General features: G+C 34.8%; 1 protein-coding gene across 1 annotated transcript; it reads right to left on the minus strand.

Moving 5' to 3' along the window:
- Positions 1 to 35,951: 35,951 nt before the first annotated feature.
- Positions 35,952 to 208,945, minus strand: LOC129230222 (ribosome biogenesis protein SPATA5-like). Its single transcript, XM_054864624.1, has 11 exons — positions 208,876 to 208,945; positions 198,878 to 199,213; positions 188,465 to 188,905; positions 173,872 to 174,002; positions 161,227 to 161,436; positions 158,728 to 158,861; positions 148,222 to 148,348; positions 142,201 to 142,365; positions 110,203 to 110,355; positions 36,744 to 36,913; positions 35,952 to 36,099 (listed from the first exon to the last, which is right to left on the minus strand). The coding sequence occupies exons 1-11, from the start codon at positions 208,913 to 208,915 to the stop codon at positions 35,952 to 35,954; spliced, it is 2,055 nt and encodes a 684-aa protein (XP_054720599.1). The 5' UTR covers positions 208,916 to 208,945.
- Positions 208,946 to 230,894: the final 21,949 nt, after the last annotated feature.

A 230,894-nucleotide genomic window follows, 5' to 3' on the forward strand; every position in this document is an offset into this window, starting at 1 on the left:
TGTTTCAGAAAATTGGAGAGAAAGATGGGTAAATTACCTCGCAACCCATACTCATGAAGGGTTTTGAGGATCCCATACCTCCAGGTACGGTCGTATGCTTTTTCAATATCGAAAAATACGCTCACAAGATGTTTTCGTTTAAGAAATGCTTCTCTTACTGATGTTTCGAGAAGCATTAGATTGTCTATTGTGCATCTGCCACGCCTAAACCCACTTTGATATGAGGATATGAGATGGTGTGACTCCAGAATGTGCATCAATCTGGCGTTTACCATCCGTTCCATGACTTTACATAGGACACTAGTGAGAGCTATAGGTCTATAGCTCTCAGGTTTATCAGATTGTTTGTTTGGTTTAAGGATAGGGATAACTATTGCTTGACTCCAGGATTTTGGGAATCTATGTTCAGAATAAATTCTGTTAAAAAGCTGCAGAATATTTTCTAATGAAGACCTGCTTAGATTTTTTAACATGCTATTGTGAATTTGATCTGGACCAGGTGATGAGTTTCTTGATTTTTGTAAGGCAGTATTTAGTTCATGAAGGGTGAATTTTGTGTTGTATTGATTAAAAATGTTTGAATTAAAATCTAGAACTTTTTGTTCTTTGCGTGATTTGATGGTTAAAAATTTTGAGCAATAGTTATTTGCGCTGGAGACTTCTGCCAGATAAGTCCCCATGCAGTCAGCCACCTCTTTGTAATCGGATAAAATACGACCATTATTCTCCAGAATGGGTGCACAAGATGTATTGTAGTTGCCAGCGATCTTTTTTATTTTACACCATACAGTCTTGGATGGGGTGGACGTCGTGATTGTGCTGACGTAGGCCTGCCACGACTCCCGCTGGCTCTTTCGTCGAATCCTTCGAGCTTCAGCACGAGCTCGTTTAAGTGCCACGAGATTTTGTGTGGTTGGATAACGACGAAACGTGCTCCATGCCTTTTTTTGTTTCTTATGAGCCTCCTGACAATCAAGGTTCCACCAAGGCTTAGGAAACTTGATCCTGCCTTTAGTGGTTTTTGGTATAGCAGCGTTGGCTGCGTTTAAGATAATGTCGGTTACTCGCTTTACCGCTACATCGATATCAATATTAGTCACGTCTTCTGATTTAATTTCTGCCAACTGGGTAAATGCTGTCCAATCAGCTCGATCAATGCGAAGTCGAGCTTGCTGGTGCTGCTGGTAGCTGCAGCGTCCAGTATAAGTTATTTTGATTGGAAAGTGGCCACTGGTGTAGAGACCACCCTGCACCTGGAAATCCCAAAGTGGCAGAAAGGAAGGTGAGGATATAGCAAGATCGATGGCATGGTAGGTTTGCGTAGGAAGGTGGAAATAGGTATTTTCACTGTCGTTAAGAACACATAGATCATTGTCTACTATCAAGTTTTCAATAATTAAACCTCTGCTGTTGGAGGCTGGGCTTCCCCAGAGAGGATTATGGCCATTAAAATCCCCCAAGAGGACAAATGGGGGAGGAAGTTGATCTACAAGTGTTTGCAATTCCACGCCTCTCAAATCGTAAGAAGGTGGAATATATACAGAACAGATTGTAAACAGCGAGTGAAGGTGAACGCGCGCAGCTACTGCTTGCAGGGATGTGTTGATATTGAGCTGGCTGGATGCATAATCATTAGCGATGCCACTCCTCCACAACGACGGTCACCTGACAAGCAGTCCTTGCGGTATATGTCAAAACCTTTCAACCTCGGTCTATCAGCAGGGGACAGAAATGTTTCTTGCAGACAAAATATGGCCGGTTGGTGGTATTCGACAAGATCTTTGATGTCTGTCACATTATGCGAGTAACTCTGACAATTCCAAGAGAGAATGCTCAGGGCCATGGAGAAAAAAGGAAGGAGAAACGGCCGGAAGGAGAGGGAGCAGCTCATGAAGGAGGATGGTCCGTCCACCCTTCATCGTCGGATGGCGGAAGATCTTCAAAGTCAACATCCTCGTCCTCCTCCTGGGGAAGAGGTTGTTGGAGTGTTTCTATTTGTGATTTGGTCAATTTTACTTTCTTGCTAGAAAGCAAAAAGTCCTCCTTTCTAAAGTTATAAAATTTTGGGGGCCTCTGTTTAGAGGCTACCCCAATTTTTGTGCGCGTTTGTAAAAGTTTCTTTTTTTCAATTAGTTTTTTCGAGTTCTGACTGGATGGTTTGTTTTGATTAACAATAACAGATACATTATCTGTATTTTTTATTTGTTGTTGATTTTGATTAGTTTTCTGAAAAGAAGATTTGGGGCTATTATTTTGTTTATTTGATTTGGTAGTGTTTACAGTTATAGCATTAGGTGAGTTCGGTATTTTATTGCTGGTTACTTTGTTTACTGGAGGTTCAGTTTGTGTGCTTATGGAGTTGAATACTTTTTTTACAGCAGCAGAATATGAAAGTCCAGTTGTAGGTGTACGAGATTGGACAATTTTTCTCGCGTCTGGATATGATATTTTTTGAATGGTTTTGATGACCTGTATTTCCTTTTCGGTTAGCCATTTAGGCCACTTTCTAGAGTATGAGGGGTGGTCTCCTTTGCAGTTGACGCATTTAAATTCCTTTGAGCATTCATTGCTGTCGTGGCCGGACTCAGCACATCTGGCACAGGTTCTTGTACCACGGCATGACAGCTTGGAATGTCCAAAACGCTGGCAATTAAAACATCGTAGTGGATTTGGGATGTAAGGTCTCACTGGACAAGAGAGATAACCAGCTTTGACACGTGAAGGGAGGATAGGCGTACTAAAAGTCAGAATGATGTGCTTAGTATTCTGCATTTCACCGTTGCGTTTGATAGTTATCCTCTTCACTCCACAGAGGTGTTGATCTTGCATTTCCTCTAGAATTTCCTTCTCTGATGTAAATAGAAGGTCTGGCTCCGAAATGATTCCCCGAGAAAAGTTTAATGTTGAGTGTGTTGAAACTGTACAAAGGTATGGGCCTAGTTGTTTGATTGCAAGAATAGGTTGAACTTGTTTAGGATGTTTTATTTCGACTAATAATTCACCTGTACGTAATTTTTTAACCGATTGGAACTCACCGATGAGATTTATTAAGGCTTTGTTAATTAAGAATGGGGAGACAGCAGTGAATGTTAGGTTTTCATTTCTTTTGATTATAAAAAATTTTGCAGAGCTAAACGAGTCTTTCTGACGCTCCCCACAAGGGGGAGAAGTGTTCTTTGAGTTTTCATCCATAAACGAACCAGAGAACTAGGGGGAAAAGATGGGGTCTAGCCCCTGTGTAGCCCCCCACACAGAGGTAAGGCTGCGTACGACAGGGTTCGCCTGCTATCCCTGAAGTCTCCCGTTTGAGGCACCGACTACCCCCGGTACCACGCAGCCATCGGCACGGTTGACACGCCTTGGCTTAGGGGTTTTCGTCCGCATTTGGTAAGTGTGATGAGGGAAGGAAGGGAGAAAAATCCCCTCCCGCCGATATTCTGTTTGAGCAACTGGGGGTTCACGACTCCTCCCAAGAGCTCGCCCCGAACTCACCACACCGCAAGCCCCCCCACCACGACAAGGTAAACGGACACGGGGGGGTCTTGGCGTGGGAGCATGACTCCTCTACAAATATGTTCTTTTACTAAAGCCATACCTAAAGTCTCTCTAAAAATTCTAAGCCGTCAGTAGGATTTTTCTCTTATACAGGCATCAGGATTTGCTGCACAGAATAGTATAAACGCAGGGTTCGGAGAGAAGGGTGCAAGGGAATTCCCTACAATCGAGCACACTTGTGGAGCTTTGAATTCTATAAAGGGCAGTCTTGAAACAATGTCACTGTTATTTATCTATTTCATTACATAAAAAGGAAAAAATGGCATTCAAAGTAAAAAATAACAAGAAGTTCTGTCTAGAACTAAACGAGCCTACTTTCCCATATACGCATACTACTTTCTAGTACCTGATCAATATTCTCAAAAATAGCTAAAATCGCAAATTATTTCAAAAATATTTTTTAAATATTTTAAGCTGATTTCTAGGAATAAAATATTCCTCACTCATCTTAAAAAAAAAGCAGCACCTTTTAAACAAAGCAGCTAATACACTTTTTTCCATTAAAAAATTCTTTAACAGCTTTCAAAACGAAAAAATAATAATTAAAATTAATAAGCTTATTAAAATAAATACATCATATCAAAAAAAGAAAAAAAAAATCGGTTCTTTTTCACCTGTTGCCAAAAATAATTTTTTAAATGAATTAATGCAATTACCAAAATAAATAAAAACAATAAAATGTCAACTTAGAGAAATAATTTTCATTGTAAAAAAAAAAAAAAATCGTCTGCGTATATCTTTATGTAGAAACATGAATGACTTCGAGTTTATTCGCCGAAAACTGAATGCCTAAATTAAAACTTTAGTGTGAAAATAAAAACGAGTCATATCAACAATAATTATTTCACAGTTAAAACCATAGCTGCGGAGTCGGAATCAATCTCATTTTGGGATAAAGGAGTCGGAGTCGAATGTCCAAAAATCGGAGTCGGTCATCTGTCCTCCGTGTATTAATTTTTGCCAAAGCTACGAAGTCAGAGTCGAAGTCGGGGAGTCGGAGTCCGATTAATTATCGGGCACAGGAGTCGAGTCGGAGTCAGGTGTCCCTAAATTCTCGGAGTCTGGAGTTTGGCGTCAAGAGCTGTTTCCAACAAAATTTGTTTGAAATAAATCCGCCTTCAAGTACGGAATCTACATTGACTTTCAGTTTCCCCGTAGGCGCTAATGTTAAGGGATTTGAACTGTTCAAAATTGAACGGAAAATTGTTCAAATAAAAAAGATATTTTATATACAAGTTTTTCATCAAAAATTTTTTCCTATTAAGTTTGTTTGAAGCAAATTCGCCTCACAGTTCGGAATTGCCTTGAATTTCCCCGTAGGCACTATTGTGAAGTTTTTTAAAACTGTTCAAAATTGAACAAAAATAGTTCAAATCAAAAAGTGAAATATGGAAATGAGGGGTCCTCGCCGAGATCTTTCGAACAAAAAAAAGTTTGTTCGAATCTGACTATTCATTCAAAAGTTATTAGGGAGGGACAGACTGACAGACCGACAGACATTTTCCCCCATCTCAATACCCTACTTTCCAATTTTTAATTTTTCGATATTTATTTTATTATTTTACTTATTCTTGATTTTTGTTTTTTGCGATATTTTAATGATGCATTAAGCCTTCTTTCATGCTTTTTTCTTCTTTTTCTAACTTTTGCTGGGAAAGTAGGCTAAAAAAAAAAGGCGGGGGTGGGGAATCATATATATATTATTTTATATCAATAAATATATTATTTATTTATCGTTATGTAATTTTGCCATAATATAAGCAAATATAACGTACGTTGTTTCTCTGATGTGTGTTTTAAATCATATGGGTCCAAAAGGACCCGATCACAGTATACGTAAACTTTTTTCTGACAAGCAGGGTTATGTTTCAGTTAAAACAAAAAAATAACTTGAACTGTAGAATATGAAAAGAAACAAATTCATGAAGTTACAATGTTATACCAATGTTATTCGAAATTTTATTGCATATGAAATCTCTTTTGGGTCGAAATGGACCCGAACACTGCAGCAGGGTTAAGAACAAAAATTATTTACGACTGGATAATTTCTATTATTATAAAGAACTATAACCAATTAATAAATTAGTTTAATTTCCATCATGATTAAAAACACCTTTTTTTTTTCCTTTTCTCCCCGTAAAAGTCAGAAAGTTTAATGCATCTTTAAAATATCGCGAAACACAAAAATAAATATCGAAAATCGAAAAATAGGGTACTAAGATGAGGTAAAATGTCTGTCGGTCTTTCTGCCCCCCCCCTCCCAATCCCTTATACATGAATAGTTCGATTCGAACCAAAATTCGTATGTTCGAAAGATCTCGGCGAGGACACCTGGTTCCCATACTTCACTTTTTGATTTGAACATTTTTTCCGTTCAATTTTAAACAGCTCAAACTCCTTAGCATTAGCACTTACAGGGAAAATCAAGGCAAAGAATTGGCTTCAAAAACTTTGTGGGAAAAAGTTTTTTACACCCAACTGCCAACACAGACTCCTAGAATTTTAGCGCAGTTGACTCCGAATGCGATTCTTGTACCCGAAAATTAGTCGAAATTCCTACTCCGTAGCTTTGGTAAAAATTTAGACACGGAGGGAAAATGACTAACTCTGACTCTTGGAAATATAAAGTCTTCGACTCCGACTCCCTTATCCGAAAATTCGTCCGACTCATTTTAAGAGTTGCGGAAAATGACCGATTCCAACTCCGGGTCTTTGAACTAAAAGTCTTCAAGTCCCGAATCTGACTTTTTTTTTTTTACCTCAAACTGAGATTGACTCCGACTCCACAGTCATGGTTTCTACTTTACTTTTTTGTTTATCTATTTGAAAAGTACATTTATTCATTAAACATTTTTTTTGACATAATGTATTCATTTTAATGAGCTTGTTATTTTTCTTTTTTTGAATGCGTTTAAAGATTTTTCAAATGGAAAAAAATATAGTAGCTGCTTTGTTTCAAAGGTGCTACTACTCTATTCGTTCATTTATTTTTTACGCATCTATTTCTTCGGATTTGAGGCATATTAAATTTCTAGACGGAACTTCTTGTTTGAGTTGTAACATGGGAGCACAAGCTACAAATCCAGTATTCTTTCTTTCTACTGATAATATTATTCAATATAAGTTCAGCTTCGGGTAATAGTAAATGTCTTATGGGTCTAAGGTCTAAATTTATTACTGAATTTGGACGAAATCAATATTGCTAATAAATGCTGTTTTTACACACTCATCTTTTGCAACTATTGTATTAACATCACACTCAACGATGTATTTTAAAAGCTTTTGCTGTTGTTTAGTTAATATTATTAGATTTTGATGCTGAAAGCTCTTTTTCTGTGGAAAAATATATGATCATTGCTTTCTACTACACAAACGGGCTCATCTTGCAAATTAAGAATTTCTTTCTTCGACAGCTTCTTTTCTATTGATGTGGCTTTCCGTATTGTATTCTTTTTGGGACCTCTTTTCTTAAAAGAAAAGACCGCCCTTTGTGGCTTAATTTTTCCAACTGGGCATTTCTCTATGGAAGCTTTGTAGTGGGGCTAATTCTATTGGCAATCAAAAAACCGTTTGTTTCTCAACATTGCGCATGTTCTATTTATAGGCAACTTTTCATTTTCTAAGTTCACCTCATCTAAATTTTTAGCAATGTTCTGTAATAATGATTTACACTCTTTCAAATTATTTTTTTGTTCTGTTTTAATTTGTGAATGGATCATTAGCACATCTGTATCATCTTCTTGAAACTTTTCTGGTCCTTCACTAACAATACCATGTTTTGAGCAACCTGGTAAATCTTTCGTGGAAGCATATTGTGAAAAACTATCTGTGTCGGACGAAGTGTTTGCCAAAGTAACATCCTCGTTCTTTTCACTAAAAAGCTTAATCTTTCGAAGTACAACATGACAGTATTTGCACTCAATATTTCTAGTAAAAAAATCTTCACAAGTGCAGGTTACTTCATGGGTACAGAGAAGTGAAATTAAAAATTCATTTCATGAGATATTATGCTACTTTGAAAGTATAATACATCGCAATATTCAGTATATAGTCAGCATCGCAATATTCATATTTGTCAATTTTGCTCAAACACATCTATATATTGATTTCACTTAAAACACACTACCCCCCCCCGTGTCCGTTTACCTTCTCGTGGTAGGGGGGGGGGGGCTTGCGGTGTGGTGAGTTCGGGGCGAGCTCTTGGGAGGAGTAGAGACCCCCCAGTTGCTCAAACAGAATATCGGCGGGAGGAGATCTTCTTCCCTTCCTTCCCTCATCACTTACCAAATTCGGACGAAAACCCCTAAGCTAAGGTGTGTCAACCGTGCCGATGGCTGCGTGGTACCGGGGGTAGTCGGTGCCTCAAACGGGAGTCTTCAGGGATAGCAGGCGAACCCTGTCGTACGCAGCCTTACCTCTGTGTAGGGGGGCTACACAGGGGCTAGACCCCCTTTTCTCCCCTAGTTCCCAGGTTTATTTATGGAAGATAACGTAAATAACCATTCTCCCCCTTGTGGGGAGCGTCAGAATGTTTTGTCTAGCACTGCTAAGTTTTTTATAATAAAGCGCAATGACCCAAATTTAAATTTAAATAAAGTTTATCCATTCTTAATAAACAAAGCCCTAACGCATTTAATTGGTGAATATCAATTTGTCAAAAAATTACGCAACGGCGAACTTTTAGTAGAAATAAAAGACAGCAAACAAATAAAACAAACAATGGCTATAAAACAAATAGGCTCACATCTTGTCAGTGTAACAGAACACTAAACTCTCAATTTTTCGAAGGGAATAATTTCGGAACCTGACCTTCTCTTTACACCCGAGGAGGAAATCTTGGAGGGAATGAAGGAACAAAACGTGTGTGCAGTAAAAAGGATCACCATAAAACGCAATGGCGAAATGATTAACACCAAACATGTCATTCTGACATTTAACACACCTGTCCCCCGCCACGTGTTAAAGCTGGCTATCTCTCTTGCCTAGTTCGCCCCTACATTCCAAATCCGCTCCTATGTTTCAAATGCCAGCGGTTTGGACATTCGAAGTTTGCGTGCCGTGGTACTGACACCTGTGCCAGGTGTGCAGAACCCGGTCACGACAGTAATACATGTAACAAGACCTACAAATGCGTAAACTGCAAAGGGGACCATCCTTCATACTCCAGATCATGCTCAAAATGGCTCACAGAAAAAGAAATAGATAATTAAAACAACACAAAAAATATCTTTTCCAGATGCAAGAAAACTAGTTGAATCCCGCACACCAACAACAGGTCTTTCGTATGCTTCAGCCGTTAAAAAGGTACTGAAGTCTGTAAGCACACAAACAGATACCCAAACCGATGCTTTTACTAATGCCAAAACTGTAAACACAACCAAATGAAATAAACAGAATAATAGCCCCAAATCTTTTCAGAAAAGTAATCAACAACAAATACAAACTAGTATGTTGTGGCCATCACGAAACTTTCTTCTATATTTTTCTTTTTTTTTTTTTTTTTTCTGATCCCTCCCCATGCTTGACGAGGAAGCAATATTCCCAACAAAAACAAAATGACACATGCAAAAACTTGACGACTATCCCAATGTCTGAATTATTGCAAAAGCAAAGCAAAGAGCGAAAATTGAAAGTTATTTTAAAAGCCTTGCTTGAATGAATTACAAATATTTTATTTGTTAACAAACATAAGATGGCAACAGTTAAAAATTTTAAATCATTGAGATAATATTTCCTATCATTTCCATACAATTAAAATCACGAGAAATACGCAGACGACAATCTATTACGATTTATCTTTCTTATTGTTGCATTAATAAAAATATTTTTATTCGCAAAAAAAAAAATCAACACCTCTTGGAGCGATCGGCGTCAAAATAGAACCAAAGCCTGTTTACATATGGATTCACATATATTCCAAATTTCAACCAGAACGTAGCATTACTTCTTGAGATAGGGCACTCAAAATGGAAAAAAAGAACGGGTGATTGCGCTACCTCCTTTTTAGCTGTTGACACAAAAATAAAATCAGTTCTTATACCCACTAAGGGCTACTTGCCGATAAATTTTTCTTTCATTCCGTTCATTATTTCTTGAGATACAGCAGTCACAATTGACGACAAAAAACGTTCTATAGCTCAACCCCCGTTTGAGTTATTGACACCAAAATTGAATCAGCACCTGTTCCTGTTAATACCAACATATGGACCAAATTTTGTTTGATTCCGCCAGTAACTTCCTGAGGAATAGCAAGCACGCGTAACTCGAAAAACGTCCCATTGCTCCACCCCCCTTGGAGGAATTCGCGCCAAAAACTAATGGGCACAAGTTCACATAGGGGCACATATGTGTACTAAATTTCGTTCGATTTCATGCGGTAGTTTTTGTTGTAGAGCGGCCACAAAAAACTGGTCACACACAGACGTGACACACACACACACACACACACACACACACACACATACATACACACACACAGACAGACAGACATTTTCCAAAAATGGTCGAAATGGACTCAGCACACCTCAAAACGTTCGAATCCGTCAAAATTCGAAATTCGAAAATTTGCACGAATCCAATACTTTCTTCTATATATTAGATATAGAAGAAAGTAAAAACAAATACTGTATCTGTTACTGCTAATGAAAACAAACCAATCACTCAAAATTCGAAAAAACTTATTGAAAAAAAGAAAATTATCCAAGCGCGCCCAAAAATTGGGGTAGCCTCTAAACAGAGGCCCCCAAAACTTTATAACTTTAAAAAAGAGGACTTTTTACTTTCTAGCTAGAAAATAAAATGGAACAAATCACAAATAGAAAAATTGCAACAACCTCCTTCCCAGGAGGAGGACGAGGATGTTGATTTTGAAGATCTACCGCCATCCGACGATGAAGGGTGGACGGACCATCCTCCTTCATGAGCTGCTCCCTCTTCTTCCGGCCGTTTCTCCTTTCTTTTTTCATTATTACATTAACATTACAGAAAAACATTAAAAAAATCTGGCAGACCACCAAAGACCCGAACACCAAGCACCATTTAAACTCCTACAAAACAACATTATTACCCTTATTTCAGACTACAGAAGCAAAACATTCTCCGATTATCTAGATAGCCTCGAAGGGGACACCAAAGGATTTTACTCCCTAATTAGGAGATTTTCAAAAAAATCCCATCCAGTCCCTGCCCAAACATTTTTCTTAAACATCTTCCACATAACGCTATTACCGACTTTTGCAAAATCACAAATAAAATTCTCTCCTTGGGACATTTCCCCTCCCTCTGGAAAAATGCCCTCATCATCCCCATCCCCAAACCTAATGCAATTCACTCCTCTCCAGAGAACTACCGCCCCATAAGCTTACTCAGCTCCCTTTCTAAAGTCTTTGAAAAAATACTTCTCTCACTCATCAGAAACCACCTCATCACCCATAACATCCTGCCGAACTTCCAATTCGGTTTCAAAGAAAAACATGCTACCACCCACCAACTCCTTAGAATGGTAAACTTTATTACACATAACATGAATTTGAAAAAAATTACAGTAGGTATTTTCTTCGACAGGCAAAGCCTTCGACAGGGTGTGGCATGATGGCCTGATCTATAAATTAATAAACCTCAACTTCCCCACCTATATCATTAAAATCATCTACCAATTCCTTCACAATCACACCTTCCAACTAAGACTCAAAAATCACATTTCCACCAAACACAATATTTTGGTCGGCGTGCCTCAGGGGTCCTCCATCTCGCCTACGCTTTACAACATTTACACCCACGACTTTCCCACCCGCAACAAACATCTCACGTGCCTGTTCGCAGATGATACAAGTATTCAAGTAAGCGAATACAACAGAAGATATGCGTACAAATACTTGCAGGAATATGTTAAACAAATCACAGAATACCTCAACAAATGGCGTATTGTCCTAAATCCTACAAAAACCCAAGCTATTTGCTTCTCAATGGGTGCAAACACCACCTATCCCCCTGAAATCATTATCCACAACCAACCCATTAAATACTCAAGACATGTCAAATATTTGGTAGTTTTCCTAGACTGTAAACTAACCTTCAAAACCCACATTTAGGAAATAATCAAAAAAGCCAAAATCAAAATCGGTCACGTATTCTCCTTACTCAATAGCAAAAGCCTGTCACTCCGTAACAAACTTACTATATAAAACAGTTATCAGACCGGCGCTGCTTTACAGCGTCCCCGTTTGGGAGCATGCAGCTAAAACAAATATGATGGCCATCCAAATCCTGCAAAACATAATACTCGGAAAGAGTTTCAAATCCCCATACTATGTCTCCAACAAAACCCTTCACAATGATGCTAACTTACAAATGTTTACTTCATACATCGTTGATATCTCTACAAATTTCTTTACCAATATCGAATTAAATGACAATCCCCTAATTACCGATCAACTTAACTTTACTTTCAACAGAGGTGGAACTGGTTTCCCCTCTGACACCATGTTTATAACTTACTCCCTTCAATCTCGTAAGAGAAACAATCATACTAGGACCGGCGGTCCGCCCTAGTTGCGGCTGTGGCCGCACGAGGGTGCTGTAGTTTATTTTGTTTTTGGTCTCCACCCGCTGGCGGCGGATTGGTCTGCTGCTCAGTGTTCGCTTTCATTCCTCCCAACGGATTGGCCGTTGGGTTGATCGTTCATTCATACCCACTCCTGAAGGAGGCCGGGACTCAGGCCGAACTGGTATATTCCCGACGGCCGTTGTTGCTCCATTCTCTCTTCATATATATATATATATAATTTAAAAAAAATACAAATAAAAATTATAAAATCATACAAAAGACAAAAAATACGAAACACATCTTGTATATAATGTAAATAGTCTCCTTCACACTTACTCTCTCTCATACCTGTACATATGTATATAATTAGTGTGGCCTTAAAAATCCCTTTTTTTATAATTTTCCGTCCCCCCCCTCATACTGCCCCTTTCACGCTAACTCGAATACTGATCATTTCTCACTACCGTACCGCGTAAAAGAACTTTGTTCTGGCGCAGTGCTCTCTCCCGATCTGTATCTGAGACTCGGAACCGCTATTGTAGTTAAAATGAATAAACGACGCGAACTTGGAGCGGAGGAAAGAGGAATGATTATTGGAGCCCATAGGTTTGGGCATTCAGTCAGAGAGATTAGCGGGGAATTCCAGATACCTCGCGCTATCGTGGGTGATGTGATATCAAAATGGAAGAGAGATGGAGTGAGGATATTCCAACCCAGACCAAGTAAACCGACTAAATTGACGGATCGAGACCGTCGAAGCCTGAAGCGTGTGGTGATGGCAAATCGCATGGATTCGCTAGAAATGGTGGCAGATCAGTTTCGATCAAGTACGTAGAATGAAGCAAGTGATTGTGGCAATACTCCGGAAATGGCTCTTTTCTCTTTCAGCAGGACGATGCACCATGCCATACCGCACGTGTTATTACTATCTGGTTCGAAGACATGGATGTGGAAAAACTTGATTAGCCTGCCCAGAGTCCAGACCGTAATCTCATCGAACATCTTTGGGATGTGTTGGAACGGCGGCTGAGAGCCATGCCAACCCGGCCCCGAAACCAGACTGAGTTCTACGTCATTTTGAAGGAGGAATAGAGCCTGATTCCTGTTGCAACATATCGTCACTTGGTGGAAAGTCTTCCTCAAAGAGTTGCAGCTGTCATTGCAGCAAATGGTGACGCTACACGCTATTGATGTTGTGTGAGCCCGCTTTACGTGACTTGTAGAGGTGTGCGGTGACGAATGGCAAGGTAGTGTATGAGGCAAAGAGAGTTAGTTTTATAAAGTTTTGAGGAAATAGAATTTTAAGTTCAGATTCTAGGCAGGCTTTCATTGATTTTTTTTCTTCTAAATCGTTGTGTATAGCAGTTCCTACCAGGACTATTAGTACTATCTCTTGCCCTAAAACAGAGAAGAGGTTCTCCTACCTTTTGTACTGGTTATCTCTTTTTTTTTTTTTTAAATTTTGTCACTTACATCCCTCTGCTTCTCACTGCCTCATATGAACTCCTTTAATTTTTAATATTGAATTGAGAAAAATTGAATACCAGCTCAAATTGTACTTCAGCAAAATCATTTCCTTCAAGCTTATATAACGTTATCTTCTAAAGAAATATTAAGAAAAATTACTTAAAATCCCAACGTTTAGGTTTTGTATTTTCAAACTGATTTTAACTGTTTTAATATATAATACTTTTTAATTTTTCTGAAATTCGTATTCATTTGAGTTAGTTTTCGGACATTTATTTAACCAGTGAAACTCTAAAATACTGTTACGAGTCCGGTGCAACTTCAAACTTTCTTCGAAATGATGATTCCAGTCTTGATAAAAATACAATGAATTTATTTACAAACAGTAACTATACTGCAGGTAACAGTTGCAAACATACAGTAATTAATCGAATATCGTTAAACACTGTACATTACACAGGACACCACGCATTTAAAACCAAAAAACGTGAAAAGAACAAATTCGAAAATCACAGCGCAAGCGCTAAAACATTCACAGACAGCTGTGAAAACGAGAATAAACAGTTAGAGAGCAAACTGACTCTCTCTCATGTACAAGACACACGGCGTTTTATACCGCTTTCGAAAGTTCGACAAAATTCTATTTCTTTCTGGATGTTTTATTTTTATTCCATTCGCAAATCTTAACAGGGGACAATATACTTCATTCGAACGTAAGGGGGTTATATGTTCATTACAAGAAACTATTTACAGGTTAAGTTACTAGGATAATTTTAGATGAAAAATAATGGAACAAACGCCAACATTTGCCAAATTAATCATAAAAACAATTACTATTTACAAAATTTGTAACATTGGCCCCTTCCCAAGGACTTCACGTCCGGGCAGTACAATGCCCAGAAAGGAGCCCAAACTTGGGTCCCAAGTTAACAAATTCGCGATTTAATAATAACCAATCGGTTGGTTGGTTGATTGATTTGATTTTAATGGCGCAAGAGCCCTTGACGGCTATACTGCGCAAAACGATTCTTTGTTTTGCACTATTTATTTTTCATTCAAGTATACATTTAGGAAATAAGATAAATACACGTTGAGGTAAAGTCAATTTCAAGCGGTTTAAAATATAAAGTCGTTAAAAACATTTAGAAAAAACGGGTAAAATCATATCTTGACAAGAAAAAAACTTTGAAAAATACGAGAAGGATAAAATCACATTATGACGATACAATCACTAAAATAAAAGTGAGAAACCAGTCTCCTGGAGGAAAGAGTATGAATTGCAATAGGGTGGATCCGCAAACAACTCCTTCAAGGAAGGGTTAAAATTATTAGAATATTTAAAATGTCTTTGATTAAATTTGGACAGGTACTTGAAATATTGTTACGAGTCCAGCCACTTCAAGAAATTCTTTAACAGGGTTCGTACGCTCCTTCAAAACTCCTCCAATACTCCTTCATTTAGGAAATTTTTTTGAAGGGCCCTTCAAACTCCTTTGTTTTGGTTTTAACTCCTTCAAAACTCCTTCTTTTTTAGTTCAAGACCCCATAATCTTCCTCTATGACAGTAACTTGAAATACTTTGACAACTGACGTCGTGACAAGGGCGATTTTAATGTAGTAATTTCATGCATTTATTTTTTTTTTCAGAAAGTTTAACAAAAGATTTACAAATTGATCATAGTTAAATCATAAAGTTTGAAGGTGAAAATTTTATTAGAAGACTGAGACATTTCATAAGTGAAGTAAAACATATTGGTGGTTGGCTTTTTTTTTTTCAAGTGTTATGATTATTGTTTTTTTCCTCCTCCACTCTCAGCAACAAAAGTCAGGTTGTCTCAATACTATTTAAATATTTAAAAATATAAGTAGATGTACTATATTAAGTGATTGTGTTTTAAAAAAATTGTTTAGTAGATCGAGTTATGATATTGTAAAAAGGGTCATCCACAAGTGATGTCATGCCTTGAGGAGGAGACTGACTCATGAAATTGTGACAAGGGGAAGAGAGAGGGTGACAAAAAGTGACATCACACAGTTATTGTAACAATATGTTTATAAAAAATATGGCATGTGACAAGATTACGAGGAAGAGTAAGGTTTAGCGTGACACTTTGTGACGAAGGAGGAAGGGGATTAAAATATGTTGAAAAAAAAGTGTGACATCATATAAGGACAGCCCGTTAGTACTCCTCCAAATCTCATTTAACTCCTTCAAAACTCCTTCATTTTATTTCTGAAATTCAGTACGAACCCTCTTTAAATAACAACACAGTTCTTGAGAAAACACAGGAGATTTATTTACAACTATGTATAAGAAATATCGTTAGCAACTGCTAAATTAACCATAGCAATTAGGCAAATATCAATTAACACCGTAAACTCGACGGTCACACACGTATTTACATCAAAATACGCAAAAACACAGCTCAAAGGCTAATACACACTTTCCAGAGCAAGGACTAAAACGAGATTAACTCCGATGACACGCCAAAAGAAAGCTCTCAAACATTCCACGTGAATCCCGAGAAGTTTCATTTCATTTTCTGTTTTTATTCATTCACAAATCTAATCCATCTGGAGGTACCATATACTTCCTTCGAATGTTAGGGGGTTATACGTACATTACAAGAAACTATTTACAGGTTACGTTAATAAGACAATTTTAGGTGAAAAATAATGCAACAAACTCCAAATTCAGCCAGATTACAACAAATTAATCATAAAAATAATTACTATTGACAAAATTTGTAACATTGCCCCTTCCTAAGGACTGCACGTCCCCGGCAGTACGATCCCCAGAAAGGATGCCAAACTTATATCACAAGTTTACAAATCACACATTAAAAAAATAATCACACACAGAAAACACAATAATAACAAGAAATATTACTAAACATTAAAAGCAAAAATTATCTACAACTTTTATGTTATCAACCATGGTTCTTTACGTAATTACTCATGAACTATCGCCATAGTATGGGGCTATCCGATCATAATGTACAACCCTAGGTTTTGCGTTAGGTGATTTTTGGATCCTCGCTACGACGTCATTCAGTCGGTTAAGGACTTTGTACCGTCCATCCCAATGCGACTGCAATTTGTATGAAAGACCTTTCCGTCGGATGGGATTCCATAACCAAACCTTGTCACCTTCGTTGAATTAATGTCCAGTGGACCTTGTGTCGTATCGGATCTTCATCTTCTCCGCCACGATGTTGATTCGCTCAAGTGCGAAGTTATGAACGTCTTCCAACCGGGCCTGCAGATCTGGGATGTACTCTTCAGGCGATGAAGGCGCATCTGGAGGGCGACCCAAGACGAGATCACAAGGTAGCCGAAACTCTCGTCGGAAGAGCATCTGAGATGGGGCATATCCGGTAGTCTCGTGGACAGCACTGCGGTAGGCCAGCAGGAACGAAGGTAGCTTCTTTTCGCAATCCTGTTGATTTCTGGAGACCAGGGGCATTACAATGATAGTAACGTTTAGTTCTGGTGACGACTATTTCTCCCTCACGGAAAGCGCGAACACCCGAGAGAACAGTCGATTGCCTCTTTTTTCGCTATCACCAAAGCCTTGAGTGAGAAATTTTCATCCGTTCTCCAGTGAATCGATATCGAGAACAAGCGACCAATCATATGATAGCTCCTACTTCAGTGTTCTCACAGAAACAAACAGCGGCAATAGACGCACGTGTTGTTTAGATAAATAGAATATATGCGCCGAAAAACATACGGGTCAAAAAATCACGAATAAGTATGATTGTTTCGGAAATGGAACAGAATTCCAATTTAAATGGTGGAAAAATAAAAAATAACTATTCCAATGTCGACAGGCAGAGGGATTGGGAAAAGTTGGCAGAGAAATTAAACGCAGCAGGAGGTACGAAAAAAAAAATGTAAAATCGCGGCAAAAGGTAAGTCATTTCATGTCACTGAAGCTTTTTATGTCTTTTTTAACATTCTAGCTGTGCTGCAATTGGGAAGGAGCTGTCATCAGAAATATATATATTTTTTAATCTTGTAAACATAATTCAACCACCTTTTCTTTTGGTGAGTGGTCCCAGCTACAGCATTGTACTTAAATATTTTCTGCTGTCTAATTTTATTTCATCAAACCATGTATTTCTAAATGCTATGCTGATATGTTATTAAGAGCCATTGTCTATGAGGATCAGGCAGGTTGTGATTGTTGACATTTTTAATTTTTCTCTTTTTCACATATGTTGCTCCTTATCATGAATGTAATGTTTGTGCAAAATATGAGCTTTGTCTGCCTTACCGTTTTTGGGAAATTAAATTTTTTAATTTAGGGGGCGTGGCACATTTTTGCGTGTTTTTCAAATTTGCAGATTTTAAAGTTCTTGTTGCTTTAAGCGCCCCTATAATGACATGGATTTTTAAATTCTATACTATTATATGGTCTTCTTAGATACTATTACAGCTGTCAAATCGGTGTCACTACGAGGGCGACGGCCACGAACTCCGTTTAAAAATGACCGAAAATGAATTTTTTTTTACTACATTCAATGCCAATTTTCTCAAAGCGCCTTCATGATGACACCAACGTTTTTACATAAATTCCTAGCTACACTTGCATACATCAAAAATATGTAATAAAATTGGTGTCACTGTAAGGGCGCCAGAAGATATTGGAACTTTTATGTGATAAATTTCACAAAAATGCAAATGTTTAAAACCTAACTACTACTCTCGCCCTCATAGCAGAGATCTGAAACTAATTAAGTTTGATAACCAACATGTTCGTCTAACATATGAACTAAAAAAATCGGTGTCACTCCTATTACTTTCGGAAATATAATCATTCGAAATTAGTATGTTATGGAGCTATTTAAATAAAGACTCTTCTAATTCGAATGGGTTTTTGCACGGTTTGTTTTAAACTTTAATATAAAATTAAAGTAGTGACGCCTAAAATAATATGTTTCTAATGCTTTTTATAAAAAAAGCTTTATAAAAAGCATTAGAAACACGGTAAATCGATATAGGTACAGATGGACGTATTGTGTAATGTGCATTATGGCTAAAAATAGTCATACTAATATTCATATTTTTTCAACTATTTTTTATCTGTTATCTATAATAAAAATGCAACTTTTTATAACATAATAATGTCTTAAATAGTGATGAACATAATGTATTATATAGTAAGCATTCAGAATCTGAAACATAATTTAAGGATGACGTAGACTATAACAAAGAAAACATCAAATCAACCCAGTTTCAGAAAGACGGTCATTTCTTATTGATATCTGGTAATTTTGTAGCACTAAAGCTTGGGAAAACATGGTATCCCGGAGAAATAGTAGAAGTTGACCATTTGCAAGTAAAGGTCAAATGCATGGCAAGAAGGATTGGAATAAATAAATTTATTTGACGGGAAAAAAGGCGAGTATTCGTATGGTAATTGAAACATATTATGCACAATAGATCCACCTGTACCTATATCAAAACGAGCATTTTCTATTCAAGATAAAGACGCTCTTACTGCCCAAAGCTGTTTATGTTAAACATTGCTTCTTTGTAATAAATTAAAAATAAATACGGTCAAAACACTAAATGGGTGTAATAAGATTAAACTAACAAAATACATAAATAAACAAATAAAATAAATTATTAATAATAATAATAAATGAAAAAATGCAACACAACATACTAACTTCGAATGATTATATTTCCAAAAGTAGTAGGAGTGACACAAATTTTATTAGTTCAAATGTTAGACAAACATGTTTGGTTATCTAGGTTAATTAGTTTCAGATCTCTGCTATGAGGGGGCTGGTTGTATTCAAATTAGCAAATGGTCAACTTCTACTATTTCTCTGGGATACCATGTTTTCCCATGCTTTAGTGCTACAAAATTAAAAGATATCAGTAAGAGATGACCGTCTTTCTGAAACTGGGTGATTTGATTTTTTTTTGTTTTCTTAATTTGAGGATGACGTAGACTAAAACAATGTTTTAGATTCTGAATTCTCGCTATATAATACATTATGTTCATCACTATTTAAGACGTTATGATATAAATAGTTACATTTTTAATATAAATAACAGATAAAAAATTAGTATGGTTGAAAAAATATGAATATTAGTGCGACTATTTTAGCCATAATGCACATTACACAATACGCCCATCTGTACCTATATCGATTTACTGTGTTTCTAATGCTTTTTATAAAGTTTTTTTATAAAAAGCATTAGAAACATTATTTTAGGTGTCACTACTGTAATTTTATATTAAAGCTTAAAAAAAAACCGTGCAAAAAACCATTCGAATTAGAAAAGTCTTTTTTTAAATAACTCAATAACATACTAATTACGAATGATTATATTTCCGAAAGTAATAGGAGTGACACCGATTTTTTTATTTCATATGTTAGACGAACATGTTGGTTATCAAACTTAATTAGTTTCAGATCTCTGCTATGAGGGCGAGAGTAGTTGTTAGGTTTTAAACATTTGCATTTTTGTGAAACTTATCACATAAAAGTTCCAATATCTTCTGGTGCCCTTATAGTGACACCAATTTTATTACATATTTTTCATGTATGCAAGTGTAGCTAGGAATTTATGTAAAAACGTTGGTGTCATCATGAAGGGGCTTTGATAAAATTGGCATTGAATATAGTAAAAAAATTCATTTTCTGCCATTTTTAAACGGAGTTTGTGGCCGTCGCCCTCGTAGTGACACCGATTTGACAGCTGTAATAGTATCTAAGAAGACCATATAATAGTATAGAATTTAAAAATCCATGTCATTATAGGGGCGCTTAAAGCAACAAGAACTGAAAAATTTGCAAATTTGAAAAACACGCAAAAATGTGCCACGCCCCCCTAAATTTAAAAATTTAATTTCCCAAAAACGGTAAGGCAGACAAAGCTCATATTTTGCACAAACATGATAAGGAATAACGTATGTGAAAATAAGAAAAATTAAAAATGTCAACAATCACAAATGCCGTAAACTGCCTGATTCTTACAGACAATGGCTCTTAATCAGGTAATGTAGCTTCCATTCTATAACGTTGTTGAAGAGTTCGTTGCTAAAAAGGATGTAATGTGTTCAGTGAATTTTTATACATTAGTTTCAGTTCTTCAAAGCTTAGAATTTGGAAACGACTTTTTCCAAAAAAAATCTCTCATTTTCTTCAGCACTGCCCAGAACAATAGAGTGGCAACTAGAGGCAAAAGGTTAGAAATGAAGGAGTTTATAAGTTTGTTACTTTATCACATTTGTGACTCCTCTTCGTGTGCTTATTGAAGAAAAACAATTATTTGTTGAAAATTAAAACTTAAGATCTTCAGCTGGGGGCAGCCTGTTTTTGAGGGGGAAGGGAAGGAGGATTTTGAATTTGCAGAATGATTAAATATGAAGTAGCTGCATCTAATGAGATCATGCTTAAAGCATCATTGTAACAATTTTTAAAAATTCTATCTTATCAATCCTATTTTTTTATTTTCCGAATTGTGAGACAAAATTCGGAAGTAAAGAATTATTTTCAATGGCCTCTGTTTTAAAATATTTTTATTCAGTTTAAGGTTGACTCCCTCCCCACCCCTGTCCTATTTTTTAAAATGCAGTGGAGTCTCGATAACTTTTAAGTCTTATAACTAGAAGCTTTTTTGGGACCCTTCAGGGACGTAACTAGAGGGGGGCAGACGGGGCTCATGCCCCGTGCGCCAGATTTTGGGGGCGCTAAACTGACTAAATAAATGGTTAAATTTAATTTTTAAAACAAGGACAAGCTATTACAAGCCACTCCCCCCCCCCCCCCCCCCAAAAAAAAGACACGCTCTGCACGCGCTGGCAGAAAGTTTGCATTGTTTAATGTGGATAAAGAGTGGGAAGTATAGATAGAGAGAGTAATAGGAGGGCACAGTAAATAGCATGAATTGTGTTTTCTCAGAGTGACCAATACTTGTTATATCTTATCTAAGAATTTTCCCCTTGGAGGAGGAATATGGGAGCTAAACTGAGGGAAGTACACACCAATACGAAACAGCGGAAATGCTCAAATGTCCTTTTTCTACAATTAAACGTCTTAAAGCTGTCAACATGATGTCTTCCTCTCAGCTTTTTTACAATGACGAGAACTTGTCTACCCCACCCCAAGGGCCTAAGGGAGAATCGTTACACTGTTCCCTTGGCCGTAGCCCATGGCTTAGGAATTGGAGCCACTATCTTTATCCAACAGAACCATTTAACTTTTTTTCTGCTTTTTACTCCGTACTCAGGGTCAGGATATTTTTTGCTCATCTTGTATAGTTTTAAATCAATTTTAAGATATGTCGAAAAAACTATCTGAAGCTGAATTCAGAAAGACTTTCAAACTTTGGCAAAGAAATTTGAAGTTTGGCTAATTTACTGACTAGTAACTTGAAAATCCATAGCACGGGTCTTGCCACACAATTTAAAATAATGTTAAAAGTCGTCTCATCAACTGAAAAGCCTCGCCTCTTGCCGCCAGTAATCGAAACAAGTATATGGATGTCTAGCAGCATTCGAAATTGTTCTACTTGGTAATATTACAGATAATTCATATTGCTTGAATAATGCTATTTCATTTATCTGTTTCAGGGGTATATGGAAATCACTTATTCAGTGGAGAGTGACCCTTCAGCTGCTAATTCCGTATTTATCCTGCCTGCCGAGCCAGCTGGAGGCAACTTCCCCGAGGCCCAGTCAAGGCGTCATGGATTAATTACCAAGCACCCCTGCCGCATCAACAAGCCAGGCTGGTAACATCAGGCTTCACTCGTTTGACCAAAAGAACGCAATCGGCCAAAGAAAAAGAAAACAACGGGTTAGGCCCGTTGTGATCCGGCTGGAAAATGGAAAAAGCCTTGTGGATGCACAAAGTTCCTTGGCGGCAGTCACCAAAGAGGTCACTGAAGCGCTAAGGGAGAGAAATCAAATTGACAGTCCATCGTCTGGCACTGGAACAAGTGCAGTTAACATTGTTGGAACGACAAGTTCAAACGTTTAAAGCTCTTTTAGAAATTTAAAAAAAAAAAATGAATGAGTTGTAATATTTTGTAAATAAATTTATTTCTCAAAAAAGGCCTTATTTTGATCCTCTTTTATAAGTTAGATAATTTATCTTGGTTAACATTTTTACTTCAAAATGTTAAAAAGGAGTTCAACAGTTATTTTTATCTTCCATGCCAAACTACGAATCGGTGACTCTTTCACGAAACTGGCAAGCTGTATATCTTTAAACAGTGAAATAATTTAATTGTTTTGATCAATTTAATTTGCCAACCCAGCTATTACTGTATTTATCTGGGTTGGCAAATATCATTATACAGTCGTGTCTTGACAGGGTTGTAGTTATGGCCGAACAAAACTAATTTAATCCATGCCACTAGCTAAAACCGGCCAAAACTGTTAGTAGAAAGTTTTTTTAATTAAATATAGTTTTGTTTTTACCATGGCCAAAATTGGATAAAAGTGATTTTATCCTGGCCAGTTTTATCCATGGTTAAATCCACCACTGGCAGAAACTTGTACAACCCTGTGTCTTGACAAATCGAATATACCTTTATTTTTAAGTTTTCTTTGGGTCCCAAACTATTAAGACAACTTTTCTTGACAGAATTATTTAATGAAACTTCGAAGGTTAGTTTTTCATGACAAAAATAAAATTTTACATCATGTGTCACAAAATATTTCAGTTTTTAATTAAACGTGTGTGTACTGTATTTTTTTTTCAGTCATTTTTACAACTAGAAATGATGATTAATAATTGCTCTGTCTATAAAGGTCAAGCAAATATTTTTCGCTGAATTCATTACAATACTAAATGGTTCTGGAAACTATTTAAAAGCTATTTCTTAAGATGAATTTCGAAAACAAGTAATTAAATTTAAAAAGAGAGGGAGCTAAGAAAGCTTTTAAGCATACAGCAAGAGAAAAAATCTGATTTTGGGTTCAACAGTCAAACATTCCAATTGTGTTAGAAAAGATGTTTTTCCATTCATCAAAATGTCAGTCGAACCTAGTGATTTTGAACATACATAACTAATTACTGCCAAGAAAAAACTATTTCCAACGGATTGAAAATGCCCCCTGGGAGTTGGTTTTACAAGGTTCAACTAGATTATTTAAAATGTGTTGATTTTATAAAACATGCTGAAAATGTTAATTTTACAATATATGTATTATTCTAACATGCCTCGTGTGACAGTACTCCTTTTCTACCCTATGTTTAGTATTCTGTGTACAGAATTTGAATCAAAAAAATTTAGAAAAAAGAACAGTAGTATAATTTTACTGAAGTTGAAAATATACATAAAGAAAGGTAGTAGGAAAATTGTAGTATAAAAAACCATTATCACTATCTATACTAATATTATAAAGAGATATAGTGAATTAATAGGTAGTATTTCAAATATTTACTGTAAAAATTATGTTTATGAAAATAATGCAGCTCAATATACATAGAAAGCAAAATATGTTAAGTCATTATAAATTCATGTGTGCAAGAAATTCACCAAAAACAAAGAAAACTGTAGAAATTCATAATTTTTTTAAACTTTTATTCATCATCATCTTCGACGGTATCAAACAATTCGTCCTCTTCATCGAGAACTGCATCTTCCCAGTATATATTATCTTCTACACACATATTGTGTAAAATTACACACGAATGTGCGCTGCAACTTCTGGCAGGTAGTGTAACACATGATCCTTTAAGAGGCACCTGAATCTGTTTTTCAGGATGCCATTGCATCGTTCTATCGCACACCTGCCTTTTGCATGAGCTGCATTATATTTATCTTCATCCGATCCTGGAATGGAACCTTCTATAGGAACGTGTAAGTGTCGTTCTTGCTGGTAACCGCCATTGAAATGAAATAAACATAAATATTATACTAAAATATTTTTTATTGATATTACCAAGTATTTTAAAGAAATAATTTTAATGCAATTTAAGAAATATCTATAAGGTACTTTTTTGCTCTAGCACAAAATATTTAATAAAGTTTCTTTTTTGAAAAATCTTGACGTGATTGGCTCAAACCAAATTCACATTCAGTATACCTGCATTAGCTAAGGACACTTTCCAAATTCAAAACACAAAAAAGCATGTCCGCTTGTGTAATTTCTTCCCCTATAATAATAAAATAATTTATAAAATATATTTAGAAAGATCCTTGTCCTTATTAAAGAATATAATCCATAACATTTCTGAAATTTATTGATGGTTAATGACTAAATTTAGAAGCCCGCTCTGAACGATATCAACTGCACATAGCACCTTCACTGCATGTTATTAAAATATTTTCTGTAAGTTATAGGAAAATACTTTGAATGATATGTTTTTATAAATTTATGTTCTATATGTCTGCATTGCATTTTCCCCCCTTTTGTAGCATCAATTAGCCAACCGCGTACCACCAATGGTAACCATACCACAGGCTGGGGGACGTCGTGAGTCACAGATGTAAAGATTAACAATTCCAATCTTTTCATTAAATCAAATCACACCACGAACAAGGAAGGACTAAACCCCTTTTTAAAATTAACGAAAAAAAATTTATTTACAGAAAAAAAATAAAAATCGTTACATTGGGGTTACAAATTCAGGCAAACACAGTTGCCTCAGTGGTGGTCACGAAAAAAAAATCACGGTTTCCAACGAAACCGGAGAAATGCCTAAGGGCACCTGTTTCTCTCAAGTCCTAGAGCAATCTGCCGTTTCAAAAGTGTGGATCGAGGTCTTTTTCGAAGAAACGGGGCTTGTCCACTAAGCCCCCTTAAAATATCCCATTTGTGGAAACTTGGTGACGAACACTGCTACGTTGTTTTTGTAGAAGAAACCAGGGCCCGGATTCGTTGGTCGACCGGCGCCTCATTAACATGGAGCACACCTCCCCGTCTGCGGTTTTTCGGCAACGACAAAGTCGGACACCGTCCAGGGCTGTCAGGCAAACTCGTCACACCTGGTTTTAAAACTGTCCGAAGTGGTGCCAGACAGTCTAGTCCTTTATTTAGAAGCGGTATTCCAACAAAGGCACAAAGGCGTAGAAGAAGAATAGCTGTCCGTCAGTTCCACAGAGTACGGTCGGGCATCCCCGTCGCACAATGGACGCGCGGCATCAAAAAGGGCACAGGACTGAAGATGCCACAGCTCCTCCCCCCTTGAGAGAAAAATTTGCATGTGCAACCACATCAAATTTAGGAAGACGCGGGTGTCCATTGGTCAGAGAACTCGACTCCAGAAAAGGCAGCTACAAATTCGAAAAGCAAACCCAATTAAAGAGTACAGACATCCGACGCGTGAACCAACCTTAGGTTTTCAAGTCTGCCAACTCTTTCAAATTAAGTTCGTCAAAGACAAAATTTTACAAGCATAACCTGCGTCACTTAATCCAGTTTGGAAGTGCATCATATTCCTTAATGATTTTTCTGACGTCCAAAACTTTAAAATTTCAGTAGCTTACAGAAAAATTAAGTGATCCAAAAGTTTTCACATATGTTACCCACAAAACAAAAAATTTAACCCAAAAAATTTCAATTTTATTCGACGACCAAAAAATAAAAAAAACGATAAAAATGCCAATTTCCAAAAAAAAAAAAAATGCGATATATGGCAATTAAAAACCCACATAGTCTGTTAAATACCGCGATTATTTACAAATAGCCTCGGGGATTGTTATGGGTCCCGTCTACTAAGGCCGTCCGCGTTTCCGTTTAATTTTCCCGGCTTATGCTCGATTTCAAAATTGTACTGCTGCAAACACAATGCCCAACGAGTAAGCCTAGCATTAGTTCCCATCCTTTCCCTCAGAAAAGTGAGGGGGTTATGATCGGTTTGGATTTTAAATTTTTGGCCATTTAAATAGTGATCAAGTTTTTTCAATCCAAAAATTACAGCGGCTAACTCTTTTTCAACAACGCTATAGTTTTTTTCGGCTCTAGAAAACTTTTTACTGAGGTAAACAACAGGGTGTTCTTCCCCGTCAGAGATCTGAGCTAAAACTATCCCCATCCCATTGTCACTTGCGTCAGTTTGAAGGACGAATTCTTTAGAGAAATCAGGTGCAAACAGAACGGGGCTTTTCAACAAACTTCCCTTTAGAATTTGGAACGCCTCCTCACATTCCTCTGTCCAAACTACCTTTTCTTTCCTAATCCGCCCTTTCAACGCACTCGTTAGGGGGGCTGCTATCTTGGAGTAGTTAGGGATATACCTGCTGTAATATCCTACCAGTCCGAGGAACGATCGCACCTGTGTTTTGTTAGTGGGGGTGGGAAAATCTTGCACGGCTTTCACCTTCGCTTCGCTAGGAGATCTTTTCCCCGAACCCACGTCGTGACCCAAAAATTTTATCCAATCTTTCGCGAACCGACACTTAGATGGCTTAACCGTTAGCTCAGCCCTGCCTAACCTTTCCAACACCGTGCTTATATCCGTCATATGCTGCTCCCACGTCGGTGAATAGATGGCTATGTCATCAATGTACACTGCTGTGCAATACTCTAGACCGTCCAACACTTGAGATAAAAGCTTGACAAAATAAAATGGTCCATTCAAAAGCCCGAACATCATTTTTTTCGGCCGGTATGTACCAAAAGGAGTGACAAAAGCAGCGTACCTACTTGCCCTTTCTGTCAGCGGAATTTGAAAATACCCCTTGGTCAAATCCATTAGCGTGATGTATGGAGCAGCACTCACGCGCTCAACCACCTCCTCAATATTTGGTAATGGGAAAAATTCTGTGCGAGTAATCTTGTTCAATTTTCGATAGTCAACACAAGGTCGAGGATCTTTCCCAGGTACCTCCACCAAAATTAGGGGACTGGTATAATCTGACTGCCCGATTTCCACAATTCCCAGATCTAGAAGTCTTTTTATTTCCTCGCGCAATATTTCCGTTTGCCGCGGAGACATTCTATAAGCTCGCGATCTCACGGGGTCGGCGCTGGTCAGCTCAATGTCCATAGTGACCAATTTAGTACTCCCAGGTTCCGATGAAAACACCCTTCTATGTTTCTGAAGCACTCTTCCTAGTTGGTCTATTTGTTCTTCGGTTGCTCGCTTCTCTAAATAGCTCGCCCGAAGCATCTCTTGGAGATCAAAATGGGTAGGGTCTGGCAAGGGATAAGGGATTTCCGCCTCTTGTTCCACATCTTCTACTTCCTCCTCCATTATTAAATTTACTCGCTCGGGGCGCTTATGATATGGTTTTAGTAAATTCACATGATAAATGGTGCCTTTGTCCCTTCTCTCAGGGACGTCGACAACATAGTTAGTTTCCGATATTTTGCTCGTAACTACTCCTGGACCTATCCAGTTTACTGCCATTTTATTCGCTTTATTTGTCGCCAGTACTAATACCTGATCGCCCACCTTAAATTGCCTATTCACAGCATTCTTGTCATACCAAGCCTTTCTTCGTACCTGCATTTCACTCATCTTTTCTACCGCCAAATCCTGACATCTTTTCAAACGGTTGGTCAAATTTAGAATGTACTCTACTACATTTGGGTCAGATTCTTCTGGCACCATCCAATTCTCATAGAGCAAAGTTTGCGGAGTCCTCAAATTTTTCCCATGAACGAGCTCGGCTGGGCTAAATCCTGTACTCTCATGATTTACTGAACGGAGGGCAAATAAAGCCAACGGTAAATTTTTTTCCCAGTCTTCTCCCGATTCCACGCATAATGCTTTTAATATACGTTTGATGGAAGAATGCATCCTTTCAACCGGATTTGATGACGGGTGACAAATAGAACTGTGTCTAACCTTTATTCCAAACCTGTCAAAGAATTCTGTCGTTAATAGACTGGTGAAGGAGCGCCCTAGATCGCTTTGCACTTTCCGAGGGAACCCAGTCCTGGAGAACGTTTTTAACAAGGCATCAATTACATTCGGGGACTTAATATCGGCCACAGGTATAGCGTCAGGATATTTTGAGGCCATACAGATGGACGTTATTAGATATTTGTTCCCATTTTTTGATAAGGGCAAAACTCCCACAGCATCTATATTTATGACTGCAAACGGTTCTGAAATGATAGGCACGATTTTTAAAGGCGCTTTCTTTCGATCACCTTTCTTTCCTACGCGTTGACAAGCATCACACGCCCTCACATACGACTCAATTTCAGCATAACAATTCGGCCAAAAAAAATGACGCAACACTTTATCCTTCATCTTTGTAGCACCCAAATGGCCTGACGCGCCATCATGACAAAATTTCATAATCTTTTCTGTCAATCTCGAGGGTATACAGAGCTGCACCCTTTCTTCTCCCAGCTTAGATCTACTCAGTCGGACCAGTTTTCCTTTCATGCATTTAAAATCCTTTCCCTCCCCTTTCGAAACCCCTTCCCACAAGGGTTTTAGAACAGAACACAATTTCTGCTCTTTCTCGAATGATTTGGAATCTATTTCAGCTAACGCTAATCCCTCAAAAGGCTCTATGGGGGGTAGTGAGCAAGTGTCCAACTCTTCCCCTCCGGGAGGGGGAAAAACGTTTGCGTTCAAAGTTTCCTGTGGTGTGGAATTCACTTCCGTTCCTCCCTGTTTTCGACGTAAACTTCCCCTCGTTTCGACTGCATTTAAGGCCTCTGGTTTTGATTTTGACCGAGAAAATAATTCCGCTGTCCTATTTCCCAAAAGATAGAATCTCGCGTCGCTATCCGTGTTTTTTATCGCTGCTTTAGAATACACACAACCTTCGTCGGTCTCTATGTATATTTTTGCCAAAGGCAAGCATTTACACTCTTCATCTAAAGGTTGCTTCACGTAAACATATTCTCCCGTAAAATCTTCTGTTTTGATCCAACTGCGGGGGCAGACATCGATGGAGGCCCCGCTGTCCCGAAGGATTTTCCGAACCTCCCCATTTATTTTCCCAGTACTTATATAAGGGGCAAAACACTCGCTTAGTTCTTTCGTGTCTCCAATATGATTGATTTGTTCCCCTTGCGCTCTCTTAAATTCAGGGCAATTTGGTTTTATATGTCCCTTTTGTGAACAAAAATAACAAATAATTTCCTTTCTTTTTTCGAAATTACTGTTTTTTTTCCCATTTGGGGGGCTCTTTCTTATTAGCACTTTCCGATTTAGTATTGCTAGTTTTTTCCGGATCATTTCCTCCTTTCACCCATTTTTCTTTTTTGTGCGTTTTGGGGTCGTTTTGTTTTCCCTCCGATTTTTTGAAAGTACGCCGAAGGCTCTCGTAGTGATCTAACCTTTCAGCGAGGTCTGACGCCTTACGGAATTCTTCCCAGGAGTCCAGAAAGTGTTCCCTCACCTCAGCAGGGGTTCTCTTTTTTAACTGCTCCGTGAGCAATAACTCCTTTAACTCCTCGAATGTATTTACCTCCGCGGTTTCTAGCCAATTGTCTAGATAGCTTCTTAATTCGAAGGTGAGATCTGCCCAGGAGGAACCAAACTTCCGATTATGTTCTTCAAACCTAATCCGCAATTCCACAGAATTTAGTTTGAACCTCTTCATTAACAGGCGCTTCATGTGAGGAAAATCGTCGCTTTTCTCAAGGGGTTCCTTCACAATTAGCTCTGCTACTTCCGGGGGCAACAAAGGAATAAGCTGGGAAACCCACCTCTCTTCCTCTATCTCCTCTTTCTTAGCCTGTCTCTCAAAAATTTCAAAAAATAACGAGACATCTAATTGCTTCGGGTCAAATTTTGGAACCAGATGCTTTAAATTTGATCTCCTAGAAGTATCTGTACTCGCTGACCCATTTGAACTCAAGCTAACCGTTTCTGCTGCGGTAGTTAGTTTCAGTTTATCTAGTTCAAATTGTCTTTCTTTGTCTCTTTCCCGACATTCTCTCTCTAGTTTTTCTCTTTCCCGCTCTCTCTCCCTTTCTATCTCTTCTTTTAAAAGTCTCCAAGTCGATTTTGCAAATTCTTCATCATAATCAGTAGCCCCTACAATCGCTTTAACTATGTACCGACGTGTATCTGAGTCAGACGTTTCCACGCCAAACTCCGAGGCTATCTTTCTCAGATTATCTTTTTCGATTTCAAAAAGAAAAGAACCCATTTTGCACAAATAGATTTTTAGAGCGTTCCCTTTTTTTTTTTTTTTTTTTTCACAAGCAAAACTCTATTTATTTCATGCAAAATCCACCTAATCACAAAAACAGCATGCACATAAATATCTTTTACAGATCAATTTCAATAGATTTACTTAACCTGAAATCAATATCGTCAAAATAAATCATTAATTTATATGACTTTCCTTTCCAAACTGAAATAGCAAAGATCTGCAAAACAATTCTTTTGCAGTCTAACTCAGAATTTAATTCTCACAAGAAACCTTTAGTCCAATTCTATTTTCGAAAACATTGAAAATTTTTACCAACAATTTTACTCCGCTTAAATTCTCTCAAAACAAACCCACTAAAGCTGCCTCATCGGTAACCAAGAAACAAAGACCGGACTCACCCTTTTCTGCGTCCGTCTTTAACATCAGAGTAATCCAAATCCAATTTGGGGGAATGGCACACACAAAATCTTATAGGTTTCGATCAGCTCTAGGACTACTTTATGTAAAAAGTACTTAAAGTTTTAAAAAGAATTATCTTTCAAAATTGCATAAAAATAGAAAGACCAAAGGTAACATGGGTCTGTTTCAATTTTTCTGAAACATAATCGCACCCGCTGCCACCAAATAAGCTGTGACGTCGTGAGTCACAGATGTAAAGATTAACAATTCCAATCTTTTCATTAAATCAAATCACACCACGAACAAGGAAGGACTAAACCCCTTTTTAAAATTAACGAAAAAAAATTTATTTACAGAAAAAAAATAAAAATCGTTACATTGATGGGGTTACAAATTCAGGCAAACACAGTTGCCTCAGTGGTGGTCACGAAAAAAAAAATCACGGTTTCCAACGAAACCGGAGAAATGCCTAAGGGCACCTGTTTCTCTCAAGTCCTAGAGCAATCTGCCGTTTCAAAAGTGTGGATCGAGGTCTTTTTCGAAGAAACGGGGCTTGTCCACTAAGCCCCCTTAAAATATCCCATTTGTGGAAACTTGGTGACGAACACTGCTACGTTGTTTTTGTAGAAGAAACCAGGGCCCGGATTCGTTGGTCGACCGGCGCCTCATTAACATGGAGCACACCTCCCCGTCTGCGGTTTTTCGGCAACGACAAAGTCGGACACCGTCCAGGGCTGTCAGGCAAACTCGTCACACCTGGTTTTAAAACTGTCCGAAGTGGTGCCAGACAGTCTAGTCCTTTATTTAGAAGCGGTATTCCAACAAAGGCACAAAGGCGTAGAAGAAGAATAGCTGTCCGTCAGTTCCACAGAGTACGGTCGGGCATCCCCGTCGCACAATGGACGCGCGGCATCAAAAAGGGCACAGGACTGAAGATGCCACAGTGCTATGTGCAGTTGATATCGTTCAGAGCGGGCTTCTAAATTTAGTCATTAACCATCAATAAATTTCAGAAATGTTATGGATTATATTCTTTAATAAGGACAAGGATCTCTCTAAATATATTTTATAAATTATTTTATTATTATAGGGGAAGAAATTACACAAGCGGACATGCTTTTTTGTGTTTTGAATTTGGAAAGTGTCCTTAGCTAATGCAGGTATACTGAATGTGAATTTGGTTTGAGCCAATCACGTCAAGATTTTTCAAAAAAGAAACTTTATTAAATATTTTGTGCTAGAGCAAAAAAGTACCTTATAGATATTTCTTAAATTGCATTAAAATTATTTCTTTAAAATACTTGGTAATATCAATAAAAAATATTTTAGTATAATATTTATGTTTATTTCATTTCAATGGCAACACTTTCTCATTTTCGCATCTGTCCAACGCCTCCACATTTTTGTTCAACTATGTAAGAATAACACAATTTTGCAGTGTAATTTTTTTTAAATATAGTTTCAATAAATTCTCTCAGTATTTTTGGCAGTTTCTATGAAAAATTTTAAACACGTTTCCAGAAAACATGACCTGCTGGAAAAAAACTATGCACAGATTCGTAATAGATAACAATAGATAATACAGAAAAAGTATCACACTACTTACCTAAAAGCCACCCATCACCATGGATTTTGTTTCCTTCATCAAATGCCGTCTTCAAATTTGAAGAACGCCGAAATCATGGGTACAACCAGGGGCACGAGCCATAACATTTAAAATTTTTGTATCAATGTCACAAATCTAAAAATTTTAAATGAAAAAAATTTTTTTTTTCATGCATAATTTTTTTTAATAAGCAAATAGTATTAACAACTACCTAAACTAAACATGCATCTCAGGCAGAATGTTGTTACAATATTGCAGATCACCTAATACCTGCTTTAAAAAAATCTTAATTTGTCTGAGTTTTTCCTAGAATTCACTCATTCCCTGATTATTTCATACTTCTATTCTGTTCAATCTCAGTTTTAAAGAAAATGAAAGGGAAATTCATCATAAGAGAGAAAACTTCTAAACAACTCTTAAAACCATCCAAGAGTGTAACACTTGAATTCCCCTCAAATTGGAGGGGTGGGGTACATTCCGGTGTCACAGTTAAACGTTACAGAAATTTGGTAAGCTTAACACTATGAGTTTTATTTCAAGGAAAGAATTGCTTTGCTGCCAACAATTTTCACTAATCTACCAATTATTATAGCTTTCTGTTGCCATACTAATAATCTGATGTTGTAAATGAACCTAAAATAACCAAAGCTGTTACTTACTACTTGTACATTTAGGAAATGCCAATCTTTACGGTACACATAATTCGGCTCCTGGTGAAAGCCATCATTAGGGGGGCCAATTATTGCAACATGTGTGCAGTCAATTGCACCAAGTACGCCTCCTATTCCACAGTAATTGAAGAACTCTTCCTTTATAAATTGAAAAATAACGATCAGGACACAAAGGTAATCTAACAACTATATACATACACTGGTTGAAGTAAAATTTTAGAAATATTTGCATCCAAAGTTAAATGAAACTTTAGAATGACAAATGCATTTTACCTCTCACACTACTAGTAGTCTACCAAAATGAGAGTTTTTTTTTTTTTCACTTTGTTCCTCTACTTAGGGGAGTAACACTTACTTGCATATATTTAAAAAATGAAATACACTAAAATAGTTTCCCAACATATATTTTTTTATTCTCTTTACATAGTTACTGTATGATCTAAATTATAGAATGATGTTTCATTAGATATTTCAGTCTTACTGGATGTTAATGCGAATTCCTTTAATGATTGGTTTCCATTTTAATATACAGTAGTACCTCCTGTAAGGGACACCTCCAAATAAATGACACCTCTATTTAAGGGACACTTTTGCTGGTCCCAGTCCCTTTGAATAGAGACTCCAATGTATTTACCTCTCATTAAGGGACACTCTATTTAAGGGACACTCAAAGAAACGAAAAAACAAAAATTAATGCATAAATGGATAAAAAATATTGAATTTTCTAGAATTCAAGTTCCACTTTTTCTGAACAAACTAACTGGGGAATAATGGTATAGGTTTCAAAATATAAACAAAGAAAAAGTACTATTATCACACTAAAATGTTAGCTGAAAACTACTCCCAAATGCTTTCCCCATTCATGTGGGTTCAGCACTGACAACTTGAGCACCGCCCTTGACATTTTCTATTCGTAACAGGAAAGTGCATACTATTGCTCTAGAAGGGGCAAGGGGTGAAATTATCTGCAAGGTGTTTCTTACAAAGTGTGGATCTGGATTACTTCTGGTTGATTTTGCTTTTGTTCTCACCCTCACTCATACTCATCTTTTAAATTCTTATCTCAAGTTTTGAGAATGCCTTTGAAAAAGCTCCACAGGTGTCTCAGAATGTACACTGGTGTATTCAACTCTAAGCAGATTTCACTAGCAAGTCAGGGGGGAGGGGTGTTGTTCAGAAGAGTTTGATAAGGTTTCTTATGAGAAGGAAAAGGCTGTATGCATAGAATGTTGCTTACTAACAATCAAGAATGAAGAAGGCAGGGATTATCTTGACTGATTGGCCCAGTCACTATTCTAAAAGGCTAAATTTAGATTCGGTAGGAAAAAGGAGATTTTTTGCTTTTAATGTCCTGTCACCAGTCAGGTAGGTCATATAGAGCTCTGTTGCTGAGAGGAATTTGTTTAGTTTTCAAGCTTTAATTCTAGCCATGGCTTCTAAAAGAATAACTTTGAAAGAAAAGATTGAAGTAATAAATGTGGCAGAAAATGAAAAACTAAGCTTAAGGGATTTAGGTGAGAAATTTAAAATAAGTAAAAACCAAGTAAGTAATGTGCTAAAGGAAAAAGAAGAAATAAAAAGATTGTGGATTACAAATTCAAATGAAAATTCTAAAACTGTTAAGTTTAGGAAAACTGAAGGAGAAGATATTGATCAAATAGTTTTTAAATGGTTTTCGGCTATTAGAGGAAAGAACATTCCAGTTAGTGGAGTACTGTTGCAAGAAAAGGAGAAAGAAGTTGCCGAAAGTTTAGGATTGCAGAACTTTAAGGCCTCTAATGGATGGCTGGAGAAGTTTAAACTACCTCATAATGTTACTTTTAAAACTGTTTGTGGGGAAGAAAAATCAGTAGATTTGCAGTGTGTTACAGAATGGCTGGAAATATTGACAGAAATTTGTGAAGATTATGAAGCTAAGGACATATACAATGCTGATGAAACTGGACTGTTTTTCAGAGTTTTGCCAAATAAAACCTTATGTTTTAAAGGAGAAAAGTGTTCTGGCGGAAAAAGTTCTAAGGAACGGTTAACTGTGTTACTCTGCTGTAACTCGGAAGGAGAATTTGAAGTACCACTTGTAATTGGTAAGGCAAAAAAACCTAGATGTTTCAAAAACATTAACCCAAAAACCTTATCAGTTCAGTGGTATTTCAACAGAAAGGCATGGATGACTCAAAATATAATGATAGAATGGCTAACTGCTCTTGATGACAAAATGTGCAAAACAAATAGGAAGATTTTGTTATTTCTTGACAATTGTAGAGCACATCCACAAAATTTAAAATTGAAGGCTGTGAAATTGGTATTTTTTCCACCAAATGCTACATCTGTGTTGCAGCCTTTAGACCAAGGCATTATTCAAAACTTTAAAGTTGGATATAGGAAATTGTTTTTAAGGCATGTTATTTCGCAAGCTTCCAGTGAAAACAGTGCTCAGCTCGCAAAGTCCGTGAATGTATTGAATGCAATCCAGTGGATCACTAAAGCGGTTTCCTCAATATCCAAAAGTTGCGTTCAGAACTGTTTTAAAAAAGCAGGCTTTAAAATCCAAGGTGTAATAGTCAATGAAAGTAACAACGAAGAAAATGAACTCTCCGAACTTGCTCGAGTCACTGGCTGTGATATTCCGATTAACGATTATATAGCGATAGATGAAAATTTATGCACTGATGACACCAATGAGGATATCACTGCTTACATCTCTGAGAAAATTGAAGATGCAGGAGGAAGTCTTCCAGAGGATCTTGAAAGTAGTGAGGAAGAAGAAGAGCCAGAAGAAGATTGCAAAATCAAAAATTATAGTGATGCTTTAAGACATATCACACAGTTGCAAAAGTTTATGTTGATAAATGGTGACAGTGAAGGACTCGGACTCATTAGCGACTTTAGTATACATGTACAGAAAAATGCGTCTAAATTACGTGCTGCAAAACAAACCCTTGTAACAGATTACTTTAAATAAATATCTGTAAGTACTTTTCATCACTAAATTTTTGCTAAAATTAATTTTTTCTAAATAAATAACTTAAAATTCAAAATATTTTCAAACTTTATTTAATACTAGCGTTACCCGGACGACTTAGCCTGTACTAGAAAATTAAAAGGGCATTTAAAAAATTATTATTGAATTCTTATTAATTATTATTGTATAACGTTAATGCTCTATTTAATGTTTGGAAATCTTGATTTTTGTACCTCCGAATAAGGGACACCTCTATTTAAGGGACAAAATTTCTGGTCCCCTTCGTGTCCCTTAGTGGGAGGTTCTACTGTAATTTATGACTCAACAGCTCCATAAAATCATAAAATATAGTAATATAAAAGTAGTAGTAAATACTAAAATAATCCGTAAATCACTAAAATGCCTTTGACAGATTTGAATTATTAAGACTCAAGTTATTAAGCTTCAAGTTATTGAGAGTAATCTATACATTGAAAGGTGTATACATACCTCTGATCACTTGGGTATTGCACTAATTTCCGAAGGAGATGCTGCGACATTGCTTGGGAGACTTGCCGAATACAATTGCTGGCACTCAGCGGCGTGACCTTTATGTAATTATCATTCCCAACCTTTTTCTGGTATCTCCCGCCAGCGAAGAAATTTAAAGCACATAGAACCTGTAAAGGAACGGTTTAATTTTAGTTTATCATGTAATCATTTTCATTGGCAAACTTAAATGTTCAACATAACACTTATCAGCTATAAATTAACTTTTTCTTTAGACTATAATTTATACAGAGCTCCATGTCACATAGAAAGTCCCAGTGGTATAGATAAGAAAAATATGCCAAAAGAGGATATAGTGACCGAAGGCAGGAATGGTTAGTGGGGGGAATGGGATGGAAATGGGGGTAAGGCAGTGTGGACATCACACTGCACCCCCTTCACAGGGGTGCCATGCACCCCCCCCCCTTCCCAAGCTCAATTGGTGCAAATTCCCTTCCAAAATTTTCCTCAGCCATCTTTCCCCCTTTTCTTTGCTATATTTATGTTTTAAAAACCTAATTTATTTATTTTAAATTATTAATATAATCCCCTCTCCCCCACAACAAAAAAAAAAATTTTGATGGTGCAACTTCATCCATATTTCTTCTGTGAGAGCTTTGACGACACACAAATGCAATAAAAAGAAAAAGGACTTATTATTATCATAAAATAGATCAAATGAGCTTGGAGTATTGCTTGAAAAACGAGGGTTAAATCCTTTCTTTTTTTGAAATCAATTGAGGGAGGAGTCAGTTTGCAATTGACCTCGGATGTTGGATATTATGCGGCACATTTTAATTATATGTGTTTATCACAAGCTCACGTCAAGCCAATAGTTCATGCAGAACATTTTCAATAAATGAAGTATATTGCAGAACACTGCAAAAACATTTTGTTCGGCAAGGGCAACTTCAAACAAAAGTCGTAAACTAGTACATACTTGTCAAACAATTACTTAGAAATAGAGAAGTGTTTAATCAAGTAACAGTTACATTTAAATTCATATTATAATGCAACTGCAATAAAGTAACACAAAAGAAAGTTCAGTTACATATCGTCAGCAACATGCTAAACTAACGAATGTGAAAAATCGCGTTTTTCATCGCGATGGAATTTCATATTCGATACTTAACCTTCAATTCAGTGACTTAATTAGTTTTGCGCTTGAAGGTATCTATAGCATTTATAAAATTGAAAATAACCAAAAGCGTCAGGTGGAAAAAAGTTATAGTCAGTGTTTTGGCTCTCCTCAAAAGTGCCAATTTTTACATTCGTTAGTTTAACATGGTGCCTATACAATATAAGAGTTTTCAAAGGGAAATTCAAACAAGGCATTAATGTTAATAAAGCATACACTTACTTTAAGCTCTGCTGTGACCGCATCCTTCCTTGTTGATCGTGTTTCAATATAGGGCTTTAACTCAATAAGATGAAGAGTCAAAGCTTTGGTTAGTCTGAAATACTTAACGAATTCCCCATCATCGAGAGCAGTGAAACAATTCGTACGAAATTGTGAACGGTTCCGTGGGATTTTCTGTCTTGCATCCTCTTCTTGAATTATCGCTAACATCAACGCTTCGGCCATCTTTATTGTGGTAAACAATCCTCAATTCTCACATTTTCACTGTCGAAAACACGAACTCACCGACTGCCACTCGGGTGACATGAGAATCTTCCCTCTCGGCAGCTAAAGTTCGGCACGGATCCGTTTTTGTCAGCTTCATTGTGGCAAAAATGAACACCTCACGGAAAGTGACGTCACGCATCGAGAAAAACTGATTTTCTCGTTAGCGACTTCGTTCTAGAGACAATCATTGTAAGGCCCCTGAACCGAGTAGTGGAAAACACAAATGTGAGTTTACGCACGATTGCTAGAGAAGGTGCACTTTCACAACGTAAAGTGATGAAAATATTGAAATAAAACAAGTATCACCCTTATCACTTTACACTAGTACAAGAATTGCGGAATTCAGATTTAGAAAAGCGGGTAACATTTTGCAGATGACTACAATCCCGAGACATTAAAGAACACCATTGTCAAAGAAAGATACTGCGAACAGATAAGTCGTTGTTGACTGGTTGGTTGGTTGGTTTGTTTGTTTATTTTTTATGGCGCAAGAGCCCTTCGGGGCTATACTGCGCCAAACGTTTTTTTGGGATAAAATATATAGATAAGTATAGGAGTGAGCGTGTTTTCAGGTGAGAGCTATAAACATAGGTAGTTTAAAATAAGTAATAAAAAACAAGTAGACATTAAAAACATTTAAATAACGTATGAAATAATATGTTGGATAAAACACCTTGAATAACAAGAAAAAGACAAATCACATTTTAACGGCACAAACACTAAATCAAAAGGGAGAATCCAATCTCCTGGAGGAAGGAGTACAAATTGCAATGGGGTGGGTCCCCCAGCAACTCCTTCAAAGAGGGGTTAAAATTATTAAAATATTTAAAACGTGTTTGGTTAAAATTAGGGCAGTTACTTAAAATATGTAACACTGTCTGATTCACATTACATGTATAATGCACGTTGGAGCTGGTTCGCGACATAAGAGGTATTTGTGAGTGAACCTTGTGTGACCAATGCGAAGTCGAGCTAGTAATACTTGTTGTCTCCTGATAAGTTGTAAAGATGTGAAACCTTTAGCCGAGGGCTGGATGGAATGTAATTTATTTTGTGTTTCAAGATTCCAGGACCGCTGCCAATGCGTGTTAAGACATTCAGAAATTACGTTTTTAATGTCGTCAAAAGGAACAGTGTCATCAACCAGGATACATTATTGACTGGAGGGGACATCTTAAATTTGCATAACTGGCGTCAATATGCTGAACGTACTTTTTTTTAACCCGAAGCTCATAGTTCCAAACTCGATTCAGCTTATACGTTTGGTTTGACGTAATCGGAGATCATTTGATTGGTCCATATGTATTTCGAAGTAGCCTAACAGGAAACACATATTTAGAGTTCATTGGACATCATTTGCCTGGCTTACTAGATGCTATTCCTGTTTCAGAGTTGGTTGGTTGGTTGATTTGATTTTTATGGCGCAAAGGCCCTTGAGGGCTAACTGCGCCAAACGATATTTTATTATATGCTATTTATCTTTCATTAAAGAATAAAGTAAATAAAAGCATATTTTGAAGAAGAAAGCATAAAACTTCAAGTGCTAGCATTAAAAAAGTGCAGCCGATAAAAACATTTAAACAATTTGAAGATAAAGACAAAGTGGACGAAACAATATCTTGAAAAGCAAAGGAAGGACGAAATCACATAATAACCAGACAAACACTAAATTAACTAGTATGTTGTGGCCATCACGAAACTTTCTTCTATATTTTTCTTTTTTTTTTCTGATCCCTCCCCATGCTTGACGAGGAAGCAATATTCCCAACAAAAACGAAATTACACATGCAAAAACTTGACGACCATTCCAATGTCTGAATTATTGCAAAAGCAAAGCAAACAGCGAAAATTGAAAGTTATTTTAAAAGCCTTGCTTGAATTAATTACAAATATTTTATTTGTTAACAAACATAAGATGGCAACAGTTAAAAATTTTAAATCATCGAGATAATATTTCCGATCATTTCCATACAATTAAAATCACGAGAAATACGCAGACGACAATCTATTACGATTTATTTTTCTTATTGTTGCATTAATAAAACTATTTTTATTCGCTAAAAAATAATGATAATAAAAATAAATCAGCACCTCTTGGCGCGATTGGCGCCAAAATTGAACCAAAGCCTGTTTACATATGGATTCACATATATTCCAAATTTCAACCAGAACGTAGCATTACTTCTTGAGATAGGGCACTCACAATGGAAAAAAAGAACGGGCGATTGCGCTACCCCCTTTTTAGCTGTTGACACCAAAATAAAATCAGCTCTTATACATACTAAGGGCTACTTGCCGATAAATTTTTCTTTCATTCCGTTCATTATTTCTTGAGATACAGCAGTCACAATTGACGACAAAAAATGTTCTATAGCTCAAACCCAGTTTGAGTTATTGACACCAAAATTGAATCAGCACCTGTTTCTGTTACTGGCAACATGTGGACCAAATTTTGTTTGATTAAGCCAGTTACTTCCTGAGGAATAGCAATCACGCGTAACTCAAAAAACGTCCCATTGCTCCACCCCCCTTGGAGGAATTCGCGCCAAAAACCAATGGGCACAAGTTCACATAGGGGCACATATGTGTACCAAGTTTCGTTCGATTTCATGCGGTAGTTTTTGCTGTAGAGTGGCCACAAAAAACTGGTCACACACAGACGTGACACACATACACACACACACACACAGAGACAGACATTTTCCAAAAATAGTCGAAATGGACTCTGCACACCTCAAAACGTTCGAATCCGTCAAAATTCGAAATTCGAAAATTTGCACGAATCCAATACTTTCTTCTATATATTATATATAGAAGAAAGTAAAAAGGGGAATCCAATCTCCTGGAGGAAGGAGTACAAATTGCGATGGGGTGGGTCCCCCAGCAAGTCTTTCAAAGATGGATTAAAATCATTAAAATAACTTAAGGCGTATTTGATTAAAATTTGGGCAGTTGCATAAAATATGCAACACTGTCTGGTTGACATTACATTTTAAACAAGTTGGAGCTGGTTCACGGCATAATAGGTATTTATGGGTAAACCTAGTATGACCGATGCGAAGACGACTTAATAGAACTTGTTCTCTCCTGCAAAGTTGTATTGATTTGAAACCTCTGGCAGACGGTTGGATCGAATGTAATTTATTTAGTGTTTCAAGATTCCATGTCTGCAGCCAATGTGTGTTAAGACATTCAGAAATTGCGTTTTTAATGTCATCAAAAGGAACACTATCATCGACCATGGTGTTTGCGCTTTTGGCAGCTGCATCGGCTGCCTCATTGCCAGTAATGCCCACATGACCAGGGATCCAACAAAAGAGAACACGAAAATGATTTTGCATTAGAATTTCGTACAAATTATATGACTGAATGACTATGGGGTGGCTATTATTGTTGCAGTGAGTGATGGCTTCCAATGAATTCTTCGCGTCAGTATATATCACCCACTTTTTGTGGTTGGATTGAGCTATTGATTGAAGAGATGCAAATATAGCTTTAATTTCAGAGGTAAATACTGAACAAGATGGGTTTAGTTTTTCTGCAGTGACCTGACCATTAATTATTGTGGAAAAGCCGACGTGATCGTTTGCTTTTGATCCGTCAGTAAAAATGTCTTTATAACCAGAATATTTGCTTTTAATCTCATGAAAGATTTGTTGATAAACTGAATCGGTAGTAGTTTCTTTGGGGAATTTTGAGAAATCATTAATTAGAGAATGTTTTACTTCGCTCCATGGTTCGATTAGTTTTATTGTGTTGACTGTTTTGAAATTTGTTAACTGCAGGTCTAAGTACCCGACGCATTCGGTTCCCAAATGTTGGGGTCATCGAAGGATGGTGTAGAAATAAGAAAACATTAGATGGATTAAAAATATGGAGATGTAGTGGGTGATTTGTGCTAGGTTTTGTTTTGAAGTAAAAATTTAAAGAAAGTTTGAGGCGTCTATTGTTTAGAGATTGTTCGTGTGCTAGAATATGAAGGCTATTTATAGGTGAGGTTCGGAAGGCTCCTGTGCAAATGTGCAGTGCCTGGTTATGTATTGGATCCAGGGCTTTTAGATAGCTCTTCGCTGCAGAGCCGTAAATTTGACATCCATAATCAAGTTTTGAGCGTAAAAGAGCCCTGTAAATACTTAACAGAGACTCTGTATCAGCACCCCAAGATGTGTTTGCTAAGGCTTTCAGGATATTTAGTTTCAATAGACATTTTTTTCTCAGCTCTTGTATGTGTGGTACAAATTTGAGTTTTTTATCAAGTATGAGACCCAGGAATTTTCCCTGATCCTTTACAGCTATTGGTTCATTATTAAGGTTAAGATTTGGATCAGGATGGAGACCTCTTTTACGACAAAAATGAATGCAGAAGATTTTTTGAGCAGAGAAAGAGAAGCCATTTTCTTCCGCCCATTCTGATACTTTATTAATGGCTATTTGAAGTTGTCTTTCAATGATACTCAAGCTAGATGAAGAAAAAGAAATTTGAAAATCATCAACGAACATAGTACCTTTTACACCAGGAGGCAGTTGATCAATTAAGCTATTGATTGCGATTATGAATAGAGTTACGCTTAAAAGCACACTTCCCTGGGGGACTCCTTCTTGGATGAAGGTATCCGACAAAACAGACTTGACACGTACGCGAAAAGTTCGATCTCTTAGAAAATTAGAAAGAAAGATTGGTAGGTTCCCTCGCAACCCATACTCGTGCACGGTTTTGAGGATCCCATCCCTCCAGGTACGGTCATATGCCTTTTCAATGTCAAAAAATACGCTCACAAGATGTTTTCGTTTAAGAAATGTTTCCCTTATTGATGTTTCAAGAAGCAGCAGGTTGTCGACTGTGCATCTGCCGCGCCTGAATCCACTTTGATGGCAAGATAGTAGATGGTGTGACTCCAGAATGTACATGAGTCTCGCGTTGACCATCCGTTCTGTTGAATCTGTGTTCAGAATGAATTCTATTGAAAAGCTGCAGAATATTTTCTAAAGAGGACCTGCTTAGATTTTTTCACCTGGCCCTGACGAAATTCACAATAGCATGTTATGTGTTTTTTGATTTTTGTAAAGCAATATCAAGTTCTTGAAAGGTAAATTTTGTGTTGTATTGATGAATAATGTTTGAATTAAAATGAAGAACTCTTTGTTCCTTGCGTGATTTGATAGTTAAAAACTTAGAACAGTAGTTATTTGCGCTGGAGACTTCAGCCAAATGAGTCGCCAAGCAGTCAGCCACCTCTTTGTGATCAGATAAAAGTTGACCATTTTTCTGCAGAATGGGAGCACAAGAAGTGTTGTAGTTGCCAACGATTTTTTTTTTTATTTTACCGCATACCGTCTTAGTCTTAGATGGGGTGGACGTCGTGATTGTGCTGACATAGGTCTGCCACGAGTCCCGCTGGCTTTTTCGTCGAATCCTTCGAGCTTCAGCACGAGCTCGTTTGAGTGCTACAAGATTTTGTGTGGTTGGATACCGACGAAATGTGTCCCATGCTTTTTTTTGGGCCTAATGAGCCTCCTGACAATCAAAGTTCCACCAAGGTTTAGGAAATTTGATCCTACCTTTAGTGGTTCTTGGAATAGCAAACGTTCGCTGCGGGCAAGATAATGTCGGTTACTCGGCTTACCGCTACATCTATATATATATATATATATATATATATATATATATATATATATATATATATATATATATTATTCACGTCTTCAAATGTTATTTCTGCCAACTGTGAAAATGCTGCCCAATCAGCTCGATCAAAGCGAAGTCGGGCTTGCTGATGCTGCTGATGGCCGCAGCGTTCAGTAGAGGTTATCCTGATCGGAAAGTGGCCACTGGTGTAGAGACCAGCCTCCACATGAAAATCCCAACGTGGCAGAAAAGAAGGTGAGCATATTACGAGATCGATGGCATGGTAAGATTGGGTAGGAAGATGAAAATAAGTGTTTTCACCGTTATTAAGAATGCAAAGATCATTGTCTTCACTAAAATTTTCTATTCTTAAACCTCTACTGTTGGCGTCTGGTTTGGTTTACTTATTTTTAATGGCGCAAGAGCCCTTGAGGGCTATACTGCGCCAAACGATTTTTTAGTTTAGAAATTTATACATAAATAAAAAATCAGGGTATGATAAAAGTAAAAATGTTTTGGAGAGGAAGGTATAAACAACAGTAGTTTAAAACAAGTAGTAAAAAACCTGTAAACATTAAAAAATTTATGAAAGGGTGTGAAACAATAGGTTGTCAAAGAACCTTCAGTAACAAGAAAAACGGATAAAATTACATTTTGACGACACAACCACTAAATTAAAAAGGAAAAGCCAATCTCCCGGAGGAAGGAGTATATATTGGGATGGGGTGGGTCCCCCAGCAAGTCTTTCAGATATGGATTAAAATTATTAAAATATTTAAAACGTATTTGGTTAAAATTTGGGCAGTTGCATAAGATATGCAACACTGTCTGGTTGACTTTACATCTAATACAAATCGGAGCTGGTTCATGGCATAAGAGGTATTTATGGGTGAACCTAGTATGGCCGATGCGAAGACGAGTTAACGAAACTTGTTCTCTCCTGGTAAGTTGTAATGATTTGAAACCTTTAGTCGATGGCTGGATCGAATGTAATTTGTTTTGTGTTTCGAGATTCCAAGTCCGTTGCCAATGCGTGTTAAGACATTCAGATATTGCGTTTTTAATGTCAACTAAAGGGACGCTGTCATCAACTAGGATATTTGCGTCTTTGGCAGCTGAATCAGCGACTTCATTGCCGGCAATGCCTACGTGACCAGGGATCCAGCAAAAGAGTACATGAAAATTATTTTGTGTAAGACTTTTGTATAAATGGTAAGACTGAATGACTATGGGATGGCTGTTATTGTTGCAGTGGGTGATTGCTTCCACTGAACTCTTTGAGTCAGTGTATATCACCCACTTTTTGTGAGCGGATTGGGTTATTGATTGTAGAGATATCAAATGGCTTTTATTTCTGCTGTAAAAACAGAGCAAGATGGGTGTGATTGTTCAGCGGTAACTTGACCATTTATTATTGCAGCAAAGCCGACGTGATCGTTTGCTTTTGATCCGTCAGTGAAAATGTCATGATAATCAGAATATTTGCATTTTGTATCATAAAATATTTGTTGGTAGGCTGTATTGGAGGTAGTCTCTTTAGAGAATTTAGCGAGTTCATTGATGGTAGATGGAACTACTTCACACCATGGTTCAATCAGTTTTATTGTATTGAGAGTATTAAAATCTGACAGTTGCAAATCTGAAAGCACCCGGCGCATTCGGATCCCGAATGTTGGGGTTGCAGAAGGACGATGAAGAAGTAAGATAACATTAGATGGATTAAAAATATGGAGGTGTAAAGGGTGACCAGTATAAGGTTTTATTTTGAAGTAGAAGTTCAATGAAAGTTTGAGGCGTCTATTGTTTAAAGATTGTTCATGAGCAAGAATATGAAGACTGTTAATAGGTGAGGTTCGGAAAGCTCCTGTGCAGATGCGCAGTGCCTGATTGTGGATTGGATCTAGAATTTTCAGATAGCTTTTTGCCGTGGAGCCATAAATTTGGCATCCATAATCAAGTTTTGAGCGTATTAGAGCCCTGTAGATTCTTAAGAGAGACTCTGTATCAGCACCCCAGGAAGTTTTCGATAAGACTTTAAGGATATTTAATTTTAGTAAACATTTCTTTTTTAACTCTTGTATATGCGGTACAAATTTGAGTTTGTTATCAAGTATAAGACCGAGGAATTTTCCTTGATCTTTTACAGCTATTTTTTGATTGTTAAGGAGAAGTGTTGGATCAGGATGAAGACCTCTTTTACGGCAGAAGTGGATACAGAAAGTTTTTTGAACAGAGAAAGTAAAGCCATTTTCCTCCGCCCATTGTGTTACTTTATTAATAGCCATTTGAAGTTGTCTTTCAATGATACTCATGCTCGATGAAGAGAAAGATATTTGGAAGTCATCAACGAACATGGTACCTTTGACAGCGGGAGGCAGTTGTTCGATTAAGCTGTTGATTGCAATTACAAAAAGAGTTACGCTTAGTACGCTTCCCTGGGGAACTCCTTCTTCTTGAATAAATGCATCTGAAAGAACAGACTTGACACGTACGCGGAAAATTCGGTCTCTTAGAAAATTAGAGACAAAGATGGGTAGATTACGTCGTAACCCATACTCGTGAAGGGTTTTGAGGATCCCATATCTCCAGGTACGGTCATATGCTTTTTCAATGTCAAAAAATACGCTCACGAGATGTTTTCGTTTGAGAAATGCTTCTCTTATTGATGTTTCGAGAAGCAATAGGTTGTCTATTGTGCATCTACCACGCCTGAATCCACTTTGATATGGAGATAGCAGATGATGCGACTCCAAAATGTATATCAGCCTGGAGTTGACCATCCGTTCCATTATTTTACATAGGCAGCTAGTGAGAGCTATAGGTCTATAGCTCTCAGGTTTTTCAGATGGTTTATTGGGCTTAAGGATAGGAATTACTGTTGCTTGACACCAGGATTTTGGGAATCTGTGTTCCGAATAAATTCTATTGAAAAGATGCAGAATTTGTTCTAAAGAGGACCTGCTTAGATGTTTTAACATACTATTGTGAATTTCATCTGGACCTGGTGATGTGTTTTTTGATTTTTGTAAGGCAGCATTTAGTTCTTGAAGGGTGAATTTTGTGTTGTATTGATTAAAAATGTTTGAATTAAAATCTAGAACTTTTTGTTCTTTGCGTGATTTGATGGTTAAAAATTTTGAGCAATAGTTATTTGCACTGGAGACTTCTGCCAAATTAGTCCCCATGCAGTCAGCCACCTCTTTGTGATCAGATAAAATACGACCGTTATTCTCCAGAATGGGTGCACAAGATGTATTGCAGTTGCCAACGATTTTTTTTATTTTACCCCATACGGTCTTTGATGGGGTGGACGTCGTGATTGTGCTGACATAGGTCTGCCACGAGTCCCGCTGGCTCTTCCGTCGAATCCTTCGAGCTTCAGCACGAGCTCGTTTAAGTGCCACGAGATTTTGTGTGGTTGGATAACGACGAAACGTATTCCATGCCTTTTTTTGCTTCTTATGAGCCTCCTGACAATAGAGGTTCCACCAAGGCTTAGGAAACTTGATCCTGCCTTTAGTGGTTTTTGGTATGGCAGCGTTAGCTGCGTTTAGCATAATGTCGGTTACTCGCTTTACCGCTACATCGATATCAATATCAGTTACGTCTTCTGATTTAATTTCTGCCAACTGGGTAAATGCTGCCCAATCAGCTCGATCAATGCGAAGTCGAGCTTGCTGATGCTGCTGATGGCCGCAGCGTCCAGTAGAGGTTATCCTGATCGGAAAGTGGCCACTGGAGTAGAGACCACCCTCCACCTGAAAATCCCAAAGTGGCAGAAAAGAAGGTGAGCATATTACGAGATCGATGGCATGGTAAGATTGGGTAGAAAGATGAAAATAAGTGTTTTCACCGTTATTAAGGATGCAAAGATCATTGTCTTCAATAAAATTTTCTATTGTTAAACCTCTACTGTTGGAGTCTGGACTCCCCCAGAGAGGATTATGGCCATTGAAATCTCCTAAGATGACAAATGGGGGAGGAAGTTGATCAACCAATGTCTGCAACTCCACGCTTCTCAAGTCATAGGAAGGTGGGATATATATAGAACAAACTGTTAATAGCGAGTGAAGGCGAACGCGCGCAGCTACTGCTTGCAAGGATTTGTTGACATCGAGCTGGCTAGATGCATAATCATTAGAGATTAGCAATGCCACTCCTCCACAACGACGGTCGCCTGACAAGCAGTCCTTGCGGTGTATGTCAAAACCTTTCAACCTCGGTTTATCAACAGGGGACAGAAATGTTTCTTGCGGACAGAATATGGCCGGTTGGTGATATTCGACAAGATCTTTGATGTCTGTGACATTATGAGAGTAACTCTGACAATTCCAAAAGAGAATGCTCAGGGCCATGAAGAGAGAAGGAAGGAGAAACGACCAGAAGAGAAAGAAACTCAAGAAGGAGGATGGTCCGTCCACCCTTCATTGTCGGATGGCGGAAGGTCTTCAAAATCGACATCCTCGTCCTCCTCTTAGGGAGGGGGTTGTTTAAGTTTTTCAATTTGGGACTTGAGTGATTTTACTTTCTTGCTAGAAAGTAAAAAGTCCTCTTTTTTAAAATTATGAAATTTTGGGGGCCTCTGTTTAGAGGCTACCCCAATTTTTTTCGCGCGTTTGGATAATTTTCTTTTTTTCAATTGTTTTCTTCTGTTTTTGGTCAGTTGCTTTGTTCGAAACTAATGTAGCTGAGTAATTAGTACTGGGATTTTGTGCAGTTTGTAATTTAATTTCGTCAGAATGTTTTTGTTGTGGTTTAGAATTATTGAGCTGTTTGCTTGTTGATTTAGATGAGTTCATTAATTTATTGCTGGTTATTGTGTTTACTGGAGGCTCTGTTTGTGTGCTTATGGAATGGAATTTTTTTTTTACAGCAGCAGAATATGAAAGTCCAGCTGTAGGTGTACGAGATTGGACAATTTTTCTTGCGTCTGGATATGATATTTTTTGAATGGTTTTGATGACCTGTATTTCCTTTTCGGATAGCCATTTTGGACATTTTCTAGAGTACGAGGGATGGTCTCCTTTACAGTTGACGCATTTGAATTCCTTTGAACATTCATTGCTGTCGTGGCCGGGCTCAGCACATCTGGCACAGGTTCCTGTACCACAGGATGACAGCTTGGAATGTCCAAAACACTGGCATTTAAAGCACCGTAGCGGATTTGGGATGTAAGGTCTCACTGGGCAAGAGAGATAACCAGCTTTGACACGTGAAGGGAGGATAGGCGTGCTAAAGGTCAGACTGATATGTTTCGTATTCTGCATTTCGCCGTAGCGTTTGATAGTGATCCTCTTCACTCCACTTACGTGTTGATCTTTCATTTCCTCTAGGATTTCCGTCTCTGATGTAAATAAAAGGTCTGGCTCCGAAATGATACCACTAGAAAAGTTTAATGTTGAATGTGCTGAGACTGTACAAAGATATGAACCTAGTTGTTTTATAGCTAGAATAGGTTGAACTTGTTTAGGGTGCTTTATTTCTACTAATAATTCGCCTGTACGTAGTTTTTTAACTGATTGGAATTCACCGATAAGATTTATTAAGGCTTTGTTAATAAGAAAAGGGGAGACAGCAGTAAATAAAAGGTTTTCATTTCTTTCGATAATAAAAAATTTTGTAGAACTGAACGAGTCTTTCTGACGCACCCTACAAGGGGGAGAAGTGTTCTTTCAGTTTTCATCCATAAACGAACCAGAGAACTAAAGGGAAAAGATAGGGTCTAGCCCCTGTGTAGCCCCGCACACAGAGGCAAGGCTGCGTACGACAGGGTTCGCCTGCTATCCCTGAAGTCTCCCGTTTGAGGCACCGACTACCCCCGTTACCACGCAGCCATCGACACGGTTAAGCCTTGGCTTAGGGGTTTTTGTATGAATTTGGTAAGTCTGATGAGGGAAGAAAGGGAAAAAGATCCCCCCTACCGCCGATATTCTGTTTGAGCAACTGGGGGGGGGGGGGGTCACTACTCCTCTGAAGAGCTCGCCTCGAACTCACCACACCGCAAGCCCCCCCTTCACCACGACAAGGTAAACGGACACGGGGGGGGGGGTCTCGGAGGAAAAGGCAAACTAACAGATAACTTATTGACAAATTACAGAATTATAACGGTATTGCTATTCGAAAAAATGCAATCAGCGGTTATTGTTGCATTTTTTTCATTGCTGCTCCAGCAGTGACAAACCAATGCATCGGTAGTGTCCCGAAGGACCAGAAAGTTGGTGCAAGTTTCAGCGTGCCGAGCATTACGGGAAGAATCTCACAGAAAAGTCACCTGTACTCCCTGAGAAAATTATAAATATAATCAAACCGATTTACATAGAACTTTGTGACAAGAAGTTACTAAAAAAGTGCTTACATGAACTGACACAAAATAATAACGAGTCCTTTAACAATGCTTTATGGAACATCACAATACCGAAAGAGAACTTTGTCTAATTACGAACACTATAATTAGGTTCATACATTGCAGTAATACTGTATAATTCAGGATACACAGGGCTTGATCCTGTTTTTAATTATTTGAAAATAAAAGCTGAACATATACTAAACCTTTGTAAGGAAATTGATACAGAGAGGATTACGAAGTCGAGGTGACAAATTCTACCAGCGACTAAGTTATCGAGAAAAATACTTAAAGCTAAAAGAGAGTCGAAGTTAACAGCTAATGAAGCCATAGAAGCCTTGACTTGGCTTCTCAGTATGGTATATTTTGAGGTTCAATTCAAACAAATACTGTTGTTCTAGATCAAAATATATAATTGTGTTTTCCGTAAATCCGAGATTTTCAATTTTTTTAACTATAAGAGAAAAATATATCAAGAGATCATAAGAGAAAAATATGAAAATATAAAGCTTCTGAAAATATTCTCTAGATATTGAAATAAAGTTTTTTCTGTATATTCAGCTCACTTAGGGGTATGCTATAAAGCAAAAAAAAAAATATTTACAACTGTCACAGCTTCTTTTATTTGAAAAAGTCATATCGAGCGCACAAAAACTCCTATATTTCAGTAATTTTAAAAGGTATTGCAAATTTTTGTTTCACAACACAGGTAAATATTGCACTAACATGTTGCTTGACTAAAAAATAAAATATATTTATAATTAAGGTAAAAATGTTTATAGAAATTGGCGCACAGAGGATTACGAAATCAAGATGACAAATAGTACCAATAACGAAAGTGTATAGATAATATTTAAAGCTAACAGAAAACTAAAATTATGTGGTAATGAAAACCAAGAATACTTGATTTATATATGTGGTGCATTTTAAAGGTGTATAATGTTAAAATTTTGTTATTCCAGATTAAAATCTTTAATTGTGATTTCTGAAGAACTGCGAATTTCAGTTTTTTTGTTTACAAACAACCTGATTTCCAAAAATATTCCAAAGATATTGAAATTAAGTATTGTCAACTCATTTTGGGGTATGTTTGGTAGCAAAAAATAGTTTGTATATATGTATTTAACTACTTTCACAGCTTTTTTTTATTTCATATTGTGCATAAAAGTTGTCCTATTTCAGAAATTTAAAAAAGTATTATAAATATTTTGCTTCAGAACATAGGTAAATGTTGTACTAACATATTGTTGAAATTAAAAATATTCATTAGAATTCATTATGGAAGGTTTAGCATAAGTATTAATTTTCGCTATAATTTTATTAAAAAATGCCCGATTTTCAAACATTAGTGAGAAATCCAATAAAATTGGAATTGATTTCATTGTCTTAATTCTTATTCTAACTGGAAATATTTGTGTTGGGTAAAATTTTATACTTTTCAAAAAAAGTGCTCCGAAGATAGGAACATACCTTGAAAACTTTGGCGCCATTTCAAATCTGAGTGTGTCCAACGTTTCAAAGCTTCTAGCTCGCTGTTAAATGCTACTATCTTGATGGAAAGGATGTCATTTTGTAGGATTTAATCTGCTCTTTCCAAATATGTACCTTTTTTTTTTTTTTTTTTTTTTTTTGTAGGTCCTACAGGAATCTCAGAAATCGGTCGTTTTCTCAGAAAGTTTGTTTTTTTTCTTACTCATTTTCTTTATATCCACCAAATTTCGGTTACGATTAAGGATTGGACACGATAATGGGTGGTTCCATACTCCGCTTGGACTCATCTATCACCCCCTTTCGTATGGCAGATTCGATCAAACTCACCCTGTATAGGAGACTGTTCCCACGCATCGTCACAAAAGATACAATAATAGAATATATGAAGAAAGAAAGAGAAGGTTCAGTAGACGAAAGAGATCGTCGGACAACGGAGAAATAAACACTGAAATTATCCCGCCGTGGTGAAATAAATTTTCTCCCGCTGTGTACTGCTGATTTAGAGCAGACGTCTTCTAGTAAAAACATACTGCTTGAAGAAGCGTTCAAGCCAAATGATACAAGAAACTTTACAATATTGAAGAGCGTATGTTGATTACTTTCAGTGACAGAAGAAGACTAGTAACAGCAAACTTTCTCCTAAGTTAAAAGTTGAATACCCAATTCTGTGTGTTTACAGAATTCGGTATACAAGTTGACTTCAAAGTGATTTGCGAGTTTCAATTAGAGCCATGCTTTCTATAGCACTTGGAAAAATGTTGCGGAAAAGTGAGGGAAGAGGGTATTGTCATGATAATTAAAAAAAGAGAAGAACCTGATAAAAAAATAGCGACCTGAATTCGTTGGAAACAATTGCCCATTTTATTGGCACACAAAGATGAAACTTCTCTGTATAGAATCCACCCAGTTGAAAGTAATATAGACTGTCTTCAAACGTCTAGACCGCCAATCCCACACGCAGCTGTGTTTGGGCATATGATTCTTATTAAAATACGTTTAGGAGCATGGAACAATTTTCTAAACATGTATAATGTTCGGAAATAATTCATAATTCAGTATTCATTTAATTTACTACCATGATTTTTTTTTTCTGGTGCAAAATTGGTTCAAGTATATGGCGGTTTCCAGAATCATGAAGACTTTCCCATACTACAACAGGAACTTTTACTTTAAATGGCTGGCAACATTTCATTTTCTAACTGTATGAATTTCAAAAAACAAATTGCATAAAAGTATGTTGGGATATTATAATGTGATTTTTAGATTTTAAATTAGATTCAAATATTTGACGTTAAAAATTAAAATATGAAATGTGTCGCAAATTAGAACACATTCCCTTACTGTTGTAATATTAAATATGCCCCAGAATTAAGTCGAACACTTATTTTTTCAATTACAGCAGTTAAGCGTGACAGAGTCGACAAAACTACCCGCAAAATTGGTATGTTTTTGTAAAAATCTGCCTTAAAACTACATGTTATTCATATTTATTACTAATTACTTGAATTGATTAAACCACGGATGTCAAAATAATTTTTCTTGTACCTTTTATATGAAAAATTTCCTTTCCATCTATTTCGTTTTTTTTTTTTTTGGAAAGTAAAAAATATTTTTCTTTGTACACAGACTTCAAACGCTTCTCCTGTAAAATTCCTTTCTTCGCATTGTGGCACTCTTCTTCCAAAGCGACATGTCTAACTGTTCAGGAAATTTGCTCTAATTTTACGCAGAAATACTATACCAAATTGAGTTTTTACTGGCCAATACTTCTAACCGTTATATATGATGAAACATAGAAATAATCTATTTCTGATCATTTAATCAAAAATCATGATTCATATTGTGGCACTTAGTAAATAACTGGAGCTAGAGGACAACAAAGACACTCATTTTATTTTTTATTTGAATTTAAAAAGGAAAAAATAAAAAAACTGGTTTTTAATTAAACACTTACTTTAGTATACTTAATCAATAACATCACTTGCTTATTAGCAATGGCAATGAAATTCAATTGACTTCAGTATTTATCATTTATAAATCTTTTCTGTTACATTATTTAAGCATTACAAACTGAGACTTGAGGAAGAGAACCAACGAATTCCTTGGCGGTACTGCTGAATTTAAGCTTTACTTTCGGGTCACAATAATTTCTTCGGAGGGTTTTTAAAAACAACATGGCGCGTTTTCCAGAAAGTGGCTAAATGGGGCTAAAATCCCCACAGCTCCAAAAGTGCGAGAATTTGCCTTACTTGACCCGAAATTGCCAGTTTTCGCTATTTCATAAATTCGTTTTTAGAGTGTGATTTGGGAAATTCTTCTTATTAAAAAAAATTTCGTTTGTTCTTATTTACTCAAATTTTAATTCGGGTAGGATTATATAGGTACTTTATTTTGTAATTAAATTTTAAGCTCATTTCAATTAAAACAAATTTTTAATTTTTGCAATTTACTCCAGGATGTTAAAATTAAAAATACAGTCAAATCTCGATAACTCGAAGTTTTTATTGGGCTCTTAACTCTTGAGACTGTTGTGGAAACTTCTTATAATTCGAACTACCAATAACTCGATCGTTTTAGCCAGTCCCTTAGTACTTCGAGTTAGAGAATTGACTGTAGATTGAAGAGCAATAACGGAGATTGAACTCAATGAAGCGCTTAGATTAATAGAAGAATGCTCATTAATTCTCATCGCAGCCTATGGATTCAATGAAAGAACTATCTGGGCTTAACTGAAGAAACGGTGAGGTGAGATACTTGGAAGATTTAGAGCTAACTTTACTGCAGATCAAAAAAAAAAAAAAAATGGTGGAGTCCGTGAAAGTGAGTAATTGAATCGATAACTTTTGATTTTGGACTATGAAAATGTTCCTCGATGAAAGAACTGAACTCATAGAGGCGGATCATATGCTAATGACTGTTGTTGAAAAAGAACTCTTGCGGAAATGATTTGTACAAGCGGATATTTCATTAGTGGTTACTTCTGCAGCACGTATATTTATATTGAAATAAGAAGATGATTGATACCGAAAAAACTGATATGATGGAGACTGAAATGAAAACTAAATTAGGATAGTGTATTCTAGGATTTAAAAAATAATCCTTAACCTTGCAGAATTTTCACCTTCCAAAGCTCTGCGACTTAAAAACACTGAGAATTTCCGACCCTATTGAAAGAAAAAATACGTGGCAGATAGAAGAACACACCTTACTGCATTTTAAAGAAACAATTTCTATAAATGCAGACGGACGTTACGATGTGACTTTGTCGTGTCTTTCAGGACATACGTCTTTCGCGGATAACTACAATATTGTGGAATCGAGATTAAGAAGTGTTGTAAAAGGAATCAAAAGAGAAAGGGTTTTTAACTCATATTGCCAAGTTTTTCGTCAGTGGAGAAGATGGGCATATTATTGAGACTGTTCCTACTTCTGATGTTAATATATTTTGCCATTACAAACTCTACAGACCAGGTCTTAAGCCAGACAGTAACAAAACTAAGGTAAGACCCGTATTCGATACTTCGGTCAAAAGACCAGGTTCCGCTTCTTTGAATGATTGCTTTAGTGTAGGTAATAGAGGGTACAGAAAATTCCAACGCTCTTGACTAACTTCCGATATGGTGTTATTGGAATTACGTTTGATATCAAACAAGCGTTCTTTTAGATCAGCATTCGTCGAGAGAAAAGGCATGTCCTCAGATTTTTATGGTGGGAGGATGAGAGTTGCAATAAGATAAATATATACAGACACTGCCGCGTAGTTTTTTGGGTTTACTACACTCAATGGGGAAATTTACTTATATTTTGTTGCAAAATAAACCTCATTTTATTCGGCATGCCGGAAAATTCAAATTTCCTGGCATGCTGGTCAACCTCGCTTTTTTTGGGCATGCCGGATGATGCGGGGTAATACGGTAACGCCTGATTTTCGGTGTGAATGCTTTTTTTTTTTTTTTTTTTCAGAGTATAGGAAAACTGCTTATTTTCAAAGAGCTATAGCAAGCTTGATATTTGTGCTACAAAAATGTTGTAAATATGAAAGTTCTAGGAAATTCAAAGTTCTCTTAAAACTTTACATTTGATACTTTTTGTTAAGTTTAGCCATTTCGGATATATTTTGGAAAAAACAAAAAACAAAGTTCATAAACTTTTGTGGGTTTACGGCCCCCAAAAGTTCTCCCGGGGTCTTTCGTGTTGGAAAATTTGGTTTTTCCATGCCGGCACCAATATGTACTAATTGAAATTTAAAACAATCGCAACTTTTCCGCGCTACAATGACATGGAAATTTAAAAAAAAAAATGATTTTTTTCGCATCATTCTGTTGAGCATTGCATTAATGTTTTCGGTCGTACTTTTTGATAACACCTATAACGAATGTTAATTCTGATTAAATTTTGTAATTAATCTTTGTTTCTCTGACGTCAAGAATGTTTAGCGAATGTTTATCAGTAGTTTCTAGCATTTGCAAATCGCTCAAAATAATCTAAACGGCCGTCGTCCATTTTGTTTGCTCACAAAGGAATGATGGGAAGGAAATCTAGTTTTAAACCGTCGAAGTCCCGGTTACAAGCCGAGCTCTGGAAGTGGGCATTCCGTGACCGAGTTTAACGCCAAACCGGGATGGAGAATAGAGTAGTTTTTTAACTTCGAGGTTTAAGGATCGGTCCGAGTTTTAACCGGAGTGGAGAATACCGGTGTAAAGATTTCATGTGTGTTATAACTGTAAGGGAGATCACCCTTTATACTCCAGGAAATGCTCAAAATGGCTTTCTGAAAAAGAAATTCAGACAATGAAAACCATGCAAAAAATATCCTAACCAGATTCAAGAAAAATTGTCGATTCTCGCACACCCACAACAGGACTCTCATATGCTGAAGCAGTGAAAAAAGTCTTGAAAACTTCAAGCACACGAATTGACACCATAACTTCAACCAATCAACACATTCAACCAATGGTTGTATTCGTATAGAGCTACCTACCGGAGGGAGAAGGGCTCTTATAGTTTCTTCCAGGATGAACCGGAGAATTGAAGGGGAAAGTGGTGTCTAGCCCCTGTGTAGCCCCCCCCCCCCCCCAGAGAGAGAGAGGTAGGGCTGCGTGCGACAGGGTTAGCCTGCTATTCCTGAAGTCTCCCGTTTGCCGGCAAAGACTATCCCCGTTACATCTTGTCCAATGGTTAATCTACCAGCTGCATACGAACGAGCTGCCTTTGCGACACCTGTTTCTTGATGGTAAAATTACCGTTCCACATGAATTTTCAGGACCAATAGCTAAATTGCTGGAAAGGTGCGAAAATTTACCACTTGCCCAATTTGAAGCAATTTCGTGTATCCTGCCAGAAATAGAATATGATTATCTCAGTACCGATTAGAAATATGTGTATGAAATGCGCAGCAAATGGAATAATAAGACATTTCAAATGACAGTTTTAAATTTGAAAATTCTGATGGAAAATATGGTGAAGATTAACGCTCCAGTTTAGTTCCAAATATAAAAAAAAAAAAAAAAAAGAAAACCCCATTTGTTTTATGGTATTGCTATTATTACTATATTTTTTCTCCATAAACAAATAATATCTTACAGCTTTGATGGGAAATTCATTACGGCCTTGTTTTCGGAGCAAGGGACTGTTCATTAATTCGTCCCCAACGTCCATTCGTTATGTCCATTCTGCACAAGGGACTGAATATTAGAGTGATAGACTCGTTAATTGTTCTGTCCATGCCCCTGTCCGACTGCCGGCATGTTTTAATTTGCGGGAATTAAAGAGAGAAGAGCCTTTTCATCACCTCTTCAATGTTCCGGAAAATCAGAACCATTCAGGGAAACTCCCAGAAGACAGCTTTTTATCCCAAACACTATGGGGCCTGAAAAGCACGCACAGATTTCTTAAAATGGCATGAGCTGCATAAAAATGAATATTTTGATTTTCAAGATGAAATGTTACTTTACTGCAGGTAATACTGTAATTATCAGTTACTTTAGTGAAATGATGAATAGTAACAATAATGTAAGAGTATTCATTTTTTTCTTTGTAATACGAATTACTTCCTAATTAATACTATGGGGAGGGGGGAGGACCTCCCCCGATCTGTTTTTTCCTTTTTAGATCGGATTTTGAGGAAATGAAGCATACGATTTCAGGAAGGTTTTCAGAAATTATCTTAAGTGGATGCATTTAGGAAATCAAAAATAATAAATAAATAAAAATAAATCAAACTTCCAAAAAAAAAAAGTTTTTACTTTATTTTTCAAAAAATAATTTTGTGTATTTTCAGGTACATCACGATCGCATCAGCTTGCATGGCTGTGTTTCGTGTAAGCCACATACAGACAGACACAAAGGCAATGGTACCTACTCGTGGGTATTTTCCCCACATAGCTCATAGTACACAGCATCCGTTGGATGAACTATGAAGCCGAAATCAAAGGTATCGCACTGCAACACGGCGAAAACTCTGCTGGGGAGAGAAAAATTGCTGGAGTGTATGTTGATGTTTTCAATTCATTACGGAAAAAAACTTCCACCAGTTGAAAATTCATTTATCTTATATTAATTTTTAGGGATGTTTCTTTCACGGATGTGAACAGTGTCGACGGCGACACCAATCCTTTGAAAGGCGATCCCATGGCAACACTATGACAAAAGACATAACCTCCAAGTTTCGTTCCTTGAAGATAAGTGGAGGCACGACTTTCTCTGAAAAAGAAACACCAACGAGGGGCTGAAGAAATTTCTGCTTGGACATCTATAAGATTGATTGAATCCTAGGAATGCTTTCGTCGGCGGAAGAAATAACGCTTTTAAGCTGCTTCATGAGGGGGACGCAAAATACGTGGATTTCACGTCCTTGTATCCTTGAGGGGTTTTTCCCCCACCAAGCAAATAAGTTGAAATTTTTTTTTTTTCAGTATCAATATATATAAATTTACAGGTGAATAAATACTGCATATATCTTGTTGGCCATCCTACAATAATAACGGAGCCAGTAGAGAAAGTTAGTGACTATTCTGATCTCATATTCTACAAAGAGGTTCCACCAAGGAAGCTGTATTTACCAGTTTTGCCATACAGAAAATTGATGTTTCCGCTGTGTAAAACATGTGCACAGGAAGCTCGGCAAGAGCCATGTATGCACACGGATAAGGAGTTGGGTGACCGAGGAGGTGAAGCTGCCTCGAATTAAATTATAATAAAGTAAGTTGAAAGTTTTTGCGGTGATTATTTGTATCCCTATGATAAAGTGTTAGTTATCTAAGCGGCAAAGGGATCGCAAATTGAAAAAGGCTGTAGATGAGCATATGACTGAAATGATGAAAGAAACTGGGCAAAATTGTACTGTAAATATAAGTGACAGTTTTCATGAAGCAGATGAAGATATTAAGTTTATTTAATGATAGTTCTCAGGAAAGTTACGATTTTCTTTCTACAAATGATAATGAAAAGAAAACTCAAGTTGAGATGAATAAATCAGAAAATGAGTCATATTTTTGCCATTAGTTCAAAATGTATTTTAATAGTCAATGTTGCACATGCATTTATAAATGACATGCTCTTAATTCTAGGACCATTAGTTACCTAAAGTTGCCAGAACTTTATTCAATACTCCAAACGACATCGCAACTAAAAATTTTAATAACTGGGAATATGTACATTTTGTAAAAGCAAGTGACCCTTTTAAATTTAGAAATCATTAAACTTTCGTATAATATTGACTGATGGATTGCCTTTGTTTAAAAGTTCATCACAGCAAGTCAAGCCAATTTTATGTTTAATTTCCAATTTGCATTATTCAAAGCCATTTGTTGTTTAGATTTTTTCTGAGTGCAGTAAAAGTGTAAATGCTTCAGAATATTTCCCCGATTTCCTTCAGGATGTAAGGGAATTGCTGCAAAAACCGGTAGTTAAGGGGAAATAATGTGTTTCTCTTGCTAGGTCTTATATAAAATGTATCGAAGGTCATAATGGGTATTATGGTTGTGAAAGATGTTTACAGAGGGGGAAATGGTTATTGGTGCGAATGATGTTTTTGGAGTTCTACTTACCAAAACGCAAAGATGAAGATTTTTTTAATGGTATTAAAGTACATTCTTGTAATACGCACGGTATTAAATCCTTCCCCATTGCTTGATACTGGTGTAGGTTTAGTGTAAATGTTTCTCTTAGTTACACCTCCTAGACAAACCAAATGCATGTAAGAAAATTACTTACACTTTGGTATATTAAAGGATCTCTTGACATTCGTCGTAGTTCAATTAAAGCAAGTTCAAACAATAATTTAATTCAAGGTGAAAAGTTTTCTGCTATTGGATTTCAAAGAAAACTTCGCTCTTTAGTTACAAAACGATCGCCAGAAGGCAACTGAATTCAGATGGTTTTTACTGTACATTTGACTTATTAATTTAAAAAGATAGTTAAGAGCCAGATAATTATAACCATTGTTTACATTTAGCCATTAGAACATTACTTAATTGCTGAATATTTAGACTATGGTGAAGTCTTAATACGTTATTTTATTAAAACATTTTAATGCTCTTTATGGGGAAAAATTCATTGTTTATAACGTGCATTCACTCATCCGTTTAGCTGATAATGCTCGTAAGAATGGTAGCTTAAATAAAATTAGTGCCTTTCCAGTTTAAAACTATGTAGAAGTTAAAAGACTGTTTCGTACTCCGAACAAATCACTGCAGCAAATCTGTTAAAGACTTATTGAGCAACATGATCTTTTTACACCTGAGGGAATTAGCTTCCCATTAGCTTTATCTTGTGATGGGCAACTCAAAATTGCCATGGGACACAGTATAAAGAACTTACGAGGACGTAACTTTAAAGTTAAAATAAATTCTGCTGATAATTGCATCATTCAAAAAAATGATTTTGGTCTCGATATTTTATTAGTCAGATTCAAAAACTTTTCATAATTAAACATAAGCTTTTACGTGAAAAGTTTTTTTTAGCAAATTTTGTGTTTAATCTACTTTTAAAATATTTAACGTTTTTATTTATCACCTCTTACATTATTGGTCCATGAATGAATTTTTATGCGAAGGCATTCCTTTTCCTTATAAAAAATCCAATGTATTTTTGCCGCTTCTTCACAGTTATTCAAATTTTTATTATAGGTTATATGGTCAGCTGTCTCAAATCTGCGCAGCTTGAGGCCCAATAATAAGGATTTTTGGTCACTTTTTTTTAATACTCATTAAACAGATCACCATTATTTATCAAATAAATAATTTAAAAAAAAATAAAGAATTGCCTATTAAACTATTTGGTAATTTCATTCATCCCCTTAATTTAATTTCAATATTCAGGCAGTTGCTTGAGAATGGAATTTTGCTACTATCACTTGTTTCAGTTTGTTGTGCTATATAAGTATAGAATTCCAGAGATGACAAGGATCGATAAAAGTAATAAAACTAGTCTTAGGAGCTACAGCGAAACGAAGATAAACTTTTAATTCAACTGATTTATATAAATTAAATCTAAAATAAAAACTAAACTAACAGCTGTTCGTATCTAAGTATAAAAGTCCTGCTCTACATTTAATTGTCACTGGTTGATTTGAGAAAGTTGGCTGTAATAATAATTACTTTAATTTGAACACAAATGCTTGCTGTTCTACTTTTTTTGTGCAAATTAAATTTCTATTTACCTTTGTCTTTTAAAATTTATGTATATTCGTACATTTTGTATATAATGTTTACTTAGATTTCTTATTGCAGAATTTCTTCCCTAACGCTCAGCTACTATTGTTCCTGCAAGAGTGAAAATGAGGACATCGGTGAACGGCAGAAAACGTGAAAAATAGCAACTGCTGCTTATTCACACATGTCAGAAATTGTATTAAATTCTACTCTAGGTTTGCAAGGAAATTACAAATCCTGAAGTACCCCCCTAATTCCTCCTGTAAATATTGACCAGCCAGTAAAAAATGAGTCTGAAAAAGAAATATTTAGTAGTTCAGTTCAAGTGATGGGTAATTGTCAGTTTGAAGTTTTTGACCAAGATTTAAAGGCACGAACAAATTTAATTTTGTCTCTCAGATCAATTTGGCAATTGGGTAAAAAAGTTCAATATTCCTAATAATGCCACTAATGAACCCTTACACATTTTAAAGCCTCATTTGCTCAATGTACCCCTTGTTCATCAAGCATTCAAAGCCGTTGAGGTGGATCATTTATTTATTTTGAAATATAAAAAAAATATTTTTAAGAGATCTTTATCTGTTAGTGTAAGGTAACTAAAATTATTGAAAATCGAAGAAGTACAGTTAAATCCAAATACTTTCACGACATAACATCTGTTGATGGCAAAAGTGGTACAAAAGACTGGCTTATTTTAGAATAAGCTATTGATAAAGCTCCATTTGCTATTAGGATTTTTCATGGAAAGTCTAAACCACAAAATTCCCCCCCCCCGTGTCCGTTTACCTTGTCGTGGTGGGGGGGGGGGGGGCTTGCGGTGTGGTGAGTTCGGGGCGAGCTCTTGGGAGGAGTCGTGAACCCCCAGTTGCTCAAACAGAATATCGGCGGGAGGGGATTTTTCTCCCTTCCTTCCCTCATCACACTTACCAAATGCGGACGAAAACCCCTAAGCCAAGGCGTGTCAACCGTGCCGATGGCTGCGTGGTACCGGGGGTAGTCGGTGCCTCAAACGGGAGACTTCAGGGATAGCAGGCGAACCCTGTCGTACGCAGCCTTACCTCTGTGTGGGGGGCTACACAGGGGCTAGACCCCATATTTTCCCCCTAGTTCTCTGGTTCGTTTATGGATGAAAACTCAAAGAACACTTCTCCCCCTTGTGGGGAGCGTCAGAAAGACTCGTTCAGCTCTGCAAAATTTTTTATAATCAAAAGAAATGAAAACCTAACATTCACTGCTGTCTCCCCATTCTTAATTAATAAAGCTTTAATAAATCTCATCGGTGAGTTCCAATCGGTTAAAAAATTACGTACAGGTGAATTATTAGTCGAAATAAAGCATCCTAAACAAGTTCAACCTATTCTTGCAATCAAACAACTAGGCCCATACCTTTGTACAGTTTCAGCACACTCAACATTAAACTTTTCTCGGGGAATCATTTCGGAGCCAGACCTTCTATTTACATCAGAGAAGGAAATTCTAGAGGAAATGCAAGGTCAACACGTAAGTGGAGTGAAGAGGATAACTATCAAACGCAACGGCGAAATGCAGAATACGAAGCACATCATTCAGACTTTTAGTACGCCTATCCTCTCTTCAAGTGTCAAAGCTGGTTATCTCTCTTGTCCAGTGAGACCTTACATCCCAAATCCACTACGATGTTTTAATTGCCAGCGTTTTGGACATTCCAAGCTGTCATGCCGTGGTACAAGAACCTGTGCCAGATGTGCTGAGTCCGGCCACGACAGCAATGAATGCTCAAAGGAATTTAAATGCGTCAACTGCAAAGGAGACCACCCCTCATACTCTAGAAAGTGCCCTAAATGGCTAACCGAAAAGGAAATACAGGTCATCAAAACCATTCAAAAAATATCATATCCAGACGCGAGAAAAATTGTCCAATCTCGTACACCTACAACTGGACTTTCATATTCTGCTGCTGTAAAAAAAGTATTCAACTCCATAAGCACACAAACTGAACCTCCAGTAAACAAAGTAACCAGCAATAAAATACCGAACTCACCTAATGATATAACTGTAAACACAACCAAATCAAATAAACAAAATAATAGCCCCAAATCTTGTTTTCAGAAAACTAATCAAAGTCAACAACAAATAAAAAAACAGATAATGTATCTGTTATTGTTAATCAAAACAAACCATCCAGTCAGAACTCGAAAAAACTAATTGAAAAAAAGAAACTTTTACAAACGCGCACAAAAATCGGGGTAGCTTCTAAACAGAGGCCCCCAAAATTTTATAACTTTAGAAAGGAGGACTTTTTGCTTTCTAGCAAGAAAGTAAAGTTGACCAAATCACAAATACAAACACTCCAACAACCTCCTCCCCAGGAGGAGGACGAGGATGTTGACTTTGAAGATCTTCCGCCATCCGACGATGAAGGGTGGACGGACCATCCTCCCTCATGAGCTGCTCCCTCTCTTTGCGGCCGTTTCTCCTTCCTTTTTTCTCCATGGCCCTGAGCATTCTCTCTTGGAATTGTCAGAGTTACTCGCATAATGTCACAGACATCAAAGATCTTGTCAAATACCACCAACCGGCCATATTTTGTCTGCAAGAAACATTTCTGTCCCCTGCTGATAGACCGAGGTTGAAAGGTTTTGACATATACCGCAAGGACTGCTTGTCAGGTGACCGTCGTTGTGGAAGAGTGGCATTGCTAATCGCTAATGATCATGCATCCAGCCAGCTCAATATCAACACATCCCTGCAAGCAGTAGCTGCGCGCGTTCACCTTCACTCGCTGTTTACAATCTGTTCTGTATATATTCCACCTTCTTACGATTTGAGAGGCGTGGAATTGCAAACACTTGTAGATCAACTTCCTCCCCCATTTGTCCTCTTGGGGGATTTTAATGGCCATAATCCTCTCTGGGGAAGCCCAGCCTCCAACAGCAGAGGTTTAATTATTGAAAACTTGATTGAAGACAATGATCTATGTGTTCTTAACGACGGTGAAAATACCTATTTCCACCTTCCTACGCAAACCTACCATGCCATCGATCTTGCAATATCCTCACCTTCCTTTCTGCCACTTTGGGATTTCCAGGTGCAGGGTGGTCTCTACACCAGTGGCCACTTTCCAATCAAAATAACTTATACTGGACGCTGCAGCTACCAGCAAGCTCGACTTCGCATTGATCGAGCTGATTGGACAGCATTTACCCAGTTGGCAGAAATTAAATCAGAAGACGTGACTGATATTGATATCGATGTAGCGGTCAAGCGAGTAACCGACATCATCTTAAACGCAGCTAACGCTGCTATACCAAAAACCACTAAAGGCAGGATCAAGTTTTCTAAGCCTTGGTGGAACCTTGATTGTCAGGAGGCTCATAAGAAACAAAAAAAGGCATGGAGCACGTTTCGTCGTTATCCAACCACACAAAATCTCGTGGCACTTAAACGAGCTCGTGCTGAAGCTCGAAGGATTCGACGGAAGAGCCAGCGGGACTCGTGGCAGACCTATGTCAGCACAATCACGACGTCCACCCCATCCAAGACTGTATGGTGTAAAATAAAAAAGATCGCTGGCAACTACAATACATCTTGTGCACCCATTCTGGAGAATAATGGTCGTATTTTATCCGATTACAAAGAGGTGGCTGAGTGCATGGGGACTTATCTGGCAGAAGTCTCCAGTGCAAATAACTATTGCTCAAAATTTTTAACCATCAAATCACGCAAAGAACAAAAAGTTCTAGATTTTAATTCAAACATTTTTAATCAATACAACACAAAATTCACTCTTCATGAACTAAATACTGCCTTACAAAAATCAAGAAACTCATCACCTGGTCCAGATCAAATTCACAATAGCATGTTAAAAAATCTAAGCAGGTCTTCATTAGAAAATATTCTGCAGCTTTTTAACAGAATTTATTCTGAACATAGATTCCCAAAATCCTGGAGTCAAGCAATAGTTATCCCTATCCTTAAACAAAACAAACAATCTGATAAACCTGAGAGCTATAGACCTATAGCTCTCACTAGTTGCCCATGTAAACTCATGGAACGGATGGTAAACGCCAGACTGATGCACATTCTGGAGTCACACCATCTCATATCCTCATATCAAAGTGGGTTTAGGCGTGGCAGATGCACAATAGACAATCTAATGCTTCTCGAAACATCAGTAAGAGAAGCATTTCTTAAACGAAAACATCTTGTGAGCGCATTTTTCGATATTGAAAAAGCATACGACCGTACCTGGAGGTATGGGATCCTCAAAACACTTCATGAGTATGGGTTGCGAGGTTATTTACCCATCTTTCTCTCCAATTTTCTGAAACATCGTTCTTTTCGTGTACGCGTCAAGTCTGTTCTGTCGGATACCTTCATTCAAGAAGAAGGAGTACCCCAGGGGAGTGTACTAAGCGTAACTCTATTCATTATAGCAATCAATAGCTTAATTGACGAATTGCCCCCCGCCGTAAAAGGTACCATGTTCGTGGATGATTTTCAAATTTCTTTCTCATCAACGAGCATGAGTATCATTGAAAGACAACTTCAAATTGCAATCAATAAAGTAACCCAATGGGCAGAAGAAAATGGGTTCACTTTCTCTGCTCAAAAAACATTCTGTATCCACTTCTGCCGTAAAAGAGGGCTTCAAACTGATCCGAATCTTCTCCTCAATAATCAACCAATAGCTGTAAAAGATCAAGGAAAATTCCTTGGTCTCACCCTTGATAATAAACTAAAATTTATACCTCATATACAAGAGTTAAAAAAGAAATGTTCATTAAAATTAAATATCCTTAAAGTCTTAGAGAATACTTCTTGGGGTGCTGATACAGAGTCTCTGTTAAGAATATACAGGGCTCTGATACGCTCAAAACTTGATTATGGATGTCAAATTTATGGCTCCGCTGCAAAAACCTATCTAAAAAGTCTGGATCCGATACATAATCAGGCACTGCGCATCTGCACAGGAGCGTTTCGAACTTCACCTATCAACAGTCTTCATATCCTTGCACACGAACAATCTCTAAACAATAGACGCCTCAAACTTTCTTTAAATTTTTACTTCAAAACAAAACCCTGCACCAATCAGCCACTACATGTCCACATTTTTAATCCATCTAATGTTGCTTTATTTCTACACCGACCTTCGATGACCCCAACATTTGGGATCCGAATGCGTCGGGTACTCGCAGACCTGCAGCTATCGGATTTCAAAACCGTTAACACAATAAAACTAATTGAACCATGGTGCGAAGTCATGCCTTCTATAATCAATGATTTCTCAAAATTCCCAAAACAAACTACCGCTAATACAGTTTATCAACAAGTCTTTCATGAGATCAAAAGCAAGTATTCTGGTTATAAACACATTTTCACTGACGGATCAAAAGCAAACGATCACGTCGGCTTTTCCACAATAATTAATGATCAAGTTACGGCAGAAAAATTAAACACATCTTGCTCTGTATTTACTGCAGAAATAAAAGCTATATTTTCAGCTCTAGAATCAATAGCCCAATCTGTTCATAGAAAGTGGGTGATATTCACTGACTCAAAGAGTTCAGTGGAAGCCATCACTCATTGCAATAATAACAGCCATCCTATAGTCATCCAGTCATATCTTTTATACAAAAACCTTATGCAAAATAATTTCCGTGTTCTTTTTTGTTGGATCCCTGGTTATGTAGGCATTGCAGGCAATGAGGCAGCCGACTCAGCTGCCAGCATCCTGGTCGATAATAGTGTCCCTTTCGATGATATCAAAAACGCCATCGTTGTAAGCCTCAACACGTATTATAAATTACATTCAATCCAGCCCTCCACTAGAGGTTTCGGATCATTAAATATCACTAGGAGAGAACAAGTTTTATTAGCTCGACTTCGCATTGGACATACCAGATTCACCCACAAATATCTCTTATGTCATGAACCAGAAGGAGTTGCTGGGGGAGCCGCCCCATCGCAATTTGTACTCCTTCCTTCAGGAGATTGGATTCTCCTTTTTAATTTAGTGTTTGTCTCGAGATTATGTGATTTCGTCCTTCCTTTGTTTTTCAAGATATTGTTTTGCCCATTTTGTCTTTATCTTCAAATTGTTTAAATGTTTTTATCGGCTGCACTTTTTAACACTAGCACTTGAAGTTTTATGCTTTCTTCTTCAAAATATGCTTTTATTTACTTTATTCTTTAATGAAAAATAAATAGCATATAATAAAATATCGTTTGGCGCAGTATAACCCTGAAGGGCTCTTGCGCCATAAAAATCAAACCAACCAACCAACAACCACAAAATTCCAGTGACGTCTTTAATTGCTTTGTAAAGAGCGTGCTATGTTAGAAGAGGAATTGATGTGTTGTGTTCCGTGTAATTCTCTTTATTGCTGTTGCTGCAAGAACATTTCTAATATATATAGTATACTTTTCAATGTATGACTGTGGTAAAATGTAATCAAGTGGGAGTTTATTTTGGAAGGACAACGTGGAAGTAGAAATCAAGATCGACTCTTAGAACTGATGCCCTTTTAAGGGAGATGTTGTATCCTGATAATCAGCAGTGATAAGCAGTCCTTAAGATCCCATACAAGTGATATTTCTAGGCATTGTGAAAAGACTGATTTGTGTATGGGTAGAGAAAGGTCCAAAGATGGGTTAGCTTAGATTTCTGCTAGTGATACGAATTTCCAACAGATTGCAAATAGTTAATCAGCATACACCGACATAACTTTCAAGAAAACCCAGATCACTTAAATATTTTAAATTTTGGTTCTATTCAATTTATTGACGCGAAAGCCTTAGTATGCTATGTTGCGCCTATTAAGGCTATCAAATTTTAGATCAACAAAATAGATCTGGCGAAAAAGATCTGAAATCGGATCTTTTTTGTTATTTTGTTCTAGTACTAATTTGCCTATCATTTGTTCGAACATTTTCTAGTTTTGCATGCTGCTGTATGTATATTGTGTACTACTGAATTGAGTAAACAAAAAATCCTAAACTTTGCAGTAAACTTAAAAGCGTAATGTAACTTATTGTCAATGTCTATGCTGAAGAACTAATGTTGTACAATTTTTAATTTGTTTCATGTAGTGGGTTATGTTGCTAACTTTGGCCCTTCTGATGATTACTCTGCTTTTAATTTTGAAAGCTTCATGAGTCGGATAAAAAGGATGGTACGGGGATCAAATAATCCTCTTCAGCAGAGCTTCCTAAAACCTTGGGGAAGAAACATCTTGGAACCTACAGATTCTAGTGTAAAAAAAAATTATTGTTTATTAGGTATAAGAACAAAAAATTGGGATTCAAAAACCAGATAAATATTTTCCCATAAAAGATGGTAAAGGTATTTTGAAGTAATGAGAACAACTTGCAGTACAATTTTTTCCTTTAAAACCGTGAATATTTTGAATCTTCTACGTAAAGCTCGAAAATAAATATATTTGCTGTACAGAGATTTGCAAGGTCTGCTATTTTTGTCTACTTCATCCTTTAAGCCAAAGTATTTTAATGCCACATTTTGAAAATGATGAATGGTCTGCATGTACAAAACTTTTCTTAAATACAACCCTTTTAAAGTAGGTAAATTATTTTTGTTCCTAGAATGTTCCTAGTATTTTACCTTCTTTATGGTCATTAGGTTTTTCCAAACATATATAAGTGTATGTTGAAATGCGTAATTTTTTTCACAGAAACTTTTGCCTTCAAAATATTTAATTTTATGAAATGGAGTAACTTTTGACATGCTGGCTCAGAACCACATTGAATTGTTTTTTAGTGCAATATCATCCTGTGAAGGACAACAACATAACGCAGAAACAGTTTAAATTTGCAGGTGTGCGATTGCTTGCACATCATAAAATAAAGGCATCAGAGATTAAGAATTTGCCTCTTTTAGGACAATTCCAGAAACGCGGGTAAAAGATGGGTTATTCCCCACTTTCTTAACTTCTATTAGATCAGTGTCTTGCTCATTTATTAGAGGAAGACAAAATAAAAAAAATCGTAGCAATTTATCTTCCGAAGAAGATTACAAGTCTAATTAACAAGTCTCTTTGGTCAGGGACACTTAAAAATAATTGCTGATGTGAACTGCTACGAAAATTGTTATGCAATATGACTTTTTCATTGAGTGAAAATTTGAGAAACATGGTATTGAACTTTCGGAAAGGGAAAATAAAACTTGTAGTGAAAATTGGAAAAACTTTTAGTGGAGAAGGTACAACTTTGTTAAGGCAACAGGAACTAAAGTAAAGCCGGAAAAGACGCTGGCATAGAAATGAGCAAGTAAGAATAAATACTAACAGAACAAAAAACGCCTCCAACCCTCAGAAAATAGGAATGAATTCTTCTGGTGTAATAGCTATTGCAGATGTATTTAAACCTTCACACTACATTCATGAACTAGAATAAGACAAACTAAAGCTTACTGAAAGTGAACAAGAGCATAATTAGAGAAATAGAATACCCGCATGTAAAAAATATTAAGAATGTATTTGTAGTGGGTCCAAAAAATCATGAAAAGGAATTTCGACTTAAACCAAAATTAAGAACTTGAAGAAACTGGTGCCACTGCTCTGGTGCACGCTTGTTTGCTGATCATGGATGCAAGTTTGCTGATGTGCTCAAGACTAAAAATATTTTGGTTGGTTGGTTGGTTGGTTTGTTTATTTTTTATGGCGCAAGAGCCCTTCAAGGCTATACTGCGCCAAACGTTTTTTTTGGGATAAAATATATAGATAAGTATAGGAGTAAGCGTGTTTTCAGGTGAAAGCTATAGACATAGGTAGTTTAAAATAAGTAATAAAAAACAAGTAGACATTAAAAACATTTAAATAACGTATGAGATAATATGTTGGTTTGGTTTGGTTTGGTTTGGTTTGTTAATTTTTTATGGCGCAAGAGCCCTTCAGGGCTATACTGCGCCAAACGTTTTTTTGGGATAAAATATATAGATAAGTATAGGAGTAAGCGTGTTTTCAGGTGAAAGCTATAGACATAGGTAGTTTAAAATAAGTAATAAAAAACAAGTAGACATTAAAAACATTTAAATAACGTATGAAATAATATGTTGGATAAAACACCTTGAATAACAAGAAAAAGACAAATCACATTTTAACGGCACAAACACTAAATTAAAAGGGAGAATCCAATCTCCTGGAGGAAGGAGTACAAATTGCAGTGGGGTGGGTCCCCCAGCAACTCCTTCAAAGAGGGGTTAAAATTATTAAAAAATTTAAAACGTGTTTGGTTAAAATTAGGGCAGTTACTTAAAATATGTAACACTGTCTGATTCACATTACATGTAATGCACGTTGGAGCTGGTTCGCGACATAAGAGGTATTTGTGAGTGAACCTTGTGTGACCAATGCGAAGTCGAGCTAGTAATACTTGTTGTCTCCTGGTAAGTTGTAAAGATGTGAAACCTTTAGCCGAGGGCTGGATGGAATGTAATTTATTTTGTGTTTCAAGATTCCAGGACCGCTGCCAATGCGTGTTAAGGCATTCAGAAATTACGTTTTTAATGTCGTCAAAAGGGACAGTGTCATCAACCAGGATACTTGCGGCTCTGGCAGCTGAATCGGCTGCTTCATTGCCTGCAATTCCCACATGACCAGGCACCCAACAGAAGAGAACATGAAATTGTTTTTTTATAAGATTTTTGTATAAATGATATGACTGAAGGACAATAGGGTGGCTGTTATTGTTGCAGTGAGTGATGGCTTCCACTGAACTCTTTGAGTCAGTGTATATCACCCATTTTTTGTAATTGGATTGGGTTATGGATTGGAGAGATGTAGATATGGCTTTTATTTCTGAAGTAAATACAGAGCAAGATGGGTTTAATTTTTCTGCCGTAACGTGACCATCCACTATTGTAGAAAAGCCGACGTGTTCGTTTCCTTTTGATCCGTCAGTGAAAATGACATGGTAATCAGAATATTTACATTTTGTATCAGAAAATATTTGCTGGTAAGCAGCATTAGAGGTAGTCTCTTTAGGGAATTTAGCCAGGTCATTGATGGTTGATATATTTACTTCGCACCATGGTTCAATTAGTTCTATTTTATTAAGAGTATTTAAATCTGACAGCTGCAAATCTAAGAGCACCTGGCGCATTCGGATCCCAAACGTTGGGGTTGCAGAAGGACGATGAAGAAATAAGACAACATTAGATGGATTAAAAATATGAAGGTGTAAAGGGTGATCAGTGTAAGGTTTTGTTTTGAAGTAGAAGTTCAAGGAAAGTTTGAGGCGTCTATTGTTTAAAGAATGTTCATGAGCAAGAATATGGAGACTGTTGATAGGTGAGGTTCGGAATGCTCCTGTGCAGATGCGCAGTGCCTGATTATGTATTGGATCCAGACTTTTCAGGTAGGTTTTTGCCGCTGACCCATAAATTTGGCATCCATAATCAAGTTTTGAGCGTATAAGAGCCCTGTATATTTTTAACAGAGACTCTGTATCAGCACCCCAAGAAGTGTTCGCTAAGACTTTAAGGATATTTAATTTCAGTAAACATTTCTTTTTTAGCTCTTGTATATGCGGTATAAATTTAAGTTTATTATCAAGTGTGAGACCAAGGAATTTTCCTTGGTCTTTTACAGCTATTGGTTGATTGTTAAGGAGAAGACTTGGATCAGGGTGAAGCCCTCTTTTACGGCAGAAGTGGATGCAGAAGGTTTTTTGAGCAGAGAAAGTGAAGCCATTTTCCTCTGCCCATTGTGATACTTTATTTATAGCGATTTGAAGTTGTCTTTCAATGATACTCATGCTCGATGAAGAGAAAGAAATTTGAAAGTCATCAACGAACATGGTACCCTTGACAGCGGGAGGCAGTTGTTCGATTAAACTGTTGATTGCTATTACAAAAAGAGTTACGCTTAGTACACTTCCCTGGGGAACTCCTTCTTCTTGAATGAAGGTATCTGACAAAACAGACTTGACACGTACGCGAAAAGTTCGATCTCTAAGAAAATTAGAGAGAAAGATGGGTAGATTACCTCGTAACCCATACTCGTGCAGGGTTTTGAGGATGCCATATCTCCAGGTACGGTCATATGCTTTTTCAATGTCAAAAAATACGCTCACAAGATGTTTTCGTTTGAGAAATGCTTCTCTTATTGATGTTTCGAGAAGCAGTAGGTTGTCTATGGTACATCTGCCGCGCCTGAATCCACTTTGATATGAAGATAGCAGATGGCAAGACTCCAAAATGTACATGAGCCTGGCGTTTACCATCCGCTCCATTATTTTGCAAAGGCAGCTTGTGAGAGCTATAGGTCTGTAACTCTCGGGTTTATCAGATTGTTTGTTTGGTTTAAGAATAGGAATTACTATTGCTTGGCTCCAGAGTTTGGGGAATTTGTGCTCAGAATAAATTCTATTAAATAGTCTCAGAATATTTTCTAATGAAGACCTGCTTAGGTTTTTTAACATACTATTGTGTATTTCGTCAGGGCCGGTGCTATTCGATTCAGTCCGACGCTCCCCACAAGGGGGAGAAGTGTTCTTTGTGTTTATATCCATAAAAAAACCAGAGAACTAGGGGGAAAAGTGGGGTCTAGCCCCTGTGTAGCCCCCCTACACAGAGGTAAGGCTGCGTACGACAGGGTTCGCCTGCTATCCCTGAAGCCTCCCGTTTGAGGCACCGACTACCCCCGGTACCACGCAGCCATAGGCACGGTTGACACACCTTGGCTTAGGGGTTTTCGTCCGCATTTGGTAAGTGTGATGAGGGAAGGAAGGGAAAAAATCCCCTCCCGCCGATATTCTGTTTGAGCAACTGGGGGTTCACTACTCCTCCCAAGAGCTCGCCCCGAACTCACCACACCGCAAGCCCCCCCCACCACGACAAGGTAAACGGACACGGGGGGGTAAAAATATTTTGAAAAATTGAGATTAGTAATGCTAACGAGATCGATCTCAAAGAAGCTTTTTCTTTGAATTTGGCATTTTTTAATTTCCATGCTTTCAACTTTTTTCTCTTTTATGTGTTTTTCTTTTATAAATTTACAACCATTATGCATAAATGTTGGCAGTGAGTTCGCAGCAACAGAGCTGCCTTAAAAAGAGACAAAATGAGCATTTCTAAAAGCTATGCCTTCAGCAGCAGGTAGCAAACAAAACAAGCCCATAGCGAAAAATCGAGAGAACGTCTATGTAAATTTGAGGCTTTAGAACGGTATTTTAAATAAAGCATATTTTTCAAATACCTAACTATCTTTTTTTCTAAATTAAATTCAAAGTTTAGGAACACAGTACAGAAAATATGTTGAAGAAATTTCGGGAAAATATTGTCTGTGTTGATTACACCCACGGAACTGATTATTATGGGGAAGTTTGCCCTGTCACATCTTCTCTATTGCAGAGGCAAAATGCAACTTCTTTTTCCAACTACCAGGAAACAAGAATGCTTCTTATTACAATGCGTGACAGAATGTTTGCAGGAGCTAGCACAAGCTATTTCGCTCATGGCAGATCGACTGAGCAATAACACTCAATTTTTTAATGAGAGATAAGAAAGCAACAAAGGAAACATTATGTGAAAGTGTGAAGGATCTATTTGCTAAATATAACGTTAATAATTTAAGAAGATACATGAGCACCGAGTTGAAGAAATTGCAGCTTGCAATAGCTGCCCTGGAACATTTTGAAACCAACACAAACTTAAGTTTGGAATCATTCCATCGTCATTTTAAATCTTGTTTTCCGAACACTAAGACCAACAATAGGATGGAAGTTGTGCCTTACAAAAAGTTCACATGATATAGAGCTTTTGGCAAAACTCGTATGTCATAAACTGACGTAGAAAATCAAACTCATTACACAAATCAACAGAAAAATCAGACAAAGGGGTAATTACTTAGTTTTCTGTACAGCTACCTTTACCATAAAGAGCAAAGACTGCCTCTGCAAAGTGAAATGTAGAGAATGGGCTTATTGCATCCATGAAGTTCCCTGCATTAGTGAAGATTTTTCCATTACAAACATGTGCAAACACTTCTTTGCTGTTCGGAAGATCACACATTTTAGTGAAAGTAACGAAGATGTTACTTTAGCAAGCGCTTCCTGCGAGACAGACAGTTTTGCACAAGATGCTTTCACGAAAGACTTACCAGGTTGCTCAAAATATGGTACTGTTAGTGAAGGACCAGAAAAATTGCAAGAAGATACAGATGTGATAATGATCCATTCACAAATTAAAACAGAACAAAAAAATAATTTGAAAGAGTGTAAATCATTATTACAGAACATTGCTAAAAATTTAGATGAGGTGAACTTAGAAAATGAAAAGTTGCCTATAAATAGAACATGCGCAATGTTGAGAAACAAACGGTTTTTTGATTGCCAATAGAATTAGCCCCACTACAAAGCTTCCATAGAGAAATGCCCAGTTGGAAAAATTAAGCCACAAAGGGCGGTCTTTTCTTTTAAGAAAAGAGGTCCCAAAAAGAATACAATACGGAAAGCCACATCAATAGAAAAGAAGCTGTCGAAGAAAGAAATTCTTAATTTGCAAGATGAGCCTGTTTGTGTAGTAGAAAGCAATGATCATACATTTTTCCACAGAAAAAGAGCTTTCAGCATCAAAATCTAATAATATTAACTAAACAACAGCAAAAGCTTTTAAAATACATCGTTGAGTGTGATGTTAATACAATATTTGCAAAAGATGAGTGTGTAAAAACAGCATTTATTAGCAATATTGATTTCGTCCAAATTCAGTAATAAATTTAGACTTTAGACCCATAAGACATTTACTATTACCCGAAGCTGAACTTTTATTGAATAATATTATCAGTAGAAAGAAAGAATACTGGATTTGTAGCTTGTGCTCCCATGTTACAACTCAAACAAGAAGTTCCGTCTAGAAATTTAATATGCCTCTTTCATCTGAAGAAATAGATGCGTGAAAAATAAATGAACGAATAGAGTAGTAGCACCTTTTAAACAAAGCAGCTAATATATTTTTTTCCATTTGAAAAATCTTTAATCGCATTCAAAAAAAAATAATCTCATTAAAATAAATACATTATGCCAAAAAACAATTTTAAATGAATAAATGTACTTTTCAAATACATAAAAAACAGAAAAGTAAAGTAGAAACCATGGCAGTGGAGTCGGAGTCAATCTCATTTTAAGCTTAAAAAAGTCCGATTCGAGAGTCGAAGGATTGTAGTTCAAAGAACCGGAGTTGGAATCTCATTTTCCGCAACTCTTCCAATGAGTCAGACAAATTTTTGGATAAAGGAGTCGAAGACTTTACATTTCCAAGAGTCACAGTTAGTCATTTTCACTCCGTGTCTAAATTTTTACTAAAGGTACGGAGTCAGAAGTCCGATTAATTTTCGGGTACAAGAGTCGCATTCGGAGTCAACTGCCGTTAAATTCTAGGAGTCGGTGTCGGCAGTTGGTTGTAAAAACTTCTCCCTACAAAGTTTTTGAAGCTTATTCTTCGCCTCAATGTTCGGGATTTATATTTGCATTGGTTTTCCCTGTAAGCGCTAATGTGAGGGAATTTGAGCTGTTTAAAATTGAACGGAAAAATGTTCAAATCATAAAGTGAAGTAATAGGAACAAGGTGTCCTCGCCGAGATCTTTTGAACCAACAAAATTTGGTTCGAATCGGACTATTCATATATATGGTCCCTCGGGTGCAGATAGACCGACAAACATTTTACCCCATCTTAGTACCCTACTTTCCAATTTTCGATATTTATTTTTGTTTTTCGCGATATTTTAAAGATGCATTAAGCCTTCTTTCTCTGACTTTTACGAGGAGAGTATGCCAAAAAGGGGAAAAAAGTGCTATTAATCATGATGGAATTTAAACTAATTGATTAATTGGTTATAGTTCCTTATAATAATAAAAATTATCCAGTCATTATTTTTGTTCATAGTAAATTATTTTGAATTACGTACACATTTCATACTTTCTAACTTTACCATGCCGTTTTTCAAGATGATGTTATACATTTAAATATTTGCAAACATACACACACGCAGTACATAAATTTTTTTCGGGACCAGAATCAAATGTAATAAACCAACCAACTAGGCTCAAGCAATGGCAGAAATAATTGAAAGTCGGTCTTTTCGGGATTATAGCAGTTCGAAATTTATTAAAACTGACAATACAACACTGAATTTACAGCATGCAATATCATTATTTTCTTGAGCTGGATTGGTAAGTAATAATTAACATCCCATTTTATATTACTACTAATTGTATCAAAATCCATCAGTTTAAAATTTCAAGTAATACAATAGACTGTCTATTGTATTTTGTTTTATTTTCTGTATAATTCTTGATTTAAACTTAATGGTTTTACTCGAAGTTTTTAAAATCCACAATGATGATACATTAATTTTATCCTCTTCTTTCAAAAGTTTGAACTGAATTTTGGAATGCTTATAATGTTTTTGCAGAAGAATGCAAAACTGTTTTCTCCACTTAATTTTATTTATTGCTTGATCGTGAACCTAACTTCTGCCAATTACTTTATCTTGGGTGATAAAAAATGAAAGAAATCAAAGGACAATGTGAAGGAAATTAAAAGAAAATGTGAAGCATAGAGTCAAATGAAGGCAATTGAACTTGACATGCTAATTATAATTTTAGGAAAAATTGTTCATCACCTTTGAAGCATCATCTAACTTTCTACCAATAAACATTTCAGCATGAAGTATATAAATGAAAACGAAAAGCAGAAAGTACAGTATAACTTTTTGAATGTGATAAGAAAACACGCATTGGTACCAAATGTATAAAGACTATTTCATTAAAAGTTTCATTCCAGTTTCTTACATGCATAAGTTTCAGATTTTGATTTTTTAAATAAAGGCGTTTTTCATTTGTCTGATTCTAGTCAATTTATTTAATTTACATTCGTACTAGTAAATATTATTTCTTACTTAAGGAGAAAACAGAAACAAAATGTTAGTGATTAGGTATAACAAAGCATTAGAACAAAAGGTAGTGTTGTTTTGAATGAAAATATATATTTTTTTTTTGCTATCATACATCCTTCATACAGTATAAGTTTTTGTATCAGGTATTGAAAAGGGCTAGTTTTCATTCTTTGCTTGTGTATTCTGCCGTGTTCAGATAAATGGCAGTATCTGCAGAAATGAGTTTCCGAGATACTTGAAGAAACGCGTTTTGTATTCAATACTAACAATAGGGAAATGTTAGAATTAGATGTCTTTTTTTCTCCTTTTCTTAAGCGGAAACCAATAAAGCGACCTTATACAATAAAGATAACGGACAATAGATTGCAAAAAAATGAAAAATTTGCAATTGCTGCCCTTTACCTGCACACGGCAGTATTAGCCCATGTAGTTAGGTTTGTAATCAAGTACAGAAGTCATCATGTCTTTACAAGTGAAGAAGAAAACAAGTGCTCTTCGTACCTTAAAAAATCATTTCAAATAGGTACAACATGACTTGTCCTATGTTTAAGTCAGAATACTTGTATTCAACTAGGCAGAAGCTTTAAATAAAACGAGACCTCAATCTTAAACTAATAGAATAGCTGGTATCAGCTGAAAGTTGACAAAAGATTTAAGAATCACTGTCCAAACCTTTCTTTTCCCAAGACCACAAGCCCCCCTCCCCCCCCCTCGTGTCCGTTTACCTTGTCGTGGTGCAGGTGCTTGCGGGGTGATGAGTTCGGGGCAAGCTCTTGGGACGGGTAGTGAACACCCAGTTGCTCAAACAGAATATCGGCGGGAAGGGATTTTGCTCCCTTCCGTCCCTCATCACACTTACCAAATTCGGACAAAACCCCTTCAGTCAAGGTGTGTCTGCCGTGCGGATGGCTGCATGGTACCGGGAGTAGTTGGTGCCCCAAACTGTTGCCGTCAGGGATAGCAGCCGAACCCTGGTGTAGCCCTAGCAGCCTTACCCCTGTGCAGGGGGGGGCTAGACCCCAGTTTTTCCCCCTCAGTTCTCCAGGCCATGCTTGAATTAAATGAAACTAAAGACCTTTCTCCCCCAAGTGGGGAGCATTAAAATGAATCGCTTACCTCTAAAAAAAATTATCTTATCAAAACGAACGAAAATCTTACATTTACTGCTGTTTCTCCATTTTTAATTAATAAAGCCTTAGTAAACCTCATCAGTAAAAAAAACACGCACAGAAGAATTATTAGCAGAAATAAAGAACCCAAAAGAAGTTCAACTTATTTTAGCTATCAAACAATTAGAATCGTATCTTTGTACAGTCTCACCACACTCAAGATTGAACTTTTCTCGGGGAATCATCTCGGAGCCTCACTGTCAAACGAAATGGCGAAATGCAGATTACTAAACATGTTACTCTAACCTTCAATACACCTATCCTCCCTTCACGTGTCAAGGTTGGTTATCTCTCATGTCCTGTAAGACCTTATATTCCAAACCTGCTACGGTGCTTTAAGTGCCAGCGCTTGGGGCATTCCAGGCTGTCGTGCCATGGTACAGAAACTTGTGCCAGGTGCGTCGAGCGCGGCTATGACAGCAATGAATGCAAAAAGGGAATATAAATGTATCAATTGCAAAGGAGACCACCCCTCCTACTGTAGAAAGTGTCCTAAATGGCATCCCAAAAAGAAATACAAGTAATCAAAACCACGCAGAATACATCATACCCCGACGTAAGAAAAATTGTAGTCTCTTACGCCTTCAGCTGGACTATCATATGCTGCAGCAGTACGAAAAGTATTCAATTCCATAAATACACAAACAGATCCTCAAATAAACAATAACCAGCACTAAGCTACTTAACTCGCCTAAACCAACATAAGAACAGCTCAATATTTCTAAAATATCACAAAAAAGTTGTAACGAAATTAAAATTCAAACTGCTCAAAACCCCAGTACAAGCTACTGAGCTAAATTAATTTCAAACAAAACAAATGATCAAAAGCAAACAATTGAAAAAAAGAAGATAATCCAAACATGCGCAAAAATTGAGGTAGTTTCTACACAGAGGCCCCCAAAATTTCATAATTTTAAAAGTGAGGACTTTTTACTTTCTAGCTAGAAAGTAAAATTGAATAAGTCCCAACAACTTCCTTCCCAGGAGGAAGATGAGGTTGTTGACTTTGAAGACCTTCCGTCATCCAACGATGAAGGGTGGACGGACCATACTCCTTCATGAGTTGCTTCCTCTTCTCCCAGCCGTTTCTCCTTTTCTCTTCATGGCCCTGAGCATTCTTTTTTGGAATTGCCAGAGTTACTCGCATAATGTCACGGACATCAAAGATCTTGTCGAATATCACCAACCGGCTATATTCTGTCTGCAAGAAACATTTCTGTCCCCTGTTGATAGACCGAGGTTGAAAGGTTTTGACATATACCGCAAGGACTGCTTGTCAGGCGACCGTCGTTGTGGAGGAGTGGCATTGCTAATCAACAATGATTATGCATCTAGCCAGCTCAATACCAATACATCCCTGCAAGCAGTAGCTGCGCGCGTTCACCTTCACTCGCTGTTCACAGTTTGCTCTATATATATTCCACCTTCTTACGACTTGAGAAGCGTGGAGTTGCAGACATTGGTTGATCAACTTCCTCCCCCATTTGTCACCTTGGGGGATTTTAATGGCCATAATCCTCTCTGGGGGAGCTCAGACTCTAACAGCAGAGGTCTAATTATTGAAAACTTTATTGAAGATAACGATCTATGTGTTCTTAACGATGGTGAAAATACCTATTTCCACCTTCCTACGCAAACCTACCATGCTATCGATCTTGCAATATGGTCACCTTCTTTTCTGCCACGTTGGGATTTCCAGGTGGAGGGTGGTCTCTACACCAGTGGCCACTTTCCAATCAAAATAGCTTGTACTGGACGCTGCAGTTATCAGTCGCATGAACAAGGCCGACTTCGCATTGATCGAACTGAGCTGATTGGGCAGCAGTTACCTAGTTGGCAGAAATAACATCGGAAGAAGTGACCGATATTGATATCGCGGTAAAGCGAGTAACCGACATTATCTTAAACGCAGCGAACGCTGCTATACCAAGAACCTCTAAAGGCAGGATGAAATTTCCTAAGGTTTGGTGGAACTTTGATTGTCAGGAGGCTCATAAGAAGCAAAAAAAGGCATGGAACACATTTCGTCGTTATCCAACCACACAAAATCTTGTTGCACTTAAAAGAGCTTGTGCTGAAGATCGAAGGATTCAACGAAAAAGCCAGCTGGACTGGTGGCAGGCCTATGTCAGCACAATCCCGACGTCCACCCCAAATAAGACATTGCAAGAAACCAGTGGCAGCTGAGAAATCCGTTGGCCAACTGTGTACCACTTTCATTTCTGCCTTTTTTAAAATATTAATATTTAGAGGTCTGAACCATAGCGGGACGTAAGTTAGAAATTCTTTACATTATAATAACTGCTTAACGATAATGCTTTATCCTCAGGCTTCTGCAAAGTTTTGTATTAATACATAAAAAATGAGAACATGACCTTGTTGGTTCACATGGCCTTATTTGACGCACCCACCATACACTAATGAATGGTGATGACCAACATGCAATTTCACATGCTCCCACAATTTGCTTTTTTTTAAAACTTCAATAAAAACGTAACCTTTTTTATCTACAGGTGTACTATCTGAACAGAACTAAAGTAATGTGTCCTGCATAACAGAACACAGTACTGAAAATATGTTGAAGAAATTAAGGGAAAATATTGTCTGTGTTGATTACACCCCTGAAACTAATTATTACATTCTTACTACTCATTATATGGTAGATTATTATGGGGAAGGCTGCTCTGTCGCATTTTGTCTTTGCAACAGAGAAGACACTTTTTTTTCCAACAACCACGAAACAAGAATGCTTCATGATATTACAATGTGTGGCAGAATGTTATTTGCAGGAGCTAGCACAAGCTACTTCGCTCATGGCAGACCGACTGAGCAATAACGCTCAAACTTAATTTTTTAATAATAGATAAAGAAGCAACGTAGGAAACAATGCAAACATTATGTGAAAGTGTGAAGGACTTATTTGCTAAATATAACGTTAATAATTTGAGAAGATATATAAGCACTAAGTTGAAGAAATTGCTGCTTGCAACAGCAAACATTTTGAAACCAACACAAACTTGAATTTGGAATCATTCCATTGTCATTTTAAATCTTATTTTCTGAATGCTAAGACCAACAATAGTATGAAATTTGTGCCTTACAAAAAGTTCACATGATAGAGCTTTTGGCAAAACTCTTATGTCATAAACTGACATAAAAAATCAAACTCATATCACAAATCAATAGAAAAATCAGACAAAGGGGTAATTATTTAGTTTTCTGTACAGCTACCTTTACCATAAAGAGCAAAAACTGCCTTTGCAAAGTGAAATGTAGAGAATGGGCTTATTGCACCCATGAAGTTCCCTGCATTAGTGAAGATTTTTCCATTACAAACATGTGCAAACACTTTCTTTGCTCTTCCGAAGATCACACAACGAAGATGTTACTTTAGCAAGCGCTTCCTGCGAGACAGACAGTTTTGCACAAGATGCTTCCACGAAAGACTTACCAGGTTGCTCAAAATATGGTACTGTTAGTGAAGGAGCAGAACAGTTGCAAGAAGATACAGATGTGATAATGATCCATTCACAACTTAAAATAGAACAAAAAAAAATTGAATGAGTGTAAATCATTACTACATAATATTGCTAAAAATTTAGATCAAGTGAACTCAGAAAATGAAAAGGCGCTCAAAAATAGAACATCCGCAATGTTGAGAAACAAATGATCTTTTGATTGCCAACAGAAATAGCCCCTCTACAAAGTTTCCATCAGAGATGCACAAATGGGAAAAATGAAGCCACAAAGGGTCATTTTTTTCTAGAAAGAAAAGAGGCCCCAAGAAGAATACAATACAGAAAGCCATACCAATAGAAAAGGAGCTTGTAAATAAAAATATATACAAATATTTTTGAATAAATACTTTTTAACGAGCGAAAATAGTTATTACAGAATATTGCGAAATATAGATAGTAGTGTGAACTCAGAATATGAAAAGGCTCTCCTAAATGGGACATAAACATAAACCATTTGTAAATGGCTAATAGAATAATCTTACCCTCTTAGAGTGTTAAGTTTGTTATTGTCAATGACAGCATCATTGTTGAAAATGTGTCCTGTAATTTATAAAAATTTGAAACTCAACGTATAAGGTATAACGATCCTGAAGAAGACTCATGGAGTAACTTACTTTAATTTAACAATGTAAGTTACATAAGTAAAATTTGCAGGCTGCATAGTTGCAAGGGTAATTTGAAATTTAACTAAATATATGCTCTTTTGCCTCTATAACTCTAATCTTACTCTCGTTCGAAACAGATAAAAATCAATATTAGTCCTGATGATAAATTACCTTTTGTAAAAGCATTACATGTTTCATTCTATTTTTGATAATGTTACGGCTGCTTTATTCATTTGTTTTTTATTTTAGATTATCTAAGATCTTCAGCACATGAACTAAGGAAATTTCTTTCTTTTTTCTCCCTACTTATCTCATTGTTCATCAAGAGTTCTGAAATTAAAATCACTTTTAACTTACAATTCATCCTCATTTAATAAGAAAAAAAGGAGACAACCAAGAAAGAAATTTATAAATGAAGAAAACAATATCCAAAGCTTGCGTTGTTTTTAAATTTGAAATAAAATATAGGCATAGGGAAATGAGAAGTTTATTTTAAAAAAATGCATCTCCACCCAGTCCACATCGTAGCCGTTGAAGAAGTTCATCTCACTTTTCATCGCAAACTCATCAGAAAGATCACCTTTTCGAAAACCTGAAACTTGCACCCCTCTCTCCCTCGTAGTCGCGCATCACCCAAACATTATATAAACAAGATGTAGAACATCTGTAACTTCAAAGGCAGATTGTGTCAATTTTTAGTAAGTCTGCTCTCTTTTCAGATTGAAAATTTCTTTGTGATTTTTTTTTCTTCTTCTGGGGGAGGGGTTTTTCGAGTTTGCTGAAGCTCCAATAGTCCCTCACCCTTTCCCCTCTCCAATCACACCGCAGTTTCCAAGTCACCATCCATTTTAAGTTACGACTCACCCTCATCCAATTAAAGAAAAAAGATACTACTAAAGAAGAAAATTTAAATGTGAAATAAAACACTTGATAGTAAGGGAAATAGTTCCAAAATAAATATAAAAGAGTGGGAGGGGGGATTCTAAATAGGTACAGGTTACCAACACTAACTGAGCAGCATTTGTTAGAATTCTTGTTCGAACTACATGTACTTGGGCCTTATTTGTGCAAATTCATTTCCTCTTATTTAGTCATAAATTTGTAAAATTCCAATTACGCTCCCAACTTGGGACAATTTTCTAAGTTTGAGTATTAAACAGAAAAAGTGTCTACAAGGAATCTTGATTCATTTCTTTGCTAGTCAATAGTATCTTTGCAAATGATTGCAGCATTTTGTACTACAATGTTTGCTGTACTGACATATATACATAAAAAAAAACAAGAACAGAATAACAGATAAAGTCCTTTTTTCTATTTCATTTCTTGCAACAGCTAATTTTAAGCATAACTTCGAAAGATAGTTTTAAATTTCAATCATAGATATCCCTAACCTCATTACATATTTTAATAAAAATTATAAATTCAGAATAGGTCATTCTAAAATATCAAAATTTACATTTTACTTTTTATTTCTGCGCTTTGTTACAGAAACGGATAATAAAACTTAATTTATATCTACAACTTCCCAACTTCGTTTGTTCTTGCTCTTAGATGATTATTTTTAATTAGTTAATATTCTCCTATTTTCTGCACTTTAATGAAGAAATCAGCTCTACTATCGTAAGTTTTCTTATCCCAGAATATAGCACTAAAACGGTCATACATCTCTTAACCCTTAACTACTGTGAGCGGTCTCGCAGACCGCTAGACATTTTCTCCCACTCGCCTAACCCCTTAAAATAGCTTAATAGTCCTAGCCCTCTTTACTACCCTCCTGAAATGACCCCTCAAGGTTACATTCCAACTGTCATTCTGACTGTTGTGTTTCTTGGTTAGATTTGGGACTTTTCTTTGAAAGCGGTCTGCGAGACCGCTCACAGCAGATGCATACGTCTTTTTGAACGATTTTTTTACCCACATTTTTTTCATTATTTATGAAGTTATGGAGAAAATAAATTGCACCGGATAAAGGAAACGTCCAGAATATCTCACTAAAGCTGAAATTGAAGAATGTTAAAAATTGGTCTGATATTGCAAGTTCGGACTTGGAAGAAAATTCTGACAATTTTATAGAAAGTGATAATGATTCGAGTGCAAAAGTATCAGGGTTGGTAAAAAAAAACGTTTTTTTTTTGGTTTAAACCGTTTTTTTTTGGTATAAATACTATTTGCGAGAAAAACAATTTTTGGAAGGTAATTAAGGTTCCATGTAATTAACAGTTATTCAATAGTCACAATATACCTAATTTCTTGATTAATTAAAGAGATAAGAACAAAATCTTGTAACTAAATTAAATAATTAAAATAGCTTTCTGCGGGGAAATATTGATTGAAATGTTTGACTTGATTAACATTTTTGTATGAATGTATATATAGACCCTTTATGATACGAAATACTTCAAGAAGTGGTTGTGATGCGGGTTAAGATAGAATATAATGAAGATCCAAGAAAAAAACTTTATAAAACCAACATAACATGAATAATTATCGAATAAAGGTAAAAGTTATATTTTTAAGCATGATCTTTTCAAAAGAAAAATTTTAATATTTTTTCTTTCTGATCTTACATAATGCTGATTTTTATATACACAATGTCGCAAATATTGAAGTAAAGCAAAATGTACAACAGTACATGATTGAACAGTCAAAAAATCGATTGCTGTTGTACTGACAAAGTTTTAACTAAAGTGCTGCTCTATATTCGACTCTGTTTTAGTGATAGTCGATATCTTTTCCAAGTCTTCCCAAAATAAGAACGAAGAACCAAATCAAAAATACAAAAATTGGTGTAACATGGCTTAAATTACAGCTTATTTACTGGCATACATGTTGCATCCAGCACTGAAGTTTAAAAAATATTAAATGCAAACTCTTTAGAACAAATAAATGTGTAGCACATTCTATTTCAAGAATTTTTTTTTGCCAAAAACGTTATATCTTCTGCAACAGTGACTGAGTGGTGGAAAAGCCAGGGAAAAGAATTTGAAAAATGCAATGCAACCGTCTTTAAAAGTCTTCAACATTACTAAAACCAGCTTCAGAAAAGTGCAGTGCATATATTTTCGTCATTTAGATATCATTCATAACTCAAAAATTGATTAGGCTCTGGAAAAGCTTCAAAACTTGCTTTTTGTTCAAAGTACTAAATAATATAAAAATAAAATTAATTTATAACGTAAAAGTTGCTATGTATTTATGCATATGTTATTGTGGTGTGAAGTTGATTTTATGTAATTTTAAAAAGATTTATACACATATTTCTGAAATGAGTTGAATACATTACATATACAGGATGTCCGAAAAGTCCTCGACACATAACAACGGTATTTTAGGTTAAATGTGTCAAGGACTTTTCGGACACCCTGTATATTTATTTATAAATGTAATTTTACAGTTTTTGTTTGTAACAGATTAAAAATATCTTACTTCAAAGTCAAAAGAACCGTTGTTTTCTCCAACAGTCTTTAGAAAAAATTCATTTAGTTAAAAGTCTTTAACAAAAAGACTAGCTTTGAAGCCTTTTCCAATCCTAATTTGTTTCTTATTCAATATGTGTGGGGAAATCAATGTAAACCTGTAAAATGGATTTTTTTTGGCTTCTTTTAAAAAAAAAAACATTTTTTTTTTTTAAAACTGCATGGTTTTTTTTAAAAACCAATTGGTTTGAACCATGGTTTAAACCAAACAACCCTAAAAAGTATCATTTACACCTAATTCCGAAGATGAAGTAAATAAGTCAAGTGATTCAGATTTTTTTATGGAAAAAATTCATTTCTGTGGTCTTCCAACGAGTTAAATAAAGCAATTAGAACACCAAAACACATTATAGTCCAGCTACCGGGTTTGAAAGATCCAGCGAAAACAATATCGAAAGCAGATTTTATTGACTCGTGGAACCTACTGTTAGATAAAAATATTTTAGCAGGTGCATTAAAATGGACCAATGTGAAAATTAGTGAATGCAGAATACAATATAAAGACCCAACGAGGCATGAGCTAAATGACACAGATGAAGTTGAACTGAAAGCTCTTCTCGGACTACTACTGTTTTCAAGTCGAACCATGAGAATGTCGATTGCTTGTTTGATACTGATGGAACTGGGAGGGAGATATTTCGTTGTGTTACTTCAAAAGTAAGATTTTTATTTCTGCTCAGTTGTTTGCAATTCAATAACCAAGAGACAAGAAAAGAACTTATGGTAACTGACAAAACCGCATCAATTTCTGAAATTTTTCGAATTTTAATTCAAAATTGTCAGAGCAATTATTCCCTTGGTGCATATACACGCGTGGATGAAATGCTCGTGAAATTTGGCCGATGCTAATCACACCACCGGTGCCTGTAGCCTCATGCGCGATTCTGGCCTATGTTGTTTCGTAGCCTACGAGGATGCAATGCTGCGCTGTACGAGCCTGTAAAAACAGGATGAGCAGATAGATAATACGATCTAGTCCATCGCAAGCGAGAAAGTGAGCTGTCATAAACTGGCAAAGCTTTTTCTTTCCTAGCAGCCATGATATGACGACAAGACAAGCCCACTGAAGATCGTATGCCACAGGTGCATGAAGTTTCTGTAGTTTTGATCAAGTCCGATTGTGTTTTCAAGGAATACACCTCATTTTCTACAGAAGAGAGCGTCACCTTCTTGGATTTTTGATACTCATTACACACATGAGTTGCAGCAAACTGAGTGAGAGTTTTTCTTATCTCTGTTTCAACGTCATCTGAAATGATAGTAACAGGAATCTTTTCTACTGCTCAATGGTCACGCTCAACATTTGTGGACACAACCGATATAATTAAGCCCTTGAAAAATTTGCCCAAGGCACTGTATCTAGTCACAACACTTTTTATTTTTTGGTTTAGGGTTTCCAATCTGTTAGTGGTTCTGTTTTTCATAATGAAGTTTTTATTCTGTTCGTAGAGCACCCACTCTTCTTTGACGCAGTGCCAGTTGTTGTTGTAATATGTAGTTATATCAGATATATTTAATGACATCAATTTGCTGTAGTTGATATCATAATCTTCTTCAGATTTAGCATAAGCTAAATTAGTAAAGATCTCCAAGACCTCTTTTTTTAAAGTGCTGTTTAGCTTGTCCAACTTCAAGGGTATTTCCCGTCTGAAAGTTCTCAATGCATGGAAGAGGCATGTTTGTATGTGGGCTGATGGGAATTTTTCTTCAAAAACCAAGCGATCAGCAAAATCTTTGTCTCTAAGCAAGACTTCAATTTTTTCCCATGCAGAATTGTGTACTTTGAAATGATCCAACATTGTAGCAACACAGACTTTGCTTTCTGATTGGATGATAAAAAATGCAATAACTTCACTTTCGTCAATTCCATCCATGGCCAATAAGAGGAACAGAGGTAATTTGTAATTGTTTAGCTTATATGTATCATCAAAAATAACCAGTTCAGGAAATTTTTCGAAAATTATTTGCATTCTCGCATCTTGAAAATACACACCTATCAATTCTTTAGATTCCTCTTCGTATGCTACATTTACAATGGCGTCCGGAATACTCTTCATTGAGTTGAGAAATTTTTCTAAGTCGAACTTTCCATTTTGTTGCTGATCTTGCTGCAATTTTGTGGAAATATTGTTCAGTGTTTTTAATAGCACTGGTTTTCCACCTCTCTGTTGCATCAAATGGGCCTGGATTTTTTTCTTATTGCCTCCTGATTTTATTCCAAGTTTAGCTTCCTTCATCTCTTCTTCATTCCGTCTGAGTGTTTCAGGAAGATGTCGATATCTCTCCTCACTCAATTCATGATTGCAAAGTTCCAACTGGGATTCTTTGACTACCAAGAAACCATTATTTGTGCTTAGCTTTAGTTTAAAATTGCACTCTAGTTTTCCAGTTTTAACATTAGGCCTCACGCCTGCGGCCGTCGATGGTTTGTATTTGTGCCCTTTTTTGCATTCGAAAGTCACGTATTTGTATACTAAAGTTCTCACGTGCTTGTGTCCGTCGTCGAATTTTTCGGAACGTGTCTTAGCAAAATGGGATTTTTCATAAGCGTCTTTTGCCTTTTAGAACTCGGCAAGATTTGAAATTTGTAACCCAGCTGAAAAGGTAAATAAACTGCAGAAGCCGTGATCACATAAAACGAGTAATATCAATACTGTTGAAAAATATTAAAAAATCAATGCTGTAAACAGCGTACGATGAAGAGGCCATGCGCGCAAGTGTTATTAAAACACACCGATTGCTCAGTTGTTGAACCGCTGCGTCTAGATCACGAGCGGTAAGCAGCGTAACTATAGTGCCTAGAAGGGGTAGTGTTGCGATCGGCCATTGAGCTAATGTTAAAAATATCGCACTTAAAAAGAGGCAACCGCGAGAGGGCGCGCGAGCTCTCGCCGGCGTTGTTTATTTATCTTGAATTCCCATTGTTGATCCTGAACAAAGTGTTTAAAATCGTTATTGTTGCGGAAAGCACTGTTGTTTCAGAACTAAAATTTGCTTCTTCATGGCTACAAATAATAAAAAGAAGAAAAGCGATAAGACATGCTTTGTTCCTGGTTGTACGAGTGGATACAAAAGTAATAAAAACAAAGTTACGCTTTTTTGTACTCCAAAGGATGATACTTTTTTTCGTAAGTGGCAAAAGAATATTCCTCGCTCGGACAAAGATCTGGATCAGTTTTCTGTGGTTTGTGAACTGCATTTTGATGACCGTTTTATAAAACGACATTATCAATATATCATTGATGGTAAAGAAGTAACTTTACCGCGTACAAGACCTTGCCTGACAGCGGATGCCTTCCCAACTGTTTTCCCGAATTTGCCTCAGTATTTGTCAAAGCAATTACCACATCAACGTACTCCTAAGGTGAGAAGTGATGAACCACCTCCTACCAAAAAAAGGAAAACTCAATCTGATGACTGTTCATCAGCTTTACTTATTGACGAAAGCCCAAGCAATGATGAAAACGTTTTAAAGACTATAGAGGGTGTCTCTCTTCCATCGAAGTCCTGGTCTAAAATTGTGTCTGGAGAAGGAGCAATTATATTTGCCTGTTATGAAAACTTACAATTTACTGCTGATATAAGGTCTTTTATGCATTCAATCGCTGACCCAACAAAAATTGTACTTGTGAATCTTGAAGAGGGTAAATTACTTTGCACTGTCTATGCATACTACAAGTTAGTTAAAACATGGGAAGCAACATTTAACGTATGTATAGAAACTGAAATTCAAAACATTTTAGTTGAAACTGATAATTTAAAACTTTGTTCTGGTGCTGGATTGGTTTCAGAATTTGAAACTGGTAAAATGTTTAATAATTTGATTGTTAACAACAAAATCATTAGAAGTAAAAGTTGCCCTGCGTTTCTGTCTCCATCAACAAGAAACATTGCATGTATTCATTGCAAAACTTCACGGAAAAGGTTGTTGAGTTTGAAATCTAAGATGAAATCAAGAACAGTAAGAAACAAAAAAGTGCAAAGAACAAAATATTTAGGAAGAAGAAAGAAATATTTGACTAACAAAGTCAACATATTAAAAAAAGAAGTAAAACGCAGTTATGAAACTGTAAAAGAGAATTTTAACATGGAGTTTCAGAAGAAAATTAAAATGCTACCAAAAAAGCAGCAGTTAGCATTGACTGAGTGTTTCAAAGCGTCTGCTCGGAACAGTACTAATGGCATGCAGTTCGAAAAAGAATGGCTTTTGGAATGCATTTTGATGAGGATGAGAAGCCCTCGGCTGTATGAACATCTCCGTGTAAACAAAATATTAACCTTGCCAAGTAAATCTTGTTTGCATTCATATTTAAAAAAATTCAGTCAGGGTTATGGTTTTAACTCAAATGTGCTATCTGTTTTAAAAGAAAAGGTGTTGACAATGAGCACTTTTGAAAAACATGGGACATTAATATTTGACGAGTTGAAACTGTCGGAGAATCTTCAACTAAAGTCGGATGGAACGATAACAGGATACGTTGACTATGGCTTGCAAACTCCTGAATACTTAAAAAATGAGATTTGTGACCATGGCCTCTTATTAATATTCCAACCTTTCACTGGTGATTGGGTACAAATAGTAGGCGTCTTTGCCACACATAAAAATATGAAGGCCGACATATTGACAAAAACTTTAATTGAAGCAGTCATACATATTGAAAATGCTGGACTTTATGTAGATAGTATCACGGGAGATGGTGCTCCATGGAATCGTGCCATGTGGACAGCTTGTGGAATTGGAGAAACCAGTTCTGGGGAAATTAATTACAAAGTTCCTCACCCTTGTGACAGTGACCGGTTCTTAAATTTTTTGTCTGACTTTCCGCATTTGATAAAATGCTTACGCAATTCTCTATTAAAATCTGGTTTCCTAGGCCCTGTTGGGGAAATACGTCCAGAGTTTTTGGAAGCTGCTTGGAAGAAAGACTGTCAAGCATTAGTAACTTTAAAAGTTATGCCAAAAATTACAAATGTGCATTTCCATCCAAACAGTTTTGAAAAAATGAGAGTCGGATATGCATTTCATCTGTTCAGCTTAGATATGATTAAAGGGTTACACTTTTATAAAAATGATGTTAGCCAGTATGGCAATCCTGATCCGACAATTGATTTCGTTAAAAAAAATACATGCGCTCATCGTAGCAATGACTTCAAGGAGTCCGAAAGATGGACTGCGTAAAAATAGTAGCCAGGAAAAAGAAATGAGGCACTTTTTAGAATATTTGTCGCTGTGGAAGAATAAATGCGGCAAAAGTGGTAAAGGTTTCCTGAGTAAAAGCACAGCTATTGGCTTTCAAGTAACTCTGCATAGTACTCTGTCTTTATTGGAATATTTAACTGACGTTGTTCAGTATAAATATTTAATGACATCCAGACTCAGTCAGGATAAAATTGAGAACCTATTCGGCATTGTTCGAGCTTCAAAAGGATGCAATGATCATCCTACATCTGCTGAATTTTTAACAATTATTGATTGCCTTAGTTTCTATAATCTTGCCAGATCACCAGTTAGGGGAAGTAATGTTGAAACTTCAGTAATTAATGCCTTGATATCCCCGCAAAGTCCTTCAACTGTTAAGCAAAATTCTATTGAGCTAGCAATTGATCATTTAATTGAAGCAGGCAGATTATCAGATGTTGGTGATGTGTTACGAAGTTGCTCGGAACAAAACAGAGATCTTTCTGATAAAGAATTGGTGTTTTATATTGCAGGTTACGTTGTGCGCAAATTTTTGAAAAGAGTTCATTGTGAAGAGTGCATTTCATTAATTAAGTCCGATGGAAATGACGATGATGACTTCAGTGCATTGACAAAAGCCTTTGACAGAGGTGGCTTAACATATCCAACAAAGCCTGTGTTTCAATTGGTTAAGCAGCTTGAGAATTGCTTCACTAACTGCCTGAATAGAGGTAATTTGTGCAGAGAAAGCATTTTTGATGTAATATATGAATTAAGCAATTATGATTTAAAACCTGTTGGTTGCAACCAGCATGAAAAGCTTCTCACAAGAAATATTATCAGGTTTTACGTTGTGACTAGGATGCATTTTTATATTAAATCTGTCAATAATACTCGGATAAATATTAAACGAGACAAAGTGATGCACTTAAAAATGAGACGATGTAAGTAAACACCTTTATATTTTCAAATGTAATTAATGCAAAGACGGGTGTTAATGAGTTCTTTGAATCAACTTGGTTTAATGCAGTAAATTGGCTTACTTAAAAATTGCTAATTGGGGTTATTGTATTTGTATGACATGGTTGAATTATTATTTTAAGCAGTTTCATTATGCTTAATTTAAGTAACTTGATTGAACTTCTTAAATTTATTGATATAATTGTGTGTTCTCTTTTTTCTTTGTTATTTAGCATTCCTGTAAATATGTTTATGATGTACAAGATGTATGCTTAAGCATTCGTTGAGTAAATTCAACGTTATTTTTTAAAAAAAAAAGTTACTTTACTCAGTTGACATAATTAATGTTTTGCTAGTGTAATCAGGACCGTGCTTAAGGGGTGGCAAACTGTGCGGCCGCAAAGAGCCACTAAAGTATTTTAATGTTGAGGAATCGCAAAAATATTACAAAGCAATAAAATATTTCTGTGTGAAATAGTGCCGCTGAAAAGCTAAAAGAAATAGAAAATTTGTCTTTTTATAATTATTTATTTATTTTCAGATTTTTACTTTCAAGATTGATTTCAAACTTTTAATTTTTAGTAAGAAAATTGTAAATTATCATGCAAATAAATTCCTTTAGTGTTATGGATTTTTGTTAACCATTTTGATTATTTTCATCGCAGTGTCATTGTTTTTACTCTAGCTTATGGTCTCCGCATCAACTGACCTAATTTTTCAATCGTCTCCGCTCGTCCATCCCCGATTTGGATGAAATTTTATCGAGGCGTAGAGATGCCTTTGCATCTAACCTATGCCCCACCACTCGTGGCTGAAATAACGCAATTTGGATATGAGTCTTTATTTCATCAATTAAACCTCTTTCGGATTCCAAAAATTTTCTTTGCAACCATATTTTGGTCATATTTTTTTACATTAACTTTGTAATTACTTTTTAAAATCTCGAACTAACTTATACAGCTGGGTGATACACTACAGTGGGTTGTAGTGTATGATAATAAAATATGTTATGTTTTATGAGAGAATAAATAGATAACAGAAATGATTGTTTATCGACTATTGAAACAAATTTTGCTCAGGGCTGCTAAAATTCTAAGCACGCCCCTGAGTCTAAGTAATATTAATGTCAAGTGTCGTAGTTCATTTCATTTTAAAGCTTTGTTATGCATATTTCATTGGGTTGAGCAGGGTGAATTTATGCCTTCCTTTTAATTGTTTTATTGTTCCTTTTGAAAATGTTTCATGTTGTCTTAATAAAGCATTTAAGATAAGAATATTTGTTTCATTTATCAAATTTGTTTTTTTTTTCACAGTGGTTAAAATATTTTCAGTTTCAATTATAGATGATCCTTTCATTTATTTCAAATCAAATGTTATGACTACAATGAACTTCAAAAAGAAAATCAATTACTTAATTTTCATTACATCAAATTAGTGTATTAATGCATTTGCTGCAGAAAGTGTAGTTTCATTTTCTGTGTATATTGTTTTAAATTTCCAGGTAACTATGTTCTTTAATAAGCTATCCAAAATTAACTTATGCTTTATGCTTGATGTTAAAAGAAAAAAGGAGCAAAACTGAATAACTGCTATATAAATCAAAATATAGGTACCTTATTATTAATTTTCTAAATTTTTTGCCTGAAAACATTTTGAAGCATTAATTCTCAAAAAACTAATTTGTAGATATAGATATGTATTACTATAACTACATTATTAATATTGTTCTGTTTTTTCATCTTGAATTCACTAATGGAATTAAAGGAACTGCATGCTTAAAAAATTGTGAACACTTTCGAGCTTTCCGAAGTTATATTTTTAGCATTTATTATTATTATTTTTTTTTGGAGTGAGTTTCATAAAACAAATTGCAAAAAAAAAAAAAAAAAAGAGAAAACATCTTTGCCAAATTTTAACAAAAATAAATTGGAAATATCATAACTATTTGTTTCGTTGATACACCGAAAATGATGAAAGACGCACACAACGAAAACAGAAATTATGTATCAAAAGTTTTTCATTAACAGCATTTTTTTTTTAATTTTATCTCAGTTTATCAATATATTAGGTGAAATATATTTTCCGAATAAACATTTTGTATTGTTTTTTCCCTGATTGATAAGATTTGTTGTAAATCTACAAAATAAATAACGATGCTACGATGCGAGGAATAGCGTAGTTCTGACGCCGGCGGGGACATCAGCGCCACCTAGTTGTTTCCTCCGTTTTGGTGCTACGGTTTCCGCTTCGATCACAACACTACCCCTTCTAGGCACTATAGCGTAACTGCACGTACGCTAGTAAAATTGGCATCATTCATGCACATGCGCTAACGAAGGTGGTGCGATAAGCTTGAAGAAGCTATTCACACCGTCGGTGCAATTAGCCACTGCGTGAAATTTAGGGGTCGATGCAAGTTTAAGATGTACATGCCAAAAAAGCCTGCTAAATATGGACTAAAAATTATGTGCCTTTGTGATGCAAGGAACAGTTATCTTTACAATGCACATATATATGATGGAAAAGATTCTAATGGGCACGGACTAACTGAAAATGAAAAACATTTGCACAAGCCAACACAAGCAGTTCTTCAGCTAATAGAACCGATTAAAAAATCAAATAGAAATATCACTGTAGATAATTGGTTTTCTTCCATTGAATTAGTGGAAGCGAAAGGCCCGACATATATCGGAACCTTAAGAAAAAATAAAGCGGAAATATCCAAGGAATTTCAAGCAAACAAATCAAGAGAAATAGGAAGTTCTGTGAATGGATTCACAAAAGAAATGACTTTTTTCTTTTGTTCCTAAAGAAAGAAAATCGGTCACTCTAATTTCCTCAATGCAACACTGTGGAAACTGAAAATTCTTCAGGAAAACCAGAAATTATATCCATGTACAACTTAACAAAAGGAAGAATTGACGAATTCAACAAAAATCGTTCAATTTACTCAATTGGTCGTTCGTCGTACCCAACGTTGGCCAATGGATTAATTTTAAAGAATATTGGACATGTGTGCAGTCAATGTATTTGGTCAATTCCATAGTGACAGACATGACATTTACACAACTTTCTAATCCAATATTATAATATTATAATATAAAATATACAGAAATATGCAGATGGATGTGAACAACATATTTACCAGAGAAAAAGTGAGAAAATATTGTTAATAATAATTGGGGATAAAAAAGCAGTCCTGACAGACATGGCAACAAATGGACATCAATTTAGAGGATGTTTGTTAAACACAGAAAAGCTCTGAAGTTATTTGTATGACAAATAAGAAACAGTTGTTCATAGTTAATATAAGAGCTAGTTTATTAATAAAGCATATAAATAACATGAATTCTAAAATAAATTATAGTAAAAAGAAGTATTTTGTCATGTGAGACATGACACTGCTTTGTGAGACATGACACTTGATTAATTACACTGATTAAAACATGTAATTATATTTGTGACAGCAGTTTTCATTAGTTAATTATTATAAATAAATTGATATTTATTTCTTTAAAGCTTATAAAAACCGCGAGAGTTCACCAAAGTAGGAGTGAAAGCACTAGCGATTATCTCCTCTCTTTTGTACCACACAGCACTATTATCAGATTCAAACTTAAACTGCCCAGATCTAGTTTTTTCTTTTGCAATCTCTATTATCAGTCCATGAAACTTCTGTTTGTCATACATAACTGTTACCCACTGACCACACTGCAAATTGGCATCTGGATTTGTAAGAGCTGTGATGGTAGAATTTTTCACATTTAGTTACACTTTCCTCTTTTAAAATCAAATTCTGTGCCCCTTTAACATTCAGATGTGAGGCTGTAGATGACTTTGCCATGAGAACATAATAGAAAACAATGGACACTTCATGTAGCTTGCATTCCATTTATTTCATTATTTTCGAAAGTCCATGTTTTGTCCAGATTATCCTTCATTCCCAATATACTTTTTTCTGAAGTAAATAATATATATAATCCTTGGAAAATATGTCTTTGCGTCTTTAGCAAATTCTGCTGAGGTTCTGGGATCTAAATTTCTCCCTCAGGTAGCATCACATACTCTGCGTTTGATTGTGCCACCTAATCCATCAATGCATCCTTTCCCATGTGAGATAGCTGAGAAATGCCAGGCTGTTGGAAGTTAATTTGTAGTCATGGAGTACATTGTATATTTTTGTTTGAAGTGCTGAGCAGTTTCATCAGATTGAAACTCTAATTTCATTATTTTAAACTCTGGATGGTTTTTCATAAATTTCTCAATGACTACATTATTGAAAACAATAACTGCATACTTATCATGTTGTAAATAATCTGATATGACTACGTAAGACTCAGCACTAACTTCTGTAGCATTCTCATTTTGACAGTAAAGCACCATCGTCGTATATAATGTAGATGAAGTGTTCTGCCAGTGTGCAGACTGAATTTCATCCTGATATGCATGGCAAAAATTTTCACTAAAATCCACTTGGATTAAAAGTGTACCATAAGGTAGATTTTCCTTCAAGTTTTGAAGGCTTTAGCTTTTATACGTTTCACATAAACATGCCACAAGGAATATTTCAGCTGTTTTTCTAACAGGTTCAAGACACATAAAAGATCTGAGCATTTGCTTCTTACAAGGATTTCAGCATCAGACTTTATCCAGTTTGTAAGAGACTTCTATTCCAAGTTGATCTTCATCAAAGTTTTCTACAAAACTTATACATAATTGTAAATCTTTACATTCATTGCAAACTATAAGTTTTATTAATTCTGTTGATGTGTTTGGTAGCAATACTGATGAAGCTAAGAGTAACTGAATATTTTCGTGGTAGATACATAAACACATATTATTAGGTGTATCTGATCTTAAGTAAACATGTTTTGGTCTTTAACTCGCAAACTTTGAAAATCCAATCTTAAGTAAGGGATATTCTTCTTTAAAAAGCTGATATGCTTCACTGATTGTAATTTGTAAGTACATTTTCTGCATTTTCATTTTTCCACTGTTATTCCTAATAATGCAGAACTCTAAGACCTGGAGCTTGACTAGATATACCATCACTAGTAGAAACTTTCAACTTTCTTTTGTCGTTTCCTCTATTGCATGACTAGTGTGACAGACATGACAAATTTTAAATCCTTTTCTTCTTCCTTAGATATCTAAGTTTTTCTCCAAATTTTCTCTTAAGTCATCATTTTAGTGTAAATAAAGAGAAATAAGAACCTTGTGCACATTCAACCAATACATTTTGTAAAAAACTAAAAACTCAAGTTTTTTGTGACTGACTATGACATGCATTCTATGATTACATTTAGGGGTTATAGGAAATATAATAACTTTTTTTAAATAAATTTTCTTATCATAATTAAAGATAAAGAGTTACTCTACAACATATAAATCAAAGAAGGAAAAAATGTTGGAATTTCATTGCTTAAGAGAGCAGCAAAATTAGTTTCAAAATTACTTAACTACACTTTTCCTTTCTTACTGGATAAAAGAGGGGGGTGTAAAAACATTAAAAATACATATAACAAAGTATTGTCATATTTTCATTCCATTTCAACCTTTTTCTTTGAAATGGTAACAATAAAAAATATTTAAATTAAAATTTTAAAATTGGGCTTAAGGTTGACCTTTGCATGGAATTATCCATTTATATTATGGGCGATTCCATGAAAAATGGTAACAGATAAAGGAAAAAAATATTTTTTTTCTTCACAATATATTTTACATTACTTAGCAGTTAAGGTCTCCAATTAACTGAATTTCAATGTTTTTTCAAGAAATTTCTCTTTTTTGAGTGGCAACAATGAGCTAAAGTTGACTTCTGAGAGAGTCACCATGTGCATCTGATGTTGATTTCTTCAAGCCTACCTTTGAGCTATCAAATTTTATTTCAACTAATTAACCTGGCAAAATTAATATCAGTAAGTATCTCTCATTTCTTTCCACATTCTTTAAAAACCTTGGTAATATTAAAGATGCATCAAAAAAATAATTTAAAATACATAGTATGGATGTCCCATACGTGACAGAAAAATAACTAACTTTTGAATTACAACTCAGGAAAATGTTATTTTGCTTAACTATTTCATTTTTAAACACAGTTTGGTTATGCTTCTTAGAATAAAAAATTTAATTTGTATAACTTTTACTTGTATAAGAAATTTCACAGATTACTTTTTTGTCCCATACGTGACACTCAGAACGGGGATCTTCATAGAACACTAAATAACAATTAACTTTTTGTTTCTCTAAACCAAATTTGTAAATATATGCTAAAAAATGTTATTGCATACACAAGTTATATTCAAACTTAATTAATTGCAGAATTATTGAAAGTTTTAGCTCAGAATGCAACTAGAACACGATAAGATATTGATGACTCAAGTTATAAAAATTGGATTTTCTACTGACTATTATATGTTTAAAAATTTATAGAGCCTCATAATAAATAAATTTAAATCAATAAATCAAAACAATTTCAACAGAATTTATGCATGTTTTGAACAACACTTTTGGACAATATATTCTGTATTTCTATTAGATTGGGCCATACAATTAAGTTCAATCATTATATTTCAGGTCAATTACAATGGATTAGTCACATTCAAAGAAAAAAACTACAAGTGCAAAAAGAATGAAAAAAATGAGGGAGCGTAGGAAAGACGAAAATCAAAATTTTCGGACAGAAGAAAACAAAAGACTTTGTGATTTAAGACTTCAGAAGAAGAAGGAAATGACTGAAGAAAAAAGGCAAAAGCTGCGAAGATTTGAACGTGACAAAACGAATTCAGCGAGCTAAGGAAAAAGTAGTTCCTATTGCTCCAGATGCTATTTCTCCCCCTTACAAGTCTCCACAAACCTTCAGCAAAGCAGTAATTAAAACTATGAGAGCACTTCCTAAATCCCCACGAAAAAAAGCTGTTGTTGTCGAAGGATTAGCAAAAAGAGTTGGAGTGAATTTGGGTGGTAAAAAAATACAAGGGACAGAATCAAAACAAAACAATTCAAATTATTCTGAGGTAATTGAATTTTTTTTAGACCTGATATAGTATACACCTGTCCTGGAATGAAAGACAGCATTTGTGTACAGTGGCGGATCCAGCCGATTGTTTTGGGAAGGGCCATCCGAAATTTTTGAACAATCTCCAAACTCCCCAGAAATTTAATTAAAATGAAGTTTTGAAAACTCAATTTGGGTGGATTTAGGAATCTCCCTCGAAAACGTTTAAAAATTTAGATTTCCGAGTAATTTTTGAAAATTAGGAAACTAAAAACGCAGTTTGTCTATTTTTGATGATGTACGGAGAAAGGTCAGATTTCGGGCGTTGGCCCCAAAATACTTTTTGAAAATAAAGCTTAGAAACCAAAATATTCTGTCATTATACATTGAGAAGTTAAAACAGGAGGAGTGCTCCTCTCTAGCTCTTCAGCTGTCCAGCCTAAAAATGTATCTTTAAGTAATGTTTGCTTACATTAAAGAAAGTGTGAAGATGCTTAGAATCCTTCCTTCCTTCCTGGAAATATTTTGTTTTTAAGGCTCGAAAAATTCGATTTTTAACTATATTTATGCATATTTTAAAAAGGGATGAAAGATTCGTGAGCTCCTCCAAAAACCTCCTTTTAAAGCTATCATCACGATATAAACTAGGGGGTCATATCAAAGCCCGTTTGTAATTGAAGTCCCAAAAAATGTCATTTAAGTTGCTTTTAGGCGAGTTAAGTGTAGATATAGCTAGATAAGCAAGTAAGTGTAGATATGCTAGTTTCCGTTGACATTTTTTCCAAATAAAAGACTTAAAATGCAATTTTTTGCTACATATCAAGGCATTTGTGAAAGGGCATGGGAAAAGGGGGTTCTCTCCCTAGTTTCGAAATTAAAGCCTCTCTTTTGTCTTGTGAACAATAGGTATACTCTGAGAACAGCAGCATTTAGAGATTGCCCAAGTGTCTGTAGTTGGAATCAAGAAATGATGTAAAAGATGGAGAAAAATTTTGGAAATAAAAGTTTTGTTTTGAGGATAGGAATATAATTTATCTCCCAATTAAGGCCTATACTTCTTTTTCAGTAAAACGCATGTGTTAAATTTTGTTATCTTTTCATAATATTTTTTTTTCTTAAAAATATTCCTACAATCACAAGGCTTTGGGAGGGGCCATGGCCCCCTTGGCCCCCCTCTAGATCCGCCCGTTTGTGTATGGGAAGGAGGAGAAAAGAAAGTTTTGCAAAAGCAATATTTAACTATGTTTTTAAAGGAAGCTTATTTTGTATTTAAAGAAGAAAATCCAAAATTTGATATATGCTTTTCAAAGTTTTGCAGCTTAAGACCAAAAAATGTCCTTCTTATGAAAAATACACCTTCGGAACAGTGCAAGTGCAAAATTCATGAAAATTTTAAGCTTAGACTGAAATCCTTAAATTACGATTATTCAAATTCATTTTGGGAAAACTGCTTATGTGATGCAAGTTTGAATTCCAAATGCTGGAAGAACGAATGCCCCTTATGCCAAAATGGCCAATTGGTGCTAAGACCTTTGGATCCTGCTACAAATGTGGTTTGGAGAGCTTGGGAAAAAAAAATCGACAACAAAATTCAATTAATAACTACGGAAACCTGTGCCGGCGCATTGCATGAGAAAATGCTAGAAGATCTTCCAAACATGATGAAGCATGTTAATATCAAGAGAATCCAACAAGGATAAGAAGGATCCTACAGCGAGAGTACTGCAAGTAGACTTTGCAATGTCTTTTTCATGTGCGTACCAAAATGAAATTCAGAGTGCACTGTGGAGCAGAGCTACTGTTCTTCTATTTACAGCAGCATTTTACAGAAATGAATGCAAAACATATATAGTGTGCTCGGATTCAAATACCAAAGACAAGGACACAATTTTTCACGTATTCAATTATTATATAATGAAGTATTTGCAAAAGATTATTCCACTAATATTCCGCAGAAAGAAATAATATGGAGTGATGGACCTTCTTCGGAATTCAAAAACAAGTTTATGGTAAAGTTCCTATCTTTGTTAGACCAAAAATATGACAAATGTTTCCTTTGGAAATATTTTGCCACCTCACACGGAAAAGGTGTAGTGGATGGCATCGGAGGAAATGTGAAACGTTTAGTAAGGCAAAAAATGATGGCACAAAATGGACTAATAGTTCAGTCAGCTAAAGATTTTGCAGAATTAGCAAATACTTTAGTCAAAAGTACTAAAGTATTCTTTTTGTCTGAAGAACAGATAAAAAATGAAATAGAAACAGCAAAGCCATGGGCTGTAGTAACAAATGTTCCTGGGATCAAACAATATCATGTCATACAGTGGAAAGAAGGAAAAATTGTGTGCAAGTTTACTGCTAGTGACACAGATAGAATAATCTGTGATGAAAAGGATAGTTAAAAATTTCCATCTATGTTGTGGGGACTGGGTGGTGGTTATGTTTGATAATAAAGCATACCCAGGAGAAATAATTCACATAGAAAGTCCTCACAAGATTCGAATATCTGTCATGCATGAAGCGAAGGGGACATCGGGGATGTATAAATGGCCCGCTCCTCCCGACTGCATAATATATGAAACACAGGAAATTGTTAAGAAAATTTCTCCACCAGTGATTGTCAATAACCGAGGACAATTTAAATTCAATGAAACAAATAAGATGTATTTTTTAAAATGTTCATGCCATTATAGTATTTGATTAATTCATGAATAAATTCTCTGAAATGTATACTTTACAAGTTTAATTTTATCATTTTGCTCCAAAAATATTTTTTATTGTTAAAACTACATAATATTTCATAGCTCTAACTATTGCAGGCTTGTATTGGGCTATAAATTAAGTTATAAGTTGTTTTTTTATATACTGTCACGTATGGGACATCGTTCGATTGTTATAAATGTCCCATACGTGACAATCACGTGCAATGTTAAAAAAATTACCACCAACATAAAACTATGTGTAACATAAAAGAAACTACTGCAAATCATTTACAGATATATACATTTTTTGAAAAAAATACACCCATTTAATAATTTATTTCAATTAGCTGAATTTTTGCTTTCAGTTTAAAAATCTAACATTTAATATTTCAGCTCTGTCCCATACGTGACACTTGATTGAATGAGCATAAATAAAATGCTTTCATCCTTTTTGAAAATCTATCAGTTCTAAAAACTAAAGATTCATGCATAGTTCATAGAAATATCATTAGTTTTCAATTTTTTTTGCATACTATACCTTTAAAAGTACAATCTATAAGCAAAATGTGCGTGCAAATGTCCCATAGGTGACGATTGAATCGCCCTTATTTCGATCCTATAAAAATGCAACAAAAATGAAGAGAAAATTTAATGCTCGCATTGGCAAATCAGCTACTGCAAATCCATTTGAAGCGCAGAAAGAGTTCTTTCCATCTACCTAGAGATATGAAGCCTACAATGCTAAGAATCTTTGGGGAAGAATATAACAATGAAAGCAACCGCTATAGCAATAAAGAGGATAAATTAGAAACCAGAAAAACATGCAGAAGATGCCCTCCAAGTAAAAAACGAAAAAACGCGTATAAATGCATTGATTGCAACGACCCAATCAGCCTTCAATGCTCGAAACTATGTGCAACGATTGCAGCTCACAATTTTAGAAGGTATGCCCTTTTTGTATTTATGACATAAAATTTGTTAAAGAAGTCAATGCGAAAACACTTTATGTGCTTTTACAAAGGCCATACCCATTTAAATAATGTTGCTACTGTAACACAGTAATTTTTATCACGTTTTTTTTTTTTTTTGAACTTACCTATGTATTAAAAAATATTTAAAAATGTATTTAAATGAATTAAATGACACAATGAAAACTAAATGCATTTAATTTGAAAATCTACCCTATTTCGAATGATCGGTCTCACGTGCCGCTTGCAGCAGTTGCGCGACAACTTTCGTCAAGTAGTTAAAAGGTTATAAGATTTTGACACCTTTAACGATTACGAAGTACTATGCGTAAAGTGAAGACTTTAAATACCATGATAAGGATCAAGTTCAGCGTAACAGTTATCGGTGAACTTTAGATATAAAAATACAAAACTAAGAGGAAAATTCTGACAAAGCTGATTCCCAGTTGCCCACGCTTGCACTGTTGATGTCTTCTGTGTGGTTCGGATTTCGGAACAGAACAAGGTATTGCCAAAAAATAAAAAGAAATATAGTGTTGCCATAGTCCCAAATAGGTTTTTTTTTGGGGCTCAAGAGCCTTGTTCGGATGCGCTGTACCAGTAAATTAACGAAAAAACTATTTCGTGAAAAAACTAGACAAGTGGGCCGTGGTAGCCTGATCGGTAGTGCGTCGGATTCGGGGCCGGAGGGTCCTGAGTTCGAACCTCGATGGTCGAAGACCCACCGTCGTCATTAAAGGGGACTGAGCGACGTTAAATATGCTCGTGGTCTCAATGTCCTCCAAGTGAAACGATACCTCTGGGGGTGCTAGCACCAGGTAGCTATTAGCTCCTGAACTAGTTCTAAATTATCATTAACTGTTCCGGTGATGGTGCTGCCATCTATCAGTATATAAAATAATGGAGGCAAGGCACTTAGTATGAACCGTTAAAGTGAAAAATAAACGATATCAAAGTTATTTCATAAATTAGTTGATCATAAATAGGTAACACCTTTCGAAAAATACAGTTTAATTCAGTAACGGATATGTAATTCATAAATAACTAGGGGACTCCACCCCACTGCTTTCTCACACTCCATCGTACTCATTAGTGCTTTGTCGTTCCAAAAAATTCTAGACCGACAAAAAATCTGTACCTAAGCCAGAAGGACGTAAGCCACATTATGATAATTTTACAGGGCGACTTTCTCTATTTAACGACGACTTTTCACGGTCCCAGATGGTCCACTACAGTGTTAAAAGCATTCTATTTAAGGACGTATTCTACTTAAGGACGATTTTTTGTGGTCCATTTAAAGTCGTTAAACAGAGAGCCAACTGTATGTATTTATGAACAAATGAGCTAGATTTCGAAACGCAGAGAGCGCTGATACCTTTGGTTATTATTTAAATAAGGAAAAGGGTAAAATACATATAATGTCATGCATTAAAAATAGTCTGTAAAGGATATAATTGCAAATCATACGTTTAAAACTAAAATCGTTTAATATTAATCTATGTGTTGTGATGATTTCTAGAATATTTCTCAATGTTTTACCTGTTGATTTAAAAGTATTATAAGTACTACTTGCTTATTTTAAGTTTTATAAAAATTCATTAAATGTTTATTAAAAGTGTTTTACCACAAAAAATGCCATAGCGACTGTTTGTGCGAATTTATATTTTTATCTCAGAAAATTTAATTTCCGTTAGACAGAAGAACCAACTGGTCAACACAGCGGCTCATCGAGATAGGGAAGTTGGGGTAGGATGCAGTGCAAACCCCTCATTTTGAATTCGTCCAGTAGGGGGGCTCACTGCAAATTTTGTCGAAAAGCAACAAAAGCCATGCTCAATTACATCTAAAAATGTTAATTTTTCAAAATCCCATGGGTGTATGGGGGGGGGGAGGGCAATTGACTCCGTGCCCCCCTTCCCATACATGACAGGTCTCTTCTGTGGGGGTGGCTTTTATTGTTTTCAACTGCCACAAGGCCCAGATCTATAAATTCTGAGCCCCCCTGTAACAAAATCTGTAGGGCCCTTCAACAGACGCCAGCAGTGTATACTCTGCTCGACATTGAAAATGCAGCACCAAGAAGGAGTGGTCAGAAAGTGATGAAATTTAGAAAAAAAGAGACAGCAAGGAATAATGAATGATCTAAATTTCAAAATGATAGGCAGAATACAAAGCGAGAACGGCATCGGCTCAGTAGGATGTAGGACCACCGCGGACAGCGTTACACGAAGAAACACGTCTAAGCATAGAGTCAATAAGGGTGCGAATGGTGTCCAGAGGGATGGCTCTCCATTTCCTTTCAACCATTTGCCACAGTTCGTCTTTCGAACGAGGAAGGGACAGAGTCTGCAAACGGTGTCCAATCAAATCCCACACATGTTCAATTGGTGACATATCAGGAGAGTATGGTGGCCAGGGAAGCATCTGTGTGCCTTGGAGAGCATGTTGGCAGATACGAGCACTGTGTGGTCGGGCGTTATCCTTCTGAAAAATTGCATTAGATAGCCCTTGAAGGTAAAAGATTGCCACTGGCCGCAGCACATTATACAAGTATCGTTGGGCTGTCATAGTGCCTTGAATACGAACTAGAGGTGATATGGAATTGTACACAATTGCGGCCCGAACCATTATGTCATGTTGTTCGGTGAGACATTTCCACATTTGCTGCCGTATTAGATCTGTCTCCACGTCGACGCCACACACGACTGCAGCGACTATCACTGGATAAACAGAAGCAGGATTCATCTGAGAACATGATATTTCGCCATTCTGCCATCCACGTCGCTCTAGTCCGGCACCATACTAAACGTTGCTGTCTATGTTGTGGGGTCAATGGCAGTCTTCTTAGCGGACGCCGTGATTGCAGACCACGTGCGACCAAACGACGGGAAATGGTTCTGGTTGACACGGGAACATTCACGGTATCTTGCACCTGCTGCAGAATCGAGGAACCAGTGACTTGTGGGTCTGCTACAGCTTGTTGGTGGATGCGTCGATCTACGCGTTCTGACATCACTCTGGCTGCCCCTGCACCCCTCAATCTTGCCACATTTCGTTATTCCAACCATCTTCGGCACATCCGATGCTCTGTGCTCGCATCCATGTGGGTATCAGCTGCGATTTGACGTACGGACCAACCTCCCCTTCTCAGTCCGATCACCATACCCCTCGTAAAATCGTCTATCTGCTGGAAGTGCCTTCGCTGACGGCGGCCTGGCATTCTCGTGTTACACATATCCTCCAAGAGAAGAACAAAATTTCTTTGAAAATTCTCCAGTCAGAAATAACGACACGAATATTGCCCATTCTGCAAGTTCCTTCCCTTATATCTTACTTCACGTGCGTCAGAGAGTTGCACAATTCACATCATTTACATAACTCAGTGATGTAGGTCTACTCTAAAATTCGCATAAATTTCTGAACACTCCTTGTAGGTGTTACATTTTCAATGTCGAGCAGGGTATTTGCAACGTTAATAAGTCTTAATGCTGGTTTTTTTTTTCAATTTCTTGGGCTGATGGGACCATTAAGGACGTGCCTTGATGGGCAACTATTTAGTTTCCTTAATAATGTGCTTCCTAGTCATTGGATTTGCAAAGATTCTGATTACAACAATCCCATTCTTCTGTGCCCCCTGGACCTATTTCCAAACATTTTTTTTTTTTTTTTTGTAGTGAAATATCAAAGATTGTGAATTTGTGCCTCATAGGTCACATGATTTGCAAGATTAACACCAAAATATCCCAACCTCATTTTCTAAGATTGATCGTGACATGTTAAAACGAGTGAAATAAGAACTAGGCTTTAGACTTGATATCTGCCGCAATACAGAAATTCCGTACATAGAACATTTCTTTCCGTACATAAAACTTGTACAGTTTTACCAGCAAAGTAAGTATTGTTGCCATATTGGTAATATATGGCTTCCAAATCCCGGAAGGAATTTCGATATGTACAAACAATAAAGATAAACTCGGGAGCTTTGAAATTAATAAAAAACTTTATAGCGTGCCGCAAGTTGGAAAATTTTGAGAACCCCTGCCTTAAGGAATAATTATCTCATAGAAAAAAATCGTGGCGTGGAATACCGATGCTACGAATTTAGGGTATCCATTTGCATCTCCCCGACAATGATCTCAAAGCTATCAGCCAATCAGAATCTTTAAATGCTGCTTCTCAAACCCCCCTATTTTCAAAAACAGGCCTCAACCAGCTTTACTTACTGCAGAGTTGCTAGGTTTGGTTAACATTAGCCGATTTTGCTAATTTTGATCACATTTGGGCAGAAAAAATTCAAAAGCATTAGCCAGAATGATGTTTGGCTATATTTTAGTCAAACTATTGTTTGATTTCTTTTGCACTTTAAAAAGTTTGGCATTTTTTGCACTTCAAACAGCTTCACATAATTTTTAAATCGCTCATCTACATTTTATTTTGAAAAGAGTAATAATTTGAGACAGTAAGTAAAAAAAGAGCAAACAGAAGTATCATATTTTCAGTTCCTAGTTTTACTAAATAGCTTCATAGCAGAAACGTTTCTTAAATTCATCGTGAAAAAGGACAAAATAATAAAGAAAAAACCTTTTTTTATGGAATAGAAAAGAATAGAAAAAGAAGTTTCTGTGTAAGGAAACACGTATTTATTATAATTACTATTTTGCAGTTTGCCCTTAAACAAGAATCATAAATGATTTCAATCATTTTTTATTATTATTTTATTTTTATTTTTCACAAACACTATTGAAATCACAAAACCTTGTTTAAAAATGAGATAAAACGCAACTCATGTATTCCAGAAGTATTTTTTAGTTGCATATAATAATAAAAATTAAAATAAAATAATTTATAAAAAAATATCAACTTACCTTTCTTGTCATTTGCAACTTCTTTATGCTAAAATTTCAGAAGAAGTTGTTTGATGAATTCTGGATATGTTAATTCTTATCAATATGACAATTTGAAGCTACTTCTTATTTCTGAAAAAATAATGAAACTGTTCTATGTTGTTCATTGGATGAACAATTTATAGGTGTACTGCCATCTAGTGAGAAATTTTCAAGTCAAATTTAAATTTTGAAAATAATGAAGTTTATTATGCTTCAATGGAGTTAATCTTTATTTTAGTATACCCAAAATTAAGAAAACTTATTTATTAAAAATGGAGCAAAAAAGTATAGAAAATATGAAATTTTCATATATTATTAAATTAATTTTTGTTACAAGCAAAAATCATTCAAAAAAAATATAAAAATATCTTTTCTTAAAAAATAAACAATGTTTGCAAGCATAAATGTGCAGGAACACTGCAGATGCGTTTTGGTGTTACAAGGAATGCCTTTTTCAATGTATAAAATGCGAGCTTATAGAGTTAAAGACATCGGATAAAAGTCGGATTTTTTTTCGCATGTCTTTACATTCATTAGCTCACATTTTATGCACTGAAAAGGACATTCCTTGTGATGCAGAAACACACGAATGCAGTGTTCCTGTGCATTTGTGTTTTAACAATGTTTTATTTGCTTTTAAAAATTATTTATGTTTGGCGAACTAGAACAATAATAGATTGATAGAATTTGTTTTAATTCCAACTTGATTAACCATATCTTTTATTATTTGTATATTTTTAATTTTAAAAATAGCTTTTTTGTAAAATTTTTGACATAAACAAAATCTTTTAAATAATGCGTAATTTAGCTTCTGGATGGTAAAGATGGGCTAGAGGTAGCATAAATTGAAAATATGAATGGAAAAGGGATATGTATTAATCAGACAACACTGAAAGAATATTAAAGATTGTAAGAATATAACTGGGTTCCCACTCTTCCAGCAGATTAAAAAATAGGTCCTTTATATAGCCTTTTTATGGGTCACATTTTAAAGCTATTTAGGGCCATTTCACGCCAATGGCTCACACCATTCTGTCTTAAATTTTTTCATATATATATATTTTTAAATTTATCATTTTTGTATCATTAGTAATTTTTGTAATGCGTTAAAAAGTTTTTTTTTTTTACTAGACAGCAGTGTTTTAAAATGCTATAACTAAAGTTCTATTGGAGCTAGTATTAGTTGTATGATAGCTCAGTTTAAAGACAATTATGTTCGCATTAATTTAATTTGTTTATGTAACTTGAATAATTGTTGATTTTTTTTTTCATACAATGTCAAGTTCAAAATTTTTTAAAGGTAGTGTGATTTAAAAATTTTGGAAAAAAACACGATTTTTATTGTACTTTAATGAATACAGAGAATTTTAGATTTCTCACTCTAAAATGGCTCGCAATGAAAGGATCCTCAGTTACAGCAAATAATGTAGGATACATTACTAAAATTTTTGCTAAAACTTTTCAGTAACTGCTGAACCCTTCATGGTTCCAGAAAATTTTTTAACATTTTTATAAATATATGCATTAAAAATCAAGCAGTATTTAAAAAAATAATAGGACACTGACTCAAATTTTTTTTAAGTTTTAGATTTTAAAAATTATGGAAAACTTTTTTTATTGAAAATTATTCAAGTTATAAACTAAAGTTAATGTAATTCTCTTTAAAATGAGCAATTATAAAACTCTGTTGCTTTCATAAAACATGAGCTATAGCATTTGAAAGCTAAGTTTTACAAAAACTGCAAAAATTTTCCCACATTATTTGCCGTAACTGCTGAGTCATTCATAGTCCCACTCTGAAAAATGTTGGACATATTCATTAAAATACATTTAAGATCATATTTTTTCCAAAAATTTTAAAGGACATATTCGAAACCTAAAATTTTGTGAAAAAGTTTCTTCTTGAAAATAATTAAATTACAGAGTAAACTTTCGATTATCCACGGGCGGATTATCCACAGGCTTTTACATGCACAAATGTTATTGATCTATCTAAAGCTATTAGACTAGTTTCATTTTTTACTTACTTTGCAAATTATCCATGAATTTGGCTATTCACGATTACCCTGCAACCCTATTCCACGGATAATCCATGTAATTAAAGTGCATGTAAGTACCTTTAAAATAAGTTATTATAAAACTCTCTTCCTCCCACAGAACTTAGTCTTAAAAGAATTATGGGTATAGAGTTTGTTTAAACATTGCACTCAAATTTTAGACAAAAGGAAATGCTGAAATATTTTTTGAGAAAGAAATGTACAAAGATAAAATCATTTGTCGTGATTGCAAAATAAAATTAGCATCAATTTATAATAAATTTATTTGCATAATTTTCATAAAATTCTATTGTTTCTTTTGTTGTCCTGGGAAGTACGGATTGTAACGCTAAATGAAAATGGTCCATTGTAACTAATGAAGTCAATGATGTAACATCATCTTTAATGACGGACATCGCTGCTTCTCTACATAAATCTGTTATCTAAGGAGGAAAAAAGAAAATAAATTGTTTGATTGTCTTTTAAATATGATGGTATTGAAAACTATAATTGGGGCAAATTCAAACTGACAGCATTGTGAAGTGTGAAGGCTACGCAGATTGTAATCAAAGCATTGCGATGCTGCTGGGTTAGGCTTGCCCCAACTATAGAAGTAAACGAAGCATATTATATTAAGCTAAATTGAAACTTGTGATGAAGTCCTCCTATAGGAAGAATGATTCATTCATAATTAATTTTGATCACGTTGTATTGAAGAAATTTCAGTATATAGTCAAGCCAATCAGCTCAGATAAATAATTTTTTCGAGTTTTTTTTTTTACTATTTAAGTTTGTTTCACATTGGAACAAGATTCTATTCCAAAAAAAAAAAAAAAAGAAATAAATTTGAAAAAAATTACTACAGATGCTAAATTTCAAAACCTTTGTAAATAAAAGTGCTACTGCTATCAACATTTTTTAAAATTCGAATATAGATTAATAGCTTTTTATTTTCATAAAAACAAAACATCTCCAAAAAACTTTAAAATAAAGAATTCTTTCAGTTCTAATCATCTTTTAACAATGAATCAGAGTAAGTATTTAATTGAGTTAGCACAGTTGATTCAAGTTAAATTTATTACATTTGGTTTTTGAAAATTTGTTTTAGTATTATTAATTTCAAATTTAAAAACTAGCTGTAATAAATTTGAGCATAAAGATATAGAGTCAGACCTTGATATAAGGACACCCACACATAAGGTCACCCCACATATAAGGTCACTTTTCTAAAATCATGACTCATTGAATAGTTATTCCATGTTATGGATTATCGGATATATGGTCATTTATCCAATACCACCATTGCTTATTAGGTCATTTTTGTCTGACTTTCTTTGAGAGATTTCAATGCCTCACTAATTCAGTTCTGTGAATTTTCCCAAGTACAAGATCCTTCATCGACAAAATGCCCTCTGCCCAACGAATGTGAGGAAAACTTCTCCACGAAACCCTTTATCCCCTCAAATTCTAGGGAAAAGGCTTGCAGAGACAACGCAAGGCTGTAGAGAGAAGATGACTTGAGTGAGTAGGAGGGATCATTCACCCCCCTTAACGCAGGTAAAAGAGAACTGTTTCCTCTGGCTGCATACTGTTGGTCTTCATTCATGCTTTGTGGATTGAGGGTGACAGCTTTTAGATAAGGGTCAAGGTCAATAGTGATGGCTTTTAGGAATGCATACAAATTTCGAAGGCAGGTCCCCATAGTGTCACGTGTTTGTCATAAGCACATGTCCATTTTCGACCAGCAAATCACTGGAAATTATCTCATTCTAACCATTTTTTCACTTGTATCTTGTACATGATGTCGAAAAGAAATGCATTGTCTCTGTCAGAGAAACAGCAAATCGTTGAAGATTTTTTAAAATCTAATGTATCAAAAGCATACATGAAATACACCGCCAGCTCAATCAATTCCAGCCGAGGACTGCAGTTTCGTGCTTATTAGCACTCATCAGCCCGGCATACGACTAACTGAGCTGGAGGTGGAAAACCTCTTAAGGAAGCCAAGAGTGCCAAACAAACTGGTAGCTAACATAGAATTAGCACTGACCAGATGAGAGACTGAAACAATGGTTCAGTTCAACTCGAATATTGCAGGCAAGGCAGGTATATTCAGTAAGTTACTGCCCTATAGCCAGGGCAAAGGCAGAAATACATGAAATTACTGAATATACCTGCCTTGCCTGCAATATTCGAGTTGAACCGAACCATTGTTTCGGTCTCTCATCTGGTCAGTGCTAATTCTATGTTAGCTACCAGTTTGTTTGGCACTCTTGGCTTCCTTAAGAGGTTTTCCACCTCCAGCTCAGTTAGTCGTATGCCGGGCTGATGAGTGCTAATAAGCACGAAACTGCAGTCCTCGGCTGGAATTGACTGAGCTGGCGGTGTACTTCATGTATTTCTGCCTTTGCCCTGGCTATAGGGCGGTAACTTACTGAATATCAAAAGCATGTTTTGCAAAAGAGCGAAAGATACCTTGAACAACCCTTAACAATATCTTATCCTCGCATACAGCTTCCAAAACTGCTGGTAATGGAAAGAGAAAAAGGCAGCAATTGTCACTGTATGAAAAAGTTGAAGAAGCCCTTCTGCAATGGATAAAAATCGCTAGAGCTCAAAATGTATCAATATCATGCTTAATACTGAAAGAGAAAGCTCTTCAAATAGCTGCTGAATTAGGAGGGGATGATTTTACGGCAAGCAATGGATGGATGCAGCGTTTAAAATCAAGAAATGACATGGTTTTTAAAACAGTATTCGAGGAAGCCAGTGATGTGTGGATGAGAGTGCTTTAAGTGATTAGAAAAAATCCATGCTAGATAACATTTTGATGCGGTATAAACCTAAAAATGTGTTTAACGTTGATGAATGTGGACTTTTTTATTGAGCCTTGCCCAAGAAAACTCTTGCTTTTAAAAATGAAAAATGTGTGGGAGGGAAGAAAAGTAAAGAGAGACTGATAATTCTATTAGAAGCTAATATGGATGGCTATGAGAAACTAAAACCACTAGTTATTGGAAAATTCACGTTGTTTTAAAAACATGAAATCTTTACATTTAGATTATGATGCAAAAAAGTCAGTATGGTGAAGTGAACAAAGTATGAAAAATTTATTTTAACAATACAAAATGGTCTCATCCCTTTCAAATTTGATTTGGATTGCATAGGAAACTTTGTTGATTTAAGCATTTATTTTCACAATTAATATTTATTTCAGATGTTTTCCAGAAGCTGCCTTAGGAGTTTCCATCTGCTAAGAATGGAAGTAAAAGATATTAAAGCTACATTGGACTTGCTCGTTGAGCAGTCTAATAACAGCAGCGGTAAGTGTCATTAATTTTACCATTTTGTGCTATCATAATGCTATAAATTAATTTGAAGTAGTATTTTATTATTTATTTATAATTTAAAACTCGTAAACATTTAATTTTGAAATAAACTATAATTGAATGTGTCATAATGCTGCAATTAAGAGATAGGTAGCCTTCACAATGCTGACAAGTTGTGCTTGTTCCAACTGTGGATATCCAGATCAATCAATTTCATATATATATATATATATATATATATATATATATATATATATACAGAAGGTATTTTTATTAATGATATTCATGAAAGTATTTGTGAAAACATGTTTTGCTGTTTACGTAATGGAGGTCAAGTAATGGGGCTTGTTAAAAATGAACAAATGAAACTGCAAGAGGATTTAGATCATATTGTTAAGTAGGAAACAAGAGAACTTCCTTGCTTTTAGTGCCTTTTTCTTTGCAAAAATGTATAAAAAAATCCTTTCCCGCCATTAATGAATAAGTTATTAAAAATGTCAAATTTTAATATCTAATCTGTACTGAAATTGGTTTCCATGCGGAAAATGTTCTGCTAAACCATGGGGAAAATTTCTGAGCCCCCCCCCCCCCTCTTAAAATTTTGCATATGGGCACCCATGGGCAGATAAGTGGTTGGAGAAAGGCCAACAGCTACATTTAGGTCATTGAAATAAGTGTACCAGTCATTAATCAGGCAGAAAATGTTATTTATCTGGGTGTTGTAATCGATCATTTCCAGTTTAGCCAGGATTGCAGTATGGCAAGTGTCATGTATTATAGTTAGTCATGTATCTATTTAATCGGAATCGCTATTCTACCTCTAACTGCAACCGCTCCCTGACCAACGTTGTTGTTCACTTCATCATCCATCATGCGGTGCGTGCTTATGACGCAGCACTATTAAACTTAATCTTACTGAATCTCATCTATGTCCTTATTTCAAAACCATCTAAGTTCATAAACATATATATAACATGGTGTCGGAAGAAAATATTACTTGCAGATTTCGAGAAGTGCCATATTTTTAAACTTATTTTTCGTTGTGTGGACTTAAGCATCTAGAGTCAGCATGGCGCATCAACTTCTTCAGATGGAAATATTCGTTCCTGGAGATAACCCAGCAGAGGCTTGGAGCGACTGGAGACAGAAATATGAACTGTTTGAAACTGCAGTAAAGTACAGCAAGGAAGATGACGAAACTCGAATCGCTTTGTTGCTAAGCGTCATTGGAAAATCCTCATACAAAGATTACTTAACTTTCGACTTTCCAACCCTTACAGCTGGTCAGACAAGAACTGTCAAGCAAGTTTTAGATAAATTTGATGACCACTACAAACCATATCGTAACGTAACACTCGCAACTTTTGTGTTCAACAATATGTATCAGAAACCAGGTCAGAACTTCGACTTGTTCGTTACAGAAATCAAGCTGCAAGCAGATCAATGTGAGTTCGATGCTGCTTACGATCGGAACATTAAGGATCGCATAATTCAGGGGTTACGCGATGATGTTTTGCGTGAACGCCTGCTTAGGGAACCAGAACTCTCATTAAAAAAGACTGTCGAAATCTGCAAGTCAGCTGAGCTCTCAAAATTGCACTCTCTTGCAATGTCACAGCAATCTTCATCTAAGCAAGTTGATGCAATCAGCCATCAAAAATCCAAGAAGCTCCAGGGTCAAGGTAACTCAAGCACAAGTACACACCAATTTAAGCTAAATCCTGCCAAGAAAAATGCATCTCAAGTGCAGAGAAAACGACCATGCTCCAGATGTGGGTCACAACATGCTCCCCGGAATTGTCCAGCTTATGGCAAAACCTGCCACAACTGCCAAATGCAAAACCATTTTGCTAGCGTTTGCAGACAGCAAAGGAGACATCCAAAACAGCACTCGCAAGTGTCAACAATTGAATGCTCTAACCCTAATGTGGCATACATTGGGACAATATCAACATCATCTGATTGTGATTGGCTTCAACAAATTTTTGTAAATAGTTTCCCCATTGTTTTCAAGTTGGATACCGGTGCTCAAGTAAATGTGCTTCCTTTTTCTATATTTAAAAGTCTCAAAAATTCGCCAACACTTGTTCAAACATCTCTTCAAGTGTGTACATATACGGGTGATGCCTTACCAGTTGTTGGTAAAAGTGTTTTACAGTGTGAAGTTAATAATCAGTGTTATGCTCTTACCTTCCACATAGTGAATCTTAGTGTGCAGCCAGTACTAAGTGCGGCTGCATGCAGTCATTTAAATCTCATCAAACGAATCGACACCACATCACAAGAAAGTGGAAAGTGCATCAACAGTGTTTCTACCAAGTGTGTTTCAAATGTTAATTCATCTAATAATAGCGTTCCTCCTCCTAACACATCTTATACACCTAAGCTGTCAAAATTAATTGAAGAGTATAGTGACATTTTTGAGGGTGTGGGTCGCCTACCCGGGAAACATAAAATCATTTTAAATGAAAATGCAGTTCCCGTTATAGCTGCATCACGCAAAATCCCATTGGCATTAGAAAATAAACTCAAGGATGAACTCTTGAGAATGGAACACAATGGTATAATTGAAAAGGTGACAAAACCGACTGATTGGGTTAATCCAATAGTTGTGGTTCCTAAAAAAGACGGTTCTCTACGAGTTTGTCTTGATCCTCGTCCTCTCAACAAATACATCAAGAGACAACACTATCAAATCCCAACGCAGGATCAACTCTTATCAAAGCTCAAGGGCTCAAAAATCTTTTCCCTTGTAGATGCAAAAAATGCCTTCTACCATATCCAACTAGACGAAGAAAGTGCTGATCTGTGTACTTTCATTACACCATTTGGTAGATTCCGTTTCCTCGTAATGCCTTTTGGTTTATCCTGTGCGCCGGAAGTGTACCAAATGGCCATGGACAACATTTTTGAAGGTTGTCCAGACATCGCTCCATATTTTGATGATATTATGGTGTACAGTGCAAACCTAGAAGACCATTGTGAAAAGCTAAGAAAGGTATTTCAAATTGCTAGGCAAAGTGGTTTGAAACTAAACAAAGATAAGACCAAGATTGCTGTTTCTAAGCTACAATATTTAGGCCATATAATTTCACCAGATGGTATTTCTCCTGATCCTAAAAAAGTTTCAGCAATATCCGATTTTCCTGTTCCTACCAACAAACAAGAATTAATGAGATTCTTAGGTATGGCCACATATCTCATGAAATTTGTGCCTAAGTTCTCACAGGAAACGTCTATTTTAAGAGATCTGCTAAAGAAAGACACAAATTGGATTTGGGACTCTCATCATGATGAAGCATTCTCAAAAGTTAAAGACTTGCTACAGTCATCTACAATTCTCCAATTTTTTGACAGAGATAAACCCATAGTGCTCTCTGTAGATGCAAGTTCTTTTGGAATTGGTGGAGTTCTTCTCCAGAATCGCCAAGCAGTTGCATATACTTCTGCAACTCTTTCCGAGGCTCAGTCAAGGTATTCTCAAATCGAAAAAGAACTCCTTGCTATTGTTCATGCTTGTGAACATTTTCATTATTTTGTTTTTGGCCAGCATGTAGAAATTGAAACTGACCACAAGCCCCTCCTAGGCTTAATCCACAAACCATTTGAAAAAATATCACCTAGACTGCAAAGACTGTTATTGAGGCTTCAGAGATATTCTTTCAAACTAACACACGTTCCTGGAAAATATTTAGCTGTCGCTGATGCCTTGTCCAGAGCACCCTTGCCAGCACATCCTGTCTCAACATCAGATATTGACTCTGCTCAACTAATGGTTTCCTTGCTGGTACAAGCATCAAAATCCAAGCTTGATAAAATCAGTCTGGAATCGCAGAATGATGCAGAACTTAAAAGTGTAAGAAATTACATCACAAATGGATGGCCCCAGAATAAACACAGTGTGACTCTACAAGCACAACCATATTGGCATTGCCAATCTGAACTGCATATAGAGAATGGCCTCATCTGTCGTGGACAGCGATTGCTGATTCCCAAGTCTTGTCGTGAAGATATTTTGCAACATCTCCATGTTGGGCACCGAGGCATAGTGTCATGCAAAAATCTTGCTCGTCAATCTCTCTACTGGCCAGGTATGAACACCGACATTGAAAATATGGTTTCACACTGTACCATCTGTCAACAAAACCAAAGGTCAAACATCAAAGAACCACTGTTAGACAGAAAGCTTGCTGAGCGACCATGGCAAAAGGTTGCAATTGATTTTTTTCACCTCTCATCAGTAACATATCTTTTAATTGTTGATTATTTTTCCAAATATATTGAATTGCAACATTTGCACCACACAACAGCTAGCACAGTTATTAATGCTTTGAAAACTTGCTTTGCTCGTTTTGGAGTTCCTGAAGAAATTGTCGGAGACAATGGACCACCATTTGATTCCAAAGAGTTCAGTGAATTCTGTACAAGTTGGGATATACTCCACAACCCATCTAGCCCAGGATACCCCCGTTCAAATGGACAGGTTGAAAGATGTGTACAAACCATCAAATCAAGCCTCAACAAAGCTGCTCAAGACAATAAGGATCCTCATCTAGTTTTGATGGAGTACAGAAACACTCCCATGGATGGTCTGCCTTCTCCAGCTGAGATCTTAATGGGTCGTCGGATTCGCACCCTGATTCCAGTTCTACCGTCACTGCTCAAACCTCATTACGACTGTAGTGATGTCCAAAATCGTCTACATCTGAGGCAACAACGTCAACATAAATATGACCTGCATACACGCCCGTTAGAGCCATTGCATAATAACCAAGTAGTATTGTTTCAGCATAATAAAGAATGGTGCAAAGGAAAAATTTGCAAGGTTGGACCTCAGCCTAGGTCTTACTGCGTGAGAGCTGAGAACGGTAGAGTTTATCGAAGAAATCGTTTTCACATTAAAATTTTTAGATCTGCACAGCCCATCAACAATGAATCAACGGCAGAGGATCTGTTTGTAGTCCCAACAACCAACCAGATTATTACTCCAGTAACTGTAACACCTAGCTCTTGTACTGTGACTCAGACTCCTGCTGCTACAACCTTAACGACCCGTACGGGCCGATTAATTAAACCCCCATCAAGGTTCAGAGACAATTAAACATTGGTATTTAGATAATAGTGATGATAATTGTAATTTTTCTTATTATTATTATATTTGATTTCACCTGTATTTTATATTCGGATTTTTTTTTTTTTTCTCTTCAACTACTTTTGTGTGTTCTTTATATATATATATGTGTGTTTTTTTCCAAAAAAAAAAGGGAGATGTCATGTATTATAGTTAGTCATGTATCTATTTAATCGGAATCGCTATTCTACCTCTAACTGCAACCGCTCCCTGACCAACGTTGTTGTTCACTTCATCATCCATCATGCGGTGCGTGCTTATGACGCAGCACTATTAAACTTAATCTTACTGAATCTCATCTATGTCCTTATTTCAAAACCATCTAAGTTCATAAACATATATATAACAGCAAGTAACAAAGCCAATAGAATGTTAAGGTTTATCAATAGATTTATTTCAAACAAATGAAGGTTCTTCTGCCTTTATATAGAGGTTTGATCTGAGTTCATTTGGAGTATGCTGCTCAATTTTATCTCCATACCTCAAGAAATTTCTTTACTAGAAAATGTTCAAAGACTCTCTACTAGGCTAGTAAAGAGATTTTTAAACACTGATTGATTCCAAACTTTAAAGGCACAGCATGTATAGCCTGGAACAAAGGAGGGTCAGAGGGGACATGATTCAGCTGTTTAAATTTATCAAAATGAAAGATGTTAATTGGTTAAATTTTTGAACGGAAAGCTAGATGAGGTCATTGTTTTAGCTATTCAAATTTTGGGCTCATCTTGAAATTAAAAAAAAAAAATCGTTCCTTTAGTGGGGTAGCATTGGAACAGCTTATTGGAAGAGGCTGTAATGAGCAAGGGGGTAGATAGCTTGAAGAAGGGCCATTGATCTTCATTAGGGACTAAGAAATTGACTAGGACAGGCCTATCTGGGCCCAGAACTTGCTTCTGATCGCACATTTGTGTTTGTAAATTCTGGTTTCACTAGTGAAATATATGCACACACATATAAGACTAGGTTGTTTGTAAATTTTATATGATCTTGTATTTCAGATCAATCTTCTGCAGCTGTGCCAAATATAGATGTAAAACTTCCTCTGGAAGATTTTGAAGCTGTTCAAAACCTAGAGAGGTTGTTAGAAGAAGAGAGCAGCAAAAACTACTTGATAAACTTAATTTTTCGACAAAAGTGGAATGTTTTTTTGTCAATGCACTACCGTGGAAAATAGGTCATGATAATGAATTGGCTACTGGAGACTTGTTTGCAAATTCCGAGCAAAAATTAAGTAAAACTTTTTTGTATACCACTAAACATGATTATTTTATTTCTTGCAATTGCAAGAAATAAAATATGACGTCATATGACATGTAATTGACTCTACTTATGAAAGTGTTTGGAATACTATTGATTGTTTGGGGCTTCCATAAAGATCCAAAACTCAAAGATTTTTGCAAGTAAGTGCTTCTAACGTTGTTACACATAGGCAAGAGCAGTGTTGGAGCTATTTTGAGCTTTACATGTATAGTCTTGAACAAGGGCAGCAAAATTAAGGAAAGCCTGGGCTTTTCGGGGCAAGGGGAGGAGAATCCACACTTTTGGTTTTATTGTGTTTCAAATTTAGTATTTAATTTTAGAAGATAACTGATTGTTAAGAGCCTCTAAATCTGAATATTCATAATAAAAGCTTGAATCATCAAGCATAGCTTTTTTAAATATTTCCATAGTATCTCTTGTAAGATATGAAGTTCTGGTATGAATTCTGATCAAAAAATGAGTTTCATTTTTTCCATAGATGGTGAAAAGCTTCAGCCAAATCTCTGCATGCATTTCAAGTGTTAATCCAGAAATTGTTTTACTTTAATCAACTAATCTGGTACAAATTTTTATTATTTTAATTATTTATAATATAAATATAGGGTGGATGTGCTCTTAATGGACTGGATACCTTCCTCATGTTTTGATTTACACACAAAAAAATTAACTAAAATGTAGCTTTAATTTATGTGTTGACAATTATTATCTGCCTATTTTACAGGTCTGGTTTATTGTTGATCTTGATCAATGAATACAAAATGAGTTAAATGTGTTGACAGATTAAAATAAAATATAATTCAAAATCAAAATGTTTCAAGGCTAGACATATTTGAAGAATGTTTAATGAAGTATATTTATATAGGTCATTTTAAAACAAGTTTTTGTAACCTAATGAAACTTCCGATGGAATATATTGTTAATAAGCATTTTATTAATTGTTGAAGGAATTCCGGTTTAAAGTGTCAAGTACAAAAAGCTGTTTGCTCAGCATTTGTAAAATTCTAATTTCTGCACATGACTTAAAACAAGCCATTTTTATATAAGTACTTTTTTTTTTACAGCTTAACAAGTGCAAGAATTTTGGGGGCAGTTGCTTCCAAGATCACACTAGGAGGATTCTCAAACATATGTCCACTGATGAAATGGCAGAACTGTTTTTGTGGACTGGCAGCAAAGGAGGGAAAAAAAAATTATGAGTTTGAAAATCGCTGACCTTGTTATTGGTTAATAGTTTTTCAGTTTAAAGTTGATTTATTTTCATAACATTGCTATAAATTCTGTCTAGTCTTAAATTGTTACCTGATTGAGCATTATCACTTTGATTGAAAGAAAACAATTCAGTGAGGGGTTCAAGTGTATTAAGCTACCCTGTCACTTTCCTCAAATTTATTTAACTGATTTAGTTGTATAAAAAATAATATTGCCAGTCTCCTAAGTTTGAGCGTCTGTTTCTTCCATGCACTTCTTACTGTTAGACTGGGTGTAGAGTTCTCACTTAACCAGTAAAACGTGGAACCCGAGTTACCTCGGAAACTGCAGCAGTGGCCCACACCGTGAAACCCGAGCCCCTGGAGAAGGGGCAGAGGGCTTCACTGCCGAAATTTCGGGTTCTTCCTCTTTTCGGAGTTCTTTTGATGAGGGATTAGTGTCAAGAGGGTGGATCACAGGGGCATTTCACCCCTTCAGCGGCATTCTTTTAAACTTCGATCCGAAAAGGAAAGAAATGCAATTTGTTCAGATGATTGTGAATTTTTATTTTACACTATTTCGCTACAATTTCTACTTCAGAAAACTTCACAATTACCTATTTTCTTGGATTCATCTAAATACATATGTATGATTTAAGTTTATCTTATCAACGAACTGCAAAAACTAAATTAAAAAAATAATAATTTGGTTACATTTGGGTTTTTATTAGGGAAAATAGTATTGCGGGAATTTTTAGCTTGCTAAGCGGAACTTGTATGAGAACAGCATACAAATGAAAATTTTTTAATGGTATTTTACAAAATATTGTGCTAAAGGCATATTCCTGAATTCTAATTCGAACCCTGAATTGCATAATTCATTTAGATCACCAATAATGTTAAGTGTCAACAAATGAAAAGCTTCTTATTTCCAAAAGAATGAAACAAACACGTTTTGTCATTTTAATAAAAATATGCACAAAACGTACGTTTTGTTTTCTTATATGAAATGCCATGAGGATAGGGATGGCAGTTTAAAAATAAGGCGTTTGTAAAAACTTGATCAATTTGATCCAAAAATAAAAAGATTATTTACGGGGGAGAGTGGGGGGGGGAGAACCTGAAAAGAAAAATCTCTGAAATAAAAAAAAAGTCTTAGAAACCGTGCTAAGAACAAGGCTTGATTGCAACAAAGTACATTTCCATAATCACAGTAATCTTTTCCATTTTATCATCCTAATCCTGAGTTTTAATCGCTAAGAAAATTTTCGCGGTTAGTAACAACTTAACTTACGTTGGTAAGAGTGCGTGTTTCCGTTTTACACATAACATTCGATAAATCTTCTCCGTTAAAAAGTTGCCTTATCAGTCAAAGTGTTTAGATATTACTAAATTTTGTATAGTGATTGAGGAAAATATATGTGATTGTATTTTGACGTTTTGGTTGATTACATTCATTTAGGAATGTTATTCGTCGGTGTTTCTTAGTTTGAATACATTTATTCTTGGTAATTTTTCAACTTCGCATGTTACCATAATTTCCTCCTAGAAGTAGATTGTATATAATGAACTCATAGGAGGATTTACGAGAGTGCCAGGGAATGCGCCGGAACCGCAACATTTTTTAATTGAGTTTTGAAAAAAAAAAAAAAAAATCATAAATCAATCAATAAATAAAATATATTTCATCAAGAAAAAAAGTTTGGTCACTTATATTTTTTCAGAGCTACAATGCATCATTATTTTCATGAAAACAACCCTCCCGCCATAATAATTGTTTTAGATCCCCTAACATACGGGGGGGGGGGGGGGCAGTTTCAGCTTGCACTTCCCCAAATTATTTTCCGGTGGCGCCATTGAGAGATCCCTTGTCGCTCTTGGGGTATACCCCCTTCCCTCGACACCTGGTATTGTTGCACTCCCAGAATTCACAGCACAAATCCGCCCATGAATGAAAGTAATTTGAGATACATATTTTCGGTAATTTATCATTAGCCAGGCTTGTGAAACTGGCTTCTAATTTATCATTTAGCATATTATCTAGTTTATGATGCGTTGATTTTAACTTTATATTTAATCTTCCTTCTTATTCAAAGCTCAAACTGATTCTGCTTTTCAAATAGGAATCAAGTTTTTCGCTAGTCTAAATAGACTGTTATATTTTTTTAAATAAAAAGGAAAAAAAAAAGTTCAGTTGCGTCACTTTCTTGCGTATTGAGCGATATATTGCTTTGAAGTTTCATACAGAATTACAGAATAGGGTAATATATTTTGAAACGAGTTTAAGAAAAATCATACTATGTTCACATGTACCATACCCCCTTTCACCTAAATATATATACGTATATATATATATATTTATTTGCGTAAGCTTTAAATATAAAATCAATTCTTTCATATTCACACTCCATTCTCTATTTATCTTCCATTACATAAAATATGATTTTTAAACAAATGACAGCCAGTAATTTTGGGACTACTTTGAGGTAAGGCCCATTCGTTTTATACCTCTGTCAGGGCATCAGTTAGAAATAGAAAACTAAGTACAGTCGAGCCTCCATATATCGAACTTCCACATATCGAAATTTTCTATGTATCGAAATCCCAGCAAACTTCTAAGTTCATTACATAGAAAACTTGTTTCTATACATCGAACAACTCTCTTTATATCGATTTTTTTTCGAGACATTCGAAGAAATTTTCCAATTAAGATTGTTTAATGAAAAATGAAGGTTAGGGGAGAAAATTATGTTTACTAAAGGTTGCTACGAAATTCATAAGAAATCTGGGGTTGAGGGGCGTGTAGTTAGGTCGTTGTTTCGTTCTGGAGTTCTTAAATTCCCTCAAGTTTATTTCAAATCTTATAACCAGTAACATTGTAAAATTAGTTTCAAGTTATTCCTTTTGTCTGTTGATTATCATTCCTAATCTTTTTAGCTGCAATAAAAATCATTCAATTTAAGGAGATTAATTTTTACTTTTCTCTCGATTACATTGTCAAAACGAAAATCCCCTCATATTGCAGATCAAGTTGAATTGCCGAAGAATGAAGATGAATGAAGGCGCAAAAATGTAATATCTGTTATTTTTTTAATTATTAACTTTCATTTAATCCAATGCTCGTATAAATTAGAAATCAGGTTTCATACATGAAAATTAGCTATAATTTTAATGCGTTAGGGGATTTTAGGATAAAATAAGTTCGTTTCTTTATATCGAAATTTCTATATATCGAATTTTTTCCCGGCAATTTGGTACTTCGATATATGGAGGTCCGACTGTAGACGTGTAAATTTCGATTGGAAATATTACGTGCCCCTAGTTGAACAGGAACTGCTGACGTCAGCCCCTCCGTTTTCTCTTTCACCAGAATTCCTTATCTCCGTTCATGGATTTTACGCATCGCTTCAGAAGAAATGAATACTACATTGGGAAGGGGTGGGGTGTCCGTCAATCTTCACAATACCAGCTCCTACGTAGTAAGATCGTCACGTGTTCTCAGGAGAGCTCTCTACACCACAACCAGATCTTTATTTCTGTGATTCTACGCATTGATTTTCAACGTGAGGATTTTGCTTCTTCTCATTTGAGTGTTGATTGAAATTTTTATTGCATCTTCATGGATGATAGTAGCAGCGAAGATAGTGATGCATGGAGTTATCACTCGGAGTCCTTGGACTTTTCAGACTCTGATAGTAGTGAAAATGACTTAGCTGAAGCACGTGGTTGGTGTCCTGTTGCCATTTCGAACTGCCCCCCTCCTCCACCAAGATTTGCTTTCCTTGGAAATCCAGGAATTAATTTTTTTGTGCAAAACAGAGAAGATCACTTACAGTATTTTCGCCATTTTTTTGATGATGAACTATTAAACACTATTGTACAAGAGACAAATGATTATGCCGACAGCTTCCTTCTGAATTCAGAAATCACGCCAAGGTCCCGGCTTTTATCTTGGAAAGAAACGACCAAAGAAGAAATGTTAGTATTTTTTTCCTTAGTAATTCTCATGGGAATTAATGTCAAGCCCAAGCTAGATATGTACTGGACAAGAGACCCCATTCTGGAAACACCATTTTTTCACAAAACAATGACGGAACAGAGATTTAGTCTCATCATGAAGTTTTTGCATTTTTCTAAGAATGAAGATGATGAATCTAAATTCGAAAATAAAAAATTGAGGAAAATTGAATGCGTATCAAAATATCTGTTTCAAAAATTTCAAGATTCTTACAATTTGGAGAGAGACATCTGCATTGATGAGTCTCTTTTGCTCTACAAAGGCAGGCTTTCGTTTAAGCAATATATACCAACCAAAAGAGCAAGGTTCGGAATCACGTTTTTTTTGCTTTGTGAGTCTACTTCGGGATATGTATCAAATGGCGTTATATACACCGGACAGGGCACTCAGTACAATGAAAAATATGTAGCATTCGGCCAAGCGACAAAGATTGTTCTCACGCTCACTGAAAGTTTGCTAGGAAAAGGTCACTGCATAATTGCTGACAACTTTTATAACTCCCCAGAGTTGACAGAAATTTTAATAAAGAACAGAACGGACATTTATGGTACGTTGAGAACGTCAAGAAAAGGTTTGCCAATTGATTTGAAGAAAAAGAGGAAAATGAAAGAAGGCGAAACAATAGCTTTCCAAAAATGCAAAATTCTGGTTCAAACATGAATGGATAAGAAACCTGTAACAATGTTAAGTACAGTACATTCATCCGAAATGATAACAATAGCTCCAAAACCACACAGGAAAAAAGAAACACAGAAAAAAAAACCTTCAGCTGTCTTAGACTACAATAGTACCATGGGAGGTGTCGACAGAATGGACTCATGCATTTCAAATTATCCAACAAAACGAAAACGACAAAAAAAATTCTACAAGAAGATTTTTTTCCACTTATTAGACCTTACAATTTGGAATTCCTATTTATTGCACAAAAAAAACAGCGGTACATTAGACCATATGTCGTTTCGCCTTCAATTAGTAAAAGCAATCATTGAAAAGTACAGTGAATGTACTAACTCCCGGATGATGAGCACAAACAAGAACAGAGTTGAAAACCCTCTTCGGTTCACAGGACAGCATTTTCCTAAGAAGATTCCACCGACTGAGAAAAAAAATGAGCCCACTAGATGCTGTGCAGTATGTTGCGCAAAAAATTGGACAGTGGCAAAGGAGTTCGAAGAGAGACTCGCTATTTTTGCTCTACATGTGATGTACCTCTTTGTCCCGCACCTTGCTTTGAAATTTATCACACTCGTGGTGATTTTCCCTGTTAGGTCGGGCAGGCTCTGCGGTAGTCTGGTCGACGAGGAGTTGCTTGTTGTGACTTCTACCCCTCTAAAACCGTTGTGTACGCTAATGGCGACTGGTGCACGTTAAATCTGTCGTGGTCGCAAAGTCCTCCAGGCGTATGAAAGTTCCTGGGGGTTCTAGCCCCCAAAAGCCATCCTTTGGGGTGCTTAGGTCAAAATTGAGGATGGCAATAGAACAACTTCTGGAGGCAATGAAACCCTCTTTCCATAGTATTGCCTATGAATTTAACGGCTGATACTGCCTTCATATTTTTTAATTCTAGGGTAATCCCTAGTATATGCAAAAACGATTCTTTGTAATACTTTATTTACAGAGACTTGCTTTTACATATATATGGAGCGGCATAAGGAGAGGGTTCCTCGCACCCGCTCTGGATAACATTTGTGTTAACTAACGTCTCCTTAAAAAAAAAAAGAAATGAAAGTAATAATAAATGCACACAAAATGCTCTTTCTATCTGTACACAAGTATATACATATTATACTATTAGTTATTGTTTGATTAAAAAATGGAAGCAATTTTAGCGCCAACTGTTTTGTTTGAATAAATACCAAATATATATATTTTTTTAATTCATTTCACTACATTTTTTAAAAAATAAATAAAATATTCACACAAAGTTACCAATACGCCCAAAAAAGGTTCAAATAAATAACTAAAAATATTCTCGCAACGTTCCCAATGAATATTAACATTCAACATCAAACCGTAATACAGGGTTAGCACAAAAGAAAATCCCGGTTTAAAAATTTATATTTCATAAACTATTGCACTTAGTACTATAAATGATACATAAAAATAAAGATAAACGTTTAAAGTTTTTTTTCATCCACAAATGTTCGATGTGTGAACCTTTCGTTACGCGACATACATCTACCCCGTATTCTAGCCCATTCCATACATTTTGGAGTGTTTCAAGTCAACTTTTCGTCATTTCTACTTATATACGATATTTTAGTTCTTGCAATGCTGTAGGTAGACACGGATCCAGAGGGGTCATGAGGGTCATGGCCCCCTTAAAAGACCAAAGATAGCCTAAAACGGCATTTTATGACTTTTTTATGAAAAAAATGCACCAAACCGTTGTTTTCGCACAAAAATTGCATTTTGGCCCCTCCCTTTCCGAAATTGACCCCTTCCTGAATCAGAACTTAGATCCGCTCTTTGTTGTAGACAATAGCGGTGTATAAACACTGTTTTTGACGAAAACCTAAAAAAAAAATCACATGTTGTTAGGTCTGAGCATTTGGCAGGCCAATACGTAAAGGGTAAATCGTCATCACCTACTACAAGGCCATAAGACCAATCCAGCGTTGCAGAACCTTTTATCAATGGAGTGATAAAAAAACTTAGAATGTTTACCTTCAGTTTTATGTATCATTTATAGTGGTGAATGTAATAGTTTATGAAATATAAACTTTTAAAATCTGAATTTTCTTTTATGCTAACCCTGTATAAAAAAAACACGTCCACAATTGATTTAAATATGGGGGTAGAATATAAATAAGCAAAATGCAAACCTTAGAGATAATGACCAATACATAAAGACAATTAGACAAGAACAGGGTTTCCCAAACAGTGGTACGTGTACCACTGGCGTTACGCAACCTACTAGTTGGGGGTACACGAAAAATAATCAGTAATGGCGGACATAAAAAAATAAATAAATAAAAATGTATCACAGACAGTTTTTTCCTATAATTCCTATAAGTTATTTTAATTAATATAATACAGTAAAGATGATAATAAGAATAACAATAGTATGTTGCCAATGATTAAAAGTTCAGCAAGCAGTATCGTTTATTTTTCAGAGTGAACTTTTAAATGTCACCGTTAGCCATTAGTAAATTCTAAAAATTATGTTCTTTGAAACATACAAGAATCACATTAAATATATTTTATAAATTTCTTTGAATATGATAAGGGAATAATTTGTTTTAATAATTTTGTGTTTTATCACAACCATTTTTTTTACGAAATATGTCAAAAAAGGTGGATAAATATGACAGTTGTTATGTATCTACCCATTTTTATAAAAAAATGGCTTGTCATAGGTTTCTAAAATGTACTGAATACCTTTTTGTTACTTGAAAAAAATGTTTGAAACGCAATTCAACTACCATTTGTTACGTTTTTCCATCGGCCACTAGAATCGAAAAATAATCTGCCATCGGCTGTCTTTGAACAATTGGCATCCGCAAATTGTCCAAAAAATGCCATCGGTCGTGCCCTTATTATATAAAGTCTGCACATGAAAAAAGCTTATTTTAAGTGGATTAATTTCATACATTCTTTTCTTTTCTTTCTTTTTTTTTTTTTTGATAGTTGAATCTTTATGAATAAGAAAAAAAGATCGACACCTACTGGGGGGGGGGGTCACCGCCAAAATTCCCCATTCGCTTTGCCACTGATGGGGCCATGTCTTCCAATAAAATGTATAACGCAAGTAAATAAACAGACTTGCAAAAAAAAAAGAAAGAAAAACTTCACGAAATACAATCATTTTTAAAGCGGTACAATGTAGCATAATGTACAGCTAAGTGGTACGGGAAGTTAAAATAGGTTGGGAGACGTTGGACTAGAGCTTTGAATATATAAATCAATGATGTTAATTATTTTAGGTTGGCATTGAAGATTCACCTCTAAAATAGATAAATAAAAAGATTTAGATATGTATATTGACATGTTAAATTTTATAATCTAGTCTGGGCAATTTGTCATGAATAAAACTACCCGGCGAAATAACTTATTTCGTTTTCAAATACAAATACAAATGTGACGACCAGCAACAGGCTCTGGGCCCAGCTAGGCTGGTCCTAGTCAATTAATTAGTCCCCAATGAAGATCAATGGCCCTCTTAAAGCTATCCACTCCCTTGCTAATTACCGCCTCTTCCGGTAAGCTATTCCAAGTGCCCACAACCCTGCTAAAGTAGTAGTTTTTCCTGATTTCCAAGTTAGCCTGAGATTTAAATAGCTTAAAACAATGACCCCTTGTCCTGCTTTCCCCGCAAAAATTTAATCCATTTACTTCTTTCATTTTGATAAATTTAAATAACTGAATCATGTCCCCTCTGACTCTCCTTTGCTCCAGGCTATACATGTTAAGCCTATTAAGTCTGGTATCATAATCTAAATCTGAGAGTCCCCTTACTAATTTAGTTACCCTTCTTTGAACCCTTTCCAATACAAAAATATCTTTCTTCAGATAAGGCGACCAAAACTGAACAGCATACTCCAAATGAGGTCTTACTAAACTCCTATATAAAGGCAGAAGAACTTTCTTAGATTTGTTTGAAATAGATCTATTGATGAACCCAAGCATTTTGTTGGCTTTGTTACTAGCAATACTGCACTGTTGACTAAACTTGAAGTCCTGATTTATAAAGACACCCAGATCCATAACATTTTCTGCCTGATTTATGACTGAACCCTGTAAACGATATCTCATATGCTTATTTCCATGACCTAAGTGTAGCACTTGACATTTCCCTACATTAACTGCCATACCCCATTTATCTGCCCACTTAGTAATATGATCTAAATCCTCTTGCAACTGTTTTACTTGTTCTTCATTTTCGACAATCCCCATAACTTTTACATCGTCAGCAAAACAATTCATGCTTCCAGAAATATTTTCATTGATGTCATTCATAAATATAATAAACAAAAGAGGCCCTAAAACTGATCCCTGAGGAACCCCACTTAAAACATCACTCCAATTAGAATGATTTCCTCTCACAACTACTCTTTGCTTCCTACCAGTAAGCCAATTTCTAACCCAAAGTAAAGTTTTTCCTCCTATCCCAATGTCAGCTAACTTGCTGAGAAGAGCAACATGCGGTACCTTGTCAAAAGCTTTATGAAAATCAATATAAACAACATCCACACATTTTTTGTTATCTAAAGCTGAGGTAACCTTGTCGTAGAAATGCAATAAATTAGTAGTACAGGATTTACCTTTCCTGAAACCATACTGCAAACTAGTCAACAGACTATTAGTCTCTAAGAACATCATGATCTTAATTTTGATAAAAGTTTCGAAAATCTTACAAATCACCGAAGTCAAACTTACAGGTCTATAATTCCCAGCAATATCTTTAGACCCCTTCTTGAAGAGTGGCGTTATGTTAGCCAGCTTCCAGTCCTCTGGCACCGTCCCCGAGTTATAAGAAGCATTGAAAATATTCAAAATGACATCCACTAATTCCTCTGCACATTCAACTAAAATTTTTGGATAGATATTATCTGGTCCCGGAGCTTTAGTTGCTTTAATCTTTTTCAAATGAAATAAAACCTCCTCCCTGGAAAATACAAAATCCTCAAGCTGTATAATAGCTTGTGTCTTGTTAGTGTCAACTGTTGAGATACAGTTATCGTTAAACACACTGGAAAAAAAGTTATTTAGAACATTTGCAATATCTCTATCGTTTTGGATTAAATTTCCATACTCATCAACCAAAGGGCCAATTTGACTGTTTCGAGCTTTCCCAGAATTAGCGTAAGCAAAAAACCTCTTAGGGTTCCCATCAATGTCATCTGCCAGCCTTTGCTCCAATTCCCTTTTCTGAATCCGTACCAAATACTTAAAATTTCGCCTTGCCTTACCATACTGGAGCCTCTCCGCACTCTGACCAGTTTCTTTAAACTTACGAAAAGTGGCCTGCTTATAATTAAGAGCTTCTTTAGTCTCCCTGGAGAACCACATGGGCCAAATTTTGGTACTAACACCTTTTCTCCTAAATGGAACATAGTCCCCAACGGTTTTAGCAAGTTTATCCTTAAATTCCGTCCACTGCTGATCTACGTCGCTATTTTCCAACCCTGACGAAAAAACCTCTTTCAAGCTCTGCCTAAGTGCAACAAAATTGGTGTTTCTGAAATTGGGCACAAACCTAAAATTATCATCTTTGCACACTTCAAATTTAACCCGGAACCTAATGCTGTTATGATCACTATCTCCAATATGCTCCCCTACACTCAACCCCTGAACAAAACTACCTATGTCACAAAAAACTAGATCCAAAATGGCCTCCTCTCGAGTTCCCTGAGTTACAACTTGATCTAAGAAACAGTCACCAATTACTTTTAAAAATTCCTCTTCTTTGCCATTACCAGGATAAAAATTATTCCAATCAATACCCGGAAAATTGAAATCCCCCATTATGATAACGGATCCCTTACTGGACATGTCACTAATAATACGGTACATCTGTTCATCTTGTACCTGGTTTGAATTAGGTGGCCTATAAATGTTTCCAAAGCGTAGCTTTATGCCCTTACTGCTCATCAACTCCAGCCAAACCATATCAATATCAGTAGGCTTATCATTTATGACCAATTCATTGCAAATAAAATTGTCTCTAACATAAAATAAAACCCCACCACCTCTTTTACCTACTCTATCCTGTCTGAATAAATTATACCCAGCAATATGTAATAACTCTGCATCAGATTCGGTAGCCCATGTCTCTGTAATTCCGATAACATCCAATTTCTCATCCATAACTATGCTATTCAATTCATCCATCTTGTTCCTAATACTGCGAGCATTGGTATAGAAAACTTTAAGCATGCCTAAGTTGCTTTTATTTAACACCCTGAAATTTCCTAAATTACAATTGTTAACATTACTACTCTTGTTCGTCACTTTATTTCCATTTCTAGCAATACCCAAAAACATTTCATTCTCTCGATACCTGATGCTTGAACCATGCCCCCCATTCCAACTTAGTTTTTTGACTCCGAAGCCCTTAAAATTAATCCACTAACCATTTTGACCCCTGAAGAGCTCAGATGCAGGCCATCCCTAGCAATCCAATCCCGTTTACAATGACTCCATACATCAATAAACCTGATACTGCGCTTTTCGCAAATTGACTTCAGTAGCAAGTTCATACACCTCGCACGTTGATTTAGCCAGCTCCTATGCACTCCATACCTGGGAAGCAAACCAACCACTTGGACATTCGTCGAAAAGCTGGTTGCTTTATCCAACAGGGATTCCCATTCCCTAGAAAACTCCTCATTTTTACTGTGGCCTACATCATTTGTTCCCACCCACAAAGTAACCATGTCCTCCTTATTCAATACTCCCTTCTTTTCAGCAACCATATTAACGTCTTTTACCCGAGCCCCTGGTAAACAACACCTAGCCACCTTACGCTTTACTCTCCCAACTGTGTTACCCACCTCCCTTACCATAGAGTCCCCCAAAATTACACCCTTAGTTTCCCAATCTAACTCCTCAATTGAAACTTCCCCCTGAAACTCTGGAACATTTATACCCTCTACAATTGGCTTACACCCTAATGCTAACTGGGCTTCCAAAACTAGCATCTTAAGTCTTAAGTCTGAGAGTTCAGCACAATTAGTGCAAATATAATCCTCCTCAAAAACAGACTCATTTTCCCCCTTATACAGGCAGAACATATGACATAAATCACAAGAGATCCACCTGTCCCCCTTCCCACTCTTTACCTCTTTCATATTGCATATAACACCCATTTCTACTCAGTGAATATGTTCCAAAAGGCAAAACAGTAAGATAAAAATGCAAAAAAAAAAACACAGAATAAATACTAAAAACAGCAGTAAATAAACAGAGTTGCTACACCCAATAAAGCACACAAGATCAAAAACCAGGAGATCACCACATGTTAGGCTTAGCTCCAAAAAATGCAAAAACACTTCAAGAATACAATAACAGCAAAAATGAGCCCCCAAAACACAATAAAACTAAATTACATGATAAACTGAAGTAAAAAAACCTAAAACTAGACAGTAATAATGAAAAATTATAGTAAAAAAACACTTATCAAATTAGCAGCAATAACACTCCCTGCATCACAGGCGCCCTCTAGTGGCCGACCACTGTATTCTGTATGAACACTCGTCAGGGATCCAGATGAAGAACCCTTATTAGAAGTGAGGTCAATGTGACTTTTCCCCTCCCCCAAAAATATCATACCACAAAAATGGTCGGGCGATTACCATGGTCTTTTTACCATTTGGTAAAATTCGATATTTCTTTCGTAATTGTAAATTTCTCCTTCCCAAAAAAATTAAGCTCGGAATTCCCTGGATACTCGTGCTCCTGTACGTAGAGAGTTTCTCTGTGTGTACACATATACTCATATATACACGCATAAATTTATAAATACGGTGGAACCTGCTAAAGTGACCATCTTGATAAAGTGTCCACCTTATCAAAGTGACCATTTTCAGAAAGAAAAAAATTCTTCTATAATAAAATACACAGAATGTACCTTTCTATACTGACCATGACCACCTGCATAATGTGTAAAGTGACCAATTCGTTCTGTATTGTAATGATACTTACACCTGTGTAAGGCGACCTTTCCTTCCCATTTTCTTACTTCCTTGACCTTAACCTTTATATATTGTTCTGTTTTGAAAGAAACCTATTATTATAGTTGTTATTAATCAATTCACTATTTAATTCAGTATATTATTTAGTTTAGTATTTCACTTGATGATATAAGTAAATATTTTAATAGAAACTCCATATAGGGATCACCTCTATATAGTGACCGTTTAAGCTGGCCCAAAGGGTGGTCACTTGTAGGTTTTACTGTATATACATTTTTTGTAATCTGAATTATAAAATAAATTTCGGCTCTAGGTTTCCTTTTCCTTTTCGTTTTTTTTTTTTTTGAATCTCCAGTTTTTAATATTTAAATTTTGTTTTTCCTATACCTTTACTTTTCTTGGAAGATTTTACATCCAGATAAACAAGTTTTTACATTTTATATAAATAAATAGTTATATATATATTTTTTCTTTTTTCGAAAATTACGTAAACATAATTTGTATAAGATAGTTTGCCTATTTATTTAATTTTCTAACATGTTCATAACAAGAGGTCACTGCTTTAAGCTTAGGCGAAATGAACGAAAGTAGTTGTCACTAGCTTTTTTCCAAATTGTACTATCTACTGCTTTTGAATTTGAAATTTCTCAAAGAGACTCTTTACCTCGCGTAAATATCTACACTTGCAGGATTAATCTATTTAATATAGCCGGGTTTCAAAAATCCGAGATGATGTTCAGATTTTTGGGGATCGAAATTGGAGAAAGGGGGGGGGGGGGGGGGGGAGGGATGGCAAAATTTTACATGTGTGAGAAAATGATTCTTGAATTTTGAAACTTTCTAAAATCTCACACATTTCATCTAGAGCTCTAGGTTATGTGCCTTACTTGGACTAACGCGTAAGAAATCGCTGTCCGTTCAGCATTAGAATTTCGCATTTTTTGGCTTTACGTATTTTCATTCCTCTGAAGTCCCCGGTTTTTGACGACGCAAAAAATAAAAGATTATTTATATGCAATAGTTGCATAAATCTTTTTAAAAAGCTGCAATTCACTCATCTTTTTTTTTTTAGTTTTCAGGAAAAATAAAATTGCTCAAATTACGAATTAGTTGACCCGTATTATTAAAAATATTTGGTCCATAGTAACAGCAACATTTTGAAAAATGTATTGAAAGACGCTTTTAATTGTGTTTGAAGAAGGCTTGTAAGAAAACTTTTGAACAGAAAAATGCCAGCCGCAATTGTATGAAATCAAATATTCACGACTATCTTCTTACTGAGAGAAATGTGATTTCAAGCCTCCAGTGCAACCAAGCACCTGAAGCTGCTGGTATTAGCAACAAACCTTTCTTTTGAATTCCCTTGTGAAAACAGGTGGGGTGAAAGCGTCCGATTTTTCATTGCCCTCCACAAATACGTGCACAAGGGGCGGTTCTGACTTGACTCACGGACATTTCATTCCCCATTTTACTGCAAACTGCAACATAGTAAGCATTCGTCCTTCATGTGACAAAATACTGGTTTGTACTTGTTCTGCTCACAATACAATAGCATGGTTCTCTGTGGTTTCAACTGTTAGGACAAAGAAGAAACAGCCCATTCCATGAAACTCAACTACACGTACCAAACATGTTTTCTCAACGGTTTATAGACAGTGCAGACGATAATAAAAATGCTAAATAAAAAATAAACATTATGAATTAACATTAATTAACCAATTAAATTACTTATAATTAATTCATTTACGGGAAAAGCAATTTTTTTTTCAATTCAAAAAAAAAAAGAAAGAAAGAAAGAACGACTAGTCATTTACGGTAGACTGAGAATTTGCTACATTCCCCGAATTTTTGGTTTTCCTTTTTTATGTTAATTTATGTTTTAAGTATATACATTTTTTAAAGAAAATAAGTCACATTTGGGTCTTTGTGAAAAATTAATTACCAATAATGTTTAGGTTGTTCCTGTGTGATATAGTTGTCACAGGTGGTAGTGAATGGGGCCTTCATAAACTGAGTGAAATATGGGTTGAAATATAACATTTGTCTTCATTACAGCGTCAGTGTACTGCAGTCTATAGTCCTGCAAATGCAGGGTAGCCATGTGGGTGCAAACTACGGCAGTGAACTTTTTTGGGGGCAGGGGGTACGGTTTTTATGGTAAAAAAAATATATGAGAGTCCGCTTCTTATGGCACCTTCTTCGATTGTGCAAGGGGTCCCCGCAGATGGCTCGGGCTTACAGTTCCAAAATTTCTAAATCAGGACCTGTGTATCCCGATAGCCTGCATGCCCATTAGAAATCCTACTTCTAAAATACATTTATTTTCTTTGTAAGTTATAAAATACGTAAAAAATATATAGCGTATGGCGCTCTCAAATTAAGAGAACTTTGATCCTTTTCTGCTAACATTTGATATATCAAATTGCAACCACAAAAATAAAAGACAACAAAAACTAATCCACTTTCTAACAACTCTGCTCAAGAATCAGTAAAACAGAAAAATTGCGATGATCTAATACAAAAAACACGAATATGCTTCGCAAAATTCAAGAAATTGCTTTCAGAACCAAAGGAGCTCTTTATTTAGGAAAAATGATGGCTCAGATTTGCATTTCTCAACCTTTTTTGACCCGCGGACCAGTAAAACCTTTTGAAAAAAAATCCCAGACTGGTGTTTTTTCTTTTTTATATTAAAAAAATACATATATATATGTTTCGTAGACCCTCAAAAATTTACGGGAAAAACATTTACCGGCCCATTTTACTACTTTTTTTTCAGTTCGTTTTTCTCGAACGAATGAATAAATAATAAATAAACTTTCGAGAGACTCGCACTCCCATTGAAGAAAAAGTTCGGGTGCCGGTGTGATTTTTTTTTTTTCAAAATTAATAAAGACAAGAATAGTAAACATATACATGAATAAACTTTACTTGGTATTGAAGATCTCTCACGAAACATTTAAATGGAAAGATGGTTGATAAATATTTGAAAATTGCTATAATAATAATGATTATTATTATTATTATTTTGTGCCGGTCCGGTCCGTCGGACCACCGATTGTGAATCGCTCGCTTAGATGATTTTTTCTGTTTATTAGCAGGAAAACAGTCGACTAAAGAAATTTGTACCATATACAAATCAATTAAGATACAGAACCATTTAATTTATATTTGAAAATTTCAATAACAAAGGAGCTCAAAAAAAGAGAAAAGAAAAGAAAAGAAAAGAAAAAAGAAAAGAAAGAAAGAAAGAAAAAACAGAAAGAAAAGAAAAAGAAACTGCAAAATGTTTCAAAGTAATTGCTACTGAGACAACTGACATTCATCAAAAAGATACAGATACAGCGAGTTAGTAAAATTTTTTCAACAAAAATAATTTCATTTATTTAAAAAAATAAATTTTTAAAGGGGGGGGGAGGTGAGAAGGAACGTTTAAAAATTTTTGAAGGGGCTTTGAGCCGTTAATTTCGGGTCTGTTGGCATTCGTCGGCAAATATTAGTATTTACCCACCAAAGACATGAGTGGTAGACCGACACATTTCCGTAAAAACACTGGTAATTGCAGTTTTGCATTCTGTAATTTCAATCTTATTCGGCCGATTGTTTTATCCTTCGTATACGAATTGTCAAAAGAATTTGACTTTTTCCTTTGTTTTATGTGTGATTGCGAAATCACCCAGTCATGTGCAAAAATGTAATTTCAGCACTTTTTCTAGAAAACTCAAAATGATTGAATAAAATAATATAATAATATTGAAAAGTATTTTACAAAAGTAAATACTTCCACTTGTTATATGAGGTTCTTTAATAAAATTAACAACTTGTATTTTTAAATGAATTTCTTACATAAATGAAGCATATTTAAGGTAATATGAACACTAAAGGGGAAAAGAAAAGAAAACGATAGGATAAAATCGTGAATCCTAAAACTAGCACAACACCGAAAAGGGTAATAGAAGCAAAGTGTCGTTTTCTGAAGGAGATATCTTACAGCGGTCAATAAAGGCCATCGTAAACACGCCTTCTTGGCAGTACGTATTCAAGAGACCATTTTGCCGGAAAGCCGTGAATTTCTTTGTATACGCCCCCCTGCGCGAAAAAGAGGAGCCCTGCAGAAAAACAAACTTCGCCTACAGTTTTCTCTCCCCGCTACGCGATGCATTTCAGGAGGAAGACCCTCACGGGTGACAGGTTAAACTCTGGATCATTCAAAATTTCAGTTGTGTATCGTAAAATTACTCATGGTTATGTACTTCAGTTAGTTTATGGATATGTCTCTGGTCTTCCAGAGTTTGAAACTACAAGACTCTAACTCCAGAGACATATGTTTTTTTTTTAATTATTATTACCTGTAAAAAAAGGCATTATCAAAACTCTCTGCCATTATTTTACAGGTAATTAGCATTTTAGCCTGCAATTTCTCCTTAAATGTAGATTTTTTTAAAAATATAGTACAGTTTTAATTTGAATGATTAAGTCTTAAGTGACAAGTGCCTTTATATTGCATATTGTGTTCTTTATTACTTCAATAGTTTTAAGGGATTGTTACTAACTGCATTTTTCTTTGTGTTGAATAATGTTAATAATAATGCTGGGGAGGGGGGGGGGAGCGAATAATATTTCAACTCCTAAAATTGCTAGTTTTTATTCACACAAAGTTAGCTCAAAATCCTTTGGTTTTGAATTTATAAAATTCCTTATTGGAAGGCATAAAAAGTATCAGTGATAATGCACAGAAGACTAGGCATTCAACTCCTTGTTTCTATTAAGTCCACGCTGACATGCATCCTGTATGATTATGCTTATTTCGAGAGGGTAGGAGTTGTCCTAAAAAATTCCTAAAGTTTTCATTATTTATTCGCTACTCATACAGAAAAATAAAATTTAACCTAAAAATGAAACTTTTTATGATGATATGCCTATATTTTACAATAAAATCTACTTTGTAGACCCTAAGAAATTTTTTCTAAAAAAAAAAAGAGAAATAAGTTTGCTGCTGCTGCTTTTTTTTCTGGAGAAGGGGGGGGGGGCATGCGGTTAACCAAAACACATTCTTAATAAAAAGCTGTTTGTTTTATTCATTCCTCTTCTGAAAAAAATTTTCAAACAAAATAATAAAGAAAATAAAAAGTTGTGCTTTTGCAGAGAAGGAGTTTTAGGGTTACGCAATTATGTTGTGATGTTTTTGATTTTTCCCCTTTGAAAAATGAAAAAATAATGTGAACCGGGGGGGGGGGGGGGATATTCCCTCCTTCTCCCAAATTGCAGTTCTGTAGTGGGGGGGGGGTGTAAGGTATCATAGCTAATTGAAATAAAATAAATACAATGTGCTAAAAATTTATTTTCACGAAAATTTAAATGATTTGTCCCCAGGCGGGAAGGAATATTTTTCTTTTATAGTGCTTATCTTGCGTGCGGTTTGAGCATTAGTTTGTTCTTACGCTATAAAGAGTCAGTTTGCTTTGTGTTTCTGTTCAGTGAAGTTGGAATATTTCTTTTGCACATATGCACTAACTTTTTGCTTTAAAAATATAAATAGGAATTTGTTTTATTAAAATGGCATGGAAAACGAAATTCTCTTCCTTGTGGTTGGAAGAAGCAGACAGAAATGGATGCAAGATCAGCATATGGTGCCGTGCAGAAAAAGATAAATTCAAAGCCTATTGTTCTGTTTTTACGTTATCTTTCCAATATTGATAATTAAGGATTTTCACAGGTATTGTCCAATGCTGATGTTGTGAGACATAAGAGGTTGTCAAGTAGCTTGAAAAAATCAAGCTGTATTTTTAATTCCTTGTTCTTGGTCTTCTACTGGAAACAAAATTTGTTATGATGAAGCAATTCAAAAGCTCTTGTTCCAAATTTACTCAAAGATAAATTTCAAAAGCAGAGGGTTTCTTAGTTTTACTTGCAGTAAAAAAATATTCATTTTCATCTTTAAATGATTTATCTGTAATTTACAGTGATATTTTTGGTTCTGAGACAGCATAAAGTATTAAATTATCTGATAAAAGTTAGGTACATAATAAGTTTTGGACTCTTGCACCTTACTTTAAATCCCTTCTTACTAAGGATATTTTTTCGTTGTTCTTTGTTATTCACTTTGATGAAACAAGGCAAGCAAACAAGCAATTGGATATACATTTATCCTATTGGTATGTGGTAATACTTCTACTTCATAATGTGTCGTTGTGTTGAAGAATAAAAAATTGAATGCATTTCACTGTAGTTTTCAAGATTAAATTTGAAAAGTTTAATCATCCTATAAAAAAATCAAACTTATTAGTTACCATTTAAGTTTAAAAAAAAAAACTTAAAATTTTTTTGTTCTAAAAATGTTCTAAAATTTTTAAAGTCACCACTTTGACCCCCTGGTTTATTATCTGCTTCACTTTATTTTTGGTTGATTTTACTTTGTACATTTATAATTCTAATAAACATGTTCTATTTCTTTTTTTAGAATCTGTTGTTAAAGAAAGTGGCAGAACTACAAGAGCAGATGTAGAAACTGTAATGAAAAATTGGCTACGCCATGCAAAGGATCGTTCCGATTCTGAAAGTTCAGACACTACAAAAAAAAAAAAAACTCCTCCAATGCGAGATGCCCCTCACTCTTGTTAATTTAGATTGTTTACCCCATTGTTATAATAAAGATATTTTTTGTACTTGTTGCATTCTATATATTCTTTCAAACAAGGTTCATGATTAAAAGAATCAGCATTTTTAAGTAAATGTTTACACATTATTTAAAGATTACACCCAACTTAAAGTGAGCACTTTTAAATACTTTTTCATTAAATGAATTTCAGCTTCTGAAACTATGTTGCAATGAGTAATAAATCTAAATTTTCAAAAATGCATTCGCTATAATAGCAGCAAATTTATTTTTAAAAAAATCATACATACAGTTTTTTATTTTAATTTTTTAGAATGGTGGGCAGGCATAGTGATAAAAAAAAATTTCAGACATGCCGAAGATTTTTTTTTTTAAATAAAATCTGTTTCGTTTCGAGTACAATTTTTCTGCATTTTGCATTTATATTGCTAAGGCAAAATTGTGCAGTTGAAATATAGTTTGTGAGAAAGAAAGTTGGAGGCTATTTAATTGTACTCGATCTGAAGTCCGTTTAAAACTTGACTTTGATTGATTTGAACTGAACAAGTTCTAATTTTTTTTTACTTCTATGCACTGGTAATTTTGAAATGTTAAAAAGCTATATTTGAATAGAAAAATAGATTATGTTAGCTATATGGTTTTTACGCTGATGATTCTCCACCAGAAGTAAAAATTCGGTGTCTGTTTCTACACATAAAAATTAGTGAAATGAAAAATATAGTTAATCCAAATTTAACCCTATTTTGCCAAGAACTTTGAAAAAAAAAAGGTTTGATTTTATTAATTGAAGTGTTATGTATGCAGTTATTTTTCAATGTATGCATCTGTGCATTTTTAAAAAAAATTATGAGAAAGATGAAGAGGCTCCATTAAAAGATAACTGTAGGATAGTTTTTGGATGAAAACTATTATCCAGAGACTGTTATAAGACATCTATAGGTTAAGTTTCTGGATTATCTACCCAGAAGCTTTATTGTAAAGGTATCAGTGGCAGCGTTTCCGGATCAAGAGCCGTCTAGAAAGTGCATTACAGGATAACATTAAGATAGTTTCTGGATAAGGATGAAATCGGTCATCCAGAAAGCGTTTTATGAGATACCAATAAGATCATTTCCGGCTTATCCAGAAGCTGTATTCTAAGGTATTGGTAGGCGAGTTTTTGGATCAATTGTCATTCAGAAACAGTACTATTGGATACTGCTAGGATCTTTTTTGGATAACAATTGTCCGAAAGACGTCCTCAGGGCTAGTTTTCGAACCAAGAGGTGTTTCCGTGCATCCTAGAATTGTCGTAATACTATCCAACAAGTGTCAGATGCAGGTTGTCTTGTAGATGGAAACAGGAGTGTACTTTTTGAAAAAGTTACGACAGGTGTAGGAGCATCATTGAACTGCCAGCGGATGTCAGATTATCCTGAAGATGATATCTGCAGGAGTCCTTAAGGATGTCATTGTGTTGTTGGGGTTGTATTTTAATACAAGATTTGCAGAGAGGACCAAACTATTCTTCAGCAATACAAAGTGCCAATTCATCTAACTCAACAAATATTTGGTTCAACTTCAATAATAGCAATACCATGGACTGCGGATCACTTAATTCAGACAAATACAATGGGAAACATGTGGGAACATCTAGCACAGAAATTATATGAAAATAGAAGCCAATATTTTTCAAACCAGGATCTTAACAGAGCAATAGAGCAAACATGGGATGATGCACCATTATTAACTCTCCCAATAGGCAATGCAAAACTTGCATACTTTTGATGGAAAATGAGTATTTGAAGTAACTAGAGGGAAATGGAATCTTGATTTCCATTATTTGTAACTGTGTCTCTCAACCCTAAATATTATTTATAAATTAAAAATTGTCTTTAATTATGGGATACCCTATTTTCAGTTTTCCTAAATATAAATTCCACACAAAATATTTTTTTCCTAATAAATTAACCCTAACTAGTGTTTCACATGCTGTTTATTATTATACAGATATGAAATAAAAAATCTACAGCAGTGAATTGCATTTTATGCCTGTGTCTATATTTTTTGGACAAGGTGCTTTTCAACTTAACTTTTTTTAAAAAAAAGGAAAAAAAAAGAAGATAAATTACCTCTGCACCAGTAAAATTTTCAGTTTTATCCACTAAGTAGCATAAATCCACATCAGACGCAAGAGGCATTTTCTGAAGCTTTACATCCAAAATTTCTTTTCGTGTTAAAGCATCAGGTAAAGGAACATAGATCATGTGATCAAATCTACCAGGCCTTAACAAGCTCTGGAAAAACAAATACATATATATATATGCGAGGACAGCATGTATAGGGCATTTAACTTAGTCTAAAAGAATGACATAATAATAAATAAACATTTAATTACTGACAATCCAAAACAAAGACATGAATAATATACATCACAATACCAACATCAACACTTTAACATTCTCATCTTGCGGCATCTCCCGCCAACTAAGGCCGCATTACACAGTCTCACTGCGCGCATATGAACATGGAAATATCATAGCTGCCAACCTCAAGATAAAAAAATAGGAGCAACGATGGTTAAAATAGGAGCAAGAAATCGTGGCCTGTGCTAAACCTTCCTTCTGTACCATAAGCTTCTATAAGTTTTAAGCACCATTACAATGCTTTTCTAAATTTTCATGTTTGATTTTCAGCAAAACTACAACCAAGATTAAAATAAAAACTATTTTACCAAAAAAAAAAAAAAAAGCTTCGCTACATAGCTACATATTGAAAAGTAAAAAAACATTACTGTTTGATTTAATAAAACTGCAACCTCTTTTTTAAATATTTTTTAATGCATATACGTGTATTAAAAATGCATTGCATAAGAACATATTGAAGAATAAAACACACAATTACGTCTCATGCTTGGAAGTAAAGTTCTTATGTACTTCATAGTAAAGGTCAATTTTCAGGAATTTTCCAAGTGGCCACTAGACTCCAAAATTTTAGTGGCCAACACGATTGCTAAATTTTGAAATACGAACTTGGGGAGTTTTTAACAACTTTCATAAATAAATAAATGAATAGGACTTTGCACATCCTAAAAGAGTATTATTCAATACTTTTTTTACACGTGGAAAATTTAAGTTAAAATAGGTTTCTGATCTTTTTGCAAAAAAAAAAGAAAAGTCGGCAGGAAATGGCAGTTTAGCAATGAAATAGTTTCAGTTTTTAGCAAAGTCTCCAAAACGGTGAGGATCAAATACAGATAAATTTTTCCTTTAAGAAAATAATAAATTTAAAAAAAAAAACCATAATTTTTTGAATTTTATGTTATTTTTAATAGTTTTGTATTGAGATAAATATCCTACTTTGATTTCGGAAACTTAGGCAATTAATAGTCTCGTCTACTTCCATCTTGCTTATGACCAAACATGGCGACTACACAAAAAATTAAGATAATAGATTTTTGAACTAGTTGCATAAAAGTAATTATAAATAAGTAATAATCCTTAAAAAATATAATTTAGACGAAACAATCAGTTTTTAGTAGATTAGCGTCTAAACCAATGAGGATGAAATAATATTCTGAAGAAAAATTTTTTGAATATTTCGAAAAAATAATTAAGAATTTTCTGAAAAAAAAAAGCCCACTTTGAATAATTTTTCAATAGTTTGCATTGCAATAAACATCTTGTTCCGTTTTTGGAAACTTGGTCACTAAAACACTGAAAGAGACTTATGTACTTAAATCTCATAAAATGACCAAATATTGCGACTAAGTCAAAAATTAGGATAGGAATGTTTGAATTTGTTACATACAAATAATGTAAAATCCTCATGAAACAACGATTTTATTGAAAATATTTAGCATAATAGCTTCCAAAGCATTGAGGATAAGATGAAATTTTAAATAGTATAATTTTTTTTTATTTCTCAAGAAAATTATTTAAAATATTTTTTTTAAAAAATTGCAGCACATTTTACTTTATTTTAATTAGTTTGCAGTTAAAAACAAACAGCCAAATCTGCTCTGTCTTTGAAAAACGTAGGCACTTAGCATCGTTGACTTCCATCTTGTGAATGACCAAACATGGCGGCGATGTTTTACATGCAGCTGAAATGATCAATCAAAAACCGATGTTCTCTGAACATCGCTCCCCTCAGTGTTTATCCTGACACTAATGCTTCCAAAGTATCAAATTGTCTTCTCTTTAGTTGAGTTTGTACATAATTCCTGCCTTTAAGGATAACAAAATTTCTTCTGAAATCAAAAAAAAAGTGAAGAAAAGTCGAAAAATTGGAGTTTTTTTGGAATAAATCGGATTTTCGGAATACGCAATAAAAATCGATGAAACTCCGGGAAAAACGGAGCACTTGGCAGCAGGGGCGCAGCTAAGGGGGGGGTTTTGGGGACAACCCCCCCCCCCCCCAGAAACGTTAGTTTCAAAAAAAAAAAGAAGAGAGAAGAGAAAGAAAAAAAAAAGAAAAAGAAAAAAATCAAAACGACTTTTTTCTGAGTAACAAAGGTCAAAAATTCACTGCGCTTCCCCCCCCCCCCAATGTCATTGAAAATCTGCTCCATGTGTGACCCTCAAGCATAAAGACGCCTCCCTCTGCTGCGACAATTTTTTGATAATTGAGCGAAATTTGACACTTCGCTTCAGAAATGAGATTGATTTGTTAAATCCACATATATGCAGCCTTCTGTGTCATAGATTCTGCAAATTGTTAAATATGTTTAATTTTATGAGCCGCGCAGTGGGAATATTGCATACAGTCGAATCTGTATATTTCAAATTTCACATTAAAAAAAAAAGTCGAGATAAAGAGGTTTTGGGATACAGGGGTGTTAGGAAACTTTTTATAGAAATTTGAAATATGCTGGTGAAAATTTGAAATCAATACTAAAGATAATATTGGGCTCTTGATTAAAATTCCTCTTTATTAGTTTTGTTAGGTATTTATTCTATTATTACATTATTAAGTGCTTTATTGCGAGTTAAAAGAATCATTTTGAGAGAAAAGGAAACTTTAAGCATATCATTTTCAAGAAAAAGTCTTTTATTGCTTTTTGGTCCCTGATTTTTTTTTCTTTTTTCTTTTTTTTCTTTTTTTTTTTTTTTTGATTCACTATTTATCCTCTTGAGGTTAGCAATTGCTGCAAATCGAACTTGGCCAGTATTCTACGATTTTCCTTTTTTCATCACTTGAAAAAAAACTTACTTTCTTTTTACTCCAATCATTTCGGTTTTCTAAGGAATCATTTTTTTAAGAAAGAGAGCAACCAAAGAACAGTACTAATCCAGATAACAGAGCGAAATGGCTTTTAACTTGAATGACCTTTAACCATGAACTTGAAATGTTCATTTTTTTACATGTCAAACCTGTGAATTTCACCCCTTTACTCTTCTGCCAAAAAAGTGCGCGAAACGACTGTCCTTTGGTTAATCTTCCTGGAAAGCCTATTCGTGGAATGCATTTCTCCCTTTTTTCCATTCCTCCTCAGCTCTTGAAGACAATTCCTCTGTTTCTGAGTTGAAGAAAATGTTTTTGTTTGCTGCTTTAAAGATCATTGGGCTTCAAATCCGAAAATGATAGCACAACCGGAATTCGAGACAATAGAGATTTTTGTTGATCTGGTCTCGTGTGTGTCATAGGTCATAGTCAAAACGACCTTTGCTAACCAGAGTATCCATTGCAATCACATTGATTTTTCAGCCAGTATTTACTGCATTCTTTTGGAAACGTACAGTCTGTTTGAAATAGTACATTCTAAGTGAAAATTGTTGCATAATGAAGCGAGCAAAACCGATAAGAAGCTTTTTTAAACCCAAAGAAAAAAATTAAAATGAAGAAAAGGATTGTTCTAAAAAGAGAAAGTTAACGTCGTCTGAAGAAAACGAAGTACAGCCTGCAAAGCAGCATTAGTCCCATCGGACCCTTCTGAAGGTAATTTTATTTTAATTCAAAGGAAAAACTGCATAGCATTACATGAATAAAATGTTTAAAAACGAAATGAATCTAGATTATTTCTATTAGCTTGGTGCGCATTAAGAAGTAGAAAATAAAAATGACTTCTGTTGATAATACAGTAGAAGACCGTTATAACGCACAGCTTGGGACCAGAGCTTTTGCGTTATATAGATCATTTCACAAATTTTGAAATTAATATTCAGAATATATCTATATATTAGCACTTCAGAATAAGTTTTATCTGCAATGAGTATTAAAGCACCAATATTACAATTAGTTATTCACAAATAAATATGTTTCACAATCAAAATCCTGCACTTCTGCTAGTTTAATGGTTTCCATAACAGCTGCATTTTCAAGAACTATCTGGTATTTACTCTTTACTATGAGTAATAATTTTCAACTTAAAGCTTTGAAGTAAGATGGAAAGATGAAAAACTTTCAAAATTTAATTTGCCAAACAATTTTCATGTTTGTAAAGCAAAACAGAAGGATTTTTTAAACTTCAAAACCTATTGTTTATTTCTGAAAAGTAGTGCGGTTTATAGAGAATTGCGTTATACAGGTCGGCGTTTTAACGGTCTTCTACTGTACTCGAAAATTGCTGTTGCTCTCCCAAATAGATATTTATGTAAATTCTAAAGCAGCTAATCAAATTAAAAATCAAGACTTGAGAGGAGAACAGATGGTATGTATTTCAGCGAATAACTTTCTACCGCCTATATTTCTTCCCTAACTTTTTTTATTCAAATTTTATTAACTGCTTTCAGGGGCCAATCCAGGATTTTTTTCTCGCTACCTATTTTTGTGAAAGTATTGCATCATTCTATTTTTGTGAAAGTTTTTTTTTTATCAGCATTGTTTTTGTGAAATTTTAGAGGCATCCTAATTTTTGTAAAAGAGAAGTAGAACAAGTGAAAATGTCATCTAGTATTATTTTAAACAGATTTCGTTTTTTTGGAGGGGGGGGGAGCTAAAAACCTAAGAAGTATGAAAGATACCATCGTAATTTCAGCTTAATAGGGTAGGTAGTGTGTACAATATAGGAAATTATGAGAAAAACGGTTTCCCAAAACGGATGTTGAAAGATTGCGATAATATTGCATAAATACACTTAGGCGAGAAACAGCTAAAAATTAGTTAAAATACTACAAAAAGTTTTCTATTTAAGCGATTGTTCATATAAACCTGCTTAGAATTTTATTTTATGAGTAATTTTGTTTCAAACAGAGAAAAATTTTATATTTTAAAATGCTAATTTTTGTGAAATGTTCGATGTTTTTGTGAAGCTACTAATTTTATTACTTGATTTTTATGAAAGTACCGATTTCAAAACATGATTTTTGTGAAGGTACCGAAAAACGGTAGCAAAATCAGCCAGTATTGGGCCTGGCTTTAGAATTAGCATAAATGTAAATACATAAAAAGCAACATATAACTATAACGATATGAAAAGCAATTTCATTTTTTGCGGGTTATAATTCAAGAAGTCTTTTTTTTATTTTATATGATACTTTTAGTGCAAACCAAGTTAGTAAAAATAGTCTTTATAGTCTGACCACCGATGAGATTGAAAGTCAAACATCCAGTTTACAGGCGGAAATGGAAGTATCTATTGGCTTTCAGGGATGCCAGCTTTTGTAGATGTGTGTTAGCCTCTAAATTAAGCAATCACACTGAAATGAACGGAACATGCTCATCAGATATTTGAATTCCCCCTGATTTGGATAGACTGGTTTTGACAAGACCGTTGCTAGAAATTTTCACTTTAAATTAAATGGAGGGAAAAGAAAAAAAAGTTGAATTTTCCATAACATTAAAAAAGTAAAAAATTCTTTGCTTTTGCTTTGTTTGACACAAGTATTGGAATTGGAGCACCCCATTCCAAAGTATGTAAGATATACCTCCCTCTTATTTTTTTTAATACTAAAAAATTTTTTTATATATATATGTATGTATATATATATATATGTATATATATATATGTATAAATATATATATAAAAGAAGTATCCCCCCCCCCCCCCACAAAAGTCGGGTCTAGCTACGCCTCTGCTTGGCAGCTATGAAATATAGTTCATAAGAGTTTAAAAAGTTCTCGAAAATGAAATGTTCAACAGAAAACATATATATGCATAAATAATACACAAAACAACCAATTTTTTCTATCCAGTCATTATAAGTGCTTACCGGATCAATCATGTCTGGCCTATTTGTAGCAGCAATTATGCTGACACCTTTAAGAACATTAACACCATCAATTTCAATTAGAAGTTGTGTTAACACTCGGTCAGCAACGTTCGAGTTTCCTGATGTGCTAGAAGTAAATAAAAAAGGCTTTTTATATTTTTTTAAAAGAGAGACATTATCAAAATAGTAACATGATAGTTTATTCCAACTAAGAAATTCATAATAAAATCATTTACAATCTCTATCTAAAAATGGATGATTATTTAAAAAATATTCTCTGATAAAGGGTGACCCCAAGAGCAAGGCACACTCCTCTAAATACCACAAAGCAGGGGCGTGCGCAGAGCTTCAGTAATGGGGGTACTACTATACTGCCGTGGGTAGGTAAACGGCAGTATCAGCAGAAATGAATTTTCAAGATATTTGAAGAAATGTGTGTTGGATTTAATACTAACAATCGGGAAATGTTAAAATTAGACATTTTTTTGTGCCTTTTTTTCAGCGGAAACCAAATAAGCAAGTTTCTTTACTAATGTTAGAGCTAAAAGTCTCTCTGTCTCGATCTCTCTGTCTGTCAGGATCTTTGTGATGAGCATAGCGCTTAGATTGTTCGGCTGATAGTCATGAAATTTGGCACAGAATTAGTTTGTGGCATGGGGGTGTGTACCTCGAAGCGATTTTCAAAAATTCGATTTTGTTTTTTTTCTTTTCCAATTTTAAGAACATTTTCCCCGAGCAAAATTATGATAAGATGGATGAGTAAATTGCCAAGTTATCATAACGTGGAACCATAACATGGGCAAGCCAATTGGCGAGAAATTCATCATACATTATTTGTAAATATACAGGCGAACCAAAAGACCTTTTAATTTTCTACTACAGGCACAGCCCTGTGAGTGCCACTAGTGTACAATAAAGCTAACGGACAACAGATGACAAAAATGCAAATTGAAAAATTTGCAGTTACTACCCTTTACCTACTCACAGCAGTATACCAGGGAGCCTGAGGGATCAGATAACTAACAAAAAAAGGGGTGCTGGGCCTTGGCGAGCGAAATAATTAGGTGAATGCATGAAATTGGGGGCATCTGAATGTTTTCAAAAAGCATCTCAAAAAAAAAAAGATAAGAGAGCTAGTCTAAAATGGAGCCAAGGAGTCAAAATTAGATCTAAATATTAGAAATTTGAACAAAATTGTAAGCATAAGATTAACTAAAAAGTGGGTGGGGGGGGGGGTTCTCCCCCATGAAAATTTCAAAATTGAATTCTGAAAAATGCGTTATAGACTATCTTTGGTAATGTTAGGGAGAAAAAATTCAGAGATGCTTCGCGAGTGCATTTTTAAAAACTTTTAAAAACACAGCCGTTATATTCAATTGTGTTAAGAAGTGGAGGGTTATGGGCTCTCCCTCTGAAATTGCTCGAAATTTTAGCAGTAATGATGCAATTTCAGACGATCTTTGATGATGTGCAGAGGAGAAATTCGGAGGTTTTCCTTTGAAACGTTTTTGAAACTTAACTAAAAAACTTAAAACAAAGTTGAAGACAATCTTCAATGATGTTGAGCAAGGGAGACGCTCTCCCGGAAAGTTTCCAAAGTTGGCTTTTAAAAAGTCAGGTTGGGAGTAAAACCCTTTTAGTCCTCAAGTTCAACTCAAGTCCAATCAGTAATGCATCAAATATTGAAACCACATATCAATTAAGTGTATTGTGCAAACTTTTATGCAACAAATGCTGATGTTAGATGATGTTTCATAATGGAATAAAAAAAAGAACAATTTGTAAGTTATACTACTATTAGATTTTACAAGATAAAAATATGCATTTATATTTGAAAAATATTTTCAAAATCATCAACTTCAGTGTGTGAAGAAAATGCAGCTGAATTTAATGAAGCAGTAGTGGCTTTTTTTTTTTTTTTTTTTTGATCATTAAAAAACTCTTCTCGGTCGCTTCTACATTTCTCAAGTGGACCCCTCCAGTCACATGGCGATCTACATCATTTTGACCACCTGAGAAATCATTAAGCCACTCACACAAATCTCGCAATTTGCTTTTTCTGACTCCATTTGTACAATGTGATACAAAATAAACGAACACACGTCGTGTTTCAGAACTCGTTCCGCGCCGCCTCATTCTTTACCTACGGATCAAAAAAAAAATCCCTGGAGTCGCCCAATGAGCTAACTGAATGCTGGGAGTGGCTAGGGTTGCCAGATCATAAAGAGAGCAAGCGGATTGAAACGAAACAGCTTCCTTCTGCCGCCAGCTAGGTGAGGGGGGGGATTACCTATTGGGCGAATTTAACACAATCTTAGCAACACTGCAGCCACATAAATACTCTGAAGAAAAGACAAGACAAAATGGGACAAAATTGCCAGTTGTGTTTAGGAGGTAGCTTGGGGAACGGAACGCTTTATTTGGCTACTTTTCAAGCAAATCTGAGTTTTTTTCGGGGGGGGGGGGGATTTTTTGGAAAAACAGTTATGATTTGATTGAAAAAACAGTTCCAAAGCCAGTTGTAGCTAAAAACTAAAAATCGGGAGTCTTTCCGTAAACCCGTAAAGTTTAAGTGTCATTCATAAACTTTACGGATAATCCGTAAAAGTTGGCAAGTCTGTAGTTATTGAAAAAAATGTTGTGGAGATCTCTCCCCGAGTTTTTCTTTTCTCAGTAAAAATACTTTTCCATTTTAGATTGGTGTGGTACTGTGATACAGGAGTGACTCTCACCAAGGATGCAGCAGGAAGAGGGGCCGTAATTTGCCAAGTTTCTTTCCAAAAAATATTATTTGTTTAAAGTTGATTAATTTTATGATTTTTCAAAGAGAGCAACAGTAGAGCTAAATGGAAAAAAGAGATAATCCATATAATGCTTCAAACCCCATCAAAAAAAGAGAAATGTGTCTATCTATATATATATATATATATAGTGCACATTTCCTGAGTCTTCTCAATACTTCTACACTGCAGTAGCGTATCTGGATGGAGTTAGGGACGGTTTTCCAGTCGGATAACCTCTCTTTTTCGAAAAGGGGCTGGCATTTAAACTCTCAAAGGGAACAGAAATATTTTGAGACATAATTAAAATAAGATACAATATATGTTACAAGTTAAAAGGGGAGCAAACTCTTCCTAGAAACATTAGAAAAAATCGACTAAACATGTATTTTTATACATAAATTTTCCAGGGCAGCATCTGCCACTATCTCGCCAAAACTCTTCAAGATTGTCTTAAATTTTGGTTTGAATTTCGTAAATGTTCCGAGTGACAGTCCCTGAAAACTCCTCCCCTAATAGTCAGGGTGCCATTTCGAAAAGCTTGTTCCGAGGTGTGAATAAAATGTTTTGACTGTTTTTGATAGCTTATGTTATGTACATTTCAGATTCGATTGATGCCACTTTGCCAGAGTTGAGCATTTTGAGTAATTCAAGATGGTATCCAAGATGGCGCTCAAAACACTGAAAATGTTGTTACGAAGCAACATTAACTTTTAATATATTATTATACGGTCGAACCCGCTATAGTGGACCGTCTGCGTACCCAGAGTTGTCCTAAAAATTATTTTGACTGGGAGAATATTCTTCAACTTCCCCGCCAAACACTTTTTCATAGTGTAAGATGAACATTTAAACCTTCTTTTGAAACCCCGAAAATCGGGTAAACAAGCTGTTTAGGGCGTGTGTGAGCATTAAGTGTAGTGAAATTTAGACTTACTACACCGCTAGTAGAAGTGAACTTGCAAAAAAAAAATGTCCACAGCCTGAAGTTGGAGAAAAAGAAAAACACGTGAAGCATTTTTCCTCAAGGAAAATCTGTATTTATTATCCTCAAAGGATTTCTAAAGTTGACGAACAACATCTTCATTGATATTTAAAAAACATTTAGAAAAATAAACAAATATTAGCCGCTAATATACAATGAAACATTAAGTTTAAGAACATGCTGATTCCAAGGAATATATGGCATTACCGTAATACACAAAAATAGGCCTAAAGGCGTTTTATAACTTTAAAATTGACATCACGTTGTATAACGCCCTGCCAGGAGTAAAGAGCACTGGCAGACATCACGAAATCACGTACAACACATTGCAGCTATGTGAGGTGAGAGAGAGAGCGAAAAAGATCGCTCGAAGTATTTAAAGTCTTCACATGGCTTTCAAATTAAGAATATGCAAAACACAAGATGTGTTGCCAATGCAAGAAAGTTAAAGATATTTTGCCAATCAAAAAGTAACTCAATCAAAAAAATAAACTCGCGGTTATAAGATACAATGAACTGGTGACTCGGTTCACCCAAAAGTTCATCATTTGACTGAGTTATTGCAACCGATCACACACATGACGTCACAACGTGATGCAATTTTTACATCGAAAAAGGATTGATTCTGCATGATGCAAAAACGTATTTTTAATGTTTTTTTTTTTTTTCAAATTAAGTGATTCTTTCACTTTTTGTGAAAGTTTAAATTAAAAATCTAACAGCGTGTAATCGTATGATAGAAAAGTACCGAACGTTATCATAACTTATTTTTTAAACATAGTTGAACAAGTAATCTTAAATGTATGTGTCTCTTACTAAAGCAAATCAAATGTTTGAGCATTTAAAAATTATTTTTGATAAAAATAATAATAATATTTCAGAAACTAAATTACAATGCATCAAAAATTTAGTTTAGGGCCTCAAAAGTTTAGTTCAGTGCCCCGGGGCATCGCCTCGCTCGCCCATCTCTTCCGAAGGCCGTGTGTGCACCCAGCAGTAAGTCCAATAAAACAGATGGTTTACTATAACCAAATCAGTGTTTCCTTTCATGGTTTCCAACTGACTGCTGCCATCTTTAATATATCTGATAATTCTAACCTTATTCTCAATGGAAAATGTTTTGCGTTTTACAGAATCCAAAATTTATACATATATTGTCTGAAATAAATTTTAAGATAATGAAGAGAGTTACTGTAAAAACGGGAAAATTCTTAGACTGTTCTACTTTCCGATTTTCAAGGGTTGATTTGAGGGAGCAAAAGGGTTCTGACAAATTACCTTTACACAAAGAAAAAAGTAACAGAATAATCAGTCGTGATGCTGTAGATAGGGAGAAGTTAAGGAGAAAACTGAAATTGTGTATACAGCCTCTAAATCCATCAGAGCATCCTCAAGGATTGGTAAACATTGTATCTGGAAAAATTGTAGCAGCTAAATCGGTTAATGTGGACAAAGTTTATGAAACGGCTAAGATGGCAGTACATAATTTTCAAGAAAGTCTCCCAAGTGGATTTCATGCGAGTCAAAAAATAATTAGTTGTATGCATGGATGAGGAGAAAGAGAGTGGCAAAATTCCAACCGCTTTGCAGATGGATGCTTCTCTTTTATATTCCAAAATCATTGCTCTCCAAGCAAACAGATATATAAAAATGACTTATATCTTAAAATACGAACTTTCTTCTGTGCCTCCGTCTATGTTTAAAGACGATGGAAACATGAGAGAGGTTGATATGTCTACTTTAATGAACACTATGAGTGTGTCACAATCTAAAAGAAGAAGTAAGCCACCGACACTAATAATCGTTGACGGTTGTGCTTTACTGTGGGTTGTGCATTGGCCTGTAGGAGAGTCTGTGTGTGATTTCTTGAGAAATTTCCTTGAAAAAATCACTGACATGTTGAAAGATGCTCATGTCCACCTGGTATTTCACAGATACTATGACTACAGCATCAAGAGAGCAACAAGAGTCAGTCGTGGGAAGAAAGTATCAAGGAAGTTTGTGCTAACTGAAACGACACCATTTCCCCCACAAAACATAACGCTGTCCAATTACGACAACAAGCGCCAATTGATATACAGCTTTATGTAACTTCAGTTCTACAAATGTTTGTAATGTCCCATTTGAGAACCGTTTGGTTGTTACTGGACAAAATACTACACCATTTCAAGTACATAGAGGCAACCTCAGTCAAAGAACTGATTTAGAAACAAAACACGAAGAAGCAGATATTATAATGATCCAGCAGCTAGCATCTGAAACTAAAATGAAAGAAAATGAAACTGCTCATGTTATATGTGACGACACTGATGTAGTCATGTTACTGTTATACTTCTACCATTGACTAGGTATGAAAAATGAAGTATGTATGGTATCGTTAAAACCAGGAAGGGCATCAGTAGATATCAAAGAAACAGTTTCAAAATACAAGGATATAATTTTACGTTTGCCGGCTGCTCATGCCTTATCTGGCTGTGAATCTTTTGCTCCATTCTATGAGATAGGAAATAAAATAGTTCTGAAGTGTCTTCAGGCTGGTAAACAGTTACGAAAATTGGGCCATAAAGAGAGTAGTATGACAGAGGTAATTAAAGAATGCACAGCATTTATTGCTACTTGTTATGGTGTTGAAGGTGATACTGATATGACAGGAGTAAGAATATCTCTTTGGGCAAAAAAATTGGTCAAGCACCGCTACGAGCTCCTTCATTTGCTTCATTACCACCCACTAGGGACTGCTTTGTTGAAAATGTAAAACGGGCTCAATTTCAAACTATTTTGTGGTTATCTGCATACAGTCCATTATTTCCTCACCCAGATCCAACATCATTTGGTTGGTAAAAAGATGAAATCAACAAAGAGTTTTTTCCCTATTGTCATTCCACAAAATACTCCAATTGCTCCAGACTACATCATAGCAATGACGAAGTGTTCATGTCGATCTGAACAATGCTGCATAGCTATGAAATGTAGCTGTAGGGAGAATAATATTTCCAGGGTTCGCGTTTACGCGCTATAGCGGGTTTTTTACGCAAATTCGCGGGAAAGGGACGCAACTTCCGCGAAAATTCGGGTCCTTGGGACCCAGAACACCCAAAAGATAAAAACCGGAAAAAAAATTGTAGAAAATGCTGAAGATCTATCTAGTGAATGCTTTTAAGCTTCAATGACCAGGAGAATCAACAGAAAAGGATTAAAATGACCCTATCTCTGTATCAGCTATTCAAACACACCCCTACTGTTGACCAGTCAATGGAATTTTAGTGATAAGACTGGAGCTTACAGTGACCTCCTGGGCAAAGCTCAAGGAGCAAAATATTGCAAGTTCATAAATAGCCCATTGTACTGTATTCTAAGAATAAGTTCTCCCTCATCTTTTATCTTGGGGAAATTCCTGAAAACAACAATAAAGATCAAAAGTAAGAGTGGTTTCAATGCAATCTTCAGGATTGATACAGGACAACTGAGTAGTAAAAGCTTATCTATTTTGCATTCACCTAACCAGAATTACTTTTGAAAATTATTATCTTGCATCCTCAATAAAAGGATGGGTGAAAAAAAAATGGCGAACATTTTCCCGATCGCGCAAAACACAAAGTTCTGAACTTAACATTTTTCTTGTTAAATTACTTATGAATATGAATTTTATACAAAAGCACTTTAACCTTGTTCATTTTCTAGTAATTCACCTATTTCTGAGGGGCTATTTTTATTTGGACTTGCAAAAGTCACGTATAATCGATCGCGCCATTTTGAAAATGGCGAAATTTTAAAAGTAGCACCAAAGCCAACACAGATATTTTAAAAGAGTCACAATGAAGTCAAATTTTCTAATTTAAGATTGCAAATGAGCAATTTTCATACTCATGTGAGAAAATGTTTCGTTTTTGCGATCGTGATTTTTGCGTTGTGTTAATTCGCTTGCGATTTTTTTCTATTTCTATGAAATTGCCATTGATAATTGATGGAGGGGGGGGGGCTAGTTGCTTTTTTTCACCTAGAAAAATGTTCATGAAAGCAAAGGTTAAGGGAGTGCTTTCTGCTTGATCAATCAAAGGCATTTATTTTTTATCTCATGGTAAAATCCAACTTTAAAGTAAATTTTGAGTTTACCTCATTGTAACTGACTAAATAGTTTCTCAAATAACTAAATCTTGCAAGTGTATTATTTGAACATATGATAATCACAGAAAAAAAGGGCAAAATTAACCAATTTAGTTTATTTCATATCTTTTTCAAATAACTATGTGGATAGTTTCTTTTCCCTAAGTATAAATAGTTGTATATTATTCAATTATGTGCGAAGATTTTCTGTTTAAAATTTAAGGGACTGATTTTTTCCGCCAAAGGACCCAAATCTATTTCATTAATGGGTCCTTGGGACCCAAGTTACGGATAGTTGAGCGCGAACACTGATTTCATGTAGTATAATGTGTCAATGCTTACATGAATGGGAAAGGTGCTGCAATACAAATACCAACATAGCACGCATTGTAAATGAAAGTGACTCTGAAGAGGAATTTTATCTTGATTTGTACTTTACAACTATGTAACCTTAAGCCTCAGGTAACAATATCATATATATCTTTTTTATATAAACTTCAGTATTATCGGTTAAACTGCAACCTTAGAAACTAATCCTTAATGTTAACATTTGAAACATAGTTTCTTGATTTCTTATTCAAAGCATTACAATATATTTTTGTCAACTTGATTCAATAAAGCTTTAAGTAAACGCTCTTACATACATTTTTCACCAAAAATGACATTATATTTTTATTCCTCGACCTAAAAAATATATAAAAAGATATATCACATCATAAAATCACTCCAAAACTAAATTTTCACCTTTCTGAGCGCTATCTTGGACGCCATCTTGAATTACTCAAATTGCTCAAATCTGGCAGAGTGGCATCAACCGGATATAAAATCTACACAACATAAGCATTCAAAAACAGTGAAAAATTTTATTCATACCTCAGAACAAGGTTACCCTATTTTTGTGCATTTGGCGCCCAGACTATAACAAAAGTCAGCCAATATAACATTTTTGGAGCTTTGATTTCGAAAACTTTCCTGAGAGAGCCTTGAAGATCTCCACCCTCAAACATTACCTGAAATCGTCTAAAACTGTTTTTCAAGGGATAATTTTGAAGATTACTGGGGGAGAACACCCTGTAGTCCCCTTTCTCAAAAATAGTCAAAGGTAATCAACAATTAGGTTTTTAGAAATTAAAGTGCAAAATTTGCGGGGGGAGGGAACCCGAACCACTCCTTTCATTATCAAAGATTGTCTCAAGCTGGGTTTTTTCAACTACAATTTCAAAGTTTTTCTCGAGGAAAAATTAACGAATTCCCCTACTTCTGCAGGAATATTTTACTTACGATTAGATTCAATGTTTCATAATTTAATTGCTAATGCTATTTTTATTTATATAATTTTTATGAAATAGTACGGGGGAAGGGCACCATCCTTAAAGTTCACAAGGGATACTAGAATCCATAGAAACGCCACTGAGCCCCTCAAATAATTTTCAAACGAACATCTTTATTTCTCTTTCATAAAAAGTATGCTATTCCTTGATACTTTTCACTAAATGTTAAAATGATATGAACTTATTCGTGTAAAAAGGAGTAAAACTGCATTTGATGGGCGTCGAAAGAGCTCCAATACAAATTTAAAACCTGACTTGATTTCACGAAACATAAGTTCTTCTTCTCTGCAGCACTGTTTCATGAAAACATTTATTTTTAAAAACTAATTTAACATAACTGAAATGCGTATACTTGAAAAAGAAATTATGAAGGCTGGGTGTGATGAAGAAGCTGGTTATGAGAAGCTTCCTTGCCAGTTAGCTTCGGGCCACCTCAGTCTCATTTCAGCCGCTTGCACATTACATCAAAGCATTATGATGCTCTCAACTTTTAATCTCATTGGGGGGTTTTTTACCTAATGGGGGTACTTCCGAACCTTTGGTGATCCGGACTTGCCCGCCCATGCCACAAAGACCTTCAATGAGCAAGCCCCCCTCTCAAAAAGGAGAAAAATACCCCTCAAAACCCCCTCCCCACCTAAAAATTGCAAGCATGACTTCCCCTCCCCCTACTAGATGGGCACGCCTGCTATAATCCCTAAAGAAGTGGCTTTGTAATAATTACAAAAATTTTCAAAAATTTAGTGAGGGATGGCATATTCTTCTATACCTTACAAATTGCTTTTGAAAAAAAAATTAATTAAAATATTTTATTTTCAGTTACAATTTTTGCTGTATAACCTTTAACTTCTCTAATTTGTAACTGAAAATGAATAATTACATCATAATACTTAAGGATCTATTAAACTTACATTACTTTCATTTTGAAGATATTTGGAAGCAGATTAATTAATTTCAAAACAGTACATTTCAAGGCATTTCCAATTTTTATTAGTTTAGTATATTGTAGTAGTGACAATCATAAAGAATGATTGAAATCACAAAAGATGATAGAACATCAAATAAATATTTATTTGAAAATTTGAATCAATACAATAGCAAGAATATTTTGATATTTATAACAGATAAAGTTGCATAAAAATGTGAGTTTCATATCAACTTAAATAAACAGTTTTAGTTTTATTTTCTCCACAACTGATTTGTAAACAACTATTGAATCCATATTTTGTGAACTGTTTTCCTCAACAATAAAGAACATTCTTAGCAATAAGTAAACTAACAAATATTTAGAAATTTATCCAATTACCTTCCCCTGACAGTTGCGAGTGAATCAATTTCATCAAAGAATATAACACATGGAGCTGCTGATCGTGCTCTTTTGAATAATTCAGAGACACATTGCTCAGATTCACCAACATACTTGCTAAAAAGCTGTGGACCCTTTGAAAAATAAAAAAATAAATTAAAAAAAACACTATTTTGAACATTTTCTTCAGGAATTAAGAATGAATCATACATAAATCATGCTATATGTCAATTAAAATTCAAGGTTTCCAACTACACTACAACTCTACGCGTGCAACGAAAATCCACAACTTCACTCATTAGATTAAACATTGAAATATTGCACAAACTGCAGTCATTTTGAAAAAGAGATTTGTGGTACCAATTTAGAGCATGAAAGCCTTAGTTTCATTACAAGCAAAGTATTTTTTGATAATCTGTGATACAATTAAAAATTTTATAATGTTATTTATATAATGTAGCTATATTTTATTTTTGAAATATGTACTTTATCATCCTTTATACCAGGAGTCAAAGAACTTTTCGTATTCAAGGCACACTTTGAAGAACTATGAGTTTCCCACGGCACTCTAGTCTATTTCTATTACACATATACAATAAACTCTTGATTATCCGTGGGCGGCTAATAGGCAGCCTTTCACTCTTTAAAAAAAGAGAAAATCAGTGGTGATTAACTGAAAGTAGATAAATGCACAAAATTTAGTGCAAAATGAATTTTTAAACATAGCCTATTTCTCTCTTCCTCCTTCCTTCTAATGATTCTAAACCTTCAGAGGTCGCCTAAATCTGACATGTTGAAGCCTGATTTTTAGATATGAACTAGTTTCCGCTTCAGATTTACACTACTCACTGATTTTTAGATTGACAGGTACTTGCTAACAGATACACTATCTAATCGCCGAAACAAGTGACCAGACTAGTCTTCAAAAACTTCTCATCTTCTTTATCTCTTAAGTGCAACCTGGTCAGTTTGTCAGTTTGCACGCTTTGCTCGCACAAGTGTGTAATCTGTTTGTAACAATGAGTGATCTGTTTTTAGTTTTTACGTGCATCATATACTGTTATCACTTTAGCTAGGCTTGCCAGATTTCTGAAATGTTCAATTGGGACACACTGGAATGCTCCCCCCCCCCTTGTCGCTAGTATTCAAAGGGGTAACACCCCTGGCTGAGCATTTTATAGGGCAGTTATTCTCAGTGCTATGAATAAAAGCCTACTAATTATGAACCTAAAACAGGGGTAATAAAAATGACATAAGCAGATAAAATTTGAACATTTCACTTCCAAGATGTAAATATTTACAATTTATTTCTGTTAGAAAAGGCACTTTGAATGAGGAATAAAAAGTTGCAAATAGACATACTTTTCATTTTAGGATTTTTTAGTCTTTTTTGGTTTTAATCTTGTTGTAAAAACCCTCACAAGCTAATCCAGGATTAATTTTACAAGTCAATGATACAAATGATAAAGTAATTATCCGAAAAATTCATTCACAGTTAACTATTTTTGGTCATTTGTAATCAAATTTGGCACGTAGAGTAAACCGGCCGGGACAGTCCCGGTCAAACTGGGACATCTGGCAAGCCTAACTTTAGTGAGTGTTATTGTTCTTTTAGAGACATTGCATACACCAGTCATATTTTTTTAATGCTGCATCTATTCTCAGTGTCCATTTTTATGTACAATACAATCATTTTTAAGCGAAAGACAATTTTTATCTTCATTACCCTTCGTTTTAAACCTTTTTTTTTTGGATTATCCATAGTTTTCATTATCCGCGATACCTGTGCCACCCAATTCAACGGATAATTGGGAGTGTACTATATACGTTGATAGGCTGGAGGCTTTGTAGCACTCCTGGCCGCCACTTGACACTGCTTCTAAATTATTCATGTATTTTTATTTTGGAATTTTTTAAAATTGTCATTTAGTTTTTTTCAATCTTTTGAGTTGTTTCTCAAACACCTCTGAAACTCAGCCAATTTGCACTTACTTTACTGCTTTTTTACTGAATAATCTAATTAAATAAAAAATGTTTAGAAAAACTTTGAAAAGCTTTTCCATCATTGATAAATTTAACTAAAAAATTATTGAATAAAAGACAAATGGAAATTATAGAAACATGGAGACAGATAAAAAACAGGATGGGCCTGCATCTATGTCAAAGTTTTAAACAAGAATCTTATTTACTCTTTTCATAAAATTTCTAAACATAAGGCAACTAAATTTCTAAATAAACATAGGGAGTGTGCTCTAGGTGATTTTACTTGAATTTTCTATTAACATAAGTTCAAAATGTGTGAATTCAATGTAGCATGTTTAACATAAATAACCATACATAATAATATCTACATAATTGAACAAAATGAAATGAAATTTAGACGTTTTAACATCAAAACTATTCAACATTCTAAAACAACAATTTCATAACAATGAATTATAAGATTAAGCTTAACCATATAATAGCCAAGGATAGTTACTAAAACAGGAAAATATTTACTTTTATAGAAATGAAATTCAGATGACTTTCGCTAACTAAAGCTTTTGCAATCATCGTTTTAGAACATCCAGGAGGACCATACAGCAAAACACCTTTTGATGGTGTTATATGAAACTTCTTAAACTGTTCCGCATGTTTTAGAGGCCAATCAACCATTTCAATAATAGTATTTTTCACATTATGCATGCCCCCAATATCACTCCATTTCACCTAAAATTATTCAATATTAAGTAAACAGATTCAGTTCAAACTAAAATACAGTATAAATCAATATGTATCAAAAATCAATATATATGCACAACATGCATAAAAAAAACATTTTAACTTAGTGTTTATAAAAAAGATCTGGTTATAATATTATTTTGGCAGTCATTAATTATTTTTCTCTGTAGTTCTTTGTGGGGTATTAATGCTTCCATGCTCGCTCGCGTCATTTTCATGACGGGATCTTTCTTCCCTAACAAATTGGAAAAATTATTTTCCATTGTCAAGAGATGTCTCAAAATGTTCAGTAAGAAAGCTTTTGATTGTGAGTCATTAAAGTCAGAATCCTTGATGACTTCATTCTCCTTTATCACTTCTAAGAGCTCTTCTTCCAGTGAGCTCTAAATTGTATGATTTTAATAACTTTACTTCTAGAAAGAGCAGCTCTGGAACCAATCGCAAAAAATGTCCCCAGTGACCCCAAGCTTGCTAATTAGCACTTCAAAATGCAGTTTATTACGTATTATCTGCAATCTTAGAAGTTTGGATTTTGAAAGAATGGAAAATTTTGTCGATTTGCAATGCCTCATCAGCGTAAAATCGAAACTCGTCCGCCTAGAATAAAATAAAGAAGTCAAATCTTAAACTGCCTAAAATAAACCTGCATAAAACAAGGGTCTACTGTACTTAAGATTCTATCAAATTTCAATAAAGGAAGCAATAATCACACTACATAATGTAAATATTTTTTTGAAATCTTAATATATATAAAAATCTTCTGTGCGGACTTTTAAACGGCTGGACCGATTTTGATCAAATTTTTTGTGTGCAATTAAGTTGTGGCAAGTATGGTTTCAAAGCTCAATGGATCAAATCGGAAATGTTTTTGTAAAAGAATTTATTTATTTAATCAGTAGATGGTTATATCTCCCAAATGATTAATATTTATTTTAACCTATTGTTGAGCGAGAACTGAAATAAATATTTAACCCATTGCCAAAGGACAATAAGAAAGCCAGCTCTGCTTTTTGTAATGAAATTTCCTACTATGATATGTCAATTGAGAATAGATAAAACGTAGAGAGAGAGAGTGAAGCCTTCATTTCATGAAAGCAATGATTTTAGGTCCCATGATATATTTTAAAGTAAAGTATTGGAAGGTTCACGCAAAACATGTGTTCTGTCATTGTAGTTGAACCATGTGACCGGATCGGAGCATTTAGATTTTCCTAACCAAATGATCAGAAAGTACCGTACCTAGCAACATTTGTATCTCGGCTCAAATCCATCTGAGTTTTGCACCAATGTCAAGAATACTTTAATGATTATCAAAGTAATCAGTGCATTATTAAAAGAAAAGTTGACGGAAATTAAAGACAAAACAAATTTCATTTTCGTCCAGATAAATTACAACAGGGTAGTTCTGTACACAAAAGATCAGTGCAGTGGAAGATCTTTATCTTTGGTGGAAAGAACAAATTAGGCAATATATGAAGTTTAAAAAGTTTTCGTTCAAAAGATCGGACTGCTAATCAGTCGCAGTTGGCTTTGTTCACTGATCAGCTGGATTGCAGTGACTTGGTGACTTTGGTCATAAACAATAGAATTGCATGACCATTTGTTTACATTTTAAAGCTACTGTTAATGTAATTTATTGTATTTTTTGTTTATTTGGCAAAATATTTCGAATTTCAAAGAATTGTTTTTCATTTTTAAAGAGTTTTTACTCATTTTAGTAGAAGAGTGTTTATTTTACATCGAGAGGGGTGGGGGGTGGGAGGGATGAGTGATTTTCGCTAATTCAGAGAACTGTTTTAACCTTTATCATTTTTTTAAACAATATCCTTTCAATGTTTTATTCTTTTTCATATGGGGGATGTTGCAGCGGGATTTCTGTTTGTTTTTGATGGGTAGTTAGTTTTTTACACTTAATATCTGGGGACACTTTTTATCTTTTGAGTATAGCTGAAGGCTGGGCTCGAGATATACGGTCACCCGGTCGCCATTGGCGACCAAAGATTTTTAACTGGCGACCATGTTTTCAGCTTTTCAGTTTTTTTTTCATGCTGTTTTTTTTCCGATCTGGTTTATGAACAGCAACCACCACGAGAGCGACATGGCATCCGCAGAATATTAAGGTCGCATTTTCCTATGCTCCAGCAGCAAAAAAGCTAAACATGGAGAGCTCTTTCTTCCTTCTCCCCAAGAGAACAGACATCTCACGTGACTAGCGCAGGGAGTAGGAGGGGGAGGGGGGAAGCGCCATCTAGGGAGTTATGCATAAAATCGTTGTTGGATATAGTATTCAAGGAAATCTAACTGCAAACTGTTAATGCCACCACCTGTTGTTGTTATTGAATCGAGCGTGCGTGTGCTTCTTTGCATACAGTTGTTTCATCACGCTGTTCGTGAAGATTATTTTATCACCTAAGTGACGGATTTTAGTTAGACATTGATGGAGCAAAACAGTATCTTATCATTTTTCCAACCACAAACAGCGCCTGAAACATCTTAAACTGCTACTGGAATACACCAAACTGAAAGCCAGGAAGAAATTAATAAAACAAAACCAAGAAATCCAGTGTTAACACGTCAAAATGCAAGTTGTAAGATGAATGGGAAACAAAATTTCAAGATATGTGGTGCACTGAATTTCCCTGGCTGATGAATGAAAACAATATGGCTTTGTGTAAGGTATGTGCAAAATATCCAGGAATTTCTGATAAAAACTCGCAAATAGTTAAAGGTGTAGGACCTTTTAAAATAGAAACTTTTAAGATACACGATAAATCAAAAACACACACTAACTGTGTAGATCGCGATGCAGCTGTAAATAAGCCGGAGTGCAGACCGCTAGAAGTGTGTCATACAAGAATGGATGATGCTATGTTTAGCCATTTAAATAAATTATTCAATACCCTGCCATATTACATTGCAAAACATACCAAACCATTTACAGATTTCCAAAATTTGATATGGCTTCTGAATAAATTTGATATAAACGTTTGTTCAGAGCAGTATCAAAATGATAAAAAGTGCAAGGAATTTATTTCCTATATTGCAGAAGACATTAGGCTAGAATAGGGAAGTATTCGATTTTCTAATTTTATTTTTATTTGATAGAGTAACATACATGAACATCATCTGCGGAAAAAATTTTACGATACGACTAATACTTTTTTTTTAAATAATTTTTTAAAGTTCACGCGTGAGTGACGTCATTTGCTTGTAAGTCCTTTGACTGACGTCACTGCCGCGCTGCGAGGCGGCGGGATTGGCTAGGACAAAGAAGTGCTTGGCGATTTTTTGGGGGAAGGCGCGGGAAAACAAGAGCCTTCTAACTGCAGCGCGCATAAAAGGCTAGTGAAAATCCTTTGCTGTCTGTAGGGTTTAATGCATTCTGCGATTGTTTTTAATTTGATTTTCTTTGTCATGACTAGTAGAATCAATTACAAGTATTGCTTCGTTCCTGGATGCGTATCTACATCTAAAAAAACTCCTCACAAGCGATTTGTTATTGTTCCGTCCCAGCAGGATCTTCGAAAGAAGCGTTTTCAAGTGTGTTTATTAATTAAAATTTGAAAATGAAAATTTGCACTTCATTTTAATTAAAAACTATGTCAAGTGAGAAATACAATTTGAAATATATGTTCACAACTGTTCATAAATAAATGTTTAATAAGCATATGAGATATTTTTTAAAAAAATGCAAGTAAACAAAGGAATTTAAACCCTGCACAATAAACTTAAATAGAAAGTAATAGATGCATTACTATTTCCATTTTAATAACAATGCAAAAACTATTAATACTTTCTTTTTAAAATTCAAACTAGCTTCAAATTTTAACTATTGCAAATTGATAATTAAAAAATACATTTTCAGTTTATCACCAGAAGCGTTTCTATATATACAAGACCTTTCTCACCTGCAAAAAGGTACTTATTTTATGAAATGAACACCATTTTCAAATTTATTATTTTTATCAAAAGAGCAAAAAAATATATTTTTCCTTTTTTTGCTAAGTTGCACAAAAACTCAAGGATAATTAACATGTATTAGTGGATTTAAAACAATTTTCCACAAAAAAAAGCAGATCAACTTTTATTGCCAACAAAGCGAAAAATTTTCATGCAAAAACTGCTCTAAAACTTAGTACTGGAATCACTTGCAGTAGGGTTGTTACAAAATGCGCGCCTCATTAAAGTAAGAACTGGAATAGCGCTCTTACATTGTAATTTATATATTCAGATAAAAAAACCATCGACACACAAATGGAAATGATCAATCTTGATAAGGGAAACTAATGCGAATAATATGAACTGCAAACATAGACGGATATGTACGTACAATTTTAAAGAATAACAATGGTGAAACTTTGTTGTCTCACTCCCCATACTTCTAGGACATTAAATCTCTCGTCCTTTCGAAAAAAGTCAAACACCATGAATGACTTTACTTGAGGAAGGTTATTGGATTGACCTTTCGTGAATCCTAGCCCCATGATGGAAAAAATGCTGGTTAAATGCTTTAAAAAGGCTGAAAAAGACAGTGCTATTCACCTCCTGGTAGGCGCAACACGGCATGGAAATGGAGCTCTGATCGGAACAGGGAAAATGACGTCAGCTGCTGACGTTTTAGGCCACACCTCTTTTTTGCGCATCGCTCTTTAAAAAATTCATAAAAAATCAATCGTTGGTTTTAAAAATCCGGCCATGGTGAATTTTTGTGTTTTGTAAGCCTGTCAACATTGTGCAATAAATAAAATTGGAATATTTGATAGGTTGATACTTCCCTATTAATTGAGGAAATCAAGAAATGCAAACATGTGACACTGCTCATTGACTCATCAACAGATAAGTCCACTGTTGAAGAACTGATGATATATATCAGATACATAAAAGAAAACAAAGTGAAAGAGGATTTCCTTTCTCTTGTACCATTACAGTCCTCTTGTGATGAAGGCTATTATATGGCGATAGATGCAGAAATGAAAGATTTAGGAATTGATTGGCTTAAAGAGCAGTGGATAGTTGGACTCGGAACAGATGGTGCAGGGAATATGATTGGAAAAGATAATGGGCTTGCTGCAAAAGTGAAGAAGAACCTTTGTGATATCATCTCTCAACACTGCAGTGCCCATAAGTTGAACTTAAGTGTTCTAAGTTCCATAAAACATGTGAAATACGTGGAAGAAAAGGATACAGTACTTAAAAGCTTGAATAAATTTTATGGAAACTCGCCCAAGCGAATGAGACAATTGAGTGCTGTTGCAGAAATATTACAGTCCAAGCTGTTGAAATTCCAATATTTACATAAAGTTCGATGGGTTGCCAGTAAAATTGGAGCTCTAACTGCAGTAGCAAACAGCTTTAGTGCAACTGTAATGCATTTAGAGAGTGTAACACAGAAGAAAGGAAATGATGCATCTGTAGCAAAGAAATACAGTAGAAGACCATTATAACGCACACCTTGGGACCAGAGCGTTTGCATTATACAGGTTTTTGCGTTATATAGATCATTTCACAAATTTTGAAACTAATATTCAGAATATACCTATATATTAGCTCTTCAGAATGAGTTTTATCTGCAATGAGTATTAAAGCACCAATATTACAATTAGTTATTCACAAATAAATATGTTTCACACTCAAAATCCTGCACTTCTGCTAGTTTAATGGTTTCCATAACAGCTGCATTTTCAAAAACCATCTGGTATTTACTGTTTACTATGAGTACTAATTTTCAACTTACAGCTTTGAAGTAAGATGGAAAGATGAAAAACTTTCAAAATTTAATTTGCTAAACAATTTTTATGTTTGTAAAGCAAAACAGAAGGATTTTTTAAACTTCAAAACCTTAGTTTAAAACTTAGGCATTCAACTAAGTAATGTTGATACCACAATATTTGAGTCTGATAGGAAGAAAATAATCAGTGGTGGAATAGTTTATCTGTAGGAACGAATGGAAAGGTGATGATACTGAACTGAAAAAAGCTACCTCAGTGTTTGACACCTTTACTTGGCAGAAAGAAAATTTAGAAAATTTCGGGAAAACAGAAATTACAGCTCTTGCCAAGCACTTCCAAAAACATTTTTTCTCCCACAATCGAATTCCATATGAAAAAAAATCTGAATTCATTATTAAAAGAATGGTATGAATTTAAAGTGTTGGGACAAGGATTAAAAATAGAAGAGTTGCTACAAAATATACTTGTGAATTTCAAACGATTTCCTCATCTTAGCCACTTGTTTGAAATCAATGCTGTTCTACCAACTTTAACATCATCTTGTGAATGTGGTTTTAGTCACAAGAACTTAATTAAAACAGATATGCGGTCTTCAATGGAAGCATCAACACTGCAGGACCTTCTGATGGTTCACATGAATGGTCCTTCAATTCAAGACTTTAACCCGCAAAGAGCTATGGACAAATGGTTTTTCAAATCTACAAAATCAAGACATACACAAGGACATGTGACAAAAAAGCAGCAAACAAACCAATGACTGGAGGAAGAATGTGTATGATTTTCATGTATTTTTTTAAAGTAACAAAAATGTAGCTTAAAAATTGAAAACTTTGAAAGTGGGGAAAGAGGGGGGAGATATTTTCGCTGGCTATCAGAATTATCTGCTGGCTGCTAGTTTTTTTCAAAAACCTCGAGCCCTGGCTGAAGGAACAAACCATCAAGTACGGGAGAAAAAATAGTTAATAAAACAACTGCTCAGTGTGGATTAGATAAATCAAGTTGTAATAAATATACACACTCTGACACCAAGCAGCTTAAAGCATTTCCTTTTTACTTATTTTTTTCAACAAAACGGCTCAAACACTTGGTAGTTTATTGAAATTTTTCAACTTTATAATTTACAAAGTTTGAACAGAACAACGTCTGTCGGGTCCTCTAATTGATTAATATATTTCTTAATATATTTTTGTTATAACTGATCAAAGATACAAAAGAACATTTTTTGAAGAACAATTAAGTATTTGTGAAAATCATTCCATGGGATTATGTTTTTATTTATAAATATTATAGACTTGAACCATTAATTTTTTTAGCAGTAAGTTACCGCCCCTAAGCCAGGGCTAACGCAGAACTATATGCAATACACCAGACAGGATGTGATAATCGGGCTGTCTGGTGTATTGAATGTATTAATTTTATTGTTGGTTTTACCGGATTCAATGACGCAAGAATCTAAATCAGCTATAATACATTTTGCAAACTTCAGGAAATCAATAAATATGTAATAACATTCAGTAGGGCCTCTATTAATTGAGTCTATAATGAAGTCTATTTTTTGCGTGATAGGGCAGCTATTGACAGAAAATTGGAACTTTCACAAAGAAAGGTAAGTAACAGATTTTTTTTAATGAAAATATAATAAATTGATGAATTTTCAATTTAAAAATTAAAATACTTTCTGGATTTTTTTTTAAATGCATCTTTCAATATTTAACTTAGCATTGTACAAATAATCAATTGACTTTTAAAACTATAAGTTACTTTACGATTTTAGCTTTTTAACCATAAAACAAAACTTTAAGTCCATTTTCATACTTTAAACATATTATATTGCATTTTTAATTAATACATTTAAAAAATTTGCGATCTGTACAAATTTTCATACAAAAATCTATTAAACAAGATTTTAGACATCCGCGGCACTAGCAATACCAGTTAACTCATATAATCAAGGTTCTACACTATTATATTTCAATATTTCATTAATGTTTAAAAAATATGTAGCAACAGCGAAATTATTCAAATAACCAAGGAAATAAATATGAATAAAAACAAAAAATTAATTTTGTTCTTTTAAATCACAAAGCATAAGAAAAACGTGCTGATTGTGTGAAAGAGTCATTTTTTTGTACCAATTGAGAAAATCTACAAAATCAAAATAGTTAAAACTAGCAAAAATACCCGGCGTTGCCTGGGTCAGTAATAATTATTAGAAAAAGTCGTTACTTGCTTTTGTTTTCTGTTTTAAGTAAAAGAATTTAAAACACATCTTTTTGACGTGATTAAAAATCGAGTTTCTTCCTTACCCATAAAACTAAAATAGCAATAAGTATAAAGAACAAAGTAGTATTGATTTAGAAACGAAAGCACTATATTTAAGCATATACAAATTTAAAAAACATGAAATTAATCTTCTCATGTTTAAAAAGATTAATCTGTTGATACTTTTTTTTTAACATGGAGTCTAAAACCTTCTCTGTATGGCTAATGAAGTACGAAGTGATTAAAAAAAAAGTAGCTGCTCTTGTAATCCCCTTATACTTGCTTTAGTTATTTCGGGAAATTTCAATCATTGTGGCTCTAGGTGCGATTTTACCGAATTTGCGAAAGTCGTTTCGGGGTACCTTCGATGATGCTCCCCCATTCTTTCCTTACTTTGTAAAACGATATGATATTAATTTTCGTTACAGAGATATCGTCGCCAGATGCTGAGATATTTTTGGTCACCATAAAATGGCGCTAAACAGTTTCATCCGAAATGTTACCAAAATAAGCAATACAATTTGGTGATTGTTTGAAATTGTGCAAAAAGGAAAATTAATGAAAGTTTTTGTGCTGTTTATGGATTTGCCTAATTTAGTTGCTGGATTATTTAACACAGTAAAAAAAGTCTTTTGAAAATTCTTTGATTGGCGATATTTTGTTTACATGGTGAAAGCTGAGAAGCATTATGACGTAGTCTTCGGCTTCAAAAACAGCGACGTTGAAAAAAGTGCCAAATGCATCAGCTACGGAAATCTTTCTGCAAAAATTTTGGCGATCTGCTGGTTGTTTGGATAATGAGAAAGTGTTCAATCAGCATAAATAATAATAAAATAAAAACCATTAATTACATTAAAGTTCCGTTTAAATGGAAAATCATCAGCCAAATCATGTATTATTTGCCAATCTTGTGCAAAAATCTTACTTCAAGATTTGACTTGAGAAAAGCCTTGAACAATCACGAAAAGCAAAGAAAGTCAACAATACAACAATTGTCGCTATCGACAGGGAGTTGAGATGATACACTAAATACTGTATTGAGTTGAGGAAAGCCTTCGAACATGGATCTAAAAAGCTCATAACTCGTTTTTCATTCTACTTAGAAATTTTGAACAGGTGCCATCTTCAGCAGAAAAATCAGAGCTTTCGATGGACATATAATGTAAATATGTGCAAGCATTTTTTCATCCCAATATTAGAGAATTTATACAAAAATTGTGTTTTATTGCCCCCTAAGGGGGTTTTGCCCCCCATAACGGGACGAAAACTACCCTATGTGTTATTCTGATGCATAAGCTATATTATTGTAAAGTTTCATCAAAATCCGTTCAGTAGTTTTTGCGTGAAAGAGTAACAAACATCCATACATCCATCCATACATCCATACAGACAAACTTTCGCATATATAATATTAGTAAGATTAGTTTTAAAAAAAGCTTTGCATTTGAGTATTCAGTGCTAAAAAAATAAATAAATAAATAAAAATAATAATAAATTAAAAAAAATTTTTTTTTGAAAACTTTCAAATTAAATTAAAACATGTGCAAAATTAATGTTCAAAGCTTACTTTTAACCAGTGTATCTTCAAAGCTCATATTTTTGTTCATTCAATTACAGTGAAACCTCTCCTAACGGACACCCCTCCTATGCGGACAATTTTTAATTCCCTGATTCCAAAGTAAATAACATTATTAAACTCCTGTCCTGCGGAAACCCCACTATTGTGGATTTTAAAATATTGTCCCGTTAGTGTCCGCATTAGAGGGGTTTTACTGTACTTACATTTAAATAAAATGTCATCGTTATAGTTTAATGATGCATTTTTTGTAGGATGTCAACACTAGTATTTATTGCAATTATAAATTATAATTTAACTGAAGAATGGGAAAACATTGGTTGTTATTGTGTTGCATTTTCATGTTAAAGATGTAATGCTATTCCAAAATTCACCTTTGTATGACTCAATATGACAACATATCAACTTAGCAAAACTATTCAAAACTGTACAGCTAACTCAAGCTAGATTGAACTACAGTCAAACCTTGATATCTTGAACCTTCTTATGTTTGAACCTTGATATCTTGAAAAAAAATTTCCCCTGCATTTTGCATAAAACTCTTAAGTATTTTCTATAGTTACATCGAAATTAATTTTTTTGAAACCCTCGCTATGTTGAAATTTTTGCCACAGAAGCAAGGTTTAATTGATGATTTTCCCTTGGAAAATTTTGTAGCAGAACCAGTTATGGAGACATCTGCATGTAGCCCTTCACCCTTTTTCCTGGAAAATATGAGAATAGAGGATCAGGGTAAGAGAATAGGGGAGCGTTAGTATGAGGGGGGTGCTGACATCTTTTGTCTGTTTTCTCTAAAGGTTAGATTCTTTCTCTTTTTTTCTGGTTTGGAACATGTGTTCACTTTGACAACAGGGGGTCGAATTTTTGTAGTTGACCAGTTTTCCAGCGAAAATGCGTTTTTCTTCAGTCGGATTTTTAATTCCTGCAAAATGGCTGGCGAAATTGCTGCTAATTTTAAAATCCCTACCAGTACTTTCAACAATAATAAAAAAACCGCCAAGCTACCGAAAAAAACTATGATCAAGGAAATTGTAAAAAAATGAAAATTTGAAAATCTGCTTATCTTGAAGGTGAGGAATGTGTGTGAAAATGGTTTATTCAATGCCGTGATCAGAACATTCCTGTGAGTGGACTCATGTTGCAGCAGAAAGCAGAAGATTTTGCAACAGAACTGGGTGAGAATTTAAGAAAATGAATTTAAAGCAGGTTGTTGGAAAACTTTAAAAAGAGACACAACATCGTTTTTTGGAAACTTTGAGGTGCAAGTGCTTCCGTCAATCCACAAACTGTGAAAAGTGGCTCGCAGAACTGCCTTTTCTTCTAAAAGACTACAAATCAGATGATGTGTATAATGCTGATAAAACTGGATTGTTCTTTCAGTGCTTGCCCAACAAAACCGCTGTATTCAATGGAGAAGAAAGCAGAGGTGACAAGCAAAGTAAGCTTTGTGTTAGTGTGCTCCTGGCTGCAAATCAAAGTAGAAAAGAAAAGCTCCCCCCCCCCCCCCCCACCCTATAATAGGACGTTTGAAAAAGCTCAGGTGCTTTGCGAAGGTGAAGTTTTTTACAATGAGCCATAAAGCTAATGCAAAAGCTGGGATGACCAACGAAATTTTCTCTGACTGGGTGAAGGAGATTGATAAAAAAATGTCAAAAGAAAAAAAAGACACATTCTCCTTTTCATCGAAAATTGCAATGCTCACGTTAATCCTCCAGCTATGAAAAATACTACTGTGAAGTTTTTGCCCTCAAATTCAACTTTGAAATTGCAGCCACTCGACCAGGGAATTATCCGTAGATTCAAAGTTGGTCATAGAGTGCAACTAGAGAGAAGTCTTCTGAATAGTGTTGCTGAAGATAAAGCTTGCAATTTTTCAATTAACATTTTGCAAGCTATGCACATGGCTAATTTTGCAAGGAGAAATGTTACAGAGACGACCATAAGAAAGATTTACCGCTAGTGAAAAGGAGGATATGAATTCCGCCAATTACACAATTGAAGAGGAAAATTTAAATCCAGATCAATGGGCATCAATACAAAAGCAATACGAGACTAACCTTTCATTCAAACGTTTGTTGAACGTAGACAATGAACTTCAAACGTGTGGCACATTGACCGATCAAGAAATTATTTCAAGTTTAACTGCAGTGGTTTCTGATGAAGAAAGCAAAGGAATTGAGCAACCACAAGAGCTTGAAAAGTCTCTATAAAAGAAGCTGAGAAGTTGAAAAAGAAAATATTGGAGCAGAATCATTTGGTGCAATTGATGCCTTAGAAAAAACTGTGCAAATACAAAAGAACTGTGTCAGAAGGCAGACTTCAACTAAGGACTTTTTCTCCTAATATAATTTGTTTTTTTTTTCTTTCCCTGTAAATTAGATAACTTGCTACTGTCGTCACATCAAAACAGGTATGTAAATATATTTAAAACTTAGTAAACTGCTAAAAGGAATTGTTAGTTTTTGTCCTTTATGCAATGTGATGCATCTACATGTCATTGTGAGAGTTACTTGGTTTTTTTTTTTTTTTCAAAACCTTGATAACTTTAAACCTCTGTATCTCGATTTTTTTTTCCCTTCAAGAGAGATTTAAGATGTCAAGGTTGTACTGTATTTCAATGCCTATAATGCTTTAATACTGATGCATATTTAAAAAATATATATATTTGTAACATATTTCATACTATGCTGATACTCGGAATAGTATTGAGGGTTAATAAAAAATCATGCATACCAACTAAAAACGAATACATAATCAAGAAAAAGGTTTGAATTAAATGTGAATGTGTTTTTAAATGATTAAAATAAAAAGTGGGAGAGAGAGGAAGGGTAGGGTGGGAAAAAATTATTTTCTTACATTTGGAACTTCAATTTTAAATTCAACCATAGAACTTGGATTTTCATTTTTCAAGCTTTCTTTAAAATCCATCCGAGTAAGTGAAGGTTCATCAGACATCGCTTGACCTTCCTTCAAGAGAGAACGTTGTCCTGCTAATGAAAAAAAAATCCAACTTTCAGACAAAATTGTATTAAACCTTAGCAATTGTCCTACTTGATTATTAAGGAACCATTCTGAAGCACACGAAATTAATGTAGCTCAAGCAGATAGTTCACTTGATTTATACTGATTTTGCGAGAATAAAAAAAAAGAACTTCTGTACAAAATACCTATATACATCCCCCCCCCCCATTTTACTTATCCACCCTTGTTACAAAAAATAGGCAATATGGACAAATTCATAATTTTTCAGCATTTTGTATCAAACAAGTTACACTGTATTTCTTTATTGTTGTTAAGTTCTTATACTTTGGATTGAAAACTTTTGATTTGTTATAAAAAGTGAATGAAATGACATATTGTCTGGATAGTCCTATGAGCGGAATTCATATTTGTAAGAAAATCCAAATTATATAATTGAATTTAGTTCTTTTCAATACTCAATTATAGAAGTCTGCCAGGGGTATAGCGATACCTCTGTTAGCTCCAAGAGGGAGAAGAAAAGGAAGAAAAAACAAAATAGGAAGATACGGGGTATGGGAGGGAAAGGGTCCACCTCCGAGTGGCACCTAAAATAAATTTATGAGTTTATAAAAACTATAAATACTTTTTTTCCGAAAATTTTCCCTGATGCATCTAAAATCCCTTATCAATCAAATTTAATGAAAATGGAGCATCCTCCTCCTCCCTGCAGAACTCTGTTGAGTTATGACGATGAATGCGTCATCTGAAAATTGCATGAACTTCATGTTTACGTAAAACATTAAAATATCTTTTTATGTGCGTGAGTGTTGAGGGGGGGGGGATGATGTGATATAAGTAATTGCATCTGGCAACATCTCATTGAGAAACTTATCAAGGATTCAGGGTTAGACAATATAGTGGGAGCTTGTTTAGGTTTTGATTTGAGTCAGCTGTCTGTATCGTGCTTGTGTTTATTTTATACAATAAACAGGTTTAAAGTGCTTGCGATTATTATTATATTGTGGCGGTCTTTAATTAAGTTATACTGTATCAAATATCAGAAGCGCCAGAACAATTTTTTTTCGCCATTACGACTGACAGAACTGGATAGATGTCTATTGCTATGCCCACTAGTACTACCTTAATTAGGCTTTAGTCAGAGCTCGCACCAGCCTAAAGTCTAATCCGTTAATATTGGAACTTTTCAGTATTGTACAATTATTGCAATTACTGTAGCTTTATTGAAGGAAGTCTGAAAAGATATGCAGTTTTTGAAGACTTGATGAAAAGCACAAATTCAAAGTTAAGAACTTTGCAGTTGCTCTCTGATACAAGATGGGCTTGTCGGTCAGAAGCAGTCTCTGCAGTTGAACTGCAGTTTGAGGCATTGTTAAGGCAATTGAAGAAATCATTGACAATACATCTGATATGAAAACGAGGGCGACAGGAAATCTACATTTAAAAAAATGGCAATTTCATTGCCAGTTTGCATATTGTCATGTATACAATCGAAATTGTAAGTTTTTGTCTTCAAGCTATGTGAAAGAAAGTTCTTCTGTGCATGTTGTTGTGAACGTTAATGGAGATTGGAGATGTAACACTTTATGCATGCCGGCGATTAGTGATGTTTAAAGATGCCTTTTAATAAATCTTTTTTACTGATTCAACGCTGGTTATTTAATTGACCACTGTTCTGCTACAGGTTATGGACCCAGAACCTACCTGTAACGTGAGGTTAAAATTATTGTGAACGTTCTTGTTTTCGATAACTTTTCGTGAAAAACTTTGAGCTGTGAGCTTGTGTTTTGAAATCACAGGTGCTGAAATACAGCACGGTCAGTTTATTAAACTGATAGCAACTGGAATGCGTGGAAATTCCAGGTTAGAGTAACTCTTGCCTCTAAAGAACTTAACGATATAGTAACAGGTGTAAAAGTGAAACCAGCAGATACCGATACTACAGTGCCGTATTTACGTATAGGCTTGCTGGGCTATAGCCCAGAGCAGCACGATTGCAGGGGGCGGCACTTTTTCCCATATCAAAATAAGTAAAAACCTTTTTTTTTCCCTTCTTTTTTTTGTAAGATCTAAGACCATATGAGATGCCACGCCATTTTTTAAATAGGCGCAGAGATGAGCGTGTACTAAGTTTAAAAAACTTGAAATGGCCAAAAAAAATACAGTTTGACAGCCGGAAAAACCTATCCAAACATACCCCTGGCTGAATTGACCGCTGTCCGATACCACTCACGAAGAGTAGAACTACGCTGCGTAAATCTCTAACCTTTTTATGTCGATTCACCAACTTAATGTAAAAGTGATGTAAATTTGTCGTACGCTTCAATTTGAAACCAAAATTCAAGAGCTCCAAACAGTTGCTAAAATAAATTTACGAGTTTATAATAACTATAAATGCTTTTTTTCCGAAATTTTTCCCTGATGCATCTAAAATCCCTTATCAATCAAATTTAATGAAAATGGAGCATCTTCCTCCTCCCTGCTGAACTCTGTTGGGTTGTGACTATGAATGCGTCGCCTGAAAATTGCATGAACTTCATGTTTACATAAAACATTAAAATATCTTTTTATGTGTGTGAGTGTTGAGGGGGGGGGGATGATGTGATATAAGTTATTGCATCTGGCGACATCTCATTGAGAGACTTATCAAGGATTCAGGGTTAGACAATATAGTTGGAGCTTGTTTAGGTTTTGATTTGAGTCAGCTGTCTGTATCGTGCTTGTGTTTGTTTTATACAATAAACAGGTTTAAAGTGCTTGCGAGTATTATTATATGGTGGCGGTCTTTAATTAAGTTAAATTGTATCAAATACCTGTACCAGAACAATTTTTTTTTTTTCGCCATTACGACTGGCAGAAATGGATAGATGCCCATTGCTATGCCCACTAGTACTACCTTAATTAGGCTTTAGTCAGTGCTCGCACCAGCCTAAAGTCTAATCCGTTAATATTGGAACTTTTCAGTATTGTACAATTATTGCAATTACTGTAGTTTTATTGAAGGAAGTCTGAAAAGATATGCAGTTTTTGAAGACTTGATGAAAAGCACAAATTCAAAGTTGAGAACTTTGCAGTTGCTCTCTGATACAAGATGGGCTTGTCGGTCAGAAGCCGTCTCTGCAGTTGAACTGCAATTTGAAAACATTGTTAAGGCAATTTAAGAAATCATTGACAATACATCTGATATGAAAACGAGGGGGACAGGAAATCTACATCAATTAAAAAATGACAATTTCATTGCCAGTTTGCATATTGTCATGTATACAAACGAAATTGTAACTTTTTGTCTTCAAGCTATGTGAAAGAAAGTTCTTCTGTGCATGCTGTTGTGAACATTAATGGAGATGGGAGATGTAACACTTTATGCATGCCGGCGATTAGTGATGTTTAAAGATGCCTTTTAATAAATCTTTTTTACTGATTCAACGCTGGTTATTTAATTGACCACTGTTCTGCTACAGGTTATGGACCCAGAACCTACCTGTAACGTGAGGTTAAAATTATTGTGAACGTTCTTGTTTTCGATAACTTTTCGTGAAAAACTTTGAGCTGTGAGCTTGTGTTTTGAAATCACAGGTGCTGAAATACAGCACGGTCAGTTTATTAAACTGATAGCAACTGGAATGCGTGGAAATTCCAGGTTAGAGTAACTCTTGCCTCTAAAGAACTTAACGATATAGTAACAGGTGTAAAAGTGAAACCAGCAGATACCGATACTACAGTGCCGTATTTACGTATAGGCTTGCTGGGCTATAGCCCAGAGCAGCACGATTGCAGGGGGCGGCACTTTTTCCCATATCAAAATAAGTAAAAACCTTTTTTTTTCCCTTCTTTTTTTTGTAAGATCTAAGACCATATGAGATGCCACGCCATTTTTTAAATAGGCGCAGAGATGAGCGTGTACTAAGTTTAAAAAACTTGAAATGGCCAAAAAAAATACAGTTTGACAGCCGGAAAAACCTATCCAAACATACCCCTGGCTGAATTGACCGCTGTCCGATACCACTCACGAAGAGTAGAACTACGCTGCGTAAATCTCTAACCTTTTTATGTCGATTCACCAACTTAATGTAAAAGTGATGTAAATTTGTCGTACGCTTCAATTTGAAACCAAAATTCAAGAGCTCCAAACAGTTGCTAAAATAAATTTACGAGTTTATAATAACTATAAATGCTTTTTTTCCGAAATTTTTCCCTGATGCATCTAAAATCCCTTATCAATCAAATTTAATGAAAATGGAGCATCTTCCTCCTCCCTGCTGAACTCTGTTGGGTTGTGACTATGAATGCGTCGCCTGAAAATTGCATGAACTTCATGTTTACATAAAACATTAAAATATCTTTTTATGTGTGTGAGTGTTGAGGGGGGGGGATGATGTGATATAAGTTATTGCATCTGGCGACATCTCATTGAGAGACTTATCAAGGATTCAGGGTTAGACAATATAGTTGGAGCTTGTTTAGGTTTTGATTTGAGTCAGCTGTCTGTATCGTGCTTGTGTTTGTTTTATACAATAAACAGGTTTAAAGTGCTTGCGAGTATTATTATATGGTGGCGGTCTTTAATTAAGTTAAATTGTATCAAATACCTGTACCAGAACAATTTTTTTTTTTCGCCATTACGACTGGCAGAAATGGATAGATGCCCATTGCTATGCCCACTAGTACTACCTTAATTAGGCTTTAGTCAGTGCTCGCACCAGCCTAAAGTCTAATCCGTTAATATTGGAACTTTTCAGTATTGTACAATTATTGCAATTACTGTAGTTTTATTGAAGGAAGTCTGAAAAGATATGCAGTTTTTGAAGACTTGATGAAAAGCACAAATTCAAAGTTGAGAACTTTGCAGTTGCTCTCTGATACAAGATGGGCTTGTCGGTCAGAAGCCGTCTCTGCAGTTGAACTGCAATTTGAAAACATTGTTAAGGCAATTTAAGAAATCATTGACAATACATCTGATATGAAAACGAGGGGGACAGGAAATCTACATCAATTAAAAAATGACAATTTCATTGCCAGTTTGCATATTGTCATGTATACAAACGAAATTGTAACTTTTTGTCTTCAAGCTATGTGAAAGAAAGTTCTTCTGTGCATGCTGTTGTGAACATTAATGGAGATGGGAGATGTAACACTTTATGCATGCCGGCGATTAGTGATGTTTAAAGATGCCTTTTAATAAATCTTTTTTAGTGATTCAACGCTGGTTGTTTAATTGACCACTGTTCTGCTACAGGTTATGGACCCAGAACCTACCTGTAACGTGATCTTAAAATTATTGTGAACGTTCTTGTTTTCGATAACTTTTCGTGAAAAACTTTGAGCTATGGGCTTGTGTTTTGAAATGGCAGTTGCTGAAATACAGCAGGGTCAGTTTATTAAACTGATAGCAACTGGCATGCGTGGAAATTCCAGGTTAGAGTAACTCTTGCCGCTAAAGAACTTAACGATATAGTAACAGGTGTAAAAGTGAAACCAGCAGATACCAATACCACAGTGCCGTATTTACGTATGGGCTTGCTGGGCTATATCCCAGGGCAGCACGATTGAGGGGGCGGCACTTTTTCCCATATCAAAATAAGTAAAAACCTTTTTTTTTGTAAGATCTAAGACCATATGAGATGCCACGCTATTTTGTAATAGGCGCAGAGATGAGGGTGTACTAAGTTTAAAAAACTTGAAATGGCCAAAAAATACAGTTTGACAGCCGGTAGTCCTATCCAAACATACCCCTGGCTGAATTGACCGCTGTCCGATACCACTAATGAAGAGTAGAACTACGCTGCGTAAATCTCTAACCTTTTTATGTCGATTCACCAACTTAATGTAAAAGTGATGTAAATTTGCCGTGCGCTTCAATTTGAAACCAAAATTCAAGAGCTCCAAACAGTTGCTACGGCCGAAATAGATTTAAAGAAGGACTTAGAAAGGTGGGAAACTTGAAGGACTTTGAAAGGCTGAATCTTAAAATTAACAGTAAACTGGAAGATGTGACTCAAGATCGAAGACAGATTATTATTTGAAGCGAAATGGAAAGTTTTCTTCAGTTATCAGAAGAAAACTTATTTTTGGTGAGGCATTATCCGAACAGTTAGCAATGGCCTATAAATCATTAAAATCAAACAAATCGAAGCGATTATATCATTATATTATATCTGGTAAAATCTTGAAAAAATATAAATTGATTACAAGCAGCCAAAAATTTTTAAAGTATAAAAGCTATTTATCTAATAAAGCTTGTAATCCCAAGTCTATAAAACATTTATTATCTACCAAAAGTAAAGCCTCTGCTAATGAAGAAATCCAGAGAAGTGTAATGACATTTTTAGAAGTTGATGAAAACAGTGTTTTATGTCCTGGGAAAAACGATTGTATTACAAGAAAAAATTGAAGAAACAAAAGAGGTACCTCTCCGATAATTTAAAAAATTTGCAGAAAAAATACTTAAAAAACCATAAATATATTATTCAGTAAGTTACCACCCTATAGCCAGGGCTAAGGCAGAAATACGTGAAATACACCGCCAGCTCAGTCAATTCCAGTCGAGGACTGCAGTTTTGTGCTTATTAGCACTCATCAGCCCGACACAGGAGTGACTGAGCTGGAGGTGGAAAACCTCCTAAGGAAGCTAAGAGTGCCAAACAAACTGGTAGCTAATACAGAATTAGCACTGACCAGACGAGTGACTGAAGAAATGGTTCGGTTCACTTCAAATATTGAAGGCAAGGCAGGTATATTCAGTAAATTACTGCCCTATGGGAACCAAACCATTGTTTCGGTCACTCGTCTGGTCAGTGCTAATTATGTATTAGCTACCATTTTGTTTGGCACTCTTGGCTTCCTTAAGTGGTTTTCCACCTCCAGCTCAGTCACTCCTATGCTGGGCTGATGAGTGCTAATAAGCACGAAACTGCAGTCCTCGGCTGGAATTGACTGAGCTGGCAGTGCATTTCATGCATAAATGTATAAGTTACACAACATTCTGCCATTTACATCCTTTTTGGATTAATCAAGCAAATGTGTCTGACAGAAATACATGTTTATGTGTCAAACATGAGAACATGTCTCTTCTCACTAAAAAACTGTCTTCAATTGGTATTATTAATTCAACAAACATAACAGGTTTATTAATGGAACTATGTTGTACTGCTGATGATGAAAAATGTTTATTTAGAAAGTGCAATGATTGTTCGAAAAATGTTTTAACCTACAATTTTGATCGTGATTTTAAATTAACATATAAAAAATGGTTAACAGTTAAGCAAGAGTATTCTGATCAAAAGACAGGTGAAAGAAAAACTGTCAAAAAAACTACAAAAGAAAGTGTTACATTGTCAATTGCAGAAGTAGTTAAAGAATATAAAAAGTTTAGATCTGTTTCTTTCCAATGAAGGTAGAAGACTACATCAAAACAGAATTTTAAAAGAATTGAAAGACTCGTTAAAGCCAAATGAATTATTAGTTCACATTGATTTTAGTGATCATTAAAGTTTCAAATATAGGCAAGAGATACAATCTTATCACTTTGGAGGGTCGGGTCAGCAAGTGACCTTACATACTGTTGTGGCTTATTACAGAGCAGATGAAGATGCAGATCTAGAGTTTCAATCCATTTGCACTGTAACAGAATCTCTTTGACATGATCCAACTGCTGTTTTGGTACATATGTAACCTGTCCTGAAGGTTTTTTTTTCTTTGAAATTACCTTTGGTAGACACTTTATTTTTTTTATAGTGATGGTCCTTCAAATCGGTATCGTAATAAGAATATTTTTTTCTATATTTCTACCACATTACCTGAGGTATTTCCTCATTTGTAAAGAATTTCTTGGAATTATTCAGAATGCGGGCATGGAAAGGGGACCCCTGATGGTGTAGGTGGCACATTAAAGCAAACTGCTGATAGAATTGATTCTCAAGGAAAAGATATTGCTGATTTTACAACATTTGTGAAAATTTTAAATGAACATTGCAAAGGCATCAAGATAATTGTAGTTGAAAAGAAGCTATTGAAAAGAAGTTGAAAATTGGTGCTGTAAAATTTAAAGGGACCATGAAAGTTCACCAAGTTAGTTGGTACTGATCCAATTCAATTCTGAAATTTCACCATATAAGCTGTGTTGATTGTAGAGGTGCAAGTGCCAAATACTGCAAGCATTTTGAAATGTGTAAAATAGGTGTAAAAAATGAGTATGTCAATATTGATGCAGACCTATTAATGTGCAATGATAATAAAAACTTGTTTAGCATAGGAGATTGAGTGTTAGTTCACTATGATGGTAAACTTTACTCAGGAGAAATACTACAATTATTACCTGGGGAAGTGGAGACAAATGCCGTGACATGTACTGACATACCAAGACGTTTTAAATGGCTAAGAGACATGGATATACATCGTTATCCTATTGAAGACATAGAGAGAAAACTTGCAAAGCCTGAACCATGTGACAGCAGAGCAATACATTTTTTTTTCCAAATGAGTCATTTTAAAAGTTAAAGTTTGTCATTCTATAGGTGTATTTAAATTAAGCAGTTTAGTTAACCCATTATAAAATCAGTATCTTATAAAATATTACACTAAATAAGAATTGTGTTCTGCTTCGACATTAACAGATAGTAAAAAGAATTCATTGCTGTAAATCAACATTAATAGGAATACATAATTGTGAAAACTGCATCAAAAAAACTTAAATGTTCACAAGTAATATTTTCTTTTAATAAATATAGTTATTGGTATGAAATGTTCTATTATTAATAGATGTCTACTGTGCTTCATAGGTTGTTAAATCATTACCCTGGCAGATAGTCATTCCCCTGTTTCAAAATATCATTCCCCTGCTCTATAGCAATATCCCCTGGCATCTGATTTTTTAAAAATTTAAATAACATATTTAATTTTAGGAATTATGAATGTCAGATGATAACTCTTATATAAAATAAGTTTTTAAAGCTATCTGTGAACAAAAAAGTCAATTAGTTCACAGTTTGTAAATTTTTAATTTGCAACTTCCAAATCACCCTATTTGTAGAGAATGATCCATATAAAGGATTGATTATTTAAAGTGCAGTATCATAAGCAAACAAGATTTAATAACTCAGCATAAAGATGTATTTACTGGTATAGGAGAATTTCCTGATGAACGTAACCCTTAAAGATGGTACTATACCAGTAACACACCCCACTAGACGTGTTCCTCAAGCTTTGCAGCCTAAAATAAAAGACACCCTAGAAAAACTTGAAAAAGAAGGGATTTGTATCTAAAGTTAATAAACCAACTGATTGGGTTCAAAGCTTGATGATTGTTGAAAAGCCTAATGGGAGTCTTAGATTGTGCTTAGACCCAAGAAATCAAAATAAAGTAATTAAAAGGGAACAGTGTCAAATTCCTTCTCCAGACGATATTATCAACAGATTAGAAGGTAGAAAAATATTTTCAGTTGTGGATTTAAAAGATGGATTCTGGCATGTTCCGCTGAATGAAAAAAGATCTGAAGTTTGTACATTTAATATTCTTTTTGGAAGGTATAAGTTTAATAAAATGCCTTTCGGAATATTCTAGGCATCAGAAACATTTCTGAAAAAAAAATCAAAAAATATTTGGGGATGTTGAGGGTGTAGACGTGTATTTTGACGACACATTATTATTGCAGGTTCTGATGAGGCTACATATGATATGATTTTTCTTGAAAGAGATCACATTCTTGATCACTGAATATTAAATTTTATCCTGATAAATTACAATACAGAGCACCAGAAGTAAAATATGTTGGTCAAATTATCTCAGAATCAGGAGTAGGTAAAAGCAGATCCTAGTCACACCAAAGCAATTACTGACACGCCCTACACCAAAATCAAAAACTGAAGTTATAGGAGGTTGTTAGGCATGATAAATTTTCTGTCGAAATTCATAACTAATGTATCTACAGTTAAGAGAAATTATTCATGAAAGTATAGATTTTAGTTGGGGAGGGCCTCAAGAAGAATCATTTAGCAACATTAAACAATTAATAACTCAACTCCAATCTTAAAAGTTTTTAGCACTAATGAGGAAATAGTTATAAAGTGTGATAGTTCAAAAGATGGCCAAGACTCCTGTTTAATCTAAAATGGTAAACCAGTGTCATTTGTTTCCTGTAGTTTGACAAACAGTGAAAGGAACTATGTACAGCTAGAAAAGGAGTTATTAGCCATTGTTTTCTCATTTGAAAAGCATCAGAACTTTGCATATGGATGTAAAGTCATAGTCTGAAGTGTAAAGGTCAAGATTTATGGTCACCACTAGCCACGTGGCGACTCAGTTTTCAAAATTGGCGACCCTGAAAAATGTCTACAGTCTCCAACTTTTTTGGGGGGTTATTTTTATTTTAGATCCCAAGAAAAGAATTCCACACCACTGCAGAGATGCTTCAGTACAATAAGGTTGCGAAAAGAAATACAATAAAGCGCTTTGGAAGAACGCATGGGGATTAACACTGCTCCTCAGCAAAGAAAGGAGAAAAGCTGCAAAAAAAGAAGTGGACTAACTGGAGTAGCTGTGGGAGTGTAGAAACAGAGTTTCAATTCCTCCCCGCACTGGGGGGGGCGGGAGATCGAAGATCAGGGAAAAATTGTTTTTTGACCCGAAAATACGAGTGGACAGTGGGTAGCCACAACAGTGGACATCGTACTAAGAACCTTTTTGCGTCCCTCACAACTTTTCTGCCTCGCGTCTTCGTTTTGTGGAGTTCATTTTTTCCATGGAAACAGTGGCGCCGACTCCATGGGGCTTGAGGGGGCGGAGCCCCCTCAATAAATCAAGAAAATTATAAGTTACATTATGCTTTCTAAACTCATAAATTTATCTTTTATTTTCCTTGTTTGAAGATAGTTTACCTTGTAAAATATATTCAGTAATGAATTAAAACAAATAATTATTACGGTTGTGTAAGCAGGTTAACTGAAAACGAGTGGTACGAATGATGATAGTGTTAGTGCTGCGAGTACTGTAAAAATTTGTCCCAGTGCGCGAACTTACGGGTCAAGTCTGTTGCCGGTGGGCAGCGCTGCGGCGCGCTCACCTAAGTGTTGCTGATCTGGAAAAATATATATGAGAGTTTGATTTGTATATAAAATGAGAGGCGTGATAGTTTTGAATACTTTTGGGAATCTTGTTTAAAAGAAAACCTTCACAAAATGATGATCCTTCCCTTCCTCGGAATTGACGTGTACCAAAGAAGCATGAAAACAATGAAGGCAGCTCACCGCACACTTTCAAAATCCCAAAGGAAAACATTTGACTTGCGCTACTTATGCGAAATAGCTATAACATGCTTTTTTCTCCAGTATTCAGACCAAACTTTGTAAATTAAAAAGTTGAAAAATTTCAATAAACTACCAAGTGTTTGAGCCGTTTTGTTGAAAAAAATAAGTAAAAAGGAAATGCTTTAAGCTGCTTGGTGTCAGAATGTGTATATTTATTACAACTTGATTTATCTAATCCACACTGAGCAGTTGTTTTATTAACTATTTTTTCTCCCGTACTTGATGGTTTGTTCCTTCAGCCAGGGCTCGAGGTTTTTGAAAAAAAACTAGCAGCCAGCAGATAATTCTGATAGCCAGCCAAAATATCTCCCCCCTCTTTCCCCACTTTCAAAGTTTTCAATTTTTAAGCTACATTTTTGTTATTCAGTAAATTACGCCCAATAGCCAGGGCTAAAGCAGAAATACATGAAATACACCGCCAGCTCAGTCATTTCCAGCCGAGGACTGCAGTTTCGTGCTTATTAGCACTCATCAGCCCGGCATAGGAAAGTGACTGAGCTGGAGATGGAAAACCTCTTAACGAAGCCAAGAGTGCGAAACAAACTGGTAGCTAATATAGAATTAGCAGACCAGACGAGTGACCGAAGCAATGGTTCGGTTCAACTCGAAGATTGAACGCGAGGCACGGTATATTCAGTAAATTACCGCCCAATAGCCAGGGCTAAAGCAGAAATACACCGCCAGCTCAGTCATTTCCAGCCGAGGACTGCAGTTTCATGCTTATTAGCACTCATCAGCCCGGCATAGGAAAGTGACTGAGCTGGAGATGGAAAACCTCTTAACGAAGCCAAGAGTGCGAAACAAACTGGTAGCTAATATAGAATTAGCAGACCAGACGAGTGACCGAAGCAATGGTTCGGTTCAACAGTTGAAGGAATTTCAGAAGGCTCTGAATCGTCTTCGGAAGACGATGAAATCGAAAATGAATTTCCAGATTACACATATTTGTCAAAAGATAAGTCTATTCAGTATCAGAGTGAACCTCTATCGCACATAGGTAAACGCGCATCAAAGGATATTTTGAACCTTATACCAGGACCCATTAGATATGCTACTTCAAGAATTCATGACGAATTGTCTGCTTTTCGATTATTTATTACAAAAAAAAAATTGAAAATATTATTATCAACAATTCAAATACAGAAGGAATATGTGTGTTTGGAGATAAAATAATAAGTTTGGAGATAAATAAATGGAAAGAAATGGACAGTATTGAATTCAGTGCCTATATAGGTTTACTTTTATTTGCTGGAGTGTTCAAATCCTGCAATGAATGCACTGAAAGTCTATGGGATACAGAAAAAGGCAGAGCTATTTTTAGGGCAACTATGAGCTTGCAAAGATTCTATCATATATCAAGAATTTTGAGATTCGATGATCGAGAAACGTGTTCTAATAGGAGAAAAATGGATAAATTGGCAGCTATTCATGCATTATCGGATTTATTCGTGCATTATGGGATTAAGAGATATTACCAAAACTTTTTAACCCCAGTGCATATGTTACTGTTGATGAACAATTGGTTGCTTTTAGAGGAAACTGCCCTTTTAGGCAATACATGCCCAAGAAACCAGCCAAGTATGGCATCAAGTTTTGGGTTCTGTGTGACAATGAAACTAGCTATGTGTAGAACATCCAACCATATCTTGGAAAACCAACAAACCAACCTCGTGAGACAAATCAGGGTCTTAGAGTTGTTCTCGATTTATCATATGGTTCTGAAAGAACATAATATAACGTGCGACAACTTTTTTTCCCCCTATACACTTGGACAACTCTTATTGAAAAGAAATATAACTATGATTGGAACAATGAGAAGAACTAAACAATCTTTTCCCCCAGAATTGCTTCAAACTAAAAACAAGAAACTTTATTCTTCAACATTTGCCTTCACGAATGATACTATGCTTGTCTCCTACATACCCAAGAGAAATAGATGTGTTGTTATTCAAAGCACACTCCATTCTGAAAAAAAGGTTGACTCTTCCGAATCCAAAAAAACCACAAGCAATCCTTGATTACAACTCCACAAACGGTGCTGTAGACACCTTGGACAAGATGATTTCTTCTTATACCTGCAAAAGAAAGACGAATAGGTGGCCGATTGTGGTGTTTTCAAATGTTCTTGATATTTCAATGGTGAATGCATTCATACTATTCTGTGCAGCAAATCCTGATGCCTGTATAAAAGAAAAATCCTACAGACGGCGGAGAATTTTTATAGAGACTTTAGGTATGGCTTTAGTAAGAGAACATATTTGTAGAAGAGACGTGCTCCCATGCCAAGAAGCAACTGCAAAGTTAGTGAAAAGCATGCAAAGACAATCAAAAGACGATGCCAGTTCTACTTCCGAAACAATGGACACGGCAAGCACGCATAAAAAAAGAGGTCGTTGCTATTTGTGCAAATCAGACAAAGTACAAAATGCATGTATGAAGTGTGGTAAATACATAGGTAAGTCACATTTGAATCAAATATGTACAAAATGCATTGATACAGTTTACTGAACGATGATCATTTTATTACATTGAAAGTGGTCTCATGAACAGGTAACTCTTTTTATGTATTTCATACAAATAGAAATGTTATGTTGTTGTACAGCGTTTCAATTTTCAACTCCTTCTTTTTAAACTTCTAAGTTTCTTGTAAATTTCCTAAACTGTTAGCTTACATAATTTTATGTTGGTTGTCATTTGGACGAAAACTGGAATTACTATTTTACTAGTCAATTTTTGTGCTTTCTTGAATTAAATTCGTAAAACGAAACATATAAAGAGAGTGTTTTATGTTCAAAAGTTTCTAACAAGATCAAACAACTTCTTGTAATAATCAAATTTGAAAACAGAAAATCAATGGGGCTTTTAGCAATTGAAATTAGATAAGTTGGGTTCATTTGGACCCGAACACAGACTACGTACGTTCGTAACGAACACTGCAGCAGGGTTAAGCTTTTAATTTGTTAAAATAATCTATGATCATTTTACGTTTTGCAGCTGAATGCATAGTTTGTTGAGCCTATGTTTTCATTTATATACAATACTATCATGAAAATATAAAATTTTTACCTTTACATGTGGGAACACATAATCAGATAATATTAATATTATAAGGGAAAAAAACAGAAAGCATAAATTTATAAACATAAGTTTGAAACAAAACACTTTTTACCTTTTGCCAAATATTTTTTAAAGCACACTTTGATTTCTTCCAATTGCTCATCTAATCCACCAGAATCATCAAAACATATACATTCTGAACTCTGGAACTCTTTTTGAGAGCAGTGAATGAGTACTTGGGTACTTTGATGAACAACAAAAAACCTTGACATAGATTTTTTGGACTTATTCCTTGACTTTTTCCTGGAGCTTGAGTTGTTTGTTGAAGAAACAGGGACTTGTAATTTTTCATTTGCTGAATTGTTTGTAAGCTCATTTGTTTCAGTAGTCACTACATTTAAGCTTGATAAATAACTACACAAGTTATGGATGTCTTTGTCTGTGGTTTTTTCATTTTTATTTAAATTAGACTCAATTTGGTTGATGGTGAAAGAGCAAGTATTGCCCATATACAAAGCATTCATAGTAAGTCCTTCGACAAGAGGAAAGCTACCTAGAACATAAATTGATAAATATTAGTAGTAAAACTTGATAAATTAATATTTTTGAAAAAGTATAGATGTATGATCAGGGCTGTGAAGTAAAGGCATAATTAGTGTTCACCATTGAGCATAAAATAACTAAATGAAAAAAAAAATGCTGATTAAAAAATTATCTTCAATTGCTACCTCAAAAAATAAATTAATGATTTAAGTGTACTTTAATCATTAATTTATTTAGTAAGTGACTTATTTAGTAAGTGACTGGCTTTAAGTAAGTGACAAAAAATTTACACCAAAATCAAGATGCAGCCTTTGCTAACTAGTACATTCAAAACATGCTACATACAGTTAGTAGTGAATTTAGGATTATTAAACTAAACTCTATGGGAGGGGGGGAGCCAAAGAGGACCAAGACCCAGTGCCCATTTGTTTCATGACTGAGGGCTCTGGGGAACAATGGCAGATGTTCCGGTAAGGTAGTCAGCTGAACACGAAACCCCCATTGTGTAGTTCCCAATCAGCTTGGTACACTGAAACCTGTGTATAACGATAACCTGTCTATAACAATACTTTTTTTTTGGCCCCAGAAAAATGTCAGCATGAATAATCAAACTATCTATAACGATAACCTATTACAATATTTTTTTTTAGGTGCCAACAGTATCGTTGTAGACAGGTTTTACTGTACTCATTTTATCAACCAACTGAATAGCCCAGTGGTTGGGGAGTGGAATATGAAAGTAATCGGTGGAAAGCAGGAAATGGCTTTATTCTATGGCATATGGGTCTGGAATGACCATACTAAGTTTTCCCTCATCTACTAAGTGAGCTTTAGCCGTTGGGCCCAAATTAGGGACAAAAAAACACCGGTTTCTTTATTAATACAACATTATCTCAAGAATTACTGCTGCAATGGCCTTACATATAGGCAGATGACTTGTAGAGAATAAAATTCTGAAAAAAAAAAATTAGTATCTACAATATATACCTTTGTTAAATACTAAGCGCCCAACTTAATTTCAAAGCTTAGCTATAAACATCAATAAAGCGCTTTAAGCCTGAACACACCTTTCCACTCCCACTGGCTTTCCTCGAGATCCCGTGGAATAGAAGGCAGTAACACTCAAAAACAGGCTCTGCTTTCCTACCTACGGAAGCAGTTACACAGGTACCTGATCATCAGTTGACATACTAGATGTTGCTGAAAACAATTTGTATCATTACAAAGTAACAAAGAAATGAAAAAGATCCAATCTTTATACAGAACTCAGGAAACGCAAAAATACTAATTATGATAATTTCAAGCAGAATTATCCAGAGAAAATGACTTAGAACATTTTATTTAAAATAACTGTAGCTTTTTATTTAAACAGTTCAAATACTTATATAATGACTAATAATAAATGTTTTGCTGTGAGACATGGTACTATATGGTACAATCAGCAATTACGTGAGTGAACTATTTGGAAAAAACATGACTGACTTGTGCATGATTTGCGATAAATTATGTATGGAAGGTGATGTGTTTGAAGTCAAAGAACATGGAAGCAGCCATAAAATACTATCAAGTCAAGTTTGTCATGTATTATAGTTAGTCATGTATCTATTTAATCGGAATCGCTATTCTACCTCTAACTGCAACCGCTCCCTGACCAACGTTGTTGTTCACTTCATCATCCATCATGCGGTGCGTGCTTATGACGCAGCACTATTAAACTTAATCTTACTGAATCTCATCTATGTCCTTATTTCAAAACCATCTAAGTTCATAAACATATATATAACATGGTGTCAGAAGAAAATATTACTTGCAGATTTCGAAAAGTGCCATATTTTTAAACTTATTTTTCGTTGTGTGGACTTAAGCATCTAGAGTCAGCATGGCGCATCAACTTCTTCAGATGGAAATATTCGTTCCTGGAGATAACCCAGCAGAGGCTTGGAGCGACTGGAGACAGAAATATGAACTGTTTGAAACTGCAGTAAAGTACAGCAAGGAAGATGACGAAACTCGAATCGCTTTGTTGCTAAGCGTCATTGGAAAATCCTCATACAAAGATTACTTAACTTTCGACTTTCCAACCCTTACAGCTGGTCAGACAAGAACTGTCAAGCAAGTTTTAGATAAATTTGATGACCACTACAAACCATATCGTAACGTAACACTCGCAACTTTTGTGTTCAACAATATGTATCAGAAACCAGGTCAGAACTTCGACTCGTTCGTTACAGAAATCAAGCTGCAAGCAGATCAATGTGAGTTCGATGCTGCTTACGATCGGAACATTAAGGATCGCATAATTCAGGGGTTACGCGATGATGTTTTGCGTGAACGCCTGCTTAGGGAACCAGAACTCTCATTAAAAAAGACTGTCGAAATCTGCAAGTCAGCTGAGCTCTCAAAATTGCACTCTCTTGCAATGTCACAGCAATCTTCATCTAAGCAAGTTGATGCAATCAGCCATCAAAAATCCAAGAAGCTCCAGGGTCAAGGTAACTCAAGCACAAGTACACACCAATTTAAGCTAAATCCTGCCAAGAAAAATGCATCTCAAGTGCAGAGAAAACGACCATGCTCCAGATGTGGGTCACAACATGCTCCCCGGAATTGTCCAGCTTATGGCAAAACCTGCCACAACTGCCAAATGCAAAACCATTTTGCTAGCGTTTGCAGACAGCAAAGGAGACATCCAAAACAGCACTCGCAAGTGTCAACAATTGAATGCTCTAACCCTAATGTGGCATACATTGGGACAATATCAACATCATCTGATTGTGATTGGCTTCAACAAATTTTTGTAAATAGTTTCCCCATTGTTTTCAAGTTGGATACCGGTGCTCAAGTAAATGTGCTTCCTTTTTCTATATTTAAAAGTCTCAAAAATTCGCCAACACTTGTTCAAACATCTCTTCAAGTGTGTACATATACGGGTGATGCCTTACCAGTTCTTGGTAAAAGTGTTTTACAGTGTGAAGTTAATAATCAGTGTTATGCTCTTACCTTCCACATAGTGAATCTTAGTGTGCAGCCAGTACTAAGTGCGGCTGCATGCAGTCATTTAAATCTCATCAAACGAATCGACACCACATCACAAGAAAGTGGAAAGTGCAGCAACAGTGTTTCTACCAAGTGTGTTTCAAATGTTAATTCATCTAATAATAGCGTTCCTCCTCCTAACACATCTTATACACCTAAGCTGTCAAAATTAATTGAAGAGTATAGTGACATTTTTGAGGGTGTGGGTCGCCTACCCGGGAAACATAAAATCATTTTAAATGAAAATGCAGTTCCCGTTATAGCTGCATCACGCAAAATCCCATTGGCATTAGAAAATAAACTCAAGGATGAACTCTTGAGAATGGAACACAATGGTATAATTGAAAAGGTGACAAAACCGACTGATTGGGTTAATCCAATAGTTGTGGTTCCTAAAAAAGACGGTTCTCTACGAGTTTGTCTTGATCCTCGTCCTCTCAACAAATACATCAAGAGACAACACTATCAAATCCCAACGCAGGATCAACTCTTATCAAAGCTCAAGGGCTCAAAAATCTTTTCCCTTGTAGATGCAAAAAATGCCTTCTACCATATCCAACTAGACGAAGAAAGTGCTGATCTGTGTACTTTCATTACACCATTTGGTAGATTCCGTTTCCTCGTAATGCCTTTTGGTTTATCCTGTGCGCCGGAAGTGTACCAAATGGCCATGGACAACATTTTTGAAGGTTGTCCAGACATCGCTCCATATTTTGATGATATTATGGTGTACAGTGCAAACCTAGAAGACCATTGTGAAAAGCTAAGAAAGGTATTTCAAATTGCTAGGCAAAGTGGTTTGAAACTAAACAAAGATAAGACCAAGATTGCTGTTTCTAAGCTACAATATTTAGGCCATATAATTTCACCAGATGGTATTTCTCCTGATCCTAAAAAAGTTTCAGCAATATCCGATTTTCCTGTTCCTACCAACAAACAAGAATTAATGAGATTCTTAGGTATGGCCACATATCTCATGAAATTTGTGCCTAAGTTCTCACAGGAAACGTCTATTTTAAGAGATCTGCTAAAGAAAGACACAAATTGGATTTGGGACTCTCATCATGATGAAGCATTCTCAAAAGTTAAAGACTTGCTACAGTCATCTACAATTCTCCAATTTTTTGACAGAGATAAACCCATAGTGCTCTCTGTAGATGCAAGTTCTTTTGGAATTGGTGGAGTTCTTCTCCAGAATCGCCAAGCAGTTGCATATACTTCTGCAACTCTTTCCGAGGCTCAGTCAAGGTATTCTCAAATCGAAAAAGAACTCCTTGCTATTGTTCATGCTTGTGAACATTTTCATTATTTTGTTTTTGGCCAGCATGTAGAAATTGAAACTGACCACAAGCCCCTCCTAGGCTTAATCCACAAACCATTTGAAAAAATATCACCTAGACTGCAAAGACTGTTATTGAGGCTTCAGAGATATTCTTTCAAACTAACACACGTTCCTGGAAAATATTTAGCTGTCGCTGATGCCTTGTCCAGAGCACCCTTGCCAGCACATCCTGTCTCAACATCAGATATTGACTCTGCTCAACTAATGGTTTCCTTGCTGGTACAAGCATCAAAATCCAAGCTTGATAAAATCAGTCTGGAATCGCAGAATGATGCAGAACTTAAAAGTGTAAGAAATTACATCACAAATGGATGGCCCCAGAATAAACACAGTGTGACTCTACAAGCACAACCATATTGGCATTGCCAATCTGAACTGCATATAGAGAATGGCCTCATCTGTCGTGGACAGCGATTGCTGATTCCCAAGTCTTGTCGTGAAGATATTTTGCAACATCTCCATGTTGGGCACCGAGGCATAGTGTCATGCAAAAATCTTGCTCGTCAATCTCTCTACTGGCCAGGTATGAACACCGACATTGAAAATATGGTTTCACACTGTACCATCTGTCAACAAAACCAAAGGTCAAACATCAAAGAACCACTGTTAGACAGAAAGCTTTCTGAGCGACCATGGCAAAAGGTTGCAATTGATTTTTTTCACCTCTCATCAGTAACATATCTTTTAATTGTTGATTTTTTTTCCAAATATATTGAATTGCAGCATTTGCACCACACAACAGCTAGCACAGTTATTAATGCTTTGAAAACTTGCTTTGCTCGTTTTGGAGTTCCTGAAGAAATTGTCGGAGACAATGGACCACCATTTGATTCCAAAGAGTTCAGTGAATTCTGTACAAGTTGGGATATACTCCACAACCCATCTAGCCCAGGATACCCCCGTTCAAATGGACAGGTTGAAAGATGTGTACAAACCATCAAATCAAGCCTCAACAAAGCTGCTCAAGACAATAAGGATCCTCATCTAGTTTTGATGGAGTACAGAAACACTCCCATGGATGGTCTGCCTTCTCCAGCTGAGATCTTAATGGGTCGTCGGATTCGCACCCTGATTCCAGTTCTACCGTCACTGCTCAAACCTCATTACGACTGTAGTGATGTCCAAAATCGTCTACATCTGAGGCAACAACGTCAACATAAATATGACCTGCATACACGCCCGTTAGAGCCATTGCATAATAACCAAGTAGTATTGTTTCAGCATAATAAAGAATGGTGCAAAGGAAAAATTTGCAAGGTTGGACCTCAGCCTAGGTCTTACTGCGTGAGAGCTGAGAACGGTAGAGTTTATCGAAGAAATCGTTTTCACATTAAAATTTTTAGATCTGCACAGCCCATCAACAATGAATCAACGGCAGAGGATCTGTTTGTAGTCCCAACAACCAACCAGATTATTACTCCAGTAACTGTAACACCTAGCTCTTGTACTGTGACTCAGACTCCTGCTGCTACAACCTTAACGACCCGTACGGGCCGATTAATTAAACCCCCATCAAGGTTCAGAGACAATTAAACATTGGTATTTAGATAATAATGATGATAATTGTAATTTTTCTTATTATTATTATATTTGATTTCACCTGTATTTTATATTCGGAATTTTTTTTTTTTTCTTCAACTACTTTTGTGTGTTCTTTATATATATATATACGTGTTTTTTTCCAAAAAAAAAAAAAAAGGGAGATGTCATGTATTATAGTTAGTCATGTATCTATTTAATCGGAATCGCTATTCTACCTCTAACTGCAACCGCTCCCTGACCAACGTTGTTGTTCACTTCATCATCCATCATGCGGTGCGTGCTTATGACGCAGCACTATTAAACTTAATCTTACTGAATCTCATCTATGTCCTTATTTCAAAACCATCTAAGTTCATAAACATATATATAACAAAGTTAAGCAAGAAAATTTATGTTGTTTTCTAACACCATGCTATGCACTGTTCAACTTTTGCATGTTTTCAAATGTTTAAGTCTTGCTCTGTGTATCATTTAAGGTGACCCACATGTACACAATATATTCTTTGTAACTTTTTACACTGGATGTCTTTCTCTATTAGGGTACATTCAGGCTTAAAGCCTTTAATTGGCGATTTTAGCCTAACTTTGAAATTAAGTTGGGCGCTTAGTATTTAACAAATATTGTAGGTACTCATTTATTTCAGAATTTTAATTTCTACAAGTAATCTGCCTATATCTATGGCCATTGCAAGAAAAATTTTTGAGCTAATGTCATATTAATGAATAAACAAGTGTTTTTGTCACTAATGTGGGCACAATGGCTAAAGCTCACTGGGAAGAAGGGGGACCCATTCCAGACCCATACGGCACATATTAAAGCAATTTCCAGCTTTCCACCAATTACTTCCATATTCAGCTTTTTTTCACTCCCAAGCCACTGGGACCAGGTAGCAGAAATTGCGAGACGTGCGTCGCAGATTTTTCAGCAGCCTGCAGATAATTTTACCAAAAAACAAAAAGAAAGAAAAAATTAATAAATAAAAGTAAGAAAAAGAAATACAACTTGGCAAAAAGATCGTTCGGAGCTCGTTTTTTCACCGGAAAAGCGATGGATGCTTCAGCATTTCAGCTAGAAACATAGTCGCCATATTTGGTCATTCATAAGATTGAAGTAGATAAGATGCTTAAGTGCCTACATTTTCCAAAACAAAGGAGAATTGGATGTTTCATTTAACGGCAAACTAATAAAAATAACTTAAAATGTGCAGCAAATCTTTTTTTTTTTTTTTTGGATTTTTTTTAAAATAGCTTTCTAGAGAAATGAAAAATTTTATATTTAAAATTTCACCTTATCCTCATTGCTTTGGACGCAAAAGCGCTAAAAACTTTTCAACTTAAGTGTAGTCTCAAGAGGATTTTTATTTTTAAATTATTTTTTAGCAACAAATTCAGAAATTAAGAGCTTAATTTTTGGCGTAGTCGCCATGTTTGGTCATTCCCAAGATGTTGGTACGCAAGACTCTTTAAGTGCCTACGTTTTCAAAAACGGAATTGGATGTTTATTGCAATTCATGTTGTTGAAAATTGTGTAAAATGTGCCATTTTTTCGGATAGTTCTTAATTATTGTCTTGAAAAATGCAAAACTTTATCTTTACAATATTATTCTATATTCATTGAGTTAGAGGGTAATGTGCTAAAAACTGACTATTTCTTTTATTTTGAATCTCTCTCTATTACTAATTCACAAATAAAAAAAAATCTGTTTATAATCATTGAATTTTTCGCGTAGATGCCATGTTTGGTCATTTGCAAGTTTTAAATAGACAAGATTATTACTTGCCTAAGTTCTCAAAAAAAGGATTAGATCAAGTTTTGATCAGTTTACTTCAATACAAACTATTGAAGGTAACAGAAAATATACAATAAATCATGTTTTATTTATTTATTTTTAAATTATTTTCATGAAAAATGAATTATTATCTGCACAATTGTGTTTGATCGTCATTGCTTTGGAAGTCTGCTATAAACCAAAATATTCATCTAAAATGCTGTTTCCTGCCAACTTCTCCATTCACTAATTTATTTATTTATTCATTTTTTGAAAAAAAATTCAAAAACCTATTTTAACTTGAATTTTCTACATTTAAATAAATATGAATTGAATAATTGTTTTTCATAGTGTGCAGAGTTCTATTTTTTTTTATGAAAGTAGTGACCCCCCCCCCCCCCTTTTTATACTTTAAAACTTGGCGATGCTGGGGGCCACTAAGTTTTTCGGGTCTAGTGGCCACTGGCCAGTTAGGACATATCTGAATCTTGATCTTTCAAGGGACTTGTGTATTTTATGAAAACTTCTGCCAAAACAGTGTCGCAGACTGGCTAGAAAGTTTCTGCTACTGGGGCCTAGAAGGGATGAAACCAATCTGGGTTTTGAACCCAGATCTGCAAAGTCATTAGGCTTCATTTAGGATTATTGATGTCAACTACTTTTTAAAAGCATATAGTTTTTTGTACTTGGAATACCAAACAGAGAAAAAGCATGGTCACTAATGAAATTATTACTACTGGCCAACAGCGACCGAAGAATTTCTCCAGTTCCGCCCTTCACTGGGTAGAAGAGAGGCCGTTTGATTCAGATAAAAAGAGGCAAAGATAGCTGGCTAATTACTTAATTTTTTTATTGGCTACAGGGAACATATTTCTAGTCATCTCCAGGGTTAATTGGTTTAAACTACGTTGGTTTAAACCATATGTGGTTTTTTTTTTTTGAAGAACTAAATTGTTTTCCCCCAAATGTTTCCATGAATTTTGTATATGATTGGAAAATGTAAAATCCAATTAATGCAAAGTAACCAGCAAAGCTTTCGAGATAAATTGCATATAAATAGTTTTGCAAACTTTTTTTAAAAATGTAATGCAAATTTTCCAGATTAGCTTTTCTTTCCTTTCTTAAATCAATGCAACTTTTCTTATTATGTGCATAAATATAAGGCAGACCAACTATGTTTTTCTAATAGTTGGAACACATTAAATTTAGGTTAAAATTAGATAAAGAGAAAATCCTAGTAGTTTGTTGTCATTATCTATTCATTTATCTTTCTTTTACATTTCAAAATTGCACAAAAAGCATATTTCAGCCAAAATTTTATTTTACTACCAAATTTGCTTAATTAGTTAAGAGTTATAGAGATAAATCATGAATCATTTAAGCACTTTGTAGTGTTTATAAATCTAAACTCTGTAAAACATTTAAATGACAAGAAAAAAAAAAAAAAAACTTTTCACTTTTTGATATCCACAATAGACGATGCAGTTTGAATCAGGAAAAAGAAAGATTTATAAAATTTTGAAAGCAGAAAGTATTTGTAGCTCTATGTTCACTTTTTAAAAAATTTTGTAAAAGCCTTTTCAATGATATCTTTACGTAAATTACATATTTATATTTACTTATAACTTTTTTTACCTGCAAACAAAATATGGGTTTAATCTTTCGGTTTTTAAAGTTGAGTCATGTGTATCAGACTTGTGATTCATTTCTAGGTACTGCAAAATACTTTCCATGCTTAGAGTACTTGATTTTAATTTCACTTTTACTTATATATTTATCGCAGAAAGCTGTAATTATAAGAAAACTGATTTGCAAGGTTTTATTCTTGGTTATTTATAATTATGTCTCAACTCTCACAGTAAATTATTTCTTTGGTTTTTCATCTGTGCCAAGCTCTATTTACTAAATTTATGGTACTTTTTTAGAAGTTAAAGATTTTCAAACAATATTTCTTCTATGGAAAGCGATACCTATGAGGAAATGAAATTACGAGATTTTATTTTAATTATTTAATTAATAATCATCCAGTAATTAAGTACAAATGTGAGTAATTAAAACTTCATTATCAATTAAATCATTAAATCTTCATAAATTTCCAAAATAAAATCGTTTTTCTTACAAATAGTAATTAAAACCAAATAAACCCAGTTTAAACCAAAAAAAAAGGTTTTTTTGGGGGGTAGAGGGGGGGTTCAAAAAAAAAGTTTTTTTTCCAACCCTGGTCATCTCAGCATTCAATCAAATGCAATTAGAATAAAATTACAATTTTGAATGAAGAAAACTAATTATTTACCTAATATTTTTTTAATAGAATCTTTAAAATGTTTTGAATCCATGAATGGGTTAGATTCTTCAAAATTTAAAATGATTTTATCAGCAATATCTATTTCTCCATAATATCTTGAAATTTCAAAACTGTTTTTCATATAATGGTCCAAGACAGAGAATGACGGCATCACAAATTGGTTAGGCCCAATTTTCGTCAATGGCCAGCACTTCAAAATAAGGCAAACTTTTTCACTCTTCAATAAAAGCCAACAACCTTTTACAAATTTCAGTAACTTCATCGTGGAAGGATGCATAAGTAGAAGGTTACTCTTGAAATTCGGCAATAAATATTTCACATCACCTGAAAATAAATAAATTAGTATTTTTTTAAAAAAATTCTAAAGGTCTATATAGCATTTGAAAAAAGATTTGCTAGGCTGAGTAAAAAAAAAAAAAGTACTTTTTTGTTATAAGTTAACATTTTTAATCTTGGCGATCATAAAAAAAAGTTATTCCTATTTCAAACTAACTATTTTATAGTTTGCAATCGTTTAACAATTTTATGGCAACAATAGTATTTGCTACCACCTGCCATGTTTTCTATTTTTGCCTAAGTAGAAAAAATGAAGTCGCCAAGTCCAGCGATTTGATAAAAAAATATTTAAGGGACAAAAAAAGCTCCATGATTTGTCAAACTAGTCACACATATCAGGATAAAATCTGATCTACTTAATCTTGCATAAAAACAGTAACTAAAATTAAAAATGGTATACCTTAACAATGTCACATTTTGACTGAATGGCTTCATAGGATCAAGGAAAAAAAGGTGGATCATAACATATTCAAGCTCTGGTTCATACATTTTAAAATAATACTAGGTTCTTACACATTAACGCCACCGCAACAGAAGTTGAGCTAATGCGGCAATAAAAGAGCATTTACTCAGCGCTTTGTAGTTTGCATGTTCCTTGTTTTGACAACAAAGGGAAACCGCAAAATCTGTAGCTACAGTGGTACAAAAGTACCTAATACTAATGTAAAATACTTATGTCCAACTAATCTGTATTATGCAAAAAAATTTTAAGGGTTTACTGGTTTTAATATCCTGCCAGCTGAGAACATGTTGGTACATGCTTCGAGCAGTTTTTCAAAATCAACATCAATTTAAAACAAAAATGTATTTATGAATGTTTCAATTCAAAGGTTAATATAATATCTTAAGTTTTGAAATAATAAATGCTACATTGCACTAGTTTGGTTCAAACTCACTTCCTGAAAAGAAAAATCTAATAAAATACAAACCAGTAAATTTCTTGACAAAAGAGTGCAATACCCCTTTTCTTATAAATGCATGAGGAAGAATTGAATTAGTACAAAATTCACTGTGCTCTCGCTGGTCGTTGGAATGTATTAAAACATCACAATCATTACATTTGACCCAGTTATCTGTGGTCAGAGCCATAGTAGATCATACAGAGCATCAATAATGTGAATTTACAAGTTAGAAAGTATCATGTTTTTCTGCTAAGTGAGTTTCATAGATTCCATCTTCTTCTTCTTTCCGGAGTTTCCACGCAAATAGATAGGCGATATGGAAACAGCTTCCATATCTTTCTTTACAGAGCCAGTAGTCTTCAATTTTAAGGTTTCCAATCAAATTCATTATATGTTTGTAAATTTCCTTTTCATCTTTGTTAGTTTTCCAGTTTTTTCCTATTGTCTCACTTGCTTCTGTAGTTTTTATTCCTCTTAAAGTATTGTTTTATATGAAAAATGACAGCTTTCCGTTTGGATCTGATTTTGATGGTATCAATCTGAGTTAGTTCTCTAATCAAATCATTAGGGGCAAAGGTGTTGACGCCCAAGGCTTTCCTGATAATTGTGTGCTCTAGAGTGTTAATTATTGTACAGTTCTTAGTATTGTTTAATCAAATGTGGCTGCCATAGTTAGATTGTGCAACAAGTGTTTATTTAATGATTTGGATACTATTTTTGGTGCTGATGCCGTTAACTCTGTTTGTAATCCATTTGATGATATTGGAGGTTTTGAAGATTTTTTTTTCTAAAGAAAGAGTGTGAGCATTTCATTTTAAATTATTTTGGTAATCACTACCTAGGATCTTGTGATCGGAGCTCCATTTATCTCAGAACCTTACATGAAAAATTTATCAGTGTTTTTGGAGCTTGATGGAGTGAAATCAACGATAATGGTTTTGTCAATTGAAATTTGTAATTTGTTTTCTCTGAACCAACTTTCCAAATTTTCAATTGTGTTGTTGAGCTTTTTAGTCTGCTTCTTGTTTACTTTTCCGGTGACAACAAAAGAGAAGTCATCGGCATAGCCAAATATATTAGCATCAGGAATATAATCAACTAGGTCCGTGAAGTAGCAATTAAATAAAAAGGGAGAAAGAACGGTCCCCTAGGGCAGACCGCAGTTTGTATATTTACATGTAGATTGTACTCCTTTCCAATGTACAAAAATTTTCTATTGTGAAGGAAATTTTGAATCCATCGGATAATAAGGGGGTCTTTTTATCCGAAATTTTTCTTATCATTTGCCCAACTGTTTAATCTGTTTTGGATAATCTTTTCAAGAATTTTACATGTATTTTGGGTTAAAGATATGGGTCTGTAACTTGCAAATTTGGACGGGTCTTTATTTTGTTTTCTAACTGGGATAATTTTACAGGCTTTCCAAATTTCTGGGGCAATACCTTCTTTAATACTTCTATTGAAAATAGATGCAAGCTTTTCCATTCAGATAAATTGGGATATTCTTCAATGTTCTTGACGAAATTCCATTAGTTCCAAGTGATTTATTTTTTGAAGGTCTAATTTTAGCAATAATTTCTTCGGTTCCAATGTTATGTGATAAGGTAAGAAACTTATAGGAAGGGGATGAATTTAAATAAACAATTGAGTCATCTTCATATTTTCTAGTTGTAAAATATGTGATAAAAAGATCCGCCTGGTCTTTAGCATTCATAAGTTTGCGGCCTTCGTTTTCAATGATTAAGTTGCTGTTGACGATATCATTAGTTGTAAGTAGAGATGTACCGAGTAGCACTTTTGCCGAGTAGCTGAGTACCGAGTAGGGGAGAGGAGGGAGGATTTTTCACATAAATGATTCTTATTCATAATCCTCTACTTATTCATTAATGCAAAAGCTCACACAATAAACTTGCATATTATAACTACATTTTAAAAATATACACAATGTTTAAACATTTTATTATTTTTACACTTGACTAATTACAAATTTCAAGAATTTTGGCCCATTCCTCCCTCCTGGGTGGGAGTGGGACATGAGTATGGGAGGAGTGGGACACATTTGAAAATTACAGAAAAATTAGAGAATGTCATAATTAGAAAGGTCCACTTTAAAAGAGAAACAAGACTGTGCTCTACTGGTCCCACCAACCAATTGTGGTGGCGGTAATTTCATGATAATATCTGTTTTATCTATAATGCTACAGTCATCCTGTTGAGGAAAATTAAAATTTCATGTCCTTTCTCATAAATTTTGCATTGTAGCTTTCAGTATCATAAATGCTCTCCACTCTTGCAACATAGTTAGGGGGGGGGGGTTAGCAATTTGCTTATTTTTGCTGACAACAGAAAGGGGGAATGTTTGAGTGATGCTTGCGTAAGACATTTAGCTTATGTTATTATTAAGGGGGGTTTGCAATTTGCATATTTCTGCTGACAAGGGGGAGGAGAGGTCAAAAATTGATAAAAACATGCTTACGTAATGTTTGAACAGCCCCTTTACAGAAGAGACATATTTATGGAGCATATCCCATTCCTCCCTCTACACATTGCTTCTAAAAAATAACTTGTCACATAAACCATGCTGGTTTTAGGCTTAATTAAATTGCAGATAAGCATACATAATATACTTAAGATTACAATGATAATATATTATGTTAGTTTTACAAATTACATCAATAAAGAAATAAAACTAAAAATAGATTAGAAACTTACTTTGGTGGTGAGAAATTTAACTTTTTCCAATTATTAACTGAAACTTCATGATGGATAAAATGCAAGTAGGAAATAAAAAGAAGCTATAAACAGGCCTTCTAGTGGTCAAACTGATAATAAAATAAAGTGATTTGCCATAATTTTAGCTGTCCCACTCCTCCCACTGTCCCAATCCTCCCTCCTCTCCCCTACTCGGCCGAGTTACCGAGTAACTCGGCCTTTCACTACTCGGCCGAGTTTCCCAGTACCAATCATGCTGAAAGAAGGACCACCGACACACACCGATGAATTTTGAATTTATTGAAATAGTAGTATAGACCTCTTGTCTATATAATAGTTTTTAAACTAAATTCCTGCTGAAATTTAACTACAAAATTTTTCAAAAATAATATTTTTTAAATTAAAAATAAATAAATAAAAGGTATGACTTATCAAGTTGGAATTAAAACAAATTATACAAATTTATTCATTATAGGTCTAGTTCGCTAAACATAAATAATTTTTAAAAGCAAAAAAACAAATGTGCAGGAACACTGCAGACACGTTTTTTCTGTGTTACAAGGATCGTCTTTTCAGTGCATAACATGTGAACTAAAGAATGTAAAGGCATACGACAAAAAATTCGACTTTTGCCGGATGCCTTTAAATCAACGAGCTCACATTTTGTGCATTGATAAAGAAATTCCTCGTAACGCCAAAACACGTGCCTGCAGTGATCCTGCACTGTGCTTCTAACGTTGTTTTATTTCCTTTTATTTTTAAAGCTAAGGTATTTTTATATATCTTATAACTAATTTTAGTTTGTAGCATAAATTCCATATTTGCACAATTTTTAACAAAAAAAGTTTTATTAACTTTCGAGACATTCGAACCAAGATTTATTCCATTGAAGTATTTCATACTTCATTATTCTCAAAATTTAAATTTGAATTGTAAATGGTTGCAGAAAATTATATATGCTTGAGCTTTTTTGTAAATTTTAATATATTCAATTTTTTGCAACTACTCGGTATTGGCCGAGTATCTGATCAAAATTTGGCCGAGTACCGAGTAGTTACCGAGTACTCGGTACGTCTCTAGTTGTAAGGTATTTAATTTTGTTAAAATTCAAGTAAAAATTTTTTGGACTACTAATGTTGAAATTAATTTTTCTCCAGAATTCCTTTTGAGTCCTTTTAACATTTTTTTTTTTAAAATATGGCTGTGGCTTTTTTGAAATTGATCCAATTCTCCAGTTTTTGTGTTCTTTTTAAAAGTTTTCTGAATTTGTCCCTCAATTTCTTCTTTTTGGTGCATTGAAGGTTCCACCACCCATTTTTGTAGTTTGTACAGTAATTGACACTATGGCGGAGGTAATAACGTTTTTAATCGTTTTGTTAAAATTGTTTAGGTCAAGATCCAAATTCTGGATTTTGGAAGGGGCGTCATCTTGACTGTCTACAAAAGCTGAATTCTGATTTCCAAATTTTTGCATTAGGTCTCTTGTTACATAATCCCAATTAACATAACTTTTTTTTTTTTTTTGGTGTTGGTGTTGATGCTCATGTTACCTTTTATTAAAATTGGATAGTGGTCACTAGTACCTGATTCTTCAATATTTGACCATATGAATTTAGCCGCGAAGGTATTATAAATAAGTGTTAAGTCTAAAATCCCATCGTCAATGTCTTTGTTGATTCTAGTGGGAATTATATCATTTATTAACACTAGATTCAATAATCCAGTTTGACAGTTTTCTTCCACTTGAGCTGGTGAGACGATCTCCAAATGTGCGGCTCCTGCCATTAAAGTCTCCAGTGAAGATGGAGTTCAAAGCAACTCAGGGATCGCGCTAAGGATTTCGAATCGTTAGCCAGTAAATTAGCCAAATTTTTAAAGTGTTAGCCAAAAACTAACTTTCATTCATTGTAATGTATTTTTGTCTGCAGAAATATTTAATCAGAGAGTGAAGTATAAGTTAATTTTTTGGGGATAAGGGCAGGGGTCAATACAGGAATTTTTCTCCATTTTTAGGAATTTTGCGAAGAAAAAAAAAGCCAATTACGTACAGTTTTTCGACAAATCATATGTGATTTTTCAAAAAAAACTAAATTATTTTCCTTCTAGAAAAATAATAATAAATGATACTTTAAGCTTGCTACAAAAGAAGAAAGGATTTAATCGAACAACAGTATCAGAATTATCGCTCCGTGCGCTTTCTGTTCGAAATTTATAAAATGGCCAAAAAACATGATTATTGTTCATTCTAGTACAGTAAAAAGGAAAACATGGCTAAAAGCAACTTAAAGTGATATTTATCATTCTTTAATAAATTTGAGAGTAGAAATCAAAACTTTCCGAAGTTTAAGACATCTAACTCAATGAAACAACAAACACATATGCAACAAGGCACCCGCCAACAATTTTTACTCGGTAGCCACCTGCGCACTCAATATTCCTCCAATCAGCGAGAGGCGTGAGGCAAACAGCAAACATCTTCCTTCCTCGGATTTGATATTAAACCGCATGTGCGCACCTCATTCTGCTCAGAGTGGCTGGATGGTTGGAGGATAAAACAACGTTTATCGACTGCTAATCTGGGAGTTTTGGTGAAATGTGCGTTTTTGAAGGTTCGGAATTTTGTGAAGGGTCCATTTTTAGGAGTCCGAATTGATTTATAGATTGGGCAGCTTTTGTCGGTTGCTACATGGCTTTTGCCACATCTAAAACATTTCGGAGTTATATCACACGTTTTGTGATTATCCCCACACTCTGCACTATTCTTTGCTTTTGCAGTTGTTTTTTTGATGACCTATGTCCATACAGTTGTAGCAGATTTTAGCAGGGTTGGCCCAATTGGACCCAATGGGTTTTTTTGAAAAAACCCATTTAAAAAAACCCATTATTTAGCCCACTTTTGGGTTTTTTAAAATTTTCTTGAGAAGTTTTAAAAAAATTAATTAATTTAAATACTTTTACGATTTAAACTTCTTTTTTATTCGTTCTTCAGCACAGACAATGAACATAAAAAATGAATTTTGAACTTTAATAGTATTTCTTAACTCTTAATGGCATTAAAAAATGCTTCAAAGATTTTAAATAAATGTATTTAATTTTTTTCTTTAACTGGTCAATAAATAACTCAAATTATCTTGACCAAGTCTTGTCACGTCTGAATTTCTCAATATCTGTAGTAGATTGTACAGAGGAAACTAATCTAGTTAAAAGGCTTTAATGTGAATTATTTTCTGCTAACCAACATGTCACAAATCTGGAATAAACACAAGGTATATTTTTTAGAAATAAACAGATTTTTCAAACGATCGACAGAAAACAGAACAGGTACAGTATTTTCCTTATCTTACCAAAAAGTTTAATATTTCTTACTCTGTACACAGAAATAGAAAAACAAGCAACATAAAATTCAAAGAAATGTCTTGGATTAAGCTGGAATTCAGTAAAAAGGGTTTTAAACTATTTGAGGTTCTACAGTAGTTTTGCATAACAAAATGAAATACAATAAAGTAAAATGTAAAAAAAAAATAAAGTAATTAAAAACGAACAATAGATTTTATCACTCGAGGGGTAACTTTGCCATAACTGTTGGTAATAATGAAAATTAAAAAAATCTGAAACTTCACCATTCTTGGGGGGTTTTTTTGTCTTTTTAGACAATTTTTGCACTTTGTCCATATACTTACGCTACAAATACCCCACATATTCCCTAAAAGCAGACAAAAAAAACACATTTCTTTTAAAAAAACCCAATTTTAGTTGGGTTTTATTTAAAAAACCCTAGGTCCATGGGCTTTTTTTAAAAAACCCGGGTTTTTGCCAACCCTGATTTTAGGCTTTTCAATGCAATTCTAATTATGTGTTCTAAAAATTAGTCTTCCTGTTTTATAACTCTGTCTATTTGTTTTCCCTATTTCCTTAACCAGTATAACTGGATTTGGATCTTCTGATCCTTTTTTGTTAAAACTTATAATTTGTGAAACAAAAATCCCTTCTGTTTTCAAGGCATTAGCTATATATTCTAATGAGATTTCCGTATCAGTATTCTTGACAACGTATTTGCTGCTTAAAGTTTCTTCAATTAGCCTGATGCTAACTCCAGTGTTGACCAGAGATTTTATTTTCGTAGCTTTGATAGGGGAGATTAGGGATGGATGGGACAGTTCTCACAAAAATATTTCTTATAAATTATTTTCTACTGGTATAACACTGAAAGTTTCAGACATGAAAGTTGAAACATTTTAATATATTTAAAAAATATAAATTTCATGGTAATTATTAAAATGGTCATTTCTGAAGACAGTTACAATAGCAGTAAAAATGTCCCATCCCTCCCTCATGTAAGGGAGGGATGGGACATTTTTGGAAGTTAAAATATATATACGTAGTTTTCAAAAATATTATGAAAAATGACAAAGACAGTATGTCATTTATTTATGTAAGGTTTATTGAACATTGGGAACATCTATTTTATCTAACGTTATACTTTAATGAATCAGCATCAAATAAAAAATTTTTGTGCTCGACTAGTTCCACCAACCGTATTTGGTGGGGGCAACTTGGCAATAATGTCTATTTTATCAATCACAGAACTATCTGTTCTTTGTGAAAAGATAAAATTTCCTTTTTCATTTTTCCTCATAAAGAGTACTTGAAAGGTATCATCATTATCCTTGCTTTCAACTCTTCCAACATAATTGAAATTCTTAGAGTTCTATTATCAGGGCCCGATTCAATTCATAAAATACATTCATCAATTATTTTTATTTATTAGTGTTTTAAAATGTCTAATCAGAAAAACAAAATTAATTAGTCTGAAACTTTAACACGAGTCATTAAAAAGGTACTTATTTTATGGTTTATATTTGAGTAACTGGATGTTATTTTCCAATATAAAATTTCATTTTACAAAAATACACTACATTTTGGTAAACAATATGTTTTTTCTTCGTATAATGTGCTTCATGAGAAAACAACCTGTAATGAAACCACTGTTATACTTCTTACAAAGAAGTACAGCTAACCAATTGATTGAATGTATATTATATAGTACATAAAAGTAATAATTACATTGATAAATATTACAGGAGTAAGCAAAACTTAGTCATACTACTGTAAACTTTCAATGTAAAGAAATTAGTTTCGAAAAAAATCATAGAAGTTGATAATATTCTTGTATATCAAGTTGATAATTTCAATAGCTTTTTATTCTGCAACTCAATTCCAAAACAAGATAGTATGCCAAAAATAAAATATTAAAAAATTTGGACAATCAGTATAATTATTTAGCTGCAGATATTAAAAGGGAAGGATGTCCCATCCCTCCCTAAACCATACTGTCCCATCCCTCCCTTTACACAACATTTCAGTAAAATATCTTGTTACTAGAAGCATGCTACTTTTAGGTTTAACTTAACTATTACTTTATAAAAGCTGTATTATTAGGTGTATAAAACAGCAAAAAGAATTATGTTAACATCAATAAATAAGATTGAAAACTTACCTTGAAAACAAAGTAGTTATTTACTTTTGGTGTTGTAAAATAGCTTTTTTCTGGTATACATTCATAGAACTCTGCAACTAAAATGATTTATAGCAACAAACATGGTTTTATGGTTGCTCCATTTAGTGGAAGAGTCGAAAATCGAAAACAATGTTTATTTTAAGAATAATTGAAGGAGTCCCATCCATCCCAGTGTCCCATCCATCCCTAATCTCCCCTAACTGTATTAATGTTTGAAGTGGTGATAATTAAATTGTTTTTGCCGGTTAAATAAATTTCATCTTCCTTAATAGTTATTTTTTTAATTCTTAGTTTAATTCTTTAGTTTTGTTAGAAGGAATTTTGTCTGCTAAGCCTGATATTATTATCTTACTTTTATCACAGCCTGTTTTCAAAGCATAATTGTCTTTTTCAATAACATTAGCACTGGATTCATAAACTTTTTCGTTTTTCCGACGGTCCTTGTCTTTACCAGTTATGTTAGGGGTTTCAGCTTTCCTTTTGCTAGTCATAATTCAAAAAAAGAGAGAAAAACATACCCAACACTGCTGAAATAAACACTCTAGATTCCATCTCCATGTAGTGTTTACAATCCTATGCTAAAAAAACTATGGCAACCGCAACCACGTTGTATTTTACTGTTGCCAACGTAAATTCTTCATTCAACTGTCGAGATATTTTAGCTAATGGTTGCGTTCGCATATCGCGGCGGTTACTAACCGGTTGCTTAAAACAAGGCTGCGTTCGGAAACGATCCACCGGTTACACCGCCTGGTAGAACAGCTGTGTTACCGAACACTCGTGGTTACACCGCGGTAGTTCTAGTTCAGCAGCAAACGACGCTCCAATCAAAGCATAACTTTCGTGATGGGGAAAGTCACGTGCGTTACGATCAAAACATGAAATACGACCGGATTGGCCAAGAGCATCACCGCACTAGAGTCAATGCCTGTGAACTGAAAAATGACGTCATCATGCGTCGGCCGATCGTCAGCCATACTAGTGTTACGGAAATCCTATTACATGTTAAATTTTTTTTATCACCGCTTCTTTTAACCTCCAAGTATTTGATATTTCAAAACAGAAAATCAAAGGTGGATTCAAAATCCGTAGTAAGCGATATTTTCCCAAAATTACAAAAAAAAAAAAAAAATTAGAATGATTTTCTTTGACGCAATTTTTAACTTGGCGAGAATTTTCGATGCTATTCTTTACCTCAAGTTTTAGCATAAATTATATAGAAAGAACTTTGGCGAATCTATGTACGTTTTTTTTTTTTTTTTTTTTTTTTTTTTTTTTTTTTTTTGAGCAATCACGATTCGCAACTCCAACGAACTATAGGGGGCACTGCAGTCATTGTCTAATGCCGGAATTAAAAACTAAAACAAACGCATGTGGTAACGAAGAAAATGCTAAAAGTGTTGTGATTTTTGTTGTTATGTATGATTTTTTCGCTTTATTCATTTGAAAAGATTTTTCAAAGTCTTTTGGTTATTCTGACCCATATAGAAAGAGATTAGAAACCAAAAAGTATTACGAAAGTAAACAATTAATGCAGAACACACAGTAAGTTGTTCTGAAGCAGCCATTTTCACGATGTTGAATTCGGAATTCATAAATTTTTGGTTCGCTTCGAACGGCATTTTCATTTTGTACCGTTTTTTCTATACATTAGTACATATTCAGTTCAGTTTCGTGACATTTCCCGCATTTGTTGACATTTTTGTCACATAGTGCACATACGTGGCAGACTGTCAAGAGTGACGTTTAACACTAGATAATTTATTTCTATGACTATATGATTGGATATCCAAAAAAATCATGCATTTAATTCATTCGTCATGGAAATGATTTACCTGATATGCGAAATCTTGTCAAGATACATTATTCTTTCACACAATTTTAAAACCATAACCCTATAAACAGATTTTTGGCGAACTTTTATTTTTTATTGTTCAAATTCTTAACGTTCTTTCTGGATTTTTCAAACTGTTCTGCGATAAATATTTTCAAAAAAATTTATTTGCATACTTTCTATTTCAGTAGGATACTGTAGTAACAAAGGTTATTTAAATCATTTATGTGGAATTAGGTTAAGGAAAAGTGTCCAGTCAATAATGTTAAGTTCGTTTTTTTTTTCATCGAATTGAAAAACTGATATTTATTCAAATTCACTCAGAACAAAATAAATAAAATGTGTACTCACAGTTTATATGTGGTGATAGTTTTCTTTTCCGTTGATTGACCATTATTTCTTTTTACTTATCGAATTCTGTAATCTTACTATCATTTTATTCCACTCATGATAAAAATTAAATATGGTTTGACTAAAAACGCGAAATTTCGCCAAGGCTACTTTGCTCGCACAATTCCAAAACTATAACCCTAAACAAATTTGGCGAAACCTTTCAGCTGAGAATAAAAGGAATAAAGTAAATTCTTTCTCGGTTAAACATTTTTCATTTTGTTCTACGATAATAAATTCAAGAAAATATTTTGCATACTGTCCATTCCAACTAAATGCTGCTGTAAAAATATGATTAGTTAAATTAATTTAAGATTAAAAAAAACTCATATTCTTACAAATTCATACAAAACAATAAAAAAATTTTACCTGGTATAACGTTATCCAGTTTTGTTAATTCAGAGTTTTCTTGTTTACGCTTCCACCATTTAATACTTTTTTGAAAGAAATAAGGAAAACTAACATTATTTTGAGAAGCTCGAGAATACTACTAAGGGACGAATTAATTTCTGTTGTTGAAGGCGTTCTTAGACATGTTGAATGCGTTACTCAGAACAAACTGACCGCGTTTACGTCAACAGATACACGTGGAGCGCAACGTGGCAATGTTTTAGTTGCATTCGCAGTTTTATAAATCACCGCAAGGTAGCGTATTCGAGCGCTGGAGTTCCGAATTGCTTATTGTTCTCATTTGACAGTTTTGATGTCCTATCTTTTCATTTTCCCACGACCACCCTCCGCACCCTGTCACCGTCGACCGGGTCCTCACGATGCTGCTCCTCTAGCGAAAGCCGTCTCCAGGTTGCATCCATGTCCTACACACACGCGCATACATACGCAGCTACACACACACGCACGCACACACAACTACCTACCCATACATTCATGCCTGCACACTGACACAAACACATATGCCTACACACACATACACATACCCCACCCCCCACACACATTCATATACACAACTACCCACACACTTATGCCAGCACACAGACAAACACACATGCCTACACACACATACACATACCCCTACACACAAACACACATACCCCCACACACAAACACACATACCCCCACACACTGACACAAACACATATGATTACACACACATACACATACATCCCCACACACATACACACATTCATATACACAACTACCCACACACTTATGCCAGCACACAGACAAACACCCATGCCTACATACACATACCCCTACACACAAACACACATACCCCCACACACAAACACACATGCCTACATACACACACTTGTGATTGCGAAAACTATAATTTGAATTCAAGATGCCAAAATTCAAATTAATTTTTTTTTTTTTTTTTTGAGCAATCACGATTGCTTATTGTCCTCACTTGGCCGTCTTTGGCGTTCGGTTCCTTTTTCAGCTTGAACCAGGGGCCTCTGCAGCACCACCGCCCACCGACCTCTGCAGGCGTGGCTCCTCCAGTCCTGAGCTATCCGCTTCTCCTGGTCGAAGGCGTCCATGTAATACACACACGCACGCTCACACACAACTATGCACACATAACTGCCCAGGAGGAGGGGAAGGCTTGGGGGGATATGAGCCGTTTCTAGAAACAATAACTCCAATGAGTATGGTCCTGTCGCAGTTCGTGATTGCGGTAAACATAATTTGAATTCAAAATTTCGGAACTCAAATTAATTTTCTTTTCTTTTTTTTTCTTTTTAAGTTTTAACAAAACAATAAAATGAGACTAAATTCTCCTTTACAATGAAAAAAAAAAATCCACCAAACAATTAAATTAACCTTTTAAAATCCGCCGAATAAAAACTAATTCATTAAATAATAGAAAAAGTTGATTTATATAATCCTAAAAACAAACAAACCAACATTAAAAAATTCATCAATAATAATCCGCCAAAAAGACTTTTTTACTATAGATGCGTCATTTTACTTGGCAACTTTATTAATTTCTACCTTGGCGAAACAAGAAAATGTCGTTTATGTTTGCTCCTCTTTTTCGAGTTTTACATTTCTATCGAACTTTTAATATTAATTAATGATGCAACTTTTATGGCGGTATGTTTTTGTTATAGTGCGTCATTTGAAACAATATTGCTTTTCACGTCTTCACCTTCAACATAGAATAAAATATTTGACCCTGAAAATGACCTTTCTTTTGATTAGGGAGGAACTATGAACACTCAACTTTTCAAGGAAGCTAAAACAGATTGACTTCTTTAAAGTAAAAAGTTTGAATGTACAAGCAATTAAATCAAAAGCAAACATTTCTTATTTTTATTAAGAGGAAAACGGAAAATCTTTAAATTTCAAAATCATACTACATACATATTTATACATAATATATATATATATATATATATATATATATATATATATATATATATATATATATATATATATATATATATATATATATATATATATATATATATATATATATATATAGTAAAGGTATTGCAGGTATTAGTGCAGCAGATGTAGAGTTTCAAAAGGCATATTTTTCATCTTGGCGATTATTTTTCATTTCATTTACTGTTGCCAAGTTTGAATAAACTTGCAATGAGATTACTTTTTTTTGGCGATACCATGCATTATTTTGTTTATTAATGGACTTATGATAAAACGAACTATTAAATAAGACTAAATGTTGCGTTAAAATAAAAAGTAGTTTGCTTAATGATTCAAGCTATTAAAAATAAAATTGTCCGCTAAACAAAAGACAAACTAAATGAAAACCGTGAATGGTTCTTCTGAAATAAATCGCCCAATTAAACAAATCTTGAGGTTGTTTCTTCAGTGTCAGAAACTTTCGTTTCTAAGACTTAGACGTAGCAACAGCAAGAACTTTTCAAAATAAAACAACAGGTTTCGTTAGCTAAAACTTTATTTTATTTACTATACTATAGAATTAAATTAGTTCAAAGACAGTTGGCTAGGGAAAAAAACAAAATTATACACATTGAGTGATAACATTGTTGATCGGCAAGTTTTTACTCCTATATGAACACTTCAAAAGTACTTGCCCAAGATAATAAGGTAGCAACTTTTGAATACCTAATACTGTAACTATACAAAACTACTACATTTCTCACTGTTAAAAAAAATGTATTCAAAAATGAAACTCTGAATGTATTCATTTTTTTTTTAATACAATTGATTCAAAAATGAGTAAATGTGGCATCAAATACAAACATACGAGAAATACGAGTCATCATATACGAACATACCCAAGTCATCATATAAGAATACAACACATTATCAAACACTAATTCATGAATAAAGATGCATACAATCATTTAATACTGCAGCTAACGTTTCAAGAACATGGTTTAATAAATATTCATGTATAAATAGGAAATATAATAAGCGTGACTTCCAAGAATAAAACTCGCGAGCTTCGAACTCTTTTCTTATTGCGCATGCTACGCGTCGCTCAAGAGAGTGAACAAGTGTCGACAATGTTCATACGCTTTCGGCGTTTCGTGCTGTCTTGCGGAGCGATCGAAATGGCTGATCTGTTCGTCAAAAAAAAAACTAGAAGATTGGAAATTGGAAGAGTTTTCATCGAACTTTGAAAGTAAGTTTTACTTTTATTATCATAGTAAGGATAATAAATGAAGGGTTGTATCTAAATTACCCAAAAATTACTTGCCTAAATTGCTCGATAGCACATTCAACATCCGACTGTGCTCGGAACATATTTTTAAACATTATATTTTATGTGGATATATATGTTTTCAAACTGTGAAAGAAAGTTCATAACGAGCTTCGTAACCTTTATTATCGTAGTAAGGATAATAATTGAAGGGTTGTATCTAAATTACCCAAAAATTACTTGCCTAAATTGCTCGATAGAACATTCAACATCCGACTGTTCTCGGAACATTTTTTAAACGTTATATTTTATGTGGATATGTTTTCAAACTGTGAAAGGAAAGTTCATAACGAGTTTCGTAAATTTTATTATTTATATTTTACTCTTCAAATTTGAAAAAAAAAAAAAAAAAAAGCGAAAGCAACATCTTGCACAAACAGCTATGGAAGAAATTAGGTTCTCATCAAGCATAAATCGTTGCATGGGATGCAGTTCAATAAAGGTCCCGTCGATTTTCTGTTGGCGAAAGGATCAGTTCCCGCGCCAGGTTCAATGTTTTCATTGCGATACAATGCCATATATGGTATCCATGCGGTGTTTTCCTCATCGCCAAGTGGATAGAAGTTGCATTTACATAAAAGAGCCGAGATGTTTTTCACCTCCTGTGAAAAAGATCTCCATTTTTTGAATGATGCATTATGTAATTTACAAAAAAAACCTTTCACTGCGTCTATAAGTTATGAAATGCACAGTAAGCAATAATTTATAAATAGTACTGCATCACATACGGTGAGCCATAACAGTCATTCTACGGTGAGCAATAAATATTTTACAATCACATATTTATATTATCTTTGTGTTTCATAATTTTGAAGTGCACAGTGAGCAAAAACTTTTTTACAACAGAATATTACAACTTTAATTACAAAATGTACGGGGAAAAACATTTTTTCAATTCTATATTACATACGGTGAGCAATAACTACAGTCGGACCTCCATATATCGAACTTCCACATATCGAAATTTTCTATGTATCGAAATCCCAGCCAATTTCTATGTTCATTACATAGAAAAGTTGTTTCTATATATCGAAAAAATCTATATATTAGAGATGTACCGAGTAGCACTTTGGCCGAGTACCGAGTACTCGGCTTTTTATTACTCGGCCGAGTACCGAGTTACCGAGTACTTGGCCTTTCACTACTCGGCCGAGTTCCAAGTACCAATTATGTTTTAAGAAGAACTGCCGACACACATGTGATGAATTTTGAACTTATTGAAATAGTAGTATAAACCTCCTTGTCCATATAATAGTTTTTAAAACTAAATTCCCGCTGAAATTTAATTACGCATTATATATATACAATTTTGTTTGTGTCAAAAATTTTACAAAAAAATAATTTTTTAAATTAAAAATAAATAAATAAAAGGTATGATTAATCAAGTTGGAATTAAAACAAAGTACAGTAAAATCCCTCTAATGCGGACACTAACAGGACAAATTTTTTGTCCGCAATAGAGAGGTGTCAGCAGGACAGGGGTTAAATAATGTTATTTGCATTGGAACTGGGGAATTAAAAATTGTCCGCATAAGAGGGGTGTCCGTTAGGAGGGGTTTCACTGTATACCAATCAATTATAGTTCTAATCTGCCAAACATAAATAATTTTTAAAAGCAGATAAAACAAATGTGCAGGAACACTCCAGACACATGTTTCTGCCCCCCCCCCCCGTTACAAGGAACGTCTTTTTCAGTGCATAACATGTGAGCTAAAGAATGTAAAGACATTCAACAAAAAAATACGACTTTTGTCGGATGCCTTTAAATCTACGAGCCCCCATTTTGTGCATTGAAAAAGGAATTCCTTGTAATGCCAAAACACGTGTCTGCAGAGTTCCTGCACTGTACTTTTAAGGTTGTTTTACTTTTTAAGCAAAGGTATTTTCACATTTTTTATAACTAATTTTTGTTTGCAGCAAAAATCCATTTTTAATATAAAAATTCCATATTTTCTATACTTACAGTTTTTGCATAATTTTTAATAAATAAGTTTTATTAACTTTGCCGACATTAAAATAAAGATTTATTCCATTGAAGCATTACAAACTTCATTATTCTCAAAATTTAAATTTGACTTATAAATTTTAATTGTAAATGATTGCAGAATATAATGCTTGCTCTTTTTTTATAAATTTTAGTATCTGTCTTGGACAATATTCAATTTTTTGCAACTACTTGTTATTGGCCGAGTATCTGATCAGAATTTGGCCGAGTACCGAGTACTCGGCAAATTGGCCGAGTAGGCCGAGTACCGAGTAGTTACCGAGTACTCGGTACGTCTCTAAACCAAAGCTTATGAAGTCATGTAATTTCAGCATTAATTATGAAATAAAAATGGATTTGTGCTGAAAAGTAGAAAACAAAATGCAGTGTTAAATTGCACAAATTTGCAAATTTTTATAAATTAGTTTATTGCAAATATGCATTTTAATGTTATCTTTTTTCTTTTATTATAATCGTGTTTACCTTTTTAAGATTAATTTACAATATTTTTTCTATGAAGTTAGCATTGAGTAAGAATACTATAAAAAATTAACTCTTTCCAAACCAAAATATTATTTTAAGACATATAATAGAAATAAAACTATTACTATTTCGATTGTTAAGAATATTGGACCAACACATTTTTTCATGATTTATCTAGTCCTCTTTTTTTTTTTTTTTTTAAATCCCCGGAGAGAACGGATGTCATGCATCTCTCCTGGCAACTTTTGTACCTACTTTTCTTGCATATGTACTTCATTTTGCATTCAATTTTTTAATTTCTTAAATTTTCTTTTTTAGCGAACCTTTCGAGAGATATCGTATCTTCAAGAATTTCATAATCACTCAAACATTATCACATTGCTGAAGGTTGTAAAGGCCAAAAATGACAAAGATATTTATTTAATATTTGATTTTATGGGTAAATATAGGTTTTTATAAGTTGATTGTATCTCAAGATTCATGTTTAATCAGGGCTTGTTGATTTAAATCAGCTTGATTTAAATAGTGATTAAAATCATGATCTAAATCAAGTGATTTTTTTTAAAAAAAATTGATTTAAATCAATTGATTTGTATTAAGTGATTTTTTTAACAAAATCAGTAATTAAAATCAGTTGATTTTACTTTTATAAATTAATTTTGCATTTTTAAAATGTATTGCTCTAAATTTAACTACACTGCATTATACTATCTTAACCTCAACAGGCAAAACTACATAGATCCCTCTTTCTGTGTGTGATGCAGATTTTCACTCTTGTAATATTGCTTTTACTCCAAAATTAGTTTAGAACAAAATAAAAATTTTGAGTTTTTCTTACACGCCATGACTAATATAGTTCAGAAAAGTAGTTGGTTAACATATTATTTTAGACTAAAAACGTACATGATAATGGAAACCTTATCTTTAAGCAAAGCATTAAACAAAATCACATCTTATCTAAGCATTATAACATATTTTTGAATCTTAAAATTAGAGACGTACCAAGTAGCACTTGGGCCGAGTAGCCGAGTACCCGGCCTTTCACTACTCGGCCGAGTACCGAGTTACCGAGTACTCGGCTTTTCACTACTCGGCCGAGTTACCAAGTACCAATTATGTTCTAAGAAGAACCATCTACACGCATGTGATGAATTTTGAACTTAATGGAATAGTAGTATAGACCTCCTTGTCCACATAATAGTTTTTAAAACTAAATTCCTGCTGAAATTTAATTACGCATTACATAAACAGTTTTGTTTGTCTAAAATTTTACAAAAAAATTATTTTTAAAATTAAAAATAAATAAAAGGTATGATTAATCAAGTTGGAATTAAGGCAAATTACAGTAAAATCCCTCTAATGTGGACACTAACAGGACAATTTTTTTTTGTTCGCAATAGAGCGATGAACGCAGGACAGGGGTTTAAGAATGTTATTTGCATTGGAACTGGGGAATTAAAAATTGTCCGCATAAGAGGGGTGTCTGCCTTTGAGGGGTGTACGTTAGGAGGGTTTTCACTGTATACAAATCAATTATAGTTCTAGTCTGCCAACTATAAATAATTTTTAAAAGCAGATAAAACAAATGTGCAGGAACACTCCAGACACATGTTTCTGCCCCCCCCCCCCCCGTTACAAGGAACGTCTTTTTCAGTGCATAACATGTGAGCTAAAGAATGTAAAGACATTCAACAAAAAAGTCCGAGTTTTGTCTTTAAATCCACGAGCTCCCCATTTTGTGCATTGAAAAAAAGAATTCCTTGTAATGCCAAAACATGTGTCTGCAGTATTCCTGCACTGTACTTTCAACGTTTTTTCATTTCCTTTTATTTTTTAAGCAAAAATATTTTTATATTTCTTATAACTAATTTTTGGTTGAAGCAAAAATCCAATTTTAATATAAAAATTCCATATTTTCTATACCATTATATATTTCCATATTTTCTTTTTTGCATAATTTTTAATAAATAAGTTTTATTAACTTTGGAGACATTAAAATAAAGATTTATTCCATTGAAGCATTACAAACTTCATTATTCTCAAAATTTAAATTTGACTTATAAATTTTAATGGTAAATAATTGCAGAATATAATTCTTGCTCTTTTTTTATAAATTTTAGTATCTGTCTTGGACAATATTCAATTTTTTGCAACTACTCGGTATTGGCCGAGTATCTGATCAGAATTTGGCCGAGTACCAAGTACTCGGCAAATTGGCCGAGGTACCGAGTAGTTTCAGTGTACTCGATACGTCTCTACTATATATCGAAATTTTTTTCGAGATACTCGTAGGTTTTTCTCTGCTTTAGACTGTTGGTATCATGAAAAATGAAGCTTAGCGGAGAAAATTATGTTCACTAAAGGTTGCTACAAAACTTGAGGAATCTGGGGTTTAGGAGTGTGTAGTTCGGTCGTTGTTCCGTTCTGGAGTTCTTACATTCCCTCAAGTTTATTTCAAATCTTAGTTGTAACCAGTATCACTGTAAAATCAGTTTCAAGCTATCCTTTTGTCTGTTGAGTATCATTCCTAGTCTTTTTAGCTTCAGTAAAAATCATTCAAGTTAAGTAGATTGATTTTTTACTTTTCACTCGATTCCATTGTCAAAACGAAAATCCCCTAATGTTACAGATCAAGTTGATTTGCCGAAGAATGAAGATGTATGAAGGCGCAAAAATGTAATTTCTGCAAAATTAATATTTTTATTGTTATCTTTCATTTAATGCTCGTTTAAATTATAAATTGGGTTTCATGCACGTTTTAATGATTTAGAAGTTTTTTTATGTTAAAATAAGATCGTTTCTATATATCGAATTTTTTCCCGGCAATTTGCTACTTCGATATATGGAGGTCCGACTGTATATTACGATCGCGTATTTACAATAACTTTGTGCAACATAATTACGAATTGCACGGTGAACAAAACCTTTTTCAACACTATGTTGCATACGGTGAGCAATAAGTTACATATCACGGTGAGCAATAACTTGCATACTACGGTTAGCAATAACTTGAATTGCAACTATTGTCAGAATACGCAGATTCAGTGGCACAGAATCTCGTGTTACAATTTCACGTCCGGGAAAGTTTGAATTCTGGCCTTTAAAAAGCATGAAATAAAAATTAAATTAAAAATTTTAAAAATCGCCTACTGAAAAAAACTTTAAATGAAACTAAATTAAAAATTTAAAAAACCCCCGACTAAAAAAACCTTAAATAAAACTAAAATAAGAACTAAAAATACCCGACTAAAAAATGTTTAAAATAATATATTTATCGGCTTTTGAGGTTTCTGATAAATTGCCTTATAAATAATAGCAGTAATTTAACCAAGCGTCGTCGTGTCGGGGACCAATATGAAAATAAAATATGAAAGAATGAAAAATAATAAAGTAATGAACAGAATGCAACTAATAATAATAAACATCAGTTTTTACTTGCAGACAAACATAAAGCAAATTACCCATTTACTATATTATTTTAATTATTTATTTTTTTGCTTTTTTTGAAATGGTTTATTATTTATTTTAAATTAAATTGATAATTATACTTAATATATAGATAAAATTTACTATGTTAAATGGAAATGCATTTACACTTCATAAAATAGTTCAAAAATTTTCTATTTCAAACTTGATGCATCTTTAATCCAAATCGATGCTCTTCTTCGAAGACATTTGGCATTTTTTCATAGGAAAAGCACAACCCAATTACGTCTTCTTTTTTTTTTTTTTTTTTTTTGTGAAACTTGTTTTTTATAACAAAATTTAAGAGTTGGGGAATGTATGCGCTCAGATTTGATTTCATATCTTATGCATGCGATAGGAAAATATTAAAAGAGTGGACACTTTTATTTTTGAATTTTTTTACTCATTTTAGGAGAAAGGTCTGGACCCCCGTGGCTATGTCACTGGTGTTCTAACAAATATAGTTGATCATATCAACAAAATATATTTGAAAGTGAAACATAATTATTTTTCGCTAAGTAATAATTTTGTTAAACAATGTTGCAATTTTAAAAATTATGCAACATTCGATATCAGGTAAACAATGCAATGCTGAGACGCCTGTCGCATATCTATAAGATGACAGATAATTATTATTGCAGAAAGATTTTTTAAAATCTTTTTCTGCACCTATCTGCCCGATTTTAAGTAGAAAAATACAGTTCAATATCGTTGAGTTTATCATTTTCAGTTAAACGCTTTTCTTAATATTCAATTTTTTTTTTGCATATGTTTTTTTTATTGATGAGTTTTCTATTCCTTAGGTATGTGAATTACATTTTCGCAAAGAAGACATTCTTCATGAATCAGAGTAACTGTCGGGTAACTGTCCATCTTACCTCCAGCCATCAGTCACACCTGCACGAGAATCTCCTTCTAAAAAACGTAGAGATTAGAGGAATATCTCTTTAAAAAGCTCAAGAGGCAAGTATTATTGCTGACAATGAGTATAAAAACAAAACTCTGTTTTTTACCTTAAAAGAAAATGTTTTCAAGAGCAAAAACTTGATGAATTTTGGACTTACATTCCTAAAGAAGATTCCGTGCTCCTGTTGCATCTGTCAGAAACTCATGAGGTATTGTGCAGCATGCTTGTAAAGAATGATTTAATTGTATATGTATTCCATAAAAATTTTTCGTTAAAAAAACTAGATACTTTTGATTTTCCAATGAAAGTCGATGATTCAAATATATTGTTTAAAATTTTGTCTTCTTTGAAAATGTTAAGTAAGTCAGATGTGAATAATTCTGATGAATCAAAAGTAATTTGTGATGTTGTTGTTCAGCTTCTCCTAAAACTTAAAGATAGTTGCAATGATGATTCACAGATCAAGTTTTTAAATTTTGTAATTGAACAGTTTGCTAACTTTAATGTAACAAAACAGCAACGTAGGTATTCTCCTAGTTTTCTCGTATTTTGTTGTCTCTTAAAGTCTATTTCTCCTCATTGTTACAAATTTTTACGAAGTTCAAATGTTTTTATTTTACCTCATGTAAGTACTTTGAGAAGAATATGTGCAGAATTTAATGTGAATCCTTGCAGTGAACAAGATGATGAGAATTTTTTAAGTTATGTAAAACAAAAATATACTTTTTTAGAGGAGAAAGAGAAAATTATCAGTTTGATGATTGATGAAATACATTTAAAGCCTAATTTTGATTATGTCGGGGGGAAAATATTTGGTATGTCCCACAATGACTCAAATGCTGCATCCAGTGCTTTCACATTTATGATCCAAAGTTTATTGTCTCCGTACAAAGATGTTGGCAGCATATTTTGCCAGTCCGTAGCATAGATGCTGACGATTTCCATTCATATATATAAAAAAAATCTTGTTTGGTTTAGCTGCCATAGGGTTTAATGTCATATCAGTAGCCACTGACAATAATGCTATTAATAAAAAGGCCGTTAGTATGTTTGCCTCTCCCCCTGAGTTGCGGGTTAGGTATGATTATCCTGGAAGTCCAGGAAAATATTTCTATTTTTCTTTTGATTCCGTTCATATCCTCAAGTGCCTTAGAAATAATTGGATCAATCAAAAAAATCTAGGCACTTGCATGTACTATCCCAATTTTGACACCCCTTCTACCTTTTTGTACAGCTTCTTTTCATGCATTAAAAAAATTGCATGAAATTGAATCTGAAAAGTTGTTAAAGTATGGTTATGGGCTGTCAGAAAAAGCATTGGCTCCAACCAGCTTTGAGAAACAAAATGTGAAACTGGTCTTACAAATTTTTAATAATGTAGTGGCTGAAGGTCTTAAACTGGTTGGTGAGGAAAATGATATAAACCGTCATATTCAAACAGCAGACTACATTCAGATTCTTTGCAAGTGGTGGTCAATAATGAATGTGAAACCTTTGTATAAGGGTGAGCATAAAAGGGATGAGTTCCAAACGCCTCTCACACCAAATACTGACACAGCTCAGTATAAGTTCTTAACTAGCTTTATTAATTGGTTAGACAAATGGGAGGAAATGAATTGTACAACTGGTGGATTAACAAAGCAAACCCATCTAGCCATAAGCCATACTACAAAAAGCTATGCTTGCTCTTGCCGAGTACTGTTTTAAAACTTTAAATTTCGATTATTTTTTACCAGGGAAAATACAAACAGACTCATTAGAAGACAGATTTGGGTCTTACCGTACATTGGCAGGGTCAAATTACAATGTCAGTATACGTCAAATTTATGACACTGAAACAAAATTCAGAATGCAAACAATTTTACCCCTTGTGTTAAAATCGAAAAGTTGTGGGGAATTGTTACTAAGTTTTTTTCAGGACAAACATTGGGATGAAGATGAAGATAGCTCAGATTCATATCCTTTTTTTAATGGTTTTCTAATCGCTCCGGAAGAAATGGTAAGTACTCAATCGAGTTTGCCAATTTTAACATACATTAGTGGATATGCAGCTCATAAAGTTCTATTGAAACTAAAGTGTGAACAATGTCGATCAACTTTATGCATTGATAAGCCCCTTGACACAGATGTAAAACAATGATTGGATATCAAAATTAGACAGAGGGGGGTTGAAATACCCACATCCCGAAGTTGTTTGTGTTTCTCAATTCACATATGCAGTTGTAAACAAATTGTTGTCAACACATTTTGAATCAAATTTTATCAGTTGTCAAAATCACAGAAAGGTTGTAAAATATTTAACTCTTGAATGTACTGGATGAAAATGATATTTCTCTAGGTATCGATGAATGTGAGAGTCATGATTCTCTGTTTCTTGTAAAACAAATTGTATGGGTTTTCATTAATATATTTTTGAACAACTTTTGCAAAAAACAAAATGATTCTCTTCAAAAAATGAAAAAAGATCAAAAAGAAAAAAATACACTGAAAAAATTTAAGAAATATGCACGTAAATTGTCCACACTAAATAAATAAGCAATTTTATATTGTTTCTATGAGTTATCTTTTAAAATGTAAAAGTTTGACTGAATTATCCTAAACTATTTTTAAATTACAACCTAGGGAATAGGTGGAAACACTGTGATGTACATTGCAGATTATTGTCAGGGTTGCCCACGCCACAGGGAAACCTGAAGAAACAGGGAAAACATAGGGAATTCAAATATATGTATATATATATAAAAAGAACTGACCATCCAGCGAATTTCAAAAATTTCCTCAAAAACCTTGAAAATACAGGGAATTTTTTTCTTCTTAAATTGAAGTTGCGAAAATCAATTTCCTAATATATAAACCAACCAAAAAACAAATAAATTACTAGTAATAATTATAATGATAATATTAATAAAATAAAAATAAAAAATGGCAATTTTGCTTAAGTTTTTATTTTCAAGTTAAATATTAAAATATTCATCATAAAAATAGATTCTTGAATTTCATGATAATTTTGAGTGTATGAAATTAGTCGTCAATAATCATTATTCTGGATCACTTACACACTTTTAGGTCCATGTAATGAATGGTCAAAAGAAGTTTTTTTTTTGAGTAAAAGTTGAATATATTCAATCACCATGCTATTATTTCAGTTATTATGAATTCTTATTTATTTTCCCTTACTTATTTAGATTTTTTTTAAAAACCTGTGGTGAAATTATCAAGATATTTATGTTCTTTTTCAAATATCAGTGTCCGCTCGTTTATAATGTTTCATTTTCATGCAGGGAAATCATAGGGAATTTTTCTTGCAAAATTGATTAGCAACCCTGATTGTGAAAGTGTGCAGAATTTTAATTTCTAATTAGTTATGGACAATGAAGTTTCTTAATGTATTGTACAAAGAGAAATGAACATCATCTTAAACCCTTTAATAAAAAAAAACTGAATTTTTCTATTTTATTTAATAATTTTAAGTTTTATCAATTAAAATTTAATTATTATTAATCATTATTGATGCTGTATATAAAAAAGAAAAGAGTCAATTAAATTAAACCGTGCTTTATGAGAATTTATGAGTGTAAAATAGTAGACCACCCATAGACTAATAATAAGAGTAGACCGAGCTATGGCAACCCTTTTGCTGCTCATAAACCAAACCATGTGACTGGTGGATATCCTAGCAACAGCGGGCGTTGATCGTAGCAGACGATCAAGGCCAGCGAGAAATAAAATAAATATAATTGATGGAACACGGAAGAATGATCTTTTATGGAGTCCGATTTGTAAATTTGATATTCTAAGTTGTAAATATTTTGTTAATATAGTGAGTTTTTCGTTTAGATAGCATTGTGCATTTTCTTTAGTCAATTTCAATAACTCTCTAAGCAATAAAAGATGCAAGCGACCAAGAAGAATCGGCAAACGGTAAGATTTTTACCTATTCAATTTAAGTTACCGATTAGTATATTTTTGCGTTAACGCAAAACGTTTACGCCATTTCGTTCACGCCAACGCTGACAGCTCCAAATGAAATAAAAGTTACCGAAAACTGATCAAAAACTATTACTAATGTCAAAATAATGCATAACTAAAAGAAAAACAGTTCAATCTCTGCACCTGGAAGTTTTTTTTAATGAAAACACATTGTCTTAAAATACATGTCGAGTGCCAAACGATAGATAATGCTGCCATCTAGCAACCATGCTGCCAAAGTCTTCGCCAAGCCCTTCCACTAGTCACATGATACATCTATGAACCAATTTTCTTTATCAGCAAGAATGCGAAAGCTCGGTCTACTCTTATTATTAGTCTATGAGACCACCACCTCTGCATATGTAGTGTGAACTGTTAGTACTTGATTCTTAATTTTTCATGCTTTTGATTGTGAGTTCCTAATAGCTAAATAATTTGAGTGTTAGCTCTTGTTTGACCTCATGTGTAACATAAATGGTAATAGGTGTTTTTTATGTGATGTATGTGTTATCATGTGCAAATAAAAGTTACTGTGCTTAAAATATTGTCTTTATTTGAGTATCACATTCATAAGGTAGTTGAAAGCATAACATATGCTAAGCATTCCTTTTTTTTTTTTTTTTTCAATTTTTTTCAGAACTTTTTCTACAAGAAAGGATTACTTGTGTGAAAGTACAAAATTACATCAATATGAACAAAAGCAAAATCTCTTTAAACAATTAAGTCATTTATTTGTTCACAGATATTTTGTTTAAAATATATTAGGAATATTTATTTACTTATGTGTAGGCTCAACTTATTTATTTTCCTTTTGAAGTAGTTATACTAATTTGCCAAAGCTGTATAGTTCCACCCAAAAATCTTCAACTAATTGCCTATTTTGATATTTATAGCAAAAGAACATTTTACCAAAGCAGATTAAGTTGAAAAATCAGAGATAATTGTTTCTTCAAAAAAAAGAAACTTGGAAACTTCAAATTAAACAAGACTCAATAAAATATTTCTCATTTATTAATAACCCTACATGAAAAAATGTACGCTCTAAATAATTTTATAATTATTTACGGTACAAGTTTCCCCAACCCCCCGATGTCTATTTGAAATTTTGAAAACGTGTAAAAGTAAAATTTGAAGATTAATTTTCTGCCCTGGAAAACGCACAAGTTTCACTTATAAAATTAGTAAAATAAGTGATTTTGTGAGGTGAAGTAGAAATAAGCTGTCTATTCTATTAGATTGGTGATTTAATTGAAAAAAGATATGCGTCACCTTTTTTTATTTAATATTTAAATTCGTGTTACATTGTACGCACGGCGCTTTCCCGACCGATTTCCGTCAAGTCACGGCGCGAGAGAAACTGGCCTCATTTTGACCACGTGACTCGCCCGTGAGCAGGCCTTCCAGATATAGGGGGCGTTGTTCGAACCCGAGGCCCTCCGGCTCCGAATCCGACACTCTACCGATCGGGCTACCACGGCCCCTCTGTAAATTTTATGGAAAAATTTGGCCTTGTATAGTAAAACACCATTCTATTGAGGGGTATTCTCCGCAAATTTTACAGTTTTGCACAACCAACCCAGCTGCCGGTAAAAAACCGTAATTTTTACGGAATTTTTTTTACATTATGCATTTAAAAAAATGGAACACAAAATTCACTTATTTTCACACTACTTTACTCAAAAATTTTTATGGACTTTTAAATGACTGAAATGATAATTGCACTAAAGTGCATGGCAATACTTAGAATGTGAATTCAAAATGTTTTCAAAAGTGAGCTGACCCAATTCATATATTTGAAATAAGCCATTATACTTGATTTCTAAATGTATTCAAAAATGAGTACATATAACTGAGCTAAAAACTCATTATTGGATTAATGAATGAGTTTATATTTGATTTCTAAATGTACTCAAAAATGAGTACATATAACTGAGCTAAAAACTCATTTTTAATTAATTAATGTATTCATATTTGATTTTAAAATGTACTCAAAAATGAATACATATAACTGAGCTAAAAACTAATTATTAATTAATGAATGTGTTCATATTTGATTCAAAAATGTACTCAAAAATGAGTACATATAACTGAGCTAAAAACTCATTATTAATTAATGAATGTGCTTATAATTGAAACAAATGTGTACTCATATTTGATTACCAGAATGTACTCAAAAAAATGAGTACATGTGTTTCTCAAAATTGAACCTTATTGATTCGGAGCTATATTGAGTAATGAAAGTATTCAAAAATGAGTAAATTTTCATTATTTTTGAATACCCATTTTTAACAGTGTAAAAAAGGATTTTTTTGAGAGTGTAGAGTCGGCATTTTTGCTTTTTCAGTTGATTCTGTATTCTAAATCTTTGAGTAAAGTAGTATGTAGCTTGACCATATGCACTTTTTCAACTTTTATTGAAAAAGGAAAACCCAAAAAACATGTATATTTTGCGTACTGACAACTATTCATCTGAAAGCCCACCTGAAAGACATAATCAATTCGCCGACTGCACGGTACTCTCAATTTACCGACATTTACTTGAACAAAGTATTATTTTGCCGACACTGTATCTAGGGTCACCCCAAACTTAATTTCTTGGGGAAAATTATCAATTTTCTGAATGATAAAATACGGATATGCAATGCACACATGAGAAGGGACATTCAGGAATTAAAAAAAAAAATACTATAATGTCTTCAAATTTGCCGAATAATCAGACAAATTTGGCCGAAAGAGGTCTTTTATGGAGGCCACTGGGACCTCCCAATGGGCGCCGCCTTCCTGTACGCAGTCGGCAATTCGGCAATTTCAGCTACAATCAGCAATTTTTACTTTTAGAGTGAATTCTATGTTCACTATATCTTTGATAAAAGTTAAATGGAAGTGTGCACATTTTTACATTTTCTCATTTTAACAAACTTACAATGCAAATCATGAGTTCTAATAAGTGTTTATACTGTAAATTTTAAAAAGATAATTCAATCTTTAAATATTATTTAGAAATATCTGGGAAGCTGTATCACACATGAAGATTACCTGTGAGCAGACGAGATGCAAGATTCAAATATTTTTTTCAAAATAGTTATTCAATAAACTATATAGAAACCCACGGAAAGTAGCAGTTTGAAAACACAACTACATTAATAAACATGATAGCTTTAGACAGTGCACAGCGGACACAATTATAAAATTGAATCATCAATAAAAAATTCACAGCAAAGTGGAGAAATACATAGGGTGCCGAAATGATAAAAAAATTAAAACAGAGAGAAAGATTTTATTACAACACAAAGTCCCATTGCTATGAATTTGTTTGATTTTGAAATGAACTTCTGAATACACATTCAGCACCATTTCCCCTTTTTCTAGGCTGACGGGTAAAAACCAAAATAATATTCTACTCGCAGGGGTTATGCCTATTTGTCGACCACACAAGTTTAAATAATGTAACTAAAGCAAGACATTAGTCCGCCAATTGTAACACTCAGAAATGACGGCGTGGGGTAATCGCGTGTAGGGGTCGGTCGCGTCATGACAGTCCGGCCCATGATGTGTGAACTTTCTGCCCGAAGAAGGAAAAAGAAGGTTATTGGCGTTGGAGCCTTGAAGAGATACAAGTGCATTGAATTCGTCCGGCTCCCGAGTTTGGCAGAAGACTTGAGTGACTATCCTGCATAGTTATTTTATTCATTATGAATTCAAAAAAAAAAAAAAGACAATTAAAGTTTTGAACTTTATTCGCATGTGAATGAACAATCATTCTCATTGGGGCAAGTAAGGAAAAATCTGAAAAAGCATTTTACTTGAATTTGAGAAAAAAAAAAGCTTATTGAAATGAAGCAGAAAAGGTATGATTATTTTAACGTAATATTTTCAAAGCATTATTTTAACCTTTCCCCATATATATATATATATATATATATATATATATATATATATATATATATATATATATCTTCCGTTAAATATTGAAAAATAAAAGAGGTTTAAGTAAGTTGCTGGGATGAAAAAATCGGTGTGAAAAGTTTCAAAAAAGAAAAGAAAGAAAAGGAAGGTTGGGGGGGGGGGGGAACAAATGAATGTTTTTTTTTTTTTTACTGTAAAATGTTAGGAGAAAATGCAATCTTAAAATATTATTTAGGAACATTCAAACATGTACATCATTAAAATTACCATTTACCAAACTAAAGACAGCTGAAATACGTTTCAAACATTTTTTTAACCAACAGAGAAAAAAAATAGCCGAAGCATTATAGAATTACATAACAAGTTTCAATTTAAAAAAATTAAATAAATAAATTAAAATTAAATTAATTTGAATTCTGACATTTTGAATTTAAATTATGTATTTCGCAATCACGAGTTGCGACAGGGCCCTACTCATTGGAGTTATTGTTTCTAGGAACGACTCCTGTCCCGCCAAGTTTGCCCCTCCTCCAGGGCTGTTAAGTGTGTATAGTTGTGTGTGTGTGTGTGTGTGTGTGCGTAGGCGCTCGTGCATGCATGTGTAGGCTTGTGTGTTGCGTAGACCTGTGTGTATGCACGTAGGCATGTGTGTATATGTGAGTGCGTATGTGTGTGAGCATGTGTGTGGATAGAACATGGACGCCTCCGACCAGGAAAAGCAAATTCCGACGCACCTGCAGAGGCCAGTGGGCGGTGGTGCTGCAGTGCAGAGGCCCCTGATCCAAGCTGAAAAAAGAACCACAACGCCAAGGACTGTCAAGTGAGAACAATAAGCAATCGTGATTGCTCAAAAAAACAAAAAAAACGATAGGTAGAAAAACATGATAGCTTCCTAAGGCACACCCGTAGAAAAGTAAGGAAAATAAGTTTCAAATAGAGGAAAAGATTCAAAATCTTGTCTAGAAAAGTCACACTAGTAACTCTAATGAGTGTTTAAAAAATGAGTTATAAAAAATTAACGTAAAATGAAAGTTATCAAGAGGTTCAGGATTCCTGATACTTAAATTAAGTAAAAAAAGTTATCTTATTAGGTATCACTAAAAAACACCACCTGTATTCAAAATGTTAAACGTTTAACCCTACCTCAATCTAAAATATAAAAGCTTTAAATTATCTTAGTCTGTAAGTTCAAAATGTTAACAGATTGTGTTCAGGTTGCATAATTTTGTACTTTAAACAATTAAAACCATTAGAGTGAAAACTGAAATTTTCGTCGTGAAAAACTAAAACATCAGCTAAAATGTTTTTTAAAAAGAAAATCTGGAGGAGGATCTCCTACCTTTTTTCCTTTTAATAAATAAAATGATTTAGGGAAGTAGCTTAGGAGGGAGGGACGGAGGTATCGTAGAACCTAAACCATTTCCTTTTATCTTATGGTAATGAAATGTAATCTAAGTTGCGTTTTTAAAAACTTACTGCAGGAGGGCCTTATGACATCAACGAAGATCGTCTAAAACTTCGTTTTTTTGGCATTCAATTTCAGAAAGTTGTCGAGAGAGAGAGCTTCTGAACCTCGTTTACCACAAATGGCCTACAATGGCACTTTTAAGACCTCAATTTTCAAAACATTTTCGAGCGAAATCACTTCGTATCATCGAAGAGGCCCAGGTTCTTAGGTTCTTACCTCAAGGAGATTATGACATTAACTAGCTTTTGCCCGCAACTTCGCTCACGTTGATGTAGTTTTTTTTTTTCAATTGATTCAAGTTAATGGTCATTACAGGCAGAGGTCAAATAGTAACCAAAACATTGTTTGTCTCTAGTTTCGCCGACATTTCAAATTGCCTGCCCCCTTAAATGTATCAAAAGGTATGATTAAAACTGAAAATTAGGGGGAAAGGGAGTAAATGAAATGTTGGCAAAACTGAGAAGAAACCCAAAAAT

The sequence above is a fragment of the Uloborus diversus genome, chromosome 9, assembly GCF_026930045.1.
Source record: "Uloborus diversus isolate 005 chromosome 9, Udiv.v.3.1, whole genome shotgun sequence".
NCBI lineage: Eukaryota > Metazoa > Arthropoda > Arachnida > Araneae > Uloboridae > Uloborus > Uloborus diversus.

Excerpts from the sequence above, each read along its gene's own strand:
- LOC129230222 (XM_054864624.1), bottom strand. The coding sequence starts at position 208,915 with ATGGAGATGGAATCTAGAGTGTTTATTTCAGCAGTGTTGG. Across the intron at positions 142,366-148,221 it reads GGCCAGACATGATTGATCCG|AGCTTGTTAAGGCCTGGTAG; the intron begins GTAAGCACTTAT and ends TTGTTTTTCCAG. Across the intron at positions 36,100-36,743 it reads CAATACCCAAGTGATCAGAG|CATCACTATAATTTTTGATT; the intron begins GTATGTATACAC and ends TATGTCTTAAAG.